Source organism: Opisthocomus hoazin, chromosome 1 (genome assembly GCF_030867145.1).
Source record: "Opisthocomus hoazin isolate bOpiHoa1 chromosome 1, bOpiHoa1.hap1, whole genome shotgun sequence".
NCBI lineage: Eukaryota > Metazoa > Chordata > Aves > Opisthocomiformes > Opisthocomidae > Opisthocomus > Opisthocomus hoazin.
In genome coordinates, this window is record NC_134414.1 from 137,510,232 (window position 1) to 137,798,589 (window position 288,358).

At 42.3% G+C, this 288,358-nt stretch overlaps 3 protein-coding genes and 1 long non-coding RNA gene across 12 annotated transcripts; 2 read left to right on the forward strand and 2 right to left on the reverse strand.

Moving 5' to 3' along the window:
- Positions 1-968: 968 nt before the first annotated feature.
- On the reverse strand, positions 969-24,035 carry GDAP2 (ganglioside induced differentiation associated protein 2). Of its 3 annotated transcripts, XM_075437715.1 has the most exons (15): positions 23,923-24,035; positions 23,481-23,496; positions 21,811-22,057; positions 20,147-20,286; positions 15,840-15,993; positions 14,191-14,279; positions 13,020-13,096; positions 11,792-11,951; positions 9,572-9,722; positions 8,540-8,616; positions 7,101-7,177; positions 6,404-6,543; positions 5,768-5,822; positions 2,580-2,723; positions 969-1,708 (listed from the first exon to the last, which is right to left on the reverse strand). In XM_075437715.1, the coding sequence occupies exons 3-15, from the start codon at positions 21,984-21,986 to the stop codon at positions 1,661-1,663; spliced, it is 1,488 nt and encodes a 495-aa protein (XP_075293830.1). In that variant the 5' UTR covers positions 21,987-22,057; positions 23,481-23,496; positions 23,923-24,035; the 3' UTR covers positions 969-1,660. The 3 variants fall into 3 exon arrangements, with proteins under 3 accessions (XP_075293830.1, XP_075293810.1, XP_075293820.1); XM_075437695.1 differs by lacking the exon at positions 23,481-23,496; XM_075437705.1 differs by lacking the exon at positions 23,923-24,035 and having other exon boundaries at positions 23,404-23,492.
- Positions 24,036-24,130: 95 nt separating this feature from the next.
- Positions 24,131-47,248, forward strand: WDR3 (WD repeat domain 3). The gene is made up of 26 exons (XM_075437729.1): positions 24,131-24,403; positions 25,699-25,908; positions 26,374-26,492; positions 28,686-28,764; positions 29,111-29,206; positions 29,670-29,780; positions 30,806-30,907; positions 31,027-31,124; positions 32,018-32,113; positions 32,447-32,677; positions 33,512-33,605; positions 33,977-34,078; positions 36,459-36,544; positions 36,994-37,129; positions 37,840-37,896; positions 38,595-38,695; positions 38,845-38,956; positions 39,072-39,206; positions 40,767-40,817; positions 41,502-41,567; positions 42,424-42,516; positions 43,075-43,122; positions 44,407-44,450; positions 44,910-45,038; positions 45,741-45,834; positions 46,453-47,248. Exons 1-26 carry the CDS (start codon positions 24,233-24,235, stop codon positions 46,606-46,608), a joined length of 2,817 nt encoding a protein of 938 aa, XP_075293844.1. The 5' UTR covers positions 24,131-24,232; the 3' UTR covers positions 46,609-47,248.
- A 2,913-nt stretch (positions 47,249-50,161) lies between these two features.
- Positions 50,162-176,027, reverse strand: SPAG17 (sperm associated antigen 17). Of its 5 annotated transcripts, none has more exons than XM_075437750.1 (48): positions 175,932-176,027; positions 167,639-167,779; positions 167,190-167,249; positions 152,564-152,695; positions 148,554-148,761; positions 144,056-144,250; positions 131,645-131,826; positions 127,856-128,011; positions 127,062-127,143; positions 126,587-126,705; positions 125,545-125,682; positions 125,349-125,462; positions 123,735-123,885; positions 121,833-122,063; positions 119,407-119,501; positions 118,630-118,746; positions 116,945-117,099; positions 112,209-112,393; positions 110,453-110,547; positions 108,919-109,155; positions 107,602-107,713; positions 106,377-106,505; positions 104,290-104,403; positions 100,051-100,259; positions 95,977-96,097; positions 91,967-92,340; positions 90,218-90,347; positions 88,395-88,615; positions 87,953-88,097; positions 86,930-87,084; positions 84,901-85,077; positions 80,340-80,467; positions 79,062-79,192; positions 77,276-77,403; positions 76,706-76,888; positions 73,752-73,838; positions 71,632-71,677; positions 69,885-69,987; positions 69,390-69,443; positions 65,924-66,026; positions 65,198-65,294; positions 63,813-63,911; positions 62,050-62,201; positions 61,397-61,566; positions 58,124-58,184; positions 55,641-55,785; positions 54,343-54,480; positions 50,162-50,294 (listed from the first exon to the last, which is right to left on the reverse strand). In XM_075437750.1, exons 1-47 carry the CDS (start codon positions 176,025-176,027, stop codon positions 54,344-54,346), a joined length of 6,600 nt encoding a protein of 2,199 aa, XP_075293865.1. In that variant the 3' UTR covers positions 50,162-50,294; position 54,343. The 5 variants fall into 5 exon arrangements, with proteins under 5 accessions (XP_075293865.1, XP_075293857.1, XP_075293875.1 ...); XM_075437742.1 differs by having other exon boundaries at positions 73,752-73,865; XM_075437760.1 differs by lacking the exon at positions 175,932-176,027 and adding an exon at positions 175,647-175,698 and having other exon boundaries at positions 73,752-73,865.
- Positions 176,028-176,172: 145 nt separating this feature from the next.
- On the forward strand, positions 176,173-203,038 carry LOC142360464 (uncharacterized). 3 transcript variants are annotated; one of them, XR_012763074.1, is made up of 6 exons: positions 176,173-176,404; positions 176,976-177,115; positions 179,443-179,535; positions 182,307-182,382; positions 193,091-193,261; positions 202,408-203,038. It is a non-coding gene; the product is annotated as an uncharacterized LOC142360464 (long non-coding RNA). The 3 variants fall into 3 exon arrangements; XR_012763075.1 differs by lacking the exon at positions 182,307-182,382; XR_012763076.1 differs by lacking the exon at positions 179,443-179,535.
- Positions 203,039-288,358: the final 85,320 nt, after the last annotated feature.

Here is a 288,358-nt window from a genome sequence, read left to right on the forward strand (position 1 = left end):
CAGCACCTTGGATCTGGTAATGGAATGGCGTAAGGACCCTGGAGGACACTTAAAAAGCAAAACCACTTGCTTTTTATATGTTGTATATGCATGACTGTTAAACCTCAGCCAAGTGATTATCTTAATCTGTAACTGACATACCAACACGCTGAGGATACGTGGAGTATAAACACCACATTAAGCCAGGAGGCCAAGGTAGGAAAGAAGGGAAACTCAGTACAGCCCATCTTTTACTGTGCTCCTACTTTACAAAAGCCCTAACTCTCAGACTGCAAACACAAATTGTGACATGCAATTAGATGACCAAGACCAAGTGAGTATTTTTTCCTGTTTATCCCAACAATTTACAGTATCTTTACACAGGAGAAAGACATCTATTTCCAATCAACTCAATGGGTGTGAATAACCACCTTCTAAGATATTTCACAATGACTTTTGCTTCTCTTTAAAGAAGGTCGTTATTGCAGAAGTGGCAGAACAAGGAAAACTGAAGTTTGATAGAGCAGCAGACACAAGTCAGGGCAGGAAAGCAGCTAGAATGAAAACAAAATCATACCATCATTTTCATATTCACTACTGTTGTGACATTCTTCCTACCAGGGATTTGATCACTCTGTCTGGGACTGCCATCCCTGATTATGTGTTACAAGGCAGCTTTCTCCCTCCTCTTAGTTTTCCATTGGCAGGCTGAAAAGCTTTTCACCTCCAGTTCCGTAAGTACCCTGTGGCTGAGCTCCCTTACATGTACCATGTCTGTCAAAATCAGTGAGTGTCAGTATAACAGGAAACAAGAGGGACACTGATATCTAAGAAACAACCTCTGCCACCAGAGGTTGGGGCTGGAGTCACCATTTCCCCCTCCCCTCCATACATACTTCAGGCAGATGGCATTCATTTATCATGCAAACATGTCTAGTAGTTTATGTTCTCCTCTGACATAACCATAGTTAGAGAAAAGAAACCGCAAATCCTTCTCAATTTTATTCTCACTGGGAGGGTAGTGGCATCCTGACATGTCACATCATCCAATGAAGATTGACAGGGACTTTATCAAGGCTCCTAGCTCACCTAGCATCCACGGTGCTAAGTCGTGCAGCAGTCTTGGCTTGGCTGTAGTGCTTTATTCAGCCTGCAGACATGGCATTCCCAATTCCAGATATTTTTTCTGGGTCAAAATGAAAGTAATCAGTGCTAACAGAAGGGGAAAGTAATCCGACGTGAAACAGACCATATGAGTAGCAATGTGTCAGGCTGGTACTGCACAATATTTGTACAGGACAGTCAGAAATGGGTACTACAAAGGGACCTGGAAAATTATAGTAGCTAAAAACATGATCAAGTGCTTTTGATGGATGTCCCAGAAAAGAGTCTGTTCAGAAATAAATGTAACAGCTTCAAAAATAACAAAATAAAATGCACCTAGTGATCTTTAAATCGACTTTTCCATTGGATAAATATATTTGAAATAGTTGTACAGTTCACAGTGGCATAAAGTTCTCTGATTGCTTGAGTGCTTGAAAATATCTCATCAGTAAAAAAATACCAGAGCTGGGGGAGGAAAGCCCTCTCTCTGAATTCTGTACATGGGCAAATGCACAGGTTTTGGCAGGCATCAGGTCACTGGATCCATGGGAAACCAGCAGCATCGCAGGACTGCAGATCACAGGTCAGGGGATGGAGGATAAGAAGAATAGTAAGGCCCATTTTCCTGCAATGAGAACAGAATGAGCAGCTGAACAAAAGTCTTCTCCAATACACCTCAGTGCAATGGATAATGACAGAGGCAGAAATAAACAGGTACTCCCACCTTTGTCTTCCACTAGAACAGCAACTGCTACAATTCACACAGGACTGTGCTGATAACCAGGCAAAAAACAAGCCTTGGTTTTGCCTGCCTCTCTTTTAACCAAAAACTGCAGGTTAAAATTTTGCCATTCCGCCAAAGCTGTGAGGCAAGGAAGCCACAAACGCTAGCACAGCCAGTTACTCAGTTCGAGACAAAGTTGCCTACGCAGACATGCGGCTCTGGGCCTTACTCTCCTTGGAGCACTTCCTCTTTGGAATGATTTGGCCAGTGCAAGCCACATTCATTCACTGGTTAGAGACCTGGCACGGGGAAGGGAGGAGGAAGAGGGACCAACACAGTGGAACTGTAGCAGGGTGCCCTGCCACTTTTCACCACTTCTTTTTAATCCTTCCTGCATGCTTGTTGATACACAGGGCAGGGAAAATGAAACACAGCTTTTTTTTTTTCAGTCAGTGTAAGGTATATAGCAGGTGTAACACACCAATTTTATCTTGTCCACAGGCTTTCAGTGTGTTATGTTACAGTTCTCAGCTGAAGAAAGGTAGTCTGCCTTTTACACACACAGGAGACTGCTCTACTGGGAGTCTGCTTCTTAGCAAAGCCCTCTACTCGGACTGACGTAGAAAAAAAATAGTAAGAAAATTGTTACTCACAGAAGAACAACTAAACCCTCCCATTCTTCTCCCCATTCTTAAGATGCAGAAGTCAGTCTTGTGGATGCACAAGAACACACTTCAGACCAAGGACATGCTTGCCACATGCAATCACTTACCCTGGCATCGTACTCGAGGACGAAAGGGGGGAGATCAATCTGTTCTGGGGGTATGGCTGTGAATAACTGCTGAAGGCTTTCCACATAGTGGATTTTGTCCTTTAGCCCTGAGACTGTAAAGGTTGTGAAAAACCACGTGGAGACCTGAAAATAAACCACAACAAAAACAAATGAAGATGGTGCCGTTTCAAAACCTTCAAGTTCAACTTAACACCACATAGCTGAAAAGGCTTGAGTTAAACTTGAAACACTAATATCATGGCAAAAACACAAAGTCAGGAAGTACACACCACCGACTGCTAGCAAGCACCGTCTTCAGAGCTTTCAAACTAGTGCTTTCTGACTCCACACTCACTCCTCCCCAGCTTTAAGGACCACTTTAAGGTCCCTCTCCACTTGTAGAAGAGTGACAGCTATTCTGCTATTTGTCTTCAAAGAAACATCTGTATAGTGGCACATTTTCACTTCCAGTTTAGCCAGTTCAGAATATGACCTATCTGACTGATAGAAGCATTTTCAACCCTTTCTCTTCAAGGTTTTCACAGAAAAAGCAATTCAAGGGAAAGAGAGAAGGAGGGAGGAATGGCAGGAGGGAGGGAGAGAGACTTTCAGCCGTTCTAAGGTCCTACCGAAGTCTCCTCTATATTTGGGGTCAGATGAGGGAGTACCCTTCTGCTCTCAGAAGTGGGGAGCTGAAAGGCTTCACCCACAAAAAGCCCCAAAGAGGCCTTTATTTAAAAATAATAGCAATAACAAGCAGAAGTACATTTACATGCAAGAGCATGAAGAACTTGTGACAGCACTTCAAGGGTATCTTAATCTAAGTCCTGGTGGTGAAGCGTTCACACTGCAAGCGTTACTGCCAGCCCAAAAAACTGCTGTTGCCTATGCTGAGATTTCATCTTAAGAATGGTTACGTATCAGTAGCACTACAAGAGAATCAAGTTCTTCACAGATCACAAGAACGTTCACACTGAAGTATGAATAAAGGCACAGTGTACATAAACAGATTGTGCAGTGACACACCCTGCTTCAATTGCTCTGTATTTTAGGATAACTGCTCAACCCTCCTCCCTGCATATTGAAAACCATGTATTCTAGATACACAGTTATCCCCAGAATATACATAATTTAAGTTTCACATCTAGAAACCAAACAAAGAATCATCGTTGGCACCGTGAAGCCCTTTCAGAACTATGCTTGTTTTCTAGTGGCACACAAGTTTCCAAGAGGCATGATGAAAAGCCTCTTGATCCCTTTTAGCCCAGAAATAAGCAATGCAACTAACAGACAGCAGACATCCACCGTACCAGGATTCAACACTGCAGTAAAATGCACCATTGATATCAAGAGATGTAAGAACGAGATACACGTACAAGGGTGACAGGCTTGAGAAGCTGCATGAATGCACAAGCCTCCCTCCCACATTTGAGACATGGGGTACTTTCCACTATTTCTAGGGAAGGAAGTCAATGCTCCAGGTAGGAAGACAAATGTGCCAAACTATTTTTTTGTTTGTTTTTTAAGATATTTGAGGCTTCTGGGCTAGCAATCTTCCACAGGGACAACAGCCCTGAAATAGCCAAAAAAGGAGGGGAGAGAAAAATCATTCCCTCTTAGCAGCCACCTTCTCCACCATGACTATTTGCTGCATGTTCCCTAAGCTGATGGTCTCTGCAACAGCCAGCAGCAATCCCACTTGTCTTTCAGCTAGTGAAAAGGCTTGGCAGAAAAACATGGACACACATTCTCTTTTGCCTCCAGCTGTGCTGCTAGAATTGGATACAAACCAACTCCATTTCCAGTGAGTTAGAGCATTCTACGTCTCTCATCCTCCCTGCTTCCCACCAACTATCTGCTTGCCCCACAGATCTGTCGAGTCCCACTACAGTTCTCAAAGGGACAGAGAACACGGCAATGGACTGATGAATACAAGTTCTCATCCTCCCAACAAAAACCCCATTTCTCCACCAACTAGAAATGTAAGGTAAGAGAGGAGGGAGATAAAGTGCTGCTGGAAATCTGAAACACTAGTACTTCCTAGCTTCAACTTCTCCACTCAACTTTGTGACTTTAGTAATGTTCTATGCCGGCTCCTACATCTTCAGGAGCATCAGAGCTAGAAGCTCTAATTCTAGCATTCAGATCTCAGATCTGTACCTTGTGGGACTAACTAATATCCTGACAGAAACTGAAAGGTATGCTGTTGGGAAGACTCAGTCTCATCTACATAACACCAACGAAGCTCTAAGTTTCACGCTGTCCCAGCTGTGCAACGAAAAGAAAGGACTCTTTGGAAATTTAGCGAGGAATTTCTGGCTGAACATGTGCAAGCAGATGTTTTTTTGCAGGCATATAACTTTCTCAAATTTGATGTTAGCAAAAAGCAGAATAAACAAAGAGGTTAATCTGATGTGAACGTGGAGGATCACATTTCCAACTGTTTTAATAGGACAAACAAAAATGTTAGGAAGGGCCGCTGCTGACAGCTCATCTGAAGTACTGCTGCAATACAAGTAGCATGCATGAAGTACAGAAGGGAGCAAGCTCCATCTTCTGTTGCCCCACAAAGATCACAGTCAAGGATAATATCTCACTGCTCGACAAGTTCAGTTTTTCATCTCCTGAAGGCTTAACAGGATTTTTGTGCACTCCATGTCAGAGGCATTCTTATAATTTTTATTTGGAACTTGAGACTCTATAATCCTGACTAATCTCATTGCTGCTTGACACATCACCCTCCGCCCCTACCAGGACAGTTCTTAAGTGATATGCAGCACACATGCCAACACCTCTTCTGGGGAGAGAAAAGGTGAAACACTGAGGAAATTAACTACCCAAAAATATTCTAAGAGTTTTCGGTCACAGTTTGTCATCCTGCTGACCAGAGAACAGCAAAAAGGACAAAATGTTTCTCTTTGAAAGGAAAGATCCAACGCTTCCACCTCTCTGTCAAGAGCACACACAAAATGCACAGACAGCTGCACTGCCTTGGGGTTCAGCTTATCGCTAAGGTTGGAAGACTACAGCTAGACAAAAGATGGGGGTGAATTTCAAGTTCTGACCGCGGATCCAGAAGATACTGCCTAATTTTGGAAGTCTTCTATATACTTCCATGTTCCTCATACTACAGCCTTACATGCTACCCTGCCAACACCCAAAACATTCTTTTGTACTATGTACCTCACCTTTGAACGAAATGTTGGGTGGACAAAATACAGTGCCTTCAAGTTCCTCTTGTACCTGGTTTAAAGAAAGAAAAAACTCTTTAGAAGTGACTTCTGATTAAGCTCACCTACACAACAGAACAGTCAAAACAGATCATTTTGCTTAAGCGCCCGTGATGTAATTTTAGAAAGTCAAATCTAATATAAGAGCAGATATCAGAAAAGTAAATGTAAAGGGAAAAAAGCAGAATGATTATTTTTCAGGTAAACATATCAACCTACAGTCTTTTACGTGGACAGTTAAAGTTATGGACAAATTATGATGGCAAATGTTACCCAAGCCTCTTCCCTCACAACCAGCAACATACTTCTAACAATGCCAGGCTCCAGAAGCTCCACCTCTGGACAGAGACAGACCATGCACCCAGTATGCCTCTACAACGGCCCCAGCAGGGAGACTGCAGAGCACAGAACTTCCTGGTTTGACAGATGGTTCCGAGAAGGAAAGAACATATCTTCCTTCCTCTTGCCTGTGTTATTTATTTCGGTCTTTACCAGAAAAACTCTCACAAATAAATGGGGAACCAGATATAAGGAATGACAAACATTTGCACAGCATGGAGGAAGACTAGGAGTTCTTCTCCTATTGACACTCACTTGGCATCAACAACATCATAGAGTTTCTTCAAGAAATTAGAATCTAGTTGATTGTAATCATTTGTGAGCGTATGGAAGTACACCAGGACATATTCCTTCACTGCAATATGATCCATGACGTGGATGAAATACAGAAGAGCCTGAGACAGAAAGAAGTGAAATTTATATTTGCAAAGAACTCTTTTACAGTTGCATTAGATTTTAATATGCTTCCTTTAATTCACTCACAAATGGGGAATCACGAGGCTGAGTGGCATGTTTGAGCTACAAAAGCAAGGTGAACATTCCTAGTCTTCAACTTTACCGTAATCATTTAGATGTCTTTGTCTAGCTAACCTCAAAGACAGATAAATTCTTGCTGTTTTCAGGAAAATGTAATTTGACTTGTTACAGTTCACTCTTCATGTCTTGTCAGTTATAGAAGCAGGCCAAGTCTCCTTCTTGAAAAAAGGAATCCACGTTAGGCCTGTTTCTCTAGAAATTGCCCAGTTCCTCCTTGAGAAAAGCTGCCTCACCACAAAAAGTTTTATAAAGGAAGAAATATTTATCTGCCAACCAAAAATAGTTTTTATTTAATCTCTTCAGTCTTATACAGATAATGTTTCTAGTATTAGGACTGAATTACCCCTATAATCAGACTTCCACATCCTGAATATTCATATTCAGCCTACACAACTTTAGTTTTACAAAGCCTTACCTTTTCCATGTCTATTAATGTTACAGGGATATTCCTTCCAACCACCACCATCACTGTGCGACCACAGTTATCCACACCTATAAATGAAAAAAAAATGCCTGAAAACTTCAGTCATGCCACATTTTGGAGTTGGTCCCTTTCAAACTAGGGAGAACCAGACACAGCTCATAATTTTCACAATGCATCTGGTTTCCATCTTAACAACAGAGGAAATACACCAGAGTTACTGTTGTCACTATACCAGTAGCTATTCTGGTTCAAAAAAGAAGGATGCATCACATCCCAGCAACTTCAGTTTTAAGGTCTGCAATTTTATGTTACCTGTATACTCCACATTTACCTACACCTCCAGTGATAACATTTTTATTTTTTTAAAGAAAACCTGCAGTTGCAGTTCTACCACCAAAGCAAAATTCCTCCTAGAAAACAAGCTCTGAAATCTAATGCACAGAGCATGTGTTATGGACCACACACAGCCCACAGAGTCTTGTCTAAGGCAAACAAGAGAATTTAAAACTGCAGCTACCAAGTAGAAGGTATCTCACATAGCCCTGATATTTGCGCAAAGATCAAGGTAAGCATCTGGATTTTCAGGAGGACAAAGATATCAGCCAAAGTGTTGAACAGACTTCCTCTGCAGAAACACAGCTATGCTTTCAAGAGCCTGACTACTAGCCTGTTTGTTAGTGTCATGGTGCAAAGCAGCGATAAGCCATTGGGACTATGGCAAGTTATTACATCAAAGTATGATGCCACCTAGAGAGTAATAGCAAAGTGAAGAGTACAGGTTCCCCATCTCTGCTTCCCAGGCTGCAACGGCGCCTCAGCTATTTTCTTCCACTGAACTCTCCATGGGGTTGTTTAATCTCTCCCGAATCTTCCCATCTACTGAACTCAAGGGTGCAAAATGTGCTGCCCATGGTACTCAGCCATTAGTACTAAGAGACACACAGGCAGGAGAGCAACATGTACCTAACCTGAGGCAAATAAAGGAAGCCATTTTGTTCAGGAAAGATGTATTAAAAGTTTGTTTGGTAACTGCTTATTCTCTACACTGATCATCTGAAAGCAACATTCATTTCTTTGTAACAAAAGGGCGGAGATCGTTCATCTTTCAGTCCGAATTCTCATACAGAGCACCTTATGCATTGGCTTAATCTAACACTACTGATTTACATCTAAAGCTACAGATAATTCAGGCTATGCATGTATCCTCAGATTGTTAAAGCAGAGAAGTTTTGGAGTTTACCACGCAGTCTTTCAAAGCTAATCAAGAGAGAATTCCTGCTTTTCTGCAGAGATGCTGCCTAGTTCTTGGCCAAGCTTCTAGCTTAATAACATGATGTATTGTATATTCAAGTCCAAAGAAAACATTATATTTCCATTTTGTATTTTTACTTTAAAACAATATACATCAGTCATCAGTACCCTAAACTTACCTGTCTGGTACAAGGCTTTAAGAGAAGCAATATCAGAGAGGTCTTCAGCTCTTGCCTGACACAGCCAGCGATTATAACTAGAAAGTTAAAAACATCTGGTCAGATCTAATTGGATTAGCATTAGAAGCCTGAAGAGGTATATGAGAAGGGCAAGACAAAATAAGCTCTTTCTGACTGAGCTCTCTCTCTAATGCTGATAGTTGCTCCATAGGTCAGAGAACCACAAGTTGTTAAAGAAAGAAGTGTTGGGGGGGAAAAACCCACAACCCAAACCAAAACATTTGAGTGTCAGTTACATGCCTAGTGATTTTCATTGAGGCAATGAATATGCACCAACTAGGAACTATAGTGGCACTGCCTTTGGGAACTTCAGTGTCAATGTTTAAAAAAAGAGGAAAAACAAAGAAAATTTATTTTAAAAGTCTAGAAGTCAAACACAACTAGACAGCAACCAGTGTCACATGTGGCTTTTTTTTTTCCTCTGCTTTGAATGATGAACAACTTAGTGCCTCATGTGACAAAACAAGCCAAGCATCATGCCTCAAAAGGACTCCAGCATGGAACTGGCTTCTAAGAAAGGCATTGTGCACATTAGGCTTAACAGGAGGAGGGGGGGGCAGAAGGGCCAAGAGGAAAAAAGCCTCAGCATTTTTATCTTTGTTTTGAGAGACTGAGAAAAAGCGCTTTTCTATCTGCCCAGAGCCTCAGGAGCCAGTGGGCAGTATTGAAAGCAGGTGACCCCACTACAAAAAGGGGTGACAGAACAGTGACATCTCGTGGCAAAGAGACAAGCCAGATGGTTGGATGCACTGAGCATGCTAGTGGGGGGTTCATCACTAGCTTCCCTCTACCTCCTACTGCCCCTTCCCTTCAGGTCAACAAGGCTACCACAGTGATCCAGGGTGACACCAGGCTTTATCTGTATTTCCTTGCCAGAAGATTAGGCTTTACAGATAACAAAATCATCATAAGGGTTGGTCCTCTGAACAGCTAACCAACCCAGAACATTCACACAGACAAGGAAATTCTCACTTCCTCTGATGCTGCTTTTGCAGTGCTGCCTCTGACAACTGTCCCTGAAGGATGAGGCGTCTCTGTTTATCGACGTCTCCCTCCATGCGAGCAAAAGCATGGGAACCAATGAAAGACAAATCTGCCTCCAGACCCTCTTCATCTGAAGCATCTGCAGTAGAAACAAAGGTAGCATAAAATGCTCAAGCTGCATACAAGACAGCAATGCTGCTGGTGAATTACTACATATCTCAGTGAGCCAACCCAGTCATCACGGTACAAACTAACACAAAAACCCACAAGGTACCAGGATGTGGCTCTGATACCTCACCAGTACCACTGACAGATTATAGCATGTGACGGACAACTACAGACTCACTTAAAATGTTGGTTTGCCTGGAAACTCACTGGGCAAGTCCTAGTCATCAGCTTGTAACAAAGGGATAAGGGTTAACTCTCTAAGAAAACAAGGTCTGGAGAGAGACTTCGGCTTTTATTCAGTGTGGAAGTACTGTAGAAAGGGTTCACTTTTTGTATCATTGACACTGCTGGAACAGATGCTGTAAAGGTGGTGGTAACCTGAGCTTGAATATTTTTATAGTATTGTTTACAACATAACTGTGTGATGAAGTACAAGAGCACAGGTTCACTTGCTGGTGACAATACCAGAATGCTCCACTGAACTTGAGGCCATCAGGAATATTGCTAAAGCTTCTAGCATCACTTCTCTGGGCAATCTGGATGGGAATTGGGTTTCCCAGTTTTAGTGAGACATGCTACAGCAGCAATGTGACAAAAGTGCAGGATTCCACTATACCTGTTGGCTCTTACATACGCAAAACAAGTAATTTCAGAAATTATTAGCTAGTGGTTGAATCCCTCGCATTGACCAGTCACAGCTGCAAATACCACTCTACCCAGCAGTCTGGACAGGAAAAAAGATTGGAATCTGATCAGCAAGAGTACGTACATCAGATATCACACTGTGAATAGGAAAATTAAGTTGTCTGTATCCTCGATGTATATGCAGCCTTATCCCAGCTAGCCATGCAAAAGCAGAGAACCTTTGAAACTCATTCCAAGTGATCTGCTTTTGATGGTTTAAGGCTTTGACTGAAGAAGTGTAAAACTTTCATAGCACTGCTTAATGAATATGGCAAAATGTGCCAGGTATGCCCATTTATGTAGGGCAAAACAATTTAATATATATCTCACCTCCTCAACCCTGGCATCTAGGCAACCTCTTTACAAATAGACTTTTGTCACTGAGCTTTGACAGCCATTTCCCAAATACTGATCTCTGGGTTTATCTAGTTCCTCTATCTTTTAGAGAGTTTCTCATAGTTTTCATTGAGCTTCTACTATTTTGATGCACATGCTGTATCAACGGAATCTTAGCAAATGTTGTCTCAAATGATAGTATATAAGCAACATTTTGCTAATATGCAAGAAAGACCATTAACAGTAACGCCTTTAAGTTGGGAGCTGCACAAGATTCTGCAAAAAATCTGCCCAATTCCTAATCACCTGGGGAGAAAATTTGCAAAGGGAATGAACTACCCCATCTCTCCCCTTCAGCAAAGAAAACAGAACAGCTCTACCACATCCTCTAACCGCACCACTCTACACAATGAGGCAGAAAGCAGAAGTTACTGCTGTGAAACACATGAAGCCAACGAGGCAGCCTGACAGCTGTCTTCATTGTAGCCTGCCCTAGATGCAGTGGAGCAGGCAGCCTGCCTCTTCTGTTTTTCCACCGACTTTCACGGATGGTGAGGGGACTGGAGCATCTCCACTACGAGGAGAGGTTGAGGGAACTGGGCTTGTTCAGCCTGAAGAAGAGAAGGCTGCGAGGGGACCTTATAAATGCCTACAAATATCTGAAGGGTGGGTGTCAGGAGGATGGGGCCAAGCTCTTTTCAGTGGTGCCCAGTGACAGGACAAGGGGCAATGGGCACAAACTGAGGCACAGGAAGTTCCGTCTGAACATGAGGAGGAACTTCTTCTCTCTGAGGGTGACGGAGCACTGGAACAGGCTGCCCAGGGAGGTTGTAGAGTCTCCTTCTCTGGAGATATTCAAGACCCGCCTGGACAAGATCCTGTGCAGCCTACTGTAGGTGACCCTGCTTCGGCAGGGGGGTTGGACTAGATGACCCACAGAGGTCCCTTCCAACCCCTACTATTCTGTGATTCTGTGATTCACACAGAGATAATTATTCCAAAGTTCAGATAAGAACTCACCATCCGGAACACCCGGCTTCTCAGTAATCCTGATCTGCCGCTCTGGTACCACAGGCTCCCCTTCCGCATTGCCAATATCTGCGGGGAGGTAAGGCAAGGATTGTATCTCTTCTTCCAGCGATCTTGGAAAATACAGAGGCAGCAACTTCTGGTAAGTGGCCTGTAAATAAGAAAAATGCGTGAAGGTCTATCATGCACCCTTGCTCTTCAGTTAAGTGACACCTGCCCTCGTAGTAGGGACCTTCTCAGAGCTTTGGAGGCAAAGTACCACCTTCCTCAATGGCTTATTTTGGGCTGCTAACCAGCAATAAAGGCAGACAACCTTGATAAAGGATAACTTTTTTTTGCCATACTGACAAATGACCTTGAAAGGACTCTGCTTTAACCTGCATGAATTCAGGCAGATTGCAGAGACTTTAGCTTTGTAATGAAGTTACAATATGCATGGGTGAGAGACTTCTGTGAAGGCTGCTTATATTAAAATGCACCACTACACAGACCACCTTTAGTGATCTGATAGAGAAAAAAGAAGGAGCAATAACCAGCCAAGAGAAATCCTCTCCATATGGAGGAAAATAGTGAAAAATCTCTACTGAACTTTGTAATACTACACATGCTCTCTCAAACTGATTAGCAGTTTTAGAACCCCCAACAAGTTAGTTACCTTCCTCAGCCCGATGTCACAGAACCCAAACACAGTGAGTGTTCTGCCCAAAAACAGCAAGTCTGATATACAAGAGAAGTCAAACTGCTAGCATCTGTCTGAACACAGATCAAACGTCATGCTTGTCATTTCAACAAGCCAGCAAGTAATGTTCAAGATGTTTGTAGGTGATCTGTGGGTATGCTAAACTGACCTTTTGAAAGCACAAGAGAAGCAGCATTGTGTAAGGAGGAAATCTTGTATGAGGAATTTCCCTTCTGGCTGGCAGATACCATTTAGTACAACTGCACGCTACAACCGCTAGTATCAGCTCCTGTTAACGGCTCAGGAACACGGAATCCAGAAGTGGAAAGATTCTGATTATGTCCACAGTGACTGCTAAGAGCATAAACAGTACTGGGAAAGATGTTATGCTAGTAGGAGACAGAAGGATGCTGTGAGACCAAAAGTCCATGTGATTTGAAGGGCAAGGCTGAATCCAGCTCTACAATGCAGGAGCTGTATTGCTGCAGAACAGATCAAACATGCCCATGACTTTTGGTAGAACAAACATCAAGGAGATACCTCTTCAAGCTCAGAGACCGCAAACACCACCTTCTCCAGAGTCTCTCCATGAATCTCCAGGAACCTTCTAACCGTGCCTGCAAGGAAGACCATTAAATGTAGTTAGCAAAACATGAGGAGAAATTACACACACAAGTGAGGACGTCAGAGGACATAATAGAGAGATGCAGCTCTCTCCTCACACAAAACAGCCCCATAGGCTGTATGCAACTGTGGATTAAGTGGTAGTTTAACACACCAGATTGGTTGTTGGCCATATTGGAAGTTCCATTCTCCACTCTCTCCTGCTTCTCGCTTTAGAGATCGATACAAAAAGAAAAAGTATCTCTCTGATTTTCACTTACTAGGTATTCCTCAGTCTGTGGAATGCAATTCTGTGGCCCTGCAAAATCAAGCCAGATCCTTCCTCTACAGAGCTGCGTGCAAACTGCCAAAACCAGATATTCCTACAACAAGTCATGCCCTAAGTTATCAGGAAAGCAAGATAAACAAGCCACAGCAGAAGCTTGTACAAGACAGAGTCAGCCACACAAAACCTCCAGGGTCAGCTATGCCAAAGAGGCATATAAAAATTATATTTGTAAATCATGAGAGAATTTATTTCCCCTACAACTTTTTGGACTCTCCCAAAGCTTTAGCATAATCCAGGGACACACCCAAGCTCCTAAGCATTTGCAATGGAGGTGAAAAAAGTAACCAAGCTCCCAGTCCTTGTGCAGAGGAGGTTCTTGAGCTGCAATAGCCTTGACAAATGTCAGGATTTTCAAGTGCTTTCCTGTCAGGCTGCCAAGAGAAGTGTCCAAATAAATAAAGGTCTGTCCACAGCTATTTGACAGTAAGCCCTCATCTTTGCTGTGTTGAACAATTTTCTATTACCAAACTCTCTCACCTCACTGTTCAGCATCTTTTCCAGGTTATTAATTAATATCTTGAAGACTGCAAGTTCCAGCACAGATTCCCATGGATCTTCACCGAAAACCTCTCAGAGAAAAGATCATTTGTTTTTATCCTCCATTTCCTGATCAACCACGGAAGGCCTTGCCTTTTTACAGCCTCAAACCACAGCCCCCTGAAAACGCCAAAGTTTTCCCCATACCAACAGCAGTCTGTCAGAGGTAAGCGATCTGCTGGATACTGCCACCCAGTTTACGTTACTTTCCAACAAACTTACGCAGTGCTATGTGGGTTGCATCCTCCAAGGGGTAGCATCTTTTCAGAGAGTTAATGACACAAAATCCTACAGAACACATTGCCTGCTCCCTGAAATCCCCAAAAAGAAAAACAAATTAACAAGTCAGATGAGAACAAATGTCTGTCAGTACAGTAAATAACACCAGTACATTTTTGCCCTGCCTCTACGCTGCAGCAATCCTGTTTCAGGTTTGTGCAGAAGGATTCTTTACTGGCAAGATGCATACATACCATCATTAAGCAGAGGAGGGAACCATTAATGATTCCACACTATTTTCTCCTGTGTTTGTTCTCATTTCTCCTGCTATCTCAGCTACATAGTTCCTGCAATTTCTCACACCCTGAATGAAGAAGCTCTTCCCTCAAGCTCCCTGCAATCCTTTCCAAAGTATTTTCCTTCCTGTATAGGATTGACAGTGAGGAGAAGGAGGGGAAAAGAAGGTGCTCTTTATTGCAAACATTCTCCTGTTCCTCCATCTCACCTATCACTTGTTTTTTTAGACATCTGGACACAAACCAAGGTGGCCTTCCTCAATCCTAGGCATGATTAGACAATCATTGGGCTGGAGTGATACATACTTTAAGATCAGCAAGATGCTTCCAGCAGAGCAGCACATTTTCAGAAGAGTAAAGCAGAGGTGCTGCCAACAGTCATCAGAAGAGTCTGAGCAAGCTCAGAGTTGGTAGATAATTTCACAGGTGTCAAAAGTTACTCTAGAGAACAGATTGACTGAAAGGCACTCAGAATTCAGTGAGCAGAGTTATTAGAATTTTTAATTGTTTTTAACATCTTTCAGTCCAGACCTGACTTTGCTTGTTTCTTCTGAGGCAGAATGAAACTGGCACATACTAGCAACCTTAGCTGTAATCTTGATTACGAAACAGTTACTATTGCACTGTAACACATAGCCCAGACTTGGATGAATTGATCTTCCCAACCATAAGAAATAGTTAAGCATATTTTCTGACATTGCTCTTGTTGAGGTATTTTCTGTGACTGCTTACACTACAACAGCTGCCACAGAAGAAAACCAGAATACAGGAAAGAATGTGGAAAAAATGGAAAGCAAAAAGATCAAGAAACCTGCTAGCTAAGAGGAACTAGAAAATACCACAGATGAAAGAGGAAAAACTACAAACACATCTGCAGCAACTGTGGATTTAGAAATAACCTTACATCCCAACTCAGAATTTCAGGTGACTGTTGTATGCAGGCAGAGAGGCCACACATACAGACTGACACAGCAGTCAGATCTGCCTGTGGATATGCCCACGTGGCTGCTGAGATACTTGAAGCTGTTGCTTGAGCAAGCTCATTTAAAGCTTTTCGCAGCATGGAGCCCAATGCAATTACCAATGATGCATCTCTTCAAAGTCACTGAACGCTGCACAGCTCTAGCTATGCTGTTTCAGGACTTAAAACGTGCAGAGACAGCTGAGCTGGTTTATCTATACCGCAACACAGATAAAAACATGAAGTATACCATGAAGCCACTAATGTTCTTCTGTCCTTAACCAAATCCAGTATACACAAGACAACATTCACAGCCATTTGGCCTTTGTGCAGACCCGAGTACCTAGAACAGATGAGTCATGGATAGCAAGCCCTCACATCAGTTGTGTGCTTACTTGGCGAGCTGCAGAACATTGCGGTAACAGCTGTATAGTGAACTCTCGGCTGCTGTGCGATACCGGCTTTTGTACTTGGGTCCCACTGTGTGAATGATGAAACGTGCAGCCAAATTGAATCCTTTAGTGAGTTTAGCTTCACCTGTCCTGCACCCTGAAAAGAACAAACACACGGATAAATGCAAATGTCATGATAAGAAAGCTAGAAGTATTTAAACCCTTGACTTCCTCCAGAGTCGGACAACTCCACATATAGGAGGCTGTTTTAGACATCAGATATTAAGGGTAGCATTCTATCTCATCACAGCTGCTTAGTATCACCTAGTCAGGTTAAGAAGGTGAGAGCTGTGCTCATTCCTCTCAATTTTAAAGCTATGCATGTAAGGACAAACCAGAAATTGCAGGAAATGCTGTCTTAATTGCAGTGCTTATTATGCTACATACAGAGCCAAAGGGAGAAATTACTTAACAGCGTGCAGAGAACTGATGAACGCTATATAGCCAGCAACAAAAAGTGCTTCTGAATTAACAACTTGGTTTGGGGAGATTGCTTTTCAGATAAAAGGACTACAAGTCTCCTTAATCAAACCCACCAGCTGTTGGCAAAGCTATTAAAAATTAATAGATCAAGCACTTGTTTCATCTACACTCCCAGAACAAGATAGCTTTCTTTGTTTTGCAAGTTTCTTTGCATCCACAAGGCAGAACTATGATTCTCATGGAGACTGTAGCTTTCCTGACTGACTAGGTGTCTAGTCCGAGGGCACTGAAGTCCAAACACATTTAATTGTACCATTTCCAGCACCTTCCAGTCATGTACTCTACAATCATTTACTGCATGCTAGCATGCTTTACATCTTTACTCATTTTGGTTTTGACTGCCCTTTGGCTATCCCCTGCAAGTCACTCATATTTAATTCCTGCAGTTTTTCACAAGTGAAATCAGTTTGTCAGAACACTTGATGATATCCATAGACCCCTCTATACCCTTCAGTTTGTCAATACATTACTGATCATAAAAAAATCCCAGAACAGCTACTGCGCTTGAAGGCTGCTTTTTCTTCAGGGCCTGGAAGAAAGGTCTGCTAACTCTCCCCTTCTTCACCCAAATCTAGTCCACTACAGTTCTGGACACCTGAAGAAGTACTTCTAGCCTTTCTCTTTCCCTACCCTCAAACCCAAGCACTTTCCACCTCCTTTCTTCTGGTTGTACAGCTGTACTTCAGCTTTCTGATCTGGCTGAAAACTAGTATTTTCACCAGATTAGCTTTCAACCTGATCTTAGAGGTTGCTAGTACCCACAAAGAGGAATGAGACATGAACAAGCGGCTGCGACCACCCTTCTGGCAGCAGCACTGCAGCAACTTGGCTTAAGTCAATCCTGCAGCTGCCCACTGAATAGAAGCGTTCACCTCTCCTGTTCCTCTCTGTTCCTTGTGGTGCTCATAGGCTATCAGCATGCATGAAAGCATGTTTTATGGCACGAGAGATTCTCAACCTGGAATGTCTCTTACTTGAAACTTTAAGCATGTCTTTTTAATGATAACACCACACTGCCTTTAAGCCAGCATCTTGTAAACTTTTTTATCCAATAAATCACGTCATTGGCTTCTATAGACCTCCACCTTCTTTCTTCTGGGTTAATCAAATGGAATATAACAGCATATTACAACTAAGCATACTCTTCTTAATTACTGCACATCCTTTAAGACACCTCAGCTCAGGACAGCAACTAAATATGCACAATATGGAAAAAGTAGAAGCTAAACTGAAACAATATATCAGATATCAAGCTACCATTCTTCCTCCATGGTCCATCCAAGCCACACAACTTCAGAAGAACAAGTAAAGGCCTGTAGGAAAAACCGTCTTGTGAAAAAGAATGAAGCAAGTTTGACTGAGGTCCACTTGTGAATTCAGTGGGGAAACGAATAAATGTGGACAACCAGATGCAGCATCAATGATCTCTGACTACACTTACATTATACCTAGTACTTCCCAATACCTTTCACCTGGAGATCTCTACAAAATTTATAAAACTAAAATACGCAGCAAGTACTATTCCAATTTGAAGATGCAGGGTGAGGTGAGCTAGCACAGTGGGCTGCACAAGGTCAAGGTCTGTGGCAAAACTAGGAACAAAGTCAAGATCTCATTTTTTATCCAATCAGACTTCAAACATTAGAACAGCTTTCTCTCCGAGTTTAAAACAAAGTCTGAATCCTCCATATAAAGTGTGCAGCGGAGAAAAAGTCTCACTGGTATTGGAAGACTACTATGCACTGCTGTTACAGAAGGTCTTTATTAGACTGCACAAGTATGTGTTGATAGGCAAGCATGTATCAATAGCACTTCATTTATAAGCTTGGACCCTTGGCTGTAGTATTTCTGTGTCAATCAAAACTACACACTGTTCCCAGGAAAGCACAAGTTAGTTGAGCCTTAAAGAAAGCACAGGCCTTTGAGAGGTCAAAACATGACATGCTGTAAGATCTTGATTTTTTTCTTGGACTCTGAAATATGACTACGTACCAAGCAGTAGGAATAAAGCAGGAGAGAATGAACTGAAAATTGCCATTACAGCCATTTTACAGCTTTAGAGCTAAGACCACAGATTTTGACTTTTCTCCCTCCCCCAAGACCATTCTCCTATGCAAAGAGTTCAAGGTTATATGGGAAAGAGCACAAAAAGGAGGCAGATGCAACAAAAGAATCATAAACTAATTTCTTAACCAAGATCCCTTCCACTTCTGCTACTGCGGCAAACACATTAAGGGTGCACAAGAGCCAAACCTGCAACCCAGCCTCTCTTTCCTGCCCCACGCATCACACCAGTAGAGTGTCACAGAAGAACTGATTTCTGAAAAGCTCTTGTCACAAGAGGGAAAGCAACACCGGGAAAGGAACACCTATAGGGAGTCACGAACCTGCACAATGCATTACAGAGAGATGACAGTGTCATCACAGGAGTGAAGGATGCAAAAACTACACATAACTCAGCATTGTAAAGAAAAATTTAAGAAGCTAAGCCCAGCTTTTACAAATAACTCCCTACAGAGCTGACAGATCTCAAATTTTAAGGACTCCTTGAGAAGCTGTCCATCTCTGCTCACCTCACAGCACACACAAGAAACGCAAGTTTATTTTAGAGGGGTTCTGGCATACATAGTAGGGTCCCAACTATTCTCTAACACCTGCTGTATTTTATCAGTTGTTTCCACCCAAAGGATGCACTCTGACCTCTCCATCTCCTATGAAATGGTTACTCTTCCTCCTGCTTTACTTCCAGGTTACTCATAAAAAGTAATGTGAGTCAGCAAAACACAATTTTATGAAAACAGAAGATGTCTATTCTGTTGTAGTTTAAGTTACTGAGAGCTGGTATTAGAAACATTATGGCTTTTCTATTTTGCTACTACATAAGGAGACAGAGCTGTTATCCAAGAGAGTGAGCAGTATTAAATGGGGTCAGCTGGGTCCCAAAATTCAGCTCAGTACCATAGTTACTAGAAATGGGAATTTTTAACTCAAAACTGTATTAGACTTGTGTATGACCTTGTATAACCGTAAACTCTTTGCTTATAAACATAAAATAATGAGCTCTTTTTGTCTAACAGGCACTGGGAATAAAGCTGAGTATTTGTAGATGTCATTATCAGCCATAAACTCTATTAATAATAAAGAATTTAAGTAAATCAAACTTCAACCATTTCCAGAAAAGCCTTCCATCAGGGATGGTCTTGTAACTTTATTAGAAAGTAGTTTGTTGTGCAGAATAGGCAAATGAACCAAACAATTTAAGCAGTCACTAAGACTTCCTTTAGCCATGCAGTGTTTTATCATTCCATCTGTCATTGCCATAGTTTCCTGAAAGACACTGTGTGCATATTAACAGCCTGAAAAAGGATAAACAAAGTATATACTAGAACCCACTTAGTTTCCACAACAGTGAACTTCAGCTCCTGTCTCTCACAGTGTATACACACTGAACAGGAGAAGAGCAAAATGCGGAGATGTACAAGATTAGTCCCTCGAGTAAAAGCTCTGATAAACGAAGTGGCTTCAGGCAACAACGGGAATTATTGTATCACAAAGTAAGGGCTCAGCAACTCGAATATCTGCCACAGATTTTCAATGATCTGTAACCTAGATTGGCACGCATTTCCTCCATTTGTTTCACACCAACACCAGATGGCAGGGGTGGGGGGAAGCTATACCTTGATTTTTGTTTATGCTGAAATCCTGATACTCTGTACTATACAAGGACAGTAGATTTCAATAAGATAAAAATGTCTCCAGCCACTTACCCTTCAGCTTTTGGAGTTCATCCCTCAGGTCAGGCCCAGCATGCATGAATATACTTTCAGATACTGGATTCTTATCAGTAAGAGACTCATTACTGGTATTTACTATGGCTGTGCAGTTCAGTAACGCTACATCTCCTTTCCTGAGGGAACAAGGACACAGTTTATTGCAGGCTAAGTGTCAGATTAAGCAGGATATTCCCAAATGTGCTCACAAGCAAGGAAATGTCAAGTTAAAGGACAAGCACGAACAGTACTCCAATGCCCATATAACATAGCGTACCCTGACATGCTTACCGTGCAAAATCATTGTTTGTCTCTAACTGATGAGGAAAGACTGCATGCCACCCATCATTTCCTTAAAAACTCCCAGCCTCAGCAGTAACTTAGCGATGTAAGTAGAAGAGGTAGTGCTGTAGTTGTATGTAGCCAGCAGAATATGCATAGCAGCATATTAAACTGACCGAGTGTAAAATGTTCAAAAAAAACGTGTATTCTCTTTTGGAAATAAGAGTACAGTGTTTATGGTGTATTACTTTCAAAACATCAACAATTTTTCCAATGTATTTTTCAGCCTGCATACACAATATCCAGGGCACCTTACTGCTGCTGCTGCTCCTCAGACCACTGATAATCTAGAGTGACACAGCAGCTAGCCAAGTTGTCATTGCTTTTGTTCCAAAAATGTGAACTCGCAGTTTGACCCTGTTCATTCTGCTGTTCAAGGATCAGACATGCAGAAGATAAGCAAAGCAGATGTGCACAAGAGACACTAGCAGAACTCCAAACTGCTTTTTGTCACAGCAGAAGCCATTAGAGATTTGGGGATCAAAGAGCATAGGAAGGGAAATAAAGATTCCCACACAGAGGGAGAGATTTAAACAACAGTTGAAATTGCACACATTTATTACACTCTAGCCCAAGTCATAAGAGATGTTTAACCTTGTACTTCTCTCTTTACTTAATCAGGTTCAAGAAACCCATGAACAGTCCCACCTCCTGCATGTATTAGCCAGAAAGAGGTTCAGGCTCATCCCTGAATCTGTGTCCCTGAGAAATCCTTCTCCATACTGATTAACAGAGAGTTACTCATCGAGAGAGCAGATTTGAGTATCTGAGTTACAGGAAACAAAAACTGATGGAGTAAGTTCATCTCAGCACACCATACTTTATCAATATTATTTTGGTAAAAAACCACGGAGACAGAACACAGAATAAAGAGAAAGTGGAAAAAAAAAAGCCCAAAGCAAACCACAAGAACCACCTGAAAGCAAGCAATACTGATCTAAACAAAAGCGAAAGCAGAACAAAGCCAACAAAGCAAGAAAAAGCTAGTAGATTGCAAGTCTATTATTAAAAAAATTGTATCAAAGTGCCAAATAAGGTTTTGATATTAAGCACACCGTACAACAGTAGGAAGTACAGCTCTTAATCTGCGGCATCAAGGAATGCCTACGAACATACAATTTACAACCTCTGGTGGAACAAGTCTCAGACTTGCAGATTTATGGCGAACAAAAAGATTTTCTTCTCAGAGCGATAATGTTTGATGCAAGAACAGAGGGCTTGAAGGCTCTTCTATAGCAGCAATTGCTACATGAGGCAATCGGATCCCGCAGCAAATGGGAGAAGCAACGACAAACACACCAGAGCCATATGGAACTTACCATAAAATTATTTTTGCATTGATGTCTTTCCTGTATGGAAAAGGTGATCTAACATCAACGTGAGCTTTTTCAACAGGATTTTGGTGAGAGTCTAGCTGCTTAGCCTCATAGGCATCCGTCCAGCCTGGCAGACTGTCAACATCCACAAACTGGGAAGGAGCACCCAAGGGATCCATGGAATGGAAACAACAACTCCTTTCCTCTGTTAACTTGTCACACTCCAATTCTCACTGGAGTCTTCCAGGTGCTTTAAAGGAAGAAAATCAAACCACATCACCAGCTGCTCACTAACAGTAATTCCTGTTGAGCCAGGCCTTTCACAAAACTGCAATGCAATTACAGCAAGCAGAACACAGAAAGACAGATTTTCAACTCAACTGCTCTCTTTCTCACTAGTTTTGCTATATGTACACAAAAAAGGCAATGCAAATACTCATGGAATACTCGCAAAGATAAGCTTTTTCCAACAGTGCAAGATGAAAACACCTTCCTTATTAAATTAGTCCAACTGACTTGTGATCTTGTATTTTGAAAATGCTGAACAGAAATTCCCACATGTAGAACGGCCCTTAGTCTTTCTGAAAATTATTACTTCTGTATCTAAACAAAAAGTAAATTTGTAGCAGGGCATGTACAATCTATCCCATCAGAGATCTTGGTCTAGCCCTGGGTTGCACTTAAAAAAACGACCAGAAGAAAATACCCCCACCAAACCACCACAATGCCAAAAATCTGAACACAGAAGCAGCCCTTACACACAAACCAACCAAAACATCCTCCCTCCCCCTAAATCACACAATCCTTGCAGTTCAGTGAATTTTGAAGCACCACAAAAAAGACTTATATTGTTTAGTGCTTACAGCCATGCACTTAGGCACAAAACCCCTTCACCCAAAAAGGCTTTGCAAGAAAGAGCAAAGATGTAAATTTGAACACTGGCCAATGAACTTGCAGACTGAACTTTGCCATCTGATCTTTTTTTTTTTTAAAGGCTGAGATGACACTGGTTGCTAGATTAAGACTCAAACTCATAGAATAGTTTGGGTTGGAAGGGACCTTTAGAGGTCATCTAGTCCAGCCTTGCAGCGAGCAGGGACATCTGCAACTGGACCAGGTTGTTCAGAGCCCTGTCCAGCCTGGCCTTGAATGTTTCCAGGGATGGAGCATCAAGCAGCTCTCTGGGCAACCTGTGCCAGTGTTTCACCACACTCACTATAAAACATTTCTTCCTTATATCCAATCTAAATCCACACTCTTGTTTAAAACCGTTATCCCTTGTCCTGTTGCAAAAGGCCCTGCCAAGAAGTTTGTCCCTGTCTTCTTATAAGCCCCTTTTAAGTACTGAAAGGCTGCTATGAGGTCTCCCTGGAGCCTTCTCTTCTCCAGGCTGAACAGCCCCATCTCCCTCAGCCTTTCCTCACAGGAAGCTCTGGGTCATCAGATTTGCTGAGACACAGTTCTCAACTGCCAGCGCATAACACCTAGGCTACTACATTTCCATTGTAACTACTAAATGATATTAGTGAATTAAGGCAGCACAAACATGCTCGCACAGGTAACTTCAGTTTGCCACATACACACTTGCTACTTAACCTTTTCCCCAGGTCCATAATTGATAATAATTTTGAAAAGATAGCATCCACGAGTGGTAACTTCGAAGCATGACTTACAAAGTATATTCATTAGCTAGGGAAAAAAAAAAACAACAAACATCCAATCTCAAATGAAGGGGTCAAAAAGGCCGACAAAGACGGCCGTAAGAGCACCTAAATCAGAATTTCGCCATGAGGAGCCGGGAGAAAGGCAACGAGCAAGAGCAGCGAGACTGGCTCCAACCAGCAGATCCTCCGCAGCGGTGCCTTCCCCCTGAGGGGCACCCGAAAACAGGGGCCCACGCCCGAGGCGGGCAGAGGAAGAGAGGAGCACACAGGGCCCTCCGGGCCCTCCCCCCACCCAGACTCCGCGGCAGAGACGGCCCCGGCCCTTCACAACCCACCGCCCGCACCCGGGCCGCCGCGAGCCAGGTCGGCGAGCGGTCAGCGGCTTCCCCGCCCCTGTCAGCGCGCAACCTGCCTTGCCCTCCCCCCCCGGAGCGACCGCACCGCGACTCACGGGCAGGCCACGCCGCCGCCAGCGCTGCCCGGCCAGAGGGTCCCGGTGGGCGCCGGTGCGGCGGCATCCCCCAGAAGAGCAGAGCAGCTGCCGCCGCCCGCTTCCGCTTCCGCAAGTAGCCCCGCCCCGCTGCCCGGCCCCGGGCTGTCCGGCCGCCGGCTTCACGCCTCACTTCCGCCGAGGGCCACGCCCACGCGCTTCCGGCCCTGGCGGGCGAGGGAGCGGCGCGCGGCACGCGTGGCGGCGGATTGCAGCGGGCGGGTCGGGGCTCCCTCAGCGCCCTCCCCAGCTCCCCCGCCGCGGCCCGGCCATGGGCCTCACCCGGCAGTACCTGCGGTACGCCCCGGCCGCGCTCTTCGGGCTGGTGGCCAGCGCCAGGGGCAACGCGGCCTTCGTGGCGCTGCGCGGCGAGCGGGGCCGCTTCGTGGCCGTGCCGGCCTGCGAGCACGTCTTCGTGTGGGACGCGCGGAAGGGGGAGAAGGTGAGATGCCCCCTCCCTGGCAGTGTCCAAGGCCGGGTTGGATGGGGCTCTGAGCAACCCGGTCTGGTGCGAGGTGTCCCTGCCCATGGCAGGGGGGTTGGAACCAGGTGATCTTTAAGGTCCCTTCCAACCCAAACCATTCTGTGATCCGATGAGAGCGGGGCCTGTGGCACGGGGGGGCCGGCGGGGGAAGGGGTAGCGGAGCCATTGGCTCCGAGGCCAGCGTCGCCTCCGCGGCTTTCCCCCTTTCCCGCGGCCTGAGCGTACCTCGCCGTTTGCTCGCGGTGCGAGTCTGCAGCTCCGGGTGCGCCCTGGCCCAGTCTCGCTGTTGATCCTTTGAGTTCTGCCCTTGGCACCTCAGTTGCTGGGGAAGAGCAGTTCCTGCTGGGGTGGCTGGAACGCGGTGCCCTGCTTAGCTGGCCACTAGCAGCAGCACCCTGTGAAAGTTCTGGGCTGAAAGGGACACGCCGTGGAGTTTGTGTTGCAGCTGTGGAACTGGGCTTCCCGTGTGAAAGTTGTGTCCCGCAGGGGGTTTGCGAGCTGTAACTGCAAGGATTTTGTCACGTTTCCTCCCGTCAGATTCTGAAATCATTGTAATTTACTGGAGCTGGTTGCCCAGGAAGGTGTGGATGCCCCATCATTGGAAGTGTTCAAGGCCAGGTTGGATGAGACTTTGAGCAACCTGGACTAGTGGCAGGTGTCCCTGCCCATGGCAGGGAGGTTGGAACTGCATGACCTATAAGGTCCCTTCCAGCCCAGACCATTGTGTGATTCTCTGACAATTACTGCTGCCCACTACAAACTGAATTTAGGATTTGCTTTAGCAGCTACTAGAGTGATGATTTCTGGCATGTTGTTTTGGAGATGTTTTTATCATTCTCAAGTTCTTGTGCAGTCTATGAAAAAGCAGTTCTGTCCTATACCTGAGAAGGGCCAAGCAAGAGAGGATGAGTCAGGCAGAAGCTTTTAGTCTTTGTGCTCAAACAATGTTACTTGCTCTCTGGCAATTAAAATCCTGGAGCAGAAACCTGGGCGTCTGAGTTCCAAGCCTCATTCTGCACCAGTTTCTTGTCTGATTATGAGAAGTTACTTCCCTTCTAGCTGCTGTCTGCCTTGTAAAATGGGGCTAATGACACTGTATTCGGTGCAGGAAGCTGAAAAATGAACTTCTAAAGTGGCAGAAATGCTCAGTTGGAAGCTCAGTAGAAAAGCAGAGTATATTCTTTCTGCTGTGTGTCTGGCTCTGACATGTAGTTTATGAACGTTGTATGTGTTTTGTCTCCTAAATATTGCAGGTTCTTATCCTGAAGGGTCTCAAGCAGGAGGTCAGTTGCCTCTGCCCCTCTCCAGACGGGTTGCACTTGGCTGTTGGTTATGAAGATGGATCAATTCGTGTCTTCAGCCTCCTAAGTGGAGAAGCGAATATCACTTTCAATGGACACAAGGCTGCAGTCACAGCCCTGCAGTATGACCATCTGGGTGGCCGGCTGGTGTCTGGCTCGAAGGTGAGGGTTGCACATCTGGAGGACAGCCCTTTCATAGAGATGCTCCATGGAGAAGGCTGACCTGCGCTAAATTGTTTGGTATTTTAAGTGGGTTATGTGGCCTTTGTCTGTAACCAGAGGCTGGCAGTGAGAGGAGCTAGGGCTGCAAGACAGCCATGGAGTTGGGGAGCCCAGGGCTGAGAGAGCAGCAGGGGCTGCAGGACGGGAGTGGGGTACTAGTAGAGCTGTTAAAGGTGAAGAAGCTTGTGAAGTCAGGAACAACAAAAGTGACTCAAACCAGGGCAGAGGTGCATTTACTGGTCTAATACAGCTTTGGGGAAGGAATGTCACTTACATTAATCATCCTTGACATTCAAATTCAGAGTGAGAAAGCGTGTTCTCGGGTAATCTTTTCAGTCTCATAGCAGATGTAGACATTTTGCAGAGACAAATGCCAGTCCGTTGGAGATGCTCTGTCTGTTCCAGGATACAGAAGTCATTGCGTGGGATGTCATCAATGAGAGCGGTCTGTACCGGCTGAGAGGACACAAGGATGCTGTCACTCAAGTCCTCTTCTTGAAGGAGAAGAACCTGTTGGTCACCAGGTGAGCCAGGCTAAGTGTAGTGGTCGATCAGGAAGGCAGCCATGGTTTTACTATCAATTTAGACATCCTTGGTGCTACAGCCATTTGTGTTTTCCTTCTTGACTCATGATATCTCAGACCCACCAGCATCTTGGAATATGATTTTGTCACATCCACATATTTCTTAAGTCTGGTGCCTGAATCCAGATGTAGTAAGCGGAACTGAAATGGCTATCCTGAAAAACAGTGTTTGGAAAAGGGTTTAACTTGCTGGTAAATATGGCAGCTTAGAATTATTATCACTATTCCATGTTAGAATATGTTAATTATGTATGTAATCATTTCTGCTGTTTATCTTGAACAATTAAGCAGACTTACCTTCTGTATGTGTAATTCGCACAGCAATGTGACGGAAAATTGCTTCCTAGTAAGCTACAGTTACAGGAATTAAAAGATGAGAGGTGGTTTTTTGAATTGGTTTTTAGTTATTCAGCATGACCTGCTAGTTGACTGTATCTCTTTAGTAATAAACGGTTGGTGGAAGATACTCTTGCTCAAATATCAGTCAATATTTTTTTATTTATTGATATGTCATCTAATAGCTTAGGACAAAAGTGCATGCAATCAGTTCAGTGTCAAATTAGAAGAAGTTTCTTGTGCCTTTTTTGTTGCTTCCAATGGAAAAAGTAGTATTTTGTTGGTTTGATAGAAGGTGCCTGTTTCTTAATGCAATTTCAAGTTTTTGCAGGTCAGCTTTAGAAATGCTTCTTAATTTTCCTAGTAACTAAATTGAGATAAATAATTGGCCTTTATTTTTTTTTTTAAATTAACAGAGTAGAGATGTTATCCTGTTTTTCTGGAATCTTAGAATCATAAAATCATAGGTTGGAAAAGACCTCTAAGATCATGAAGTCCAAGCGTCAACCCAACACCACCCTGCTTGCTAAACCATATCCCGAAGTGCTGCATCTACACATTTCTTGAACACCTCCAGGGATGGTGACTCCACCACCTCCCTGGGCAGCCTGTTCCAATGCCTAACTACCTTTCAGTAAAGAAATTTTTCCTAATATCCAGTCTAAACCTCCCCTGATGCAACTTGAGGCCATTTCCTCTTGTCCTATCGCTAGTTACTTGGGAGAAGAGACCAACACCTGCCTTACTACAGCCTCCTCTCAGGTGGTTGTAGAGAGTGATAAGGTCCCCCCTCAGGCTCCTTTTCTCCAAACTAAACAGCCCCAGTTCCCTCAGCTGCTCCTCATACAACTTGTTCTCTAGATGCTTCACCAGCCTTGTTGCTCTTCTGGAGATGCAAAGTTTTGCTTCCTTACATTAGATTGTTTTTTATTTTGCCCAAGAAGCTAACTGCAGTCCTTTGTGTACAGAATTTTTTGTGATTTTTTCATATGTCCAATTTACAGGTACCTTTGGATCCTAAGTAACAAAAGAGATGGATTAACTAAATATCACTTGTAATCAGAATTTTTTTGTTTTGAGGGACCTTAGTAATGGAACAAGTTTTATATTTTGATTTAGTTGAAACTTATTGAGGAAAATAGGCTCTAACAAAGTTACAAAAAATGAAAAAAGTATTAATTGTTGTAGGGTGTACTGAAAGAATTTGTATAAATGTTCAAATTACTTTTCTCCGGTGCTGTTGTAGTGTCGGGGTAGCATAATATAGCCAGAAAAGCGTTTTCAAGGAGTTCTAATCCTACGGGGGCTTTGAAGGACTGAAACAGCTGTAATGCTCCCCTAGGAGGAGAAAATCATCCTTCACTTAGATGCCTCAAAGTGAAGGCACCTACTTTTCTTGTAGCCTGGTCAGTGCACAGGCACGACGCAGGTTTGGAATGTGGAGGGAGGTTTAAAGGCAGCTTTAGAATTGATTGGCACTTTGTGCTTATTGTTCTCACCCTAAGTAGAGAGTATTGTTCTCACCTTGAATAAGAGAGAAAGGAGGCTGTGGGCCCACTGGAGCTTGCAGCTGAATCCAGAGAAGGAAGTGGTTTTCAATGACTTGCTGGATTTTTTTTTGCAGCACCTTCGTACTGCTATACTTGTTCTTGCATAACTTGCAAAATTCTGTGTCTGAGCAGCTGCTCTGTGATACGTTGTGGCGTGTTTTAGATTTTTTGTATTTCTGCCACTTTTCTAAGCATGTGAGCTCTGGCAGTCTTTGCTCATGTCTAGAGTGTTTCTTCTTTGTTGCAGCGGCAAAGACACACTGGTGAAATGGTGGGATCTGGACACCCAGCACTGCTTCAAAACTCTGGTTGGCCATCGTACTGAGGTGAAGAGGATGTGTGGGGAGCTGTTGGGCTGGAGGGACTTCGGGTTACATGTCATGGCTCACTTTGTGCTTTCCCTGCGCTCAGGAGTTGTAAACTGGCACCGTGATACATTTTGCTTGCCATTAGGCTTTACGGATGAGCAGACGAGAAGCTTGCAAACTTTTCAGGAGCTTTCATCAATGTGCAGTGGGTGACAATTCCAATACAAATGTCCCTGGAGGAGGTCCCAGCTAGATCCAGTGTCTTCTTGGTTGCTGTTTAAATAAATCAATTAAAGATGCTCTGCTGTTGTTACGATAGTTAAAGGAGCCATAAGCCAATTCCTCACATTGTGCCTCTGGACAGGTTTGGGGGATGGCTTTGATATCCGAAGAGAAGCGTCTGATCACTGGGAGTGCTGACAGTGAGCTGCGGGTGTGGGATATCACGTACATCCAGGAGGTGAGATATTTCCCCTGTAACCATTCGCAGCCTTGCCCAGCTGCTTGTCTTTGGACTAAGCAGGGACTCGGACACGTTAAACCTGTTTGGTGTTCTGGGAAACAGAGCCAAAGCAATGTCTTTGCTGTCTGAGTGGTCCAGAAACTGCTCTTGGGGTACTCTTCTGTTTTCTGTGTTTTGAGCTTTCAGGTGAAGCTGTGAGCACTTCCAGAACAAGTTTTCCAGAGTGTGTCAGATCTTCCTGCCTTCTGGCTTAGGGCTGGAGAAGACAGTCTTGTGGGTGGATGATAAGAAGGGGAGGACCCAGAGTGTTTAGTGGCTACAGGCATGCTGTAGGCCACTCCTTTGTTGCAGTGTAGGCTAACCACTTGTTCCTCCAGGGAAATGAAATGTGAGACAGAATTCAGAACACTGTAGCTTTTGTGGTTTAGGGTAGTCTGTATGGCTTTTTGTTCGTGAACAGGTAAAAGACCCTGATGAGCCAGAATCCAAGAAAAGCAAAGGGTCTTCACCTGGAGCAGAAGAAAACACTGAAGAGGATGAGACCTTAGAGTTGGATGAGTGTCCTGAGGAAGTAAGCTCAGTTTTCCGTGCTGTCTATGGGATGGTGTATCTAACCCCATTTGCATGGTGCTTCTTGTAGAGCCAGCAGAGTTTGAGTTGCTCACACGTTGCTTCTCTGTATTGGGTTTATACCCTGAGTGTTATATTTAGCCTGTTAGGGAAAATGTTGTAATTCTTGTCTTGCTTTTAACATCTTCCTGAGCAGCAGTTGCTGCCTCATCTACCTGCAAAACATCAGCAGAAGTGTGTGTGCCAAAACACGTAGACATGTTGTTCTCCACTGAAAGCTTTTTCTTTGCCTTCTGTTTGGGTAGGACTGGCAAATGTTTAAAGTTTGACAGTGCTAACAGAGCTCCTTTATCAAACAACACAGGAATAAAACAGCTACTAGCTGGTTGGCAGCTGCTGAGTTCAGTGCTGATGCTCAGCTTTGCAGGTCAGCAGCAAAACTGAGAGGTCGAGTTGCACCATAACGAAATACAGTGTGAGATTCGACTGCAGAAAGCCATTTCCCCTTGTGCTGCTGGTGGAGGTTTTACTCAGTCTGTCTTTCTGGTGGAACTTTCTGGGGTCAGAATTTCAGATTGCCTATAGTTATGGTAGATACCTGACCTTGTTAAATACTCTTCTGACTTCCCCTCCAGAGGATTTCTCTCCCTTCAGCCATCTGTTTAAGAGTCTCTGTTCTCACCTTCTCTGCCTCTTGTGGCAGAGGAACTGAGCTCTGCTGCTTTTGTAGCATAAAAATTGAGCTCTGTCTCTTAAATGGCTATGGTTTGCCAATAAAGTTATTCTTCCACTGAGACTGTCAATGATTATTTTCAGCTAAAATACAACAAAACATAAGGAGATAAGCCTGTAGCTCACACAAATGCTTGTTTTGTCCCTAGATGATCCTTGCTAGGTGTTCTGCCAGGACCCTGTAGGTTCATTTCCCCGTCTTCTCCTCTTGACTTCCCTTGCCAGTAGGTTTCTGAGTTTGCTTGAGAAGATCACTTGAGCTTTCAGACCAAAGTTGTTCTTCTTCCCCTACAGCGCCTTGTAAAGTGCAGCAAAGTTGGATCCATCATGCGGGAAGGGAGAGACCGAGTGGTTACTCTTGCTACAGACCGCACGGGCAAGATTTTGGCCTGCCATGTAAGTAATGGGCAGCTCTGCCACCGAGCTATAGAGTAGGCAGTTAGAGACCTTGGGTAGTTTCTGTAAGAGCCAGCCAGGGCTTTGCGTGCCTTTGACTTTGCTTGCTCTCTCTTTAGGGAACAGATGCTGTTCTGGAAGTGTTCTCTGTTCTTTCTGAAGAGGAAGTCCAAAAGAAATTGGAAAAGAAAATGAAGAAAGCAAAGAAAAAAGCCAAGTAAGCAGTCTTTTGCATGTATTTGGATGCTGTCTGTGTCCAGAGAACAGTTAGAAAAGCACTTCAGCAGCATGACACAGGGGTTGAACTCCAAGCTGCTGATCATTCTGTCTCTGCTAGCTGTTGTATTTTGGGGTCACTGTTCCTGTGCATCCTTGCTGCTTGTCTGAGCAACACTGCTCTCAGAGACTAAGGAAATACCTTTCTTTATGAGTCTTCCCACTGTAAAAAAAGCTAATGTGTGCAAAAGAATGGACATAAAACGAGTTTTTCAGAGCTGCTCGCTTCTACCTGACATTGATATTTACACTGCTTGCTGCATCGAGTAAAGTCTTTGATAGGACGTACAGGAATGAGAGTTTCATCTGAGAAGTCAGAGTGACTCTGATACCTCATCTTCTGCTTTACAGCAGGGGGAGGTACAGGTGAGAGCTTTCTTAACGTTTACTTCGTGTTAAGTGTCTTTCTGGGTATCCTGGCACTTAACAGGTGCCTCACAACAGCCCTTAGGGAGAGGCCTGGCTCCAGGGTAGAAACTGAAGCACAGGGCATATCAATCTGGAGATGGCTGAGGACTGTTGGTGAGTGGTAGGAGATGAGCAGAAGCTGATCTCCCTCTCAAACACAGTTCTCTGTAGTATATTTTGTATCCATCTTTCTAACGTATCTTGTTCAAGTGCTTTGGCTTCAGAGGAGATTGCCATTTTTAGGCTAGTTTATCTCTTTAAGTAGTCTGCATACCAGCATGAGCTTCACTGTCTCACCCTGCTTGATAAGAGAGCAGTTGTTTTCAGCAGGCTAAGTGGTTTCCTTATGTTACTCTCTGTCTCTGTGTTAGTTTATGTTGGCTGTGCTGGGTTATTTGACTCTTCTCCATTATCTGACATTTCTAGACAGAACTCTGAAGAGGAGCCTGAAAAGAGTGTGGAGCTGAGCCTGCAGGAGGAGATTCAGCGGGTCGCTAACATTAGAGCTTCTTCTAAAATCAAGTGAGTGGAAAGCCTGGTGTAGAGGTTGAGCTGTGGTTATGCAGCACTTGGGGAGAGCTCTGCACAGCTCAATATATGGAGAGGTGGAAGAAGTTTCACCCTTGACATCTGTTCAGCTTTGAGCTGGGGAGAGGCCTACCATGATCTCCAGTACATTCACACCTCTTCTACAAGTGGTCCCCTGCTTGCACACCTCTGTGGCTTAGTATGCACTTGCTTGTGGCACGCACTCTGTCTATATTCCTCTCTTTCAGTTGTTCTTGATATTTGATCACTGCTACATTTTTGTCTTGTTGCCCTTGAGTACAGCTCTGATTTTGTCTTATCAAACAGGTCATTTGACTTGATTCTCTCTCCAAAAGGAGAGCTGAAGATCGTACTGCTGCTCCAGAACAACGTCATTGAGTCGTACAACCTGAACCTGTCAGCACAAGTGCCACAGGCTGTCCGTGCATCCAGGATAACCATTGGAGGCCACCGCAGTGATGTCAGGACGTTGGCTTTTAGCTCTGACAACATTGCCATTCTCTCAGCAGCTGCAGAGTCTGTAAAGATTTGGAACAGGTACCAGTCCAGTTGTGTCAGTCTTCTCTGCCCTATGTGTGTCCGTCTCCCAGACCTCAGGGATGCTGTGTTCAGAGAGGCAGTGATAAGGAAGAGGGGATGATGAAAAACTATAGAAAATAGTGAATGAAATAAGGGAAGTAAATAGAAAGCTATTTGACTTCTTTCCTCATTAGGGAAACTGAGAAGCTATAGAGCTAAAACAGCGTAATTAACTCATGGAGTTTGATGCCTCAAAGCAGCACTGAGGCCACATTTAGCGGCAGGGATCGAAAGACAGATCTCTAAACACAAAGGTCATACATACTAGGGCAGTATAGACTGTATTTTGTTGGGTTTTTTTTTTCCTTTTTAATAAGAAGTACTGTTACCCTAAACTAGCTACTGCCTGTTCTTTAGCGAACACGTGGGATTTTTGGCATCTTATCTGAAGGATCTAGTATTAGACTTGGGTAGGCTGCAGTTTTGATCTAGAGTGTTGTCCCAGTGTTTCCTTAGTGGTGCTGATTTCATGCTCTGTTTCCTTTGATCATGCTATCTTATACTCCTTCCTCCTCTCCTGAATGGCAGGAATTGCTGTTTGAGAACAGGACCTCTGTTCTTGCTCATAACAGCAAGAAGTTACGATGGTGGGCTGTGTAATGGCATGTTTTTGTGGAAATGTTCTCAGCAGTAATGCTGGATAGCACTTGGGTCATAGGGGGATGGTGGTGGTGTATCTTCTGGCCCCAGCTGAAAAGATAGCATGGGCAGAGGCCACTGTGGAGCATGTCTCACTTAGTGGGCCAGGTTTAGTGTGTGCTAAGAGGTTTTGGGCTCTGCCTTTGTCCACAGATCGACCTTGCAGTGCATCCGGACAATGGACTGTGAGTATGCGCTCTGCTCGCTCTTTGTCCCAGGAGATCGGCAGGTCATCGTTGGCACCAAGGTAAATAGTGTCCTTCTGCGCTCCAGGCTGCCCAGGTCTGGAGATATGTTGTGAAAATGTCATTAAAGCAGCCTTACAGAAAATGCATGGCATCTCCTGATCTGGAGCACTCTGCGTTAAGTGTGAAAACCTCTCTGGCAGTCAGGTTCTGCTCAGTTCCCAGACTCTTTATGTAGCTCTTGTGGCTTGAGCTGGACAGCTAGGGAGAGCTTTGGGAAGTCTCTGATGGAGATCAGGAATTTGGCCATCTGTGTGTAATAGCCAGCTGGCTGTTCAGGGGATGGGTGGCAGGGGTGCTCCTCTGCTAGAAGCTATCATGTGTTGTGAAGGCGGAGGGGCTGATTTGTCCTCTGATGTATCTTGCTCCCCAGACAGGGAAGCTGCAGCTGTATGACCTGGCTTCTGGGAGTCTCATGGAGACACTTAATGCTCACGACGGGGCAGTGTGGTCCATTGCTCTTTCACCAGACCAGGTAACTCAGCCACCCTTCTAAGTATCATCTGTTGCACATCTTTTCATGTAGCTCCTTCCTGTAGTGCTGTGTTTGCACTACTGATGGGAGCATGGGAACCCTTCATCCTGGGAGGTGGAGGGTGCAGCTGGTAGTGTCTAAGAAGTTTAACTGTGGACACGTGCACAGCTTCATGAAATATGTCTTCAGTTGTGTGGCACATGACAGTGAGTCTTTGGGCTGACTGGGGCCATACTCATCATCTTATCTGGTTTCTGTGTGACTGAGAACACTCGAACTTCCCTCGTGTGTTGCAGCAGTACATACCTTGTAGATGTGTTCCAGCTGTGGAGAGTTTCGGCCCCTGGTAACCTGCTGCAGTGGCTGATCATCCTCCTTGTTGAATTTGCTGCTTGTCTGCTGGATTAAAGATCTCATTAGCATAGTGATGTTTTTTCTTTGTGTTGCACTTTGCTTGAGTGACCAAATCACCCTCCCCATCTGTCTGACGGTCATTAGGCTGAACTCCTGTCCCTGCAGGATGTGTTTTCCAGGCTCTTAAGTGTTCTTGTGGTGCTTTTAAAGTTACTGCAGTCTTTTTTTGCTGGTGGCCTCAGGATCTGGATGCACTATGTGGCAGGAATTATACCAGTGCCAAAGGCACCAGTGCCTTTTGAATCCGTCCGAGGACTTTAACTCTTTTGGCAATAGCTGTGCAGTGAGAATATGTATTCAGATAATAATCCATTGTGTCCCTCAAAGTCCATTTTGGGGCACTGCTTCACAGAAGGCAAATATGTGGGGCTTAGGTACTTGCTTCCTAACGTATAAATTAATGTTTTGGTTCTGTTTGGGCACTCTTTTTCAGATAGATTGAATAGCTCTGACATTATAGAGATATATTTAATTGGTTATTTTTCTAGTAATCCGTAAAATCTCTAAGCAGCATAGTGTCAAGTTACTGGGTATTTCTCATTTAAGATTGAGCTTTTAAACCTCCTAACTAGTCTTTAATCCACATAGTATGTGCTCTACTGAATTATATTATCCTAGTTTTTAACGAAAATGTAACACAAGACCAAGATCCATGCCTTGCATGAGCAACACTGTTGCAATTATCAACTACAGCTCTAGTCTTACGGAAGAGGATAATCCCTGTCAAATTAATTTTCCATAAGCTGTTTTCTCCATATTCAGTTTACTTGTTTGATGGAAACTGCATTTACCTGTTGCTTCTGTTGATCATGCTCACAGTTACCAGGCGTGCCTGTTTACTCTGTCTGAATTATGGTGTTACATTCATTTCTTACTGGATCTCCCCCAGTATGTCCAAAGTTGCTGAGCATGGACATTGACAGTTTAGAGAACACCTCATTCTGCTCTGTAAAAGTCTTGAATCTGGGGGATCTGAACCATTGATTTATAAATGTTTGACAAAAGTAGCTGCTTTTTGACAGCCTTGTGAGTTTTTGGAACAGTGTCATCACTATTTTGTAATGTGATTATAGTACGTGAATTTGAATCATAGAATGCTATTTTCCCTGAGCAAAACAGATGAGAAATGTTTACTGAGTCCACGCTTACTGAGCATTGCTGTTTAATAGTTCTCATACTTTCATACTTCCCTCTAGAAATGGGTCAGTACTATTGAAATTTTCTTTTTTTTCTTTTTGTGTTCCCATTTTACATGCACACTCTTACTCCATTTGGCCTAACCACCCAGGCTGCAGAAATCTGTTTGTGTCCTTTACTCCTTGTATCAGTTTTTCTCCATTGACACAGTTCAGGTTCATACTGGTTTCTATCAATTTCCACTTTCTTCTGTTTGTTGTGTATGCCTGCCTTATTTTTCTTACATGGTCATGTTGTGCTAGAAGCTGGAGTGGTTTTTAGTGCAATCGATACCATAGTCACTAGTAACCTGCTTGAGATTCATTCACCCTACAGATTAAAACATATGGGATGGATTTTGTCTTTGTTCTTAATGTAAAAGGGATAATGTTGAACTGTTAGAGCACTGTGCTTGTGGGGTGGTGGTAAGGTGTGTGTGATCCAGTAACAGTGAGTGTGTCACCTTGCCCACAGAACACAAGCACATCATTACCTGCAGCTGAGATGACTGCTTTCAGTCCCAAAGTTTCGCTCCATGTCTTGATTTACATTTGGAGTCTTTGTCTTAGACCTCCCTGCCAGGGCTTTTGAAATTGATGTTTCTTGGCCAATGCGTAATGCATGCTTCAACCACAGCAAGTGCTCCTGGTGGTGTCCACTTGATTGTTAATGCTGTAGGAATGTGGGACATTTCCAAAATCTCCTTGTGTGTTGACAGTTCCTTGCTGTAGAATTTCTCTGGGTTATAGCAAAACCAGTTTCACGATATTTTTTTTGTTTTCGCTTGCAGCGTGGCTTTGTGTCAGGAGGTGCTGATAAATGTGTCAAGTTCTGGGAGTTTGAGCTTGTGAAGGATGAGAGCAGTGTTCAGAAAAGGTGAGAAAAGAAACCTTTCTAGACTACATTCGGCTGCAGTATCTGTTGTCAGTGATGGATGCCTTGGCCTTTGCTGTGCACTGTAAGAAGTGCCCATGGACGTGGAACACATGGAGAAGAGTGTGAGCTCAGTGCTGTTTTGTGAAGGTCTGAGCTTAGCTGAGGAAGGGCACTTGTCACATTCTGATCCCTTGCTTGTGTGTGAGTTTAGCTGCTAATCACAGGGTGGGCCTCCAGATCATTAAGCAGTAAATTTAGCAGTGAAGTTTATCAGCCTGCAGTGCTGTACTTATTTCCAGTCCTGTCTTGCTCAAGTTGTGATGAGGAACGAGATGCTGCATGTTAGAATTAACTTACTTTCCCAGGGTGCAATATGGGAGTTGTATTTGTGTCTCTTCCAACTTGTTTGTTTGGGATAACAATTGTTTTTTTCCTCTTCTTGTTGCCAGGCTTTCCATGAAACACGTGCGCGTTTTGCAGCTGGATGAAGACGTTCTCTGTGTGCGGTACAGCCCCAACCAGAAACTGCTGGCTGTCTCCTTACTGGATTGCACTGTGAAGATCTTCTACATTGACACGCTCAAGGTGCATGATGAAGTGGGCTGTGGGTCTACACAGGGAGTGATGTAAGCCTTGGAAGATCAGGAATACATAGGAAAATTGTCTATGTATTGCGGGACACTAGCAACAACCAAAGAGAGACCACGTGTCCCTCTTCCGGTGCCTGTTTGCTAGGAAACCTGCCAGAACCCTGGCTGGCCCACACTGGGGAGAAGATCCATTTTTCATATGGAAAGTGTTGTGAACCTGCAGGTGGCAAGGTTCACTCTAAACCCTGCTGGGCATGGTGGTACCCCAGAGCTGCGAGGCACTGTAAGGGAGGGGGTGGATGTGTCACACATGACATTAAATAGGGCATAGCAGAGGCAAAGCTGGGGGGAGGAGAATCTTCCTTGCGAGCAATGTGTGGTTTTGTGAGTTGTGTATTATCACATGAACATTAGGGCATGACACCAGACCGACCAGCACTGACAGACAGGCAAAGAGAAACAGAGATAAATTCCATAGGCAGCAGTGATGAGCACCGGAGTTAGCTCAGCTTGCTTGGGTACTTCAGCCCTTCTCACATTTCTGCCATCATGGCCCTGCTGCTAACAATGTTCAGAGCAAGAATGAAAGTGGGGCGGTGCTAGAAAGACAGAGCTCTCGAGGCAGAGCAGAACTAGCCTGGAGCTTGAGATTTTCACACATCTCTAGCCAGCATGTCTAACTGAGACTCCTTTCTTCTACTTCAGTTTTTCCTCTCTCTGTATGGACACAAGCTGCCAGTGCTGTGTATGGACATCTCCTATGTAAGTATCATTAGGGCTGTGTGTTAGGTGGGACTGTGGTGATATGGATGACTGCAACAATCTCTGCTGGCAGCAAGGCCTCTAGGATGATGCTTTCTTGTCACCAACTTGCTCCCGACTTAGCAGTTTGTTGATGGGACACAGCAAGCCCCTCCTGATCCCACAGTCTGTGCTCACTGGGAGGGGTCACGGAGTAGTGGTCATGACAGAACTGACCAGGGCAGTGAGGGAATGGAAATCAAAATGCTGTGGTGGCTCCCTACACTCATTTTAAGAGGCACAGCCTGCTCTCTGCTAAAGTTACTAACTGTGTGAAAGGAGCCTGAATTCTTTGTTACTGGGAGCAGAGAGCAAGTGCTGAGGTGGAGCAGCCTCTTCATGCCTGTTCATTCTTGGGCTGCATCTTGCTCTGGGGTGTCCTTGAAATGAGGCTCATTGGAAGCCAAAAATGTCAAGATATAGCTGAGGTCATAAATGCCTGCAGAAGTTCAGAAAAGAGCCAGGGTGCTGTCAGTGGGCTGTGCTGGTAGCACAAGTGTGGGCCACCCTGGTGAGAGGAAGTGGAGGGATCAGGAGGGCATGTTTCAGGAGCCAGGTATCTGCCTAATCAGCACTGCTTAGTCCCTGGTTCAGCAGCAATTCCTCAGGGGGCTGCCAGCCAGCTACGTACACCCTCCTCTCTCTTTGTTGCTCTGTAGGATGGGACTCTCATTGCAACCGGCTCTGCTGACAGGAATGTGAAGATTTGGGGCTTGGATTTTGGGGACTGTCACCGCTCTCTCTTTGCCCATGATGACAGGTCAGTCAAATCCTACAGCATCTCTGGGCTGTGGGCTATCTTACCTCCAAGGGGCTGTGATCCAGCAATAACACTTCAGTCCAGCATAGAATGGGGGGAGGTCTGCAGCATTATCCAAGTGGGTGAATTTGAGGATTTTTCTCTTCCAGTGTGATGTATCTGCAGTTTGTGGCGAAATCCCATCTCTTCTTCACAGCTGGGAAGGACAGCAAGATTAAGCAGTGGGATGCAGATAAATTTGAGCACATCCAGACACTGGAGGTAAGAAGTTTTGGAGACTGTTGGAAGGAAACATTATCCCTGCATGAGCAGCACTTCCCTCAGGGGTTGGGAGCTAGGTGGTGGTCATGTGTTATCTCTTCTGTCTACCATGCAGGGGCATCACCAGGAGGTATGGGGTTTGGCACTCAGTCCCAATGGAGACTACGTGGTGTCAGCATCTCATGACAAGTCCCTGCGCCTCTGGGAAAGGACGAGGGAGCCACTTGTTTTGGAAGAGGAGAGGGAGATGGTGAGAGTTGCATCCTTCCTGCCAAAGACAACTTCCAGACCTGTTTTCTCCCCAGCAGGCAGATTCCTCGTTTTTCACTGTGGAAGAGTCTGGCTCCGCACTTGGCAGACTTGCTGATTACTAACCGCAGCCTGGTGTTGGGGTGCACAAGGTTGACTGGCAACTTTTAAATGTTGCCTTGAGATATCTGGAGGCAGCACCACAGGTGTTGCAGATGCTTGCCTGTCTGTACTGCTTTGCAGATGCCTGGTTAACTTGCTCTCTGCTTTGCTTCTCTCTTGCTTCCCTGAACTGTCCCTCTATAGCTGTGGTTTTCTACAGGTCTGTTGGCTGCAGTCTTTGACCTTCTCTTACTCTCTTGTGCTCCTTTCATCTCAGGTGTGTTTTGGAGGCAGGTCAGCAGGTGGCTGTTGTGGAGTGGAGAGTACTGCTCCTGTTAAATGCAGTTTGTCTTGGTTTCTGCTTTTCCAACCATGAGAGGTCCGTTCTACCTCAGTAGCAGGCCCCAGAGCTCAGGCATGCTGGAAGAAGCCACTACTTCTTCCTCTGAGCATGTATAGTGAAGAATCACAGACTCGCAGAAGACCTTCATTAGGAAGGAAACTCTGGGGGTTTCTAGTCCAACCCCTTGCCCGCTGCAGGATAACCTTAAAGCTGTATCGGACTGCTCAGAGACTCATCTTGATACATGAACGTCTCCAAGCAAGGCGGTTTTCCAGGCTGGCTGAACACCTGAACCGCTGTTGGGCTTGGCAGACATATTTGTTTCGCATATCCTATTGGAATTTCCCTTGGAACCATTGGTAACTCTTGTCTTTTCACTGTATCCCTCAGAGGAGTCTGGCTCTGTCTCCCCTTCTTAAAGCAGTTCTGAAACCACAGTGGGGGAAGGATATAGAAACATGCAGAAGCAGGAGTGGATGAGAAACACGCAGTAAATAGTTTTTTTTTTTTTGTCCCTGCCTGTTTGCAGAGAGCTGAGGTGACCCATAGGCAGCACCTTGCTTCGCAGTGGTTGGTGTGCTAGGAACGATGGTGGTAAAAGGAGAGACAGAGACAGCGTGCTTTCCAGATGCCAGAAAGTGTGGTTTGGGTCAAGTTTGAGTAACAAGATGGGCATGAATACACCAGTAGTGAATTGCATACTGATGGGGCCCTATTCATGTGAGAGATGCCAGACAGGAGGCTCTTTTCTCTTGCAGGCTAGGACAACCCTGGGACTTTTCTAGGCTTGTTCTGTGTGCCAGGTGGAAGGTCTGGTGCCGAACTGCTGTTGTTTCTGTCTCAGCTTGGTGGGCTGTCTTAAGGGCTGTTCCGGCACACAGAGCAAAGACCTTGATTTCTTTCTGTCTGGGAGATTCCAGAGTTCTCCGTGGGGTTGGGATCAGGGCCAAGTGGGCATTTTGCACTGGGGTTGTTGATCTCTGTGGATTTGTCCTAGTTTTGCAATGGGCTGCATGAAGCTGCAGGCTGCCTTGCTCAACCAGTCTGGAAGGAAGTTGTACCCTTGCTTGCTGCCTGCTTGCCTGTGTTAATATGTTGCGTTCTCATCCACTGTAGCAACGAGAGGCTGAATATGAAGAGAGTGTGGCGAAGGAAGAGCAGCCTGTGGTGAGTTGCACCATCTGAGTGTGTGTCAGTCTGACTGAGTGAAGTCTGGAATAACTGTCTGTAAGAGGCATAGAAGAGGTGTCAAAGAGGACTGATAATTTTCTTGCATTGAGGAGGTGCAGGGGGGAAGGTGCTGCTGAAGCTGTGGTTGCCCCATGATGCAGTTGACACTGATACTTCCCACAGACAACTTCAGGAGAGTGTGTGGAGGTGGCCAAGCTGGTACAGGGTCGCTGTGGACACTGAAACCTTGCTGTACTGTTGCCCTTCCTAGCTCCCCAGTTCAGGTCCACACCAGCTCTGTACCAAGGCTGGGCTGTCTTCTGACAGCTGGTTGCAGGTCCATGTAGTGCGGGATGGGTGGGGACGCCTGATCCCTCCCGCTCAGATGCTTGGGTTGTGTTGCTGATAGTTTTGACACTGATCGGATTACTCAGTCTCTGTTGTTAGAATCAAAAGCTGTGTTCACCTGTCCCCCCCGAGCTCAGGGTTAGCACCGTGCCTCTGTTCCTGAGGAAGAGCTGTGCATTTGGGAAATCTTGTATTTCCCCAGATAAATGGCCAGTTTAGGGAATGGGGCTGATGGTTTTTCTTAGCACAGAGTGTGATGTGATGCAGAGGGTGCCTATGTGTATCAGCTGCTCAGCTGCTGAAGGAGGAAGGTGTAAACTCTGTATTTTGTAGGTGGCTGGAGAGACGCAAGGAGAGACAGGGCTGGCAGGAAAGAAGACTATTGAAACCATCAAGGCGGTAAGATTGTGTGGGTCCCCCAGCACTGCTTTGTGCCTTATCAGTCTTTCAAGGAAGGGGGGCTGTCACAGGGTTGAAGAGGAGTAACCTGTCCTGTCACTTAAGGGCAGAATTGCCTCTGCCTGCAAGAGCAGTCTGTCCTGCTCTGTGGCCAACAGGGAGGGGTCTGACTCTGGAGAGTCACCCACCAGGAATCGCCTCCTCCCAAGATCTCTCCAGGGAACAAGGTGTGAGGTCCCTGTAGCTACTCAGGCTGCAGATTTCTCTGCCTGTCGTGTGTGAGACAGGCAGGGCTGCTCTTGCCCTTTGGGGTTTGCAGTCCAAAGGAGCACAAGGCAGCTGGATGTTCTCTAGGCATCAGGTCTCTTCCCCAAGGGTTGCCCTGTCCTGTGGGCATTTGTGGCAAGGGGAAATTTATTGCAGTGCCTGAGGTGGGAGGTATACCAGGAAGGTGTGGGGGAGGGCAATTTCATGGCTGCAGATTTCAACAGCCTGATGCTCTTGTAAATACAGAGGAAATCCTCAGTCCGAGTACTCAGAATGGCCTGACCTTGGCTTGTGCCTTGAAGGGGTACTGCTTGCTTGGGCTGCAGTTCAATGTGAAGGCATCAAGTGAAGCTGCAGCAGAGAGCACCTGGGGCAGTGGGGGGAATGTGGATGATGTTTGACATCCTCAGGACGTGAGTGATGTGCTCAGAGTAGTGGTGCAGTCTGGAGCAGAGGTTGCCTTTCTGAGCAAGATGTCCTGTGATGCTCCATGTCATCCCTCCTGTGTCCCCCTCCGTTTGACCGGTTGGACTTCAGCTCTGCTTTGGCTTGTCTGGTGTCACTGATGTGCCATTCTTGTGCTGCACAGGCTGAGCGGGTCATGGAAGCTATCGAGCTGTATAGAGAAGAGATGACAAAACTAACAGAGCACAAGGCCATATGCAAAGCTGCAGGAAAAGAGGTAAAAGACCAAGGAATGTACCAGTCCATGGTGTGTGGGTATATCCTTACAGCTCGTCTGGGTGGCATGCGCAGCACACAGATAAAATCAGGACAGCTGGACATAGCAAAGATTTGCTGAAATCTTTTGGAGAACAAGATGGCACTGTGCCCTGGGGCGTGGTTAGTGGTGTGTTCTTTCTAACGATCTTTAGGTTTAAAGTCACTGTAGGACATCAGTTTTGTCCCTTGGAGAGCATGCTGCTGCAAAGTCATCCCGAAGCCTATTCTTTGTCTTCATCTGAACATTCCTTGTGGAATAACGGGCTGTGGTATAAGTGGGAAAAGTGACAGTTAAGAAGGGGAAGAAAATTTGTGCGTGTTAGTCATATGCGCCTGAGAATGAGATTGTCCAGCGGCTGCAAATGAGGCCTTCAGTGATGTTCTGGGAAGGGCAGAGATACGAAAATTGCAGGAAGACACTTGATAAAAGCTCTCTTTTACTGTGGGTTAAGTTTCTCTGGGAATATGCGTTTCTGCACACATACCTGCCTCATTCTAACCCGTTCTGTGTCTCCAGGTTCCCTTTCCTGTCAATCCCATCCTCGGTGCCTATGGAAATATCACAGTAAGTGGAATGCCCGGGCCGCAGGGGCCTCAGCTGAAGGGGGGCTGTTTGACTTGCTGGCTGAGTGAAAACACTGGGTTGCTGTGGGGAAGGAGGACTATTTGGTTCAACTTGAAATGAAAACTAAGTGTTTTTGCTTGTGCAAAGTGAACAGGGTTTCGGTTATTTGTGTTTGTGGGATTTTTTTGTGTCTTGCATGTATGTTACAAAAGTTTAACCCCATCAGGGTTAAGCATAACTGTGATGGTAGCCATGACCGTATCATGTACCTTACCATGAGCCAGTGGTTAACAGTATTCTCCAAGATATGGGAAAGCTGCTTCAAACCTTTCCTGTGCCTAAGGGTACATCTTCCTGCAGCCAGGAGGGTGCAGTTGCCATGCTATAGTATATTCCAGAGGAGCTGCACCATCTAACACAAAATACCTGAGCACCCACTGGAATGGGTAATTGAGAACCCATGTCACTGTGCCCCCTGCCATGTGACATCAGTAAGCACATAGCCAGAGCCATTTTCACTTCCTCTGTGAATACAGGCATATTTAATTGCAAGTTGAATAGATGGAACAGGGGTGAATGGAATCCTGTGGCTTAGCAGCGAGCAGTTTCTTTGGAGGCAGGTGATGTTGGATTGAATCCCACTGTACACAGAAGGGATTTGAACCTGTTTTCAAGGTCCTGGAATAAAGCCCAAGTGCTAGGCTGCTGGGTAAAAACACAGCAGCACATCATGAGATGTTCTGTTACATGGTGGAATGACCACAGTGAGCATTTAGTATGTCAGACCATGAACAAAGTACTTTATGCATTGACAGTCTGTTATCCTCTTTCTTGGGAGAGACTTCCTAGCTGTGCTCTGCATCTGTCAAACACTTTCATCAGATAAACAGGAGTAGCAGGAATGAAGTCTCTGAGACATGAGTTTTTGTAAGGTTTTATATGTAGTTGGCTGTTTCACTAAGTTTTTAATCCAGTTTGTACAAGACTCATTGAATTGAATATGAGATAATTTAGCTGGTTGAATATAAGATAGACTTTTCACAACACTGTTCACCAGTTAAGAGTATCCTGAAAAGGCTGGATTTATGTTTTGGGGAGGGAGAACTTCCCAGACTGGCAGCTGATTGAAGCTGAAAGGGTTTCCTCTTTGTTATATTGAGCTTGGTCTGTCCATCTCGCAAGACGTGATTGCATGTTTTTAACTGGGTGAAATGGACCTTAAGGCACACATTTGTATTGGAATGTTTCTTGATATGCAGAGCTGGTGTCTTTCCTCTGTTACAGCCTTCTGCGTACGTGTTAGAAGTTTTCAAGAAGGTCAAGTCGAGGTGAGTCCCAAGAGCCTTATTGCTGAACAGGTTTGTGACTGAGTATTGGATTTCTGGGCCCAGGACTGGCAGGGTCTGGGGACAGTCTCTCATGCTGGGTATGGGCAGTGCTGGAGATACTGTTCTGGCAGCCTCCTTTGGAGCATGCATAGAATTGGGGAATGGAAATTGTTCCTTCCATTGGGAGTGTTGGGTAAAGCCTGTGTATATGTGTGCACATGTATGTGAAGAGCAGCTTGGGAGTGCTGAGGAGGGAAGATGGTGTGCAAGAAGATGTCTGCTGGCCTGGGCCCTACTCTGTGCAGCTGCACTGTGCTTTGTGGGCAGTCACAGACCAGCAGTGATGAATGCGTAGCACAGCTTTTGTACCAGAGCCTTCCTATACAGAAGTGTTTCCCCCTCATCTGTAGCAGTGCAGTGACTGAGACTAATGCTTCTGTCCCTTTGCTGTCTCCTCAGTGAGCTAGAAGAGTCTCTCCTGGTGCTGCCGTTCTCCTATGTCCCTGACCTGCTCAGACTCTTCAATGAATATATTCACCTGGGTTTGGAAGTTGAACTCCTGTGCCGAGCTCTCCTCTTCCTGCTCAAGTGAGTCTTCCATCTGCCCAGACAGATCTGCTAGTCTTCGTTCAGCTGCTGTTGCTGTCCAGAACCTGGACCCGAGGAAGCCTCTGGGCCCTTGTGCTGGTGCATGTCATGAATTCACTTAGTGCCAGTTAGGTGAACAGAGGGGTACTCCTTGCTCCTGTGCTGAGAGTCGGTGCTTTGGGACAGCACAGAGCAGGGAAACGTGCCCTGCGCTGGAGCTGCAGGGGTGACACTGGTTGCCATGATCGCGTGTAGCATAAGAGTGTGTGGAAAATTTGGACTTTCTCATATGTCTCTGGCTCTGAAGCTCTTGGGAAGCGTCCTTGGGAATAAAATTGTGGTCTCTGCAGGAGATAAGGAATCACTGCAGCGTGCAGCAAATGGTGCATGGGAGTGGATTGATTGGATGCGGAGTGTTGACATGCCCAGGTAGGGTTGCTGCTTCTGGTCTAGAGCCCATGCCCTCAGAGAGTGCCTCGGAGAGACCTTCCCCTTGAGCCACTCTATATTGAAGAGAAGCTTCAGAAAATACTTTTTCCAGATAAATCTGCCCATGCCTGTTATATAAGGCTTGTCTGGGGAGGCCTAATTTAAGAGAAAACCTATGAACCTATGTCCAGAATGTAGAGGGGCTCAGGAGAAGAGCTGTCTGTTGCTTCTAAGAACAACGCTGCAATACATGACTGCCTGCTTTGTTCCCAGGATACATTTTGGGCAGATCACAAGCAACCACATGCTGGTGACAGTGATAGAAAATCTGAAGAAAACCACCATCTCCAGAGTCAGTGAGGTCCGGGTGAGTATTGCACGCTGCCCTTTTTCAGGATCTGGAATAACAGGATGGGCCCAAGTCTGGGAGTGTCTGTGGTGTCCAGTGGGAAGGTTGGTTGGGGATCTGAGCCCATTTCACCATCCCTCTGTGCAAACAGGCTGCCTATTCCTTATGTTGTTCCTGGGATGAGACTACCCAGTGATGGTCCTGCACTTCTGCTCCCTCCCTCATTTACTCTTGTTTTTCTTTGATGTGTGTGTTTGGGCTTTGGCCTGCTAGTTTCTAAATACGTAGGAGGTAAATAAACTCTCTGTTTCTCTCGGGCTTTTCTGTGGGCTGCTAGTCTCTCAAATAATGCAGACTGTGCATCATCCCAGAGGCAGTTTCAGGTGCCTGCAAGCAACTTGTCTTTCAGAAAATACAGTGGACTATACCTGCTTTTAAGATAAAACTGTGGGGAACAGAGTGCAGGACTGATGGTTCTCCTACTCAGATGAAGCTTACCATTTAAATAATGTTACTTGATTTAAATCTGTAGATGTCTTTCATCATTTCTTAGTAGAGGGTGGCTGCTGCAGGACCCTCTGACCCCTAACAAGCTTGAGATGTACCCAACAGTGTGGCACTGGTCTGTCTCTACAGGATGTGCTGGGATTCAACATGGCAGGGCTGCAGTACCTGAAGAGGGAGATTGAGGCCAAGGATGAGGTGACATTTTTTGCTGATGCTACTGACCGTTTTGAGGAGAAGAAGAGGAAGAGGAAGAAGAAAGAGAAGATGGTTCTTGCAGTGCTCTAGCATTTGCTGCCCAAGACCCAGAGCACCTGGATGGGGTCATGTAACCTCAGTGCTGGCCATGGAAGTGTTCTTGTGGCTGAACATTTGTGATGTCCAGTGACTGGGAGAAAGTCTGTCCCCTCCCCATGTGGTGTAACCCAGCATATAAGCCCAGCTCGGAATGGTTGTCTCCGAGATGAGCTCTCTGTATGCAGTCTGCTGCAAATGTATGCATTTGAACTGTTTCTGAGGTGGCTGTCAAAGGTACATGCTTTTCCTCCAGTGGAATGCCCGTTAGAAATGGAGTTGATTTCTCCTACGGAAGAGATCTGCTCATTCTGGCAGTGTTGACTCAGTGGAGGGAATCCAGCACACGGACTGCTGGTGAGACCATGCTCTGTGCCGGGAAGGTAGCTGGCAAGGAGATGTCTTGCTGTTTTGACACCTGCTGGTGGCTTGTGGCAGTGCTCAGAGCCTCTCGGCAAAGCATGCGACTTCTGCCAAAGTGCGAGAACTTGGTCTACAGCCACTCACTTTTTAGTGGGACAGGGAAAAACATGGCTGCACCCTATTAAACGCATATTTATATATGCTTTATGAGACAACTTTGTTCATGGAGTTTTGTCCTGATATTTCTCTAGTAAAGCCTCAACTGCCTTGACCTGTGTGTCAGTTCTCAGAGGATTTTTTTTTCCAGAGAATAAAATCTGTGGGAGCAAATGAAAGGGCTGCCATCCGGGATTTCTGTAGAGGTGGCAGACTGAGCATGAGAGGCGTGGGTTATTTGCATTGTACTTGCTCCAGTTTTTAGAAATTGCACTGAATTGTTGCAATGTTGTACTTGTCCTGTAGACAATGGGGCAGTGGGGCAGGATAAAGTGAGCAAGTCTCTGCTGCTGTTGGTAAGTTATTAGTTTGTAGTACATGCTGTCTTTTTTACCAGTAATCCCAGGTTTGGTGGATGTGGTGGGGGCTGCTCCTGAGTACTCTGCTGACTGTTGGACTTACATGTCTGACTCAGGTACTCAAAGCTGGGCTTCTGTCTGACCTTCATATGGATTTTTAATCACATCCCAGTTGTTACTGTCTATTGCCTTTGACTTAGGTTCTCTATTACTAGCAGTCATGCACAAGGTAAACAGTTCAGCTGGTCAGTCTTTTGGCAGCACCTCAGGTGTAATAACCACACCTCTGTTGTTAGTAAATAACTTTGTCATGGGGCTGATGGTGCACTTGCTTCTTTAGAGTCTGGGTAATTTACAGCAGCATTTCATGCTCCAATTCCAGGAGATGGGTCTTGGACTCTTTATGGAAAACAGCAATCTTCATACAGCTCTGCTAGTTGTTTCTGGGTGCCTCTGTCCTTGTGTATTTGTCCAGATATGGATGAAACTCGTGATGAAACAGTTCCACTCAAAACATGTTTCCATCCTGACCTATTCTACAGTCTATATTCTATAGTCTAGTCTATATTCTATAGTCTAGTCTATATTCTATAGTCTAGTCTATAGTCTCTTCTGTATTCTGTATTCTATTCTATTTCATTCTGCTATATTCCTTTACTCCTTTGAAAGGAGACCGTGGTAAGAGAGATTACTGCAGTGGGAGGGAGAGGAGGCACTGTAGGATGATGAATTGTGCTGATAATCTCAGCTGACATCTCGTATCCATGTCAGCTGCTGCTGAAATGAGCTAGCCCCCTGGGAAAACAAAGAAAGGGGTTACAAGTGGAGGGGTGGCTTGTGACACCACAGTGCACCTTCAGCAGTGATGACTGAGGAGACAGATAGCAAAACCAGGTACCAAAAGGGGAAGGTTGACTCTGTGCCTCTGTGTGATGTGCTCTGTTTGCCTTAATGCCAGGGAGATAAATGCTATGGAACCTGTGTCACGAGCTGCTGTTTGATGATTGATTCTCTGGGAGGCCTGGGAGAAAAAACATGGTCACAGGTGCACATGAACTCAGGGACTGATGACAAGAGTGTAGATGGTGGTATAGAAGAGTGACTTGGGATGCAGAGTTGTCTTCTCATGATGATGACAGGTGTCTCCTTTGATTTAAGTTGGAAGAGGTGGAATTCTCATTTGTTTGCTGTCACTGAGATTTGGGAAGAATCCTTGGAAGCAAAGGTCTTTGACATGGTGAAAGGTGGTTGTCCTTTCTCTATCGGTGCTGACACAGGCTTCCCCATTGCACTTTCCCACTGGTTTTCTGATTTGTTTCACTTGTGACCAGTCTGTACCGGCAACAGTGGCTTGCCTCAGTACCCAGAATGCACGTCCAAGGGGACCGCGGAGACTGTTGGCTGTGTCTGCACAAAACTGAAAAGCATCAGGGCAGAAATCAGCAGTCACTAGCAAAATCATTGGTGTTGGGGAATCCTGGATCAAGTTTGACACTGCTGCTTGTGGTGTTTTCTCATCTGTATGTAGGGCGTAAACAGTGTCCACAGCTGGGTATCTGTGTCGGCACCTTGCTGGACAGATAGCCATGTCTGGTGAGCCAGTGGAAAACACCAGTGCAGTACTTGGACTGCTACTGATGGAGCTCATCATATGCTTTAAACGGAAGAGGTCTGTCCTGTGCCAACAGTCCACTGCTACACTAGAATTCTGATCTCCTTGGTCACCTCAGCTTGCCCTTTCTTAGGTGAAATTCCCTGGATTTACAAACCTGAGCAGGAAAGCACTTGCAAATACTGGGCCAACTTAAAATCTGCATTGTTAGAATATGTGTCTCACTTAACTGTGTGGATGGGCGAGTCCAAAGCTGGCATTCGTATTTCATAGTGGTGAAAGCTGGTATTTAATACCCAATCATGGGATTCTCAGTCACTGTAAAGTGTTATGAGAACAAGTCATCTGCCTGTGTCAAGAAAAATTCCCTGTCTCAGGATGTCACATGCTGAAAAAAGGATGAAGCACAGGAAAGCACCTTGTTGGAAATGAATTCATAAAAAGAAGGCAGAACTGCACTTGGATATACAAATGTGGTGTTTCACAGAGACTGAGCTGTTTTGGTCACTACTGCATAAAAGGCCATCTCCAAGTGGCTCAGTCCTCCGCTATGAAGAGAGATAGGCAGGTGAGCATTTGAAGATGATCATGTCTGATAGTGAACAAGAGGATATAAGCAGATTCCCTCTCTGTGAATTCCTCTCTGTCAAGTGTAACTTTGTGTCCTTGTAATCCCTATCTGGTGTCTGCAGCTCATTAAAGGTAGGTGAACACACAGAAAGTTAAGCCTACGATTGTGAAAGCAAACAGAAACTTCGGGATTAGAAGACCAGAGCAGATCAGCAGCAATTTCTAGAAGAATCACAGTTGACTTCAGTGACACCTGGTGCATGCTCAGTACTTAAAAAAGATTTCAGGTGCCTCAGCGCAGGTTACAGAAACCTAACCCTTTTTAAAAACAAAATATACCTATTGGGAACCATTCGGCATTCTTCTGAAGTGCAGAGTATCAAACATTGGGGTTGAAATACAGTAATTTTTCCACTGCTTGCATTTTGGACAGCCACATCAGAAGGCTGTGCAACTTTTGGAACACCTTTCCCATTAATAGGGGACAGACAAAACATTTATTGTTGTTAATGTGATTAAATAAATGAAAAAGTTATGCTGGGATGTTTCCGTAACGCTGGGACTAAAATTCAGGTATTTCAGTATTGCTGATCTTCATGTTACTCTTCTAGGGCTCTGACCTGTAGTGAAAGAGGAGAGAAAATTAACGTGAAAGACAAAACCAACCCCCATCTCTACCTCTGTACAGTTGTTGAAGCAAACCCAGTAATTACGTCCAGATTCTTCGCAAGTGTTGTGCGAGCACTGCGATTGCTCCAGACTAGCTTCAGCAGAACTGGTCTCTACCCTTGCTGTTGGAAGGGAACCACATGAGAAAGGGTTCTCACATGGGCTTCAACTAGACTAAGAGTTTGCTTTTATCTCACAAATTGAGTGGCAAAAAGTCGACTGTGAGTTCAGGATGGGCAGTCTACTTAGGAATACTGAAGGCATTCATGGGCAGCTTCCTACGCAGTATTTAATGGTGAGTATATTAAGAGAATCTTTGTGAAATGTTTTAAATATAAACGAGAAATAACTAAGAAAATATAAATGAGGTATGACTAAATTTGGTCAGGTGATGCTTCATCAGTGATTTTTGCTTGTTGGTCTCTACTAGGAGGTGCTGCAAATTTGCAATCAAATCTAATATTGCAGGGAAGTTCTTAGGTCTCAATGGAGAGAATCATTGGCTCTGGTGATAACCACCTGGGAAAGGTGGTAAGAACTTAAAAAGTCATCACAGTGCTTCTGAAAGACTCAACTTGTGGATGGCTGACAAATACAGGACTTAACCGAGGAGTGTCAGTGTTTCATATTTTGTGAGACTAAACCAACCAGTCCAGAGTTCCTTCACATGTTTGAGGTGGATATGGTTTTGAGTCCAGGAGATTTTGTGGGGAGGAATGTTCGAAGAGACATTTGCTACAGTTGCTCGGGTAGCATGGGGTGGCCATAGACAACTTCAGTAGGAATTATCACTCAGTTCACAAAAAGACATAGTCAGAACAGAAGGGATGTTTGGCTATGGCAAGTATGGTCACCTGGAATAGCCACATGGGTGAACACCACGTAGTTCATTTCCTTCCACATGGAGCTTTTAATGGGAGACGACACTGATCAGAATTTCTGTTGGGGCAGAGGAGTGTCTCACTGAAATGTGAACTGACTGGGTGAGCACTTCTCTTCCATTTCAACACGAACTGAGAGTTTGTTTAAATTGCCTTCACTGATGAGCTCCGGGTTTTAAGCCCCTAAGCTGGAAGGCATTATATCTGCTGTTCCTCTACATTACAATTGCATGTTACTCTGGGGGTAAAATTCCACATTGCAAAAGGTAAGAAGATATTTAAACAGGCAAAAAAGGTGCTATGTTTGATGTACTCTGGGCAGTCCTAGAGCAGATGCAGCAGTCAGAGGTGCATGTGTCTCTGCGGAGTTTCTTTTGAGAACTGACTGATGTGGTTGCTTTTCTTTTTCTCCACAGGAGAGGAAATAAGATACAGCTGGGATTTCTTTACTGACTTGTTAGATAACATGGCAGATTCACAGATGTTAAAGCTGAAAGAAAAAGATGATGTCAGTGTTACAGATATGAGGCAAGTGGGGACTCTTGAGCGGAGGAAAGAATAAATATCCAGAGGGTTCCTGTTTATGAACTGTCACCATCGATTGTACTGTAAAGTGCCTGAGCTGATAGGGGTGAGATAATGTTAAACATGTTGGCTGGTGGTTTGAGGAGAAATTCTCCATAAGGATTCCTTGTTGGCAGGGAAGACTTATCCGTTCTGCATAGAGCCTGATTCACAGAATCACAGAATGGTAGGGGTTGGAAGGGACCTCTGTGGGTCATCTAGTCCAACCCCCCTGCCGAAGCAGGGTCACCTACAGCAGGCTGCACAGGACCTTGTCCAGGCGGGTCTTGAATATCTCCAGAGAAGGAGAATCCACAGCCTCCCTGGGCAGCCTGTTCCAGTGCTCCATCACCCTCAGAGGGAAGAAGTTCTTCCTCATATTCAGGTGGAACTTCCTCTGCTTCAGTTTGTGCCCATTGCCCCTTGTCCTGTCACTGGGCACCACTGAAAAGAGCTTGGCCCCATCCTCCTGACACCCACCCTAGAGATATTTATAGGCATTTATAAGGTCCCCTCTCAGCCTTCTCTTCTTCAGGCTGAACAAGCCCAGCTCCCTCAGCCTCTCCTCATAGGAGAGATGCTCCAGTCCCCTCACCATCCTCGTAGCCCTCCGCTGGACTCTCTTCAGTAGCTCTTAATCTTTCTCGAAGTGGGAAGCCCAGAGAACTCCAGATGAGGCCTCACTGGGGCACAGTAGAGGGGAAGGAGAACCTCCCTTGACCTGCTGGCCACACTCCTCTTAATGCACCCCAGGGTCCCATTAGCTTTCTTGGCAGCCAGGGCACACTGCTGGCTCATGGTCAACCTGTTGTCCACCAGGACACCCAGGTCCCTCTCCACAGAGCTGCTCTCCAGCAGGTCCGCCCCAAGCCTGTACTGAGGCATGGGGTTGTTCCTCCCCAGGTGCAGGACCCTGCATTTGGCTTTGCTGAACCTCATCAGGTTCCTCTCTGCCCAACTTTCCAGCCTGTCCAGGTCACGCTGAATGGTAGCACAGTCTTCTGGTTTATCTACCACTCCTCCCAGTTTGGTGTCATCAGCAAACTTGCTGAGAAGTTAAACAAGGCTGGGCCCAGTACTGACCCCTGTGGGACACCACTAGTTACCAGCCTCTGACTATACTCAGTGCCGCTGATGACAACCCTCTGTGTTCTGCCATTCAGCCAGTTCTCAGTCCATCTCACCGACCACTCATCCAGCCCACACTTCCTGAGCTTCCCTAGGAGGATGTTATGGCAGACCGTGTTGAAAGCCTTGCTGAAGTCTAGGTAGACAACATCCACGGCTCTCCCCTCATCTACCCAGCCAGTCATGCCATCGTAGAAAGCTATCAGATTGGTCAGGCATGATTTCCCCTTGGTGAATCCATGCTGACTACTCCTGATAACCTTCTTTTCCTTCACTTGCTTGTTGATGACCTCCAGGATAAGCTGCTCCATCACCTTTCCGGGGATGGAGGTGAGGCTGACCGGCCTGTAGTTCCCTGGGTCCTCCTTCTTGCCCTTTTTGAAGATTGGAGTGACACTGACCTTTCTCCAGTCCTCGGGCACCTCTCCTGTCCTCCAGGACCTCTCAAAGATGATGGAGAGTGGCTCAGCAATGACATCTGGCAGCTCCCTCAGCACTCGTGGGTGCGTTCCATCGGGGCCCATGGATTTGTGAGCATCCAGATTGCTTAAGTGAGCTCTCACACAGTCATCCTTGACTGGGGGAAGGTCATCCTTTCTGCAGGCTTCTCTTACCTCCAGGGCCTGAGATTGCTAAGGGATGGCCTTCACAGTGAAGACTGAAGCAAAGAAGGCATTCAGTAGCTCTGCCTTCTCTGCATCCTCTGTCACCAGGACACCCGCCTCATTCAGCAGGGGCCCCACATTGTCCCTAGCCTTCCTTTTGCTGCTGACGTAGTTGAAGAAGCCCTTCTTGTTGTTTTTGACACCCCTTGCCAGCTTCAATTCCAGGTGGGCTTTGGCCTTCCTTGTCGCATCCCTGCACGCTCTGAACGCATTCCTGTACTCTTCCCAAGTGGCCTTCTTTAAGGTTAATGTGCTGTGTGAAACAGTGTGCAGAGGGTTGTGCGTGCTTGAACGCGTCATGTTAAGGTTGCCCTGTCTATCTGTAAGGCTCCTGTCCCTTATTAGACTTGCTGTCAGTGTCAAAGGGTCAGCAGTAAGACTTGGTTTTAGAAAGTGAAGAGTGTTAAAGAGAGGCTGATTTATTAGGGCTTAACGGCAATAAATCCAGCCTCCTGCTGCCAGAAGGCTCAATGACTTGTTTAATGTGGAGAAGGGAAGGATTTGGGACGGGACTGGGGAGGCTCTGCTGTGAGTGCCTCCACGGAGCTGAGCGGCTGTAGTGGTAAATCTCTCGCAGTGAGTCCTTTGGTTAATGTCATCCAGTGCTCCCCTTTTCTCAGGTTGTCACGTCTGTGTGACGTGTGCGTGACAGCTCCGCTGTCAGTTGCATGAGGTTTGTTGATGATGTGGATCAGAAGCCCAGAGGAGGTAAAGCAACCGTACTTGAATTTACAGCTGGTATCACTGCATCTCATACTTACATTAACTGGAAAGCTTTCGGGGCAGTGTAATCCGGAACTGTGGTTTGGGGCTGGCAGGAACTGCCCGGACTGTTGCTGCCATCCCGCCCTGGGGGTATCCGTGTGGGCGGCACTCATAAATGTCACTGCTTAACACAGGTGGAATACGGTGTTAAGGATCTGGCCATTTCTATACAGTTATGTAACTAAAATAGTATTCTGGAAGTAAGGCTGTGAAACAACTTGAATCTGGACTGCTGCCCTCAGCTCAGAGATTAAAGATGAGGTAAAATACTGGCGAAGGGCATGTGTTTTGGAGGCCGGTCTGCAACTGTGTGCCTGAGGAACTGGGTGAGTGGGAACAGAGCGGGAGCTGATTTTGTTGCCGTGCCACCAGTCCTGTCTAGCTCAGCTCTGCAATAATGGGCAGGAAAGAGTCCTTTAGGGCACTACGAAGTAAATTTGGGGAGTTTCAGTGTCACTTCCAGAGCATATAAAGCCTCAGTGGAGTTGCTGTTAAGCTCTGGTCGGACTCGGATGACTCTGAAGTTCTCCTTTCTTTGGTAAGGGTGGCCCTTACCAGGAGTGGAGTTTCTGACATGTTTGGATGCATGTTCCCTTGCTATTTCTTCTACAGGTTTCCAGAAGACCTCTTCTCCCAGGATTTTAAGTGTAAATTTAATTAAAAGTCAAAACAGAACTTTACTGTTTCTTCTGAACTTGCCCCTAAAAAATGAGCCAGTAATTTTATCTAAAAAGTAATTATAGTTGCTGGAGCACAAGGGAAGGAGAAATAATGGGTTTTGACTTTGCTTGTTTTCTTTTACTGTACCTCTGTCCTCAGTTAAACAACTGAAAGCCCATGGAAGCCACACAGCAATCGTGCACTTCTGTGCCTGCGTCTCTACTGATGCAGGGATTGTCTCCTTTGCTTAATATCCAGGATGATACATGATTTCCTTGCTCATGAGGCTGTACCATGAGATACCACCATAGGTTCAAAAATGTTACAAATGATTTCCATTGGGGGTGGGGTGGGTGGGATAGAGTTCCTATTATTTTTGTTTACCATTCTTCCTTTCCCCACTTTTCAAAACCTTGTTACTCTGATGTAAATGGCTTTTGGTGTCAGAATCTTAAATTGTTCATTTGTTGTGCTTTTGAAAACACCCATTTGTGCATTTCTGAAAGGGGCAGTAGTAAAGCTTGCTACCTCAGCAGCCTGCACTGGAAACGATGCTTAAGGCTCTGGACAGGTGGACGGTTCCCAGGGGTGATGCTAGAAGGTGCCATGTGGGAGGTAAGACAACAAAGGATATTTGCTCTCACAGGCAGGAGAAGAGTCTCTGTTTCTGTTAATATTTCAATATCATGGGAAACTTCTTGAAGGCCATCAGTATCTTCCCCTCCAATTACCATGGCAAAAATCTCTATCTCCAGTTCAACATGCAAGCCTGCTGCCACCTAGGAGAGACAAGAGGATTACTCACAGGTGAGGTGCGAGTTTCATCCATGGTCCCCTCCAGCATTCCTTGGAGCTGCTTCTTGTTCTGCATTGTCTGATTAAATTAAAGACTTAGTGCCCAGCACGCATGATCATTCTTGCCAGTTGCCCAGTATCTGTTTCACTAGAAAGGTCTATACAAAACAGCCTCTCTTCACATTGCAGTTAGAAAGAAAGCTGCCAGGTGTTTGCATTTTTTCACCTTAAATTTCTGTCTAGATTCCACAGGGGAATTGGGACGGCTGGGAGAGCATCAAAAAGAGAGGTGGTCAATGCCCCGAGCCTGTCAGTGTTGAAGAGACATTTGGACAGTGCCCTTAACGACGTGCTTTGACTTTTGTTCAGTCCTGAAGTGGTCAGGAAGTTGGACTAGCTGATAACTGTAGGTCTCTTCCAACTGAATTATAATATTCCATCCTAAAAAGAACATAGAGGTAGGGAGAAAAGGGAGGTACAAAAGGGCTGGATGTGTGCAGAGAAAGAGAGAATGGAAATTATTCCAGCCATCTGTCTGGACTTCTGTAAGGCCATTGGCATGGTCCCCCACAACATCCTTCTCTCTAAATTGGAGAGATATGGATTTGATAGGTGAACTGTTCGGTGGATGGGGAATTGGTTGGATCGTTGCATCCAGAGAGTAGTGGTCAACAGCTCGATGTCCAGATGGAGACTGGTAACAAGTGGTGTCCCTCAGGGACCAGTGCTGTTTAATATCTTCATCAAGGACAAAGACGTTGGGATCGAGTGCACCCTCAGCAAGTTTGTAGACAACACTAAGGTGAGTGGTATGGCTGACACGTCAGCAGATCAGAATGCCAAGTGCAAGGCCCTGCACCCAGCTTGGGGCAACCCTGGGTATCAATACAGGCTGGGGGGATGAAGGAGTTGAGAGCAGCCCTGCTGAGAAGGACTTGGGGGTACTGGTAGATGAAAAGCTGGACATCAGCTGGCAATGTACGCTCACAGCCCAGCAGGCCAACCGTATCCTGGGCTGCATGGAGAAGCGTGGCCAGCAGGTCGAGGGAGGTGATTCTGCCACTCTACTCTGGTGAGACCCCACCTGGAGTCCTGCATCTAGTTCTGGAGACCTCAGCACAAGAAAGACATGGACCTGTGGGAGCGGGTCCAGAGGAGGCCACAAAGGTGATCCGAGGGCTGGAACGCCTCTCCTACAAGGAAAGGCTGAGAGAGCTGGGGCTGTTCAGCCTGGAGAAGAGAAGGCTCCAGGGTGACCTTATAGCAGCCTTTCAGTACTCAGAGGGGGCTTATAATGAGACAGGGACAAACTTTTTAGCAGGGCCTTTTGCAACAGGACAAGGGGTAATGGTTCTAAACAAAAGAGGGTGGATTTAGAGTAGCTATAGGGAAGAAATTTTTTTACAATGAGGGTGGTGAAACACTGGAACGGGTTGCCCAGAGAGCTGGTTGATGCTCCATCCCTGGAAACATTCAAGGCCAGGTTGGACGGAGCTCTAAGCAACCTGGTCCAGTTGCAGATGTCCCTGCTCGCTGCAAGGAAGGTTGGGGCTAGACTAGATGACCTCTAAAGGTCCCTTCCAACCCAAACTATTCTATAATTATAAGTACTGAGTTGTGGCTCGGGCTCTGGACTAGGAGGTTTAACTTGCTTTCTGGCACTGGCTCCTTGCACAAGCCCTGCTTCTTGATTCCAAAAAGCAGGATAGGGAGATTGCCTGCTGTTACCTGGATGGTGTGGGGATACTGGCCAGCACAATCTTTATTCACACACAGGTGAAGAGAAAGACTGAACAAAAGCAGAAAGCATGAAAGCTTCCTACTTAATGGAACAATTTCACGTGCTATGGTGCTTTGCTAGATAAAAGACTTGAAATGGAGAATAGTTGCAAGCAGGAGAAGAAATGGCTGAGGCAAGGGTTTACTAGGTTCAACTCCTGAAGGTATCAGGACAGGAGATAAAGTCTAGGCGTAAGACAGAGCAGATACAACAAATACCCTAAATGATGGGAAAACTCGGAGATAGTGGTAGAGTATCCTGTTTGCTTCAAAAAAGCTCTCTCTAAGGTCAGTGCTTGACCTGCTGCTTTCCCCTGAACTTCACATGTTTATCCCTCAGCATTGTGGTGCAAGCTCTGAGACTCGGAGCGCACAGGGTGCTTGGCTGAAGGCAGCAGAGGGACAGTGGAAGGCAGCATCGCTTCAAATAACTTTAAACAAATCATGTACTCTACTCCCTGGCAGCTGGTGCGAGAGGACCCCTAGATGGCCTCAGGGCCAGCCGAGTCTAGTAAAAACCAAAAGCTCTTCTGTGTCACTTACAGGTCCTGGTGTGTACATCACTCTCAGTCCTGTGTGTGGAGGTGGTTGCTTCACCCGAAACCTGTCAGAAAGAGAAGAGAGTTAGTTTGCCAGAAACTGGTTCGGACAGGCAGAAGGCACTGCGGGGCAACATGCTGTCTACTCTTCCTCTGCTTGTGTGAATGACAGCAGAATTTGTTAGCTCATCCTTCCCATCACCATGTACACCTTGGGCTACAGCGGTGTTCCTGGGCTTCTCGCCAAGGCTCAGGGTTTCTAACAAAAAACCCCAAAGGAGCAGATTAGTAGGCCAAAGTAAGTCTCCAAAGAGCTCATTACGCTGCCTGGTCCTTCCAACAGAATGTGAAACATCAGCATTCTAAGCCTGCATACACAAATGAAGCTGAAGTACAGATTACATCTTCTTGGTAAACACCTGTATGTTGCACACCCAGAAGTCCTTAACAATCTTTATTTAATGTCCTTTGATATTATTCTATTGCAGAAGGCATGATACTGGCATGAATTTTGTGTAAATAATCTTTAATTTCACTGGACCCACTAATAGTTTCACTTCTTCATTTCTCACTGGTTGTCTCACATCTGTGTGGTCCTTTCACTCTTAAGATCTCTAAAGATCATTAGAGCAGCTATGACCTCTGCTTTTGCATGGCTCTGGACTTTATCCTGTGGTTTTCATTTTCACCTGCAGAACAGTTACCAGCATACACTCGCACCAGCAGCTGTTAAAGGAAAGGCAGTAAAACAGGCATTCCTAGTATGTGGCTCCATCTTATGGAAAGCTCTGGCAGACTTCTAAACTGGCTTCAGAATTGTGCGCCTTCTCTGGAGTGCTGGCTGTTCTGAGAAACTGGACTTGATTTTCGTCAGGATGTCCAAACAAGTTCAGGCTATGGTATGGACAGTTTGGAAGGCACATAGTTAACTACTGACCCTGTCACAGAAAAATTTTGGCTTCAGCATGAACCAGACACGGCTCAGAATTGCCCACCATCGGCCCTACCCCTGCCCTCAGTGTGTTCTGCTGTCACTCAGCAGCTAGTCATTTAGCTCTCTTCTCAAAGCATCAAGTCAAAGGCTTAAAAGATAAGCGGGATTTATCAGAATCGTGGTGGTATTATCCCTGACTGTCTACATATCGTGCACTGGCATGAAAAAAAAAAAAGGAACATGCACATCTTGAGCTCTAGGACGTTGGTATGTGATCTGCTGATTTATCACAGCATGCATCATGATGCTTAAATGTGCATTGTCAGGAAAAAAAAAGTCTCTCTGAGGCCATATCTCACTAGGCTGTTTAAAAAAAAAAAAGAAAAAAACCCAAACAAAAATCTCTGCCATCCATTGTGATGGAAAAAGCTGTACAGTAGTCTCTCAGCTGGTCTTAAACAGACTTCTGAAGTGCATAGTTGGCTGAGTACTCAGAAGAGATGGTGATGAACCCAGCAGGGTAAAGTCCCCTTTGAGCTCCTCTTTCGATGATAATTACCTACACGAGGAGGAGGAACAAATAATGTCAGACATAAATGTTTATGTTTATTTCATTCCAGTGCTGTGGTACCATAGGAAAGGGATGCTGCGACTGCTGAGATCGTGTCACTGTGACACCTCTCTCGACCCTTTTTAAAGAGGGCATCAAACTGCAGGTCATCCAGAAAAGGGAAGTTTGGCAGGTGCTTGCTCATGTGAAGACTGCTCCAAAGAAACAGCATCCACAAGCTGCAGCATGTCAGGGCCATCAGATTGCACACTCAGGCCCAAGAATGTTTAATGCCCGCCTTACTGTTTTCCTTAACCAGTGCCAATGTTGCAGGAAAAAACAAAGATTATTTATCACCAGTGCTAAGAAGAAGAACCAGCTTTTGAATTACCTAGACCAACACGACAGCAAGACATTTATTGCCATGCTTTGTTCGCCTCCCTCTCCTGGGACCTGTGGTTCTAGCAGAAAAAAAGGCCCATGTAACAGGAATGGTCCAAGCTTGGCTTACTCTAAGTTTCTGAAAGAAAAGTATAGAACTGTCCATTGGGACAAATGGTTGGTTGAGACTGGCCTAAATAGCAGCTCTTGGTTAACTGCTAAATAAACTAAGGAGCTCTCCAGCTGCAGGAAGCAATTGAGGATAAGGGGGGAGTGAGAGGCTGACACTGGAAAACTTTGGCAGGAATAGCTATCTTAGAACACAGGAGTTTAAAAAGCTTGGTTTTGGCTTAGGGGCTTTTGAGCCATCTGAAATGAAAGCTTCCCATCAAGTACTGCAACTCCTGAAACCATTTGGTGGGATTACAATCATTCAAATGAAGCTATTTTGAAGTGACAAACCTTAGGTGGAAGCCCACCATTGTTGCAGGCTCTTCTTTAAGCTGAAAGGCATGTAGCACAGCTAAGGCAAGTGCAGTTGAGCAAACTGAGAGGGAGGGGTATGCTTTGTCTTCTTTTCTGTCACATGTATGACACCTGGGAGGACAGGGGTCTTAAGCACACCTGCCTGGATACTGCTAAAGTAAAACCACTGGAATTGTGGTGGTGCAGGAGTGACTGGATGAACATATCTGCAGTCACTCAAAAGAGGAGTTCTAGTACAGAAGAGCAACCACAAGTGTTTTCTTTCTGTAGTTATGTATTCTTTAAACCACAGCTGGATAAATACAATAATTTCCTGCAAGACAATCTGCTGGACTGCAGACCTAGAATTGCACTTACTTATCCTCAGCCCATTGGAACACAGTGCAGTGCTATTTTGTCCCATGCACTGACAAGGGTGACACTGAGTAGCGGAAATGCATGCACAAATAAATGCTTTATTTCATCCTCATCCTCTGCTTGTTCCCAGTGTTATCACTGGAGCTGTTTTTCAATGCAGCTAAAGACATGTCTGTGCCTGAATACAGCTGTGCCCATTTAGATTGTCTGACTTGCAGCATCCAGCAGCGTTTCCCAAAGCCAAAGGTAATGCTGGCTGCCATAAAAGACTTTGGTCTCTGAACCTGAGAACTTCAATAAGAACAATTAAGTCATCCGCGATGGGCCAGGACTATGTGCACAGGATCTGCTGTTCCTTACTGCTTTCCATCTTCCTAATAGCACTAAGATGCAAATAATGCTGAAGTATTTCTAATATTATCTCCTCTATCCAGTCAGTCATTATTAAATGATTCCAAATATAAAAATACCATTTTTCATCTCATGTTTATCAGATTAAAAGGCTGACAATTAACATGCAATGCCTATTTGGACAGTTCAACAACAAGGTACTAAAAATTCAAACTAACCTTGAGAAGTTCACACCAGCATTCTTCAGGATCACAATGGCTGCATAGGTGCAGCCCTCCTTTAGCACTCCAAGCATCACTCTGGATGGAATGAGATGGAAGCTGCTAAGATGCTGTCTTGTTGTTGCAAGAGAAGATGTGTTGACCTTTCCTGCGACAGGATCTTCAATCTTTGCAAAGAGAATTAAATTATTAGATAAAAGAGAAAGCGATGGCCACTAAGTTAGGTTCAGAGACACTTAAACTACATTTGACCTCTGTTGACTCATCCTGAAGAATTACAAAAAGACATCCCAATTTGAGTAAAAGAGGCACTTTGAATATTGTCTGCAAATTTATGCTGGTTTGAGTTTTCAGATGTACTAAGCCATTGAGACGTCTCAGGAGGAATGGGGGGAAGCTCTGCTCTTTTGGAAATCAGAGCTTTCATGTGGGTGCCTGGTGCAGAACTATGCTTTTGGCATAGGAGTTTGTCCTAGCAGTTGAGAGGAAAGGTACTTTTAGAATTGCCAGTACACTTACACGTAACTTGTAACTGCCATGTTTCAGTAAACAGGTTGAAAATACCTTCCAGTATTGCTCCAGAGTGAGAATTTTATGCAAAAGAGATGATTGAGAGGATATTAGTATTAACAAAAAATATGTTATTTTACCTTTTTATTTGGTATGGAGTTTGGTTTTCTCCTCCAAAGGGAGGATGGTAATTTCACTTTCTCTTTCCTTGGCTGTCCTGCAGCATTCACCAGCAGACTCTGAACTTTGTGTTTCAAGGGTGTCTCTTGTGAACTTGCAGCCTTATTTGGGTCTGGAAAGGAAAGATTTCCAAAAGCACAAAAAACTAAGCATCATATTCAGCCTAATCCTGATGTTTTTGTTCAGAAAAGAGTTTTCTTTTCTGTGAAAGCATTTGATTAGCACAAGGGCAGAAGAATTGGTCTCATTTTTAAGAGGTCAAGAAAGGCACTAAGAAACTACCTAATAGTAGCAAGTAACTAAAATTTAACTAAGTAAAGCTGTACTGTAATTATTAGAACTAAGTAGTTGGAAGCATCTCAGAGGAAACTTGCAATGAAGATCTAAACACCTGTGAAAGTAATTAAAAACAGAAGGGTAGGTACAAAACCCCAAGCGCTAAAATCAAAATCGGGGACATTACTGTTCCAAAGGCATGCCTGCACAGCTCGATGATCAGCTGTGCAGAAACACCCAGGCGGGTCAAGTCAAAGCTGTACGGCCATATAACAACAAATTCCAGTCCAGGAACTGGACACAGTACAGCTCTGCCAGCACAACCAACTAGGAAGCTCTTTCCCTGAGCAGGATTTATTGTCTTGAATGCAACAATTCATTCATATGGATGACCTGGATGCTTCTGACTCTGGGGTTAAGCTTATTTTAGCTGTCTTTTCATCTTTGAACTGTGCTCTACTGCATAATGGAGACAGACCGCACATAGGGGTGGCCAGACAACTTAGATCTAAATACAACTTCTTTTGCTTGACAGCCTAAGACTCATGTGGTGTATTGCAAAGTCCGATAACCTCTGAAGGAAAAACGCAAGACAATTGTGGTGGCTGTCATCTCATCAGAGGTCAACCTCTGTTTGTTTTGCATGGAAGAGGATTGTTTTTCTCAATCTGGACTGCAGGCGCTGCCTAGCTGGAACGCTAAGTCTGGTCAGTTAGTCATTGTGAGGATGCAGAAGTGTTATTTGACAACAGTATGTTCTCTAGATTCCCTTTTTATTTCCAGACAACAGAACCGCAGGTGGCAGACAGGGGCACGTTTGAAGGCAACAGCGCTTGCAAAGTCCCACTACTAAGAGAGGGTACCAGTATGGGTGGAAGGGAAGAGGAGAAGCTGTAACTATGAGATGCAAGGATACATTTTGCAAATACACACTGTCAAAGCTCAGCTGGTATGGCATTATCTGAGAGCCAAAGATTGGGGGTAATTAAAGGAGTAGTGGTCATCCAAGGCTGTCACCACAAGCAGATGCATAAATACAGTGGACAACAGTAGACATAGCAAGGAAAGCAAAACTGAGCAGGGATGTTTAAATGGCAAAGACCATTTAACCACAGCAAACTTTGTTCTAGAGTCTTCTGTTACCAGCCTTAATAAGCAGGAAAAATTAGCTTTTGCAAATTTTTTTCATAGAGAAATTACTTCTTGGATTTGTCTACAGGTCTACCATCCCCATCATCCCCATGCTGCTATAGCAGTCTACTAGGGTGAAGGAGAGAATCTCTCCCATTAGTTTTATACCTCTCTCCCTTTCTGCCAGTCTTGCATTCAGATGTATTCAGAATACTGCACAGGTATAGGTGGATTTCCATTGTAAATGTTTTGTCAAAAGTTGTAAGAAGATCGATTTTAACCTGCTCCAAACTACATCCTGGAAGGCAGCTTTTACCTGTTGTGCTGCTGGAACCTTCATTTTGTTTGGAATGTGTCTGCAGCAGAAGGCCAGGTGAAGGTGAGGAATCTCTCATAGTATTGAGACATTCAGATTCTAAATAGGAAATAATGGAATACTGTGACAAGTGGTTTTCATTATCACCATCATTTTCATAAACACATTAAAAAAATCACAAAGTCTTTGGCACTTTAATTTAGACAACCTTTGGAAGTAGCCCACATAACCATGAGAGCCTAGGTAAATTCTGCATGTGACATTTTTCTCCACTGGGCAATAGGGATCAAAAATGTCTGCCTTGTGATTAGTCATTTCTCGTTCTCTGGCTAACTGAGCAATAAGCCATAAAGGGCTAACGGACAATCCAGCAGAGGTCTTCTGCTGATTGCCGATTGCAATATGGTGACGGCAAAATGAGGAAATATGGGAATTAGTGGGGGTCTGATAAAGCCCCATGGAGGACTACTTTCGTGATATGATTCTTTGCTCTGCCTGACTTTTAATTTCACTGTGTAATTTCAGTAACTTGTCAGGGCTGCTTTTCAAACAGAACTGAACTATTCCTCTCAATGCTGTAAAGCTCAAACCTAAGATGAAGGTTCACTCTTTCACTGCTTCCCATCATCCAGTCACTGCTTTCCTCCTATATCCTCCAAACTATCCTTAGCTTGCATGTTTCCTATTCCATATCACTTTTGTCCCAGTCTCCAAGCTGCCCCTTTTACCACTGAGTTTCAGAATTCCATCTCCCTTTTTTTTGTCCTATAGTCATACTAGTCTTTTTCTAAACTTGGCCTCCTCAGTTCTTGCTCACCCACCCCTAACTATTATTTAAGCTTTTCTTGAGCATTTTGCATCCATCCACCCCTCATTCACAGCACAATTCTTCAGCTTTGCATCCAGAGCCTGTGGTGCTTCCACATTCAGTGATGTCTGCAAAGGCTCTTTTAACAGATTAAATATAGAAGTCTCATAGACTACATTTACATTAGTGGGTTAAACAGGAATATTCCCAGGTACTGGAACATGCTAATCTATACTGTTAACTTGTTAGAACACTGGTATGACATTGACTGTGCAACTTGGCAGTCTCCCCAAAACCACTCTTGGGCACACATGTTTTGGACAGGGAAAAGGCCATCTTGTTTCAGGAGACTGAATTCACGCAGCCTGCTCCATACCGGTGGCTCTCAGAGTGCTGCTGGGTACGTTTCGTGGACCAGAACAGATACAGCCATTGTGGTCCAAGTAGTTCATGTGTCAAAATGACTAGGAACAAAGGGGGTCAGATAATGTAGTCTTACATTTAACTGCAATATGAAATGAAACAACTGGATAAAACAATGAAGAACATACTACAATGTTGCCAGACAGTAGATTACCTCTACTGGGTTTTTTGATTGTCTCTACAGGGAAATTCACGCTTTCTTTTTTTTGAACTGGAGGAAGTTCCATAGACAGTGCTTCCACATCAGTAAACTAGAGAAAAGTAAGAAAGGCAGCTTAGGTCTCCCAGCTAAACACTTGGAAAAAAACCCAGAAGACATCTCCCCCACCTCCCCCGCAAAAAATAAAATAAGAAAAAAAACAACAAAGAAAAGTGGTGCAAAGGAAGAAAATGAGCAGAACCAAAGTGGTAACTATGAAAAAGATATACGTAAGTGTACCTCAGATTCCAAAGTACATTTTTGAGCATGCTTTATGCACCTACAGCATTTATCAGGTGAGACCACAACAGGAAAGTTCCCAAGGCCGCCTTTCAACCCGGAGGGTTAGTCTTACTAATTCCTTGTCTGGATAGCAGAGAGAGGCTTTTGAGGGGTAAGTGAAAAGACCTGAGGTTCAGCTTCTGCTCTGAATCAGACTCTCTCCAGAGTTTATGTAAGGAACCTACAGAGTTTGTGCTCAATAAACATATAACCATCTCCAAGATATGTTTCCTTTGACAAGGGCACATAATTCCCAGTATTAATTCTGCCATGACTGTCCTCTGTAATTGTTTCTTGATATAAATTGAAGCCGAGATGTAAACTCACAACTGTCTTTGTGGGAGTATGGCAGAAATGACCCGGCTTAACAGAAACTCATCCAGTTTTCTTCTACATTACCTTTTTCAGGAAAAACTCCTTGCTGAATTCTGATTCAAAATATGGAGGAATTATTTTGTTTCTTATTGCCATTAAGGACTTCTTTTCTTCTTCAAGTTCTTTCCTAAGTGAGTTTTAATATTGTTGGTAAGGAAAAGACAGAAAAAAGCATTATAACTGAGTTCACCCTGTTTTTCAGTATTTTGTTTAAGACTGAGGAATGGAAGTAATAATGGCAAGTGGCATTTTTTTTTCCTAGTTAATCACATCGAGTGATATTCTTGTAATTGGCAATTTTCTCAGTGACAGATCAAGAATGGGCTGGTCTGGCATGCATGAACAGTGTCCTCCTCAGATACAGAGGATATGATTTATGGAGGGGCTGATCTAAATGCATATGGACAATGGGTTGGCTGCTATGAAAAGCTCCTCTAAACATCTTCCAGTTCTCTAAATTTTGTGGAACATGTCTGAGATTGCCAATAGTGTCTTTCCAACCTTCCAACAAACTCTTAAATCTAAGAACTGGTATTTTAGATGCATTGCTAAAATTCGTAACACAGAATTAATCTAATTTCCTTCTTTTATCACAGAAAAACTCGATGGCTCTGTGGGTACAGAAAAAGCTGTTCAAACTTCTGAAGGTAAGATTCACCAGAGTAAAGACCGGTTATGTTTTCAGCTTGATTTAGTTCAGTTTTACACTACTATAGTTTCCCTGACTTGCAGGGTCTAGTATCAGCATGAAAATATCACTCTTAATCACATGGAGAGTTTTGACACTGGCTTTAGAGCCAGAATTGCACATGATGATCTTGGGTGCTGGCTACTCAGATATATATACTTCAAGTAATTCTTTAAATAATAGTATGCAAAACAGTGTAAAATGCTATATTAAAATACAAATCTGAAATTATAAAAGTTTTTTTTATCTCGTGCAAGTCAGAAAGTACTTATGAAGTAGTATCGAAGAGAACTTCGTTTTCAATTGCTATTTGACCATTCACAAAAACAAGAAAGAAAAAGCAAGTTTCTGCTCTGTTCATCACCATTTCAAGTTATTCTGTTGAAGAAATAGTGAATGACCTAAATAGCTGTCAATATAATTATTTTAATTCCATTGTGAACGAATGTATGTTACTGATAACTTTATCTATGTTAATCCTAGTTCATGTATCAGGTTTTCCATTTCAACATAAATTAAATGTATATTTTTAATTCTTTAAACAGTCCTGCTTGGATTATACTGAGGAATTTGACATTCTACCAGATTCACAAAGCCCTTTCCTCTAGAACTGAAAGTGATAATGGTTTTAATGCACAGTGTTTAAATGACAAGTTTTCGTGTGGTACTAAAGAATTATATAATGCAGCAATATAATTAAGTTTCTCCACAGAAGACTCTATAAATTTACTTTCCACAAATAACATTTTTCTCTCAATTAACAGTGGCTTTATGATTACTCCTACTTTTTTTTTCAAATGCTTTTGTGAATGACTATATCTGCAGATTGAAATCCAGTGACTTTCAATTTACACCTGAGCAGAAATTCTCATGACAATTCATCTGATTGTGAAGTGTACATTTTCAGCAATACATGCTGTTTCAAAGTATCTGTATAGATTTTTTTTCTTGAACACATCAAACAGCTTCACCATTCATCAGTGGGAGATAAAGTGCAATTTTTTACAAATCTGAGAGCAAGTGAAATCAAGGGGATTAGAATTAAAATCAAGGGTCAGCCTTAAATACAGCTTTCACTGCTGCGAAGATTTTTACGTCTATACAAATGCACACACACATTTCTTCTTGTCAAAGCACTTCTAATCTGAAGATTATAGCACCTCCCTCAGAACTCCCACGAGAAATACTTTACAAACGGGAAACTGAGCTACAGGTAATTCCCAAAACAGAACATTCAAATGTGGCAAAACGGGCCTTGCTTTAGTAAGGCATTGATTTTTAAAATGATCCTAATCTTAAGGTTCTTCTTAAAGATAATGAGTTTACCTACTGTCCACATGTTACCTCCTAAAATGTTTTACCTCCTGCATGTGTAACCCACGGGTGTATCCTGCACTTTACAGTGCACTCCACGATGAAGTGGGAGAGAAGCCTCAACAACCAAGTGAGGAAGCGGTGGATGTGGTAGGCAAGCAAAGGGCCTGGGGTGATGTGAACGTAAGGGACATCACAACCAACAAAACAGGGCTGACAGATGCAATGGAATATGGAAATGTCTGCGGGATGGCATTATGCGGAAAGCTTTCAGACCCTTTCTGGGCAATCGGCATGGCTGGGCGCCGCTCTGAAATGCCTGTACACTACTGCATGCAGCACAGGGAACAAGCAGGAGGAATTAGAAGTCTGTGCGCTTATGGGGCTAGGACCTCGGTGGTATCACAGAGAAGTGGAAGGATAGCTCACATGAATGGAGTTCTGTGTGGATGGATACAAGCTCTTCAGGAAGGGCAGGCCAAGAAGGCAAGGTGAGGAAGTTGCCCTATATGTAAGAGAGCAGCTGGAAAGCATGGAGGTCTGCCAGGGGATGGGTGATGAGCCAGCTGAGAGTTTATAGGTTAAGATTAGTGGGCAGACCAACATGGACGACACTGTTATGCATGTCTGCTATAGACCAGCTGATCAGTAAAAAGAGGTAGATGTGGCCTTCTTCAGACAACTGGAAAAGTCTCACATTCATAATACCTGTCCCCACAGGGGACTTCAGCCACCCCACTCACCACTGGAAAGCTGCTTTGCAGAGAAGGACCTATGAGTCCTGGTGGACACCAAATTGAATGTGAACCAACACTGTGCCCTTGTGGCAAAGACGACCAGCAGAACCCTGGGCTGCATGAGGAGGAGTGCTGCCAGCAGGTTCAGGGAGGTGAACGTTCCCCTCTACTCAACACTAGTGAAACCACATCTGGAGTACTGCATCTGGCTCTTGGCTCCCTGACACATGAAAGATGTGAACTTACAGAAGCAAGTCCAGAGAAGGGCCACAAAGATTTAATATTAAAAGCTTGGAGCATCTTTCATATGAGGAGAGGCTGAGAGAGCTGGGATTGTCTTGCCTTGAGAAGCTCTGAAGCTTCTCAAGCTTCAAAGACACGCATTTGGGTTTCTATTTGAAAAATCAGCTGGGATTTGGAGAATACCCGAGTAGTAACCTAAAGCATCGGCATTTGAAAATAGTAATATAAATTATTTTCCATGCTGGTGGCAGAGTCAGAAAACAGAACAGAAGATTTCTGACTTCAGCCATGTTTTAAATAGCGTAAGTTAACAGCAACACTGCTAGATTTTGAAAAAATTAGAGTTAAACCATCCATTCAGCATTTCTGTTGCAGAAAACACCATTATTTGCTAGTAAACCACTGGACCATTACCCAAGACCTGGTGAAATCAGTGTCAGTCTTTCTGTAAACAGACTTACGTTGGCTCTTAAAATCATTTAACTTTCTGTCCTACTAATACTATTACCTGTGCTCTGCTAGTCTGCTCTGCCACTTGGACACTGGTGTCACTCCTTCTGGGCTGAATGATCAGGTAAGAAAAAAGTAGTGAGAATGAGAAAACTAGCACAATGTTTTATAAGCACAAAAATATTTACAAGCTAACCCTGGAAAGAAAATGGTCTTTATGAGAGTAAGTTATATTAACATCTCAGGTGACTCCTGACTTGGACTTGTATGGTTTGCAGCAAAATTGTTCACTCATATCTGCATTTTTATTATTCAATCAAAGAAACCCTCAAAATAATTTTCCAACGAATTTTAAAGGATCTTTGTGACAAGGAAAGAGAGGCACAAAGAAGTAAAAGAATTATAGGAAAAGCTAGTAAAACATTGCTATATGTATCTAGAAATCTAGGTCCCAGTCCTTACTGACAGTCAGTAAAGGACATTGCCTTGCCCACGTACTTGGTTCCGTCCTTTGTGTATTTACATTTGCATCAGTTCTCACTGTCTGTCCTACCTGAACCTCTGCCGCTGGTCCTCTCTTTGGGCAGTGAGCGTCTTCTCTGTGTGACACTGGCGACGAGAAGCCACTGCCTGTTCGTACAGCTCCGTTATGTGAGCTGTAAGGTAGAGAGCATTATTGAATGTTCATGTTCTGCTAAGCACTGCTAAGTGTAATAAACAATAAACAACAAAGGATATTATTTTTAATGTATCTTTCTGTCACTTCACAAAAACCTACAGATTCTTTATTAGTGTGAGGGAAGAGGAAGATAGAACTTCATTCCAAAATCAAGTTCAGAACATTAACACATAGGAAATTAATTCAATTCAAGATAGAAAGAACCAGAAGCAGATTACATTTATAACCTTACCTTGTATTTCCTGAAATACCTTTATGTGCTTTCAAGATACTAATCAAACACCTGTGAATAGGAAAAGTTGCTGATGTTCAGCCACTTTCTGACTGGGGAGTAACATCCCATGTCTCTATCTCCAGCTGAAGAAAATAATGTGGGCTTTCAGGGACCTTTATTAATTTTGGCTTACTTAGTGCTTAATTGTGGCTGTGAAGGAGCCATAATCAACCTTCTCATGGAAGTAACTACTAGTTCAATACGTATAATGGAGAAAAGCCAATCTTTCCATATTTAAGACTGTGACCAGCTTTGGGGCTTTACTAAGGACTTTCGCTGTCCTCTGACATCTTCTATAAAACGTGTTGCTTACTTCATGCATTGTACCTAAACTGTGAGTCCAAAGAAATTTCCTTGGTTGAAAAGAAATTTCTGTAGCAAAACTGCGGAGATCTGAGTATTTGAGAGGTATGATCCTAGCTGATTATGACAACGTCTCTTAGTGTTTCAGGAATTATGTAATTGCAAACTTCAAAACTAGGTGGGTTTTTTTTTGTGCCAGCTTTTTCACCATAAAATATACTTTTATTTTCCCACTTTTTCTATTTTTGCCTCTCTTAAAAAGCTTCTTTCACACTGTCTTCTTCATTAATAATGGTATGTTACAAGTACACCTCCATTTTAATTACTTTTCTTAAATAAGGAAACTGTGTAGCAAGAATTTGTTGCACCAATTTCCATTTACATTTTATAGTGTGCTTTTTTTTTTTTAACAAGCAGAAATAGTCTTGACAAGGTAGAAAGGGCAGAAAAATATGCGACTGAATACTACGGATTTTTTTGTGGGAAAGGCTTATGGATTTTTAAAATAAACCTCTTGATTTTCATTTGTTCCTATTGAAAACATTAATAAATATTAACAAGTATCTTATGAAAACTTTTAACAGAAATTCACAAGGGAAAACTAACACACGATTCCATCTTTTCCCTCAGGCAAGGCTGATGTAAGCAAAACACACAATCATTTCAGATCAGATTTTCAAATGTAATGAACAACCAGGACTTACCCAGTTGCTTTGAAAACCTGTCTGAAATGCTGGTACTTGTATAAAACTGAGTGGTGTCATAGTTCTTATACCTGAAAAAATGCCATACGTGTAGAAACGTGGGTCAAAATGACAAATGCACGTGTGTAAACACAGAAAGTGTTTTTTAGAGATCGTCAATCATTGATGCTAACAAGTTCTAATTACCCGTGAAAATCATACTCAGAATAGAAGAGACAAAAGCATGTACACAGCACATGGATGAATTCACCTTTATGTTCCTTCTTTAAAAATAATACTATAATACTTTATAATTCACTATGGTATTTTACAATTTTAAAAGATATTCAATTTTTATTACCTCTAGCAACGAGATCTTCAGATGACTTCTCCCAGTCAGGGAAGGACTGCAACGAAGAAGGAATAACTGACCATATGAGAAACAGACCTCAGAACAACAGCATCCTGTTCAAAGGATTTCTAACCTAAGCTGCCTGGTCTAAACAGGTATTTGTTTCCTTCTTGATGACCTACTTTACAAATGGCTTCGGATTTTATATGGTAGATGTTTATTAAATCAAATGATCCAGTTCATATTCAAACTCAAATCCTTCTCCAAAGGATTTGAACCAGATATAAAACTCATGGTCACAACAAGAAGTCAAACGGGAAATGTGTTCAGGAATTTGTAGGCTTCGTTACTGAGGAGCTCTCTCCTGGTTGGTTTACAGTAAAGTGTTTGGGGGGTAAGAGACCCTAAACTAAGCTCTTTCCTTTATTCTTATGCTGTCCCTGAAGCAGTGAACTGGAAACCAGAGGAGTGCCTGTGACCAGGCAGTCTAGGTGGTAACAGAGCTGGAGAACAGTGGAGGCTTGAGAGGAGTGTGACAGTGACTCACGAGTCACAGCAGGTCCACAGTGAGACTCTGCTGCTCAGAAGAGAGTTGTCCTCTCTTGTATGTACCTGGATATATGCTTATAGTAGCCAGGACAATCAACAATAATTAGTCACTAGACAAGTTCATTGGAACTAGAGCAGCATGTGAGATTCAGCACCCGGATCTCATCAAAGCAAATAAATGTCTGCCTAGAGGACAGAGGCAGACGGAGTTACTGACAGATCACTTCTCTTATGTTCCTCTTTCCAGAAAAGTTGCGAGCTCCTTTTTGCCACATACTTCTTTTCTCTGTTCTCTTTTTAAGACTTGTATGTCACTTGAAAGTACTAAGCAAAAAATATATACGAAAGCTTGTAATGTCAAAATACAGGCTTTAGTTTCAGCAAATGAAAATGCTAACTTGGCTAAAACGTTCAGAGACGAATTCTAGAATTACATGGAGTTTTTTTTAAGTTTGTATTGAAAAAAAAACCCAGTAAAGTTATAGATCTATGCAGAAAGCTAGGAAAAGGAAATTAACAGTATTTAAAACTGGAAAGATCTAATTCCCCATGTTTTTGCATGTTGAGACAAGGTTTAAAAGGTAGACTCTAAGGATAAGATGATGTTTGTTTGCTAGAATACACTCACTTTTGAAAGCTTGATAAATCATCTGGAAGTGAATATTTAAACTAACATAGCTAGATCTTATTTTTCAAATGCCAGATTTTTTAATTCAGTATGTTTCAATTCACTATATGCATATTATTTGATTAAACGGAAACAAAAGTATTTCCTAAATGAGACTAAAAAAGAAAATAGTGTTTAATAAGTACTAAAAATCTGGCATGTGAATTCATATCATGCAATGTACCAAATTTAAAGCAAGCTGTAGGAAACAAGTTATTTAAAGAACTGAAATAGGGCAAACTGATCACTCTTTACATCAGACGTAAGCAGTGTTTCTCTTATTCATCTGAAATCATTCCACCCACTTCTGCTGCTTGAACTTTTAAAATCTTTTTTCCTCATCTCCAACTAACCTCACTCTTTCCTGACTGCTACCCCAACTCCCTCTTCCCCTATTTACCCAACTTTCCCATTACCTATTCCCCTTCCTTTTCTTTTCATACTCTAATTACCTGTGCAAATTAGTAGACTACATTTTCCAAAAAATACAAATGCTGCTCAGCGGTAATAACAATATACCTCTAGATTGTTTTTGGATTATCCCCGGAGCAGGGTTTAAACTCTCACTTTGGAGGTGGCTGTGGTTGAAACATAAGTCTCCCAGCTGCAATGACAACAGACTGGAAAACATTCTCATCCTAATGTTGGGGAATATCCACATTTCAGTAATTTTGGCCTGTGTGTTTGGAAAGCATCATTCTGCAGAGCCAAACTCTTGAACTCTTTTGAGCATTGCTTCCCCAAAATGCAGAGTGTGGCTCTGTTTTACCACTAAACTACAGCAGAGCTGGCACGGTGCTATCCTAAAATTTGCTGTTTTATTAACGGATAATCATGTGTTTCAAGGCTGACAATTCCAATGCAATACAGTGGTTTTGTTGGAAACAGTAGTTAAAAATTGTATTTTTCTTACCGTAACCTGTTCAAGGAGACTTGCAGCACTCTCCTTTTCCTCTTCTGTTCTTGGTTCTTTTACATTCATCTCTTCCAGCTCATTTTCCTGCTTTAAAATGTCATCTATATATTCCTTGTGGAACAATGAAAAAGATCAAGAGAGATGCAGATGTTTCCTTTACAGAGGTAGACATAAGGGTCACATTTATAGAGAAAAGAGTTTGTAGAAGTAATGGACATATGCTTCTTCTCCATGTCATAAACGCCCCTTCTGTGAATTTGTGTGAATGGGTTATATAGATATCTAAAGTTATGCATGGAGAAATAGTTTTTAAAAAAACCAACATGTCAAAGAGAGGATTAGATGCTGAGAAGGTAGCACTTGAAGGCTTACCAAGGACTAATCAGCTCTGAAGAACAGCAATACTGTTGAATCTGCAAGAACTAATGAACTAAGGACATCATGAGTCTGCTGAATCTCTACCAGGCCACTAACACATCAGCATCCACAGTGAACTGGGTGACTCGGACCACATCCAACAGCTATCCGGATGTCCCCGGGTCATCAGTGCAACCTCTGACTTCTGAGGCAGGCAGGCAGGTTTGGCCTCCCAACTGCTGCAACAGCCAGGCAAGTATGAGTGAGCGTGCAAGTGTCAGAGTAAACTATGTGAGTGAATAAAGGAATGTGTTGAGTAAATAGCTGCTATTAATTATAATAAATTATATTATTAAGATCAGCTTAATCAATAAAAGGTGTTCTACCAAACATGGTATGTGATCTGTATCTCCCTCCTGTTTGATCTGCTATTAGGGAAAAGGAAATTTACATCATCATAATTGAAAAATTAGGTTCAGAAAAAAATCTGAAGCTCTGTTTTTTAGACAGATGTTTACTTTGCCAGAATCACACTAAGTGCTACAGACAAGAACACTTTTCCCACACTTCCTTATACTTTAGAAGATCAGTTGGATGGGAAAAAAGGGTCCTTACGGAAGGTTGTCCTAAAACACCACTGTGCTAGAAAGCCACATGCAGTACCGAGCTTTATGAATAGACAAGGTTTGCAGAAGCAATCTGTTTCCAGTTACAGTTCTTTTTCATTTCTTTATAACTCTTAAAGGAGATGGAGAAAGGAAGAATACCTCTTTCTTTAGATCTTGATTTAGTTCTGATAAAGTGAATATTTGGCTAAAGATTTAAGATACGTCTTTCTGGAAAAATCAATTAATTAAATATTGATATATGAGCAATGAGGATATTGCCATTGCACATTAACGCAATCATTACAAATGTTTTGTTAGTGCCAACAACTGCAATTCTTCCTTCCCAGTGCAACAAACAGTTGTCTTGGTTTCGGCTGCCGCCGGCAACAAAAGCGCCACGCGGCCGCCCCTCCCCCCGCCGGCGTGAGGAGGAGAATGGAAAGAAAGAGGCAGAAAACGGTGGGTCGGGATAAGGGCAGTTTAACTGAACAGCAAACAGAGGGAACAGGAACAACAACGATACAGATAAGGAGAAAACACAACAAAAACAGACCCGCTCTCTCGGGCCGCACCGGCGCCGCACGCTCCCGAGCCGCGAGCGAGTTCCCGCAAAGCCGCCCCCCCCACCGGAACCCAGCGTGACGGCACAGGGTATGGAATGGCACATGGTATGGAATGGCACATGGTATGGAACACCGGGCTCTGCTTGGCCAGGTGGGGTCAGCCCCCACCCCCCGGCTGTGCCCCTTCCTGGAGTCCGGTGAAAATTAACCCTGTCCTGGCCAAACCCAGGACAACAGTGTTGTTCTTTCTCTAAAAGCCAACAACAGATCTGGTCAATGGAGAGACTTACCCTGGGATTTTGGTGTGGAATTTTTTTATAGTGTTGCCTTTGAAAGATCAGTATGAAAATTAAAGAATCATTTTTATACAGTTATAGACTGTAAAAAGGTAAAATTTAATTCTGATAGACTGGCATGTCCCAAACATGCCAGGGCTGAACAGCTGTCAATATTTTTCTATTGCAAACATGTCTTCTTTGAAAAGTAATGGGGGTGTGTGTGTGTGTGGAAATCTAACTGGCTACAACATGCTACTACCTTCACAAATTTCACATGCTGTTAACTTTCAAATTCAGTCTGCAATGCCATCATCAAAATATATTAAATGATAAATTATAGAACACATGTATACTGTTATTCTCCAACTGGTAAGTAACAATGAGTTTTTAACTATAAAATGCCTTCTAAGAGCATCTTCACAATGTGAATTAAATCAATGTTTTATACCAAAACTGAGAACTATGAAGCTGCTGACAACGACCAACTGCAGAACTTTCAGATTCCATCTCAGAACACTTGAACATGAGGTGTAGCTTGCACCTTGTTCTGAAGTAGTCCCTCACGAGGGACGGATACACACTTTGTCAGAACATGACATAGCTATTTGCTAGATATGGATGAAGTGACAGAACTCAGACTTGAACTTGGAAATGTTCTGTACCGATTTATGAAAACAAATACATAACCAAAACTAGAGTGTGTCTCAGTGACCTGGTCTCCAAGTTAACTGTAGAATTATGGTGGGTTATAAATTCTTGTACAACTTTACAAATTTAAATTCTTAAGGCTTTGTGAAGGAAAACAATCCCTAAGCAAAGTTAAAGCCAATATCATATTCAATGATACAAATCAATATTGATATATTGACAGCAAGGAAACTATTTGTTAGTGGACTATCTGTGATGTGTGCTGGACTGGATCCCATGTATTTGCACAGAAAAGTAAGTTCCACAAGAGATGAGTGAAAACAGTTGAGCTGCTTCAGAAATACTCTTTTCTTAGCGCACCCATCTATGTACGAAGCACTGATTGCTCTTCAAAAGTAGCAGAATTTTTGTCTCAGGCATATACTGCAAATTCACGTCACCCAATTTGTCTCTTCGCTATCGCTCATTGGAAGAATGAATAAATGTGATTGTACTACCTTAAGGGAAAGCTGCAGCTTTTCTCTTAGTTCCTCACTGAGTGGCTCGTACTGGAACAGCTGACGGATTTGCAGTTTATTAGGACATTTTTGCACAGGTTCTGGAAAGCACGTCTGCTCCTTGGATCCAATGCAGAGACCCTTCCAAATACATGTTCTGACTGAGGGACCTGTGATCCTCCTCTGAACACAGACAAGAACAAGAAAAAAAAGCAAGAGGCTACTTACGTTACTGACCAAATGCAGATATCGGCAATATGTGTCTCAGCTGAAAAGCACGTGCTCTCCTTCTTGCGACACAGATCTAGACAAAGTCAGTAGATTCTTGGGCACAATTTATCTACTCTAAAACTTCATCTGGAAAAATGAACTCCCCTTAAAATTGCTATATCATCGAGATTAGAAGCAGCTCAAGGTGACTACATATTCCCTGACACAGCCTTCCCCTTGCTTTGCCTCATTAATAAACTCGAATTAACAATGTCACTTTGTTTAGAGCTCCACATCCCCCCACCCTATGACAAACGTCTATTGCTTAAGCAGCAAAAAATAATGATGAAACAGTTATACCTCAAGAGGAGAAAATGTGTCCTGGGTCCTTGACTGAAGATTTGGAGGAACAATACTCTCTGGTTCTTTCTTCATTATCCAGGGGGAGGCTTCAGCCAAAGGGCGGAGGATGGTAATACTTAAAACACCTGGTTCAAAGACACATTTTGCTAAGAATCAGTTCAAGTCAAAAAATGATAGACAGGTATCTCAAACCTCCAGAAAAATATATTTACCCAAGTATAAAAACCCCTCACTATCAAGTGGTAAAACTCCAGATGAAAATGTGACACTTGTGGCTATAGATAATATTGGATCACTGAGGTGATTATACAATAGTTGCAGGAGTTCAGATCACTGAGGTGACTATAGAATAGCTGGACAAGTTCAGATTACTCAGACTATGTTTAACAACAGACTGCCTATGCTACTTGCTTTGAGTCTTGGTAACAGCTCAGTTGTATAGTGTGTGGAGTATCCCAAACAAGGAAGAGCAGACCATTGACCCATATTCACTAAATACTAATCCCAGAAGTACATCATATTCAGAACACACATAATTCTTTGCTGTATTTTATACTTCACAATCTGATCACTGGGTGGTTTCCATTAGAGATGATTTATTATCTCTTTTTATTGTTCTGATTAATTTTAATGTTCTTCATAATATTTTTTCCAACCCACCCCCAAGATCTACTTAATCTACTATTACCTGCCCCAGAGATGGCCTTCAAAATGGATACAACCACTGAAGTACTCTGTCACAATGATACAAAATTGTAGAGCCTTGATGTCAAGGCAGATAGAGCCAGTATGGAGACAGGCAGAGCATGAAGTCTGGTAAAGCAGATGTGCTACTATTACAAATTGCTGCTGGTTGCGAGCAGGTTTTCTTGACTGGGATCCTTCCACCTTCCCTGTATTTCTCCCTCCGTCAGCGCTCTTACTCTTTTCCTTCTCCCGTGGCAAAATTATTTCATTCAGTTTATACAATGGGGAACTGGTCATTATTGTGAAGAGAAGCAGCATTTAAAAACATGCAAAACCTGGTAATAGTAGGTAGCAAAGCTGTTCCCCAGGATTATGATACAAATCTTTGAGAAGAATGTCTTAGTACTTTATGGCTTGAAGAAAACTATACTTATCATCCCCCCATATCCAGGGGAATCATACATTCCTATCTTTTTAAAGATGTATTTATTTTCTTAGGATCTACCTGCTACATCACATTGTATTTTATAAAAACACAGTATCTCCAACTAATTTTACAATAATAGCTGGTCATTTCAGCATGTAACTTCTTGTATTGGTACTATGAAGTGGTTGGTGCCATGTGCTATTGGCATCCCCTATGTCAGACGTATTTTTCCAGCTTCTTAATAACATATATTTATCCTTTCCAACGGCCAGACTAAGGCTCAACAACGGAGTATCATTGTTGTCATTGATAAATAGAGCTATATGATTAAAGAAGACTGCGATACATTCAGTGTTTTTTGATAATAAATACACAGAGAATCTATGCATTTGGTAATCGCTTTCGTTTGCATGTCTGAGAGTGGATAAAGATATGCCAGTTGTTTGTTCACTTATCCCTTCACAATGTCATTCAGTTAATTCTCCGCTTCCCAGAATTTTCCACAATGCCCTTCTTCCCCCTGCTTCACTGCCAGAAGTGTGGGCATCTCTCTACATTGGGAAAAACATTTTCAAATTTCCAGTCCAAATAGGAGTTTGAAAATTCTGACTCCGCCTTTGTAATTATTTCTGTTATTAGTTTGTCAGGAAAGAAATAAAATTTTCCTACCTGGACGTTCTTCTACTGGATCCTGCAAGACAGCAGCAGTGGGATCACTACAGGCTTCGGCAAGATATTTGTGTACATCTCTGCTCCGCAGCAGCTCGGTTCCAGAACCATCCGCGTAGATGATGAAGAACCTGCACAGCCAGCCACACACCTTGGATTGTACTGGGCATAGGAGGTGTTGGCAGCTGGGGTCTGCAGGGCAGCCTCTGTGAGGAGAGGCCAGGGGCTGCCCTGTGCCAGACACAGACGGTCTCCTCCAACTCCAGCAGATGCCCCATGGGACACAGCTGAGCCCCACAGCCAAGATGGTGGCACCTCAGGGATAATGTGTGTAAGAAAAGGCAAAATGCCACAAAGGCAGTGACAAGTGAGGGAAAAAGTATGAGCAACAGCCCTGCAGGCACCGAGGTCAGAGAAGGAGGAGGGAGAGGAGGTGCTGCTGGTGCCAGAGCAGAGACTCCCCTGCAGCCCGTGGAGAGGACCATGGTGGAGCAGATACACACACTGCAGCCTGTGGAGGAGACTGTGGTGGAGCAGGTATTCCCCTGCAACCTGTGGATAGGAACACGCCAGTGCAGGCGGGTATTTCCTGAAGGAACTGCAGCCTGTGGAGAGCCCATGCTGGAGCAGGTTTAACCAAAAGGACTGCAGCCCATGGGAAAGACCCGAGACAGAGCAGGGGAAACGTGTGAGAAGGAAGGAGCAGCAGCGAGGAGCTGTTATGGACTGATCGCAACCTCCCATCCCCTGCGCTGCTGGGGTGAGGAGAAGGTAGAGGGGTCAGGAATGAGTCAGTGATGTTCAGCCTGAGAAAAAGAGGATGGGGGAAGGTGTTTTAGTTTTCATGGTTTCTCACCATCCAACTCTATTTTAATCGGCCATAAATTAAATTACTTCTCCCCAAGTTGAGTCTGTTTTGCTTGTGACAGTAACTGGAAAGTGATCTCTCTGTCTTTATCTTGACCCACAACCTTCTGCGTCTTATTTTCCCCCTTGTCCTGTTGTGGAGAAGGAGTGAGAGAGCAGCTGGGTGGGCGTTTGGCAGCCGGCTGAGGTCAACCCACCTCACTGATCAAATCCAATGGCTTTCAAATGGCATTCTTTTTCAGATGACAAAAATGGAAAAGTACTGCGATGACACGACAAGAAACTAGAACTCCAAGATGACATCAGATGTGCAAATACAGAGTACTGAACAAGGAAGTGCAAATGTACAAACCCTGTACAAAAAAGATGTGAAGAAAGAAAGCATAAACCTATGAATCCAGTGCAGTTTACCTGGGGGCATGCTGATCATAAATGATAGGTTTGTTAACTTCTGGGAGTGCTGATGCTGAACTTCTGTCTTCTTTGTCAGAAGAGCCAATGCTAGGAACACACACAGATGTGCTGCCATCAGCCATGACCTATAATGGGAATGATATAAAATTACTTAAGTTACATGATACATTTAAAACAGTAACCTGCTGCTGAAGTGTAATATCACAGAATCACAGAATGGTAGGGGTTGGAAGGGACCTCTGTGGGTCATCTAGTCCAACTCCCCTGCCGAAGCAGGGTCACCTACAGCAGGCTGCACAGGACGTTGTCCAGGCGGGTCTTGAATATCTCCAGAGAAGGAGACTCCACAACCTCCCTGGGCAGCCTGTTCCAGTGCTCCGTCACCCTCAGAGGGAAGAAGTTCTTCCTCATGTTCAGACGGAACTTCCTTTGCATCAGTTTGTGCCCGATGCCCCTTGTCCTGTCGCTGGGCACCACTGAAAAGAGTCTGGCCCCATCCTCCTGACAACCAACCTTAAGATATTTGTAAGCATTTATGAGGTCCCCTCTCAGCCTTCTCTTCTTTAAGCTAAACAAGCCCAGCTCCCTCAGCCTCTCCTCATAGGAGAGATGCTCCAGTCCCCTCATCATCCTCGTAGCCCTCCGCTGGACTCTCTCCAGTAGCTCCTCATCTTTCTTGAACTGGGGCGCCCAGAACTGGACACAGAACTCCAGATGAGGCCTCACTAGGGCACAGTAGAGGGGAAGGAGAACCTCCTTTAACCTAGTGGCCACACTCCTCTTAATGCATCTGTGGAATTATTAGTAAAATTAAGGTTTTACATCTGAAAATTAAGGTTTATATGAAAAATGTAGCAGTGTTCACCCATTGAGGAAAAGCATGAAATCAAAAGGAGCCCTGAGGATGGGACACAGCTGCAGCAGGCATGCGAGGAATCCACTAACACAGCAACTCCCTGCAAGGTACCATAGAGGATGGAACGGATTGGAGACTCCATGGCCCTGCTCCGTGATAATAAAGCAGGAAGAAACGGTCCTCTAGAACTGATAAAGCAGCTCATCTGGCCCCCTGAGCCAACAGGTTTTCGAAACCTTACCAAAGTGCTACCCTCTCGTGAACTTTGCTCGTTTTAATACCAAAACACACCTCCATCCCAAAGGCTACCCGCCTCCGAGGTGCGACCACCCCTCTTCGAGTCTGCGCTCTCGATTTTTTGTAAACTATACTTTTAAACATGAAACGAGAAAATTTTACACCAATCATGATAAAAGGTATGTATGACTACAGTCACTCAAACTCCACCTTAAAGGTAGAAAGGATATAAAAACAGGGAAATGGGGGATTTTCAGAGAAGAAGATAACACCGTAGATTTTCGGAGGAAAAGAAGATAACACCGTGAGCAAGTCAAGGGAAACTCCACCTCAGACTGCCTCTGACAACTGGGATTGGCCGACGGGCTGAGCCTTGCTTCTCCCCCCCTTGCAGTGCCTTGGGTGAGACTTAAACTAAGCGCTTTTTTCTCGGGAATAGTTACTCCCTAATGTTTATAGCCAGGCTGTATTATTTATAACCTTTTCACGCGTTTTATATTTGCATGTGCTTTCTTGCAGACAGTCACTGTCACCGGCAATTCAAAACACCTATATACCTGTTGCACAAGTAGAACTGCACTGTTTAAGTAGCCAGTTGTCACAGTTTATCACTGAACACGACCACACGCGGCCGTGCCAGTTCATGAGCATGAGTGGACTGAAGGTGCAGACTGCTGTTAGTGTATCCAGAATCGTGGTAGTTTAATATACATATTAAACGCGACTGGACTGGTAGTGGCAAATTGGACATCACTCAGAATTTAAACCTAGCCGCACCTAGCCTCTCACTTCAGTGAAGAGAGTTAGAACACAAGGGGGTTTATTTTCTGCCAAATTAACGCGACAGCATCCCAGGATCCCATTGCCTTCTTGGCAACCAGGGCACACTGCTGGCTCATGGTCAACCTGTCATCCACCAGCACACCCAAGTCCCGCTCTGCAGCAGGTCCGCCCCAAGCCTGTACTGGTGCATGGGGTTGTTCCTCTCCAGGTGCAGGACCCTGCACTTGCCCTTGTTGAATTTCATCAGGTTCCTCTCTACCCAACTCTCCAGCCTGTCCAGGTCTCACTGAATGGCAGCACAGCCTGCTAGTGTATCTACCACTCCTCCCAGTTTTGTGTCATCAGCAAACTTGCTGAGGGTACACTCTAACTCTTCATCCAGGTCACTGATGAAGAAGTTGAACAAGACTGGGCCAAGTACTGACCCCTGGGGGACACCACTAGTTACAGGCCTCCAACTACGACCTAGCTCAGTGAAAGAGACAGAAACAAACATATTTCAGGTTGAGCAACCTAGAATTCACAGGAAAGAGAAATTACGGAGAAAACTGAAAAGACAATGAAAAAAACAAAATATACATTTCTAGAAAGACGTGCCATATCATCAACAGTAATATCACATGCTTATATTTAATAAATGCTCAAGGATTGTTAGTTGTCAAATGGGGCCATCCATGCTCACATTCTATCTTCAACACATATATCTGTGGGCATCAATAGGCAACTTCATACAAAAATACTCACTTGCTGGTCAAGCAAGGTAACTGCATACTCAGGCAGGTACTGATGTACCTCTGTAGCATATATATGTATTTATGTATATATACAGAATCACAGAATGGTAGGGGTTGGAAGGGACCTCTGTGGGTCATCTAGTCCAACTCTCCTGCCGAAGCAGGGTCACCTACAGCAGGCTACACAGGACCTTGTCCAGGCGGGTCTTGAATACACAGAGATATACATAAATATATACATAATTATATTTATGTCTATATGCTATTATGTTAGTTAATAATTACATAGTACGTACATATATAGTCATATACAGGTGTATATATAAATATAAATGTGTGTGTATATATAGAAATGTATACATACATAGATATGTGTATATATTCACCCATATATACTATACACAAATTCACATACATTTTGACATGTGAAGAGGTATAAATTATACATATATGCATCATATAGATATATATCTATGTACCTGTATATACCCGGTGTACATATATATGTATAAATATATACATATCTATATACAGGATGATATTTGAAGATATACAGCAGATTATATATGAATACATATATTCTATAAAGATATGTAATAGATTATATATTTGTATATCTACCTATATATACCTACAGATATATATAGGTCTACATGTAGAGAGGAGTCCCTTTTTACGCATTTATTCACTTTAAAAATATGGTCTCAGATAATCTTCTAATACTGAGTGAATTTCTACAGTATTTCCTTCTTGTGATTATTAACTTGCGTGCCGTTAACATATACACACAAGGTATAACAATGCATCTAATTCTTAATATAGTTGGTTGAAGGACAGATGCCTTTGGAAGATAGTTTAAACCAGAGCAATTCCAAGAGTGGTCCATGGACTGAATCTGACACACCCAGTCCATGCCCAGTCTCAGGTGTGACTAGGACAGAGGAAGAACCAATCCTATTACATCTGTACCTGGTTGCCATCCCTATGAACCATTAATCTCACCTGTCTTACTACACCCCTGTGATCACTGCTCCCACAGTACCTTCAACTGCCCCACAGCCTCCTCAACATCTTTCCTTTGTTCCCTAAGAAGCAGCTGAGAAAAAGCAGGATGTGCTGATGCTGATGCCAAGCAACTTTTGTGCTGCTTTGAATTGCACTGATTTTGCAGGAACTTGGTATCTTAGAAATTTCTACCCTTCTGTTGACCAGTTCAAAATTTGTTAGGGGGAGATTCACAGATAGCATACATTTATATAAGCACCGTTTCTTCAGCCTAGGAAAACCAGGTTAAAAACTGTGTTGTGATGCATATGGCCAGCGGAACCTCAGTGCTGTTTCACAGGAGTCTGCGAAAATGGTAATAATTACAACTACAACAATAAAAAGTATACTCTGAGGATGTCACATTTAGAATCTTTAATTAGAAAACAGTATGTAGGTCACAGACAGTTTTGAGTTCAGGAAACGTCATCTAAAAACTAGCTTAGCTCAAAAATACCTCTTACATGTGAAAGGATCACAGCACAATCAGTATGACTTTAAAGACTGAACCATTTCTTTTCCAACAATATTTCCATTACCAGGCAGATTGGAGTGTTTTTATGGACCTTGTGAAAAGCCAATACTCTCTCTCATTTTTAATCCTCATTTGCAGAGATGATTTTTTGCTATAAGACAAGTCACGCTAATTAAGGTAACTTTACAGGTGAGGTAAACTGTAGACCACGTGTTTTATTTCAGCCTCTCTAAAAAGGGGGAAATACCAAAAAAAAAGGAAACCCATCACATCCTCAAGAATTTTTCAGAGACCTGATTCAGGAGCTGTTCCTTCTGGCTAGCTAGGCTACTTTAAGAATAAATACAAGACTACAAGCTGACTTTGAGAGACGTTTGTAAGACAAAATTACTTAAAATGCAGAAACTTGTTTCCTCCTACGTATTTTACCTTGAAAAGATTTCCTTCAGGATCCATCACCTCACAAATAGTGCTGGAAGTGTGTTTCATAATGTATCTCTCTACTTGTTTCTCTTCTTTCTTGTTGATGAAATTGTAAACTTCATGGGTATAAACTGCTGAGCAATCTTCATCAATGAAGAGTGCACCTGTCTTGATGGGTAAAACCTATCACAGTAAGAAGGGAAGAGGTTCAGTCCTGAAAGGCGAAACCTTCAGTTTAGAGGTTCCATGAAAATGGAGAACAGATACAAATCAAGAGGAGAACTCTCAGACCTTTACTACTGAATCACCCAGTTTTGAGGGACTAGAGGGAGAGAAAGACGGAAGATGAGGTGCAAGGAATTAGGCTGATGTAAGTCTGTAATATTTTCTTTAACTTCAGCAAATTTAAGCTTGTGATTTAAATATGCTATACAGTTGTGAGGAAATATAGAATCATAGAATATCTGGAAGGCACCCATAAGGATCATCGAGTCCAACTCCCTTCTCCTCATAGGACTAACTAAAGCTAAACCATATGACTGAGAGTGTTGTCCAGATGCTCCTTGAACTCTGATAGCCTTCATTCTGTGACCACTTCCCTATGGAGCTTGTCCTAGTGACTGACCACCATCTCAATGAAGAACCTTTTCCTAATGTCTAATATACACTTCTTCTCACACAGCTTCATTCCATTTCGTTGTGTCCCACTTCTGGTCACCAGAGAGAGAAGGTCAACATGTCCTCCTCCACTGCTCTCCTTGAAGAAATTGTAGACTGTGATGAGGTGACCCCTCAGCCTTCTCTTCTCCAAGCTGAACAAACCAAATCACCTCAGCCGCTCCTCGTAAGTCTTGCCCTCAAGACCTTTCACCATCTTGGTTGCCCTCCTCTGGACACACTAATAGTCTGATGCCCTTATATTGAGGTGTGCAAAACTGCACACAGTGCTTGAGGTGGGGCCACACCAGTGCAGTGTAGAGTGGGACAATCACCTCCCTTAACCAGCTAGCGATGCTGTGTTTGATGCACACCAGGACACAGCTGACACTTTTTGCCACCATTGCACACTGTTGACTCATATTCAACTTGTCATCCATGCAAACCTCTACATCTCTTTCTGTGGGGCTGCTCTCCAGCCTCTCGTCCCCCAGTTCGTACATATAACCAGGATTAGCCTGTCTCAGGTGGAGAATCCGGCACTTACTCTTGTTAAATTTCACTCAGTTGGTGATTGTCCAGCTCTCTTGTCTATACAGATCTCTCCGTAAGGCCTCTCTACCCTCAAGGGAGTCCACAGCTCCTCCTAGTTTAGTATCATCGTCAAACTTCATGTACATTTGATTCATGCACCCAGATAAGTTATAAAAACATTAAAGAGCACTGCCACTAAAATTGAGCCCTGGGCAACCCCACTGGTGACTGGCCACCAGCCTGATGTAATCCCATTTATTATAACTCTTTGAGCCCAACCTGTCAGCCAACTGCTCACCCAACGTATTATGGATTTGTCCAGCTGTGTGCTGGACATTTTGTCCAGAAGGATACTGTGAGGAACAGTATCAAAAGCTTTGCTAAAATACGCCCCCCCCCCCCCCAACATCTACTGGCTTTCCTTGCTCAGCTAGATTGGTAACATTATCATGAAAGGAAATTAAGCTAGTTAAGCAGGACTTTCCCCTTGTGAACCCATGCTGTCTATGACCAAAGACTGCATTGTCTCTCAAGTGTTTTTCAGTAATTACCAGAATAACATTCTCCATAATTTTACCAGGCACTGAAGTGAGACTGCCAGGCCTGTAATTACCAAGGTTGTCATTCTTACCCCTTCTTGAAAACTGGGACAACATTTGCCAGCTTCCTGTCAACTGGGACCTCTAACCTCTAAATACTGGCAGAGTATAAAGGAGCTGGAATCATAGGATTTGTGAAGGCTATAGCGAAGTGAGTTAAAACAGTCAAGGTAAGAGACACTGCTGGCAGGAGACATGGAACACAAAGATACATTTCACTGTCATAAACTAAAAATAATTCCCACCTGGTATGTTCCCTGTGGCTTTGCTATAATAGATGTCCCATCTCCAAAGATGCTGCAACAGGTACCATCCTCACAATTGATTATAACAGTAGCAAACTGAGGATTCTCTACTTGTATACATTTCACTTTCCTTGTGATGGCTTGCGAGGGTTCATCTAAGAAGTAATACATAACAACTAAACAGGAGCACATGAATCACAGAAAAGTCTCAGGATTCAATTTGCTTTTTCTCTCATAAGGCTGGACCTTCATCTCCTCAGTAAAAGACCCTCAGACTTCCTAACATCCTTTATCACATAATTTTATGCTACGTGAACAATATGCAACCTTCAAATTTTCGGACCCTGCACTGAATATAGGAAAATCCAACAGCAGAAAACATCTGTAACCTTCTGTGGCTGGTGTGATCAGGAGAGTACTCTCTAATTTATCAAGCACAATTGTAACTGTAATGATCTGGATATTTGTATCATAACAATTGGACCACTGAAATTTTTTATGCCTGTGATACAAGCTCTCAGATGTAAAGAAATTCCTTTTCAGCAGAAGTAGTCAGGGAAAACAAATCAAACTGGTATGTTAATCTGGGCATTGCCTTCCCATTGAATGAACAGATCAGTTCTAGGTCATTGTTTCAGTTTTTTAAATCCCATAGAGAGGTGTTCCACAACCAGAACTTCCTACTGCATTTGAACACAACAGTCCTGACACCCGCACAGTAAACATACACTGAACTCAGCATACAGAATATACTGCCACCCAGAAGAAACCCAGATGACCATTAGCCCCACTTGTTTCAGACAAATGTAGTATCACTTCTACTAGGTGTGGCATCTTCCATGGCCATATTCAACCAAATTTTGAAAATCTCTGAGGCTGGTGAGACCAAGTAGACAAGGTAAGCCTAGACTGCACTAGTAGATTTGTTATGTGAGCTATTGGTATGAGCCTTCTTTAATATATTTTGACAATTCTCTGCTTCAAAAGATACCACAGACATAAATGCTCCCCTTTTGATTTTACCTGTTTCCTCACTATCCTCTGGTACAAAAAGTTCTTTACGATTTTGATAAAACGTTGTGATCCTAGTACCATCAGCATGATCTACTACTCTGCTGCCATCCAGCTTCTCAACAATTATCACTTCATCGTCTCGTACAGTCATAACCTGAAAGAATGAAGGAATACTCATTCATATTAGCTCTGTGATACTTGTAACAGCAACAACAGTAAAACAAGGTGTTATGTACTGAAACTCTTATGAAGCTAGACTATTGCAACTTCAAATACTTTAGAGACTGAGTACTTGCATTTTCTTCAAAAGCTAAAGCTTTTGTATTAGTAACAGTGTAATAACACAAGCTGTAGTATATATGTTCAAAGAACAAATCCTACAACTTATATGATGGCAGCCCTGTCTCTTAGCTTAGCAGACAATGCTATAATAACACAAAAATAGTAATACCGTTCCATCAGCTGGGTCAGTTGCCTGATAGGTTAAGAGTGGCTTCAGATATATTCTCTTTGCTCCCTCAGTGCCCACTCGAATGCCTGATGGAGTTGTTGTTATCCAGGTTCCTGCCTGGTTCTTCTTCAGTTGCTCAGTATTAACCAGACCCTGCACAGTATCTTCAAACAACTCGTCCTTGTTTGGGTGTGATACATTGTTTCTGCCACTCCCTTTTCCTGCAGAAACAAAAATTTCTGTATCAGACTTGGTATTCTCCATCACAAAAGACAGTATCAGTAAGGTGAAGAGTTTCTGTGAGTATTGGTTTTGACGGAATTGAAAGAAGAACTATTTATCAGGCTGTAGGAAAATTACAACTGCTGTTACTCTAAGGTGCGCCCTTGAACCAATCTTATTTAATGTGTTCATTAATGATCCAGAAAAAGTAAACAGCATGCTAATGACATCTGATTATGACGTGACTTTGGAAGGAACTACCAATGCAGAAGAAAATATGAATGGATTACAGAAAAAAAAGCACCCAAAACTGTCCCATGAGCTTGAAGATTAAAGTCATAGGAATTTGATACAGCCTATTTGAATGAAATTTAATGCAAAAAGGAATAAAAATAATTTACACTTCAGGCAAGTCTGCAACAGCAGAAGAAATGAAAGACCTGGAGGTATCATCCGTACATAATGACAAGTTATCAGTGTGAAAATATAGTGACAAAAAAGCCCAACACAATCGTATGGTGCATCAGAAGAAAAGGGACAGAGATTCCATTGTGAAAGCTAATGGAGAGATCTCATTAAGACTGTGACAGAGAACTCCAGTCTCCCATATTCAAGAATAGGAACTTAGAATATGTGTATGCAAAAGACAGCAGCATAGTCCAGAGAGGAGTCTAAAAGGCTTACAGCATATACATCCTAGAAAAAAAAAAGCCAAAAAGAGATGAAACTTCACTATAAATTTGTCAAGACTAAGCAGCAGAGAGGAAAGTTGGGGGAAAAAGTGATAATAAAAAAAGGATCAGCAATAAAGGCTACGCACCGACCACAGATACTGAGACTGAAAATTAGAAGATGGTTTGTCAGTGAAGTTCTCAAACATCCTTGCAGTTATCCTAAGGAATATCCTAAGAACAAGGTCTGGACTTGAAGACTTGAAAGTCTCGTTTTGAGAGACTTTTCTCATCGACAGCAATTTTTATTCACATACTTCCAATAAATTACATGTTAATATTATGACAGGTCATAATTATTCTTTGCACTACGGAGCACTGACAGTGACCTCAGACTATACTCTGAGGTATGAAGTAAAGTTTTATTTGGTTCTTTCTCAGCCAAACAAAATAACATAAGCATAGTTATATTGGTACAGAACACAAGTCCATACAAACAATTAATAATGACCAGTAGCAAGTGCCTTGGAATACATACAAAGAGAAAGAAAAGTATCCTAAGTCTTCTGCGAGAGAAGCATTTCTCAATACCAAGACTAAAAACCGTGTAACACATAAGTAAGAATTTGACACTACTGTAGCTACAAGGACTTATTTTAAAATTCTTTGTGTTGAATCACTCTGTTACCAACGCAGTTCTTACACACTTTTTTACTTATTAAAGTGCTAGCATGTTAGAGGAAAAAGAAATCTGTAGGGGGAGTGAAATGATTTGACATGAAGGTAACAAATCAGCAGCGTGCAGCAGCTGAGTCCAGATAAACTTGCATTTTCACACTGGCAGAATTTTCAGACTAAAGAAATATACCTTTTATTAAGTATCATCAGCCCTGCTAACTTTAAATCTGTCCAAAACACTGGAAATGTTACCTTTCTTAGTGTTGATCCCAAGTGAAGGCTCCGATTCTGGTAATGGTTGCATGTTATCTGGAATTGTAGGTGGTGGTAGGACAGGGCCAGAATTAGGACTCCTACTCACTGTGCCATCAGCAAACAGAATCTACAGCAATCAAGGACATACTAGAGGTTAAAATCACCTCAAACAGAAAGTCTCCAAAGAATGTGTCACAAATGCAATTGTCCCTAGAATACTGTGGGTGATGGAGGGAAAAAAGTAAGAGACTCTCAGAATGAACAGAAGAAATAAAGAAGTTATCTCAAAAAGAAAGGACTGCCAATTGCTGCAGTTCACATATATAATTAACGGGGACTCTAGTTAGTAACAAATAGGCATTATAAAAGTAAACAGTAAAGATTATTCTTTGACTGCTTAAGTGGTCAAAGGTTGATGACTTTTTTTTGTAGCAGTGGTAATGCATCTGTATGACCATACTGATCTGTATTTAGGTATTCCACAGTCTAGGATTGCTGTTGATTTTTCAGCCAACAAGACAGCTAACAAAAAGATGTCATGGTTATTTATCTTATTATAGCTGGTTTCTGAGATCTATTGTCCATTACATTCAGCTCTTGATATCCACGTTCCTTGTGTGGCAGGGAACAATCATCCCTGAATTCATTTACAAATACAGTACAGACATTCTAGGGAGAAGATGGTACAATGTGGAAAACAAATGGACAACATATAGAAACGTCTCAAGAGTTACAGTTACTGTAAGGTAATTAAGTATTTCTTCTTTTTTGAATGCTTATCTATATGTAATACGTTCTTGATGAGTCAAACATTAATATAAAGAAGGATGCACTCATAATCTGCTTATACAAAGACTATGGTACAATCATGCTAGGCACGTCAAATCTATATTCTTCTGTCAGGAGACAGTATGTTGAGAATGTATAGACATACAGCAGCTAGATTCTTTGCATACTTCTGAAATGGATATGTTTCTCAGAAATCCTGGGTAAATGGTCTAAGATCTAATGTAATGAATGAACGTAAAGAATTTGTACTAGGACTTGTGGTCTACTTAGAAAAAAACCTTGAGGAAATAAGGGATTATTTTGACAGTTTCTGAGTCAAACCAGATGACTCCTCTTTTCATCTGTTTGCTAACTAAACATAGAGCCTTAGACTTTAAAAAGACAGTTGCTTGTAGACTGACTACAGTATCTGCAAAGATGGTATCTAGCCTATAGCATCTAAAAGAAATCAGAATTCCGAGCAACCTAAATACATGCAAACAAAGACGGTACTTAAGAATATAAAGTATTTTTGACCAAAATTTAGGATACCTAAAGGTGTCTGCAGGACTGAAGAACAGTTCAGGTCTTTTCTGGATCCCATATGACTGTTCAGATGATTGAAAAAATATATGGATGCTTTCATGTTGCCAAAAATACCCAAAGCCCAACTAATCCACATTTCAGATGTTTACATCCAGGAATGTAGTTCTCAAAACCATATGCAGCTATTTCCTGATCCCAAAGTTGCCTAAAATCTTTATGTGCCTAAAATTTTAATCATAAAGCTCCCTATGTGCTTTAAGTTCTGATTCTGAACAAAGCTAAGAGCATTTTAGTCTTGACATGGCTGTATAACTCAGTAGTTACTTAGCTCCTCCATCTACAAACTGGGCACTTCTCTATCTCAATTGATAAGCAGAAATTCAAGGGTAATCATACACGCATCCTGCTTTCAATGAATTCTACTAAACATACCTGGGTAGATCCATCCATCATGTACTTTATGACAGTTCCTTGACTGGTGACAACTCTTGATACTTCTTGTTCTGTTTGTCTTGCCGCAGATGTGTATAGATGAGAGTTCTTTACATTCTGGGGATAACTCTGCCTGACCAGAATTTCCAGAGTAGGCTGCTTGGCCTGTTCTCTTTTGGTATCTTTGTGCTTTATTTCACCTTCTGTAACCTGATGTTCCTTCTCTCCACTTTCCATAGCCTCTTTGTCCTTTGCTTCATTTGCTTTGGCCTCACCTTTCTCAACCTTCTCTTCCTTGGCTTCATCTGCTTCAGCCTCAGTTTTCTTTACCACCTCTTTCTCAGCTTCAGCTGTAGCGGCTTTACCTTTCAAATCTGAAAACAAATTCTTAATTACTTCATACTGTGTAGCACACATTCAAACAGTGCTAAATACCCAGTATCATGGTGTCTACAGAAGGTATGCAACTTTAGGTGAGTAAGATTAACCCTCCTTGGCTTCCTCTGTCATCCAGAGTAGGGGCCAGACTGTTATTCAGGGAACAAGTCAAAGCAGTTATCTACTCAGAAACTCTGCATCCTCCTGTGGAGGTGTCTGTCTTTGCAAATGAAAAAAAGGGAAATTTGAAGATGAATTTATTACAGATGGTGAACTTTTGGAAGACTGAAATTATGTGAGAGGAATTTCCTAACTGCCCATAAAGGTGAAAAAAGTTAGAGCTTCACCAAGTTTGAGTTCGTATAGAAACTGAAGTTAGATTATTTTGCCTACTTAACAAATAGGGGCTTTAGATTAAATTATAGCAGTGTGCTGAGTGTGCTAATGAGCGTAATTACGATAGTTGTGTCAAGAGACTACATGCATATGTCCATAGTTGCTCTGTTTACCTCAACTATTTAGCATTTCAACTTAAGCTCCTTGCCAAACTATGTATGTTTGAAAACCCTCAGCATCCTCTTTACTTCATATCAGATTGATCAGAGCACATTTACCCTAAACTGCCAAAATCTGCCAAGCTGGCTACATCCGCAGGGGCATTACTAGCAGAGACAGAGACATGATCATCCCACTCTACTCAGCGCTTGTCAGGCCATACTTGGAGTACTGTGTCCAGTTCTGGTCCCCACAAATTAAGAAAGACGCAGACAGACTGGAGAGGGTCCAAAGGAGGGTCACAGAGATGATCAAAGGGCTGGAGAACCTGTCCTATGAGGAAAGACTGAAGGAGTTAGGTCTCTCCTCCTTGGAGAAGGCTCAGGTGGGACCTCATCACAGTATTCCAGTACTGAAAGGGCAGCTACAAAGAGGACAGAGGCTCTCTCTTCACAAGAAGCCAGATGGAGAAGATAAGGGACAATGGGTACAAGTCGTACTGGAGAGGTTTCATCTTCATAGAAGAAAAGATTTTTTTACAGTAAGAACAATCATTCACTGGAACAACCTCCCCAGGGGCATGGCAGAGACCCCATTTCTGGAGGTTTCAAGATGCAATTGGACAGGGTGCTAGATAATCTCATTTAGGATCCCTTTCCCACAAAAGTTTGGACCAGATGATCTGTCGAGATCCCTTCCAAACCGGGCTGTTCCATGATTCTATGATTTTGATATGAAAGAGATGTCTGAGAAGAAAAATGAGGGATGCTTTTACTAGCAATTCACGTCTATGTGGCCAAAACAACAAAAAAATCAAGACATTCCTCTCTCATGTGCTTATAAATTTGTCCTGAATCACTGCATACCATACTAGATTTATTAATTCTATTTAATACAAATTTCTTATTTTTTATTAATTTATATACACTTGGCTGATTTCTAACAGGTATGTTGATTCATCAGTTGCCAGGAAAAAAAATTATTCTTCTGATTTTTATCCAACAGCTCATGCATAGGATGTGTTGGAATTACTGCTAGCATGTACTAAGGGTGTATGATAAATCTGGTTTAATCCTGAATATGAGCACCTCTGCAGTTGTGCTGATTGATTTTCACACACTCAATATCTCCAACACAGCCTGGGCTGGACAGATTTGTTGTACATAGGTATTAAATGACTTCTGTGGGTGGCTGTTTTTAAAATTGACCAGATGACAACAACCAAATTCACATTTGTCTGCTTCAAAACCTAATGGCACGACTACTAAACCCTGGGATTTACTACAGTTTACAGTATGCAAAGACGAATCTCATGCTGGTTTTCAAAAACACTGGGAAACAGAATCATTGCAGAAAGAAACTTCTAAGCATGTATATACTCTATCAGTCTTCTGCAGGAAATTCAACGATAAGGGCAGAAAGACTTTTTATGACCATCTTCTCTGTATGTACTGGACGGCATAAACTAAAGGACTTACGTGAAATAATTCCTGTTTGAAACTGATCATACCTTTTATAAAGGCAACAAAAACTGACTGTAAAATATCCAGTAGCAGAGTGTCCATGACTGGCTGGGTAGATGAGGGGAGAGCAGTGGATGTTGTCTACCTAGACTTCAGCAAGGCTTTCGACACGGTCTGCCATAACATCCGCCTAGGCAAGCTCAGGAAGTGTGGGCGGTGGATTGAGAACTGGCTGAATGGCAGAACTCAGAGGGTTGTCATCAGCGGCGCTGAGTCTAGTTGGAGGCCAGTAACTAGTGGTATCCCCGGAGGGTCAGTACTCGGCCCAGTCTTGTTTAACTTCTTCATCAATGACCCAGATGAAGACTTAGAATGTACCATCAGCAAGTTTGCTGATGACACAAAACTGGGAGGAGTGGCTGATACACTGGAAGGCTGTGCTGCCATTCAGCGTGACCTGGACAGGCTGGAGAGTTGGGCAGAGAGGAACGTGATGAAATTCAACAAGGGCAAGTGCAGGGTCCTGCACCTGGGGAGGAACAACCCCATGCACCAGTACAGGCTTGGGGCAGACCTGCTGCAGAGCAGCTCTGTGGAGAGGGACCTGGGTGTGCTGGTGGATGACAGGTTGACCATGAGCCAACAGTGTGCCCTGGTTGCCAAGAAGGCCAATGGGATCCTGGGGTGTATTAAGGGAGGTTCTCCTTCCCCTCTACTGTGCCCTAGTGAGGCCCCATCTGGAGTACTGTGTCCAGTTCCGGACTCCCCAGTTCAAGAAGGATGAGGAGCTACTGGAGAGAGGCCAGCGGAGGGCTACTAGGATGATGAGGGGACTGGAGCATCTGTCCTATGAGGAAAGGCTGAGGGAGCTGGGTTTGTTTAGCTTGAAGAAGAGAAGGCTGAGAGGGGATCTTAGAAATGTCTATAAATATCTTAAGGGTGGGTGTCAGGAGGATGGGGCCAAACTCTCTTCAGTGGTGCCCAGTGACAGGACAAGGGGCAACGGGCACAAACTGATGCATAGGAAGTTCCGTCTGAACTTGAGGAAGAACTTCTTCCCTCTGAGGGTGACGGAGCACTGGAACAGGCTGCCCAGGGAGGTTGTGGAGTCTCCTTCTCTGGAGATATTCAAGACCTGCCTGGACAAGGTCCTGTGTAGCCTGCTGTAGGTGACCCTGCTTCGGCAGGAGAGTTGGACTAGATGACCCACAGAGGTCCCTTCCAACCCCTAACATTCTGTGATTCTGTGGACTGAAGAACAGTACATATGATTCCAAAGGAGGTGCAGATGTAGGTAACATAACAATCTTTCTCTTATCACTCAAGATTCCTTAATATATATGCAGTTATGAATTGAAATTGTTCACTTTTCTTTAGTATTCCAATATACATGCATATTCAACTGATTATCCAATATGACTCCGAAGTGCTTTCTAGGGTTGCTGCTTCCGTGCCCTGTTCTGTCCAAAAACTTGCAATTCTAGGTTTAACAATTTTTTGAAGTAAAACATATTATTTATGTTGCATATACTATCAAATAAACATCATGACAGATCTAGCAATGAGACATCAAAAAAATCATATTGTTACATCTAAATCCATAAAGGCAGAAACAATTTTTCTTCTGTAATTTTCTTTTAAATTCCTTAATTTGCAGTGGTTCAGAAAACTAACCTCCAAAACTTTCACCAAGGAAAGTTAATACTAGTCCGTTGGGACAGGAGACGTTCAAACTTGAAAAAGAAAAAGCATTTGACATCTCTTCTTCTTGGGAAGCCGATTCTTCCATTTCCATCTACAGAATGAAATATCAATTAGCTTTATTGGTCATTTTTAAAAGAATAAAGAAAAAATTAGACTACAGATTGCAGCTGTAGTAAAACATTTAAACAAGTGTTTTCTACCACTCATTTTTAATATTTTGAGAGTTTACGGATTCTGAAGTGGAAGCATTAGCTTATCTTCGATTACGCTACCTTCTTTCATTCCTCTTTATTAACCCTTGAAGAACAACCCTTCTTAACTTTATTAATTTTGCTATCCTTATGCTATCTTGTGCACAGTGCCAAGATGAGATGACAGTAAATGGATAACGTGAAGCAGAAGAACATGAAATAATTATTCAAGTTGCACATCAGTTATTTTACCTTTAATCACTGAAAGAGCACAAGAGACAAGTAGAGCAGTACTTCCAGTCTGCTGCAAGTACCGCACTGACTTGAGAAGGTGAGAGGAAGGAATGTTTGGCAGTCAAAACATGTGATCCTCTTTGCACTGCCCTATAGTGGAAACTGTTCTGATGACAGAAAAGATGACGTTGACCTCAGGAATTTCTAAAGACCCTGGAACATTTGGGAAAAACACAATAACGGACCCTTTGATGCCAGCCCCCAAAAACCTATGCGACAATGAACCACACTATGCCAATAGTCATAAGATGAAAACAGTTTTGGGTTGCAGACAGAGATAACAGAGAGAACATGTCCTGGTATTACTCCATATTCTTGATTTTTAGTAGAAACATAGTGCAAAATTGATAGATGTTTTGCCACCTGTTTTTCAGTATAAAGGATACTGTTCATTTTATGGTTACTTTACACAATAACACTGGGTAATTAAGGCTACTCTCAATACGCTAAGCTCATAGTCACAGGATCACGGGGTAGAAGTCACATAATAGGGCAGAAGTAACCCTCAGTTGTCATCTACTTCTCCTTGTCTAATGGTGGAAAAAAAAAATAATCAAGCACACCTCTATCATTAGAGAAAACTATTCATTTAACCTCTTCTAAAAATTTCCAGGGCTGGAGGTTTCCTGGCAATCTATTCCAATGATTTACCTTGATTAACGTTACTGACATAAGTAAGTTTACTTCTGATTATTTCTTCTGATTATATATGCTAGCATAAGAGATGATGGTGTCCCTTTAGCTCTTTACAGAAGGCTATTCTGTCTCTCAACTCTAGATCAAACAAACCCTAGCCAAGTCTTTTAATCTTTCCCCACAGGTCGAATTTTCTAGACCTCTGATCTTTCTTGGTGCTTTCCTTAAAACTCTCCAGTGTGGTCCATAATCCTCTTGCAGTGCAGTATCCATAACTGAACAAAATACTTCAACTGAGGTCCTACCAGCCCTGAATGGAAAATAACTTCATGTATTTAGCAGGCTACACTCCTGTTTATTCACCTGAGTGTGGTCTTTGCCCTTTCCACAGCAAGATGGCATTGTTGACTTATGTATAGCTTGTGGTCCACTGCAACTGTCAGACCTTTCTCCATAGAACTGTTACTGATAGAACTGTTATGCATTCTGTAGCTATATATTGCTTATTTATACGTCATCGTAGAACCTAGCACTTATTTTACTGAACTGCATCTTATTTTACAGACCATGTCCCATGTGAATTTGTCAAGTTCGCTTCGGATTCTAATCCCGTCCTCCAAAATACTTGCAGACTCACACAGCTGGGTGCTGCATACACTAATATGGACACTCTCTGTCTGAGAGAAATTAGGTCAGAAGGACTTTTTGCGGATATGGACACAATCCATGTTGAAACAAGAGCCACAGGATTACTTCATCCACTAGGTACCAGAGAAGCAGCATAGGTATGTCATATTTAGAGTCTTCCAAAGCTATGCTTATAACTCTCAGTATGTGTTCATTCTTGTCTTTCTTACTACTCTCTCCTCTCATTTGCTTTGTAACGGAAGCTATCTCCTGTTTCTAATAAACCTGCACTGCATTTAACCCTTCATTTCCATACTGCCCATTCTACCTCTTTGAACAGTTCAGTCCAGCTCTGTCAACAGAATTATGATCTCCATTCAACCTCCCTTGCCAATGGAGCAGATTAACTCCTAAGCCTCTCGTGAGGACACAGGAAGAGTGATTTTGAAAGAAGTGGCCAAAAGTAACCAGAGTAGACAAAAGACCAGTTTTCCAAGATGTAGTTCTGAAAAAGAAACGTTCAGATCTTTAGTTCAGACGATGGCGAACCTTTTGAGGGCAGCACCCTATAAAGTGGTAACAAGAACTGAAGCAGAGTTTCATGAAATGCCCCTGGAACTTGAAGCCACCGCAGTCAGATGAACTAGTGGTACTTTTCTATGGAGAAATTCTGAGGAACAGGACAAAAGAGAAAACAGTGCAGGAACAGATGGCACACCCGGTGCCACTCATGTTCTTTACGTTTCATCCACCAGCCTATGGAAGAAGCAGAACACAAGGAGGAGTAATGACTGGATTAATGGAAAATAACTGGTCATGAGAAGTATTATATGCAGTAGATTGGACTTAAATTTGGCTCAAGGTGAGAACCAGGACATTCTGTTAGCAGTTCTTTCCGCATCATTTCAGCCATACTTAATTAAAGATGGAATCAAGTAGGGGGAAAATTAAAACACATTACTATATGCTTTAAATATTTTTGCAGTTAGTCTGGAATGATATTATGAGCCACATTTAACAAGCACATTATCTAGAAATGCTACCCTTTTCTAACTTGATCAGGTTAAAAATCATAACTATCATTATAGATTTATTAGCTTTTTATCATAACTATCATTAAAGAATTATCCCAGACAGTATATTAGTGTTACATGAAACTGTTCATGGACCTCATTGCTCTGTGTTCTCATTACATCTATTTTCAGGAGACCGTCCTTTCCTAAACTGAACGTGGTAACAAAACTGGTTCTCAATACTACTCATGTTAATTTCTCTCTGAGTTTATTTTGTATTTTAATTGTGTCCATTTCTGGGACACTTTTGGTTGGAGAAAGCTGTCAAAAAAAGAAACGACGTTCCTGCAGCCTCTTCCACCATTCTGCTAATATGTTTGCCCGTATTTTGAGAACTTTTCATGTAACTCATACTCTGGCTGATCTGTGAGATCACTGGACCAAACAAACCTTCTGTAGTTGCCTACAATATCCTTTCAATAGTTAACTAATGACCTGAAATAATGTAGTTTAGTCATTTTGCAGAGGGGAACTGTGACCCATTTCTGAATTGATATGGCCTCCCCCACTCACATATTTTAATGCCAAAAAGCTTCTCATAGAGCTCTGTGGAAGATGTTCAAGATTAAATGCTGTGCATTTCTGAGGCATATGGTCCTGTTATTCTTGTATTACTCTGTGCTAAGTATTCCATAACAGAAATTCAGAATCTGTTTTGGAAATGGCATCCATGCTTTCCAAAGACCTGTTCTGTGACAGAAGCACTTGAGTTATAGGCAAGTTACTTCCTCAAGTTGCTGGTCCCTGGCTTGTGATCTGCTGGAAAGAGCAAATTGCAGAGCAAGCTTTTGCAAAACTGTCTCCACTAATTTACTGGTTGGTTAGACTTTCCAGTACAGACTTTGGAAAGCACAGAAAAGTTCTCCCACTTTGTTAAACTAAAAATTAATTTCTAGTGCAGTTCTAGTCACAGAGATATTAATAATGTAACAGGTGTAACTATAAAGCCAAAATTGACTAAAGTATGTGGACAGTGGAGGACAAATTGCTCTATGTCATGGAGTCATAAAGGCTAGTTTCATTAACAGCTGCCAATATGTGCACCTGAGATCAGCTGGAAGAGTAAAACATATCCTTAGAAGCACCATAAATTGTCAGGAATTTGTTAAGGCACAGCTCAAAGCCCTCTGAGAAGAACATATGCTTCTGTTACCTAAGTTCCTGTATTTGAATTTTTTGTTTGTTTCTTTTCTGTGTTCACTGGACAATGTCTATTCTCTCACCTTTCCTTCTTCTTGCTTTACTGGGTCATCAGGTGGTGGAAGCCCTGTTTTGCTACCGCTTGCTTTTCTAGATGGCAGAGATTTTCCTGATTTTTGTTTGACGGACTTATCTTTTTTTTCTGAAGCTGATGTAACAGGAGAAATTATGGTCGGAATATGAACAGACGTGATGTTCAGAATTCTTGCTAAGACAGGATCTGTTTCATCATCTAAGGAAAGGAAAAGTAATATTTTTAAAGCAATTACATTTCATAAATGTAGATGGCCACATTTTATTTTTTAACAAGATTTTGTACACTAAATTTTACCTTTGAAACAATAACCTTGGTGAGGGAGTTCATTATTTCAGATAGAGAGACTGAATATATGAAATTATTTAGAAAATCTTTCCATAGACTTCTTACTCATCAACCTAAAAGGCATCTTGAAACTACTGTTTCCACAGGTCATCACTTGCCTCTCAAAAATAAAAAACACATTTTAAAAAATCTCTTTTACCTCCAGAATACTTAGATAGGTGGAGATATTTTGAGTCTAGTATCTAGGAAATGATCACTGTTGTTATGCTTTATCATGGGCTGATCCAGCATGGACCTACTCCAGAAGTTCTGCACTACATAGATCTATTTTGCTAAAGTGATTCAGAAAAAATTCTGATGATCTAGACTTGCTACGGCTCCCCCAGTTCTTAAAGGCCAAACATTAGGGCAGCTTGCTAAGCGTGTTGACAGGAGGTAGTCATGCTGCCTTCCAAAACAAGTTTCTTGAAAATAAAATAGTAAGAAACTAAGATTTTCTGTAAAACATTTTTGTTTCAATGAACTGACACTCCTCTTTAATCAGAAAAACCCAGACACCTCTAACCTTAATGCTGTTTTGAAAGTTGCTTTTTTTTTAAAAAACCATGTTTTCTTGCTTGAAGGCAGCTTAAGTCCCAACCCCACAACTCATAAAATAGCACCTTGTTTCCTATCCAGACAATTTAAGCAATTAAAATCTTGTTAGTTTTGGAGAACTTGTTACCCCAGATAGAGCAACTTATTATCCACATCTTAACCACACTCATATAGATAAGAACTGAAAAGAACAGTGAGCAAAACGTGATGATCTCAGAAATCATCTTTTGATGCCCTTTTGTAAATAAATAAAGCAAGCTTGATGTGCTTAGTCGTTTCTACAAAGTATGAAGTTTAATGGCAAGTCAGTCATGTCAACGTCTTTAAGAAGACTTCTAAAAATCCTTTTTTTTTTTTCTTTGGTAAAATTACATTTTAATTCTGCTTCTTTGAACGAACAATATTATTTGTGAAAACTCAGATATCAGGAAAACAAAAATTAAATAACTCCTTGACAAATCACAAGCCAGATCACACTGAGAGAAAGAAGGAAAGAAAAGCATCTGTAAGGAAGCTAATAGAACAATTCCGGTGTGAGATCATAGAATTTTCTGTAATGCGGATGAAGCGTTAGTATATTTTTGAAAATATAAAAGGTAGGCCTAAGCGCTACCAAGATTGTAAAAAGAAAAAGAAAAAGATAAAAGGTAGGCCTTAGTGCTACTATGTTCACTGGTTCCAGAAAGGTTTTGGCACAGATGGTTTTAGCTCTACAGATAAGAAAATGCAAAGGCCACCTTAAGAAGTTCTAAACTACTAGAAAGGCTGCCTGCATGCTCATTTGCCTCATGGATGATTCTGGATTTATGGAAACTGCAAGGGTAACCAAAAATTTAAGAATCTAAGACTAGAAGAAACTATCAGATCATCTGGCGATAAAGTGCTATTTAGGAGTCCATGGATATCAAGCCTTCCACCTCAGTTTTTAAGCCTTCAGTCTCAGTTTTTGCTTGGTGCCAGCATTAGGGAAATGCACAGTTATCTGAATATATCCATGTCCTTTAGTCTGAAAAGGAAATTTAAACCACCAGCAAGATTTTCGAAATCCCCATTTTCATGAGCTGATGCATGCCTGATACATGAGAATCTGATACTTTGTTAGGTGGCTCTGCTTTCATGCACTGAAACTTCTACTGCGTGACTTTTACAGCTTACTGGAAGTCTGAGAAAAGGCGAACAAATGTGTTCTATTTATAATATGTGAGAGAAAAATTCTCAGCTAATTACATAAAATAGGAAAGTATAAAATTCTCCACAGGGTCCATTCTGATACACATTTATCAGACAGCATGGCCACGGAATAAACAAGTAGTAGTACCCATCTCCACGTGGATGGTGAGAAGAAACAGCTGACTAATAAACTTTGACAGAGCTAGTGCTCCACAGAGAAGGATAGTCGAAATGAAGGATTCTGAGACAACTGTCCAATAAAATCATCAGTGAATGTAATCCATCTTGTCAGGTGAGTATAAATATCCATGTGAACACTGCAAACTGGATATAAGCAAGTTCTTACGGATAGTGAGGGGAGCTCAGTTTCATATGACACTACCTTCTGAGGCTGAATTTAGGAATAGAAGCTGTTATAGGCTCTTGATGCCTAAGGAAATTTCACCTAGCCCTTTACTCTGATTGCCTTGAAAAATGAGACCAGAGCATATGAGGGTAACAGTGAAAAAGAGTGGATTGTTGAGACTGAGGGAAAGTGTCTTTAGAAATCTACAGAGAGATGTGAAATTCCAGAGGACTGTCAGATTAAGGAAGATTTCCTTCTTCCTGCACGCACGTACAGATCTCTAGGACACTGGAGTTGTACTCTCATGATTTCAACAAGGCACAAAGAGCAATTGCAAAGAGGCGAAAGCCCCACAGGTGCTCCAGCAGTGCCAGATTCACAAAGCGGCAAGGAGCTTACTTCTAAGTCTGGTTGTCAGGTGGTCTGAAGTTAGACTTTGGTCATGCTAGAGAAAACAAATAATAATTCAAAACTTAAACAAATACTAACATTTAACCAAGAAATAAGAAATATGCATATAGCTGGTAAACATTGTGAGGCCTTTTGTCATCTTAGCTTCCCTAAAAGGAAGAGGCAAGAGATAAAATGAGAAAAACAATAAGAAAACTGAGAATCAGAGAGGTTCCAGAAAAATATTTCAGTAATGCAGGGAAAATGAGTAATTCACACCCAATTTAACCAACTAGTGGAGAGAAACTATGGATTACATGGCATACTGTTCTACATTAGGGACAGATGCCATCTGAGAATAGTCTAAGCCAGAATATTTCTGGTCAGAATTTTTCTGGGTGCTTACGATACAAACATCCACAAGGGGAATTAGCCATAAGTAAGTGATTGTAGAAAAACTGCAAACAATCAAAGAATGCCAGTCAGCAATGCTGCACTAAAGCTCAATATGCAAGGGTTATTCTAATGTAGAATAGGATGCTTACAGTACATGTGAAAGAGCCTGAACATCACAGCTGACATGTAGGTGTTTAATTAGACATGTCTCTCTTTTATGCCAAAATACAAGTTTTCACAGTCCACTACATTGTGGATGCTCTCCTGGCCCAAGTTTAAAAAGTCCTTTTTTTAGTAATTAATTTGTAAGATGTATTTGAATAATTAAAAATGAGTGTATAGTTGAATGGTTTACCACAGTCCACACAAAGACGCACTGAATTAAATGTTTTTGTATTTGAAGAGCTGAAAAATGCTGGGATTATTTTCTGATCAGAGGAGGGTTTCACTTTTATCCATATGATGGTTTCAGTGGCCTTTCAAATGTAATGTAAACAAAAAGTTCTTGGTAAAAGCAGATGCTATTTTCACTGTGGTTTTGTGAAGCAATTGCTTCCAGTTGTTGAATGTGTTTACTGAAAGGCTGAGAGAAACCCCTCATTACATCTGCTCAACTGTAATCTGAAGTCCAACTCCTAACGTAAAATGAAAGTTCCATAATCACCTATATAAATTTACAAAAATATTATTTCTTGGAAAACCAAGAAGACTCCTCAGAAAATCACATTTTCTTTGGCTCAAATTAATTGGCTGATTTTGCTGGGCTACTTAATAACCACACTTCAAGTTTCTCCCTTCACTGCTCTGTTTTCACACTAAGTAAAAAAGGATGGAAACCTCCTTCCATTTTGAAATTTGAATCACAGAATGTTCTTGACAATGTAATCTCATCTTGAGCCTTGCTGAAAATTCCCCACCATGTAGTAACAGCTGCTGAGAGAGGCAGAATTGCATGCAACAAATTATTAAGAAGTGTATGAAGAAAAAAACCCGAATTCCCCCTATGGTTCTCAGATATCCTCTCCTATTTGCTTACTTTACCTGCTGTCTTCCCTGTGGGTCCATAATAGCTCATGGACAGCTGGATTCCATTTTCCAAGGTGGCTGAAAAAGATCCAAACTTGCTCACAGCTTTCTTCTGATTTTTCAATTTTCCTTTAAAACAAATTAGAATGAATTTTAAATATAGCAACACATACCAGAACCACCTGACCTGCACACCAATGACTGGTGTAAACAGTGGCACCTCAATGTGGATGACTAATCTGTAAAATAGATTAACATAAGACAAGGAAAACTTTATCATTCCATTCATAGGGTAGTGCATACTAGTCAGTTTGTGTAATACAGCTGTGATTTTTCATCTAGAAACTGCATTCTAATTAACTAGGCGTGTAAAAACAGGTTTATAGCAACGACTAGTGAAAATTCTTTGTGAATTTCAACAGCACATGAACCTAGTTCTAGAGTCAAGGATCCTTGTTTCTGTTCCCTACTTGGCTGACAAGAATGCCAAACTGGTCATTTCTATCACATGTGGCCTATGCACTAATAAACCAACTCTCAGATATTGTCACCATACCTCGAGGAGAAAGTAAAAGAAAGGAGAAAAAGTTGAGAAATCAGACCTAAAGATTTGTCTGCCATTTCTGAAAGTGGATCAGTAATCTGTGGACAAGCTCACTTCGAGGCGCAGGACAAGATGTCATGTGATAAGTACGTCATCCTTCAGAAACACATGAACTATGGAAGGTAACACCTCTGAGACACTGACACTGGATCCTACCTTGCCTCTAGTTCAACTCCTACTGCCTTAAAGAAACGTTCTGCTGGTAAGAGGAAATCCTTGGGATTTCCAGTATAGGAAACAGCTTCTTAAAACTGAAAGAAGCAGCAGAGAAGACCACAACAGAAGGTTAGGGTAGGCACCAAACACCTAGCCATCTCCCAGTTCTTCAGTCAACAAGGCACACATCCTGAGACTTCGTCTGCTCCTATTTATCATCTGTCATTGCAATGTTCATTGGCAACTACCACCTGCAGGATGCCGTTTGGCCATTTTGACTGCATTAAAAGCTTACCATTGTACCATTCAGCCACTGCCAAGTATCAGAGTGGATTGATTCTTCTCTTCCCTGCTGCCTTTCTGTAAGATACTCCTGTTTACACAGGTGGAAAGCCTCTCACTCGTGCCAACTGAATACAATTTGCCTCAGATGCTAGCACACTGGTGACTGAAAGTACCATTTGGCAGGATACGATAGATGTATAATGATACAGGACTACTCCCAGAAGGGCAGACAAGAAACATCTCATCTACGGAAGGGATGAAATTTTCTGTTCAGCCAACCTACAATTACATCACTGGTGGCAGCTGAAGCCAAGGAGAGGAGCAGGATGCTTTCTAACACTGATGGAGATTAAAAGAGCTAACACAACTACCAAAAGTTATACTTTCCAACACTCTTCAGTTCAGTGAGAGCAATTCCATAGTGCTTTGGGCAAATATACACACAAATTGTTACAGACTGGCTTCCTTCTTGGAAGCAATCTCACCTGGGTTCAGAAAGGATTTGGATTCAATGCTGAGTGTTAGCAACATGTCAACGAGCAGCAGAAGTTGCTGAACTGCAGAAAGCTCTGTTTCCACAGCAAAGGTTCTGAGGAGGCACTAACGCTATGGTCATCTGACCCACAAAAGGAGGTCCAGTTCAAAGTGGGAAATTCTCCCTTTCAAAGTGCAGACATTTATTCTGGTCACAATGGAGATGATTCAGTTTGCATCTTCTTAGGTTTTCCCAAGGCCACATTAAGATCTGAAGGAGTCGTCCACTAAAGAAAATGCTTTTCTTAAGGAATAGTAACTCTTCTCATTGATTTCCTTGCTTTGGAAGAGAGATGGTTTTGCAGCTGTTGACCTATACTGTACTTCTATGTCTTGGTAAGATCTCTCCACATGGGTACTTAAGTCAGCCAACTGGATTTTTACTTCTATTTACAGAACACTGAACTTATTTACCCTCTGCCACTAGTAGGAATTTATTTTCTGCTAGTTGATAAGGTTTGCATCCAGTCACTAAATATGCCAAGCTATTAATTCTTTATATCAGTGATGTCAATCCACTAACCTGATATAATTTTCTGTTCTTCATTAATTTCTTGCACTTTTATATCTTTTAAGTTTTTCTTGGGGTCTGTGATATGAATGAAGAAATTGTGGTTGTCTTTTATCACTTTCACTTTTACCAAAGTTAGACCTGCAAAGCAATGGAATACGATTATTGCCCCCACCAGGCTTCAGAACTGCCCCGCACCCCAAAAAATTCTGCATCTGCAACTATGAAGCACACAAAAAAGAAAATTTCTCAGAAGTAGACTGAATTGCTTGGTAGTATATGAAGATGACAAAATTAAGGTTAGCTGAGCTTAGACTAAATATTCAAAAACTTCCTGACTATTAGATCTGAGAGGCTGCAGAATAACGCTGTTGCTTAGATATATTGCATTTGACTGGACAAATTATCGGAATATACATTCTTGGAATATCATGCATTGACTGCCATTGAATAGACAAATATGAATTGATTTTTCCCCATTTCTGACTTTATGACACTTTATTTACCTATCAGTTATTATCATACTACAGGATTTAGTGCACCCTCAGCAACATGTACCTGGAGTACCGCATCCAGCTCTGGAGCCCTCAGCACAGCAAAGACATGGACCTGTTGGAGTGGGTCCAGAGGAGGGCCACAAAAATGAGCAGAGGGCTGGAACACCTCTCCTATGAGGAAAGGCTCAGAGAGTTGGGGTTGTTCAGCCTGGAGAAGAGAAGGCTCTGGGGAGATGTTATAGCAGCCTTCCAGTACCTGAAGGGGACCTACAAGAAAGCTGGAGAGGAACTTCTCACAAAGGCATGGAGCAATAGGACAAGGGGTAATGGTTTTAAACTGAAAGAGGGTAGGTTTAGATTGGACATAAGGAGGAAATTCTTCACTATGAGGGTAGTGAGGCACTGGAACAGGCTGCCTAGAGAAGTTGTGGATGTCCCCTGCCTGGAAGTGTTCAAGGCCAGGTTGGATGGGGCTTTGAGCAACCTAGTCTAGCCAAAGGTGACATTCCCCGTGGCAGGGAGATTGGAACTAGATGATCTATAAGGTCCCTTGCAAACCAAATCATTCTGTGCTTCTGTGAAAATGTAAACATTAGTAGTGATAGTGGCTAATATAGAATCTCACAATGTCTTTAACTGAATTTCTACTACTGAGACATGAAAAAGCATTTCTGGATTAAGAAACTATGCCATGGGTTAGTAACTGAGTCAAAGCAAAGCATAAAGAATTAAAGAATTACCTTTTACAAACTCTATCTTCTCTACTTGAATCTGTCCTCCATCAGATGGAAAAAGGTATTGATTGGTTCCTGATACTTGAATGAGACCCTCCCCTGTATTGTAGCCAACAAACTGGAAAAACAATTTTTAGATTATGCATAAATGAGAAAGGCAGAAGCCATCCAAGAGCAAATGAAGGACAGGATCCCACTGTTCTGGTCAACATTTTTGCTTAGATATTTAACTAATGTAGTAAGAGCTTCAGCAAACACATAGCATGTTATTCTCATATCCAAATAATTTCTCAGTTACTAACTGAAGTAACATGTTACACATGAGAGCAGAATCTGGTCCTTCAGTGGTATGCAGCCATCATGGAAACCGAAGAGTAGCAAGTAGACTGGTGGCTTAACATATATTGGGAAGGAAAGAAAAATTCTGGCCAAGCACAAAGAGACAAAGTACAATGTTATGTGATGAGGTAAAGGGCAGATAGAGATTCAGCTTTCCTTCCCCTAGATTATGGAATTCAGACAATGCAAATCTGATTCTTAGACTGCTATGCCTTCCAAAGAGCCACAAACTGGAAAAAATAGATGAGTGTACTCAAGAAAGTTCAGACTGAAATGTTGCATATCTCTGAGTTTGAAGTCTGTACTCAAGCAAGTTTAGACTAAAATATATTGACCTATGCAAGTTTTGGATGCAAAGCTTAGGCTCTACAAATATAAGACAGCGCAAACTGCCTAAAAACTGTTTGGACACAACTAGTTAAGAGTTCCCTCTGTAAGAAATATCCCCCTGTTAGTGTAACAGTCAGAATACCTTGTATTAGGGCACTCCAAGAACACGAATTTTGAAACAGGAAATGGAATAAAGAATGAACTCCTTTTACTCGATTTTGAATGTGGACAGTGCAAATTTCAACTAGGTCTAGCAGTCCCTGAACACAGGAGTTGGAACAGGTCTTTATGTTCCCCTTTCCTATTCTCTCCCACAAAAATCACATTTTTAGGCAAAATTCATCCCATAAATGTATTTTCCATGAGCACAAAACCATGACCAACTTATCTTTGTATTCATCTCATATACACTAACAATCATCCAAATTAATTAAATAGTCTTGTGTAAGGATAATCTTAAACACTGGAAACTGCTTTCCAAAACTTTTAGGAAAGGATAAATTGATCTGCTGCTAAAATGATGGCGTTAAACAAGACCTAGTTAAGCTTAATTTGCCTTGAACTCCAATTTCACAATGGATAATAGCTTGCTGTGATCTTTATGTACAAATAGTTAGCACGTCCCTAAAGTGGTGCAATAATATGATTCCTTACCTTATAAACTTTCTCAGAATGTGGTTCTGGGATGCTGGGATCCTCCTGAAGTTCAGGGGCTTTTGCTGGCTCATCGTTAAACTTCTCTTTGGAAGATTTCTTATTGGAACTTTTACTTTCTTCATGTATTATTACCTCCTGTTCCTTCTTTTTATCTCCCAAATTTTCTTTTTTACCTTTTTTTTCTTGCTTGAGTTGTTCTTCCTCTAGTAATCGGTCCTGCTCCGCCTTCCAAGCCTGCATTAAATGTTAGGAATTCAAACGACTGTGGTTCTTTTTGTATTTCATATGTGCATGCTGAAAAGAGTACAAGTAAACAAACTCAAAGGAACCAATGTTCTAAGCCACTCACACACTTTCCAAACATGTCTACAGTTTTACAATATTACATGCTATATTTTGCATAAAATTACTGACTCAATTCAATCCAGAGGATCAGTAATTCTTGACCACAGGAGACGTATCAGATGTTTATTTATCTTACACATTCAGTCATAGAAGAATTATTTTGTTGTGCACTTTTCCACAATGTTTATCACCAAATCAGAATACATCACTGGTATTAGTTTATTCCAGAAATGCAACTGTGAGATAAAATGATTTTATTCTTTTACAGAAAGACAAATGAGGTATCAATGCCAATTACCAACTTATATTAGGAAGACAACAAGAGACACCTGAGATTTTACAGAGTATTCAGGGCTTTGTAGCATTTTATATTCTAAGCATGCCAAAGCACAAGCATTTCTGTGGAAGAAAGGGTAAGCATTCACAGTTACAAGTTAGGCATTAGCCTAACTTGAGCAGTGCCAGCTGAAGTTGAGTACCCAGGAATTTGTTAACACCATTTGATATCTACACTCCAATATCAGTACCTTAAGTGCAGAGCATTACACATTATAAGAAAGAGGAGACATACTATGGCTGTAAGGAGTCAAAAAAAGCAGGGGAGTACAACATCAATTAAGCTAGATTTGTGCAAAGTAATGGACAGTGCCAATGCTAAGACTTCTGCCTTATGTGTGCTTAAGTCCGATCTCAGCCAGAAACTTACTGTGTGAACCTAGGCAAGTCAATTCATCTGCAGTGCATGACCACAGTCTAGATCTATAAAATGGGATTCTCTGTCGTAAGGGAACTCTCAGGTACCATATTTACTTTCCTTAATTTCAAAGAGATGTAGACAGTGAAAGCAGAAGTTGGGTACGTAAGTACTTCCATGAATCTGGATCTTATGTTTTCATAGCTTTATAACCAGAAAACTTCAATAAGAAATAGGTTATTATCCATAACTCTCACTTCCTAGTACTATAATTATGAATTGCTTTTGGAATGCCTCGTCAAAAACCAAACAGTTTTCACTAAGAAAACAACATAACTGAATTGATAAGAAATACATTAAAGAAAACAAGAAATAAAGTATATAAAAATAGCCAAGAGCAGAAAAAACTAAAAGGACCAAGTCAAGTCTATGTAAGAACGGGAAAGCAGTGTTCTTTAGTCCATTTCAGAAACATACGTATTTTTGCCTCACCTTTAGAGAACCTTCTCTGATAAAAGGACTTTTTTCATTGTTAGATTGAGATTCTGGGATAGTCTGCATTATGCTCTCAGGTCCTGATGTGCTGCCTTTGAGAAATGAAAGGGGAACAAATGAGATTTTAAATGTATGAAAATCAAATGATCTTAAAAAATGGAAAAATAAAAATAAAAGAAATGCAAGTAAATAAAAAATATATTTGTAAATAGGAAAAGTATAAAAGCAGAATAAAGGAAATGTTAAATATTTTTAGAGATAAAAAAGAAAGACTGCTCAGGTTAGAAGAAAACTTATCTGACAACTAGTATTACTTGATACTCAGAACTGGGGACCAAATATGCTAAACAATATATCAACATATTTAAAGACTGACTCTGTGCTTCTTCCTATTGTTGCTCCTGCAATAAGGTGGTTTTTTTTTTTAATATACAGATAAGCAATACTGAATAAATAGTAGGCGGTATTTGTTATTTTTGCTACTACCACTGTTCCAGAACTCGGATCCACTGCTTCAACCAGCTCACCAAATGCCAGAACAAGCTCGGTACCAATATAGATATTACAACCTTTCAAGTCAAAAAAGTGAATAAATGATGTCTGAACCTTCAAGCCTTCGCTAAAGAAATACTTACCATATCCCCTGTTTACTATTAGGCCTTTATAGCACCTATGACTCATGAAAAGGGTATCTCTCTAGATGGGTGATTTTATATCACGCTTGGATATCCAACATTTACCTGCTAGAAAAGATAAATTAAAGTACGCTATCAGAAACTTCTAGTTAAATTACTTAATATTAAAAAGTAAAAATTGCAGTGTGGGTTACAGCAGTGCCAGTGAAATCCCCTAAAGACACTGCTGCCCATCTGCACGTCCCAGCTAGAGGTGATTATCTTCTTTCAGCAAGTGAACTTTTCTATGAATCATATCTGTTGTGAGGCACCAGATAGGTAAGACTCAATCTAGCTCCTGTGACAGCTAGTTACATAAAAATTATGATTTAGAAGTCATAACTATCCTTTCAGTTTCCAAACTACAATCAGACGTGTTAATTGGGTGAGGAATAACATTCCGATTTTTGTAAATGCTAATTGCTAGCACTAGAAGGTTTCAAAGTGCATTCCCAAAGAAGCTGAACAAAGCAAAGGCTAAATATCAACAAGTCATTTTAAATACCATTTAAATACGCAAAGAGACAATTTGAACAAAAGTTCTCCTTTGTCAAAAGCGGATTTCAGATTTTGCTGCCTGCTCAACAGTCACTATATGAACTGCTTACAATTTTCACCATCCAAAATGTTGCTTGTAATTCAAGTTTGCTCGTCAATCTAGTCAATTTCAGCTTCCGGTTTAAGCTTCTAGCCCACAGCTTCTGACTTCCAGCTTTTATCCTGCCCTTTCAAAAAGGAATTTTCCTCAACTGTGTTGCCAACTTTAACTACTGCCCACCTCTTCCTGTGTTCAGTCATCTAAACAGAGATTCATAATTGTATGTAAACCTTAAAGTAATTCCATTAAATAAATACAGCTATTGTAAATATGAATTGACATTAAAGGTCTCAGTTTTCAGAACAGAGGATGATGCACAATATTTAAATAGGTGTATTTAGTTCATTTCAAAACATATTTATGTCTATACAGACGACAAACAAGCCTATGAAAAAATACATGCAATTCTGCTCTGAACAACTTTGGGTCTCAGTACTTAACATGTAAAATGAGTTTTCTAGGATAAAGCAAAGATACCTACTTTTGGCTTTCTTCAGGAAGTCAGTTTTTTTGACAGCACATGTAGACAATTCAAACGGTCCTTCTGGCATGGCTTTTTGCAGTTTAAGCGATCCTGCTTCCCTAGCCATCTTCTCTTCTTGGTATTTGACTTCCTCCTCTTTCACCCAGTCTTCAACTGAGTTTGCCACCAGCTCAAGATAGTTCCTGAAAAGCACAACATCTTTCTATTTAACATAATACAGTTTTCACTAATATGATTTCAGGTCAAGTAAGATCACTTGACTTCTCAGTTTCTTCTACAAATATTGTTCTATAACCTTGGACAGAAGGCTTGCATTTGACCTGGTTTCGCTCAGTTTTTAGAGGAGCTCGTACTTTTGCCTGGCTGGTATTTACTTAATATGTCTTACATTTGTGATTTTGGTCCTCCCTTCTGCAGAGATATTAGAAAATTGTCTTTCAAAGAATGCCTGCCCTCAAAGAAAATCCAGAAAGTCACAAAGCCTAGAGACATTCAGTTTAAGAAAGGTTGAGACTACTTCTCCTCCTCACTGTTTACCACAAGGATAACTTGTTTTCTTAGTTTCTTTTGATTTGTATTGTCTTTTAGAATACACTCCATTTGTTCGGCAACTGAGGAGGTGCTATTCCATTTAATTTCTAGCTCTTCTTCACCAGTGTGACAAGAAAGGTGCTTGGAAATTGATCCAAATCCAAATCCAGATTAGAGAATCAGTGTACTGTAGCCTGGTGCAAATCAAGAATATTCACAATTAACAGCTGAAGTGAGCACTGAATGACAAACTGATCCAGAGTTTGCAGCTGGTATTGGTAGTTGCATTGTCTCATCTTCCATAGTTCATTGTGAAAAACTGCTTCCAAGATAGGACGAAGCCTCAAAGTCTTACATGCAATTGCCACTCCATCCCTTGTTTCGAGTGCTGCCATAATTCTTTAAAGTAAAATTCTTCACGTATGCTAAAGTAAAACGGGCTTTTACAGAATGTATGAGATCCAGCTGTTGTATCTTCATAATGTTTCGCATTTCTAAGTTCAAGCTGATTCAATTGTATTGAAAAGCTCTGTATGCATTACGGTTTTGGCTGTGAACATGTAGACAGCACAACCAATTCTTGACCTCATGACAGTTTTAAAGTTCTTATTGCAGCATTACATTCTACATCCAAGAGAATCACTATGTAGACTATCTACACAGACTGGATACGTATACAGTTCATGTACAGCTTAAGGATAGGCAAAGTCTCTCCTAGCTCCTGCAGTGTAAGTGGAGCCTGCTTTGGGAAACTTGCATGGAGAAACTGTTGATCATATATCACTGTTGATCATATCACTCGGTAGGGACAAGGTGACTCTGCTTGTACTTGAAGAAAAGTATACAAGCTATAAAAACAAAGGTGTTGAAAACAAAAGGCAAAACCAGGCTGGAACCTAGAGTTGCCAGTACTGGAATAACTTGAAGATAAATACACATTATAAATAAAAAAAGAGATTATTCATGTGGAAAATATTTTAGGGCAATGAAACAGTCATTCGAAGTCAAAAATACACATTCTATTAATATGTATTCTGATGTCACTACTGTCACTGTCTGACTCAGAATCATTTCTCAGAAAGGATTATTCTTTTCCAGTAACTTGTGTAATGTGTTTACTATGTAACAGTAAGCAAATGTCATTCAGATTAACTTTGAGCAAATGAATAGTTTTTGTAATGTCTGAATTCATTTGGCTTCCTGATAAGAGTGGCCACTCATCCTAATCAGAGTTGAAATGTTTTATACACATGTATCACTGCAGGTACATGTGCTTTAGATCCCCTCAGTCAGTAGTATCCATTGGATTTCACACACAGCCTCCTGCTGCCTACCCTTTCAACCGCACAATACTTGAATTTTTGGATGTTCTACATGAACTATGGGACCTGATATCCACAAGGAGGAACGAAGGGCAACTGGGATTTCCAGGAGCAAAAGCTGCTGCAACATAAGAAATTTAATTTCCCCATTGCACAAGAATTTGTAACAGGACCCACTGTAACCAACTGATTAGCAGGTAACAGAAGTATATTCCAGACAGCAATTACAAAACCACCCTACAAAGTGGGTCTGTGGCCTGTAAGATGTCACAATGAAGAAGTAACAAGTAAATACAGGTAGAGAACTCCTAACAGAGATAGTCAAGCACAGTGTCTGCTGTGTATTTGTAACTCATCTGTGGTGAAACTGTGGCTCTTAAATATACCCCCAAAATTAGAATGACAGTAATTTTAATAAAACGAAAATCAATAAATTGTTACTAAACTCATCAGGAGCCAGTTATTTCATACAAAGGTAAAAACTTGTAATACTACTGCTCAGCTAATAAGCAGGTTTGTGCCTGTTTCTGGCAGCTCAGCAGGATCTGGAAGCTAATGCAGGCAACAGCTTCAAGTACTCCAGGTATTTAAAGACTGTCTTCCACAGAAGTGGTGTTGCTTGGAAACACATGCTAGCAAATATTTATGATACTTTGTCTGGAAATCATAATTATCTTTAGCAAAAAGGTTGAATAAGGTCAGAAAACGTGCTGATAATGTTGCAGAAAAAAGGCAGGTATAGATGCCACATAACAGAAACAAATGAGAGCCCATAGCTTTTCAAGGATACTAAGTAGCATACATAGCAGTGATGTGTTTCCATGAAACAAGAGCAAAGCCAAACCTTGTTAGCTTTCATGCCAGTTTCTTTAGGAACTCCTTGCCGCTTTGAAGTGGAACCCGATGAAGTGTGACTGAACAAAGATGGTATACCCCAAGCAGTAGCTATCTTTTATGTCTAAGCGTTGTTTCCATTGTATGTGGAATTGTAAGAAGGAGGAAGCATGTAGCTATTCCATCTTCAACTGAATTATAATGCATCTACCAGAGACCATGCTTCATTCCTTCTTCGGATGCAAAATTAGCAACTTCTATTTTGCAGGTATGAAGAACTCTTCCCATTTCTCAGTCAGCCTCGAACTGTTTCAATGCCCTTTCAAAGTGACCAGCCAAATTGTTCTAGGACCCCACAGATGAAGAATTGCTGTTTCAAGGAGAAATGCTTCCTAAGCAGGTCTAGTTCCTCACTATTGGCTCCTACAGACAATACAACAACAATATGCCATTGGGATGAGGTGTTACTCACCGTATGTAAACACCAAGTGACATGTTAGATGTACTAGGGTATGTGACCTGGTCTCCAGTGTCTGTTCCAAGAGTATGTGTCTCCTATGGGTCGCACATCGTATGTGTCAGCCCTGTGCAGACACCTTGGACACACCAGGCGGCTAAACCAGCACCACGTGTTTATGTTTAAGCAACTTGAATCAGGCCCTTAATGTCCAGTGCCCCAAAAGAGGGTAAGAATAGCTGGCAAAGCAAACAGCTCTGGGCTCCAATAGACTTTTGTGTAACAGAATCCGAGACCACTGACCCTCTGCCTGGGTCTATCTGAGTGCAAGACCCAGGTTTACTTGAATACACCATATTTCACTATCTTTTGGGGAAGATTTCAGCTGTTATATACATGCAAAAATTGATTGACCAGACATTTGTGGATTTCCCCAACCATCACAAAACAGCCAGCATTCTCTCCAAGGAACTTTGTGTTTCTGCTGGTAAATCTCTTCTGGCTCTGGTCCCAGTCACAGCCAATCACAACAGCCTCTTTTTGTGGCAAATAATTTCAGTCCAAGTGCCTGGAAAGCTGAGATGGACTCATGCGGAGTTCCTTGACTGAGAGCAAAGTTACAAAATACAATACAAAATATGTCTTCAGGTAGGCACACTTTGCCTATTTAGCATTCAAACCTATTGAAATACACAGGTAGCAATGAAAGTTGCTATTAAAAGATTCCCATATTCTGATAAATGAGGCACTGCACTTAGACAGCGATGTTTGCAAATTGGAGGGGGAGGCGGGTTGTCCATTGGATAATTTGCTTGAAATTCTATTTGGCAAATCAAATCTAATTAATCCATAGAACACCAGAGTGACATGGTTAAACATAGTTCAGCTGTCTCTCCATGGCATTGTAGCTTCTTTACATAACAGTACATGGACATATATTCTATTTTTGGTCAATTATTTGGAATAGCAGTTGGGATACACATGATCATTTACATCGCTGTTTCAGCGCAAAAATGTATTTCAAAATGGATCGGTCTACCGACAAAAGCTCTAATAGTGGACATGTCAACCACCTGCATACCTCTAACTGGTAAGTAGACAGTGACAAGACATTAAGAAGAATATGGCATTCTGTGAAAAAATTATTCTAATATTAGTAAAGGGCTTCTAGGTTTTCTCAAAAAATTTTCCCAATGACACACACCTTATTTATGTGAGCATAGCTGAAAAACCTGATAATTATATTCTTAGACAGAATTTCGTTTTAACTTCCCTCACCTAAGTGTCCTCAACATAATTTTCTTGATGCCCCTATCCCTAATACGACTTTGTGAGTATGTGTGCATCATCTGTATATTTATGGTTTGTGATAAGGAGTCACATACAGTTACTGCATGGTTCTCACTTGGAAAAGCTTTGTCTCAGCAGAATTCTTTTGATATAGCACTGTTTTCCACCTGTGCAACTTGCTTTCTCAGAAATCTGTTACATCACAGTATATTTTAATTTCAAGCTTTGCCCCAAGCATAGCCATGCAGGCTTTAATTGAAAGTTACTCTGAATGAGACATGAAAGACAAAATCAGTTACCTGAATCCCACGTTAGAGTGCAATGCAGTATCCCAAGTCTCTTGGCACAAACGATACTGATTCATAGGATTGTGAAGAACCACTAGCAGAGAGTTATCTGGAGTATAATAAAAGGAATCAACACATCTGTATTCTTGGGATGCACTATGAAGAACCTGAAAAGGAAAGAAATAATGGTATGTCCTCCCTGCAGACAGTAGCATATGTACAGATGCTACACAGCACAGTTTTTAGCAAAAGGTGCTTCAAAATTTCACTCTTCTACAAAATGTATGCAGTGCTTGGATTCCAGCAATATGAAGTGTTCAGGCAGGTGGAAATTGAAACTCCATGTCTGTTCATACTGAGAAGAGGCAGTCACCATGCTCCACCTTCTGAGACTGACCATGAATGAAAAAGTTCAGCTAAGTAATAAACAGATAAATTTAAATATTAAATAAACAAATTTAAGTAATAAAGTATTTAAACATATAAACAGTAAATAAAAGCAGAACTGTCATACACCAGGTATAAAGAAACCAATTTACTTTTTTTCAAATCAGTTAATTTTACTTGGTATTCATTTTGCTATACTATGCTCTGCACATCCCTGAGATACACTGTGCTCTACATTATTCCAGGCTGTTCTGTACTGCCCCGTCGATGTTTACATTGTCTGCAGGCTGAAACTTATTTTATAGCTAGAAGAAAGTCTTCTTTTAAACTATTATTTTTACAGAACTATGCAACTGAAGTAAAACTGAAATAATTTCATATCAACAAATATTCTCTTTAAACATGAAAACCTTAATATCAGCTGATGGAAAAATTATGTTCAGATGTGACATGCAATATAAGGAAGTAAGTAAATATCCTTACAAAACGTTATTTTTTGTTGCAGTAAAATGTTATTTTCTGTTGCACTTATTTTCCACCAGTATCTTTTGACTAGATTCACTAATCATTGACAGTTCAGTTAGTATTAGCTGTTTATGTTGCATAAGAAGGAATTCCCCATGCACTGAAATGCACGACTGGACTTTAAATTTGTGATGTTAAAGTGCTGCTGAAAAAGTCCAAGCAGCCTTTCCTTCACCCATGTATAGCACATGTCAGGATCAAGTAAGAACTGCAGTAAATGATGCTCAAGGCAGCACAGGAACTAATGATCCTCTCCTCTCAACAGAATGCCTACTAACTTAAGCCATCTACACTTGAGCTTATCTTGCACATTTGTCGTTCTGTCTTTCTGCAAGATGAGTTTTAGTCTTTAGCTTGCAAGATTTCTATAAATGAAGCTTGTAGCCCTGAAAGTGTGAAGTACGATTACAATAATTTTCTATTTGTCCATAAAACATACGCTGCATAGGTATTTGCAAACTATGCTTTCACATACACTGCACTAACGAGGCCCATAACCACCAGGGAGGGTCACCCTTATGGGTGATCATTTTGTCTCACACACGTTTGGCTAAAAGACTCACTACCTAAAAGGACTGCTGCAGTTTGGCCAAACCAGGAAATAAAACTCATTGCAAGCTAAATTTCACACAAGAAACTGAAAAGCAGCTAAACAACAATGGGATTTGCTAATAATGTAAAAGGGATAAAACTGGATCACTTATCCAGCAAGGAAATACCCTGACTCTGTTACTAATTCTTTGCAGAGCATTCTGAGGGATAAAAGATCATCAGTTCACAGATACCTGAAGAAGAACATGGGGCTGAAAATGCTCAGAGAAACTCCAATCTGTCAAACAACGCCTCTGTGTTTTTTTTATTTCTTCTAAGTCTGGTCCTAGGCCGTAATTTTCCGGACTCACCTCAAAATACACCAAAACAAGGTAATGAATATCAACATTTCAGTGCCATTTGTATTAAATTAACAGTAATCTTGTTGCCTTAATAGACAGCATCCCATGTTGCATCACAGCCAATTGCATAATGCTGCACATGTGTAGACTCGTATGGCGCTATTTAAGAAAAAAGACAATTACTCCCAAAGGTTTTTTGTCTTGGTTTTTTTAATGGCAAACATAATCTAAATATTTTTATTATTAGGTTATATGTTTCTGAGTTCTGTAAGCAATTATGAATATTTAAACCTGTCCTATGAAATAATTTTGAAACTGCCATACTGTGCAGCATGCCAGGCAGGTGTTTCTGAAGATGCCAAACTACACAGTTTATTAGTGTGACACAGTTTGGCAATTTCTCTCAAACTTTCATGCTAGTATTTGACCCCCGGTATTCAGTGAAACCAGCATAGAATTGTCCTTAGTAGCTTCACCAAGACCCATCACCTTAGACTTAAAAAAAAAAATTAATTCATAGTGCTTAAGAGTTATGGGACTATTTGCCAAACATCACAAAAATAACATTTGCACGCAGCATTGCAAAGGAATCCCCAGTAACATGTCCTGGCACTGAACAGCGTCTTCTGTTGTCTCATGCTATAGAGCACAGTTTATTCCATTCCTCACATTTGCCATATCAGAAATAAGAAGATCCAATTCTTTGTTCAAAACAGGATCAGCCAGACCAACTTCTCCATCTTTGTTACTCGTTTCTGTATGTCCTGGAAATTGAAAGCAGAATTTTAAGAAGTGTTCCAGAAATTTCAGTCCTATACACTAAGGTCAGAGGGATGCAATTTCCTTAGCCTCCCTGATGAAACTGCCATCAGGTTGAAGATTCCTTTTCTGACACTAGTCCTATAAATATCTGATCAGCTCTGCTACACTTCTTTCCTAAAAGAGGACTTTAAAATCCAGGGACAACAAGTGCCAGACAATTAAATAATATATAAAAAAGAACATTTATAAGACCCACTCAGCTCTTCCTCTTTATCTGTCCTATGCTGGCCTTGCATGGTCAAAACCATTAAAAATACTCTATGCAGTGTCCTCCAGATTCATACATGAAGAAACATTTTTCTATGTATTGAGAAACAGTAAGAAGCGTTCCTTTGCACAGATGACATAAAAAAGAACGCAAAATCAACTGTTTTGATATTCTCACATATTTTGAAAAATGCAAATTTTAAACTTTAAATACATTGGATTTATAGAATTGTATAAGCTACTGACAGAATATTACTTCTGCTGAGGATCTGACCAATCGTTCCATTGTTACAATGGGCACCTGATATGAACAGGAGACTGGTATGAACATGGAGGCTTTAACTTCTATACTCTCACTATTTTTTGACATAATTTCCTTTTAACAGGATTCTTTATGCCCTAATTCAGGGTAGAGACCACTAATATTTGGTTAAAATTCACACATACAAGAAAAATACTCTTTCTGGGAGAAAATACTCCAGAAAGTATTTGTTTATAAGTGGTTTACAACCAGCTCACCTTCCAGACGTATACTTTAGGCTCTGCTTCTCTACAATATTAGACCTGTTTATTGACTGCCTTAGATTTAAGAAATCTGAAAGCAAGTGTTTTCTCTTCCTGGTATTTGCTTTTCTGCTGTGGAAGTGTTGACATGTTGGAGGCTTTGTTTTAACTGCAAAATTTAGCATTGTGACTAGCATAAAATAAACTAACACCCAAAAAAGGTTCCCAAAATTCAGAAGAGAGGAAGATAAGCAGGATTTCATTTTTGTCTGCTCCAGCCTTCTAAGGAAAGGATCCCATCTAAGCTGGTTGCCTAGACATCTGTATTAAGAAAGCAGGGGCAACATCATGAACCTAAAGGTATAGCTGTTTAAACTGACCTAATTTCTACTTTTCTTGTATCCCAGAAAAATAATCCCTTGCTTTTAACGTTGCCTCTTGGCCAACACTGCTCCTTTATTCAGGCCAACTCCTCATTATGTTAGAATCTGCAGGAGAAAACGTAGAACTTTCAGAAAACTGACTCTGCATTGCTTACTAGAGGTGTCCTCCATCTCTGTCCTTGCTCTTTAAAATGTTTCCATCCTAATATGAATGAGAAAGTTATAAAGGCTCAAAAGCCACACAGTAAGCTGCTAAAATTGCACTGACTAGAAATGAAGTGAGAGAAGCTGATGAAGTTGAAACATAGCTCACACATTCTTTATGATTTTAACTTGAGGGTCTTCACATATTTCTGGCCAAATACAGAGAGAGTCTAACATGACGATGAAAACTGTATGTTTAAACTTCTACCTTATGACATCAGTTCTACCATGCTAGCCTTATTCTGATTTCTTTTCATTGGCCTTGCTTTCTTCAACACCTAACAGATATGTTCCTCTTTTGCCACTACTTCTGAATTTGGCCCAAAATTTTGACTGTCAAAACTCTATGCTGGATTAACCTGTACATGAAAGAAGAGGGAAGCTTGGAAAAAAAAATAAATTAAAAGGCAAAGGTGTGCATGCATATGTAATTACAGTGTATAGCACACCTTTTTTTTTTAATTTTCAACTTTTTATATCACCTTCTAGAGTCCTCATGTGTAAGTTATATATTCTCTGCATTTCCTAATACCAATTCACTAGTAATCATCTAATTAACCTCATACATCACTTTTGATTTCACTCTGTGGTTGCTACTGACTTTGTGAAGATTCAACTGCCATCATAACTCACAAATGCCTGTACTCAGAAAGGTATTTAACAACGTCTTCAGTATTTTATGTCTATAAAATATATTTGATGTGATACGCAACAAAACAGTTTTCTAGTACATATTTTTCTACAGGTACCATTTTAAAGAGTTGCTTAAATAAACTCTTAATGTTGTCCTACAAAATAGCTGGCCTTTGTCTTTATCTAGTATTCCTGCATAGATGCTCCATGTAAAGACTACATAATAGTTGAAAATTTGATGATTTGTACAAGGAAGAAAAAGCCATGTGATTGCAAATGATATGGTAAAATAAATAGTGGATTCAAACTCTTCAGGAGTAATGTAAACAGAGAGGTTTTTACCAGAGCCTCTTGCAGATTTCCCATTAAGCTTCTTTTCCATAAGGAAGAGTTGTCTCAGCTGTCTTGCAAACTCGGCTGGATTATCCCAAGGGATACAATACACTTCAGAATCACCTCCAACCACAGATCCAGAGCTCTCCAGGAGACCAGAGTCACTCAGCCCAGTCAGACTCAGGCTTTCAAAAGTAAACACTCTGAAGGCTCTTTCTACTTCAGCCCAACTCAGAAGTTCTATGAAAGAATTACAGTCATTAACTGAAAACGTCCTTATGGCTCAGCAGAAGATAAATAGAAGACTATGTAAGTGTATTGTTCTTGGCAACTCTGCAAAAGCCAACAACAATTTCCTTAATGGTATTGGATCAAATTATGTGAGCTACATTTTACACTGTATTCAAAGTTGAATGCTTCCAAATTGCAAAATGATATGCCTAACTATTATCCATCTTAAACGAAGTGCTTCCTACATCTGAATAACTCCTGGATCATTAACTTTTATATAAATTATGTTGATTTTAAAATACTGAGTAGACTTCATCAAACCAGTTAACTACTAGTTATTTTCAGTTCATGAAAAGGCTTCCATTATCATAAACTTTTTTATTATCTGTAGCTTCTCCAACCAAGTACCAAATGTTTTTTTCCCTTCAGAACAAACCTTGACACATAATTTACACAGAAGGATGCAAGATGCAAAGGCAATAATAAATCCTATTTATGGTTGTATGCATTGGTGTCCATATAACAATGATCATCATGAGAAGGACTGAATTTTAAGACAGCTAGTTCAGTGCCCAAATCATACAAAGAGTACCTTCAGTCTGAAATGATTTCTCTTTACAGTACTTAAGCACCCAAGCATATCACACATCTTGAAAATGGTGGATATCTCATCTCCTGTTCAAATCAATCACCTTCTTGATAAAAGTGAAGACATTGCTAGCTAAGTTAACAGCTGGGAGAGTTTGGCAGTATAGTATGGTCCAGTGAAGACCACTACATTTGATATCCATCAGCTGGAATGCTATAGCAATACAGAATATCTTAATAGCTTAGTGTCCAAAATGAACGTACCAACAACTAGACACAATGCAGTGAGTGTAAATTAATCTAGCGCAAGGGATTTCAGGACTGAATAGCTGGGAAAGTACCTTCAAATCCTGTGCCTTATACAATGGCATAAACGTAACCAAAGGGGTTTAGATATTTATATTTCTTAGTAGTCTAGAGTAAACTTTCGAAACTAACCAAGGGTATTTATGTAGTCTTTGGGATTGTTTCACAGTGTATGTCATGCGGTATGCACATTCCAAGGAAAGGTAACTGCAGAAGTGATTATGGTTGAAGAAGCGAACATATTGGTTTGACAAAGGGACTATTGTAGAAGCCACTCATTATTAACACCAAAAGCTTATATAGAATACATTCTGAAAGCCATTTATTGTCCAATAATAATCTTCTACCCAAGATGCACTTGGTCCTCCATCAAAAGAGTGTTGGTAAATAAATATACAGTTTACGTCAGCATCTCCCAGAATGCATTCTACATCCTAGGATCAAATTAGCAATTTATACCACTTTTTTTTTCTCCCTCAGATTTCATAAGCATTTGCATGTTTGTGAATATAAATAAATAAATGAGTTCTAACATACTTCCAGCTCTCAGTCATGCAATAGTTAATACTCATATAGCCCTTCCCATTAGCCATGAAACTGAGGTCTAAAGTTAACCCTAATTTGTATAGTAGGCTAAGGTATAAGCAAGAATGTGAAAGTGGGAAATTCTCCAAAAAGGTTTTAGGCAGCTAAAAAAACTTGTCCCAAAATTCCTGCTATTTAATAGGGTCATCAACCAGAAGAAAAAAAAGGAATTTATATCAATGAAAAAGAAAATCACTTTACCACTGGTACAATAATGCATGAGCTCATGAACTCTGGCCAAGCGTTTAGTGTTATTTTCAGTTGAAGGAAGGGTGAAATGGGTAAGTTCTGTAAGAGGCAGTTTATCCATCATATCATGTTCAATCCTTTCTGGATTTAAGTTCTCATGGACCTGGAACAAAAACCAAAATACCAGAGTTAAAATAAACTTTCACACCAGTGGATTTACAAAAATTATGTTTGAATAAAGAAGTCTTTTTATAGCAAAAGGCATAAGCATGTGCTTAAGTCAGCTGGACACAGGCTTAAACCTGAGTATGTCCTCACAGTGTGCTTTTGAATCACGGTGTCAGATATTTCAGGCAGAAAAGATGAGATAAGTAATAGAATAACAGACAGCATAATAACAGATGCTTGTTAGAAGATCTTTGCTTGTGCTAGTTAGACTCAAAAATTCTGCAATACAGAAACACGCACTGATCTATTCAGACAGGCAGCAAGTACCCGCCTCTTATCTTTCAGCTCGTCCGTGCTGCTTCTCATAGTAATGCAGTCTGTAAACTCATTGATCAGTCTGTGACAGCAGCATCCCTATGTATTTCAGGATTTATCTTTTGAGGGTTATTGGTATCTTCCAACTTTGCTCTTTTTAGTATTGCGCACTCACAGTACCTTTTTCTTGGACTGTATCTGGCAAAACCTTTTCCTCTGTCCACTCCTCAAACATTGTGTTATATCCTGAGTTTCCTCTTCAGCAAGTACATTATATACATCAAGCACACGCCTGCCAAGAGCACCTCTCTTGATGATGACTCATTCCTGCCTTCTGATTGAATACCTCCAGTCTGTCAAGCTTGAGTTGTTTCTGAGTACCATTTTAATCAATGGTTGTCAAAGTATTCCACAGACCATTTGTAATCCATGAAGCCAGGCGGAAACACCTTAGCTGTGAAATCTAGAACTGTATTATTACTTGTATTACCTTCAGAGTATTTTCAGAGTTCAACAGTTAAGCTACACCTTGGCTTTCGAGAAACTTGAGAAATTCACAGTGTTTTTTTGGTTCAGAAAGTCTGGGAACTGTTACTTTGCAATAATCCCAAACTTTGCAGTCTCTGAACCTTTCTGCCTTTGTTACAATTTGGCAATGTCTTGGTTATACACTATGCTCCAACTATTTAGCCAACCTGAATATGCTTCTTGTGTTCACTAACCACCTCTATATTTTTTCTTATACTTCTCTGCATCTTAGTATTTAATCCAGTCTAAATGCTAAATCACCATTATCAAGTTAGTAACTCATTTGCTGTAGTTTCATCAGTGTTTGACTACAGTAAGACAATAGAGTTCTGTAATATTTCTCATCTGTGCCAAAGGCTAAACATTCTCATTAATACTGCAAACAGATCACTGAAATCAATATAATGCTCTATATTTGTGATGTGTCTTGTATCAGTAGCGCTAACTCATTGCTTCTTAAGCAGACTAAACATCTGTTAGTGTGTCTGTCTCAATAGGAAAACTCTAGGCTATATCATCCTGCTTTGTAAAAACACCACTCCATCCTTTCTAGTGCATTGAGTATTCACTGCCTGTGGGCTTTAGAACTGTTTATGTTGATAGGTAGCACTATACCTTCAGCAGGTGCAACCGTTGAGTCAGGGTATCATGGTAGTTAAACAACAGAGGATACGTGGGGATGACAGTCTTTTTTTCACTGTATTTAGGAGAAAAGTACTCATATAGATTCTGTTAAAAAAGAAAGATGTATTAAACACCAATAATCAGATTTATTTTTCATTTTAGGAAATGAACAAAAGACAACACACACCTTTTTTTCACTCTCAGACAGTGAAAGAGAAGGAATGACAGAGGCTATATGATCTGCAATGGTATGATGTAGCCCATCTGCTCGAGCCTCTGGTACCACCAGACTAGGCGGTGTAAGGTCTTCTTCACTTGCAATAACCTGGCAAAAAGGTCATATGTTAGCTTCATTACAGTATATCTACTGTTTTACTTCATTAAAACTACCAAGCAGATCCTGCTACAAGCTAAACACACATCCATAAATACTGTCAGGAAAGAAAACCATAATTTTTTTCTACAAGTAGCAAAAATGCAATTCTCCGTGTTAGTTCCTGCCCAAAACAAAGATAATGGAAAACAAAATTCAATGTTTTCTCCTATTATTCACTTTTGGAAGGATGAGAAGAAAAATATTTCCAACTTCAAATGTTATGAATTGTTAATGAACACATAATAAAAAACTGATTACATATCAGGTGCTGGACCTTATTTTGAGTATTTTTGCCTGAGTCTATTTTCAGACTAAATTGAAAAAATTTTTAAAATAACATAGTTCTGAAATTTTATTTGTAAAAGAAGGAGGATTTCCAAATCATACTGTGGGTCTCTGCTAACTCAGAAATTATCCCTGAACTCAACAGAAGTCAGATCTGTCTAGCACTAGCATCTGTATATGCCACTTTTGTCAGGCTTGCTGTAAGACCTTTGTACTGAGTAAAACAGTAAAAGTTCAGTATCAATAACATTGTTGCATAACATAAAAATTTGTTATTGATTCAGCTAAGAAATGACACCTTTTTCTTCATTTGATTATATCAGATCTGTAGTCTTGAAAAAATAATTTTGGAATATCACTGTACATGCAGGGTAAGCGCACAATACGAAAGAAAAACAAAGATACTACTTCTGACTTGTGATTCTTCTGTATTGAACCTCCTTGGTCAGTGCCTCCATGCACAGTCTCTTATTTTCGGCTGAAACAGTTGGATTTACTGATCTTTGATCAAATCATTATACTAGGTCTAAGCCGAATTAGCTACAAATTATAAAGAGAATATTCCCACCTGTTCCAACATGCAGTTCAGCAGTAACGGTACAGACAAGTATTCCTCAGGAATCTGACTCAGCAAGTCATTGTAATACCTCATGTCCACAGAAGTAGCCAAAAAAGAAGTTTCCTCCTCTATTGTAATAAGAGATAAAACACTAAGATCGATTTCTTCAGAAATGACAATTTATATTACCAACCAGTTCAACCTTCAGACAATTTTTCTTAAAAAATACTAACAGTCCATTACCATAGAGCTCTTAAGTCTGACTGTGACTAGGAACAGACAAAGTGATTTTCTAGAGAACTTAGTTATCACCACTGCAGTTTCCAGACTTTCACAATGTATTCATCAAGAAACTACTCTCACAACATCAAATCACATCTTCATCTTACTGTGCAAACAATTTCAAGGATTTGCGTTGTCAGATGAATGGATGGTACGACAGAATGAACAGCTACAGATGAGTGCTTTAATCCTTTAGACATACCCTGTGACAAAACCACTGTTGGCAGAATTTCTTCTGGTTGACCTTTTTTCTTTGAAGGTGTAATCTGTGATGCTGGTTGTACCTAAAGGAACAAAAACAAAGATAAAAAAACCCTCAGAAACAGTGGAACAAATGAGGATAGCACATAATAGGCAGGAGAAACTAATTTCATTTAGCTTTGTTTCCTTACCCTAGACTAGATGCTAAACTTTTAAATGGCAGGTATTAGGGGAGGGAAATTCCACCTAACTCTGAATGGAACAAGACATTGAGAATGTAGTTTTATGAATGCTTTAAATGAGCATTCAGTATTACTGCTACAGATGGAGTAAGCCCATTTTTTCCCTGCCACTAGTAGATGTCCTAATAAACCATTTTCTTCGGCCCACTTAAGCTTTTCTCCGCCATGAACAAAATAAAGAAACTGATCTTGCACAGAACTAATAATCTTTTTTTGATAGTTCACAGATCTGCAACAAGAGATAGTAGCTCTGTGCAGGCATATTGACTTTTCAGACACAAGAAGGTGTCATCAGAAGCTGTTTAAGGAATTTTTACACCTATGATACTTTATGCCTGTACGATCCTTCAAATTTTCATTTTCGTGTTTCCGCAGTGCTTGGCTATTTTTTTTTCCATTTTTGAGGTTTTAAATGCTGAAGACAAAAATCCCATTTTCACTAGAAAATTACACATGGAATGATGGTCCAAGGTGAATTTTTGAGTTCAGAATTAAAGACAGGCAATTCTAGCCTATAACTAGTTATTCTCTACAAGAAGAGAAGGAACCTTGCCTCAGTAACAGGTGGTTGTGTCGATTTGCTCTCTGATAATGCAGGTACATTAATAAACTTGGTGTTTTCCAAGTAGTTACAATGCTGTCTTCTCCAGTCCAGGCAGTCATACATTAAACAAGCAATGCTTTCAAACAGTGCAGTGCCAAATGCAAGCTATGACAGAAAATTAGATACAAATGATGAAGTTCGCATACAAAAGTGTCATGTAACTTAGCAACATGAGTCATTAGCTCTCTAACCAGAAGATCTCAACCATTTAAAAATCTTCCAAGGGATTTTTTCTCCACTAATTCAAAATGTGTTATAAAGTTGTTCTAAGAAAACAAGGCCTCCTCAATTTTATTAGCCTGAACACTGCCACACCACAGTACAGAGTATTGCCTAACTGCTTTAGTTGTTCTAAAGTCTAACCTGTCTTAACAGTAACCGCTCAAAGTGTTCTCCTGAAACCAGAATTTAGGTTAGTTTTTTGGCTGGGAAGGAATCGGAGAGGTAACTTAAAATAATTATTTTACATCATATGTTCATGTTTCTACTGGTGATCAACCTGCAGTATATTTGCAAGGTCAACAACTCTCCTACCCTAGAAGGACAAAAAAATAAAAAATAAAAACCCAGCCAAGTAATCAATGTAATCTCATGTTATTTCCTTTCCTTCTGTTGCCCTTTTAAAACAAACAAAGCATGAAGAACTGAACTCTGAATTCCATAGCTGTGCAAGCAAAGGAATGTCAGCGTACCTACTGAATCACAGACTTATATAATCGTTAAGGTTGGAAAAGACCTCTAAGATCATCAAGTCCAACCGTCAACCAAATACCACCATGTCTAGTAAACCATGTCCTGAAGTACTATATGTACACATTTTTTGAACACCTCCAGGGATGGGGAATCCACCACCCCTGTCCAAAAGGAGAGTGCCAGATCTGCAAAAGTCTGGCAAGGAAAGAGTCAAGGTCCTTGAGGTGATGTACTGTGGTTTTCACCAAAGCTTGGGAGGAATAAAAAGAATAGCAACTGCTTTCTAAATGTGAAAAGTTTTTGTACAAATACCAAAACCCTATCTGAGACCACATGCCACACTCAAGTTTCAGTGGCTTTAATGGATGTATTCTTGCTCTGTACATCCTAGAAATTGTGGAAAAGACAAAACTATTATAATTTTTAGACAATATCTGTCAAGAGCCCTTTTCTGATCAATTCTTTCACTTTTGTGAAAGTAGAAGTCTCTTGTATTAAAAGTTTGCCTCTAAGAGGTGGCTATCAACATTTGATGTCTCAATTTTAAGTTTCCAAAATTAAACTCAGTGAAGAAGCACAAATGTCATTAAGCACTAAATATATTAACTGACCTTTAAGAAGAATTAAGCATCTACTTTCTTCAACTCAGACCCTGTTTATGGCATTTCAAACAAGTACCCCGAATCACTGATCAGTTACAGAATACTTGTCTCAGTTTTCACAACTTTTAAAGATTGGATGAGATACTTGGGAGAGAATTTCTATTTGTGAAAACAGAATTCTCAGAGTTAATATACTTGCACCTTTATTTTTGCAACTCAATACTCTTCTGAAGAATGGGTTAGTATAAAAACCTTCCATTCATGTATTACTGGCAAGGTATCACTAGAGCACATGAGTGTTTTGAATGCACAATCTTTTAAACAAAACACGACTTTTTAAAACACGACTTTTTATGAAAGTACAAGTAACAAAACTTAGCACTATCCAATGGGACACATGTAAAGTTTAGTACAATTTGCTTGTTCTCTGCTCTTCTCAGGACAGACACAGATGTTTGTCAGAAGTTTTCTGAGTCTAACCATTAGTGACTTATGAACAAATAAAAGTATTTTTGAAAGTATTTTCCTTTCTAAAGATCTGAAATGTGAAAGTGGAGACTACTTGCTGTACGTAATACTCTATCAGTGTCTAACAACTTGTCACAAGAGTTTTCCTTCTGTACATCTTGGACTTCAGAGACGCAGCAAGCTAGGACTCCGAGACTCTGCAGCAAGTCCACCAGAACAGACTTACTCTATCCACCTATGATTTCACAACTTACATTCTTCCCATCTGTTTCTTCAAAAACTTACAAATGTTCCTACTTCTTTAGGGCTTTGCTGAATTATGAGATACAGAAGAATGTGAAATTGCAACTACAATCTGCTGGAACGCTTTCAGTGACAGATCATTTTTCTTTTATTTCAGCTATAATATAGCTGTTCACAGGATATTCACAAGCAGCAAGAGTCCCCTATGAGATTTGATTATGGGGAAGACATACAAGATAAAAAACTTCTTACCCAAAATGGGCTTCATATTTTAAGATTAGATCAAGAGTATAACGATAAGTAATGTTGTAAGTAGCAAGCCTACACATTTCCACAATTAAGGCATTTTTAGCAAATGCCTTGGAAACCACTGTGGACTCTATTCTGATCCCTTCAGGATCAAGGGTACTTCCTAGCTCACCAGACTTTTTAAATACAGGATTTAATGTACTGTAAATAACTGTTAGGAGGATGTAGTCTGTCCTTTAACCCTAACAATACAGACCACAAATAAAGTAGGTTCAATTACAGCATGTTGCTTTATTTTGCTTTAGCAGTTTGTATTTTTTACTGCTGCCATCGTAGATTGAAAAATACCGGACCCTTTTACCTCACCATATCTAAGAAGCTAGGATGGAAAAAATTTCTAGTGGTTCACTTTCTCGTGCAGTGCCTGGTAGTAGTCCTGACTCAGCAGGCTATAATGAGTAATAAGCCAGAACCATATTTTGGGTTCGACAAAAAGAAGCAGTACTGGGTATGCTAAAACAACATCTTCTATCAAAAAGCATTCTTGCGTTCATTTTAATTTGTTCTCATGTGACTATTCTGAGATACAGTAAGTAGACCTGCTGTCTTACTTACTTCCCCAGTTCAAGAAAGATGAAGAGCTACTGGAGAGAGTCCAGTGGAGGGCTACAAGGATGATGAGGGGACTGGAACATCTCCCCTACGAGGAGAGGCTGAGGGAGCTGGGCTTGTTCAGCCTGAAGAAGAGAAGGCTGCGAGGGGACCTAATAAATGCTTATAAATATCTGAAGGGTGGGTGTCAGGAGGATGGGGCCATGCTCTTTTCAGTGGTGCCCAGTGACAGGACAAGGGGCAATGGGCACAAACTGAGGCACAGGAAGTTCCGTCTGAACATGAGGAAGAACTTCTTCCCTCTGAGGGTGATGGAGCACTGGAACAGGCTGCCCAGGGAGGTGGTGGAGTCTCCTTCTCTGGAGATATTCAAGACCCGCCTGGACAAGGTCCTGTGCAGTCTGCTGTAGGTGACCCTGCTTCGGCAGGAGGGTTGGACTAGATGACCCACAGAGGTCCCTTCCAACCCCTACCATTCCGTGATTCTGTGATTCTGTGTTATGAAGACAAAAATGTAATTCTTATGTTATTTCATACAGACATCTGACTCTTTAATGAGATCCAAGTTGGGTCTAGGTAAAGATGATAAATAAATTTAATACCTCAAACTGTTTTAAAACTCTGCTGTGTGGCCTACAGTATTAAGAAAGTCCAGTTTAGGTATTTTTATTCAAAGAACTCCTCGTTAATACATGCTGGATAAACTTGTTGGATACATAGGAAATAAGTTTTATTTGATATTACAAATATACTAACTACTCTGGTTCTTTTTCATAGAAGACTAAGCTAAAATTCCTGTCATTTCTAGATTGGTCTTAAATGTTACAAACCCCAAAGCACGCCCTGCGTGGTGAAAGCAGAATCTACTGACCAGCATTTCTCTGTCAGACCAATTAGAGGGAAAGGCGTTCTCCTTAACTAGGTGATGAAGTCTGGCAACATCAAAGAGACTTGATCCATGCTTGCCACTGTTCAGAACTGGCTCCAGGTACTTCCAAAATGTTTCCAGGTCTTTGATAGCTTCATCTTTCTTTCTTTTCTCTGCTTCTACAACTAAAATTTATAAGTATTAGATAAATCATGGTACAATGTCTCCCTTTTACACAAAGTACAAATCATATACTAGTCTTCCACAAGTACTGTTAAAATATTCCCATCCTCAGAGTTTCAGCAAACACCTGACACCCAACTTTGGGATTAAAAAATTCCAGGAAGATAAATTCTCAGTAAAACATGGCAGTTCTTTCAGAAAAAATAAAGAAAAAAACCAAAATCACACCCCAACGTCTCCCCCTCAAAATTAAACAACAGCAGTGAATGTTTGAAACCTAGGAAATGTAAAAATCCCAGGCGGCACTTTTCCAAAGCTGCCAGCAGATACCTTGGTGAACCTTTCTTTAAGCATAGGGTAAGCAAGCCTTATTATCACAATTTTATTTGGGTGGAAATTGGGGCAAAGGGAGATTAAGGTACAGCATGACTATAAATAATGAGCCTAGAAGTTGTATGGTTTCCATTTTTACTGCACAGTAATGATCAATTTTCAAAGATGCTCTAGCTACAGCAAAAAAAAAAAAAATTCTCCCAATGCTAACCTTACAATCACACTCTGGAATGTAAGCTCAACCATACTTTTTATGGCCTAATTTAAGAGACGCTAGGACACTAAACCCGCAGTGACTTGCTTTCATTTAGACTTACAGGTGCTCAGCACTTCTAAAACTTAAGTATGAAGGCCAAATACCTCACTTGTATAATTTCAGTGGCCCCACGTGTTTAAAACAAAACAACCCAGTGAGGCTGTGGACTCTTTGAAAAATGCTGATCTCCTTAAGGTTTTCCAAGTTATATATGCCTCCTGGAGCAGCCACCAGAAATGTTTGCCAATTAACTTATAAAATGGTTTTATCATGATTTGGAAGATACGTCCCACTAAGTAACTCTAGAAACTGGGTAGAAGACCTGTGTCCTGGGTTTGGCCAGGACAGGGTTAATTTTCACCAGAATCCAGGAAGGGGCACTGCCAGGGGGGCTGACCCAACCCCAACCTGGCCAAACAGAGACAGGTATTCCATACCATGTGCCGTCATGCTGGGTTCCGGTGGCGGGGAGCAGCGTGGCGGGAACTCACTCACCGCTCGGGAGCGTGCGGCGCCGGTGCGGTGCGAGAGAGCGGTTCTGTTCTGCGGGTTTGTTTTGTATATTCCCCTTTTCTATATCGTTGTTGTTACTGTTCCCTTTGGTTGCTGTTCTGTTAAACTGCCCTTATCCCGACCCACCGGTTTCTGCCTGTTTCTTTCCATTCTCCTCCGTACCCCGGCGGGGGGAGGGGCGGCCGCGTGGTGCTTTTGTTGCCGGCTGCAGCCAAAACCAGAACATTAATTTGGCGCCCAGCGTGGGGCGGGGATAACGGCAGGGCTGAGCAGCGGGTGTTAAAACAGCTTTCTTAGATTTTGTTATAATTTGTTGTATGTATTTACTGTGTTAGTTAAACGGTCTCCGGTAAAAAATGTTGCTGACTTTGATCAGATGGCTCTGGTATTTGAATCCTTATTTGCAGTATGTATTCCATGCCGTGCTGTTCATCATTGCTGGGAGAAAGATCAGGATGATAATTTTGCTGTACTGTACGATATCGACTTATGATAACATCACTGTGCATGAAATTAGGCTTGTACTTGCATGCGGCACTGCGGTCATTTCCGTACCTCGGATCCTATGTCTTAGAATTTGTTAATAATCAAACCCAATCTGTGGGGAAAACCAAAGGAGATACCTTCCCCCATTCTTTCTCCCCCTCCTCTTTCCCTCAGGCTGGTCCTAACAGCTTTTGAGAATTTCGAGTACCTGTGGGATGTTCAGGCCAGCACTCTCCTTTTGTTCTGCCTCCTGAATGGGTTTTGGGTCTTGTTTAAGGTTAAACAAGTAGTTAAGAACATCATGCAGAGACCTGCCCCGGGGCTGGATAGCTGTGAGTGGCTTCGTGTGTGGGACAGCACGGGTAGATGTCTAGGGCAGTGGGCACCCCGGTGTGTTTTAAACTCACCCCTGAAGAAATACAGAATCCGGACAATCTAGTAAAACATCTGCAAAAAGTGTGCTGCCACCTTGGGAACTCCAGAGAGACACAGATCACCGCTACGTGCTGGGGTCTGGCCCACGCCTACCGAGCCCTGTTCAACCTGATTCAGTGCTCTAAAGGGGAAAGGGGGGGAAACGAAGCAGCAGGCACTGCGGCTGGCGCTGCCCCCCCAGCCGGCCCTGCAGCCCCTCCAGCCCAGCAGGCAGTCCCAGCCCCGCAACTGGCACCGCCGCTGCCACAGCTGCAGGGTCTGCCTCGATTTCCCAGGCGGGCACAGCAGCAGCCCCAGGTCCAGCCACAGGCACAGTGACTGAGCCCAATGACCAACCTGTGCCGGTAGCAGTCGCCCCCGTAAAACTAAAGAAAGACACAAAGAGAGCAGATCGCTCCGGGAGGGATGACGATGAGCCAGGGTCATCGCGGGAAATAGAGACAGAGATCATCACCCGGTCCCTGTCCCTGGGCGAGCTGCGAGACATGCGGAAAGATTTCAGCTGCCACCCTGGCGAGCACATTGCCACCGGGCTGCTGCGGTGCTGGGATAACGGGGCCAGCAGCTTGGAATTAGAGGGCAAGGAAGCCAAGCAGCTGGGATCCCTGGCCAGGGATGGGGGCATTGACAAGGCCATTGGGAAGAAGGAACAAGTCCTCAGCCTCTGGAGGAGACTTCTGTCAGGCGTGAGGGAGAGGTACCCCTTCAGTGACGATTTTGTATGCTATCCTGGCAAGTGGACCAATATGGAAAGGGGTACTCAGTACCTGAGGGAATTAGCTGTGCGGGAGCTGGTTTACTATGAACCAGACGATGACCAGTTACCCACAGACCCAGATGAAGTCCAGTGCTCACAATCCATGTGGAGGAAGTTTGTGTGGAGCACACCCTCCTCATATGCCAACTCACTGGCAGTAGTAGACTGGAAAGGTAAAGAGGCACCAACAGTGGATGAGGTGACAGTCAGACTCCAGCAATATGAAGAAAGTCTCTCTTCCTCCCTTGTTTCGGCCGTGGAGAAATTGTCCCAGAAGGTCCAGCGACTCGAACAGAGTATTTCCTACTCCCCACCTGTACGGGCCAGTGTCTCAGCTATTAGGGGCAAGCATTTCTCTGCTCAGGAGAGGGAATACAGAGGCTACACACCACGGGGCACCCTGTGGTTTTACCTGCGTGACCACGGAGAGGACATGAGGAAGTGGGATGGAAAACCCACCTCAAGTCTAGAGGAACGAGTGCGTGAGTTGCAAGGTAAAACAATCACCAAAGGGGATTCTGTTAGGAAAAATGCTGCTCCAGTTTCCAGCAGCCAGCTCTCCAGACCAGGAAGACAGTTTGATCTTGATTCCGATCCTCTGAAGGGGACCTCCAAGTCATTTTTACAGCAGGTGAGCAGCAAATTCTCTGACCAGGATTAGAGGGGCCCTGCCTCCAGCCAGGTGGAGAAAAGGGACAACCGTGTCTATTGGACGGTGTGGATTCGGTGGCCTGGCACGTCAGATTCACAAGAGTATAAAGCTCTAGTGGACACTGACGCACAGTGTACTTTAATGCCATCAGAGTTCAAAGGGTCAGAGTCCATTTGCATTTCGGGAGTGACAGGGTGGTCCCAAGAGGTGAGTGTATTGGAGGCTGAATTGAGCCTCACTGGGCAGGACTGGCAGAAGCACCCCACTGTAACTGGCCCCGAGGCTCCATGCATCCTTGGGACAGACTATCTTAGGAGAGGGTATTTCAAGGACCCAAGGGGGTATCGGTGGGCTTTTGGCATAGCTGCTGTGGAGACGGAAGAAATTAAACAGCTGTCCATTTTGCCTGGTCTCTCGGAGGATCCTTCCGTTGTGGGGTTGCTGAGGGTTGAAGAACAACAGGTGCCAATCGAGACCACAACGGTGCACCGGTGACAGTATCGTACCAACCGAGACTCCCTTCTCCCCATTCATCAGCTGATCCGCCAGCTGGAGAGTCAAGGAGTGATCAGCAAAACTCGCTCACCCTTTAATAGTCCCACATGGCCAGTGAGAAAATCTACTGGAGAGTGGAGACTGACAATAGACTACCATGGCCTGAATGAAGTCACACCACCGCTGAGTGCTGCCGTGCCAGACATGCTAGAACTTCAATATCAGCTGGAGTCAAAGGCAGCCAAGTGGTACGCTACAATTGACATCGCTAACGCATTCTTCTCCATCCCTTTGGCAGCAGAGTGCAGGCCACAGTTTGCTTTCACCTGGAGGGGCATCCAGTACACCTGGAATCGACTGCCCCAGGGGTGGAAACACAGTCCCACCATTTGCCATGGACTAATCCAGACTGCACTGGAAAAGCGTGAAGGTCCAGAACATCTGCAGTACATCGATGACATCATTGTATGGGGCGACACAGCAGAGGAAGTTTTTGAGAAAGGGGAGAAAATAGTTCAGATCCTTCTGAAAGCTGGTTTCGCCATTAAGCGGAGTAAAGTCAAGGGACCTGCGCAAGAGATCCAGTTTTTGGGAATAAAATGGCAGGATGGGCGCCGTCAAATCCCAATGGATGTCATCAACAAAATAGCAGCTATGTCTCCACCAACCAGCAAAAAGGAAGCACAGGCCTTGTTAGGTGTTGTGGATTTTTGGAGGATGCACATCCCAAATTACAGCCAGGTTGTAAGTCCTCTGTACCACGTGACCCGGAAGAAGAATGATTTTGAATGGTGCCCTGAGCAACCACAGGCATTTGAACAGATTAAACGGGAGATAGTTCATGCTGTAGCCCTTGGTCCAGTCCGGTCAGGGCAAGATGTTAGAAACGTGCTCTACACCGCAGCTGTGGAGAATGGCCCAACCTGGAGTCTCTGGCAGAAAGCACCAGGGGAGACTCGAGGTCGACCCCTGGGGTTCTGGAGCCGGGGATACAAAGGATCCGAGGCCCGCTATACTCCCACTGAAAAAGAGATTTTGGCAGCATATGAAGGCTTTCGAGCTGCTTCAGAAGTGGTTGGCACGGAAGCACAGCTCCTCCTAGCACCACGATTGCTGGTCCTGGGCTGGATGTTCAAAGAGAGGGTCCCTTCTACGCATCATGCCACCGATGCTACGTGGAGTAAGTGGGTCGCGCTGATCACACAGCGCGCCCGAATGGGAAACCCCAGTCGCCCAGGAATTCTGGAGGTAATCATGGACTGGCCAGAAGGCAAAGATTCTGGAGCATCGCCAGAGGAGGAGGTGACACGTGCTGAAGAGGCCCCACTGTATAACCAGCTGCCAGAAGATAAGAAACAGTATGCCCTGTTCGCGGATGGGTCCTGTCGCATTGTGGGGAAGCAGCGGAGGTGGAAGGCTGCTGTGTGGAGCCCTACACGACAAGTCGCGGAAACTGCCGAGGGAGAAGGTGAGTCCAGCCGGTTTGCAGAGGTGAAAGCCATCCAGCTGGCGTTAGACATTGCCAGTCGAGAGAAGTGGCCAGTGCTCTATCTTTACACTGACTCTTGGATGGTGGCCAATGCCTTGTGGGGGTGGCTGCAGCAATGGAAGAAGAACAACTGGCAGCGCAGAGGCAAACCTATCTGGGCTGCCCCACTGTGGCAAGATATTGCTACCCGGCTAGAGCAGTTGGCTGTAAAAGTCCGTCACGTGGACGCCCACGTCCCTAAGAGTCGGGCCACTGAAGAACATCAAAACAACCACCAGGTAGATCAGGCTGCTAAGATTGAAGTGGCTCAGGTGGCTCTGGACTGGCAACATAAGGGTGAACTGTTTATAGCTCGGTGGGCCCATGACACCTCGGGCCACCAAGGAAGAGACGCGACATACCGATGGGCTCGTGAACGAGGGGTGGACTTGACCATGGACACCATCGCACAGGTTATCCATGAATGTGAAACATGCGCTGCAATCAAGCAAGCCAAGCAGGTAAAGCCTCAGTGGTATGGAGGACGATGGCTAAAATATAAATATGGGGAGGCTTGGCAGATTGACTACATCACACTGCCACAAACCCGCCAAGGCAAGCGCTATGTGCTCACAATGGTGGAGGCCACCACCGGATGGCTGGAAACCTACCCTGTGCCCCATGCCACCGCCCGGAATACCATCCTGGGCCTGGAAAAACAAGTCCTGTGGCGACATGGCACTCCCGAAAGAATCGAGTCGGACAACGGGACTCACTTTCACAACAGCCTCATAGACACCTGGGCCAAAGAACACGGTATCGAGTGGGTGTATCACATCCCCTACCATGCACCAGCGTCTGGAAAGATCGAACGTTACAATGGGCTGCTAAAAACCACTTTGAGGGCAATGGGGGGTGGGACTTTCAAAAATTGGGATACCCATTTAGCAAAGGCCACCTGGTTGGTTAACACCACAGGGTCCACCAACCGAGCTGGTCCTGCCCAGTCAAAACCTCAGCGCCCCGTAGAAGGGGATAAAGTCCCTGTAGTGCACATGCGGAACATGTTAGGGAAGACGGTTTGGGTTAGTCCTGCCTCGGGCAAAGGCAAGCCCGTCCGCGGGATTGCTTTTGCTCAAGGACCTGGGTGTACCTGGTGGGTAATGCGGAAGAATGGGGAAGTCCAATGTGTACCTCATGGGGATTTGATTTTGGGCGAGAATAGTCCATAAATAAATTGTATAAAGTTAATTGTTAAATAACCCTGTCACTGTCTGTTATCACTGTTATAATTGTTATATTTTGTACCAGTAGTAGGCATAGTAAGAATCATCCAGATTAAAGAAGGATGGACTTTTTCGATGAAAACCTAGCAGAGTACAGCAATGATGGAACTGGACCTGGTTTTCAACAACTGGCATCCAGCAACTTCACCAAGATCAACATCTCCTGCAGACTGTGGGCACGGGCCGCACCAGATACATCAGCCGTGAGCTCCAGATGCAGCAAGTGACCGCCCATCACCACACATCACCTCTCCTGCCACGGAAGACCATTACGACAGATGGAGCTCGAAGTCATGGATTAAATTAACTCAACGGACACTTTAGAGTGATGATCCATAGACTAAGGGAATGATATCTGGCGGCAGGAGAAGTGGTGGTGATCAACTGGACAATGGGGGATCTGGGCATGACGTAGATGGTATGGAATAAGGGGTGGATAATGTGCGTGGCGCTTTTGTTGCCGGCTGCAGCCGAAACCAGAACAACCTGGGAACGCTCTGCCAAAAGATTCTGTAGGTATAAGACATTCTCATGAGTTCAATGGGAGACTAAACAAGTACTCAGAAAACAAACTAGATCCATTGAGGTTCACTAAAAAGACACATCAGCATCAGGAAAATCCGCTGACTTGAAAATAACTGGTGGTTAGCTGATACATGTGTTGAGAAGTTTCTTTTCTTTTTCCTTCCATTCCTTCCTTTTACTCTTCCTTGAGCATTAGTTTAGGAGCACTTCTGGAGACCACTGGCCTAGATGGTCTCTTGATCTTAAACTGTTCTATGCTCCTAACAGCTCATCTCAGTCACAGGACCATCCTTTCCCTTTGTTTTTCATCTGCTCATAAAAGATATCCTCTAATTCAGAACAACACCTCACCCGTGGCTATGCTCCGCTAACAAACCCAGCTTTGAAAGCAGTCTCGGCAGTGTAACAACATCTAGGGCTGCTCAGTCAATTGATAATCTCTTTGCATTTTTGAATGAAAGGTGAACGGCACTGTGCTAATAACATTGTAGCTAGACATTCCCATTTTACAATAAAAAAATAACAATATTTTTCTAACTCTGCCACATAGTTTAACAATTAAAAACACACAAAATGTGTATGACACTTGGGCTTCCCCTTTCACAGAAACATTATGGCTTGCCAGGATCGATCACTAGATGTTCTGCCCTTGACTACTGCCTCCCTTTACTCTTTTGCTTGCAATCCTATGGCTTTTCTTTCCTCAAGTACATTTTCATCATGTAAACCCTCTCAGAATCAGCCTCAAAAGCAGGTGCAGGACCTGTGAGAAACTGTCAGTACAAAAGAGATTTGGCACATCCCCACAGAGGAACTGAGTTATCTTGAAGTCTTCAGTAATAGAAATGAGACAGTACCCAGCAGTACACTATATGATTTTGGAAAGACACCAACAAAAAAATCTGTTCTCATCATACAACAAAAGCACCTAGTATATACTAACACATTGCACGGCAATTTTGAACTATCACTGTGAAAACAGAAATCCTAGAAGCACTAGGATGTGTCAGGTCACGTTTCCAGCAGAAAAAGAAGAAAAATTAATTCCATTTTGTCAGGCTAAGAGATTGGTCTATGAAATAGTTCAGTTAATGCCTGCTCCAAGGCACAATTAACTATACCTACATCACTGCTGATAGATGTTTGTCTTAACGTAACCTTAAAAGCCTCAAAGACTAAATAATACTCCTAACTCAGTCTACTTCAGTACTTCACTGTCCTCACTTGTGGTAAGTTTCTTGCTGCTACATTGTATTTTCTCTATTGCAGTTTAAACTCTTCACTTTCTGTCCTAGCCTTTTACAAACTTCTATCATTTCTCCACTACATCATCCAGCCTTCTCTTCTTTAACTTACAGATAACAATTCCACTTTTTCCCTTGTAGGTAAAATTTTGTAGAGCCATAATAATTTACTTTTCCATCATTTGGAATTTTTCTGACTGGTACACGTTTCTTATAAGGTCTTACCTCACTGTTGATTTGCATTATAAGATTACTTCAGGTATTTTTAAAGACATATTCTCATTTATAATCTGGAGATGGTATTTGTTTTTTAGTGGCATAGTGATATCGCTGACGTGTGTTCCTTTGTGAAGTCAGCATGACAGCTTATCCTTCAAACCTGTCATCTAGCTACATGTTTCCTAGCCTTTATTTGTACATTTAACTATTCTTGTACAAGCATACTATGTTGTCCATATTAAGCAGAATAATATTTTTTCCAGATTATTATTGTCTATTGTCAAGAATATTTTGCATTTGAATCACACCTCCTTATTCCAATACCCAGGACATTACTAAATAATACCAGATCCAGCACAAATTCCCTTAAGTCTGCTCTATTCATCCTTCTACTTGATGGTAAACCTTTCAGTTACTCTACAGAGGCCAAGATTTTTGAATGAGACTGCACCTACTATATACTCACTTTCATCTAGACGTACCTTGATCACCTTGGGCCATGTGAAATAGCCTTATTAAAATCCAAATATACAATACAGACTACTCTTCTGCTCAGAAGGCCACTACTTCATTTTGTAAGGAAATCAAACTTGTCCAGCATGACTTGTTCTTAACAGCATACACTAGCTGTTACTCGTCTCCTCATTTTTCTTTTAAGTGGTTATAAACAATTTCTTCCAGTATTTTTCCAGAAACAGAAATAAAGCAGATTAATGTGCCTTTGCTATTTGTGTTCCTTTCCCTTTTCCTCATAGCTCTTCTTCCACTATCTCACTTGCTCTTTACAAGGTCTCAAATATAAATGAGAACAGCAGGAAAATCTTTAAATGGAAAACAATTTAAATTAATCTGAATCAGCTGATCTTCAAAGTTCTCTACCTTACCTAACTAGCACTCAGTTATTTTACCTATTTCTCTACAATTTGAAGCTGAATCTTTCTTCTACCAGTATTAATTGTTGTTATTTATAACTATCACCTGTCTGCAATGCTATTTGTAGTGAAAACTGATCAACTCCTGCACAACACACACGCCAACAAGAAGTACAACTCCCTCCCTCCCCGCCAAACATTAACCACTGCCAGCCTTCTCAGCATCACCTCCTGACTGTTCTTCCTGTCTGTTGAGCAGCAGACAAACATTTCCTAAGGTCCTCCTTCTGCACCCCATTTTGTATCTTGGCATTTCTGATTTTGTGCCAACAGGCTCATAATAAACACAATTCTCATTCCTAGTGACCTGACCTATTTCTAATTCTTACATGCTTCCCTATATCTGAGGTCCACAAACTATGCATGGTTTAGCCAAGCTGGTTTCTTACTGTGCAACCTATCCTTTCTCAGTAATAATGAAAACTTGCATTACTACCCATAACACTACTTATGCAAGATACTATCATCCATATTTACATTTTTTCCCCTTTAAAAAGTTTCCTCACAAATTCTACTCACTAATTACCCAAGTTTACTAAAGTCTTCCCGCTATTATACATAGAAGACAAAGAAAAGATAATATAACTTTGGAAATATCTGGGGAAACCTGTCCCGCCTCACCCCCAGCATGTGTTGTAAATAAAAAGAAAATAAAGAAACCCATGCTTTGTACCCTCTACATTTCCAACTATTTTCTAGCAAGACATTACCTTTAAATTTTACAAGTTCTAACAAAATTATAAGAAGCTGGAAATTATGTTTTCTTCTCGATCTTTTCCCAGAGATAAGATTGCTCATCAAACAAATTCATACATGACATTACTTCTCTAAGTCCATCAGTTGGTGCTGTGATTGCCTAATTCTTTAAGGTTAAATCTACATGACTCCTGTTAGCTCAGCTTGGCACCTTTGGGGACAGATTCCCTAGAGCCCACACAATCTAACCTGTAGCATTTGCCACAAGGCAATATGAGTATCTCCTCTGGTCAACATGAATGGGAAGGCAGGAATAGCACCCTGAGATAGTTCAGCCTTCGCAACGCACACAGGCAAATGGTTCGTATTCATCAGTGGACAGAATGGCAGTGAGTCACACCATCCCATCTCATGTTCTTCAGCACTCCAACACAGCCGACCCTCACAACCCTCTCTCTTGCCCAGCATACCCAGGGCACCATTCTTCTCATTTACTGGGTTGCTCCTGCTGTCTCTACAGTATCAGAACCCATCACAAGAGATATCCCTGTGTCGTGGGTTGACCCTGGCCAGGCGCACACCAAAGCCACTCTTCTCACTCCGCCTCCTCAACTGGACAGGGGAGAGAAAATAAAACAAAAGGGTCATGGGTTGAGATAAGGACAAGGAGAAGAGATCACTCACTAGTTATCGTCACAGGCAAAAGGGCAAAACAGACTCGACATGAGGAAAAATAATTATTTACCAATCAAACCACAGTAGGATAATAAGAAAATAAAATCTAAATCTTAAAACACCTTTGCCCCACCTCTCCCTTCTTCCCAGGCTCAACTTTAGTCCTGAATTCTCTACCACCTCCCCCTCAGTGGCACAGGAGGACAGGGAATAGGGGTTGTGGTCAGTTTATCACACATTGTTTCTGCCATTCATTCCTCTTCATGGGGAGGACTCCTCACACTCTTCCCCTGTTTCACTGTGGGGCCCCTTCCATGGGAGGCAATCCTCCATAAACTTGTCCAGTGTGAGTCCTTCCCATGGCTACAGTTCTTCACAAACTGTTCCAGCGTGGGCTCCTCTCTCCATGGGTCCACAAGTATTGCCAGAAGCCTGCTCCAGCACAGGGTCACAAGCTCCTTCAGGCATCCACCTCCTCCAGCATGGGGTCCTCCACAGGCTGAAGCTGGATATCTGCTCTGTTAACCTCCATGGGCTGCAGGTGGACAGCCTGCCTCACCATGGTCTTCTCCATAGGCTGCAGGGGAATCCCTGCTCCAGCACCTGGAGCTCCTCCTTCCTGTCTTTCTTCACTGACCTTGGTGTCTGCAGAGTTGTTTCTGTCACATATTCTCACTCCACTCCCTAGCTGCAGTTACCTGTTGCACAGCAACTTTTTCCCCTTCTTAAATATGTTATCACAGAGGCGCTACTACCATCACCAATCGGCTTGGCCCTGGCCAGTGGCAGGTCCATCTTGGAGCCGGCTGGCATTGGCTCTGTCAGACATAGGGGAAGCTTCTGGCATATTCTTCTCTGCCTGCGGCTACATAACCAAAGCGGTCAGCTGTGCCCTTCCCTTAAAATTACCAAATAAGCCAAGTTTGATTACCAACACATCTTCCTGGCTAATGGTTGACAGAAGCACAGATTTGACAGAATGTTCTTCAGTGGCTGCTGCAGAAAACCATGGCTGCCACCACTGCCTGCTTAGTCAGTCCCTCTTTCCACTGTTCAGCTGAGGCAAGTTTTTGTACTGGCAAACTATTTGGTTTGGTGAGTAACCAATGGCAATATCATTTTTGCACTGGCAAACACAGCTGCTCACAGGTCGTATGCACAATCACAAGGCACGGAGAGGGAGAAAAACACAGAAGGAACAGTCTTGGATATAAAAGAGTCTCCTTCCTACACAAATTTTGTTTTTATGACCAGATTACCTTTAGGTGAAAGTAAAGATTCTCCTTCAAGTTTAGTTGCTTCCAAGTATGTCTGCAACGGCTTGTAATTCTCAGAAGAAATTCTAATTACACTTGAAATGTTAATCCCAAGCTCAGACATCACAGACAACAGCTGAGGGTTGTGGAAATCCAAAATTATAAAGTAATGATGGGCACCATCATCTGGTTCATCATCTGTTAAAAACACAACAAAACCTGATTAGAATAAGGACATTCAACAGCTAAATCAAATTCATTTTTTTCTTGACTATATAGGGATACTGCAAATTAAGGTCAGAGAAACAGTTCTTTTATAACCTCATTGGGATAATTACATGCAAGTTTCAAAATACTATGTGCATTAGACTGAAGTCTTCTGCAGCAAACCACCTAGAACTCAGTAGGAAGAACACAAGTCAGAAGTAATAATTGCTTGGAGAAGCACCAGGAGAAAAGCTGGAGCAGCTGATTATAACCAGAATGCTAGCTGTAGCAGCATTTCTTCTAAGGAGGAGTTTAGTGTCAAGACATACTCACATGCTCTAATGGTAGTTTAAGCTATTCTGTTTTATCCTGCATAAAGGTGGCCAGTGAGCACACACAGAGTAAGTTACTGTGTCTTAGATGAGATATTACATTAGCTGGAATTGTAATTCTGAAGGCTTAGCTGTCAGTATGAGCTGACTCACTGCTGACTGCTCCCTGCCCGACAGGTTCATGTTTACTAGATGGAATCCCTGTCAAAATCCTCATCAGCTGGTAATACCAGCTCACACTAGTCCTTTCAGTTGGCAATGGGCATATCCAAATTAATCCTAAAGCCCAGATGAGAAGTTTCATTGAGTGCCTGCCCTGTTTGGTCTTATTAGTTCTGTAGAAATATGTATGCATAGCAACATTTCAGAACCAAAGCAAAAGGTTAAGCATTATGTAAGTAAAAACAAACCCTCTAGAAGCCTGACTCTGGTCTAAGTTAATTGCAAAGATTCCCTTTATGGCCCATTGAGAAATGTAGGTATTCAGACAGGTATCAGGTGATTTAATTCATCCAGCATGGTTACCTATCCTCAGACAACAGAATATGCCTGCTGAAGCTCCTGTATATCTCCATCGGCTATGAAACACATGTTAGTGCAGACTATCCTGCACTAAAAACAAACCACAGTTTTATATTCTATTGAGCATTAAGATTCCATCTTATGCCTTCTAACACAATGCACTTTAAAGTCCTTTAGCCACTCCTCAGTTCACAGGACTCATCCATCCAAGGGAGAAGAGAAGGGCAGAAGGTAGTCTGGAACTGACATCTGCCTGTGCTCAGGTCTACAGCCATAGCTGTGTAAATGCTGCTACCACCTGGAGCAGCAGGCTGGCAACATGGTTGTCTACTCTTCTTGTAACATTAGGTAAACACAAATGAACTTAAGAATTTGGAGAAACACTGACTGAGGAAGCAGCCACCACAGTCCAGTACACATATCGCATACAGCCAAATCAAAACCAGAAGAAAACTAATCCGTTATGGCACTGCTAGTACTGAAACTGAACTACATATTTTGATGCCTCAGTTACTGCAGGAAGAAAACGCATGAGCACATACAATTACTGAGCATTAATGATTTCTAACAAAAAAGACAGATGTCTGCATAGTGACTTACAGAGATTCAAAAATTCCAATGCATACAAGCTGAAGACTGCCTGCCATTCAACAGTTATAATTATGATTATGCTGATAATCAGGACAAGTAGATAATAATCAGCCAGTTCTAATAATCAGTGATTAGTTCATACTCAAATGATGAAAGATGCAATTAATCTCAAGATTACTCAAAAGCAGAAATATTCTATTTCAGAAAGGCGATAATGTACTAGGGATGAATGATAAAATGACTGTTAGGTACCAGAAAAAGATCGTCTTTGAGTTCAAGACATGATCATGTATAAGTAATAGCTCAGACTACTCTCGAGTAAAAATTGTGGCACTTTCTCTTTTGGGATTTTCGCTTGATACAGCTATATTAAACCAAATATAAACAGGGAAGGTTTAGATTGGATATTAGGAAAAATGACTTCACTAAAAGGGTTATCAAGCACTGGAACCGGCTGCCCAGCGAAGTGGTTGAGTCACCATCCCTGGAGGTATTTAAAAGATGTGTAGATGTGAGACATAAGGACATGGTTTAGTGGTGAACTTGGCAGTGTTAGATTTATGGTTTGACTCTACAGTCTTAAAGATCTTTTCCAGTCTAAATGATTCTATGATTCTATTAGAGTGGCCAAGAGTGCTGAAAAAAATGTTCACTGTATCAACTTGAAGGATCATCCAAGGCTTTTTGAGTCTTCTGCTCAGACTCTTGTAAAATATGGAATATTCACAAAGATTTTTGAAGTACTACATTCTTGGTAGAAAAGTTTCATAGATCTACATGTTCTTGACACTGAGAAATGGAGCTGGGACCACTTTGTCCCAAGACACAAAACAAAGCTTTAGCATGAGGTCCTTGAGAATCCTAATTGCCATGTTCTCAAGGGAAGACAGAAAATCTTGACACAGTTGTTTTGCCACACTTAAGGTTCATTTAGAATGGTCTTCAGAAGTTTTGGTAATACTTTAGTTAATTTTCTCTTAGTATGGACTTGGTGGAACTGTCAGAAAGAATGAAGAAACAATTACCTCTCCAGCAAACAACAGTTCTGCTTTTCCTGTAGCCTAGAGTGAAGGGTTCGAGGGGTGCTGTCCTTCTTAGGGCTATAGGCACCTACTCACTGTCTTCCTCAGCACGACTAAAGGAAGTAGCAAGGCCGGATTACCTTTTCCATCATTAGGTAGTTCCTTATTGTCTTTAGACTGGAAATCAATCCTCTGAATAAATTCTTTTTTGTATGAGTCAGAATCAATTTGTTTATTATTAAGCCCAGCTGTGTGGATGCACAATGAATGTGGTGAATTGTTCAGAATGGCTTCAGCTCAGCACAGTCATGACTGTGAAACTAAATGTAGCACAAGTGACCAAGCACAAAATACCTCCCTAACTTCTCCTCTGAGGCAATCTGCAACTAGTGCTATATTGTAAATATCCTTGGGACTCCTGAGACAAATCTCAGTCAATAAAAATCATAGTTTAACAGCAGTGCTAGCAGTTCATAATATAAAGATACTAAGCATACTAAAAAAGGGTACTTTTCACGGCTGTTAGTTTTTGGAGGCAATTTTTATATTCCTTACTTTGTCTTCTCATTAACTGTGACTAAAAGGCAGCAAAGTATGGATATCTCATACAGGTACCTGATGTTTTCTACCCATCCCTCAAGGCAGTAGGGAGCAAAACCAATGGAGATGGTAAAGTTGTTTCTTTGGGGCCTAGTTGAAGCACGTTAATACCACCCAAAGCCACTCCGTACTTTACATTCTGTACCTATTTGTAGTAAGATGACATGAGTCCTCTACATGACTTCAGCTTGGATTCTTAAAGGCATGAATGTTTCTTTGAACACTTCTCCTTTCCAGCCCTGGAAAACTTTAAAATTATCCCAAGAATGATGTTATAGCCAAGACTTATCTGAAAAATGAGGAGCTATGCACAGATAGCTATGTTCTATTCTTGTGTAGTCAGCGTCACTAAGATTCAGACTTGCTCTGAACACCTGGAATGATGCTTTTTAGACACCTGAAGAGTGCCGTTGATCTCAAATGAGATGCAGACAAAGGTCTGATAAAAGAGTGAGGAAAGCCTGCAGCAGTTCAACTAGGAAATAGCAGGTACACATAAAGCATCCAAAAATCAGCAAGTGCTTCTCCAGCAGGAGAGATCCTGTTTATGTTGACGTAACTCAAATATATTATGTTCCAAGCTAAATATAACTGTGATCTAATGAGAAGAGCTAAGTGTATTCTCCAGTATTTTTTGTTCCAGTGAAATTTGTAACCATGGGTGCTGTACATGAAGAATAAAGATATTCTCAGCGCTAGCTAGCATATTATTCTTTACCTCATATAGCTCATTTCTGGAGTAGATTTCTTCAGGTCTCAGTCCTATCCACATGTTTTTACAGCAAATGCAATCTTACTGCCCTTTGTGCAGGATCTAGCTTCATCCCCAAATAATGGTAGACAGCTCTGTTCTACTTTATAATACAAGGAGAAAGCCACCTTCAGATACTGAAACAAATGCATTTAGTTATTCTGAAATCTTTCTGTAAGAAAGGTTTTCTGTAAGATTTGTTTAGCCACTATCTTTTAGTCTTACACACGCTAAAACATATTGATGTTAACATGTGACATATACCTCATCTGTATTTTATTTCTTGGACTAAACAATCTATCCTAATACTGAGCAGAACACAGCACGTTCTTCAAACACAAAGTCACAATGCTTTATAATATTGCCGAAACAGATCTTGACTTTTCAACATGGAACAAAACAAAGTACTTGGTTAGAAACTAGGCTGCAAGATTTAAACCAAGTTTGTCAGGAATATATCTGCATTTCCTACATACCAATGTATTTGTGTTCCTCTTCCACTTCTCCCCGTCGCTTCAGTTGGGTGTCCTTTTTAACAGTGACTGGTGCTAGAAGGCCTACTTCTGTCTTTTTTCCTTTCCTTTCTTTCTCAGCTGTCTTGGCACTATGGAGGTTCTCCTTCTTGCCAGGAGGTCTAGCTTTCTCTTTCCCTTCATTTTTTTCCTTTTTTTGCTCTTCTTCTGCCTGGCAAGATGAATAAACTAAGTTCTCATTGTAGCCTTTGTGCAGAACAAAGTGCACATTGCTGCAAAATTTCAGTGGTTCAGTCTTCTTATTTGAAAACTCTTCCCTTTCAGCCCCTATAATGTTGATGTGGTGAAGCTGTCTTGAACACTCTGCTTTATCTTTCTCAAACACATCATTCAGTTTATTATATTCTTACTAAAGTATAGTGCTAAGACCTCACATTAAAAAGGAACTGTGAGAGGTAGGTAGACACTATACCTAAGAAACTAATGAAACGCATACTGGTAGAAAGACGAATAAAGAATCACTGTACTTTAGTTACTGCCACTACAGCATTTGCATCAGTTAGAAACGTTCTCTGGACTGAAGGGAAATAAGACAAAAATTCCATTTCTGTTAAGTCTTCGGCATCTCTGTTAACACTCTTGAGTATGGTGTAAAATGGTGCCAGCGCTATTTTTCTTTGATGTAAATATCTGTCTACTATAAACTAGAACCAAGAGTCTTGTGCTCATTTCACACAGGATATTACTCAGCCATTCTCATTATTTTCAAACAAAAACACCTACACTAAGTTCTGCTCAGGAATTTAAGAGTAAAGAATGAAAAAAGATTTTGTAAGTATCCCAAAGCCTCACACTATAAATCTAGAAAGCTCAGAGCCAGTCTAAAATTAAAATAATCCAAAATATATTAAGGTAAAGTGAGGTGCTGTAATAGCAAGAAACCCTCCACCTTCTTTCTACTCAGCAGCAGTACTACACACTAACTATGCAACGATGACATTTCAGGATTGTAAAGCTAAATTTAATCCAATAAAATGATATGAACTTCACTTACCGTTACCATCCTGCTGGTGTCACTTTAAAGGCTATTAAAGCAACGAGAAAAGCTCTCCATGCAAATGAAATAATACAGCAGTTGACTCTACACAATCGGCTCCCCTAGATCCAGCTGGAAAAGCAGACTTTCCAGCTGTAGAAGTTGTGTTTAGTTCAAATTCAAAAGAAAAGCAGAAAATCTTTTCCTGCTTTTCCTGTCTTCACGCATTCCCTTTCTGTAAAATTTAGAAATGCCTTCAACAGATCCTTCAAACTATTTGTGCTGTGAAATGGGGGATTTGGATGCTTTGATTATTTTCTTTCAAATTTATTCCACTTTGGACATTTCAAACAGAAGATTTTGCTCGTACTACTTTGAATTCTAAGCTGATGAACACATCAAAGCCAATGACAAAATCATCAGCCTACAAAGTTCTCAATCAGCTCTATCTATTGCATCTGCATCATTTTATGTAATTAAGTCTCAAATAAGCAGAGGCATTTCTGAACTTGCCAAGATTCCAACAAAGAGCACTAGTTGACCTTAATACCTCAGGAAGCAAAAGCCTGTCCTTTCTAGGACTCCTTCCTTTTCCTCTCAATGTCGTATTTCTCCTTCCCTACAAGGTGCAGCTTCTTGTGGAGTTTCTAACCTTTTATCAGCTTTACATTCTGTAATTTTGTTTTTTTAAGCTTGATATTACAATATCTTACTACTTCAAACAGTCTTCTAATTCAGAGACCTTTCTTCTCTTCTGCATATTAGTTTAAATGCATACATCTGTCAATTTATAGCAAGCTTTTGCTCCTAATGAAATACAGAAATATCATAGTGGTTTATTTTTAGTTATTCACTTGCTGCTTTTCTTCTGCCAATCCATTCTATTAACTGGTGTCTATTCTAAAAAACAATGCGTAGTTATGTTGGCTTTCTGAGAACTGATCTGCTAGTAAAATCTTTGTTTCACCACCCGAGGTGTTGGCAATGGAACTTGAACTGTACAAGCTAGCTGGAAAGCATTAAAAATTTTATGGCAGAGAGTTTAAAGCTAGAATTCTAAATTAAAAGCCAGTTTCTGCCCATTCTGGACTGCAGAGCATCCTCATAATCAAGAGCTCTCCCAGTTCTTGACCCTTTCATTGTCCTTTAACTGCTGTTCTCGTGTTTGCCTGTCATACTTTGATCTAATCCAGAGGAGGTGACAACTTTGTCCAGATTGCTTGGCTAAAACCTGGAAAAAATTGTAAATTCCAGACATTCTTCAACCTTCAATATCGACTATCCTCAGCTTCTTCAGGGAAATAAAATAATAGTTACAAGAGTAATCTTGCCAAATCAAAGCTAAAGGCTCCATTTTAATACTGAAGTGCCTAATCTTTAAACTTCAAATTTTTGTTTCACAGTTTACTTATCAACACTGACTGATACCTAACAGAAAAGCCATTTTTTCTCCATTAACTATAAAAAATGTGCTCTATAGCTTCAGCCTCTCAATTTCTCTTCAGATTCAAAATGCTTTTTTTTTTTTTTCCTCAGATTTTTCATGTATTTCTGTGGCTTACATTATCATTTGCTGATTAGTTTTGGAATTGACTTCTATGGGAACAGGACACAAATTTAATTTATCACCCAGCATTTAATGTTCTTGTGCTTGTGCACTATACTTCATCCACCAAGTATTCCCACAAACAGAATTATTGATAAAGAAATGCACAGACTTTTCAACTACACAAAATCCATGAAACAGTTTTCTTATTGCATCTTTTAGATGCATAGAATGCTTAGGTCTCCATGTCATCACATTTTACATAATAGTTTTTGATCAATTAACAGGGTAAACTATTGCAAAATTATATGACTTTCCAGTAATGGTCTTCAGCTGCACGAATGTTTGCTGAAAAGGACTATAGCAAAGACCAACTGTTCAGTAACTTGCTGAAACGTACCACTGACAATGCTTTTTTTTTTTAAATTACAGATGTTGGAAAGCAATTAGAGGTCTGAACAGATTCTGATTCTGTGCAAGTTGGTGAAATTCCTCCTAGAACACATACGCAATCTGACTGAGGCAGTCTTGGAGTTAGTAGTGATGATTTTGGAGAATATGTGCAAGCGAGATTTGGGAACACTGGAAAACGTGGTACCCAGTTCTGAGAAGCAGACTTCAAGATATGAACTATTTGGACAGAGTTCAGAGGAGAGGAACCAGTATAATCAAAAACTAGACACATATTTGGGTTTGTTTATTTAAATATGTAATAGATATCTGCAGAATGGAGGATAAGAACTGTTGTCCCCATACAGAGTGAGAAGCAAAGCAGTAACGGTTTATATTAGAGCAGCGTTGATAAGGTTAGAAACCTTTTCCAAATGGCTACGTTGCAGAGATAGTTTAGCTGTAATGCTGGTTGATGTAGAAAAGCAAAAGCACAGCAGTGGAAGGTTTATGAAGAGGTACAACAAACATCTGCCAGGAATCATTTATGTAAATTTTATCCTGCCTTAGTGCTGGAGGACGGAATAGATAACTTCTCCAAATGTCCTCTATATAGGTGATCCATGATAATAAATTCTTCATAGTGCTCCTCTGCATCTATCCTTGATACCTCTCAAGTAATAACTCTCCCACTTATACTTCAACAGAGATATATACAGCTGAAGACAGTTTTTAGCTCTGTTTTCTATTGGTCTTAACACTCAGCTAAGACATTACTACTTCTCACTCTAGCAAAGAGTTCTTGCACAATATTTTTTCTTTTCTTTTTTTTTTCCCTGTCTCGCCTGCATTTAAGTAATTCAAAGCTTCTTCCCCAAAATCTAATTAACTTAAAAAGATAAATTTCTATTCACATTTCTCTTCATTTACACATCTAGGAAGTTAAGCATGAGGAGAAAGCTGAATTTCTGGAAACAGCACTAGAATAGAAGCATCTTCATAAAATTAATTAATCATCCTTCCTAAGACATACTATAATACCTTCTTTTCAGCTTCTCTTCTCTGAAGGTCCTTCTGTTTGAGACAAAGCAGTTGAAATTTCAACAGCTTTCCAGTTAGTGCTACAGGGATTTCTTCACCACTATCCAGAATGGCTTTGGCTACTTCTATCACCTGCAGAGAAAAAAATTAAAACCAAAATAACTATTACTTGTATAGTTTTAATATTGCATTTAACATGTATTTTGCATGCTGAAACAAGGAAGTACTATCTCACATTGTACAATGTATGGGTCAAAATGGTCACTTTCAGGAAAACAACATATCGGTAAGATGCGTAACTTTTCTTTGGTTCCTAAGACCTCAAAGAAAGTTCTATCTGTTATAGTGTGAGATAAAACTAGAATGGAGAAAACTTCTTTCATTTATGTAACAGTCAACAGACACACAGTTCTCACAGTAAACTGTTATTTTTTTAGGTTTTAAACAAAGACACATCATTAAGCAACTACTTATTATAAAGTAATAAATTAAAAAGCATTTAGCAGACAGCAAATCAAGGGGAATAGTTTGGAGTACTGTTTACAAAGTGACTTGTGTCTGAGGCACTAGCCCTGAATGAAAGATAAAAACTCCTCGCAGGGAATTTGAGAGGGTCTGTCTTGGTGAAAATACACCCCCTCCCTGTGTAATTCTGATTCTGTTGGTATGCAGCCTAATTGGGGTGAAATAAGGCTATTGAGTTTTCTTAGGGTGATGACAGCAGCGGGAACATACAGCTGCATTGTCCAGATGTGTGGCATTGACAGGCTGTTTTATGACTATGTTTTTTACAGCTTGTTTCCACTAAATTTCATACAACTCACTAACATCTGGGCCGTTTTCCTTGGAGCCTCATAACCACTTTATTTACTGTGAAAAAAATAAAATAACATAAAAATACCATAAAAAGTTGTTATATGTTTCTTTTCACTTGTGTTGTCTCTGTAATAAAGTTCACCTATGTAGGAAGCGCTGTTGAGGAATAATATAACCATAATATTTTCCTACTTTTGTTTTTAAGCAACCATCAGCTTTATTTATGACCATGCACCGAATTAGGTGTTACTCAAGTGTTGTGACACGTTTCTTTTTTCCCCTCTTGGAGCAATTACAGTTGGGCACATATGGTGTCAATTTTGCTTGCTAAGATTCAGACAATGAAGGTGTACACTGCATCTCACTGAACTGTGTCTTGTCTAATGCAAACATCACCATTAGCTTTGAGCTTTCAGAGCTTCTTGCCCAGCTCAGAAATTTTCACTTCTCATGTAAAACCTAGGTAAGCAAACGTAAACACTAAACAAGCTTCTCTGAATAAAACAAAGCCAAAATGGAACCCAGACTATTCTATGCTGCATTATTGTTTCATACAAATGAAAGCAATGTACAGAAAAAGAAACCTTTTAAAATTCAGATTTTTCTGAATCAGGTAACAGGGAGACAAAATAACCAAAATATTTGCATTTATAACCCTCCCAAAACAATACTTCCCCTCCAACACTAATAAATCTGATGATCTCCTTAACATACACACAGGAAAAAATATTGTGGTTAAGATCAGTTCTACTTTACTTCTTTTGTATTCAGAGTCAGACTACTTACTGGTCACTACCTCAATAAACCAACCACAGAAGGCTTCTGGAAAGACTTCCATTGACTTCAGAGTCACGGCAGAAAGGATATGTTAAGTAGAGACTTAAAAACTCCTACAGACTGTAGGCACACTAGAAACTGCTAGCTATTACAACAAAAAATAGTCACCCAGAGCTAGCAACACAAATCTGTGCTCTGAAAGAGAGAGACTTTGGTAGAAATACCGCAGTAATTTCTCTTAGAGAGAAAAAAATCCACAGTTTTTTTTGCAGAAGTGGTGTTAACAGCCTATGGAAAGAGTATTTCCCAACCGCCTAATCTAGAGGAGTTGCACATTTCTTGAAACACAATAGAGGGGAAATGGAGGGATTCTGGAAGGATTCCTGAAAAGTGTATATATAGCAACCCAGCTCAATGGCAGTTGCTGATTTATTGTTCATGGAAGAAGGATGGAATGCTTAGACTCTTTTACAACCCATTCTTCCCGAGACGTTCAAAGCATTTTACCAGTCAAAAGCAATGCATCATGATTATTCCTATTTTGTAGATAGAGAACGCAGAAATGAAGAGACTTGTCCAAGGTCTATAGTGAGCCGGACAACTCTTGAGTGGGTGGGAAGGACAAATTTTCTTACATGAGGTGACAGAGAAGTATAAAACAAACTATTTAACAGGAGTACACTCCATGACTGTGGAGAGAGGTCAGACATATAAGACAAAGATAAACTGAGCACACTACATCTGGCAATACTAAGCAAATAGTTTTTCATACAGCAATGTAAAATCTGCTTTATGCATAAACAAATAAAACCCAATCCTTCATCACTGCTAGTTTAAAGACAGAACATAGATCAACCCATGCACAGTAGATCGAAATTAAATTTATTACCCTTATGCATGTTTACTTCATCTGTGGTCCTGTGAACTATGCAGGCACCTGGCATAAACAGTTTAGAACCTACAGAGCCTCAATAAAAAGAAAAAAGCTAAAGACTTGGTAGAAGTACAGAAGGAATATTTTGGGATGTGATGAAGTAGATTCATTTCAGATTGGCTATACTACACCCCGCCAGTGACAACCTTTTTCTTAAGTGGGAAACCATGGAAACTTGGATGGACAAACTCAGTTAGGTAGGGCCTCTTTTCCTTTAAAGGAAGAGGAAACCTAGCATTCCTCACACAGCAGGGGTCACATTTGTGAAGTGCAGAAAGGCTTCAGTGATGCAGTATTTGATCTCATATGGTGGCAGTATGGTCCATGCAGAGATTTAGCTACCTGGTGCAAAGGGCATGTATTTCAAGCCCTTCAAACACTGCATGAGTGCTTGTAAGTGACACTATACTACTGGCAGATACCAGCACCACTGAGATAGGAGACGGGTCTTAACAGTTAGGGAAACATTTAAATCCAGAGTCTTTATGGGCTCTTTCTTTGAAATGCCTGCTTTTCAATATACAGAACCATTGTAGCTGCTAAATTGTAATGAGAAAAGCTTTGAAAGTGATAAATTGCACTATCAACTTTCACAGCTTTATCACTACTTGGAAGCAGTAGCACCACCTGCTATGAACAGTGGTCAGCCCATTTCATAACATAGTTCTCCCATATCCAGGGTAAGGTTTCTAAAGCCCTGTCCTCCCTCTTGTTCTTGAAACTGTAAGAAATCCAGGCCATCACATATACCTCCGACTCACATAACACTTCCTAAAAGAAACGTAATGGTTTCTAGAACTCCTCAGTAATTCAAATCCCTTAGTAGCTGACACAGTCCAAGTCAATATGAAGCAAGAGATCCATCAGTCAAGAGGCTATACGGATTACATGTACCAACCAAGTTATTATTTACTGTTCAAATGTATTTTGCTGAGCAAGCCAGTAAATATGGGGGGCAGGGGCAATCTTCACATTAAAATCTGCCGTCAGTATTGTGAATCCCTCACAAGCAGCTTTCAAGACAGACTAGGGAACAAAAGCTGTGTGTATCGTACTGATAAATCTCATTTGTCCAAAACAGACTTCTTTACATATACTATTAACTATTTCTGAACCTGCTAAAATAAGGACACTTTCACTATTGAGCAATACTGAGAATATACGTATGCTGTTCATGTACCAAATATCTGCCTTTCTCTTGCGAGAACATTTCTCAAAGGAGCAGCAATGGCTGCTTGCTCCCTAGAAAAATATGTTGTCAGTCATATGAGTGAGTCTGTTTTTTGCCGAATCACAACACAGCTTGATCTGGTTAGCAAAAACCCAGTTAGAAATATCCATTGTAAGCAGGTCTGTTCTTTAAACCTCTCTACAGAAAATGTGCAACCTGAGGGCATACCTTAACTGTTTAATCTCATCAATGCAGAATGAGAACTTTTAAAGACAGGTATACAGTTTATGTCTTAGTGTTACCAGTACTTAAGTAAGGTTTTAAGGGAAACAGACAAACAACCTAATTTAAGTGAAACAAAGAAATTACATTACATAAAAATTAGTATGACTTTTCACCCTGGCTTTATTAAAGAGGCCATACAAGAGCTCTCACCATCTCTGACATGTACCTCCTATGCTTCCTGATCACCTAACTGTTACCAAAACAAACTGCTTTAAGGGAAGACAAAATACAATACAAATATCCAGTGATTCCAAGTATCAGTCATTAGCATTGCTATCTCAGGAAGGAGGAGCTTTATGCATAGGGATGGTGTTCATGTGTGACCCTTCAGATACCTGTTTCCTTTTAACACTAACTGGGGGGAGACAGTTGAAATAGCATTTCAGTGATTTCTGAAGAACACCTACAGAACCCAACCCTTTTTAAAAAGAGAGGACAGGCCAGTTTGCTGTGATCTGTGCTCAGAAGAAGAGGTATATTACTATGATCAAATCTTGAAATGTTTACATTTATTGGTATGAATCTGCAAGTCTTTCCATTGTGGAGTAGAATATTTTATGCTCCCGAGTAGTAAATTGTCTCCAGAAATTCCAGCCAACTGGATCCACACAACGAACATCACAAAGCTAAAGGATTTAGTCACACTTCTCTAACACTGCATCTGGCTACAAAGAGAACCCACTCAGAGGTGGAACAAAAAGATTTAAGGAGCAAAGCTGTCTCATCAACCCTAGCGCTGGCAGAACCCATCTAGCTACATCTGGCCACAGTTTCCTAAGCCGCGTCAGAACTCACAGGCCAGGAAGTCCCAATAGCCTCGTAGACTTGGCACCACAAAACTCCTAGGCACAATTTTTCCACCTTGGTCCAGCTTTGCAAAAGGGCTTTGGGCTTTTTTATTTGGTGACAAAGAATTCTGAGATTAGTTGCTCTACTTGAGAAAAATGTCTTATTGTCCTTAATTAACCAATTATAGTCGCCTGAAATTTTTGAAGGCAACAAAACAGAGAACAGCATTTCCTTTGGCTGCTCTGGAGGGTTCCTCTAACAATTTAAGGATGACATTCTTACAGACATACTTGCTGTTTACTCTAGCTACACAGAGATTTCAAAAAAACCTGCACAGAAAAAGTAGGAAATCTCATAGCAAGTTGCATGCATGCAGCAAACCTTGTAATCTAGGAAGCAAAACCAAGGTCTCACCAGTGTTCTAAAGCAGGGTTTAAACAGATAGATGAATTTCAAAAGGTATGAAGTTTCCTTCCTAGAAAATAAATCATCAGCAATTTTATGAATGGCCTCAGGTCAAATAATTACAACGAACAGTCATAAAATAATAATACATGCAGAGGGCATTGCTTCTAGAATCCTAGAATTAGGACTATGAAGATGAGTCACTATTCTGAAATTGAAAGAAAAGATGAACATGTTCAGTTGTCTCATGTAACTAACAGAACCTGACCTCTCAGACATTAAGAAATGGAACATTAGTAGACAGATTGTTTTCCTGCAGAAGCTCAAGACTTTTTGCCTCAGTTCCAGCATTTAGAAATCCTGGTACTTCTTAACATGACATACTGTCCTTAGAAGGGTCCCTGGAAAGAGATGCTGAACTGGAGAGACTTCAGAAATTGATTGCAAGCAACTACAATTTCTAGGATTGATTGGTTCACAGCAACAACAGTTCAGTCTCATGGCATAAATAAAGCCCAAATGGAAGGCATAGAATTTGGTAACTTAAAGGACTACACAGGCCACTATTGATCATGCAGTGGCATCAGATTCTCTGACAATGGCAAAGGCTGATGCAAAGACATGGTGGTATGTCTTTAGTCTGGGTAATATTTTATTCTTTTTAGGTGGCATGAGCTTTCTACATTTGCAATAAAAATCCCTTTCCTGTTATTCGAGGCTTAGAACAATTTACCTGATCACACACACACTTCTAATGCCACTAGGATGACCTAGGTCATTAAGGCATCCATACGGGACTGGCATCTAGAACACAGAACTGTTTTGGAAAGGCAGCTGAATCCAGGAGAACGTCTTTTCTTTTGTCAGGACGTTTTCTTTTGTTTCCATTTGGTGGAGTTATGAGAAGCCATTTGACAATGATATTCTACACTCTTGGATACTGGTGCTAGCAAGGCAATTGTCTGTCCAAGCAATTTAGCAAGCACTAAGAAGTCCACCAGTGAAAGGCATTAAGAAGTAAGAATGAAGTAAGGTGAGCAGGACAGGTAGAAGCTCGTGTAGCTTTTTCTCAGTGAGTTCTAGTAAAATCTTCAAGACGTAGGAAATCTCGGAATACCTTAACATTATCTAGGAGGAATGTGGATAACCAAAGTTTGCAGTTCATCTGAAGATGCCAAAGATTTGTAGCCTGGGGTGTGACAAGTGTCTGTTTGGAATAGTTTGGCACAGCCAGAAGTTGTTCCTATTCAGTTGGCAGCAGAGCAAACTGAATTGATTTTAAAGGTCTCGTGTGAGAAAAATAGGGGGGTAAATCTAACCTCAGCTGCTACACAGCCACTGGTAGTCTTCTGTAAAGCTCATTCATATCGATATTCACAAATAGCTGAAAACCAATGGGAGCTGTGAAACTTGCTAAACCCAAGCTAACGATTTTTTTCCTTAACATGCTTTTAAGTAAAATGACCTAAATACTTGGACCCAGGAGGCAGATTAGTTAAATTCTCCTTGGAAGACAAGACAATACATATCTCAGGTAAACATACCACCTCATGCAGTGTGATCGTTTACAAAACATACCATGTTCTGTACTGTGACGTACCTGGTAGGAGCTTGGTAACGGATACAACAGAGCTGAAAACAAACGAGGAGATAGTGCACACAGCAGTATTTAAAGTCCCTTACCCTTCCCTGGAGCCAGTACCTCCCTAAAAGGCATTTTCATTTAATGACAATTCGAAACTGTTTCTTGAGCATTAATCCTCTGCATATGCATGCAGTATAAGAGCCAAGTCCTTCTACAATAAAATTCTCTTAATTGGCATCCACATGACAGCACTTGACAAAGGCTGACTGGAGAATTGTTCCATTTTATTATGACATTTAAGACCACAATATTTATTTTGGTCTATACTGGAATGAATAAGAAAATTAAATCTTTCTATCCTCCTGACCATTCACATGGCTGCCAAAGTTATTTTTACTGTCAAACCTTCTCATTGAAACAATGACACCAGACAAGTTTTGGCTCCTCAGCTGTTTCACTTTACAGTTTTTTAAATTAATTTTGCTCTACAGTGGAATGAAAGCAAAATCCTTCTAACTCTTATTACAACATAGACTTCTACTGACATATATTTTTGGACTGAGAAGGTTGCGTGTTTTAATACGACTGTCTCGACCTTTGAGAAAGCCTGTTCTTGACCACAACCTTTCTGCTGGTGTTTTGTCAAAATCTATACACTTCCACAAACGTGTCACTTCTATAATTATATGCTGCCACAGGAAACCAAAAGGCTTCCTTAAAAATACTCCTGAATAGCATTATTTCTGGAACTTTTTTCATCAGTGACACATACCCTTGTTACTAACAAGTCTTTGCTCTCCTCCAGATGCTACACAACTCACAACAGCTTGTACTTCTTGGGTGAATATATTGCTTGCCATAAGCATTATGTCTGTGACATTAAGAGTTCTGTTTTCACATTAAACTAAAAACAAAACTTTTAATTTTTCTACGCTAGGAATTTATTATATCATCCTTAAGACAAAATAAATGCATACTCCTTATCCCTACTGCGCCCTCTTTCTTTTTTTCTGAGGATATAGTTAGAGACAATGACAAGAGAGTTCAAAAATGGGACATCAGACAATAGAAAGGTATAATAGAAAGGTACATGGTATTTAAGACCTACTGAAGAGAGGACATAAACGTTATTTAGAAACAGAATACCTATTCTTAACCAGTTTCTTGAACAAAATTCATGCTGTTGGGGTCAGTAATAGAAGGTAGTTTTGAATAATTACATGCACACACACATTTTTAAATATGTATTTTAAATATATCTATTACATAGGTATATATGATGTATATCACATAATAATACATGCATATATAATACCATACATACATAAAATTTCATATCACAGCAAGACCACCTATCCCAAGAACTACACACTCAGTTCCAATCTAAAGTGGACCTTCTCTTTACATCATGACGTGATTAGCACTTCGATCTTACCAGCAGCAATCCTCACTTCATAAGGCTACATTTTACACACTTCTAGCAAAGCACTAATTCACAGAAATGCTTAAAGACTGCTTTAAATCCACTGCTTCCTACTAAATTAACTCAATTTTTTTCCACTTCAGCTTGTTCATTGTTTTACTATCCTACAGAAGCTCTTGGATTATGTATTTTGTGTTGGAAGTGACAGGAGAGGAATCTGTTTCATTTACACCTAGGAAATCCAAGAATCCTTCTGTCTCTGATATATTGCCTATTAAGGCAAGAAGTACTGTGGACATTACACAGTTTCCCAAGGATTCTGACAGCACAATCTTGGGGAAGAAAAAAAACAAGCCAAAGAAAAAAGCCCATATACCATATAAATAATTTTAAAACAATGCAAGATTCTATTTCTAACCAATAACCTTTTAGTCCTCAAAAAGAGCTGTACAAAGCATGAACTAATTAAGATTTATATGCAAGCATTCAACTGAACTGCATTTTAGTGGCAAAACTGTGCATATTATGCTTGGCAGTAGAAGGATTTAATTTGGGGGTCTATTTGGTTTGTTTGTTGAAACTATCAACCAGGTTGATATCTCAGTATGCCTGATGATATGGCTGGCTGTTCTGTATCTTGACTCAGTAAAACTGGCACTTCTCCTCCTTTCATCAGTTCAGAAGTTTGAAGTATCTGAGTTGATATTACTTCTCTGTTAGCAAGGAGGTAAAATAAAGTGAGGTTTTGTGAGAACCATTTGCCATGCAGATCTGGTATTAAATGGAAACAGTAGAAGAGTCAATAAAGATACAGGAAAAGTAGGGCTAATCAGTGATTATTCTGCTTCATATTCAGAAAAACAACATATAATATGGGTTGTATCACTTCATTAATAGGCAGTTATTTCCAACTGTATCAACAGCAAGTTGCAAAAAGCCAGTTTTTAAAGCTAGGCATGCCAAAAACCAGTACATCTAGACAACGTAACCAAAGTAGTACTAAAAACAGGTAGCTGAGGAGCTCTTTGGATGATCAGCTTTAACTGAATGTTGGAGAACAGGGGCAGTTTTAAAGTAAATAAAAGAAAGCTGATGTCACACCAACACTTGAAAAATGGAAACCAGAATAATGTATGTACTTTAAGTGCTGGCAATGTAACACTGATCATTGCAGAATAACAAATAAAAGGAGGGTAAAACAATTATTACCAATTTAATTTTGTTCATTTTGGAGGAGGGGGGCAAAAAGGTGGCCTTTTCACAAAGAAAATTGTTTTCTCTGTTAAGACTGCAATTCCAGTTGAAAGAGATACTATGATACAATGAGAAGCAGAATTCCCTAAGTATTCCTTGACTACTGGTTTAGAAAGCAGTGACAAGGATTAAAACTCCTTAACTGAGAGATCTAAAACTGCAGTTACGAAGAGTCATCATCAAACAGATGAGTTTCTTGTGGGGTCTGAAGCATACAACATATTGAGACTACTCTATTTAAAGTTTGTCAGTGATCTGGGAAAAGACACAAAGTCTTCAATTACAAGATCTCTGGAAGACACAATAACCATGGGAGATATAAAGAATGCAGTGGAAAACTACTTAATACAAAGAAATTCAGTTAATGTAGCTAGCATAGTGCAAGAAAGCAATGGGATTTGATTTTGTTAAATTACAAGACTTATATCTCAGAGGAAAGAAAACAGGCCAAATTTACAGAATGGACAACCTGTAAATGGTAACTTTGGGAAGGACTCATTGGTCAAGGACGAGCCAATTAATCTAAAATTAGCTCTCTGTACAAGACAGACGCCAAGATAACTTACAGAATCTTAAGGTTTGTACACAATAAGCTATCAAATAGGAGCACATGCCTTACGTTATGCTTGTATTTGATATGTATTCAACAAAAACACTAAGTCCATTCAATGTCCACAATTAAATAAAAAGTGAACTTTAAATGTTTGTTAGAGAAGATTCACAGAAATTATTAAAGAATTGAAAAAACCCACAAAGGAATTTATTACACTTTGCTAAATAAAAAAGAAAAATTAAGGGGCAATTTGAGCAAAATCTCAAAGTTTCTACACAGAGAAGATAAACTGCAAGTTTTTATTTAATTTAGTAAAAATGGCTGTAAACTATACACTGAAATATACATTTACACTGAAACTAGAAGTAACTTTGATCAGGAAAGGTTCTCCCCAGAAACAAATTAAGTTGTAGCAGATTCTCAACTGTTTTCAATCATTTAGAAAAAATATCCAATCTTGATTTTAAAAATTTCAACACACAGATTATCTTATAAAAAAATACTGTGACCTGTGCTACAGGTCACAACAGTCTCTTCCGCCAATCAAATCTATTTATTTACTAATTTCACAGAACATAAAAAAAAACTGGTGATACCAACAGTGGTAAGAAATCCAGCTCTTGGGCTACAGTGTTTAGAAATTTTCTTGTCAGTAGCCTTTCTCACCAAAAAAGAAGAATCAAAACAATTTAGCAATCTTATTCTGTGCACACAAATATATATTTATTTCTGTAGCATTCACTATGGTCTCTTGGGAAACCAGATCATATTTACACTTGAAAAATGAGTCTGAAGTTTTCACACCTGACCACAAAAGTTAGCTCTCGGAGAAGTAAGCCCTTCCCAGCCTAGACTGAGATGGACACAGAGAACATTTGGTCAGTTTTACTAGAGATGAAGGGAGAAGGAAGACTCTTCCTTTCAAAGCTGTGTCTCGCAGGGGAAGGAATGATGAAGAGGAGAAAAAAGGCATCATTAAATACAGGGTGCAGGATTGAAAAAAAATCACTTGCTGGAAACTTTCCTTTCAACTACACCAAACACTTCTACTACATTTGAGGCCCAAAGCCCAGAGTCCATTTACTTTTTCCTTTCTGACATGAATGCCTTCCTCAACCACCTCCTCTTCTCATTCCCTTCAAGTAATGGGATTTGCTGCTACCGCTGACTTCACTCCACATGTGTAATGTCCTCTTCCTCTGGGTTGTGCTCATCTTTTCTACTTAAAGCACACTTCCACTTTTCCCAGCATACTATACAGAACCTAGCAGAAGGTGAATTTACTCCTCAGGTTTATTTTTTTATATATATAAAATTCTGCCATGCCTAGGAGCTTTTCTAACTTGTATTCTAACCTGACCTCAAGGAATTGTAAGTCTGGTGAGGATTTCTGGAGCGTAGCGCACACTGCCCAGGCTGCCTCCCATCCTCAGAATGCTGGAGACGCCAGCAGAGTTAGCTATCTACCCAGTGATCAGCAGCTGGAAAATACTTCTTCACATTTGATTTATTCTGCTCCAGTCCCACAGAACTCCAGGATGAGAATGGGCCACGATTTGGATTTGGCATCCATTTCGATTAAATTTTTCAGTTTGACAACTATAGATAGGAGCCTTGCTGCGAGAAACCAGAATTAAAATATTAACTCTTGACAGGTAGTGGAATAAAGATTAGCATTTTTAATTGCAATTAAGCCTTTTTGGTTACACAGGATGGCTTGTCCTGGAGATCAGTCAGAGCAGCGTAGAAGGATGCTGCTGTTACAAGACTTCAGTTTTGCTGGCTTCACAAGCACAAGGACACATATTGAAGGCAGCATTCTGGGATCCACAGCCAAACAAAACTTCTCTCCTCTCTGCCCCTTGTGCCTTTTTTCATTTTTCCACAAGTCTATTCCAAGCATCTCAGTTTATCTGAGAACCATAAAATTGTTCCACATCTCCCTTGCTTCCATCCCTCTCTCTCTAATGGCCAACACCCTTATTCAACTGTCCACTTTTTGCCACACCATCTATCTACTTTCAGTCTTCTCACATGAAGGGGACACATGAGGCTCCATCTTCTTTCACAATCTTTTCTCATCAAGGTACTACTCCCCAGCTCCAGCTTGTTCCCTTATGAGTATGGGACAAAATTCCTTCTCAAAAATTCCTGGGTAACATAAAGGTAGCTTTCTTGACCCCATCCCAGTAAGTCCAGCAAAACTGGAAAACAACTCTTACAAAAAAAAAAAAAAAAAAAAAAAAAAAAAAAAATCCTTCCATCCACATAGCCCCTGAACCCAATCTCAACAGAATTTTCAAAGTGGTGGTGGTGGGGAATCAGCCTCATGAACAAATCTAGTGCGGAAAACTTAAGCTTGAATAGATTTTCAAAATTCAAAGTCTGGAAACTAAAATGCTATCATATTTAGTAGTGGTAAAGCACCTTAATTACACATGACACTGCCAATCTTAATTGAAAGCTGACAAAACAAACAGGCATATAAACAATAAAAGACACATACCCTGCTTACAAAATGCATATATATATATTTTTTATTCAAACATACTAGAGTTCTGTCTGTTGGAAAAACTGTACACAACAAATTAATCTGATTCATTATAAAATCTGTTGATACTTTACAGGAAGTGCAAAATTTTTGCTTCCATATACAAAGAAAAAGAATAATTTCCACGGCATCTTTATGAGAGGCTCAGCCTAACATCATTTAATTAAGTGCTGGAATTAGCACAAAATTACCAATCAGGACTCCTGCTCCCATCAAGTCACTTAAGAGACAGAGAAGGTGTTAGATACCTAAATCTCCTGGACTTGGAAATCTTTTAGCTACATATTCATAAACCTTGCCCTGATCCTCTTCACTTTGTACAATAAGAGCTATATGAAATACAACACAGTAAGATGATAGAAACCCTAAAGGGAAATAATTTAGAATACACAACAGGAATTACTTTAATATGATACATAATTAGCTTGCAATATACCAAGAGCAGCTTGTTAGTTTCTAGACTTGTAGGCACTGCAGAGTGCTGCACTTAAATTTATCAGAACCCCTTGTATTTCAGTAGACACAATGTGGAAGACCAATGATATGGGTAACAATGTTATTATTATTACCACTAATAACCACATTACCATGCATGTCATCAGTCCTAAACTCACACACATGTACACAGCATATGTTCAAACACCATTAAACATCAGGAATCTCATTCACAGTCTTCCTAGAAATGAATATGCACTTGTGGAAATGCCAGTGTGTTGAATATTGCCACAAAGAGAACCGTATGCGGTAAAGATAGAAATGCTCCTCTCAGACGAACATTTCACAGCCCTATGCCCTGTGATAACATCGTGCTCATTTATCCTTACTGCAGTGAAAGCTCTGAATGCACAAGCTACACATGGGACTTCAAGTGAACGCTCAGGAGCAAATTCTGCCCAGAGAGGCAGGATTTTAATGCTTGTGGCAACATGATCAATCTTTTAATTCGCTACAGCCAGAACGGAAACCGAGTCCAAGCAAAAGGTCACAACAGGCACTTTATACTCTCTCTTAAAGGAGGGGAGGAAAAAAAATGTCTTTGAGGCGTAAAGTAAGTAGCTAATGAGACACAGCACTGACAGCTGGAATTTAATAAGTATCCACTTCACAAGAAAAAATTGCTCTTAGTAATTAAATACAGGTATCATACAAAGCTTCTGCTTAGAGTTAGACTTCAAAATCCCGCTGTCAGTAGGACTGAAGAGGTTTTACATACCAGGTAACATAAGGGTGAGTTTGCCTGCGAGGCTAGTCCTAAATGAAGAGGGTTAATTGCATAAAATTCACAGTCATGTCAGTGGCAAATAATTCCAAAGGGACTTGTTCAGATAGTAGCCTGGCATTACTGAAAAACAGAGTGCAACTAAATAGACCCGTTATAAAGTCCACGAAAACCTGAGCTACATAAAAAGTTTATTAGTCATTGCAGAACTAAAATGCAAACAAGATCTTTTTAGAGGGATCCAAAATTCTTTATGCTCCAGGTCTGTAGGGCCATAAAACTCTACCTGAGAAAATTTTAGACAATCTTCCAATTAATCGCAGGCTTTTATAACCTCTCACAAGCTGTAAGTAAAATATTAACAAGGTAGGAGGAAGTACTCTTTGTAGTAAGCATGATTCCTAACCCCGCTGACATACCCCACTAGACAAACCAGGTTAGAATGTAACATCAAACTGAGATTAAAATGGATACTAGCACAGAGAGATGGTGTTTCATTTATGGGACTGCATTCCCGTAAATGAAGGTCGAAATCTCTAAATAACTGGGAGCATCTGAGAGAGAAGAGTCTAATTGTTTTTCTGGAATTTGTGACACCACCATCAAAATATGATCACATATCATTCTTAACATAATAAAACTCATATCCCTAAAAAGACATCTCGATCCTCACTTAATTAGCAGTCCAACAGAACACTGTTGGTATCACAAAAAGAAAGCAATTTAAGTATCTAGATAGTTTAGTGTTTTTACCGGCTACATCCAACAGATTTGCATTTACTCAGGTATGCATAACAAAATCACACAGCTGTATTTACTTCAGTGTAACAGAGCACGGACTCTCCAAGACATGTTTTTACCTACCTCATAGTACATAGGCACGTCCTTAACCTTTTTTCCCTTTGGATTCCCAGATTCTCTGACCTGCAAGGAAATAAATCTACTGTGAGAAGATTTTAAGTTTACACAAATTACTTGACTCATTATTCCCTTTTGGAAACACTACACTCACACTCCAAAACAGTGAAGAATCATCTTTTGGTACCCCTGTACCTTAGGGAGGGAGCTTTTGTGAACAGCACCTCGAAGAAAATTCTGTAAAACATGTCACAGTTTACAAGAACCAGACTAGCTTATGCAGTAAGCCTTTCTTTTTCCATTTTTAGCTCTTATGAATTAGTATAATTTTTAAAAATTCCACAAAGTAATTCAATTGAATACAAAATTAATAGTTACCACAGACCAAAGAGGTTAGTAACTACAAGTGAGATCTAGAGTTTAGTTTGTTATCAAAAGTTCCTTTCTTGGAATACCTGTCTGAAAATGTCTTCACGTGTTACCACGCTGAAGAGCTTCCGCTGTGGCACCTGCACAGCAAGAGACAGGGCCTTGGTGTGGAGTTCATCCTCAATTCTGGTCCCAACAACGAAAGCGATGCTAGGCTTCCAGTCATCCTGCTTTCCAAAATAAAACATTTAAGGTATTAAAACTCAAGCAAACAAAAACGCTTCTCTGCAGTTTCAAGGAGTAATCCTGTAGAGATGGCTACTCGCTTTAAGATCTATTAAAAATCACTGTACTAATCACACTGAAATAAACTGTGTACAACCCCAAAAAAAGCGCGTATTACTTGGGCTCAATTCTTTCTCGCCACGAGGTGGCAGCATCATGCTGTGGAAAACACCCCCGCCCACCGACACCACCTGCAGACCTCCCCGCAGGCAAGCGCTGCACGAGCATCGCGCCAAGAAAAAGTAACTTCTAGCTGTCATTTGCAGATTTGACCGTTCAGTAAGCAAAGAAGTTAATTTTGCATATACGCATTATTTTATTGAATATATGAATTATTGTGATTATTTGCCACAGTAAAAAATAAATCTCAGCTCCCTCATCCCGGGAAATAGATAACGCCCAAATACTATTTCCTGAAAAATGTAGAATTATTTGTATGATGTTCTATGATGGTATATTTATGCATACTATGGTACTTACATGGTTTCACTAAGTATTCTGAACCAAGAAAAATTATTTATCAACAACAAGTTATATTTCACTACAATATTGACAAATGAAAAACACCAGCAGTTTTCAAACACTTGCAGTAAAATACATATATCTTTAAGGAAAAAAAACCTGTTTCAGCATTAAAGAAATGCAGAACAACAGAAGATTGGAACATGTTATTTAGTGATACATATCCACAAAATTATGTCACTAAACCAACATTTACTGGTTACTCTTCTTTCCCACTTCTGCCTTAACCTACTGGAATCCCTTTCAAGGCAAGAGGCTGTCTCCAGCACATCTACATCTCACTCCAGAACATTCTCGGTCAGCATCAGTGGCACCTGAACCATAAGCACTTCCAATGGTTGCACTGTACGCTCTTCAGGAATCACCAAATTATTTTTTATCATTGCACATCTGCATGTGTAAACTGCAAGGATATCAGTAACGTTGCATAAAGGTAAATACGACAAGAGCATCAGCAAGATCAAGGTTGTCCCAAGACATTATCACGCTAATCAGGATCAGGTTAAGCAGTCACATACCAACTCAGTGTGCACCACAGAAGGAAAAATTTTAAAGAGAAAGTTAAGAGTTTAAGGTTTGATGGAAATACTTTCATATGTGTATATCAGATACAAAGTCCTTGTGAAAAAGAGGAACAAATCCTGAGTTGATGGCAAAGTGAGGGAAAGGACCGTTCCAAAAAAAAGATGTGAATGGTAAAACGAGAAGTTCCTTTTTCCAGTTTTACTGCACCCTTCTTCATTTGTTCCCTTCCTTAGCTGAAAAAAAGCCTAAATATTTGCAGTTTGAGTAACTGATTACTTGGCATGGGAGAAAGCACCAGTTGCTGTAAGTTTCAAACTAGCAAATGCTTGCATGGAAGGAAACAGTTTGTGATACTCTTAAGGTAACAAAGCAGAACATCACATGAATATGGCACGATGTGATTATACATGCATGCCCCATTTTTTTAACCACAGAATATTCAGAGACACAAAAAGATGGAAAGATCACCTGGGTCACTAAGTATAGTATTCTGAAACTGCAAGTAGCTACAGAGCAGACAGCTGAACCAAAAGGGCCTCTACAGTTCCACACATCATAAACTTCCTTAATGTTGTACAGCAGCACAAAATAAACCTCAAGTTTTTAAAATTACACAATGCAGGAGAGTGCAAGCACATCACTGATGTTCTAGAAGCATACAAACACGATGGAATTTATGAGGAGAGTGTCCAGCTGCCAAGAGTTGAATATACAAACTTTACCATTCTTTGAACAGACAGCATTTAGATGTCCATACTTGTGTGGAAATGCATAATTTTCTGGGCTTTCAGAACTGAGACTGAAACGCCTTCTTGTGGCAGCACCCTGGTGTTCGCCAGCAGAGACGGAGCCTTTTGAACAACCATCCACCTGCAACATGAGCTAATGGAGCAACTGGTACCACTACACTGTCCTCTTCAGTGAGGACCACCAACAGAGGGGAACGGGGCCCATTTAAGTCTCACAGACAAATGCTTACAGCACAAGAAGAGCAAGACTCAGGAATGTCAGGTTTTACCCTAGATGCTAGGGGAAGCATGGTCCAGCAGTAATATAGAGCCTGCTCCCACAGCTTCCTGCAGTTCTTCAGGTATGTGAGGTATCTCCATCAGAGAGCCCTAAAACCTCTGCCTTATGTCTTCTTCAGTTCCTTCTTAAAACATTCTGGTAACTTGGTGCCCACAAATTACACCTCCTTAATTACTACGCTATCACTACATTTGTTTTAAACAACATCCTGCAACAACGTCTCTGAAACCTGTCTTCCTTATAGTCCTGTCTCTTTTCGATCTTTCCACCCCCTGGTCACAACTAGCTCCCTTCTCCTTCCATTTCCACTCTGTTCCTCATCTGAGTTCCGTCACTTCTAATGCTTCCCATATCCGCTGCTTGCTCCCCTAGCTCTTGTCCTCAGTCTCCTTGTCCAGCTAGCCCCCAGTTTCATTATCTGATCCCACTTCCAGCTTTCTCCATCCTCAGGTTCCTTCTCCTTACTCTCCAGCCCCTCCAACACTTCGCAGGCACTTTCAGAGCTATGTTTGTGCAATGAGATGTTCTCCTTCACGGTGCTTGTGCATTCCCTAGGAAAGCACTAGAAGCAACGGGGAGAGAGTTTTCCTGATTTCCACTGTGGTGCCCACCTTCATAGCAGCCTGTAACAAAGCATCAAAGCAAAACATCAGGGTAGGTCCTTCCTGTGAAAAAACAAATTTTTAAAAAAACTTAGGGTTTGTCCAAAGACAAACATTCTCAGAAAAAAGTATGACCACAGGAAAAGGTACGCCCTTGACATCAGTGTGGCACACCTACCCCCAGTAAATTCTCCGCTTCAAAGAAACAAGCTGCTAAAGCTTGTCCACAGCACAGCTACGAGACTATTTACAGCACAGGCAAAACAATGGCTAATATTTTAAAAATAAAATACAAGGAATGACCCTCTACAAGATAGCTGGTAGTGAAAATTATAAGCCTGCTTAACTACAGAAGTATATGCAACTTGATACAAGGCCTTTTGTGTAAAAACGTAAACACTATTAGAGATAGCCCATACCTCCCTAGCTGCAAAATGAAGAAAAAAATATCCCTTTTGTAAAATTCCCATTCACTAATGGCATGTCATCTATTTCTAGACTGAGCAATTTTGAAGACCATTTTTCAGAAAAGCTGAACATTTGAGAACAGCAACTGACGTCAATAAGGACAGCAAACGTGCAGTGTTCGTACATAGTTTAAGGTGTTTAATTGACTTTGCTCTTTTCTGACCTTAAAAATCTATTATTTTTGCAACATTGCCCTTATATTATCAATACTGTAACAGTATCCTTAATGTTCAAGGCACTGAAAGGATAGAGAAGAAACAGACCCTGCTTCCACAGCTCACCACCTAAAATCACAACATAAAAATGAGAAGGAAAAGTAGTAAAATGTATATGGTTACTCTAAAAATATTTTCTCCCTCAATATACAACTGCTCCTCTACTTAGTTTAATTCCTTCAAACGCTATCGCAGAAGTGAGACCCGAGAAAGGATCTGAAAGAGGATTGATTAGTGACCCTAGGGCCACCTCAAATCAGGTTCCCAGCTTAAAGAACAGGATAGAGAAAACCATAAAAGTAACTACTGGGAAAGTGTGGAAACAGTCCAGGGAGGCTGCCATCGCGAGTATAATAATGCAAGCACTACATATTGTGAACGAAGACAACTAAAATGCAGGGAGTAGACAGCTCACAGAATGAACTACGCTGATTCAGACACGAATCAAAAAAAAAAATTAAGCTGGACATGTGGCATTGGTACCTGCATGCTCCTCAAACAATCTGAAACAAGCTCCAGTTAGGGGAGGCCAGACCACTCTCTGTGGAAACCATCCAGTGACAATCATTGTCACTAATGACACTGTCTGCCCCCCGTTTTAAAACTCCTAGCCAGGTCAAGGGTCGAAATGCACCCAAGTTTCTCTCAGTGTTAGAAATAACCACGTATGGCGGAAGCTTGTGTGTCGCTCAGATGAAGGGGCTCCCATCCTAGCAGGATCCACCTAAATCTCAAAGCGCCATGTAAGCAGCGAGCAGTTTTCCAAACTCCTTGTTTTCACAGAACACAGAAGGTGTCTCATATTCTCCTGATTTTGTTCTCAAGCCTCCATTGTGCCCCCTGTAATGTGATTTTTTTCCAGCTGTTAAAAACCAGTACACATAGCTTACACGTCTTCTTTGTCACAGTATTATTGGAATAGCATAGGTATGTTAAAAACAATCTCCAACTTCAATTCACTTTGAAGAAAAAAGCAGATGTAGCTGACAAGATTATGTTCCCTTTTTAAACGTATCTTGTTTTCCCTGCTTTATTTCCTAAACACAGAATGGCAGCTGTTTTAGAGAAGACATTTGTACAGGTCAGGTGTACAGTTTATTTTTGCAGTACCAGATTCTAGTTCTCTTTGGCCAGAAAAAGCACCAAGCAGCCATCTCACCCACCCCCACCCCACCCATTTCCAGGTAACCTGAGTATCTGTCATTTTGCACCCTCACTTATTCTTGTGGTATTTCAATGGAGTTTTTAGTTTGTTTTCTTCTTTTGTTTTATTTTTTCTCTTAGGGCCACAACTAGTAGGTTCATGAAATGAAATTTCAAATTTAACTGTCATGGCTGAAGAGAAACATCTGAAAACTCCAAACACTTCAGCACCAAACAGCAAGAGTTCTTTGATCTCCTGATTCTTAAGTAATGCCTCAGAAATAATGAGATTTATTCTTGATTTCTGAACACTTACAGTGATATCACTTCTAGCACTCTTTGTGTTCAATGAGAGAGCTTTTAAATTAATAAAAACAGCCGGCATTACCGGGAAAGGTTGCTCATCTGCCATTTTGTAGCCCTAACATAGTGACTGTGTAGGGCATCACTGTGAAGAAATCTGCAAGTCCACTTTCATTACCTGCTGACTGACACATACCCATATTACTACTGGCCTCTGGTTTTAAGAGCCTGAGCTTTTGCCATATAATTTGGGCAGGTGAGAGAGTATCAAAACACAATTGGCTGTTAATTCCTCTCCAAAGAGGAAGCATTAATCAAAAGTGGAGTTATCCTATTCAGAATATTTTGAGTGGTTTTACAAGCTTTCATATTAGTTCAATTTTCAGGCCCTAAAATGGCAAGAAAATGAGAGAAACCCTACAGATAGAGCAAAATGTGGCTTCCAGTTGCTATGCTTCATTATACTAGCTAACAAGAACATATAATAGATAACAATTATTTCAATTGTTTAGGGCTATATTTGTCCAGAATTCACCTTTCATTTGGCAAATAGCGTTCTTTAACTACTTAAAGCATGCAAAGATTAAAACTAAGGAACTTAATTTATATTTTGTAATTTAATTCTGCAGTGAACCCCAGTCAAAATATGTTGATAAATATCTGAAGGCAAATCCAACTTGCAGCTCCGTGTTTTTCTGCAAAGCACATTAGAAACAGAAAATACGTATATAAACTATAATGTGAGGCTCTGCAAAATCTGTATTTCCTTTGTACATGTTTTTAAGTTGTCTGTTTGCCAATTTTCACAGCGTGTTGAGTAAAAGCAATTATTTGGTTAGTAAATACCATTTAAATGATATTTTAGTTAGCATACTCGTCCATAAAATATTAACACCCCTGGTAAAATGACTCCTTTTCACAGATCAGACTAATAAAATATTGTAAGTCATAAACACATATTAAAATGTGAAATTTCATTGCTCAGCCTATCTGGTACTATTTAAAACCAGTTCTAATAAATTGTCTTTGACTCCACCAAAGGGAAAGAATATTCTCTAAACTGATACAAGTAAAAGATTTTTAAATTCTTTATACATGAATTGTGACGAGAGAAATATTATTTAATTGATAGGAGTTCCTGTCATCTCCCAAATAATTTCAGATTCATATGGTATATCACACACAGTATTGAGAAGTAAATAATTTTGTACAGTGTGCCTGCTGACACCTACAATTAAATTTGCTTAACACTCCCTTTTACAGGCTGCTTTCATTTCCTGACCTTTATATATTTGAGTTTAAATCTTGTATGCTGCAAGACCACTGGACAGGGGGGTGAGGAGTGGAAGGATAACGTGGTCAGACGACTTGCAGAATGTGGTTTGATTTTAAAAAAATCATTTTTATCCTTTAATAAAAAACCCTGTGTGATTAAGTAATTAAGATATTCAGTTCCCTCTGTGTTGAAGAGGAAGGAACTAAAATTTGGCAGCACAGCCACACTAGTGTCAAAGATGTGCTTTTACAGACCATGTTTATTTACATTAAGTATACCCACATGTGGCCATACTTTATGAATCCTGATTCACACATGCTCAGAAGAGATTTCCTGGCATTTTACAGTTTTGCACCAAATATGCTCCTGCCCATGATTATAAGAGCTGCATAAGAATTTTCCTGAAATAAGTGATTTCAGTGGCTGCCCAGCATCACAGAAGCCTGAGTTCAAGCTGACCGCAGCAGGGAGACAGTTTTTCCCATGTTCCGAAGGCTCTGTCTAACAGTCAGACAGAGAAAGTGGAATTAGCTTAACTGTAACAGAAAACCTTTGGACAGTATCAGAAGTAAGAAACCAAGGAATCTTAATTCAGCCTCACGGGAATAGGGATTATGGTAATCTTTAATTAGGTGATCACATATTTTTTCCTAGAAAATTCTTGCCCCATTCAGTGAACATATTCAACGCTTCTCTCCATCTGCCTTAATGTGTGGTCCTGAGTAATCCTAATTCTGGCATTTCCTAAATTTTGAGCATTTTATTCTCTACCTTCTAACATACTTCAATAAATTTGTATTTACCATTGTTTTTAACAAATGTAATAAATTACACGTAGAAGCAGCAAACAGAACACTTTGTTCAGTGAATTCACAGGACAATATCCACAACCACAAAAACACTATCATAAAAAAAAAAAATTAAAAATCACTAATTGGCACCTTGTTAGTAAGCACAAGAGAAAGGTCAGTAACCGGGCAGCTGATGGAGACTGAACCTCCACCCCCTGCTCATGCTGCAGGGAGGTTCTCTTAGAGTAGTGGCGAGATTCACAAGCAAAAAGGGCTCAAACACCTTTGAACTCTACTGAAAGATCTCCGTTCTCGAGAAAAACGGAGAACAGCAGCCTTAGCTGAGCAGCTTGCTTCAAACAGTGATTTTGTTTAGCTAGACTTGTACTATACGGTTACTACCAAATAAAAGTAAAAGCAAGTAAGTATTTCAGAGATTTTTTGACATCTGTGGTGTTTTCTGGAAAACTGATTATCCAGTTTCAAAGCCTCCTCCTGAATTCAAAAGACCTCGCACTTACCAGAACTGCTGGCATGTTAAAAAAATAAAACAAACCAAAATACAGCAGCAACAACAACAAACACCCTCCGCTTTTGAACAGGGCACAACAGGAACCCACCAAGCAAGGCAGCAGTGGAAGTCATTTGTCTCACTTGCAGAAGCAGCGAGAGATAAACACATGCTAGATAAATATTATTGTTTGCTAAACTACTGCCCTGTTTTGAAACCAAATTCTCTCTCGCAACTCAAGATTTATTAGAATTACATTGCTCATATAGAACCTGGAAACCTAAGTACGCCTCAAGATCCTCACACGCTGTAAAAGAAGGGGGGAAAAAAAAGAAAAAAAAAAAGTGCCTTTTAGCTGCACACACTCAAGCGGGAAAATTACAGCCTCGCATTTTCAACGCTACAGTTAATGCTGTGTCAGCACCTCCATCAAACCTCGCAGTTCAGCAGTTTATAGAAAGTTCGCTCCGAGCCGAAACTTGGCACCCAGAGCCCCAGGAAAAGCGCGACAGCCGCCGGGCCGCTGCTCGCTGGCAGGGGGGCAGTTCCGCCGCGCGTCCGGCCGAGGCACGGCCCCCCCTCCCTGGCACGGCCCTGGGGACCCCGCGGAGCCCCAACCCGCCCGGCGGAGCGGCGAGGAACCGCCCGCGGCCCGGTCCCTCACGCCCCGGGGCCCGCCCGCCCCGCTGCTCCCCTCGGCTGCCTTCACCTCCTCGAGGCGGGCGGACACCAGCGCGACCTCCCAGCTCTTGGCCGCGGCCCCCGCCGAGGCGGCCCCGCCGGTCTTGGGCCGCTTCGGGCCCATGGCGCTGCGGGACGGCGGCCAGGCCCCGCGCGTCGCCCTGGCAACCGGCTCCCGCGGAGCGACGCCAGCCGGCGGGCGGGGCGTGTCCTATGTGCCCTTCCTCCCGCCCGCGGGCCGCGGTGCCGGCCCAGGGCAGGCTCAGCGCTCGGCGGGGCCCCTCCTGGGCCGGCGGCCGCTCTCTGGCCGCGCCGCGGCCGAAGGCCGTGACCCGAGCGGCGGCCGCCTGCGGAGCAGCGAGGCGGGGGAGCGCGCAGGTGCGGGCCGGCGGGCCCGCTCCCGGGGCGGGATGGCTCTCCGCATACTGCCACATGTGACGGCGCTGGGACCGGGAGGGGAGAGGGGAGGCACGGCTGGGAGAAAGCGGGAGCGCTGCCAAGGTAAAGAATTCATTACAGAGGAGTCATGGCGTGATCTCACGCTGGAGACGAGTGAAATATTCTGTGTGATTTAACATTTGGTGAAAATATCCCAAACCACATGCGGCCCTTCCCCCACCCCCTGATACCGAGCAGGGTTGCTCGGAGCCTCCAAAGCTTTTAATTTTGCCGGAGCCTTAAAGCCCTGCTGTGCAGCGCGTTGCTGCTTTAGTCAGAATTACATTCTGGGATGGTACTGACCTAGTGTATGTGCTGAATAAAGCACCTTTAATCACCTAGTGTATATGCTGAATATAACACCTTTAATTACACGGTTTTAGGGGAGAAGTAGGAATTCAGGTTCATGGAGGACATAACAGGCAAATCTGATATCATCTTGGTTTGCAGAAGGGTGTCTTCCCTGTGTTTGCAGGCAGTGATGTAGTTTATAACATGGGAAAGCTGCGCAGTAGATTTGCCAACATCTATAAACATTTTCCCCCACCCCATTTCTTGGCTGGTGTCCATTTTTCTCTTTTTGAGGTTTTCTTTTGTTGTCCAGAAAAAAAAGTCAGACTTCAATTGTTCGCAGAAACAGGCAGTGTGACGTTCCCACCATATCCTTGTTCTTCATCAGTCTTGGATATGCAGCCTGGGCCTGCTGAGGTGCGCTGAGAGAGCACGGGGAGGAGGAGCGGGGCAGGATCAGCAGCGGATTGCAGCAGGACAGAGGTATGGGGCAGAATGCACAGACAGTGGTGCCAAACGTCGTTATGATGAACCACCCTTTTGATTTTTCGTGGCTGGATGTGAGGTTCAGAAGGAGCAACAGGAGAGGGCGGTGCACCCAGGCCCTGATGGTATGGCTGGAAATACGCACTGTCATGGTGCCTGTGGGAGATGATGACTGCGTAGTAATGCCCACACCTGAATCTGTCTGCTCAGGGTCGTTAGGAAGGTTAAAAACCAGCAAGACTGATGTCAGCCTAAGAACAGCTCTGAGAACATGAACAGTAGCTGTGAGAATCATGAACTGGCCTCATTACTGTGTGTTTGCTTGGATGAATAACAATTATTTGAAGGAAATTGTTTTGTTCTGCTGCTCATCATCTTAGTAAATGCATCTAGATAACTTGCTGTTTGTTTTTGTTGGATGCTGTGGCAAATAACAAGTGAAGCTGCAGTAGGACGGCCGATCGCTGGGAGCTTATACCGGGTCATTTAAAATTACCTCCATCACTGTCCCGAACAAAGAAGAGAAAGAGATTGTATTTATTCCCTATTACAAAGGGCCCTAGCATATAGTCCTAAAATAGGTGCTCCAGTGGTGAAGTCTCCTGTTTGGCTGCTTGTTCCGGTCTGTTCGTTTGTGCTGCTAAAGTTGCTTGTAGGCCAAGCTGTAAACCAGATCACTGAAACCCTCTTGGTTAGGTCCTCCAACAGACAAGAGAGACAAATCACAAATATTGTGAAACTACAGCCTTTGTTTCTTCCAAATGGTCTGGACTACAAAACACCCAGTTGTCACCAAGCCGTCCGAAAACCTCCAGCTTCCTTCTGAGAACTGAAAGATGAAGTTGCTGCAATCTTAAAACTTATATTACCAAAAGGATGAGAAGAATAGGCAAATTAAGTCTCCATAGAGACAATACACAGTTTGGTGTACCTTCTGCGCAAAAAAACGATGTGCATATGTAAGCCAGATATTTTCATGTAGCGAAATTGGGTCTACCGTTAGTGCAAGAGTTAATGGGCGAATCTGTGATGACTTTGTGTATGACGAATTTTTATGGTGAGATTTTCAAAGAGAATGGCAATCTAGAAATCATGAAGTCAGCCTTTTATTTTCTGGCTTGTTAGAAAACACAGTGTGTGAATACATGAACAAATGAGAGTGGAGTAACCAAAGCCATGAATTTACAATACAAATGTAAATAGAAGGTAGCTTGCCTTTCCTTGGGAGAGGGGTTAACGACCCTGTGTATTCCGAATTTACACAGCAGGGTAAGAAAGCATGCATGGTTAATACTGCGGAGTAGCTAGACAGAAGAACATGTTCCGGTGCCCACACTTTTAATAATAATATAGAAGGAATATTTTAAAAATAGCTATACTCTACCTCCTTCAGGATGAAGGAACATTGGTTGCCTTTTGTTTTCGGGTGACTTAAAGAGCATTTGCACCTACTGGTTCTCCAGTGAAGTGTGAGGAGCGGAAAGGCATTATTAGTTGTAAAAGTCATGACTTCTCTACTTGAGATTTCCTGAAAGACTACAGTTGACTAAAGAATTAGTAAAGGTTTTGGATCTTAAATAATATTAAAGTCTGATTGACTGAGAGGGGAACTAATTTTAATCATGATTGCTTTTTTTTTTAATTGCTCATTTTAAATGCTTGACAAATATTTGGAAGAAATGATCTTTTCAGTAAGAATCATCAACTTCTCACTTCCAGTTGAGAAGTGAGCAAAGAGTCCTCTTTGCTTGAGTCCTTAAGAACACACTTAATTGCTTTATATTGCTTTCATAAGGTTTAAATGTTTCTTAAATGGGGAGGCTTCCTGGATTATGGCTTCAGAAAGCTGTTTCCGTTTTTGAAAACTTTCCAGAAGGTTGTCTAAAACATCTAACATGGCCTTCAGCACTGCTAAGGAAAACAGTCCTTCACATTCCTTATGTTTCTAAAAGAAGAAGAAAGGTATTAAAAAAAGAAAGGTACACTTTTTTTTTTAAAGAGAACTCTGTTCAGTCCTTTTTCCCTCAAAAAGGAAAAAGGGGAAGAACATAAAACCCATTTTGCTTCCCTTTCCACTGTCATGGCACTGCAGCATCTGGGCTGGGAACATCTTTTGCTTGAAGTTTTCAACCCCCCAGGACACAACCATCTCACAAGTTACACAGATTTGGCAGCTATGGCATGTGTTTCCACAGCCTCCCTGAACTCTCACGTACCAAGTTGGATGTAGGAGGTGTTTGCCTACATTTGCTGCTCTGGCCACCAAATGATTCCTTATAATTTATTTCTCAGTCTGTAAATTCATTTATATAATTTGCATAAAGCTTCCCACATGGACTGCATTGGCCTCATGGATGCGGAACAAAGATCTGTCTTGGCTTTAGGACCTAGAAAGCTTATTTCTACATCAGTAAATTGTAAGTACATGTTCCCTAAAAGGGACAAAGGTTAAGCTAAGCGTAAATATATTAATGCACTCCCCTTCTGAATGTGGCATGGTGTGCTTACAATTTTTCTAGAACCAAAGGTCAATAATTTCTTAATTTGACTGAGTTCTAACCACAATGAAACAATAAAATAAAACTCTACTCCTCAGATTGTAATGGGCCTTCCTAATAAGATAAGTGTTGCTAGATGCTTGCTGACCTGTGAGAACATGCGGGGATGGTTAGAGAGAAAGGAAACAGCTAAATTGTAAAGACAATACAATTCAGTCAAGTCCGTCTGCCACACGGCAAGGCCTGCCCTCTGATGCTGGGCCGCTGTATGCACAAATCAATAGATCTGATCTGTTTAAGTCTGTCCATCTAATAACAAGGCCAGACTTAAAGCAAACTGTAGATATTCCCTTCTCCCTTCAGCTCTAGCATTTAGTGATGGCCTGGGCAGTCGCTGATTTTTCTTCACTCAAATAATTCCTGTCAAGCTGAGTTACAAATGTGTGTAGCCTCTGTTGTTTATCACAAGTTTAACACACAGAACAGATCAAACTTCCTTTATACATACAGATAAGTTTACATTTAAGAGTCTCCACCAACTTTGTTTTACTAGGGAAAAAAAAATCATACAAGGCTCTGCATTTAATTTCGGAAAAGATGCTTTTGTAGTCTGCTCTCTCCCATGTGCATGCATGTGCTAGGAGAATGCTTTTTCTTCTCTGTAGCCAATGGTATAAGGATTCCTGGCAAAGCTCGAAATGAAATCCATTATGATCTGTCAGTAAAATGACTTCAAATTCCAGCTGGATGCTGTGCAACAGTCTCTTTAAAGGAAGACTCCCTCTGCATTTGGTATTGTAGTTCTACCATCTCTAGGTAACTGAATTTTGGAAGCAGTTCTGTGCTACCAGTCCGCAAAAAAGTCCAATTTCAGATATCTCAGGCTTTAGCCCTGCCTGTTCCAAAACAGATCACAAGGTTTTATTCTTCTCCCTAAAGAAATAAATCCAAAGAAAACATTTTCCCACCCTTGCAGAAAGCCAAACTCCCCACCGCCACCCCATTCTCCTACACTTTCAAATCCTGTATCATTGCCTGCTTTCTTCTGGCACAAAAGGAGCAGTTTCCCCAAGGTTAGAGGGTCCTCCATGGAGATCTGCTTCTGTAGCACTCCTCAATCCTGCCACCATCCAGAAAGGGAGTCTTACACGGTAGTGCTGAGCTCTAACCACTAACCATTCCCAACAGCCAAACAAAGCAAAGTCTGCATAAGTGGAATCTGAAATGTTATGCTGTAACTCGTGCGAAAATAAAAATGTTTCTAATCCATTAAAAACAAACATTAACACCATGGAGGGTAAACAGACCTGAGATGTATGCCAGAGTTTGCACTGAATATGTTCGTAATAAGTGGTGGAAAGACATGGTGGGTTTGTTTATTTTTTAAAGGAGAAGAGATTATTTATAAAAATGCATGCAATCTGAGCTGGAATTGGAGTAATTAAATGACTAGAACCATACTACTTTGGCCTTGGTGCCCTAATTCTGTGAACTTGTACTTGCATGGCTTTTAACTGAATTTTCTGAGGGTAATGTCTGCTTGCGGAATAATTGCAACCATATATGCCATTCTGAAACTGTTGCTTCAACTTTAATTCCCCCATCTTTCTTTCCAATCTATTTCTCTGAGCATGTACACTCCCCAGTAGATCTAGTTCAATGAGTAGATTTTGGAAAGATGTACATGGAGTAATGGCCATTTCCCGCCCTGTTTTGGCACCTGTCTCTCTTGGTCATACTTGGACCTAAAGTCTGCTTTATAGAACAGCCATAATTAAACTTCCCAGTTCTAGGGCTGTATCTGAAAACACTGTCATGCCTTACCTTATCATCTGCTAAATCCTTTACTCTTCCGTAAACCTGAAGTCTGACTAATAGTCTCTTTGCCTCAGACCAGAACAGCATCCTATGCTTCTTTCTTTCCCACCTGCACCGTTCCTACTTCACAAGCTTTTCTCATGCTGCATCTCCAAAACTGAAGCTGGGCCCCCTCTGCTGAAATGCTTCCCCCTGACCAGCACATAGCCCTGCCTGTGTCAGCAGCCTGTGGCACCGTAAAGCCTCAAAACCAGCATCTCCCAGCAGTGGCAGGAGCAGATCTCTCACATCTCCAGGACCACCACCTGTCTCCTGCCAGTCCTTGCTTCTGGATGCAGCTGATCTGTGTGATCCGTGATACATTTGCCAAGCCCCACAGCCAGCAAGCTCCTGGCACAGCACTCCAGCAAAGGTATTGATGCAGATGTGGTCCTCTCCCTCATCAGCTATGCTGGAGTGCCTCCTCCCTTGCACTTCATCGAGCACCCCACCTCCATCATTTCCCGGATGACATGCGAAATAAAAGAATATTGGAAGGCTGGGTACTGCAGTAGTTAATGAGTGGAGTTCACAACCTGTAATTTGGTCAGTCATCCTGTAGAAACTGAAATAATTTGAAAATTTACTTATTCCTGAGGGCATCAGGATCCATCCATGACCCTGTATAGTGCCCCCTGCAAGTGCTGTAGCCTCAGCTATTATTGGGAAAAGCACAGTGAAAACCAGGTGATGGGCATGAGCAGGCTATGAGCAGTCTCTGCCTGCCAGGGCCTCGTATTGCACCCGCCTACGGAGATAAGAGAGAGATGGAAAGTATTACGAAATGTGACTTACCTTTATGGAATTATCTGTAACAGAGTATTATTCTTCAGCTGCTTCAGATGGACACTGTGCAGTTATGCAACGTAACCACAAAAAAAGACCGTTTCCTGCCCCCTCAAAGTCTGCGTAAGTATCCTACGGGCAAGATTTTAGTGAGTCTTAAAAACATGTTAAGTTGAAAGAATTTGTACTTTATTTCTGCAAATGACAATGAAACGAAAGCTCTGTCAGACTTTCTGCGTTTCTTAAATTAGCTATTTGAAGGAGAGCAGAATTAATTTAAAATTCTCAGAAAACCAATTCTTTCTTTAAAGAGCAAATGACATAATTTTAGGAAGGGTAAACAATATTTTCATCCTTATCAGATGCTTTAATGTAAAAGCTCCGCTTACTACTGAGAATTGTTGTATAATAAATACCAGTTGCAAAGAACAATCGGTAACACCTTGCCATCGATATAATACAGCTTCTGCCGTGATCACCCATTCATATGGGTTCAGTACGCTTTAAGCAAATAAAATGCAGCAAGTGTTTGTGTTATACCATTACACTGGTCAAGTTTAAAAGAATTTCTAATTGGCACTTTTCGTAGTTAACAAACTGTATTAGCACTAATTCCCATCAGCCGAGTTCCTTAATTCACATTAACATCAGTCAGAATGAAAAACCAGGACTTTTTCCATCTCTCTCCATCTCATTACTTCAGACAAAGCAGAACATTTGCTGTGGCAGGGTTGCAAGGCTCTGAAGGCCATCAATGGAAAAGGTACACTGGTTAGCTAGAATCTGGCCATGCTCCCAATGCACTGACCTGCCTGTGCCAGTGTTTTCAGATCATGCCATCTGTAATCCTCATTTTGTATCTAGTGATTTTTAGGAGAGGCACTAGTCAGCGTTTGAAAATAATGTGGAGAGATTTGATATAAACAGCTGAGCTTAGCAGTTAGGCCCGATATATCGTCTGTGGTGTCTAAACCCGAATTCTCTTCTACATGGATGTATTCTGAGTTACACCAACATCATAAAGTCATTGTGACTGTCTGTCATCACGTATGACAAAGTAAGACTGTGAGCAAAAGTGGTGGAACTGTGCTCTGACCTCACAGAATCCTGAGCAGGGACAGCCACCAGAAAAAGCCTGTGATCAAAGGGATCCAGTATCCCCCCACCAGGATGTAGGCAGGGTCTTAAAGGGAAGCAGTGAGTGGAAACAAGTCCACAATCAGGGCAGCAAGCGAACCATCTCCTTGCCCACCACGCCTCCCCACGTGCCTCTGCACAATAGGTATGAGGCTTTAGATGTGGAGGACCAGTCAGTAGACAAGGTAGGACAATCCGTCTACACCAAAGGAGTTGCCAAGACCAGAAGGACCTATCCCCCGTATTGCTACCACCTCCACAAGGAGGAAAAGACAGGTCATAGTTGTAGGAGACCCTCTTCTGAGGGGAACAGAGGGTCCAATATGCCAGGCAGACCCTCCTCGTAGGGAAGTCTGCTGCCTCCCAGGAGCCTGACTTAGAGATGTCACTAGGAAACTTCCTACTCTGGTATGGCCCTTGAAGTACTAACAATTACTGCTCTTCCACGTGGGTGATGATGAAATTGCAGTGGCCCAAGGGCAATTAAAAGAGACTTCAGGGCCTTGGGACAGTTAGTGAGGGAATCTGGGGCACAGGTTATTTTGTTCTCCCTCCTTCCAGTTGTGGGCAGTGACATTGGAAGGAACAGGCAGACCCAATCTATTAATACATGTCTCCGTGGCTTGTGTCTCCATCATAGTTTTGATTTTTTTTGATAGTGGCGTGGCCTACATGGCACCAGGCTTGCTGGCATCAAATGTGAGCCACCTTTCTCAAAGGGGAAAAAGGATCTTTGCTGAGGAGCTTGCAGGGCTCATTGGCAGGGCTTTAAACTAGATGTGAAGGGGAAGGTGGAACATATCAGGCTTGCCTGTGACAAGCTGTGGGATGACACACAATGGTTAGAGGGATGGGGTGCTGGTATGGGCCCTCAACTTGTTGCCCAGAGACATGCTGGGGACACTACAGCACAGTCGAAGTCTGTGGAGATGAGCTGGCGGCTCCTGAGGAAGTAGGAGCCAACAAGGAAACTTCTGTGAAACACCTCAAGGAAAATAAGGGGTGTTGCACTGAGAAGGTGACATGACCAACAGCCCAGATGAAGTGCCTCTACACAAACGCACACAGCATAGGAAACAAACAGGAGGAGTTGGAAGCTACTGTGCTGCTAGAAGCTGTGACCTGATTGCCATTACTGAATTGTGAACCTTGTGGTCAGTGTCTACTATGGGCTACCTGATCAAGGGGAGTCTACTGACAAAGCCTTCTTCCTCCAGCTACAGAAGGCTTCGCACTCGCAGGCTCTTGTGCTGCTGGGGGACTTCAATCACCCTGACATCTGCTGGAAAAGTAGCACAGTGAGCTGTAGGCAATCCGGGAAACTCCTAGAGTGCATTGAGGATAACTTCTTAAGCCAGGTAACAGACAGCCCTACCTGAGGGGATGCAATATGGGACCTGATGGTCACCAAAGCAAGTGAGCTCATCAGTGACGTCAAGATTGGAGACAGGCTGGGCTGCAGCGTTCACACATTGGTGGAGTTCACAGTCCTGAGGGGTATGGGAAAGGTGAGGAGTATAGTCAGGACCCTAAATTTTAGGAAAGCAAAATTCCAACTCTTCAAGGAGTTAGTCAATAGGACCCCCTGGGAAATGGTCCTCAGGGACACAGGAGCAGAACAAAGCTGGCAGATCTTTAAGGATGCTTTCCAGAGAGTGCAAGAGCTCTCAGTCTCCGGATGTAAGAAATCGGGCAAGGAAGGGAAGAGACCGGCATGGCTGAGTCTAGGCATGCTGGTCAAACTAAAGAGCAAGAGGGAACTGCACAGGCAGTGGAAGCAGGGACAGGTATCTTGGGAAGAGTAAAGGGATGCTGCCCAGTTGTATAGGGATGGGGTCAGGAGGGCAAAGGTGCAGCTAGAGCTGAATTTGGCAAGGGAAGCTGAGAATAACAAGAAGGGCTTCTGCAAGTATGTCGACCAGAAAAGGAAGATTAAAGAAAGCGTACCCCCCGATGAGCAAGAATGGCAACCTAATATCAACAGACGAGGAGAAGGCTGAGGTACTCAACAGCTTTTTTGCCTCAGTCTTCATTGGCAACCTCTCTCCCCACCCCTTCCCAGTCAATGAACCACAAGATGGGGACCAGGGAGGTAAAGCCCCTCCCCCTGTAAGGGAAGACCAGGTTCATGACCACCTGAGGAACCTGAATATACATAAATCTATGGGACCTGGTGAGATGCATCCCAAAGTCCTGAGGGAATTGGCTGATGTAGTTGCCAAGCCACTCTCCATGATATTTGAAAACTCATGGCAGTCAGGTGAAGACCCCGGTGACTGGAGGAAGGGAAACATTATGCCCATTTTTAAAAAGGGTAGGAAGGAGGACCCTGGGAACTACCAACCTATCAGCCTCACCTTTGTGCCTGGGAAGATCATGGAACAGATCCTCCTAGAAGCCATGCTAAGGCACATGGAGGACAGGGAGGTGATTTGAGACAGTCAGCATGGCTTCACCAAGGGCAAGTCCTGCCTGACCAACCTAGTGTCTCTCTATGATGGAGTGACCAGATCACTGGACAAGGGAAAAGCAATGGGTGACATCTATCTGAACTTCTGTAAAGCCTTCCATGTGGTCCCCTACAACATTCTTCTCTCTAAATTGAAGAGATATGGATTTAGTGGGTGGACTGTTGGGTGGATGAAGAATTGATTGGATGGTTGCATCCAGAGGGTAGTGGTCAATGGGTCAATGTCCAGATGGAGACTGGTGACAATTGCTGTCCCTTAGGGGTCTATATTGGGACAAGCACTGTTTAATATCTTCATCAGTGACACAGACAGTGGGATCGAGTGCACCCTCAGCAAGTTTGCAGATGACACCAAGCTTAGTGGTGCAGTTGACATGCCAGAAGGAAGGAATGTCATCCAAAGAGACCTGAACAAGCTGGAGGGGTGGGCCTGTGTCAACCCCATGACGTTCAACAAGGCCAAGTGCAAGGTCCTGCACCTGGGTCGGGCAACCCTCAGTATCAATACAGGCTGGGGGAGGATGTGATTGAGAGCAGCCCTGCGGAGAAGGACTTGAGGGTACTGATAGACGAAAAGCTGGACATCAGCTGATAATGTGCGATCGCAGCCCAGAAGGGCAGCCCTGTCCTGGGCTGCATCAAAAGCAGCATGGACAGAAGGTTGAGGGAGGGGATTCTGCCCCTCTGCTCCACTTTGGTGAGACCCGGAGTCCTGTGTCCAGCTCTGGACCCCTCAGCACAACAAGGATATGGAACTGTTGGAGCAGGTCCAGAGGAGGGCCACAAAGATGATCCGAGGGCTGGAGCACCTCTCCTACGAGGAAAGACTGAGAGAGTTGGGGTTGTTCAGCCTGGAGAAGAGAAGGCTGTGGGGAGACCTTACTACAGCCTTCCAGTACCTGAAGGGGGCCTATAGGAAAGATGGGGACAATCTTTTTAGCAAGGCCTGTTGCGATAGGACAAGGAGTAATGGCTTTAAAATAAGGGAGGGTAGATTTAGACTAGATATAAGGAAGAAATTTTTTACCATGAGGGTGGTGAAACTCTGGAACAGGTTGCCCAGAGAGGTAGTGGAGGCCCCGTCTCTGGAAACATTCAAGGCCAGGTTGGATGGGGCTCTGAGCAAGCTGGTCTGGTGGAAGATGTCCCTACTCATTGCAGGGGGGTTGGGGTAGATGACCTCTAAAGGTCCCTTCCAACCATTCTATGAAAATGAAAGATAGCAGAATTTCTTAGCTTTCTTTAAAATATAGGTTGAATATAGGCCAACAGAAAGCTTTTTTTGGTGAACATGTCTTCTGTTTGCCTTGAACTATCTTGTCTTTTCTTCATCATCCCACAAAATCCTATGGTGGCTAAAAAATAGTAATTTAAACAAATCACTGGTGAATTAGATATTTTTGCTGCAAGCTCCTGTCAGTAAATCTTGAGTGCCATTACTACCAATGTGAATCAATGAAGTGCAACTTGTCTGGTTTCCTCTTATACAAAAGTCTGATGTTTGCAAGATTTATTTGAAATTTTTTTGGATTTTGCAGCACCAACTATTGCTTTCCAGGACAGAAAATTCATGAACTGAAATTGAAAGGCTGTCTTCTGGTCTAATGATGTTTAGACAACACTAGAAGGACAGAGCTATGCCACCAAGAAGTGTGAGAGTTTGAGTGTAATAAAAAACTGCTCTGAAACTGAATCACTCTTAGGGTAGTTTTCATTTCAGAGGTGATGGAATTTTATGTTGGAGATCATAACGAAGCTTTTGCACAAAAGGTTCAATCAGCACTTTATGTTCCTTTTTAGAGCTTAATACTTGGGATTCCAAGCTGGTGCAAATATATGGCTGTTATTTTGGGGCAGTAAGCTAGCAGCGGGAAAAGCTGATCAGTTCTGAAGCAAGGAAAATATTGACTACTAAAGCTCAACACTTACCTCATTCAGACCTTGCCATCAGAGTTCGAGTAATTCTAGAGGCTTTGAACAGCAGGCTGGGGCCCAGATCCATAGGCAGTTAGCTCCCAGGTACCTTGAATGATCTGAGCTTGTGGACCTGGCTCACAGACCTTCAGCTACACGTGTTGGATCACTGGAGGTATACTCACATTTAATTAGAGGGCTGTCTAATTGGGTGAAACGGGGCAGGCCAAGGTGGCTTACCCTTCTTTTCTGCCCCAAAAAAGTGGATTAGCAACACGTAGTAGATATGATTGGCAGCCTTTCTCATCCAGTGGTTCTAATAGATTTTAATGAAACATTAGTTAGTTGGTCCACTGCATGTACTGGGATGCTGTTCAAATCAGAGACTTGGAGATCTTTACTGCCAAGCACAGTGGAGTTGCCCGTAGAAAGTGCTATCCTTTTTGCTTTTCAGAAATATGGCAAAAGGATGGAAAGCTTCACAGTGCTGTAAACCAACTTCTTTGCCTGAGTGTTCATGAGAAATGACTATCAATGATGCAACTTGGCCTTTGGGAGGCATTTCTCAAGGCTGCATTTATGCCATCATGGATTATTCCATCAACTAGCCAGGAACAGTGTGGTTTTTCTGAAAGAATGACTACATTCCTGTTCCTGATTTTATCCATGGAGGGGATGTGAAGGCATGGAGAGAACAAAGGAGGGACAGAGCTCAAAATGAGAACCCTGGGGTACGCTGCATCGCTGCTGCTACACACAAACAAGCAGTCTGTGTGGCTGGGAGGGTGAGAAGGGTGAGAAGGCACTGAAAGGCAGGAATCTGAAGCTGGGAGAAAATAATTCTGGTTCTGTCCATGCAAATACACTGCTGGTAGGGCATGGTACTGTTGGGGCATGGCAATATTACCATTAGGGACTGTGCTATATTTTTAATGTCTTTTCAAATTGGGATACCATGACCTGCCTTAACCCATTTATTTGCCCATCCTCCCACACTGGTCTCTAGACCTCCACTTATATATTTGGAATTTAAAGAATTGTTGAAGGAGGGAAACATTATGCGCAGACTTTCATGAATTTGTTATCCTCAGGTCAGTAGGGAAATAGAACGTTTTAATCGAGTTTTGAAAGGCTGCTGACCTAGAGGGGAAGCCCTGGAAATCATTTGCATTAGACTTTTAAAAAGAACAGCTTATCAGTCTGGTAAAGATCAAGCTGGGGATGTCTTTATGGGATATTTATGAGGAGTTGGTGATGGGTGCTTCAGAAAGCCCATGGGATTTTTCTGGGTTTTGGGTTTTTTTTTCAAAGAACATCGGACACTTCTGTACAGTAGTATGTCTAAAACATAATTTGAAAAAGATAAAATAAGGAAATACAAAGCTGGTTGTAATGTTAAATATCCATATTTTCAGTGTGGTTCTGTATGCATTTATAAAGCTGGAGCTGAAAAACTCAGGCTAGATTCTTGATGGCAGTTTTCTTCACACAATGAAAGAGCAGAACTGTTCTCTAAGCTAACAGACACTCGGTACTTTGTATCTCTGAGAAGAAAAGTATAAGCATAGAAATGCAAATAACATTGTGGGAGACCACAGCCTTTCCTAGGCAGAATAGATAACTAAGCTCCTTCGTGGTAGAGAATATATGCAGGACAGAGCTATCCAACTGCACTTCAGATGAAGGCTACCCACTTGGACCAGAAGTGGAATGAGAATGTACATGCTGAACCATGAAACTATAATATTTCCTATGTGATTATTTGGTTGTTTTAAAATTTACACTCACGACCTAGAGCTCTGGAAAATACTCATAATTGTTATAAGATTCTGCCAAATCTTGTGAAAGGCAGGCTCGTTACCCGAGATGGAGCTTATGGTAACTATCTCGATTGTTGGCTAGGTGGCAGTAGAGGTTATTTATGTGTTAACACACATGGGCACTATCTACTATACCAGTCTGAAATTCAGCTCACTGTACTGGTGAAAATGTTCCTGTTATCACAAATCTGCTCATCCCGATGCTACTGCTGCTGTGTGCTCTCTTACATCCAGCAAAAAGCAATTTTCATAAGGATGACTCATTATGTATCTGTGTTCTTCTTTCACATTCGTGGAATGCAAAACCCAACACCGTTTGCTTAGCCCTTTTCAAGAATATAAATCAGCCAGATGCCTACTGCTCCAGGACATTGAAAGCTTGTTTTCTCACAGCTCCTCAGCAGACTCCCAATTTATGTTTTTCCAGTGGCCGCTCTGCTTGCTTTCTGGAATAGTGGGTTTGGGCAGGATATGGCTGCAGTTTGCTGGCATAGTGGTGTGGACTCATGGCGTGATAATTAATCCTCTTCAGGGTGGCAAGGACAAGCAGGCAATAATGCTGGGAGCAGGAGCAGTTGTGCCAGCACTAGGGCTCTTATGTCCACTCAGGGAATGTCATTCAAGATGGTGGTTAACTCCTCCAGCAGAAGAAGGCCTCCTGTCAGCATGGGAGTCTCTGTCTGGACAGTCACGCTGGCAGAGCGGCTGTAGTTGGGAGGAGATTGGTAGTTTAGACAAGGGGGCATGTAGGGGAAGCTCTGGCAGCTGATCCCTGTGATTCCCAAGAATGCCAAAGATAACAGTGGTTTGGAGGCCACGTGAAGTACACCATAGCAGGACCACTGGAGACTGAGGTTGTACAAACACTGTGATGCAGCACCAGTCTCCAGCCCACTGGATGGTAACAGAGTAGGGGTAACACAGCCCAGCCTGGGACAAACATCTTTCAGAGAATCAGGCAGTGTGCTGATCCCACCATCAAGTCAGAGACCACCAGGATGATTTGGGTTTGGACCTCTAAACAGGAATCGATGCAGCTTGACAAGAATATGCAACTCCCATCTTCTTCAGAAAAGGAAACTGCTCTGTGAGGATCCCTTCGCAGTGACCTTGGCCTCACTCCATAGCTGGGTGGGAAGACAGGTTTCCTGGGGCCCCAGGGAACGGACACACTGATGTTTAGGCTTGGATCTGGGAAACCTGAGGCCCAGAGAAGCTGATTTACATCCTCCATCTCCTCTTCCTGGGTCTGGTGTTTGCAGCTCCCTGTGGAGCCCTCTGCCATAGTTCCCTCTGTGGTCGCAGCTGCCTTCAGCCCCGCTGCTTTGTCTTTCCACCTGTTGGCAGATGCACTCACGCGCAGCCTCGAGCCCAGGGAGATTACACCCATTCATATCTGAAATGACTGAGGGGGGACACGAACTGTTAAAATGGCGCAGCCCCCTCGGTGCTCCTCCCCCACGGACCCCCATCCCCCCTGAGCAGCTGCCCCCCAACCCCTGAAGCCTCCTGGAGCAGCTGCTGTCCGTCTGGCTGCCCTGGCCTCCTTGTCAGCTGTTTGATGTCACCCATCAATCTTCCATCTTTCCTGCAAATCTCTGATGATCGGGTTTCACATTTCCAGGACTCCGGCCGTAAAGCCCCTTTCACTGGTATAATTAGTAATTAGAGGAAAAATGTTAGCGAACTCCTCTTGGCATAAACAGACACTCAATCCCCATCTGTCAGGTCAGGAAATTCACATTAGGGTGAAGGCCCAATACAGATTTTTCTATCATCTGAGGTGAGTGACCGCACACGCTCTGCACTACTTAATTAAACTGGCCACATGACAACAAGCGAGAGCTATTTATAAAGTAACAACTTCAATTGTAAACAATTTTTAGTGTTTTGAAAGTCATCGCATCTTTCCCACTAGGAGTCCCCATTGGCTTTAAAAGAAATGGGTTTTCTCAGCCATGCTCTGCAGCCTTTGGTAAGGAGATGGGAGGTCATTCATGACTGGTGTTCAAGTCCATGGTCTTTCACAGAGCTGCGCTGCGGAGATGACTCCATTCGGTGGAGTCATCCTATCGTTCAAGTGTCGCAGAGATGGCAGACTGAGGACTGGACCTCTTTATTACAGCAGACAAACGCAGGACGATATGCAGTGGGCGAAGCTGAAGATGGCCTGGTTCAGACTGGAAACAAGGCCCCACACATTTAATGTAGAATGCAGCTAGTGGCTTGGGTCAATTGGCAAACACTGTGATGAACGCCCTTCTCTGGAAAGATTCCAGGAAAGGTTGAATGTTTTTTCCTCCTGTAGCAGATGCTATAGCTTGAAGATAAGCTAATCTGGGAAAGTTCTATGCCTTGCATTATGCAGGAGGCTGGAGCAGATGATCACAGTGGCTACTTCTGGCTTTATTATCTATAATGGAAGCAAACAATACCAGCGAGGCCATGCCTAATCCATAACTTGGGCTCCATGCATTGTTGTTTCCTACAGCTCATCCACTGGTCTTGTTTGGCTCCTCTTGAGAACTGTTTTTTTCCCCTTCTTCAGAGGAGAAGATTCATATATGACTGAGGATCAAGCTTCCGATCCTTCCATAATTGTCTGAGGGAAAGCCAGAGGTTGTACAGCTGGGCAAAAGGTCAGCAGCAGTTAAGCTCAGAAACTCTTTTCTGGGGTTTGTTTCATTTGTCGGTTTTGGTGCAACCAAAACAAAGATAAACAAGCCAAGTCTGTGGCTGCATTCCACGCCTGGAGTTGTGCAGCCTGTAAATACAAACTCCCAGCACCACAACCAAGGCAATTCCTATGGGCCCAAAGTTTTATGTTGCTCTGTAACGCAGTCCTACCTGGTCTCTCTGTAACAACAGCAATCTCTTGCCAGGTTTCTGAGGCAAATTAGTAGCAGCACATGGTTGTTTCAGGTATGGGTGAAGAAGCTGGGCTCGCTTGAGCCACACTGAGACAAGGAGCCATTACTAAGTGGGAACTGGAAAATATTATATGATTCTTCAAGCAGTATTTAAAGTCCCCAGGCCACTGTAGAGCATAATGAGACCTTCCTTTAGGAGCTTGAGAGGGACGGGGTGAGCCATAGTGGCTGGAGTGAGAAAAGGAGGAGTTTCTAGAAAAGGAAAGAACCCCCAAAGGCTGTATGAGATGTTTCTGGACATAGGCATTTTCTCTGCAGGATGTGTAGCTGAAGAAGGGCTCAGACATGGTTTTTGTTGGAACCATTTCCAGATATGCTGAACACTGTGTCTCAGGGCACTAAAAATCAAACTGGACATTGAGTTCATTGTTAAATAAAAAATAGAAATTAATACAACATCACAGGAGAAATTGTAAGAAAAACAGAGTCAAATTCTTACAGTAGCATAACCTCATACTTTTGACATGATGCATGCTTTGCAAAGCTGACCTTTTTTTGAACAACTTAAAAGTTTTTGACCTTAACAGCTTAATAGCATTCTCTTAAAATATTTTTTGGAGTTTATATTCCTAGGCCTCAAAGAGGAAAGGTGAACTCGAGAAAAAATAAACCAGTTATGTAGGATCACACTGACGTCTTTAACTCCACACTGATAACTTAGGATCACTTTCATCAGCGCCTGTCACTTGAGCTAACTGGAATAACTGGTAACAGCAGAGGTTTGCTATCTGGTAAGTGAATGAGCATTAAAAAGTGATGAGGTCATACAATTCATACTACCACACACTATTGGCTTTCAGAGAGACTCCATGGCGGGGAGGAGTGGTGAGATGTGGACTCTGTTCCGATGGGGACTGTGATCAAAGGGGATCCGCTCTGCCAGCTCCAAACAAGCTGTGATCCTTGTGCCCCATCTCTGTTGCCTGGTCCTTGCTGCAGTTCTGTCCTTTCCCTATCCATAGGTATATGTTGTACATGTTCTACCCTTTCCTGCCCCAGTTTCTTGGCTCAGCTTGTCCCTCGTTCCCTTCTCTGATTTGTGTCACCAGCACCGACTAGTTGCCTGATCAGTCTGTTTCTCTGCCGCTCTGAGTTTACAATAGTTTCTCCCTTCCTGTGTTTCTCGCAATCTCTGTTGCCCCATACCACTCCAGCTTCTCAGGCTCTTCGTTCACACTTAGCATTCACCCTCTTTTCTACCTTCCTTACACTCTGCTCCCTCTCCAGCTTCTGGGCTTATCTAGACCAACTCCTTTACCTTGGACACATCGCCTGCTAGTACTGATCTCTCTCCTGACACACCTCTTCATCCGACAGGTTTCCAATACAGCTTGTGGCTCCAGCCTTCTCCCCAAGCTGAATCTTTCAGCTTCAGATTCCTCCTCCTCTTATCTTCTGAATGTAGCCTTCCATTTTCCTCAGATCCCTGCCCTGAGCAGTATCCAAACAACTCCTGTCTGCAATTTCTATGCTCTGGTCAATGTCTTCCTCTGTATCAATTGTTTTTTATTCCTTCCCTCTCCCCTCCACTTCCATTCAGTAGGTCCTCTCTGCCATGTTTTCTGAGAACCAGTTGCAGATCATCGCAATCCTGGGGGAGTCTGTCCTACCACTATTAACTCTAGGAGCAGTGTCTATGAGAAGCAACATGCTTGACTTCTTATGCATGCAAAGCATGCACAAAATCCTTGGAGACCTGAGCTGCACAGCTTTGACCTGTGCATGTCAAAATGAGACCTTTCCAACTTGGCCAAGCTTTGATAGTTTTCACAAGGAGAGAAAGAGGAATGCTCCTGACTCAAAAGCCATTCCCTCTGACAGGACTGCATTTTCCTTTTGAACTTTACTACCACTACAGCTTCTAAAATAAATTTATCTGAATGTGTCCAATATGAGCAAAAATTAAAATGTCTATAATTTCATTTTTCAATTTTTCCCTTTTTAAGTTGAATTTTCCAGACAAGTGTTTTATCATGAATATGACAATGACCAGGGCAAGCCAGGGACAGAGAGCATGGGAGAAGTCAAGGTGAAAGGAGACTTGAAAAGGAAGAAATCTATACCAAAGGTGTCTATGTCTTTTTTGCTTTATCAGCAGTTGCAGTAAGTCTTTAACAACATAGTTATTATATAGTACTCTCTTCAGCCCTTTGCTTGTCTTTTCTTCTCCGACTTCATTTACTCCTTTCTCTGATTCCTTGTCCCCAACACCTTTATTCTTCAGTTCTGTTCGTGTTTCATCTCCTACTCTATCTCCTTATACTCCCTTTGCACCTAATTTTTTTAATTTTTTTCCTATTCTACCTTTTAATTATCTCCTAAATCTCTTCTTTTGGCTCTTTTTCCCGCATGTCATAATTTTCTTACACCCTCAATCTGCTCCATGGAATAACTCTGGCTATGAGAAAAAAAAAAAAGCCAAGAACAATAGCTGTAAGGCCAGATGTCTGGACGTCAGTGTTCGTTTGTACTATTATTTTTGGTCATACACAAAATGTGCCCAGCTGTTGCACTAAGCCATTTAAGCAATCAACAAATCCCTGCTCTGCCTGTCCTGAATATATTCATGCATAGAACCCCATCTGGAATTGCTCATCTCTTCTCAGGTCCTCTTAAACTACCTTATACTTCTGGGTCTGATTGAGAAAAGGATTTTATAAAGAATATTTTGAGAAAATATGGGCAAATCTCATCATCTTTTTTGAAAACCTCTTCAACTGATGCTACATTTTCCACTGTGAAAGCAGTATGTGTTTCCCCTTTATTGTCCTCTGTCCTCTCCATCTGTCCCTTCCTTGCTTCATCTTCATTCCTGTATATATTACTGCTGTCCTGCGAATATGCTGGAGAATGTGTCAGGTCTGTCTATGTTTGAAAGCCCCAGGCTGCTTAGAGATAATACCTGTCCAACCAGTTAGAGAGGGTGCAGATGTAATGGGGACTGTGAAGGAGGGCAGAGACAGCTCTCTCCATTCAGCATGACACTGAGGGTTAATAGAAGGAAAATATTGATGTTTTATTAAATTACTCCTATAGGTCGGATCATATAACATGCCCAAGATCTAAACAATGATCCTGTTCTGGAGGAATGTGAGGTTCAGACTGATGAGATAAACCGTTTGCCGGAATATCTCTCAAAGTTCACTAAATTGCTTCCCTTATTTAATTACAAATTAATTGAAAACACTCCTTGCCCAGCAGAACAGTACTTAAAACCTGATTTGTTGATAGTATCCTAATCCTCCTTAATATTCCCGTAGACTCTCCCATGATTATGTCATCAATTTTACACTTTTTTAGATTTTGGCAAAACCTTTTATGCAGGACTCATTGACATGAATAAGAGAAATAGCTGCAGCCCTGAGGTACACAAAGCCTTTTTAGTCCCAGCCAGGGTGATGCTGATGTAAATAACAAAGTGGCACACTTACAACTGATGTAAATTTGGTAGCAGAGACACTAAGGGAGCTCAGAAGGGAAGGAGGTAGCTCTGTTAGCAGCAGGAGGAGATGAGTATTCGGACAGGAAGCAAATTAAATCTATGCAGGACGAGGCAGAGTAGTGGAATATAGTTGAATTTAAAGCGTCTAGAGGGTCACATGTCCTCTGTCTGTTGCATTTCTAGTCTTCAACCAGTACAAGATTACTCACCTTGCTCCACTTTCCAGTGCTTAGCACGATCTTTCTCTTATGATTACAAAGGAGGCAGAGTTTTCCTGAAGCAGATAGCTCCACTGTGTGGTAGAAAAACCTGGCTGACAAAGAGAAAAATCAGAGTTTGCTTTCAGTCCCAGAGAAGTAAGAATCTATTTTTTCAGCCAAGCCACTGGCCTCTCAGTTTGGAATGATGTCTATATGTGTACTGTGAAATGCTTTGTAAAAACAATAGAAATGCAAATACAGTACTGATAACGTACTTACTTAGCAATATCAAATTCTTACAAAATGTCTGTCAGCCATCATCTTACTCAGACAGCCCAACACTATAAATCCAAAACAATGTCCAATTTCCTTCTTCCAGATAAAAGCACCTTCTTTCACTTCTATCCTGTAGCTGACCCTTTTCCTGAAACACTCTCCGTATATACGATTTATATGGTGTACCAAAAGGCTGACAGATCTGGGCAATTTTGGACTCCAGGATGGAGGGAAAAAAGCCCCAGGACCTGGAGATTCTGGGTCTGGATGTGTCAAACCTTCTGTAGCTTCAGTGGGGATGGGATGTAGGGAAGAGGGGATGCTTTGTGCAGGTTGGTCCTGGCTATTTTGTGTCACAAGTAGAAAGCTGTAAGTCTAATAGGCATCTGGTGCAAATCCCAGGGCCCTGGGGGCATGCAGTCACACGAAGATACTCTTTGAGAAGGCAGGTGCTCACTTCATGCTCCCATCTCTGCAGATTTCATGCTCCCATCTCTGCAGATTTCGTTGAAGTATAGCCCCCTCCCTAGCACATAACAGCGATCTGCTTCTGAAGTAATGACACAGAATTGTAATGGCACAGTGGCTAGGTCCCTGCAAAAGTCACACCCTGATGTAGGTGATAAAGGCTGAGAGTTACTCCTGCTGCCAAATAGCTACATAAGACATTTAGTTAGCTCACAGATGGGCATAGATCAGTGGTTTCTCTGAATTGTGTCCATCTATATTGTAGACCTGGAAGGCTGAGGCTGCATGTGCTGAGCTTTCCAGATAACTGGGGCTCTTACCATAGAGGAACTAGAAGGTATTGGCTGTGGCTCTGCATTTCGTTGGGCTCTTTAGCCAGGTTCATGGGAAAAATAAGATGGGGTGCTATATAAGCAAGCAGCTCCATTTCTATTCACCTAGAGCTTGTTTCAGGCTGACAGTATCCATCCTAGATATAGTTGAGTGTTCTGGTAGTGGGTCCAGGACCCATTTGGGTCCACACTGAAATTCACATGAGGAGGTGAAAGGCTGGAGCAGCTCATCAGAAGCAACCATCAAATGAGTAAAAAAAAGGAACAGGGTTTCTGCTAGTCCCACCCTGCCAGGTGGGTGCGGGGACCGTCTTCCTCTCTGATGGAGGTGGTGGTGGGAGGATGTGCACTCCCTGTATGGTGGGCACTCTCAGCTACCTCCTCTATAATTCCAACTAGTCAATGTCCCTGTGCATTAACAGCATCACACCATTTGCACTTGCCCCCATAGCGCCTTTTCCTGAAGAAGACTTCTCGGTGCAACCAAATTCAACTCAGGTCCCCAAAACCACCCTGAAATAAGTCACTGTGGAGTATGTACTCAAGAAATAGGGACCATGAGTATGGGATTACAAAAAATGCCCAGGCATGTTTGGGTAATTAAGTAACAGAAGTATTGATGAATATAGTGAATAAAAAGCTGTATCAATGAATATAACTAATGGCCTCAAAGATTTCAGGAGAATGGAGATTACAGTCTTGGGTATTTGCAGTGTCTCTGGGGATTTCAAGATAAGAAAAGGCCAGCAGAGGTTCCAGCCAGTGGCTATGGATCAATGGAAAAAGTACAGGCACAAATGACCCAGGGCTTTCCAAGATCATGGGAACTCGTAATGGATAGATACCTGTATCACCACCTGTGTTTTTCTAAAAGTCAGTGGACAACTTTCTTAACTTTACTCTTCCTAGGGCTAAAGTAGTCCCTTTCTTACCATTTTGACATGGTTGGAGTCACTTTAACAAAAATCAGGAAGATTAATTTCTCTTTAATTACAGTGAGAGGTGGGGATGGAAGGGAGCAAGAGACCCAAAAGTCATAAATTAGTTAGGGCAGAGAGAGAGGAAAATGTTCACAAACTGCTGACAAGATTAATATGCAGTTGATGGGAAGCGCTTTCACACCAGGGTGCCAACAAATAAACACAATTCAAAAATATCGTCCCCGCTGCAGTGGATAAGGGTGGATTCCCAGTGACAGAGAAGGAGGGAGAGAGGGAGGGATGGAGGGGGAAACAGAGAGCGCGGGAGACCTGTTTGCCCTGTGAAGCTTCGTGCCCAGAATTCCTCCAGTGGAATCTGATAGCGGGGGGCTAGCCGAGCCAGAGGGTTACTGCTTTCCGCATTAAAAAAAAAAAAAAACAACAGGGAAAGGAGGCTTGGGCAGGGGAGGTTGAGGACTGTGTGTGAAAACCTGAAGATCAAGGCTGCACACAGCTGCTGCAGGGCTGGGAGCTTCCACCTGCTGCGACTACTGAGTTAGCTTCGCGAGCGCTGCAGGATTTGCAGAACCCGCAGACAAAGAAGGGGGTACTGTCCTCTCCCTGTGCGGCACGCAGTGGGAGGTTGTCCCCAATTCAAGTAGCACAAAAATGTCCTGCTAATGCAGGTTGCCTCAAAAGACAAAAAAACACTTGGGGAGAGGGGTAAATTAGGGGAGCAAGAGGGGAGGCACTTCTACAAACTGAACAATGTGCTGCCAGATTAACAGTTTACAATTGGTTTACCAAAAAAAATGGAGAGTCTGATTATTTTTCCCGTTCCTTTCACTTTTTCTGCCTTTTTTCTTTGCTGCCTCTATCTCTCCGTAGCTTGCTCATTTCCCTTCCACTCTGCCATATTCCAGTATTGAGGGACGTGCTGCCATTCCACTGTCAATCACCCATTCAAAAACGCAGTTTAGATAATATTTCAGCTAAGCTAGGATGAAATTGCCAGGCCTGGCAACTGAACAGCACTGGATTATGTGTCTATATATATCATCAGAGGACATTTAATGAAATTGTTCACAAATGAAATCTTAGCTTTAAGATTTCACATCCCTTCAGAGAAATGTGACATTAAGAACCCTTTACCTCTGTTGTGACCGAGAAGTTGTTACTGTGACTGCGCTGTAAACAAAATGACAAAAACACATTGCTGAAGCCAATGAGAATGCCACCAGTTACTTCAAAAAAGAGAGCTTTTTAATGTCTGTGTTCATCTTCTTTTGGTTAAAAGCGCAAACTTCTTAGTCCTGTCTAACAGCTCTTCACTCTTGCAGTCCTACAAACTCTGTCCCACACTACTTCCCCCCGCCCTGTGCCACCCCTGGGGTCCTGTCCCCCCTAAATCTGCTTCCTGCCCCCTTCCAGCCTTCAGCATTCAATGACTAGCACAGGTGTTGCACCCAGCAAACTGCACAACAGTTTTGCAATGTGCGTAAATGAGGACTGTGCAGGATGAATACCGGAGTCCCTCTCCTTGCCTGTTTGAAAGGGAGTGTTTAGATCTAGTTTCCAAAGGGAAAAGGCGCGGGAGCAGCTCCATCACACTGAACTTCATCTGCACCTCTAAGCCACTATTGGATAAGGAGGGACATTTTTTCTTCTTGGGCTGATCCAATTGGTCTTGTAACCTTTCTGTTCCCACCAGAGCATGACAGCTCTCTCTGTGTAACAGCTAATGCCTCTCAGTTGACCTCCAGGGTCAAGGACGTTGTGCTGATCTGGGGATGACAGTAATAGTTCTGTTGACAGATGCATTTCACCAGCTGTACAGCCACTTGGTGGGACTTGAAGTTAACCCTTCCTGTGCCACCTGACACCTGTGGCTCAAACGTAACTTGCATGAGACAGATCATCTGCAGCTCCTTTACCCTGCATGAGGTATAAATCTCTCCAAAACAAATTGCCTCATTGTTTCAAGGAAGAAATATGCAGGTTCTAAATAGCAGGCTCTCGCTACACCCTCTCCTTCTCCTTGACGTAGTCTGTCCAGCTTTATGCCTCTTGCCTCTTCCCTCTTTTTGCTTCCTCTCATATCACTTCTTGATAGTTAAAACACTCATTTAGACCTTACGGTCTCTCTTTGGTCCTGCTCCCTGTCACTGAGACCAAGTCCTCTCCTGATGACAAGACAGACTCAACTACTGCACGGAGGATCCTGGCGGATTGTTGTTGATGGACCTCCCCCTTGCTCCAATCTCTCTGATTCCTTTCTCTAAATTTTTTATCTGTCCTGCTCTTTCTCCCCCACCTTATGGTGCCCAGTCCTTATGTTCAATGACTTCACTGGTCGTATCAGTGATGTTTTGATCTTTTTGCTTTCATCCTCTTCGTCACTGGCCCAATGCCCCTGTTCACCCACTCAGCTGCTATTACGGCAGATTTTCCGTGAAGCACTGCCTTCTTGTAGTTCTCTCTCTTAAGTTTCTTCCTCTTTATTTCCATTTCTTCCTCACTTGTCACTCAGCCCTTTTAGGATCTTGATGGGGTCTACTTCCTTAACAACCTCTCTAGCATCTGTGCTCACACCTACTCTGCCTTGTTTACCTTTGATATGTTTTTTTTCCTTCTTTTTCTGTTGACTCCTTCATTGCCCCAAAGAAGTGTCTCTCCAGCTCTGTTCTCTGAGTTTCCCTTAGGACTTGTGTAGTTGTCTCAGGGAAGGAAAGCTTTTCGTAGCCTTCCTTGCCCATGAAGCCATGGCTGTTGTACCTGCAGTGACTTAGCACTTAGCTGAGAACCACCAAAAACACTGCTGCACTGCCCTCAGGTTCTAGGAAGACTCCTGAGGCTGCATAACAGCTACACTTGAGCCCAGACCTACTTAACCCATGTCCAACCAATTCGTGTACATGAACAGCAAGATGAGAGAGCCCCCCAAAAGAGCTGCAACCTATGGATCTACAAGTCTAACCGTCCCAAATTGCAATCCTGTAGGATGCAAGCACTGGCCTATAAAAATAAAAATAGATGGTAATTCTGCATCTGGAAAAAAACAGCCTGGTGCCTTCTGGCATCTCTCACCCCTATAACCTTTTCTTTTGCCCTCCCACTCCCATGTTTTAAAGACTGAATATTCTGATAAAATTGAATGCTCCTCCTTGGACCACAGAAGTGCTGTTGGAATCCACTCCCCTGTAGCAAGATATAAAAAGGTGAAAAATTACACAATTGAAGAAACAGAAAGAAAGGTAAAATGCAGAAGATCTTGTGCTTTATGAAATCTTGTAATGCATACAGAATCCAACAGGTCAAAATGGTCTTTTTACTTCCTTTTACTTCTGCTTTTAACATTTTGATTCCATTTTAGATACACATTTTCATTTTTACTTATTTCTGTTTCTGAACCCTTTTTTCCTTATGCTTAATTTTCCCTGACTTTACTGAACTACTTGGACTGCTCAGGAGTTTTTATAGAGTGAGCTGGCACATCTTTGTCCAGATCCTAACAAATATATATTGCCTATGTGCTTAAAATCACCTACACAGCCTTCATCAGCACATACCGCTCTTCCTGCCCTAATTGTAAGAACAATCCACAATGTAATTTCCCACTGAGACTGCAACGTTGCTTAACACCCATTTTGATAGAGGATTTGTGAGGGGCTTGAACTACCGGGATGATATGGATCAGTACAGGCACTCTCCCCCTGCCCCTCAACTTTATTAGATTAATGAAAATTGATCTATCTGCAAAGCTACTCTCTAGGCTTACTATTGCCTTGCTCTGGATTTAAAGAAATAGTGCACATCTCTCCATTGTCCTCACTTAGCCACAGTCAATTCATCAAGACAAATTTAAAAAAAGGCAGTAAAAACGAGATGAGAAATTCTGGGAGGTTTATATTCGTGTGTGCTTCGCATTTGCAGAATACGTGTTCTTTAGTGCAGAGTCATGAAGTAGTAAGGTCTTTCTGAATTTAAATATGAAGTTCCAATATAATCTTGCTAATAACCCTGATGCTTGTATATGCCTTGCAGTGAGTAAGTGATAAAAACTTTTCTTCTCTTCCCTTGCTATGCGAAATGTGAAGTTTGGCTTGATTTTCTAAATGAATGCATGACAAAAACAGTATCATTATTAAAAAAAAAAAAAAGCCAAACCTTTCCGAGCAGGTGGGGTTTGCATTTAATCCTAAAAATACCAAACCAGAACATTCACTTTTGTTTCACCAGGCAGAAGAATTCTGCAGTTTGGCCCGGGTCCTGTCCAGGCTCCTTCTTCCCGTGGGCAGAAGCCTCCCTCTATCGACTGACAATTTCACTGTTCAAGAGAAGGGAGCTTTCATTAGAAGCAAGAGCAGGAGCTGATCTGCCAGGTGTCTGGGGCCTCTTATAAAAGGGCTTTGAATCTGCAATCAAAATCAAACAGTTTAATAAATGTATCTGCATAGTTTTGAATTGTTTCTATCTACATTGACTTCTTTTTGTTAATGAAATGTACACTTAATGCTATTGAAGGGGTTGGTCCAGCAGGGTTAGCAAATGAAATTCTGTTTGTTTATAGGAAATAAACTATCTTCCTGCCGTTGTGTCTCTGTTCCTAACCATAGTGAAAAAAATGAATGACTTCGGCCTACGTATTTCTCACTCGAAGGGCCTTCAAGCAAAAACTGCGGAGAACTGAATCAGTCAGGTCTAGCATTCAGGGATAACTGCACAATCTTCGCTGTACAAACACAGTTGTCATTTGAAGTCACTCAGAAGAATTAGTATACATTTGCTGACCTGTTATTTTATAATTATTCAGGAGAAGTACTCAGTACACACTGATATGTATAAATAGCCATTTTGATGACTCCACAAATAAAAGGGGAAAAAATCAATTAAATTCAGTAAATATATGCTCTGTGGGTTTTGTTTTTTTCAAACAAGGTTGTCAGAGGAAATTATAAATTCGTGGGATTGTATTTATTTACGGACTCCAGTGTACTAGACAACAGAGAAGCAGACTCAGGCAGGCAACTAAGCAGGACCCTTTCTCAAACGTGCATTGACCGAAGTCATTGTGATGATAGAGCAGATCCTGCACCAGTGTAAATCAACACAGTGCCATTAACTTCAGTGGAGCGTTGATGAAGTACAACTGGCTGCCTGACTTGCCTGGGAGAAACCCTCAAGGTTCTGGGCTTTGTCATGTGTCCCGACATGCTGATTTATTGTTAAAACTTAGGGGTGCCCAGGAGAACTGGACAAGGTATGCTGTGTTGCTATTTTGAGTTGCTTAGGAAGGCTGCAATGTGCACCCAGAGACTTATTTTAACAAGGTTGCTCAGAAAGTGCAACAGGGGAGCATGAATTAAGAAAATGTAGAAAGTGAGCAGGCTGAGGGAAAGAGGCAAGTTTGGACAAATTTCTAGACTCACAAGACTACAGCTGTGGAAATAATTAAAAAAGCACACTTTTTTGGATAATTTATTTTTGAAACTCTGCAAAATTTGTCAAATCGTTTATTTGATGAGCATTATTTGACCAGCTGCACAGGGAGTCACACTGGAGTGCTGTAATGAGTGCTTTGGAATGCAACCAGCGTTAATGTGCCTGTGATAGTTGGATAATTCTTTTACCCTGCTCATTTCTGTGGTTTGCCTGTAACTATGGCCCCGCTTGATTGCTGTTATGATGTGAGCTTTGAATTCTCTCTCTCCTTTGGCCTTTTCCTTTTGGCAGTTCCCACAGAGCTGAGCCCTGATTAGAACCACAGCAGGTCATTCGATCTTGAGATGGCTATAAAAGGTCTGTGCAAGTGACCATCTCGCTTCTGTCCCAAATGGATGATCACACATAGCATGAATTGCCACACTCCTGGAATGACTTCAGCAAAACTGGCAAGTTTTCCTTCCAGAACTAAAGCATAACATGAGGTACAAGGACCAATTCCATTAAATGCCCCTTTAAACTGTCAAATTCAGCAGGAACTTTAAAACAGAGCAGACTTAAAAGTGATGAAGGAGAAGTACCGTTCCCCTGCTTGAAATTGCAGCTGGGTTTGTTACCATCAGGTGTGATATGAAGTCAGCATTTTCCTTGATGGTTTTTTCCTTTGCCATTGTTGCAATCTGGCACTGCAGATCGAAGCCTCATTCCAGGTTTTCAAAGGGAACTGTTACTGGCCTGAAGGATTTTATTCCTTGTCTCCTTCTAAATGGATTTTCTTATTTCATAATTTCTCAAAAATAGGTGGATTTGATAAAAGCCAGATATTTGGAACTGAGATGGAGAGTTCAGATAATAACAGTTATACTGCAGAAAAACACAAGTTTTAATACTCATGCTATTAAGCAAGGTTTACAGTCATGTGCTGCCCTCTTTCATTCATGGGGTTCTTGAGAATATTGACACCCTTTTTTCAGGCACTTGCTCTGTTCAGGCGCTGGTGGCATGTTCATGTGAAACAGAGATTCTTGGGCTATGCTGGTCAGGTTCCCTGCTTGGTGGGAAACACACACAACAGGGATCGCCGTAACTCACTGCCTGCATGTACCTTGCCTTGCTCACAAGACACGTGCTCTGAAACACAGGCTGTCCAGTGCTGGACACAAAATTGTTTCTTTGGGAGTCTCAGCCTCTTACGCAGTTCACAAAAGACAGTGTTTCAAGAATTCACTCTGAGCAGACGTCGAGGCAGACTGAATTTTTCTGCTGCTTGTACAGCTGCTGTCTTCAGACACTGATGCTATCAAGGGCTGAAATTCGTAATGCAGAAAATCTTCATATAATTAAATGTGTCCTGTTTTTCGTGAAGTACAAGTATCTTCTGGGGATGCCTGGTGCAGGAGCAGTACTATTTATTGCTCCATTATTAATATTCATTATTTTAATAGTATTTAAATGGCAGATTTCAAGCCAGAAGCCTGAAATTTCATTCCCAGCTCTAGGACCAGCTCATTGAGAGTACTTTGGACTCAATCAGTTAGTGGTTAAGTGTCTCAGTAGGAAAGAAATATTACTTTGCTGTTCTGTCATACTGTCCTTTAAGATATCTCAATACACTCTACAGTAGCTCTCAGAAGACTGATCTCAGGTTGAAAAGTGTTAATAGCAAACGGCTTATGAGTTTGAAGTAGCCCATTTTAGGTTTTTTTCCCCCAAATTTTCCCCAATATATTTTTAAAAATGTAATGGAATCAAGTGATAAAATATACAGCTTCTTGGAACATGTATCCTCATTTTGGTTTTGGTAGTTTTGATTGATCAGCTGAGGTGTGAGTGTTCTTCAGGATTTTTCCACTTCCTTTGTAAAAAATCATGATAAAATTTGTTGAGAAGAATGATCAGCTAATGCAAAGAAATGTGGTTCTCAAGGTGCCACAAAGAAGTGATTCAGCACTGATACAAACTCTGACCATTCAGTTAATTTTCTATGCAGATAATTATCATTGTCATTATCGTTAACATTGGCACTTCAGCATGTCAGGATAGCTTATAAATATCAAGAGTCCATTCTTACTGTCAGTGAATTAATTAGAATTTTTCAGGTATGTTTTATTTTTATACTGGACCTACCTTACCTTAGCTCAGTCCAAAAAATGTGCAGAAATTAAAAACTAAGTACTGGAATGTCCACACAAACCCAAACCCAAATTCCTCTTTTATTAGTGTTCAATTGCACTTACATTACAGAGTCATATCACAGGGTTCTGCCAGATGTCAGGGAACAAAAAGGCACACACTGCCAGGTAGAGGGCTAAGACATCTGTGTTGCAGAGCCAGAGGCCAACCAGAGAAATATCTTGGCAATAACCTTCACCTGAGGGGATCAGGTATCTCTCCTGGAATGCAAGTCCAGCAGTACAGCAAGCACAAGGGATTCATTTGATGAAGTACACCGAATCTCTGCTGGGAAGGCCAATTCTCTGGCATTTCTGCCTTGGTCCTTTTCTGGAAACACCACCTTTTTTAGCAAAAATGGAAGGATAGGAAGCACCTCTATGCCCAGATGTTGCAGTTCACAGACTGGTGGTTGAGGTTGGCTCAAAATCTTCAAAGCCAGCTTGTGATGAGTAGTAGGAACAGACACAATGCCTGTTCTTCCACTTCAGAAAAATTCAGCAGAACTCATCAATTGGTTACAAGCAACCAGCTCCCATCAAAAGAAACCGTAAATGGACTCTGTATGACACACTGGAGTTACCTACATTGCATGACATTCTGGGAGATCCTAATGTTTCAGCATTCATTTTTGCTCCCAAATCAAAACACAAAAATTTAGTCACCAAAGCTTGTTCTGTAAAAAAACCAAAAGTAATTCAGAAATAGTGAATATTTATTTATTTATTTGGTATCTTGACCAAGCAAAAACCTCAGTGCACGCCCTCAAATTGATGAGGTTGGTTTGTTGAACTGATGTGGTTCATTCTGTGAAACATCATCTGATGTTACACTGAGTTCTCCACACTAAAGCACACTTTTTTGTCTCGGGAGTTGCTCTGTTGATGCCCGTCTCTCACAGCTCTGATTGCAGCTCAGTGGCTGGATTGCAGCTGTTAGCCTGAACCCATGATCAGTTTTCAGTCAGGAAGGAAATAGTGTGAAATGAAGAGGAAGGTAACTCACAGGGAACTTGATTGACAGATCAGACACTTGTGAGCTCAAAGAAGCGATGGTGTGACAGGGAAATGCAACTAAAAAATTTACCAAGCTGAGGTGGCAAACGTTATAGATAACAAGGCCTGAAAGGAACAATCATCCTTGCATCACCATTTGCTAAAGCAGCAGCTCCCGAACATCTCCTGTTTCTTGTCCAGAGACGTGCAAAGTAATGCGACCAGCACAATAGAAGATCTCTCTATGCTAAGCGTCATACAAAGAACACAAAATAGCCCCCTTCCAGATAAAATTATGATGGAGACAAGAGGTTGGAGGGAGGAGAACGGTCTTGTCTGATGGAAAGACTTGTTACCTGGAAGTTGTATGTGCTTAGACTTCTCCCTCTGTCCTCATACCCTGCTATTTAAGATTAATTCTGTATGAAAAATCAAATATATAAACTTCCCTATCTATGCTCTAGTTATGTTAAGCTTGAGGCCATCACGTGATCTGATCCCGGATGAGGGATTTCAGGAGTGGATTTATTGAAGAGCATTCCCCTTTGTTAGCATCAGCCATACCACTTATTGCTTATGCATCTCCTTGCACCTCGTTCAGGTAGGACCCATAACTACCTCAAAAAATGTAAATGTAGACATCGTGTCTTCTTGCACAGAAGGGATGGGAATCCAAGGAGGCATGGCATAGACTGTACCAGAGATGGCTCAGAGAATGCAAGGGTCAAGGAAGTGATCCAGAACAGTGGAGACAGGAGTGGAAGAAGCTGCTGGAAGGGGAAAGTTTGCTTCATGGGGAGAAACACATTTGTTGTAATTTCTGTTTATTTTAAAAAGTTAGAAGAACATACTGCTATATGTTTATATTAGAGAAGACTATGTTAAAAAGCATGACAGGTATGTGGAGCAGCAGATGGTAAAGATATTGATCCTTATTTCCTATATTCTGATTCTGATTTTTCACATCTTTAGGGTACACACCCAGAGCACAGGGGGCTCAGACATCATGGCTCACAAGTCTGTGTAGATGAAAAGGTAGCCTGCTCCCCTCTGTATGTAGCTGGAATTTCTTATGGGCTAAAGGCTTCTTCCCGCAGTCTATGACATTGCTGTAGTTCAGCCACATGATGACAAAGTCATGACCAAGGCAACCTTTGGTAGGATGTCAGCTGCCTGACAGTAGGAGGGAGTGTCACTTGGAAGTGTTTTTGGAGGTGTCTGGAGAGGGAGCATGTTGCAGGCTGGATTAATTGTTCTGTTAGTTTCTTCTTTGCTGTCCTGTTTTCTGAAGTCCCCACAAGCCCTTCCTTCCACCAAGTGGCAAGGAGTGAGCTGATCACATGGCTGAATGTTATTCCCCCTTATGTGACTGCATGTGTGCCTGTCACATGATGTGGGATGCTGGCATTTTTGGCATGCAGTGGCTGTACATCTGATCATATGACAGGAAAAGAAGAAAGGGAGAGCAGTTCTCCCGTATGAAGCTACGTATCTGGGCCCACGCTTCCCCTGTTTAAAACTTCACATTGGTTATCTGATAGGGAATAGAGAGTGGAATTTTGTGAAGCAGGGCAGCAATGAAGGCTCCTGGAGAAGATACAGTAGGGAAACATCCTCTGGGAGTAGAGATCAAGAGGCCGCTTATTTATTGAGATTTTGAAAACCTATTTATCCAAAGTTCAAGAACCCAACGTAAATACAGAAAGCACAAATTGATCCCCAGTCAATTTTTCTCATTTCTTCATTTCATCTTGTTTATTCTTTATTTCTTCTAAAACACAAGCTCTTCATTTTCTCAGAACATATGTGAGAGAGCTGGCATTCCTTGTATCAGAACTTGACAACAAAACCAAGTCCTGTGGTACTTTCAATGTTCTCACTATGAGCAGAAAATTTGCTTGATATAGGCCTTACTAAAATCACAGTTTACATGAGACATCGCTCTACCAGTCTGCTGTCTAAAGAAAGGAACAGCCTTCAGCTCACGAAGACACTTGCACATCAGATTTCTATTTTGATTACTTGTGTCACAGGATCTGATTTACTGCTGGACAGAGGCTTGATTGAGCCAGTTTAGCTTCTTCATCCTGGTGAACTCCCTCCCCCTAACCTTACGCAGCCCTTTAGGACAAGTGTGACCTGCTTAGTGTGACAGTGAGTCATCAGGTTGGCTCAGATTGTCTCCTCATACCTTTGAGATGGATGATTAAGATCCAATTGCAGGCCAATTGAAAACTTAACTAACTTCAGCAGGGCCAGTAAAGCAACTTGGTTAAAGCTGAAATTAATTAATCACTAAAGCATCCAAGGACTTTATCAGGGATCATACACAAGTGTTCACTGCTGTATCAGTTTTCCACCCAGACACATTTATTCATTTATTTAAGTTGTGACTACCTGTCAGAAGGAAATAGTAGCAATATTTCCTAGGGCATTCTCTGGTAAGGTTCTGGTTGTTCTGAAATAATGTGCCTTTCTTCACAGAAGAGCCCTAAATGAAACATTATGCCATGCTATTTTTGCAGAAGACCACGTACCAGGAGTACGATACTAATGAAAATGCATCAGCATCTGATGTTCAGAATTAGGAGGTGGGAGTAAGGCTACTCCACATTTATGCTTTTCTCTGAGTCAGTATGAAGCACTTCCAAGAAGACTATGCTCCTTACTTTATATTTCTGTGAAAGAGGAACAAATAATGTCATTTTTAAATGTATTTGTCATATATTTTGTTTGTCTCCACCCTGCCACTCTATCTACTGATCATCATTGCTCCACAAGATGATGGATATCCTGCTACAGTTCTTGCCCTCAGCATGCTCACAAAATAATTCTGATGTTACTTGTGCCATTGTACAAGAAATCTGAAAATACTGATTCAGGCCTCTTCACAGAAATGCCAGAATTTCTCACATGAGGTCAATTTACAGCATGGGTTAGAATGAATTGCATTATTTGTTTAAATAAATAAATAAATAAAAGATAAGACTCTCTGCCACTGTATCTGATGGGACTAGAAATCTGAAGAAAGCATATGGCAGAAGATGAAAAGGTAGTAGCATGGAATGATCTTAAGAAATCATAGGACTTTCATTCAGGCTCTGTCTCTCTGTTGGAAGCTTGGTTATAACATGAGAAAAAAACCCCGACATTTTATAGGGCAAATTCCTCAAATTACTTTTGTATAGTATAAAGTTTCATGTTATTTGCAGTACCAACAGAAGTCCAGATATATGTCATTTGAATAGTGATGTGCAAACCCGAACAATTATAATTTGCCTATTGCACATACTACTTACACAAGTAAGAGATAGCTCTAGGACTGGCATATATGACTGTGAGTATCTGGATAAGTGGCATGGTCTGCCACAGCAGACCAAGCAGCCTGCATATGTCTGACAGCTTCCTCAGAATTTAACTAAAACTAAACTTAACATTGCGATACAGTGAAGCTGTTCCTCAAACTTCCTGTGAGGTGAGGGATTTAGACCTGTTACTGAATCACTGAACTGACTTGGTGGATCCAAGAACGTCTAAGACACACAAAAGAAAGAAAGATCAGTACTCTGAGAAAGCTTCTGCAGCTGGATGGTGAAACTTGTTTAAATTGCTCTGTGGTATAGTGGGGAAGTTTTCTTTGGCCATCACTGATGCTTCAGGAGTTTCTTGAAGGGCTTCTTTATAGGAACTTCTGGGTTGCCTGTAGCAATTTCATCATCAGCTCTCTAGCAATATTTGCAAAGCTGGTTGTCTCCATGGTTCCAGAATGAGTCATGTAAAAGAGTGCTGAGCTTGTCCTGTGTCAGACCCTCCCATGTGTGACTGATCCCCTTCTGCTAGCTCACACATCAGACCTCATTTCATGGCTTTTCCTCATCTTTCATGGTTTGGTCACATCACAATGTTCCTTTACTTGCATGGCAAAAATAACATCTGCAGGAGCTTTCCAACATCCTGTGATTGAAAATAAGATACAGCAGGGATTCTGTGTGGGTCTAACGTGCTTCGGAGTATAACACAAAAGAGTGCCTTCTCACAGCTTTCACAGCAGGTCATTTTGATTGACATATTTGTAGAGGCTACAGGCTGGATTGTAGATTCAGCTGGTATGTCAAACCAGATGGGAGAATTCCACCGAGTACACAATGAAATGAGGAGTGCAATTCTATGGCTTTCTCTGCTTCTAACAGATGGATGGGAAAGTAAAATACCTCTCCATATTCTCCTTTTCTTTCTGAGGGTCACCTCTATTCCTCTGATTCCCCTTCTCCCCTCTCCTCCTTCCCCTGTATTTTCCTTCTCAATTTGTGTATCCCTTCAGCTTCTCCTATCTTCTGGCTTTTCAACATAAACATCCTTTTCTCTGTCTTTCCCTCCTGTAGGTTTTTTTTCATTGCTCTTGTTATTCTGTGACCGTAGGTGTTCCCAGTACAGAAAGAGTAGACAATACGTGACAAAGCATGCAGCTCCAGAAGAGGCTAGCGAAATTTTCTATCCCATTGTGGAATGAAAAACACCCAATCAGGTCAGGGAATGAGTGAACTTTGTGGCATTAGAGGTTTGGCAGTGTGCTCCTGCTATTTTGGAAGATTTTTTGAACTAGATGGAGTTGATAAGCGTTTTTTTGTTAGAATTTCATTTTTTCTTTTCTTTTGGTGATTCAGTTAAGGAACCTAAAGATGTTTTCCTAGCTCAAAGGAAGCTTTTGTAAGTGTCAGAGACAAAAGAAGTCCCCTGTATGCTGGGCTGGTGGAAGTAGTTACCCTATATTATAACTTTCAAAACAGCAAAACCTATAATTAAGGTTATGTTTGGACTTTTATTATAATCTCCTATTTCAGTGCATGGTTTCAGCTCTGGAGGTAAAAAATTTTAGAAACTTTGACCACAATCCTGTTGTATGATTCTTAGTTATGCAAGTGAAAAAAGTTTCTCATTGTATGAGGTGTTTAGATGCTTTTTGTTCCTGGAATACTAAAAAAAAATAAAATAAAATAGAGGAATTTCAAAATGTGAAATTAGTCCTAAATCATACTAAAACAATTCGCTGCAGCGAAAGTGATTATTGGGTTTTAAAACTTAGCCTTCTACCTACTGGATGCGCTTCCCTTCCCCACCAGCATATAGCTGTCTATATAAAGAAGGTAGCTGAAGGAAGCGGTAACAGCATCCTTCTCTTCTCACAGAGCTACACAGATCTTCTACAAGAGGCACCAGCATTGCTGCAGGGCTGTCAGTATATCCAGCACATTTTACTTTTAAACTCGGATACCCCTAAATGTAGTATTGCAGTCCTTCAAGCCGTGCTTCAGAGTTTGACCCTGGACCTGTAGAAGTGAGGCTGTGCATAAATACAGGAGAACACACCACCTACAAGCCATTAAATGCAGCAGAAGCAAAAAGATAAAAAAAAAGGAGTGTTCAATAAACCCTGGTCATCAGGACCAGAGTTGTTCAAAATATACAGAGATTTTCTTGGCTACAGACTAAACAGAAGGACCTTGTTTACATTATTTTTTGGCAGGATGGCAGGTGTATGGTAGAGCTGACTGCGAATCTCCTGGGAGAAATAAAATGCACAAAGGCCTCCTTTGCCTCTGGGAAGCCTAAATGGCCAGGCTCGGATCAGGAAGGAGATAAAGAAGCTGGCTCCTTTGGGCTGCTGAAATGCACTTGCTACCGGTCTTGAACTCCCCTCAAACGCATCCCCGCTGTACCGAGCACCACTGGTGCTTCCCACCAGCGCATCCTGCCTTGCTTTGAGCTGTGGCCATTTCAACGGCTTCTCCCTTCAGCCACCATCCAGCTCTTTGTGGCCACGCTGTGTTTCCTCTCAAATACCGACCAAGGCAGTGACAGGAGAGAAACTGATGGCAAAGTCTTCTCAGCAAGAGGCAATGTATTTGTGCCTCTGCTCGTTGGAAGCCTTGCCCATTGCCCCGCAGTGGCCTAAGCTGATTCACCTGGAGCGTCTCCGGGCTGCCCTGTGCCAGGACTCCCTCAGGGCTTCACACCATGAAGGGGGCAACAGTCCCTTTGCAATGGCAGAGGGAGGGTGATGAAGGCAGGACAGGCAGCTGGAGGAGGGTCGCTCGGTCTCCAGGGAGCTGAAGACTGTGACCATCCCTGGGTGAGGGAAGGAGCCAGGCAGCGGCAGCAAGGAGGTGTTGTCCACTTCTCCTCCAGCTGCCGCCACAGTGGCCCTGTGCCCTGCGACAGCCCTCAGGCTGCCAGGGCAACATGGCAGCAAGGAGGCGTTGGCAGTGCAGCCGAGGCAGGAGGAGCAGCGGCAGCCCCGGCGGGCAGAGGCAAGGCCCAGGCCTGGGGCCACCGCACGGGCTGCCAAGGCCTGCTGGGTGGGGATGGTCAGGTGGCAACGGCTATGCTGGCCCCAGGGCTCTCTGCAGCCGAGGGTGAGGCAGGGGGAGAGCAGCTGCAGGGGCCTCCACACTCTGGCACGGCCTGGTAGTCCCCTCTCGGTGGCCCCCGCCATGGGGCAGGAGTGGAGCCCACCTGAGGGGACACCTGTCAGCCCAGAGGCGTGGAGCAGCGCCCGGTTTCTGGAGCCGGACAGGGGCTTCGGTGTGAGGTGTGCACTGAGCCGCGCTGGCTGTGCCGGAGCAGGGTCTGCGCACGTGTGGAAATACCTGAGACACTTGAAGTGTTAAAATCTGAGCTATCTCTGGAGCTCAGACTTCAGCTGCCAGACCTCCAGTTTTCATCCACACAGTCTTTCACGGGTGCCTTCTTTGCTCTTTATGCCCGATGACTGGAAGAAGCTCTTCCTGAAGGCCCAAACAGTCATCAGAGGCTTGAAAGTGGGGCAGAAGTTCTCCCACAAGCCACAAATGCCTCCAGCTCTCCCTGGCCCCACACCCCTCATGACATCGGAAGTGCGAAGGGCGTGAGATCAGGCGTGTGGCAACAGATTGACATCACAGCCATCGTTATTTTTTCTGAACATGGTTTAGTGATGCACAGCCACCTCGCAGTAGCTGCCCACTGACGTAGGCAGGAGCCGAGTCTGTTTTTTTAGGCTAACACGTTTAGACTTACACGCCATTGGCTCAGACCAACTGCCTAAATCTTTTTCGGGATTTGTCCCCAAAGATAATGGCTGTCCCAAACGCCGTTTAGTACTAGCAACTTCCCCTGCAGAGCAGTTTTAAAACCTGTTAGGGTTTTGCAGAGTTCGCAAGCTCCACAGGAGGGAGTCTTTACCTATATTTAAATGCCACACCTATCTACTTAAGGTATTTGCCACCTACAGTAATGATCGGTAAGGGCCAATTTCTACTTTTTCTGCAAAAGAGTGGTGGATCAAATGGGGTTGCACACTCCTTGGTCAAAGTGGTCCATGCCTCAGGACTCGAGTCTGGCAAACTTTGGAAAGCCTATGAAGAAAATTAGACACACACAAACATTGTAGCCTCACTGGTTGTTTTACAGTGAAGTATCAAGCCCAGTTTTCTGCTAGAAATTAGACAGTTATTGCTTTCCCTTTCCCACCCCCCCTCAATTTATGACAGTGATTTAACTTTGCTATGTGTTAGGTAAAAGAGAGTAAGAAGCCCCAAAGCCTGACTAACAGAGAGAGTCCTGGAAATAAAAAAAATACCTGGGCAATGAGAAGCAAAGCTCCTAACTGTGAACAGTCCAGGATATTTCTGAGAAGATGACAACAGCATAGGAAAACCTCTGGCCTCACAAGGGTAGAAATCATTTGCTGTTGGCAACATTTGGCAGTGTAGGACTGACCCGAGCTGGAAGGCTGAGCAGCAACAACTGCTTCAGATGACGGAGGTGTACATACAGTGACAGGCAGTTCTAGTGGAAGGACGCACAGCTTCTTTGTCCGCCCAGTAAATCAGCACTGGTAACACAGAAGCCTTCCTGATCATAGATGAGTCAGAATTAAGAGCAGAGTTGCGAAGATGGAAATAAAGCACATCATAGACTTGCTGTGCAAAGAGAAGGCGCAAAGTGCACACAGTAGAAGAGTTAAGCTAGAGAGGGCTGCGGCAGACAAGGAACCTGGAGTGCAGGAACGAGCAATGACAACTGCAGTCTGCAGAGCAGCTTGGGAAGGCAATAGGTGGTAGATCTGAAGAACTTCTAAGGCAGCCAACAGAGACTGTTTGAGAGCTTCCAAGCAGGTTTGGCTGGGGAAAGGGTCTGGAGAAAACAGAGAGCTTATGGAACATTCACGTCTGCCACAGTTAAAGTTTAATGTTCCTGATGGAGAATGCTTTGATACTACTGCCTGCAGAAGATTTGAGAAAGTTTATAAACCTATCTGTTTTGAAGGCAAAGTTCACGTCCCATCTTGTTACCTGAGTTTTCTTTGCCTTTACTGAGACAATAGTAATGGATAATTTGTTCATATGCACGTTCTTGATGTGAAGCAGAGAAGGACAGCAGTAGTCTTAATGATTCATAGAGTCGTTAGTGCAAAGGTTTTTTGAAGGGGATTTTTTAAAGTGGTTTTCCATTTCTAATTCCTCTAAATCTTGGACTAACAAATTGTTTTCTTTATAGATGATCAGAAGTTCTGTTTCTATTTGCAGGTTGGCAAATATATATGGTATATAAAAATGCTCCATTCCTATTTTATGTGCAATTAACAATGGAGCTTTCCATACCAAGAAGTTATAGGGGCTTGACAGTACAAAACAGGTTTCTCAGACTCTGCTTGGAATACAATAAAAGACAGAAAGCCCAGATGCACGATCTGGTGGCCACTGCAATTATCAAGCATAGCTCCTATCTTGTCTGCATACTCTAACAGCCAAGATCTTTCTTCCTTAGGCCTTCTATTATATGTTCTGATAACTAAGCAGAACAGAAGTGGTATTTCTCTCCCTAAAAGGCCTCCCCTCTTCCCTCTCTCATTTCTCCACCTGCAGCTACTCTTCTGATAGCCACTTCTCCTTCAGCAGAGTGCTTTCTATCAGATCAGGTTTTGCTGGATGCCCCTGAGAGTAGTGTAACCCCTGCCCTATGCTGATGGATTGAATAAAGCCACTAATCATTAAGTGAAAGTTACACCAGACATTGTATGGAGTGAAAGGAGGGGGCACAGTTTTCTGCATTTGGGGCTTGGCAGATTTCATAACAAAACAGCTGGCTGCTAGACATGGGTGCTGATGGAATACATTAATTACTCTTGTCAAGGTTTTAGACACACTTGTGTGCTGCTGGTAATACCAGCATGCAGGATTATCAGAGAAATCGCCTGTAAAAAAGAAAAAAACATGAGGAAGGGAAGAAAGGAAATTGGAAAGAAGGTTGTCTGATTCAGGCCCACACTGCATTTGCATGGGCAGTCTTGTCTGCTTTGACCAATGCATTCCTTCACCTCCCCATGTTTTCCACAGCAGATTCACAGAGTTTTTCTGAACACAGTGAAGTAACTCGTGGCCTTTTCTGTCTTTATCGTTGTAAGTATTCATACAATAGCAGAAGTCTACTGGGTGATTCATAGTGACATAAATTAGAGCCAGCCTTCTCTGTCAAACTTATATACAGCTTAACAACAGCTTGACTATAGTCTGTAAAAACAATAAACAGTGGGGAAGGTACTTGTGGACTTTGTTTTATAACAAAGAGATCGTAGACTGAATTTGGCTTGCTGCTGACTCCTGCTTGTAAAATCTGACATGTCTGTTTCGTGCATCAGTTTTAGTAATGTTATCAAAACAAGTCACTAGGTAGTCAATATTTGCATTCTGTTCCCTCCTTATGAGTCTGAAATTTTTAATAGCTTAAGGTGACGTTCACTTGAGCCTGGTTCCGTTCACCCACTCACAATGTCGGAACATCTCACAGTCTGCCACGTGTTTTCCTCCCCCTGACACAGGGCAGATGGACCCAAGGATGTGCGTACATGGCTCGGTAAATGGTCTGGAAGAGACAGATGAGAATTCATGTTCAAAACTAGCTGCAAGAGCAGTATAGCTAAAGTAGTAGGTGGGATAGTTCCAGGCTAGTATTTGCTGCTTCTTGGCAGCACAGTAATGATTTTGGTGAAGTGGTAGGTAGCTATGCTGTTTCTAATGCCTGTGAGTTTCATGCAGTGTGCCACATAGACTTGCCTTGGGAGATTTCGTCTACATTTGCATTGCTCTTTTTTGTTGTTTTGGGGTTTTCTTGTTTTTTTTCTTCTCCATGCAAAAGAATAAACCATGTCTTCTGGCCAAGTGGTGCAAGCTGGCCTTCAGCCATACTGTTTCAGGCCAGGACATACTGAATGGGACTGCTCATCCGAAAAAGATTTCATAGCAGCATGGTAGGGGGGGTAATGGATGATGTTCACATCCCCTCATGCTGCCCCCATGATGTTCCTGTGATCATATTAATCGTAAGGAATATATAACTTATTTTGGATTACTTTGGAGACCTGTGGCCACTGGCATCAGTTATAACAGCTCAGTTTATCACATCCATTCTTACACAACCTGGGACAGACATGGCCAGGACAGCACCCTGTCCTCTCAAGGAGGTATCTGTCATCATGGCTTCAAGGAACCTACCTATGATTTAAGGAATGTTGCTTGTGACCTGCTGCCCTGAATCATGCAACTGTCTCCCAGCCACACAGAGCCATACACCCTTTGTACTTTGGCCCTGAGCTTCTATAGAGCAGAGGTGGAGTATGCTTTTGGGAGCAGACATCTGCTGCTCTAGAACAAGATGGATTAAGATGGATCAACACAAGGATCATGACAGTTTGTGGCACCAGGCATAGCCAGTGTGAGAAGCCTGACAACTTTTTCCAAGCAAAGAACATCAGGACTGAGCCACTGGTCCACTTATTCACAATCTGGCTTTACTGCTGGTTGGCTTATGGGTCAGGGAATTGAGTACACACTGAGTGTGATGCTGTGGTGCCTGTGCCCATGACAACCAAGACTGGCATCAGAACAGCACGATACTCGACACCTGGATTATTTTGGGCAAAAGCAGAGGTACATCTGGAATTGCTCACAAGCACTCCACCTCTTGTCCTCTCAGAAGATTTGGCTTTTAGCTCCTTCAGGATAGCTGGGCTGAAGGGCTGTGCTGCCTGAGGATCTGAAGACACCCCTGGGGCACGAACAGCTTGTCCACCCTGGGTGAAGGACCACAAGCTCTTTGGGAGAGGAAGAAATACTGAAGAGGGGTGTGAACATCCCCTTGCCTCCTGCTGAGAATTCCTTTCACTTTTATCCCAGTAATCACTCTCTTCCATCCAGTTAGCATCCTCCATCTTTACCTCTGCCTGGGATTACTCTCACAGGCAGACCTTCTCTGCAGCTCTGTTCATCACCTACTACATCTAAGCATGTTTTTGTAGGGTGCTGGAGTAGGCAGGAGATGGCGATAAAGGTGTAGCTGTATTCAGCTTTCATTAGGTTCACATGTGCAGGCAAAGATACTGTCTGGAGACCAATACTCTGTGCTGTTGCCAACCAGAAACCTCCTGTATCCCGTATCCAAACTTTGCAGCTTTATAGGAGGGTGCCTTGCCTAGATTTGCAGCTTGGCAAACCATGTTGGATAGCCTGGAGAAGAGCTCTGGATAGGATAGTACACCAGAGAATATGGAAGTTCCTCAGCTGCAGGCAGATGACAGGTCTCACTGTTTTCCAGCGCAACACGCAGGCACCTGGTGAGGCTGAAGGGAGCTGTTAGCTTTGTAGTTCACGGCGAGGGTGCCTCTGCTGCCCTGTGGACTAGTTCATTACCAAGCTGAGCTGCCTCTTTTTAAGCCCCACCTGCCACTTTATGTGCAGCAGGATAGAGGTCAGGCCACAACACTCCAACCAGTCATTAAGAGAAAAAGCAATTGACCTTTTTTGCTTGCGTTAACTTTGCTGATCTCCAGCCCCGAAGTGTTTATTTTGAAAAAGACTCTGTCACTGCTACTGCACCAAGAAGAGAGAATAATGCCATTACTATTGTTTGTTTTGGTTGGAGGAAAAGCGCTCTGAACCATTAACAAATATCCTCTTGTTAGCAATTGGAAACATATAATTAGGACAGACTTTCTAGTTATTTTAACGAGATTTCGGTTTCCTCTCTCTCTCTCTCTCTCTCTCTCTCTCTCGCTGTTGCTCTCTTTCCCATTTTTAATGAGATACCAATTTCCTCCCTTCTCATTTGCAGACGCCTTTCCAATAAAACAGACAGCTTTGATTTTCATCTTAGCATGCATTCTTAGCCTTCATTTATTCATCTGCATAGGTTGCACACCGCACTCTCCATGCGCTAAACGGCTGTTAATCGCTGAAAAATTAACAAGGTGTTTAACGCCCCCCAAAAAAGGCTAAAAAGGTCTTTTCCTTGTTAGGTGGAAAGGCTTGTATTTTTTTCACATGACCACAGCTCAGCTAATTCTAAGCATCAAGGGCATAACAGGACGCATTTTTGCAACTGCACCTTATCTCTCCTCTGCTACTCTGCTTCTGCTCTGTACCTACTGGTCTGTCTTCCTGTGGACCTCTCCCCCAGCCTTCTCCTCTTTAAAGCTGGAAAGAAATCTTGCACTTTCCTTTTGTAAAATTGACTCTAGGCCAGTTTATTTTAATTGCAGAAATGCTGTCAGTTTGTGGGCAGCCCAGCAGGCCCTGGAAGATTTGTAGGCGTTGAAGGCATGAAGAGAGGGACCTTTCTCAGTGTAGCTGATTCAGTACAGCCAATTCTTCCCTTGAGGTTTGGGGAGATGCAGCCTTGGCAAGTTTGGTCAGTAAACTGTTTATTTATGAAAAGTTATTTTTATTTCACTTAAATAGCTCTTTAAGACTTGCAGAAATCCTGAAACAGTACGGAGTAGAGATCACCTAGTGGCAAAGAATCTGGGCTTTATGTTTTATTCAGCCTAGCTACCAGATGAGATTTTCTGTAGGTTTGATACATCATTTCTGTTATCTGAGATGTGCCATCACGGAGTGCTAACTCATTAGTTCTTATCTCTGCAGAACTGAGGTGGATCCATATTTGGATTTTGTTTCATGTCCAAGAAAGATGGTAGGTGTTGCAGTCAGCAGCTGATAGTGGGCTGTGCATAGCTCCTGATGATGCCTAGTGGGCTGAAAATACTGTGTTACAGAAAACAGTCCAGTTGACCTCTCCTGGAGCATTTTCCCTCTCTTATTCTGTTACAGCTGAAGAAGTGGCTTGTGCTCATTGTCTCATCTCAGTTTTACTCGGATGTCATGTTACTGTGGCATCAGAAAATCTTTTCCTCCCTATGTCTCCAAACAAGAAATCTTCCATAACATATCCTTGGCTGATATGCCCCAGTCAAACTGAAGTCACTGGACTCTGTAGAGGAGTAACAAGGCCATGTTCTGAAACCTTCTGTTATTCTCTGTAGGAGACTGGACAAAATGACCTAATCGTTTTCTGATCTCAGTTCTGTGAATTTACATTTGTGTTCCCATGACTTCTCCTTAAACTGGAGTTTGAATTGGCCTAGGCGGTGAGCTACCAGCAATCTCTACACTTTGACTGGTTCCCAAAATGGATAGTACTTGGAATTCGAACTTAAAGTCTGTAAGTCTTTAATTCTAAGAACGTTATCTGAAGGACTCCAAATTATAGGGAATAATTAGCCCACATCTGACTTACCAGAGTCAGATGTAAACCATATGCTGCCTGAGCGACTAAATTTCTGGGGGACTTTGGTCATAGGTGAGAAGTTGTGTAGTTTCTCCCAGAACTGTACAAATCTACTTAACCAGAGCACTACAAATGTGTTGGCAAATGCCGAGGCCAAGCCAGCTGCATTTTTGTGCAGAGCGCCAGCTGAATGGTGGAGCCAAGGAGAAGAAGCCAGGGGAAGCAGCGACTCGTGAGATCTCTGAGCAAGGTCAGAGAGAGCAGCAGGGCAGAGGAGCCTGCAAGGGGAGCCTTGCTTCACTAGGAATTATCTAACAACCCTAACATCGTAGTATGAAACCATTGTATTGTTTCATGCTGGCATTTTCTGCGTGTATCCAGAAGACCCTTTGTGAACAGTGGGCTTATTATGCAACCCTCTTACTTAGACATAGTTGTTCTGTTGTTTTAGTTAAAGTTTTCTCAAATATTTCAGTTGTATCCATGCTATTAGGCTCAAGAAAGACTGCTAGTAGTTGGGCAGGATGGGTGGGGGAGGCAGCTGTGCAGCTGCATGGCCATCAATGCACAGTGTGGTCCAGATGAGCACAGACTGCAGGCGGTGCTGCTGGGAGCAACACGGTCACCCATGGTGAGTGAATCCACACCTGTTTCTACTGCTGTAGATTAGTCCTTTTCTAGAGGAAGATAATCTATACTAGGATAAGCATAAAGTATTACTGTATCCACAGCTGAGGCAATAATTCAAAGGTAAAATACAGTCAAGCCTCTAACCAAAAGAGTTTATGCTGGTACAGAAGTGTATGTCCAACTTGACTAAATGTGTAAACCACAGTGAAAGATTATTATTATTGTCAATATTTTTTAGGTACTTAGGATGAATTCCCTTCTGGTCTGCATCTGAAAAGGATTTTGGGAGGAATCCTTAAAAGCCAAGATCCTTTTCACTTGGAGTGGGCATTCATGTCAAACAGGCATATGTAAATTTCTGAAATAACAAGTTCACTTAATAAGAATAGCATTCTCGAGAAAACTGCTGCGCTCTTCTCCTTCCCATACTGGTGCATATATTCCTCAGACCTATCCCTTCCAGCTTCCACTCTCCATGACAATGAACTCTGTGTGTAATTGTTCATCTTTGCACCAATAATTTGGATCTTCTGGATGAAAATTACCACAAAGGTAGAACAGAAGAAGTGGTAATAATTACTCATTCAAGCTTCATTTTCCTTTTTTTTGGCCATTTTGCTGGAAAGACAGGAGGAATAAAGATTGAGGTCTCTAAAGATATAGGGAGGGCAGGATCTCTGTCGACCATGATGAGCAACATTGGCTGAGTAATTCTGAGTAATCTTGAGACGTCTGTTTCTGTGAAGACTGTAATACCATAGCCAGACACCTTTAAAGTCTCAGAATTAGTATAAGATAAATGAAAACTAAGATATTACTCAAGCAGAGTTGAAAATAGAGATTTCTTTACGGTGAAAGCTGTAAAAAGAGTTGGTGGCTCAGAGTTCCAGTCACTAAAATTCAGAATTAAAATTTTAACCATAAGAATAATGAATCATTGTAGTACTTTACCCAGGGACAACATAAATTCTCTGCCATTGAGGTCTCTTAATGGAGGCTCATTGTCTTTCTAAAAAGTATGCTTTGATTATGCCACAAGTTAATGGCTGAGATGAAGCAATAGCTTGAGAAATTTTTTTTAGTATGTTTCATGGAAGTCAAACTGAATCATCACAGAGTTCCCTTCTAGACTCCGTAAATCTATGTGAGCCATTCACACGTACTTCCAGCATGAAACACCAGAGAGGCTAAAGTATTAGTTTGAATAATGAGATAAATATGTAAGAAACACCCACTGTTGGATGGAGCTCTGAGCAACCTGGTCTAGTGGAAGATGTCCCTGCTCATGGCAGGGGGGTTGGAACTAGATGATCTTTAAGGTCCCTTCCAAACCTTACCATTCTATGATTCTATGATTCTATAAACCAAAACATAGGGGGACCACTGAGGAAAAAACCAATCTTTTCAGTGACATTTATTAGCTGTGGAACTCTGTCTACAAGAGATGGTGAAAGCCAGTTCTTGAATCATTTGAAACAGTGCTGCATTTGAAAGAAGTACAGAATTGCTGAATATAGCAAAATGAGCAGACCTTCTTTGGTCCCAACAGACTATTAAAACAATGCAGTTTTCCATTTCTACTCCCATGATTTTTATGACAGTGTGCAAAGTTTGGAGAATATTAATGAAGAGCTAGCTCATGGGAAAATTACTGCTGATGGCTGAACATCCATGGGCGTGTTTGCGTTTTGGAACCTTTAGTAGTGAACCTTTGTCAATAGCGTGGAAGGTAATATCACCTTTAGTAGTGAACCTTTGTCAATAGCGTGGAAGGTAATATCACCCCTGTTTTTTTTCTCCTTCCTTATCTCATTTGCCACAGTACATCAGTGAATGCTGATGATCACAAATTACTTGATCGCTGTGGAAAGAGAGAAAAACTGATCACTCAGTCTCTCAGCAGGTCACTGCCTGAGACTGTCAGACAGAAGGTTTGCAGCTGAGGACCTGACAACATCTAACCGTTGCTTGGTATCCAGGAATTATCTGGCTGAATTAATTGAGGCCATCACTCAAGGCAATGTTAAAAGAGATTCAAAGGATAGAGTGTAAGTGACTTCACAGTGTATTTTACAGGAGATGATAATTTCTAGGTCAGAATACTCTGTAAGCATAGCTAGTACATTGATATTGGGACAGTGGGACAGCAGGGTAAAGTAAGAGGGACATTGGCAGTGGTCAGCTAAAACTGTGCCTTACATCTCGTATTTTGGATGCTTGCAGGGCACACCAGAAACACTAAAAGGCAGAGAAGCATCATTTCTGTGAAGGGGGCTACAAGCTGTCTGTTTTTCCAAGAGTGATCCCCAGCTGTTTGCACTACTTGAAGTTCTCCTGTACTAGTATTGGAAAGGGCCAGGCTCTTCATTAACAGTTAATTAAGCCACAGTGGCCCTTCCTTCTCATCAGGGGTTGCCTTCATTTGCAGATTTAGTTAAAGGGATTCTGTCAGGTTGTTTATGCTTATAATGTGACTGATCTTTACAGCTGCATAGTCCAGCAGGAAATGCCCAGAACGCGCCCCTGGGGCTCTGTCTGTCACTCTAAACTAAACCCCATCCTTCAAGAAGCACAGAACTTCTATTTTTTCAAGTCTTTTATAGCCCCAGGTGTGAGTCAGGATGTGATGGATGCTTACAGGCTGCAGCCTTGTGCTCTCAGTGAAAGCACTAGCTGGTATTTACACATGTGTGGTAGGCAGTCTGAGCCTGTGTTTTCCTCTCTTGTAAGTGCAGTGAAATACTTAGATTTGAATGGGACTGTCTGAAAAATACCGCTGCAAATAGATGCAAGAGATGCAGTAGATGTGGTTTTATTACTGGGAGAGCAAGTCAGATGTCAGACGGGTGGCTGCAATCACTCCCACAAGTCAAGATCAGCCTTTCAGGCTGGGGAGAGAAGGGCAGAGGTTCAGATGTGTTGCTGGAGTGGGTTACCCACTGAGCATGCTGGCCACGGCTGGAGCAGCACGCGGGGAGTACCTCTTCTCTTCCCTTCTGAAGCTAGTTAATGCTGGCAGAAGTGGCCATATCGCTACCTCTTTTGGAGAAGTTCACGCTTTTTATGCCTCTGCATGCCCAACTGCATAAAAATATTAAAAGAATAAAAGGCCTAAGGAGTTATGTATTCGAAAGTTAAGAAACCCCAGGGTTAAAGTTGCCCACCCAAGCTTAGCTCAACTGTTTTTGGAAGTGTTAGCTTTGTTAACTTCATTATTCTACTTTTTTTTTCAGATTACCTGCTTCCTTCAGTGCACAAAATAAAGAGTGCTTAGGGACTAGATCAGGGTTATGTTGCTAAGGAGGTACATATCAATGCAACTTGGGCGTCACTTCTTATAGAAGGTGGAAGGTGGACAAGAGATTTCAGAGTCTCCCAGGTCAGGCAGTTGAATGCTGTTGAAAAGCGGAAAGCAAGTGTGGGTAGACAAGATAGATGGAGCACTGTGGTAGTAAAACCAGGAGCTTGCCTCAATTTTTAGGTGAGAATTGACAACTTTGTTCTTATCTAAGTTTCTGATAAGTGGTTTCTGCTTCCTTCACTGTGCTCATAGACATTTCTCTCTTACTTCTGTGCAGCATAACCAGCACAGAAAATTAGTTTTCCCAGCAATAGCCAGTATTATCCCAGTGTCTGAGCAACCACTTACAATTTTAAGTCATTAACTGTTTCAAATCATGTGCAATTTAAGTTTGTAATTCATTGCAACACTCTCTGCCAAGACTGGCTACATGACAGAACAGAAGACTGGTACTGCTGGTGGTTCTCTGAGCACATCACGGAAAAAGTGGCTTTTTGGGAAGCAGGAGTTCATGGACACACACAGTCTTTGGTACTGGCCAGTTAACAATGTCGTTCTCCTGTGGTGGTGAAGATAACCACATCCACTGGAATCCACCACACAAGAAGCACCATGAAGTCAAATATGTGAGTGGCAGTACTGGGTGAGAACAGGACATCCTCTGGCTACTGTGTCAACCCTCCCTGCCATTTTTTAGGCTACCTTCTTGTCAGCCTGCTGACCTAAGAGTTTATTTAGTTTGTGCCTTTTGCATTGGCCTGAGAGGACTGATAATTTCTCTAAGAATCACTCTTATGCACCACAAAGTTTCAAACTCGAGTCTGCTGCAAATCCATCTGACGTCATCAGTTATCCTAACCCTGAGCAGTCCGGCAGCATAGCACTGTTGTTCTCCTGGCAGTGTGAGAGCAGATTAGCTCAGAATGGCCCAGAAAAAATATTAATAACAGAACAGTGACCAATATGCAATTCTGGCCATTTCTCCTTTAGTCTATAAATCAAAGAAATAACTTATCAACCCCTCCTAGCCTTAATATTTTTTTTTTACAGATAGGTAGCATGCACATGTAGGAAAGCTTCCAAGGGGCTTAGCGTTGTCCTGATGGTTTCTGTGAAGTAACGGCTGTTGATCGGGTGGGACACCTGTGCTATCATATGACAACATGACAAGCTTGAAAGAATTTTTCCCCATAATAAAATAGCATACTTCATACAAGATCTGTGAATGTTATTTCAAGAGTGAATATTGAACTTGCTAAAGGCAATATAGTGGGTCATTAAAAAGAAATAAAACCCTGCACTCGCCCTTACTTTTGAGGTGTTGCGATGGATAGCTTATTGTCGTAGATGGTGACATGTAATACCTATTCCTGTAGAACAGCTAGGTTGAAATAAACTGTAGTAAGTGGTTTTCCACTCAGTGTAAGAAATCCTGACCCATGCAATTCCTGAAAAGTGTAGGTATTTCACTGTAAGTGGTAACATCTCGTGTTCACAACTGGTTTCTGCGTGCGACTCTGTCTTAACTGACATATACCAGAAACTACCATGTATATCAATACCAGCTAGAGACCTAGTAGCATCTTGTGATTTTTGTCAGATGTGGTATTAGAAACTCAGGAGGTCATACAAAGCAGAACTACTCCTTAACATCAGGACTCCCGGGCTGACATAATGGAGTTGGATGAAGGCCATCCTTGCAATTGATAAGCTCATACTGGTGCATGCCTTCTCCTCCTTCGCACCCCAAAGTGCCCTCCTCACCTTCAGAGGGTGACCTGCTACAGCAGTTTACAACAACTGGCAAGGCCAGGCCTTTTTATAACTGTTTTCTTTAGTGATAGTTGCGGAAAAAATAACTCTTTTTTTCAGTATGAAAACTATGTCCAAGTGATTCAATATTTTGTACTTGAGTGTAATTTCCTCTTTTGGGCCAAATGGCTTACCACATCATCAGCACATTTGTTCTCTGTACACATGGTATTTTGAGATGGAAGCATATCTAGGGTAACTGTTATCTATTAGAAGCTGAATCCCTTTTTCCTGGCTTGTTCAACAGTCTGCTTTTAGGGGATTTAAATTCCTCTCATCCTTATGTTCCTATGACTGTATGTTATGTAGGAAATTATGAGTGACAGGTAAAAGTTAGCAAAGAACAGATCTCAAAGCCAGTGGCATCCTTGGCGCTGACTATTGAATACTCCATGAAGAGTCCTGCATGAATTCTGAGACAACCTGATAGCTTTGGTTCATGGACATTAAAAAGAGGTAATCTGTTATCTAATCATTGGAGCACTATTCTCTCGTGACTTCACCCTCTTCGTTGACTTCTGACTTTAACAAATTAGTAACATCTAATGATTCACTGAAAGTTCATTTGCAGACCGATAAGACATATATGTTTATTCTCCAGGTTTACTAGAAATGGTTCCTTTATACAGAATTATTCTGCTCTGCGTGTGCATGCGCCTGTACTTTTCTGGCTGATCTCAGTGGTTCCTTTTGAAATAAATGAGACTGTAAGTCAGACACGATGGAAAGAAAGAGTGTCTCTCTCATTGTACTGCTTTCAAATGGTTGTTCTTTAACAATCATCAGGATGGTTCTGAAACCCTTCTTTCCTGGATTAGCCCAATTAATGAAAAACAAATCAGTCAGATTTGCCAGTAAAGGTTTGTCTCAAACTTCTTCATTACAGAAGCACATCACTTTAGGGAACAATTACAGATTTTAGTGAGTGCAAAAAAGGATTATATATGCTATCTTTTTTTTTTTTTTAAGTTCTTGACTGAACAGACTGCTTTACACAAACACGAATGTTACAAATAAGCACCCTGTAGCCTGTCTGGAGACAGCTGCTGTGAGTCTGACCATAAAGGGATTTTTTATTCCCAAGGCAAAAAGAGATGAGGCATTCTGAAATGAAAAGATTTTTCCTGCTCAGTGTTTTATTATTCCCTCTTTATTCTGAAAAAGTTACTTGTTTCATGGTGTTGTATTTTTCTGAGTTTGTTTTTGTGAGTGCAAACATTGTTTGACAGTAACAGAGACTATGCAACGTGTAATCACATAAAAACTCATGTTTGGGTATGCCTGTTTCTGTAGATTTGTATTGCACACGTGCGACTGTTCAACCATCTCTGAATATGTTTCTTATTTGCAAAATGGCTCATTCACACTTTTGACAAAACAATCCCTTATATTTATTTTGAGCTGCACTCCCACAGATCTTTACAGCAGAATCAGTCATTACTAAAAGGGAACATTTGTTAAAAAATCTATGAACTCAAATGTATGAATATATGTGTTCAACGTATGTTTATGTGATCTTCATGTTATTATTAGCTCCATTCAATTTAATAATTAATTGTAACATCCTTTGTATCTTTCTTTTGTAAAATGACTGACCAATGCTTAATGTTAAATGAAGTTTGGATCAGGGTGTTTACCTGTAGTGTAGCAGGTGAAAACATTTTAAGAAACATCACAGCCTGAATCCTCTGAGTGATGAAGTGTGGGATTTGAAAATTACACAGACTTTGATCATTCGAAGGGACTGCAGACCAGGAGCCTGTGGGCCTGAGAAATAAACCAGAAGCAGTTCAAATTATTTTGTACTAAGGACATGACAAAACCTCTGTGTAGGATACTGCAAAGATTACTCCTTAAGTGCTGTGTTTGATTTTGATGTTGACTTACAGCAAGAGGTTGGAATATTGAAGAAGGTATGAAGAATAGAAAGAAAGAAGTCTGGAAAACGTGCCTTAAAATTAGAGACTATGATCATGACTGCTAGATGTCTACATAAGGAAATGTATGTCATTCTGAGACTCTTTAGTCTAGCTGATGAGGGTATAATTAGATGTGGCATCTGGAAAATGAAGTTAGAAAAATGCAAATTTGAAAAAACATACAACTTCTCAACCGTGAGTATAATTAATCACCAAACAGTTTATCAAGGGAAAAGCTAAATTTGTGATGGGCTGCAGACTTAAAATTGAGAATGTATGTCTATTTTAAAGTTACTTTCCAGACCAGTCCCAGGTTGCTGGGCAATTCATGAAAACCTTCTCCACATCATGGAAATGGGAATTGTTCACTCATTTCAATAGAGGACATTACATCAGTAAGTAAATGAGTCTTTGAGTGAAGACGTGTTTTGCATTACAACAGATTCAATGGTAAGAGTCCTTCTGGTGTTAACATCTACGAATAATCACAAGAAACAATTTGACAGGTACATCTTTAAGTTTGTCCAAGTTTAAGTTTTTCCAGATTATTTTACATAACTTTTCAGATCTAAGCCTTTGCATAGGATGCGTTTTTGAAGAAAGCAACATCCATTTTGCAGAGCAGGGAAGAGAGAAGTTTCCCGGTTTTAAACATTTCTTGCAAATTTTCATCACAGCTTAGTACTCATCTGATCTGAGATATGATATGAAGAAAATAACTGATGTGGCTTTCATTGCTGCAGTGAAATTCTGTTTTGGCTGATCAGCTGAAGCATCTTTGACAGAAATTTATCATACTGGCAGTGCACCACATCCTGATGGCATATGCTATATATGGGTCTGACCCATCAGTGTTTAGTTCCCAAACCCCTCCAAAGGAAGTGCAATTTGATTTCTATATTTACTGATGAGCACTTCATCCTGTAGGCTTCCTTCCTGCTGAGTCCCCTTGGCAAATGGTATAGGGAAAGTCATGGGGAAGCTAGAATGCTGGACTCAAAGGCTGGTTCTTATATTCATTTATCATAGAAGCAACTACAAGAGATATGTCCTGTGTGGTTTTGGTTCCTTTAATGGCCATGCCACTTGCTCAGGATGATTTTGGTTCACAAAAGCAGAGAAAGCATGTGCTCTGTACTCATCTTGCTCTCATGGTCATCTGCTATTGTGGTGACAGCACCTAAATCTGTTCATGGGCTTCTTAAAATATAGAAAATGTCACTGTAACACAGCTGAGATGAAGTATGGAAAAAAATGTGGCGTCTTATGTCCCTCCAATTATAGTTGATGTAGAGTTTCAGTCTACGATGTTTATAAACTAGTACAGTATTCAGTTGAAGATGTCTAGTCAGAGGAGTTTTGGGTTTTATTGCTTTTTTTAAACATTAGGAATATCATGCATACAAGTCTTGTTTTTCATGCTTGCTAAAATTGTTTGCTGGAAAGACCCAGAGATGCTAATGAGAAATTCTTGATAGAAAAGATTTGTTGAATTGTTAGCTAAAGACCTTTTCTTTCAGCTGATGAATAGAGCACTTCAACAAGGTGGAATCTGACAAAATCAAACAGAAAATAATCTTGTACAGTCTGAAGAGAAACTACTTCTCCTTTCACCCTTTATGACCAACTATTTTAAGTACTGCCTTTGCTTAGTGGCTCTCTCATGTCAAGTCCAATAGCCAATGCATGGGACATGAGGGTCTACTGTCATCACTTCTGCTGTGCCCTGCTCGCTGTAGGACAAATAATTGACCCATTACCCCTAGCTGGAAAGGCCCCTGCACAGTGGGGTTACAGCTCCTCATTCTAGTACCGAGCTGTGATGCTAGGAGTATTCCAAGCCACCTGTGTTGGACTGGGACTCCTGCTGCCCCTAAAGCCCTGTGTAAATGGAGGAAAATTTGCTGCTACCACTGTTCTAAGCAGCATGTCAATTAGACTTGTTCTAAGCAGGGCTTAATGACATGGTATGTGAATTGGCAGCAGCAACTGGTGACACAGCTATCCCAGGTCTCCACCTTAGCAGTGCAACAGGACAGATGTTTGCAAGCAGTAGTCAAACCTAGTTCTCGGCGCATCCTTTATGCCCCTGGTTCTCCTACTGTCACACTGTTATCAGAAAAAGACTCAAGGCAAATAGATATAGTGCCAAACATGAACTAGTGGTCCATTTAGTAGAGGATGTGAGAAAACCCCACTTTGAGCTGACACCCAGAAACATGGAATCTAAAGTATTCTATCCAGACAGTTAGAAATGAGCTATACTGTGCTACCTGTGAGCTGTGTAGAAAGATTAAAATCAACAGCAGTCAGTAGAAGAGGGTGTAGTAATATATCAAGTTGCCAAATCTGAGACAATCCACTGTGGGAGTGATTACTGCTCCCAAAGTTTGCAGGCAATAGTTCCAAACCTGTCTTTGTCCTTCCCCTTGTGCATAAATAATGAAAGCAGTTGTCCATCTCTCTTTGTACCCTGCCCATAATCTGAGTTTACAGAACGTCATTTGGTTGGGGCTTGACCCTTTGTCATCCCCCGCGACCCCCAACAGGGAATGTCCTCGTGAAAAGGCTTATATGCCTCTTTCAAAGCGCAAGATGAGCATCCTTCTCTGTCGGTCTCAAAGTTTTACTCCTTCCCAGCTCTCTGTGCTGACCAATCTGTCAGCTACCCCTGCTATGCTGGTGGCCACCTCCCAGTACTCCTGCTGTGCTTCAGGTCTTCTCTTGGAGGAGAATCAATGACATGCAGAGTCCTGATGGAGCAGAGTCACAGCAAAAGCGGTACAAGAAGAGCTACCAGGGGAGGCTCTCCCCTGTGAGTTTTCTCTCTGCAGAAGTCCTCAAGGGCTGAACCCCACCACTTATAGTCTGTTTCCTTCCAGGTCTGTTTCCTGCTCCTCACTACTTTCTTGGCTGCTTAGACCTGTCACGCTGCTGATTAACAGGAGCAATGAGTGGATGCCACAAGGTGGAAAGGGCGGTGGCAAGTCTCATAATTTCTCACAGGAGGATGCTCTGTGGGGTGAAGGAAGAGGAAGCCAAGCACCTAATTTTCAGCACAACAGGGAGCTGCCTGGGAAGGTCTGATAAAAAGAAACCAAGGCACTTTAAAAATCACTTAACTGATACTCCCTCTTACTATCCTGACGTCCTTGACTGTTCTGTCTTACTACGCGAATGCATTCAAAACCCTCAGGCATCCCGCAGAAGCCCAAGTGAGTGCACGCTGTCCCTCTAGGGCTGCTGCCTCCAGGGCAGGCTGAATGCCTTATGGAGCCCCATGCTCCAAGGAGCTCTGACTGGTATCTGGGTGTGGACTTCCACTGCATGGATATTTCCATTGCAACCAAAGTGAGAACATCTTTAACGGGCATTCTCTGGCACTTGCTTTCTCCCATGTTTTCATCTCTGGTCTTTTCTGCGAATCTGTGAATCCGAGTGAGACTGATTTCTCTACGACATCCCTAATCTATTTGGTCTGTTGCCAGAAATATGTTCTTCCTATACATGCAGAGTGATTGCAAGGCCACTTGCTCTGCTGAAGTGCTGTCCTCAACAGAGACACTTAGGTAGAATTAAATGCCTCTTTCCCCATACTGCAGCATACCCAGCACTTACGGAGTACATATCACAGAAAAATATCCTTTTTAAGTGAAGGAACAAGAATACATAAATGCTTTCTTCATTGTCCTTCCTTTTGTCTAACCCCTCCCTCCTCCAAGATGTTTCAAATTCTGTGGTTCACAAATAGCCAAATAATGCTCTTGGTTTTGTACAGCAGGAAAGAAAGGGATTTTGAAAATGGACACCTAACAGTTCCTTAGGTCTGCTGCTTATCAAATATTTCCTGGCAACTCTCTCTAATCACTGATCCCTCTCTCAGATTTTCTCTCTGAAGCAATTGAAGCCTGATGTTTCGTACTTAGCTTTCCTTCCATTTTACAAAGTTCAGAAGACCCTGCAGTAGAAATCATTTGACTTTGTAAAACCAGCTGTAGTTGGGCACACTTCAAATAACACCCACCCATACTAATCAAATGTGCAATACAAATGAACCTCCCCAGTTCTCTCATTATTAGAGATCTTCTTCTTCACCTCTACAAGAACCAAAAGCCAGACAAGTTTACCTTTTTATCAGCAATATTTGTCACTGTGTACTCTATTTAATGAAAAAGTCTTACAGGGAAGACACTATATAACTAATCTCCTTTTTTTTCAGAGGAGTACAGGCCCAGATTTCTAAAGCCCATTAGGTGCCTAAATAGCATTGTGTATGTAGCCCATAATCTTCTGACCCTGCCTATGATGATGAAAGATATTCCAGTTGTCTCTGCTTTTAGAATGATATTTAAAGGATCTCACTGAGCGTATCTTACCTACTGACTATCTTTATTCCCTGCAGTTCACTTCCTTCAAATATAATGCCTTTGTACTATTGCAGTTTAAAGCTGAGAACTTCTCCTGATGAACTAAAGAAGTCTGTGCCAGTAAGCTGGCAACTTTGCCTAGGTACCTCTTTGATTATACAGATTGTGTTTCTGTTAAAACTTTCCACATGCTTGGTAATACAACCATTAAACTACCCTACACGTACTATGGTTTAAAGCTTTAAAACTTCGAAGACATAGCTCAGGTTTTTTGTGTTTTCATTCTCGTCTTGCTTCTAGCCTGATAGCAAAGATTATACTGATTTTCTCATGGGAGTATGCCTGAGAAGCACTGTGAGTCCTTACCATCCCAGGCAAGATCAAGACCAGTGGCAGATGAATGTGTTAGTTTTCTGCCCTTATCCAGCAACTCTGATGTCATTCTTTGTCCTCTCAAAGCATTTGACTGGCATTGCCTACACTTCTGGTACGTGTTTTGATTCTGTGTGATATCATGCAAAGTTACTGCAATATTCAGGTTTTATTCAGTCATGCCCAGGTAATGTTCAGTATTGCCATCTGGAAGTAGAGTGCAAAGTTTTATATAAACATTGCCCCTATGGAATTATTTGTTGTCCCATCACTTTTTGGCACATTTATTTAGAATAAAGTAGAACTCAAGGAGGATAATTTGTTTACATATTTAACATTGTATAATATTCCCATAAAACTTATGTTGGCTGACATACGGCATAATGTGGACTTTTTAAAGGCAGCTCCCTGTAAAATTGCCTGGGCAAAGGCAAAAGGTTTCTTTTGGCTAAGAAGAGTTGTTTTTTCAAGCCTTTAAAATATGTGGAATTTTGTGTATAGTTTGTGAGTGCTTTGAGAGAGGCATAAATGTAACTGATTCTTTTAACTTGAGGGCACCACCTTGCCCTCAGTTGTTGTGCTGGTGTGGCTGTTCGGACAGCGTGTTTCCATTCAGCCAACCTGCCAGGCTGAATTCCTCTCACCACTTACTGACCAGTGCAATGGGCTTGTTTCTTCTGCTCTTACGTCTTGACTGCGTGTTTGAGGTGGACAGGTTTATCTGTGCTTCCAGGGAAAAAGACCATTTAGTCTTATGATTATGAACAAAATTTTATCTGTTTGAGACCTGTGAATTTTTTCCCAGGATGACATTCCTCCTAAGAGCACAGTTTAATCTGGGCCACTTCTTGTTCAGATATCATACCTCTGGGACATCTGTCAAGGCAAATTTTTGCTTTTCTCTTTCATCTTTTTTTTTCTGTTACACTTATTACTGTTCCTGGCTTTTCTTATACTGAAGCTCTAAGCACCAAAAATTCTCACCAGTGCCTTTCTGGGACATATCTCTGCCCTAGAATAGCATAGTGACCAATTTCTGCAATTTTGAAAGAATTTTAGCAGTCTTAACAGCATCCCCATTTGATTGACTGTGTGACGGAGATGAGGTCTTCCTTTTCATGGATAATTGCCACAACGTTTCCAAAAGAAAACCAAAGTCTTACGCTTTTTGGGTGTGCCATGCCTGCTGAAATGCCTCTTTGCTTAGTCTCTGATAGCTACTGTTGTGATGTCTGGCAGTCACAGAATCACAGAATCACAGAATCACAGAATAGTAGGGGTTGGAAGGGACCTCTGTGGGTCATCTAGTCCAACCCTCCTGCCGAAGCAGGGTCACCTACAGCAGGCTGCACAGGACCTTGTCCAGGTGGGTCTTGAATATCTCCAGAGAAGGAGACTCCACAACCTCCCTGGGCAGCCTGTTCCAGTGCTCCGTCACCCTCAGAGGGAAGAAGTTCTTCCTCATGTTCAGACGGAACTTCCTGTGCTTCAGTTTGTGCCCATTACCCCTTGTTCCTGTCGCTGGGCACCACTGAAAAGAGCTTGGCCCCATCCTCCTGACACCCACCCTTCAGATATTTGTAAGTATATATTAGGTCCCCTCTCAGCCTTCTCTTCTTCAGGCTGAACAAGCCCAGCTCCCTCAGCCTCTCCTCGTAGGGGAGATGTTCCAGTCCCCTCATCATCCTTGTAGCCCTCCGCTGGACTCTCTCCAGTAGCTCTTCATCTTTGTTGAACTGGGGAGCCCAGAAATGGACACAGTACTCCAGATGAGGCCTCACCAGGGCAGTGTAGAGGGGAAGGAGAACCTCCCTTGTCCTGCTGGCCACACTCTTCTTGATGCTGTCCATCTAGCTGCCAGAAGTCTATGTAGCAATTAACAGTAGCAATGTAGTTTGTATAGATTCCTGTGAAAAAAAATCCATTTCTGCTTTAGTGCAGTGCTCAGGACCACACCAGCTGTTTCCTGTTGGTTTTTTTTTTTCTGCTTGAACTGTGTTTTCTTACACTGCAGCTCTTCAACAGGTCTCTGGTATCTGTAGTCTTATTTGTCGACTGTGTGGCGTTTGTGACCGACTTGTTTCTATTCCTGAGTTATGTGCTCCCAGCCCTACTGTTCTTTTCATAGCATGCTTCCTGAAAAGAGCGTTTCCTAAAGCAGTGTCTGCGTGGCATGGTGCACTGAGCCAGTCCTGCAGCCCTGTGCTTTCCCTGGCGTAGCAGAGTGTGTTTCTCAGCATAGCGGATGGGTCTGTGTGGAATACCGCATGAACGCAGAACGACCGCCTCTGGAGCCTGCCTCGCTGTCTCTCCATGGCACTGTCTGCTGTGTGTGTACCCTAAATTTTCATACTTTGTCATATTACAATGACCTTTCCTGGAGATCCTCTATCACTCTGTCATTACCACTTCCTTTCTATGGAGACTTCCAGCTGCACTGAAGACTGATTTTTCAGCCAGCAGAATTATACTTCAGCACATGGAAATACTGAATTACATGTAACTCCATTTTTTTTTAATCTCCATAGATCTTAATTTTAATAACCTAATAGTAATGCTGTCCCACCTTTGTATGGTAGCTGCAATCCTTTATTTCCTGTGTAGGTAAATACCTTAATACTCTTGTTTTCTTACTGTTAAATGCACAGTAATTGTCATTATTTGACATTCAGCAGCTGTAAAGGTTGTAGTTAAACCAAATGCCTCCTTAATTGTGTTTAGGGCACTTAATCTGCACCAGAGAATTTGGGGATTTTCTCAAGCTCTTCTAACACCTCTCTGTGTGTAAATGCACGTTACAGGCGAACTCTGCAGCATCAGCCCCATGTTGTCTCAGTTCCTCGCAAACTCCCTCCAGATGTCAGAGTAACCTCCTGCTTCGTAAAACTAATCAGAATCCACAGTGAACCACATCCCCCCGCGCAGACTCCAACTGTTGCTTTTTGTGCTTGAATGGCTCATTCCCTCCCTCTCCCCTGCCTCTGGTGTGCTGCCTGGCACAGGTAACAAATGCTTCGTCACTGACCCGTGCTGGTGTGAAGGCCCCTGGGTTCAATTAAATGGAGCAAGAGGCAGTAAATAAACCGCATGGGCCAGGGCATTAAATCACTCAGTGCAGAGAAGAATCAGATGCTGAGGAGGTTTGGTTTGGAGGTGGGCTGCGTGCACTTGCACCCATGCTGCAATTTAATACCCTTGCTGCAAGTTAATGACGATTGCAATCAGGCAGGGTGATGTCCCATTTCTTCCTTCCACTCCTGCTCTTTTTACATTCCCAGTGCTCTCCCCAATAAATTAAAGCCTTTCTCCCCCCACCCCCTTCCTATTTTATTTTACTGCCTTCATGCTGTTCTCCTTTATTTCCAGCATTTTATTTCAAGGAATGGGTTTGAAGTGCTCTCGACCCATCTGCTGGTTTGGTTTAGAACAAGGACTGGAATGAGACAAGGGGTTTTGAAAGTCATGAGCTATTTATAGCGTATTTGTTCTTTCACATTGGCACTAAACTTTGTTTATAGAATCACCTGCAGTAGAACCTGAGCCAGGGGACCACAGCTCACTTGATCTAAAATTGGCTTTATTTCTTGAGTTTCTTAACAGAGACCACATGTGTACGTCTGCTGTGGGCTAAGGCGTGTTTGATGCTTGCACACATGCTGAAAGCACAAACACAAAGTGCCCATGAGTGTGTGTGTGTGTGTATGGTGCTCAGAGTGGGCCCTTACGAAATACTTTCACAGATCATACGTGTACATGGAATAAGAAGGGAGTTGTACGCGTGCATTACCACTGTCTGGAAAGTCAAGGTTCCCAAGAGAAAACTTCAATGGAAATTTTTCATTGCAATTTCTCTGGTTGGTTTTCGTTTTCTCCAAATAGTATTTTTGTCTTGGGTTGGCCTGTTGAAACACAATGCTCATTTTTGTTTTCCTTCTGTGTTAACTATTTTTTCTTTTTTTTCCAAACAAAACAACAGTTTAAATTGAAGCCGAAGGAAATCTGTCATTTTAAATTGCTGTTTTGACATAAAAGCTTTTCATTTACTTTTCTAACCAAAAAATTGACATTTTAATTTGAATCAAAACAAAATTTTTCATTTACTTTCAAAGTATCCATTACGAATGAAAATATTTTCATTACTTCTCCTCAGAAAGTCAGACTATTTCGTGCTTCCAAAATTGCAGGTATGTGGGTTTGTAATGTTTGTATGTGCATGATTGTGGTGGTGTGACTGTATTGTGCAGGATGCTTGTTGAGTATTTGCAGGTGTTGCACATATGTATGTTTTGCAGAATATACCCTCATCCGTATAGTTTGTACATCCATATTTGCACAGTGGTGGTAAGATATGCACACTTATGTTGAGTTCATGCCAATAATATCTACAAGTATTTATGTTTTTAGGTTTTTCTTGTGAATGTGTTTTTAATGTGTATGGGCTTGTAGTGTTGCCAACTGTTAAAAATAATGGAGCGAGACTGACTAAGTCATAAGATTGGGGAAAATGATAGAATTTGGTTCTTTTGTCCTCTTTCTCTTTTTTTTTAGCTTGTCAGATTCACGTTTTCAATCTGATCTTTACAGATTTCACGACAGAAGAGGAGCATTTTCACGGTAAAAGTAGATTTCTGATTTTGCAGTGATCATTTGGCTGCAAGAGCTGAGGTTTAAGAAAAGGCATGAAGAAAATAACAGGACCTGCATTAAATTCTGGAAACTGGTAAAAAGGATTTCTGTTTCTGTGTGTGGGGTAGAAATCTGTATATGTGCTTGTATTAGCAGTATTAGCACTATACTCGTGCTCCATGCTTGTATGCATCTGTGGGATAACTGTTTGTGTGCATTTACTACATGTCGTTATGCATAATATGTATTTTTAGCCATATTAAAGTTTAGTTTCTAGTCTAAATCAGCCAGTTAAGCACTTCATAGTAGGTAGAGAGAAACTTTCAAAGCAAGCAACTCATCCTGTCCTAAGATTCATCTGCTGTGATGGTGTAGGTTCTTTGGAAAAGGCATTTATTTAGACTAGCCATCTAATTTTTGGGTATACTAACAGTGTGTGTTCAGGACATGTTTACTTGTGATTTTTATGTATGTTGGAGTCCATATGGCAGTTCTGTTTATATGTGCAATATGCATGTAGACACTTGTGAAGTGTCTGTGTACATACATATGCATGCAAAGCAGTTGGCAGTAGTTTTTGCAGAGCATACTGTGAGTATGAAATACTTCACTCTTTATTCAACTCGAATCAGACATTCCTGCTATGGTCTGCTTACCTAAAATATTTCAGGGCATCTTGGTACAGGATTAGGCCAAATGCTCGTGTTATATCTTAGCCTGCTAACCTTTTCCCAGAGCTAATCTCTCTAGAAGTCCCTGTTTCCCACAGCGTCATACAGGTTTCTTGTTGCCCAGTTTCTGCCTGGCTCCAGAAAGCATGAGCCAGTCAGGGAGTTGGAGTGTGGTCTCATCAGGGAGCGTGGCCCTTCACAGAGCACCAAGGGCGTTCATTAGGCTACCGACACGTAGTCCCTGAGGGACAATTTATCGCAATGAGGCAATGTAGATTCACAACAGCATTGATCTACATGTATTTGTTTTAATTTGGGCAATGTTGATGTGATATGTCTGCACTGAAGATTATGAAAATGCCACATTCTGCCATTTATTGTGAAAATGTAATTTGCTTTCTCTGAGAAATATTGACATTTCAAGTACTGAGCGGGCACAAACTAAGAAGGTGAGATGTCAGAATTTTCTATGGGATGAATATTCTGAATTTTGCTTAGTTTTGCATTACAGGTAGTCTGTGTATTTGAGTCGGTGTATGAATATACTATATTTAATGGGAGCATTTATGATCAACACAGTGAATACTTCCTGTGAGCTGAATAAAAGGTATGAAACCGGAATGTGTCTAGTTACATACCTAGACACTTTCTAGTTTGTAAATATTCATGTTAGCATTTTGGGGATCAGATCCTAAGCAAGCGAGAACGGGTGTAGCTCCACTGACTTTACTTGACTCTGTTGACTCCTGCCAGGACAGTTTGTGGCCTGGAAAACATGCTTACTATGAGAGATTAGAAGGGATCTATGTGTTTCACTTGTAAAAGAGCTTAAGAAACGATTCAATCATGTGCTATAATTACTTATGTGAGCAGAAGATATCTGATATTACCAGGCTCTTCGGTCTAGCAGATGAAGGTATAACAAGACCTGACAGCTGAACAACTCAAATCTGAGATTTTTAATAGTGGATGTACTTAAGCTTCAGCACAGATAAGCAATGAAGGTAAACCCTGCACCACTCTGAACCTATACAATAAGACTGCATGGTGAAAGATGTGCGGTGGATTGACTTTGAGCTGTTGAGTCAGAAACTGAATTACTGGGGAAAGATTCACGGCAAATGCTGGGTCAGTGAGAATCAAAAGGACCAGGCCATGATTATCGAATGAAGAACTGATTATCTGTTTGCATGAAATGAAGAACTGTCCCTCACTCCTCCATGCGTGCGTGCACACATAGGGTGCGTGTATTCAGGTTGTTTATTTCGGGCTGTGACATGTGCTTGCTGCCGGCAGCCTGGGGCATGCCTCTCGGGGTGCTCCCATACACAGCGTGTCGTGAACCTCTGCCGGTGGCGGGGAGGGGAGCAGAGATTTATACAGTGCCTCCAGGAATCCCCAGCAGGGCCCCTCCGGTGAACTTTGGCTCCCCGGCTTGCTGCCAAGCATTAACTACAATACTCGCGCTTGTTTTTGACAACAGCACACAGGTTGTATTTCACCAATTGCTATTTTGGTTTGGGAGTTATGGCAGAAATGTCTGAGTACTTGGCTGGTATAGGTGGAGCGGGAGATTTACTCTTATTGTGTAATGTCACCTTTCAGTCAGTGCTTGGGGTGAAAATTATGGGGTGTCATTTGCTCTTTTTATTAAATTTCAAGAGTGCGAACCTCTTGTATAGGAGGAGTGTCTGGGGAGTAACTCTGGCCTGATTCTGCCTAGAGGGGTAGCCTCAGCTACCAGGCATCTTTTAAAACACAAATTTGTCCTTTTCATCATTTGTTTTTGTCGGTGAGTTGGGATAAGAGGCATCAGCAGTTGCCGTCTTCCAAACTGCTACCTGTGATGATAGACGAGTTTAACCCTGGAAGCACAGAGAGATACTGGACTCAGCACAACGCAGGTGTTGCAATGCAGCCAAATTATGCTTTAATGGGAATGCGCAAGTTGGGTCTTAGAGTATCTCATGCCTGCCTGCCTCACTGAAAAGCAAGAGCAAAATATTAGCAGCTGACCTGGTGAGATATACACTTGCCCAAAATATTCCATTACTGACTGCAGATGAGCCAGCATCTGATCTGCTGTGTGACTTTCCCGAGGATCTCGCAGCCGTAGGGTGGGGAGACAAAGAAGTCCTCCAAAAGAAATATTTATTTTTGCAATTTTCATATCACAATTCTCCATAAATCACAACATGGGAGATAAACTAGAGACATTACAATGGCAGCTCATGTTTATTCCTTAGGCCTGGCTCAGTGTACCACAGTAAACAAAGATAATGTTATAGACTGTAAGAAATATTCCTGGGAGCTTCTGGAATAAAATAAAAACAGGTTGCTAAATTAATAAGTAAGATGGAGAGTGTAACAGTGGTTATGACATAAATTGCTAGTCTGCACAGCTAGTAAGATCAACTGGCTACCATTAAACTAACACACCAATAAAACACAACGAGGGAGTGTCTAGAGATCCCTGGTTATCGATGGCAAAAGCTGTCTCTAGGTGAAGGTCCTGTAAGACACTTTCAGCCTAACAGAGGGAAAGAGGAAAAACAGGGAAAAGGTACTGGAAAGGACTGGAATGTGGTTACAGGGTAAAAAACATCAGGAAAAAAAAAAAATTCTCAATAATGGTTTCACGTTGCAGAATGGTAAACATGCAATGTAGTAAAGGTGGTAAAGAAGTAAGGGATGAAGGGATGAATATTCTTTTGTTTATTTTATCAGCCTCTGTGTAGTGTTGAGATTGTAATCAATGCATTCTTGATCTTAACGTGACGGCGTAACACAAAATTAAGAAGTCAAAGGGGACAAATGTGTCTTGCAGTCTTTCTTAAAAATAATTTTATTTTTTCTCTAGCTAAAGAGGAGGGAATATCAGATCCTGAGATTTCCCTCTGGTAGAGGAACCCAGTCCTGGAGATGTCAGTCAGAACCACCTGATAGGATATAACGCAATTGCAACAGGAGGGCAGGAGGGATCTAAAAATTGCCTGAAAAGCAATTCTTCCGTGTGACCAACAAGAGGGACAGACTGTAGACAAATATAGTTTCTGGAAGGTGAAAGTTAAAACTAGATTGGGGTGCCAAACACAACACTCTGTAGGAGACTGTGTAAACAGAAAAATACAAATGAGAATGTGCTAGCAGATATATATTCTTTCTTTTTTTATATGACCTGTCTGTTTTGTGGCTTTGCCACTCAGCATATGTGAAAACAAAGCTGAAGGAGAATCAATTCTTACATACTAACGTTATTATGGACATTCCTCTTTTTAAAAATCCTCTCTATTCAAAGAAGTGCATGTGTGTATGTGAGGGCGGTGGATAAGTTTTCTGTTTGTACAATTAAAAAGTGTATCTGCTATAGGCATCGGGAAGGACAATTTCCACTCATGCTGGAGAAAAACAGAGTAGAGTTGAATGTACCCTTGCTGGTTTTTTTCACTGCACAAACATGTGCATGGATTAAAGCTGTTAGAAAAACATCAAAACTATTTGATACAAAAACCCCCAAAACGAAATTGTTTCTCCTTCAGGTGAATAAAGGTAGAACGTTTTTCAAGTTTTAATGTTTGTACATCTTCTTCTGTTTTTCCTAAATACAATTTTATTTTTACTGTTTTTTCTTTTGATCACTGAAAGCAAATAACATTGAGAATGTCAATGATTTTATTTTACTTTTACTTTTTTTTTTTTTACTTTACTTTTTAGTTTTTAATTTTGCTTCAGTCTTTTTTAAGACTTTGTCAACTTGGAAAAACTAGTTTAAGAAGGAAAATAATTGAAACTGAAAATGCTAAATTGCAAATTCATCAGCTTTGAAAAAGAGCTGCTGAGTTGTAAGTTTTTTTCCTGTAACTTTTCCAATGCTGTGAACAATTTGATAAGAAATAAATACTGAAAAATTGAACAAAATAAGTGTCAAGAAAAAAGAAAAATTAAATGAAGTAAATATCAACAGAGCTCTAAACATAACCCAGTCAATTCTAATCCACATTCTAGGATTTTGAAACATTTTGATTGACAGAGAGCAGAAAGAAAATTTAAATTACCTTTTTAAAGAAAATTCTGCTTCTAAGAAGGAGTTATTTTTGTGCAATACAAATGTCCAATGGAAATTTTTGATCAACATGAGTTTAGTGTCATGTTTAAAATAGCTAAGAGAAATCAAAAGAGGATATGTTATTCCAAAATTTGTGTCTGAAAACCAGTCCCCACCTAGACTCCAGAAAGTAAATGGAACGCATGAAAATTCGGTTTGATTACTCTGGTACAGGATTTTTCCTGGGCTCATAAGACACCTCTGACCACGCAGCGATACAATGTGGTCTGATGTGACGGTACTCTCGCACAGCCTCTGGTCCTGGTGAGCCCGCTCGGCTGTTTTCCTTCTTTCTCCGCTTTCTTCTTTCTCGCTCTCCTGCCAAGTTTTCCCTTTTGGTCTTCCTTCTTGTGAGGTGGGGATAAAAAAGCTTAGTGTACAGAAACTCACATAATGATACTCTGAGGGAGAATTATGTCCTTGCTTCCCTAGGCAGTTTGGAGTTGCCTGGAATACAGGAAAACGGTGCAGATTTAGGCTCTAACAGTAATTTTAATCGCTGCTATTTAGGAAATGGCTCTGGAGTGTCTTCTTGGCAGCCCTCTTTTACATCCATCAGCAATGTAGCATAACCGTACCATCAGCACTAAGTACAAATTCTCACACCCTGCTGGGGACTCAGGACAAGCCTCCCACAAATAGCTTTCCATTTCCATCCTGAATTCGGCATTAGCCAATTTAGAGGCAATATATGGCTCTAGGAACAGGCTGTCATGTACAGTATGCACAAGACAGCTCTCCCCTAATCTCATCTAATTGGCAACAGGAGTTGCTGTCATTAGGCATAGAGTGTGAGAAGCATTAGAGTCGTTAGTGTTCGTGGAGGCTATCAGAGGGAGGTCAAACATTTGGGGAGATTCAGACACATTCCCTAAGATGATATGGCACTCCTGAAATACTGCTTCCACGAAGTGAATTCCTCAGGAGGACTGCATATTTGCCATAGTACTATGCTACTGAAGAAGAGTGAGAAAATAAAGATTTTTAGCTCTGACTGATAATAGCTTTGAGGGATGTGGAAAATGGAGTATTTTTTTATGTAGGAATTTAGTAAGTGAGGATCTGCTCCTCCACCTCTGAAATATACATGCTCCTTGTGAAATAATATTCTGGAAAATGTTAATTTCAGATAGATCAAAACATTTCATTTTGACATTCTCTTTTAAAAAAATTAAATCAAAATATACACTACAAAGAAAAATATTACAGAAAATCATTTCAACCTCACAGCCCAAAGTTTTGTTCAGAGAAACACTGGCCTTTTGAAAATTTTAGAATGTCTCCTCCAGCTTTATCTCTGAAGCAAAACCTCTGTGAAATCATCACGGACTTGTGAAACAATTCCACTTAAATGATATTAATTCCCTGATGGCAAACTGTTCTGCTAGATGTCTTCAACAAGCGACAGCGCAATTTGACCACAGTTCTGGTACCCAGATCGGTATAAAATGCTGACCTGGCTTTTGAGAGAGGCCCCAGGATGACAGAAAGCCATTTCCAGCTGAGAGTATGGTTTCTATGTACTTAGTCGGAGAGGTTTCGTTTTCATTCAGCTGGCAAAACTCCTGCCTGCAGGTCGAGGACGGGACCCTGAATTATCCCGTGTGGTAGCACCAAGGACATGCTCCCCCAGGTCTGACCAGGGCATGGGAGGCATAAAGGCCAGCTCTGCTCCAGCTTTGGGCCGTGGCTCATCTCCCCATCTCCAAGAGACTGACAGCAGCACTGTCTGTTTTCGCTGTCTCTCCTGCTTCCCCAGACATCCTGCGCTGCCTGCCTCCCGGGTCACCCCAGCCTCCCCATCTTTGCCCCACAAGGCTTCTCTTCGCCAGTCCCACAGAAAACTCCTTGCTGCTTTGGGTTGATTTAAGCGGAGACTGTCTCACCACAAACACCTCATTTGTGCCTTTTCTTTCTCCAGATAATCTGGGATTCGTGCAGGGCTGTGGTTCAAGGAAAATCCAAGCCCAAGAAGAGCGCTTGGTGAGACTTTGGCTCAGATGGGCAGTTTTCACTCAGCAGTAGCATTTCACCCTCCAGGCCACGGTGCCTTTGCAGAGGCAGGGAAAAACATGTTTTTCTGTGAATACAGCATCTCTCCGCCATGCTTTTTCTTTGCACCAAGCTCTTTTGTGTCGCAGGCTGTGAACAGAAATGCCCGGGTAGTTCAGTTTACCACCCGTAAAGGTTTGCAGCTGCTAAGCCTTTCCCCTCATCCTGTTGCCTGAAGTTCCTTTAGGGTCCGGTGCAGTATAGATGGCACGGCAATAGACGAAAAGCTACTGCAGGTACCAAGATGTTACTGAAGAGGTAAAAGCCATAAAACCTTCAAACCTTTCCTGCTAATGCGGCTCCCTGGTGCACAAGCAGGAGATCGTGCTAGAGCGGATGAAGTGAGTTGGAGCTGCCATGGCAAAAAGCTCTGATCTTGTCAGTGTTGCAAAATTAGTCTGCAGATGATAATAACACCAGAAATTGCTGTTGTGAGAGGTAACATTTTGGACAAAAGCTGTTGCACTGTGATTGTAGGATGTTGTAGTACCTTATCATGGGGAAAAGCGCTGCTACATGGTGAGAAAACATAGTGAATCCACTGCTGGTATCTTTGCAGTGCAAGACTTCTGGGGCTAGTGAGCTCTGTGGGGCTGGTTCTATTTCTCACCAACCCTCCCAGTGCTATGCCCCTAACATGGAAATAACAAAGTACCACCAAGCTCCCAGTCCCTGATCAGTTTGCCTCCAGAAATCCCTCCCATGAAATCCCCAAGCATGGTAAGCAGTGATGACTTTAAAATATCAGCTTCTAGCTCTTTTCTCTCCATTCTTTGCCCCACTGCAAAGGAATTAAAGAAAAAAAAAAAAAAGAATCACAAAATACTGCTTGGCCAGCACATCTGGGCGGTTTAGCTAGGACATCAGCCATACGTGATGACAGTGGTCAGTGCCATACTGAAGATAATATAGATGGGTGTTTTCCCTGGTGCCAGCTAATAAAACACTTTCCTGCCACTCCTTATTAAAATCTCATATTGAAGATGCTTAAAGAGGCATATTAACAGTGGGGCAAATAAGGCACAAGTACTATTCGTTGGAGAGGAAGCTATCTAATTATCAGAGCACCCATGAGGGATAGTGGTCTCACCAGGAAGAGTGACAGGTGCATACGGCTCTGCTGCTGATGTCCTTCAAGCGAGCCCGTGTCCCAGCCTGGGCCATGGTTTCCAGACTCGCTTTACAAACAGGCAGTGAGCCAGCCCTGCTTCGTCCCTGCAGCACAGGTCCTGCCTTGTCCTTTGCCTCGTACCCGGACAGCTGTTCGCTCTGGTTTCTCCGCCTGGCTGCTCACGTGGGTGCACAGACACACAGCGTAGCACAGAGGGGCACAGGATGGAGGATGGGTTTAGCAGCTGACAGTGGGGTTGCTGCTTTTGCAACAGTGGCAACTTATGCCTACCTAAGGTGTCAACAGCAGGTTGATGGTTCTATTGCAGGTTGCAGCTAAGCCCAAGACACAGCAGTTGGGGAAAGTATTTGTGGGGCCTGCTTCCTTCTCCACACCATAAACATCTTCCCACTTCTGTGCTCCTGATGTTTCTTTTACATCTCTCTGGAGCTAGTCTGATCCCACAGTGCTGTAGGGAGTTTAAACAACATAATACTGACCTTAGTGCTGGGTTAGCTGTGTGAATCAGCCTCCAATGTGATCAGGTAAGCACCAGCACAGGAGTAGATGATAGTGTGTTGGGAGTGATGTAGCTGGGCAAGGGAACTAGGACCTGAGAGATTAATGCCTTTTGTTAGCAACTAGGCAGACCAACTGGGCCATAACATGAATTTGTTGCCTAAATCTCCTATCTCCTGTGTTTAGCCTGAGAGATCTTGCTTTTGAGTAAGGTCTTTCTCCATTCATCGATATTCTCAGCTTCAGTTGCCTATCTTCAACTCTCTTTGCTCCAGAAGAAATGAAGGTGGTGTTCACTGCTTTCACCCTTTCACCCTTTCACTGCTGTGCCGGTGCAGAGAGAAAAATGGCTGCTAGGGATGCCATAGGTGGAGTCGCTATGTTGTGAGGCAGAGGAATGGGGAAGATGATCTCTTGACATCCATTCTGGGGCTATTTTCTGGAATTCTTTGGTTGTACAGGGTAAAGTGATGATCTGAGAAGAGAAGACCTTAAGTCTATCCCGATATTTGATATCTATGACCTGGCAAATAGTTTTCCTTTGTGGGAAGTGACTTACTGGCACCAGTGCATTGTTTAGCCTGAAGTGTATGGCAGAAAGACTTTAAAGAAACATCCCACTTCAAGTATTAAACAGTCAAGAATGGTATATTCTAATTCTGGAAAATAATTAAAAGTAACTGAAGTAACACATAAGTGGAAAAAACAGTTCTCTACTTTTAAAATAGTATTCCTTTATGTATTTTTTTCCTTAAAAGACACACACGGGAGTGCACATTGTTGGGATGTACAGCGTACCTTCCCTGTGTGCCACAAGGCAATTAAATAGGTGGAAATGACAGTACAATCGCATGCTGTTAAGAGATCGCCCGGAGACTTCAGTGCAGAACAGAGTCCTGCTGCCATGCAAGATCAACAAAGACCATTCAGCTCTCGGTTCCTTGCTCCTTGACATGGTTATAGCATGCAGTTGGAGAGGCTGGAGGAGGGAGAATCAGGGGAGCAGGAGTGAGACTTTGTGCTGACCCAGGCCTATTCTGTAATCAGAAAAATGTCCTGAGAAACAGCAATTCCCACTAGCTGCCCTGCTGATCTGAGCTGGTCATTTATGATGGATGTCAAGGTAGATGTGGAACTGGAGGTGAGACCTTCCTCTGAAGCTGGATCAGGGATTAAGGAAATAGGCAGCTCCCTGCTTACGGCTAGGATTTTTAAGAACATGTTTGAATGTGCAGTTGGCGCTGATTTAATTATTTCTGCACAGTTAAATTCATAGAGCACTCCCTGACTGTGGATACAGTTATTCCAGTACAACTATGTCATATTGGTACAGCTTTTTTCTGTACAACACATGCATACGATCAATGGTGTCAGGTATTGATATAACTATCTGTTCTATAGGGACCATAACTGTTATAAAATCTGTTTGTTGGAGGAGAGAAGAGTGGCAGGAGGCAGGACGTTGTACTGAATCTTATTATTCCTGCTGAAGAAATCAGCCAGATCGTGTGCACAGGGACAGCTAAACGAGAACGCAGAGATGGGGAAATGACAAGGTAACCAAGAAATAGCTGTATTGTAGATTACCGAATCATATTACTCCAGTAGGTTCTGCTGGTACTTGGCAGCTGGAAAATGGTAAAGAACATTTATGTTGCTGATATAAATCAAAGCAGAAAAGAGCCCCAGGACTCCACCAAAATATGCTGTGTGTTCCTGTGGGAATCTGTCCCAGTATTGCTTTCATTTGAATCCTCCTTTGTTTATTTTGCAAAACAGAAAAATTATTTTGAAGGACTTTTGGCTCCTCCAACTCCTGCTTTGGATATTCCGGCTTCCAATGAAAATCAGACACCCTCTGGCTCCAGACTAGTAACTCCCCACTGTTTTCCCTAACCACTAAGAGGTCTAGCATGTACAATTTTGAACAGAGTATCTAAACACAAAGAAATTTAAAATACTGTGACAGACTATGAGTAGTGTTTTTTTAATCGCAGTTATAATTTTTGTATCCCGTTACTCATTAGAGGCGTGGAAACTTCCAATTAAGCCCAAATAAAAGAGTTAAAAATTATTAAACGTAATGGGTATCCACATAGCGTGTCAGACATTTGAACTCAATTGGCAGGAAAAAGCAAGATGAAGTACAGTTTAGAGTGGTAACTGTTGTCATCATAGGCCGAAAACCAAGCGAGGTGCTGAATTACCGACAAGAATAAAACTGTGGGTCAGCAAAACAGCTTTCCTGCTGACTTCCAAAGTCACATAGGTTAAAATGAGACCAGTAGCGAAAAGCTTTGCGGAGGACATCTGATTTGGTTGGTGAGAAAAGAACAGGATTAGAGACTCAGAAAGAAAACTCTGTGCTTCTCCTAGATTGCTTGAGAACACATCTGCCATAAACCAGAAGAGACATGACTCTGGCTGTCTGATACACCTGTACCTCTGACACATCCCTGCCTGTCTAGGTTAGGATGTGAGGCTTCTTAGTACTGCTTGGCAGGACTGACATTGAAGAAAAGAGAACAGATATCTCAGAGGAAGAGACTGCAAACAACAGAGGATGGTAAGAAGAAACTGTAGCCAAGCAGTACCCTTTTCCTCATCTTTCAGGGCATTTTTGGGTCAGTTTCCTTCCACCCAAGGGAAAAAGGAGCTTTCAGAGAAGAGGAAGTGTCCTAGCCGTTTCAGTCTGGTGGTGATGGCCAACTATTCTGAGCTATTTTTAACACCCTAGGACAAAGATATCCTGTAGATGACTGAATTCAGAGGTAACTTTTCTTTCCTCTGACTAGCGCCCAGTCAGACTCAAGTTTCCTTATGAGCGTGATCCTTTCTGACACCTCTTTCAATGTAAAATCCCTCAAACTGCTAGTCAAGCACAGGCACAAATCCATTGGCTGTCTCCATGCAGACTGCTCCATGTAGGCAATTCACTTCGCTACTGGAGAAGAATCCCTTTCTCTTCCAAATTAATATCTCACTTGTGTCAGCTGCATTTATTTATGTACAGCTAATCAACAGTTTAAATTCAAGGTGACTGCAGCTCACTTTCTCAGTTCTTAGGGACAGCATTACCTTTCTGCTGGTCACTCAGAGTCTATGTGGGCAGAGCCTGTGACTCATGAATCCCATCCAGACCAAACACAAAATTTGCACAGTGTGACAGGGATATGAGCTTTGATGTACACAGGTAAACCTCTCATCCAAGCTCTGTCAGTTTGTTTTGAGTTTGTAGTCTTCCACTGTGATTGCGTCACCTTTTGTTTGCAACCTTCCTCTGCTTCTCCTGCATCCCCTCCCTTAAATGCAAGGATCTAGTCTTTCCTTTCGAGCTGTCCGCACTCAATTCTTACACTACCTATCACGTCTCATTCACTTGGAAGACACTGGATCTTTGGCCAGCCAATGATGCCATACCATAGTGCACACGTTACATTTTCAGATCTAACGACCATGTTTTCCCCTTTTCTGCCCCTATTCCTGGAGAATTTCACTGTAATCATAGGCAAAAGCTGCTCCACCAGTCCCTTTCAGCCTTGGCTGGCTGGAAAAATTGTAACGGAAGTGTTTTTGTGGTTGCTGGCATGTGCCAGTTTGCTGCAACTGGAAGGTTGTGCAAGTCCCGTACTGGCCCAGCCTGCCAGGAGAGTATCCCTGGTGGGGTCTCCATGTCCCCTCTTGCTCAACATTGCAACAATTCCGAGTTTTGTTCTGGCTGGACTGCCACCAAGGGCCTAGATGTGAATTCCTCTGCAAATAAAATGCCTCTCTTGGCTCAGTTCTCTTTCCAATTGTTTTTCTTCCAGTGATGCCGGCGTTGTCTCTCTGTGTCTGTGTGATCATTCATCTGTCTGTAACTGCCCATTGTCTTACCTCTTATGATCACTTTGAGGGGTGGAACTATGTTTTACTTTTGTCCTGGTACCTATGGTACTGATTTAAAAAAAGGGATTTTATGCCCTACAGTAACATAAACAAGAAACAGTAAGGTTTTCCTTCAGCAGAAGGACAAATTCTAAGTTCTTACTCAGGCACATTCCCATTAGCTAATGAGAAGCTGAGTGCTGCTTGAGTAGAAAGATGGAAAGAATCTAATGATTTGGTTCAAGAGAAAGTAAAGAAAATATACACTGTCCTCAGCCTTCTGCGTATTGAAAAGTGTGCTATCTACAGACTGGCAGAACAAAGAGCCCGTTCTTAGCACATTGCAAGCAGCAGACAGACACAAAGGTAGTCTGCTTATGGGGTGTAAGTGGAAAAGAAATTACATCTTTTGGTTGTGTTTTGCACAAGATGTATACCAGGACTGCATGTCCTGATGCATCTCCTGCACAGCCACATGGTGGACCAGTTTGTCAGTCTTCTATGTTCTCAGGAATAGAAAATGGGAGCTATAGACTATGTCAATTCTAAAAAATTAAATGAGCAGTGAGGGAAAGTGGCATACCTACCATTGCCCAAAATGCCTGTGGGAAATACTGGCCTGCACTGTCCGTTAGACTATGCCTTGGCTTTGTCCATGAGGGTCCAGTTGGCTTCAGAAAACTGTGAACATTACAGATGATGGTTGACTAGTTCTTCAGCACTTGTTGCAACTCTGTTCAGTTGATTAGTAGAGGTGTAGCCATATACACCAGAAGCACATGAACAGAAAAGGTGAGGATGCAAAAGAAAACTACAAGTTCACAGGCAAGAATTGTGCATTAAAAAACATAGATAAGAGCCTGGATAAATGGATTAATTAAATGACTAGTTCTGAAATTCTTAATGTCCCTGGTGTCCTGTCCAGGATAGGAATGCAGTTCTCCTAGGTGCTTCATAAATCAGTAGTATTGGATGTCCCCTGTCTGTGACAGCTAACAATCTGATTACATAAAATACTTTAAAAGGGGGGTGAGAAGAAGAGAGATAAATGAGTAATTTTTAAGTAAACCCATTTATGCTCAGTTTTGAGTATAAATGCATTCACGCTTATCTTTTTTGAGAAACTGTGCAAGAATGAATGGATATCTCATTAGATACGTCTGCACATTCTTTTTCAAGGACAGCTAAAATTAGAAGGACTGTGGCGGTACAGAAGCATAGAATACTTTGGGTTGGTAGATACCTTTAGAGGTCATCTAGCCCAGCTCCCCTGCAGTGAGCAGGGACATCTTCAACTGGACCAGGTTGCTCAGAGCCCCGTCCAACCCAGCCTTGAATGTTTCCAGGGATGGGGCCTCCCCTACTTCTCTGGGCAATCTGTTCCAGCATTTCACCACCCTCATGGTAAAAAATTTCTTCCTTACGTCCAGTCTAAATCTACCCTCCCTTAGTCTAAAGCCATTTCTCCTTGTTCTGTCACAACAGGCCTTGCTAAAATGATTGTCCCCAGCTTTCCTATAGGCCCCCTTTAGGTACCGAAAGGCCACAATAAGGTCTTCCTGCAGCCTTCTCTTCTCCAGGCTGAACAACTCCAACTCTCTCAGCTTGTCCTCGTAGGAGAGATGCTCCAGCCCTCTGATGATTTTTGTGGCCCTCCTCTGGACCCACTCCCACAGTTCCATATCCTTCTTGTGCTGAGGGGTCCAGAACTGGACACAGGACTCCGGGTGAGGTCTCACCAGAGCGGAGAGGAGGGACAGAATCCCCTCCCTTGAGCTGCTGGCCATGCTTCTTTTGATGCAGCCCAGGATCAGTGTGGGTCTGAGACCAGTATGGGTCTGAGGAAGGCGTTCCGTAGTTTTGGAGCCCTGAAGCTATTCGTTAAGAGATGTGAATCAGAAATTTCAGTGACTTGAGAATGCAGTTGATCTCCCTTATTGCTTACTCTGAAAGTGCTGCTTTTATTCCATGTATCTGTGAAACAGATAATAGGGTACAAATTCAGTGATTGGCAGGGTTAATACAGGTCAGTAAATTAATCCTTAAAATGTTGATCAATATCATAGCTACAGGGCAAAAATTTGCTTTCAGTGTTTGCAAGTAGAAACTTAACACATTAGATTTAATACAAGCTTACCAGAAGGTGGAGCTGGATAGTAAATCTAAACAATAACAGGCAATTAGTACATTCCAAGGATTATTCCAGTACAGAAGAATGAATGTGATTGATAGTAGTTTCTGGGCCCTGCAATTCAGTTACTACAACTGCTAAAAGCTAGCATCTGTTACCTGGGCAGAACACTAACGATCAGAGTAGCCACAAAAATGTTCTTGAATAATGTAGTGAGAATACAAAGAAGACTGCAAAAGTATGGTTGAAAATAAAGAAAACGAAGTGCTAATTTTAACTGCAGTCCTCCAAAGCGTTTAAGTACATGCATGTCTTTGGGCCTCTAAACAGTTACTCTGCCATGTGCATGCGCATGTTACCGAGTTAAAGTCTTCAGGAAGCTTTAACCTGTCTTGTATGTAAGAGATATTAAAAGAAAGAAACGCAAACCCAAAACAAACCAGCAACTGAAGTAACCAAAATCAGACACAGAAACTTTTAATCTATTAGAAGGGTACCTTTACCTTAGTTTTACTCTGCTACAAGCCATTCTTTTCTGCACTACAATAGAAATATATAGAAACATTCATTTTTTTTGCATCTGCTAAAACCTCTACATGTACTGACATCAATTAGGAAAGATCATAGCAATGAAAAAATGTAATGTAGCAAAACCAGTGTTATCCTCTATAAGGATATGACATTAGCTGCATATACGACATTAGCCACAACCTCATTTCTGGAAATGCTTTGCATTTTTGTATTGCAAACAGCACAGACCGACTAACACATACAGGCGAACAGCAGAAGTTCTGAAGTTGGCGTTGTAGGGGAAGGTAACCTTCAGACAAGAAAACACACATATAAATAGCCTTATTAGATTTATCATGGGCTACCTTTTATAATTGTATCATAAGTATATTTCATATTGCCATATTCCCATCCACTTCAGGTTGTCAAATTGCCATACAAGTGTTTCTTTGGACAGGTGAGGCAGTCATTTAGCTTCATCTTTTTGTCCTGATTTATGAAAAATCTCCTTGAAAGAGCATCATTCACTTTGTGGCAGGTCACACGGCCCTTGCTGGTCCATCCCATAGCTAGGCTTATTACATCTTATAAACTGCCCCTGACTTGCAGGCATTTTAGCGGAGTCTAAAGCTGGGGTTGTGATGATATGAAAGCCCAAGCTTCCTTGTGAAGTTGAGTTTCACTGGTGGAAAGTTTTTTCTGCCTCACTGACCTACCAGTCTTTTGCCAGTCTCTTTGTAACAAACTCAGCCTGCGAAACGTTCAGCTACAGCATTTTCCACACACACCGTTGCTGTCTCCACAGCACAACAAGGTCTAAAAGCCAAAGATTATAAGTAACACAGCAGCCATACTGTTTGTGAATCCACGCTCTCAGAGAAGACCTGGGTTTGAAACAGACTGGTGACTGGAGAGTCTCAAACCTGGCAGTGGTATTCATAATCCATCGCCAACTCGTAAAGCATGCAGCTGCTCTCCAACTGATCCCATGGCTTCTGAAGGGTACAATGGCATAGCACAGACCTCAGCTTTCATCTGGATTACGTGGTTTCTCAGAGCAATTGCAAAGGTCAGGACCAGTTGTATTAAATGTTGAGTTTCTCGGTGAAGTACTGTTTGAGCAGGTTTGAGGGGCAGGTGCATGCTCTGGCCTCCTCTTTTTGGAAAGGTCTCCTTAACCACATGTTACTGCCCAGTGGTGCTGGGCATCCGAGCAGCATAATGTGCCCCTTCCTTTGTGATATACGCAGTGATGAGTATTAATATGCCACAGGAACCCCGAAGATAACAGGCAAAGACCAGCATCAACCACAGATGAAGCCCAAAGAAAGGAAGGCTGCAGGTGTCCTCACAATGGTCCTATACTTTCTCTTCCTTTTTGGTCCATCTGCAGATCATGATGGAAGGTGGTTTTGGTCAGGAGATATCTAACAAATAATGAAGAATTGGCACCAGGCTCAGGGCCTGCCTTCATTCTGTTCCAACTGCAAGGAATCTCAAAGTAAAGGGCTGTGAAAATAAGACAAAGGCTGCTTGAAGAGCTTCTTCAGCAAAATGATTTTCCACAGCCAGAAAGAATATGGTAAACCTTTTCAGTGGAAGAAAGAATAAATACAGTGCTCCATTGTGTTCCACCACAACTGACACAAGGCTCGTATGTCATGGCAGTCAGGGGAAGTTCCCAGTGACTGGAAAAAGGGAAACATTGTGCCCCTTTTCGAAAAGGGTAGAAAGGAAGACCCTGGGAACCACCGACCTGTGAGCCTCTCCTCTGTGCCTGGGAAGATCATGGAACAGATCCTCCTAGAAGATATGCTAAGGCACATGGAGGCCAGGCAGGTGATTCGACACAGCCAGCATGGCTTCACCAAGGGCAAGCCCTGCCTGACCAACCTAGTGGGTTTCTATGATGGTGTAACAACAAGGGTGGACGAGGGAAAACCAATGGATGTCATCTATCTGGATTTTTGTAAAGCCTTTGACATGGTCCCCCACAACATCCTTCTCTCTAAATTGGAGAGCCATGGATTTGATGGGTGGACCATTCGGTGGATAAGGAATTGGTTGGATGGTCGCAGCCAAAGGGTAGTGGTCAACAGCTCAATGTCCAGATGGAGGCCAGTGACGAGTGGAGTCCCTCAGGGGTCTGTACTGGGACCGGTGCTGTTCAATATATTTATCAACGACATGGACAGTGACATTGAGTGTACCCTCAGCAAGTTTGCAGATGACACCAAGCTGAGTGGTACGGTCGAGACACCAGAAGGACAGGATGCCACCCAGAGGGACCTGGACAAGCTGGAGAGGAGGGCCTGTGTGAACTTCATGAGGTTCAACACGACCAAGTGCAAGGTCCTACACCTGGGTTGGGGTAATCCCCGCTATCAATACAGGCTGGGGGATGAAAGGATCGAGAGCAGCTCTGCTGAGAGGGACCTGGGGGTACTGATAGACGAAAGGCTGGGCATGAGCCGGCAATGTGCGCTGGCAGCCCAGAGGGCCAACCGTGTCCTGGGCTGCATCAGGAGAAGCGTGGCCAGCAGGTCGAGAGAGGTGATTCTGCCCCTCTACTCTGCTCTGGTGAGACCTCACCTGGAGTCCTGCGATCAGCTCTGGAGCCCTCAGCACAAGAAGGACATGGAACTGTTGGAGCGGGTCCAAAGGAGGGCTACAAAAATGATCCGAGGGCTGGAGCACCTCTCCTATGAGGACAGGCTGAGAGAGTTGGGCTTGTTCAGCCTGGAGAAGAGAAGGCTGCGGGGAGACCTGATTGCAGCCTTTCAGTACTTAAAGGGAGCCTATAGGAAAGATGGGGACAATCTTTTTAGTAGAGACAGCAGTGACAGGACGAGGGGTAATGGTTTTAAACTAAAACAGGGTAGGTTTAGGCTGGATATAAGGAAGAAATTCTTTACAATGAGGGTTGTGAAACACTGGAACGGGTTGCCCAGAGAGGTGGTGGAGGCCCCATCCCTGGAAACATTCAAGACCAGGTTGGACAGGACTCTGAGCAACCTGATCTAGTTAGTAGTGTCCCTGCTCGCTGCAGGGCGGTTGGACTAGATGACCTCTAGGGGTCCCTTCCAACCCAAAACTTTCTATGATTCTATGGTTAATGATTAATGCCAGCCCAGAAAAGCCCTCCCAGATATGACGCCAGAAGAAGGAGGAAGGCAGAGGGTTTAGGTCTTCAGCTGAGGTACCTGAATTAATTTAAATATGATTGTATCTCACATTCTTGGCCTTAATTGTCTCCTCCTGAAAATTCAATACCTGCATTCATGCTCCTGGGCTCCAGGGAATCCAGAGCACCACACTGTCCCCACTGAAAGGAAATGAAAAATCGGCTGATGCTAACCAGACCCCTTCAGCAACTTTACCCATTTAAGTGCTGTATCCTGCAGAGTGATTAATGATTTTTTTCCTTTTACATCTAACAGCAAAGAAAGAAGGAAAGAACGAACGTGTACTGTCATTCACCTTCTAGCCAATAGACTACAAAGGCATAGTTTACCAGGATATGCACTTTCCTCCTGTGTGTGATTTCTTTTTTGTTTGTGTCTGACATTGCCTCTTGCTTGTGTATGGTTGGGGCCTGCAGCATCTTATCAGCAAAAGGTTTGGCTTGCTCTTCTATATGGCTAGCCTTCTGCTTTCTTTAGGCCTTTTTAAAACTGCAACCTGAACCTGTTCACCAGCCCTTTATTAACATGTGTTTTATGGTACAGGTGTAATAATTAATCCAAATGGTTAGCAGATGTGGCTGTCTATCTCTAGGCATGTCAGTTCCTACACACCACCCCTTAATCAAGCAGTACCCAAGCAATGCCAAAGTAAATGAAAGAAAATGAATTCCACCCAGATATTTATGAGGGCCACCTGGACAGAGAAATACCTTGGCCTTTGCCTGTCCCCTGCTCCAGGTGGCTACAAAAGACTGAAGTCCCTCACTAAATGGAGGTCAAATCAATCTTGCAGGGAGCTGAAAATGAAAAGCTGTGCTTGGCTCCCTCGTTTAACAATAATGAAATTTTGTACATGTGCTCTAGGGAAGCCTGCCCACTTCACCTTGTTTATTTGAAATTTCCCTTCCTTTTACTGGTGCCAGTACCTGCTGGACTTCCAATAATTCAGGTTGCTGGTTCCTGCCTCTGCTTCTGGCAAGCCAAAGCTAAGGATCTTCTCTGTGTTATCAGCTGGTCTCCGGGTGTTGCTTTACAAATCATGAAGGGCGATGCCAGATTTTTATGCTCCTGCCATTTCCACTTCGCTTTTTCCAATTATTTCTAATCTTCATGTGGGTAATTCCTGGCAGGTTTTCAGCACTTTCAGCTTCTGCTGGGGCAAAAGACTTTGCCTGTGAAGGGGTGGTTGTTCCAACCTGCCAAGAGGGGAGCCCATCCCTGGTGGAAGCTGCAGTCTCAGACTCCCTACAGCATCACAGCAAAATGCGCCTCCCAACACCTAGGAAGCTTTCACGCTTCTGCTGCACCACATCCAGCTGCTCCTCCCAGGGGAACAATCACCGTGAGGATGAAGAGTTAGAATGTACCCTCAGCAAGTTTGCTGACGACACCAAACTGGGAGGTGTGGTAGATACACCAGAAGGCTGTGCTGCCATTCAGCGTGACCTGGATAGGCTGGAGAACTGGGCAGAGAGGAACCTGATGAGGTTCAACAAGGGCAAGTGCAGGGTCCTGCACCTGGGGAGGAACAACCTCATGCACCAGTACAGGCTTGGGGTGGACCTGCTGGAGAGCAGCTCTGCGGAGAGGGACCTGGGTGTCCTGGTGGACGACAGGTTAACCATGAGCCAGCAGTGTGCCCTGGCTGCCAAGAAGGCCAATGGGATCCTGGGGTGCATCAAGAAGAGTGTGGCCAGCAGGACGAGGGAGGTTCTCCTTCCCCTCTACACTACCCTGGTGAGGCCTCATCTGGAGTACTGTGTCCAGTTCTGGGCTCCCCAGTTCAAGAAGGATGAAGAGCTACTGGAGAGAGTCCAGCGGAGGGCTACAAGGATGGTGAGGGGACTGGAACATCTCCACTACGAGGAGAGGTTGAGGGAACTGGGCTTGTTCAGCCTGAAGAAGAGAAGGCTGCGAGGGGACCTTATAAATGCCTACAAATATCTGAAGGGTGGGTGTCAGGAGGATGGGGCCAAGCTCTTTTCAGTGGTGCCCAGTGACAGGACAAGGGGTAATGGGCACAAACTGAGGCACAGGAAGTTCCGTCTGAACATGAGGAGGAACTTCTTCTCTCTGAGGGTGACGGAGCACTGGAACAGGCTGCCCAGGGAGGTTGTGGAGTCTCCTTCTCTGGAGATATTCAAGACCCGCCTGGACAAGGTCCTGTGCAACCTGCTGTAGGTGACCCTGCTTCGGCGGGGGGGTTGGACTAGATGACCCACAGAGGTCCCTTCCAACCCCTACTATTCTGTGATTCTGTGATTCTGTGACACCATGGATGGGAACCCAGGTCTTCCTTGGAGTGGGCAGGCGTTCTGCTGAGAAAGGGTTGGAAAATGAAGTTTCTGAAGAACAGGCTTTGAATCCTCCTTACATCTGCGGCCATTGAATTCTCAATGAATGAAAAGCATTCAATGCTGGAGGAAAGCTGTGCACGACCAAGGAAATCACCTAACACCCTTATGTTATACACATAACAAAAAGAGTGTCAGTGCAGGTAATCCCGTCATGGGCACTGCTCAATGCAGAACAACCAAGATGCCAGGCTACATAGGTAAAACTCTGTGCCAAAACCAATATACAAATGAACTAAAGCTGATAATGGGTGTATACTTTGCTATTTTAAAATGTAAGCTAATTTCCTAATGAAATAATGAAAATAGGAGAAAGTCTCCCTTAGGTTGTTGCTTATCTATTTGGCATGTTTTGCCTAATAAACCTGTATATTGACTGTTGCCACAGATGAAAAAGCAAAACAGGTGGATCACTGGAGTGAAGCTTAATGCACTGATTACCCTGATACAGTTGAAATATTTATTGAAAACTGTCATGCAAACACAAGGGGAATCAAAACCCTTTTCAATTTGAACTATTACTGCTTAAATTTCCCCACTATTCAGTCATGCTAGAGAGAAATTACTGAACAAAACCAAGTACGTGATTCATGATTAAATCCGTGAGACCTGTTAGCTATCAGCTTTCCATTCACCAGTCTGAAACTCCATGCCAAGAAGTGTCACAGTCTGCTTAGAACAGCAGTGGGGCCAGCCTCAACCAAATGGCAGCAGCAGCTAAAAACTCCTGAATTATGCTGATTTTGTAACGTATCTTCCCACATTTTCATCCCCCCTGTGCAAGGTCTGGATGCTGGAACAAATTGTCATTGATAACATGGAGGTGCCTAATAACCCTAGGAGTCAAGAGTCTCCTCTTTTCATCTCAAATTAGTTTTGGAAAGTGAATGTGCACAGAAGTGTGTTAAATGGATTATGCTTCCATTATTTTAACTTGTTTATTTGCAATGTGAGAATAGCATGAAGTAAACACCTGGGAAGTTTCAACTGGCAAAGTTCAGACATTCTTCTATTATGAAGGCACAAAAATGGCGTATTTTTAGAATAAGCGCATAAAAAACAATTCAGAAAAGCCATACATTGTGCAACTTGAAAACTGTCATTTTTCTTGTGGCTTCCAAAAATATCCACTTCTGCACCGAGACTAATGCCTGTTACAGTTTAGCCAAAACAGGGTCAAAGCAGGTGGTTTAAGATTAAAGTCCCAAATCAAATTAAATATGATATTTGATATCTGGTAAATACTCTCCGGGGCAAGCAGAATAAGAGACCTTATTATACGCAACAGATTGGAGTAAATAAAAATTGTGAAGGAAGCAAAACATCCACTCTCTCTAATAAAGTATTCCCTCCACAGCCCAGTCTCAAGGGAAGAAAAAGAAAAGGAAGACCAGCGGTCAGAAGAAATACTTTAGATGTGAAGGAAGCATGTGTCTGGCAGCTTCAGACGTGCACATGAAAAGTAGACTGTTGGAACCAAAGGGCTTCCCCATATGTTGAACTCTGAGTCTCCCATTTCTTCCAGAAATGATTAGCTAAGGATATTTTCCACTTTTCAGTCAAAGAGAAGTACTACAGGGAGATGTTAGATGTGCCACTGGGAAAAGTATATTTTCTTATCTCTCTCTACAAATATCTCTTCCAATCTTTTCTCTCCACCTGTCCCAGACCCTGGGCTGCTAAGCCATGTTTCTAGGGGATGATCGTTTCCTGAGTTTTCCTGTTGATCATTTATAATTACTGTCTGAGATTGGCTTTTTTTCTCCAGTTCTGTGGAACATCCTCAAGAATCTAAGATTTATTTAAAAGCTATGTCAGTGGCTCTGAAAACTCCTTAGCCATTTCTTTTAAAACTCCTGGCTGCAGTGGATATTTGGTGTCCTAAGGACAAAGCTTGTATGCTGGAGGTAAGACACATGGCACAAGAGCAGTGTCTGCAGCTCAAACAGGATCTGTCTCTCCTGTATCAATGGTAGAATACACACAAGTTATACACCTTAATCAAAATCAGTATCTTCATTCCCTTCATGAAACTATATGATCTGCCTTGTCCTTGAATGTCTGAGAAAAGGAGGACAGCTAAAGATGCAGTTGAACACTGTGTGGGTTGCTGTCTGCCCATATTTCTACTCATCCAGTTATTTTCTAGGCCCTACTTTGCTCTTTCGGCTCCCCATTCATTCATATAAGTGAAATACACTTTCTAGATGTGAACACAGGAATGATTGTCTCTCTGGTCACTGTACTCACTGAACACACTGGTACTTAAATGTCAATACAGATGTTCCGGTTGTTGAGGCTTTGTGCTCTGCATGGAAGATGGAAATTATGCAAGAAGACCTCCTTGGCCATAGGACCACAGTAAAGACACATAAAGATGAAAGAGAGAATTTTGGACTTTGAGAGCAGGGCTGTAAACTCTGGCAGTCTGTAAAGATGTAAAATATTTACATACCTGTGTAAAAGCTTTCTGACAACATTGCTTATAAAGGGAAAGTAGAGTGACTGAAATAATCAGATGTCTCTCTAAAACGCTTAGGCAAAATAGTGGAGGCTGAGGTAGAGCTTCCGTAGTCAAAAATTAGTATGTTCAAAGCGGATTTATGTAAAATAAATCTTGGCCAAGTAGCTTGAGATATAAGGGAGATCAAGTTCCAAATATGGTGCATAAAGATTAGTATGTCAATAAAATAACCTCCAGTATGGAATTTAATTTGGTGTCAGTAAGTGTTTTCATGAGTAATAAGACATTAATGCAGTATATGCTACAAGCTTTAAAAATGCATTGATAAATTGGAAAGAAGTACTATAAATCTGTAATCTTTGTTAAATAGGTGTGTTTTATGTAGAGCCCTGCATGGGTCAGTTTTCAGAATTAAACTCCTTCATATTATCATCAACGACCAGGAAAAATAGGCAGTTACCACTGACAAAGACTGGATATGACAGAAAGATTATGGAGTGGGAGGAAAAAAAAAAGAAAGAGAAGAAGATAAAACAGTGATGCAGACCAGATTGCCTGGCGAAACAGATGCAAGCAACACATTAGGAAGTAAAGGCATTCATTTGGAAGAAAGAAACCAAGTCATACTAACAGAATACACTGTACGTGTACTCTGGAGGGTCCTGGGGACCACAGTCAGTACGCGGTCAAGTAGGAGCTCCCCAAGGACCTCCAGAAAGGGTTACAGAGGTGAACTAGAAAGGAGGAAAATTAATATAGGTATAATATTTGGTGTTGATGTTGCCATAACAGGTCTGGTGGCTATGCAAGGTTCTCTATCACTGGCAATTTGAAAAATTGACTGTTTCTCTTAAAAATGTGCCTTACTTAAGGAAGATGTGCCTTACAAAAGGAAGTAATTCAAGGAAGAAATGATCTGGCCTGTGCTATCCTGGAGGTCAGGATCAACGTGCAGGCTGCTCCCCTCTGGCTTTATAAACCATGAATCTGTTCCTTAATTCTTTCATGGGGAAGTCTATGCTTTTGGGGTTTGTTTTTCCTTTTGAATTGAAATTATACATCATTGCATTTGTAGCATTAATTCTCCCAGACAACCAATAAATCAGACACATATTTTGCCTGGGATGTTTAGTTCACTTTGGCCACAAAAAGACTAAGGAGGAACTTGGACTGAAACATATGTATTACAAAGGGAGGAAGAGATAGCTTTACAGGCTGTAATGAGATGACCTCATCCAAGACTGGCTTTCTTAGATGTCAAAACTCTAACTGTTTTGGATTGTTTTCCTCTGTTGTTTGCTTGTTTTCTTTTAATTGAGGCTAAATTTAAAAACAGAGAGAAAAGTCACAATGGAGCCAGAGCAGGACAAGCAGTCATTTTTTTCCCCCGGAATTATCCCAAGATTTTAACTTGAAGTGGGTTTAATCTAAAGACTCCAACCTCCCTGTAGCCACATGTTGAATCAATTGAAAAGCAACCAACAGGTAAATATCTCTAGCACGGCACTGCTAATAATGTTGCAGACCTTTAGCAGAAAAGGAAATCCTTTTGACCCCTTTTGTGAAAGCTTTTCTGTGGCCTCAGGTTTGGTTGATTTTTTTGTTAAACTGCCATTACAAATGCAAGAAGCAGACACCTGCAAGAAGCTGATAACTTTACATACATCAACAACGGGGAAAAGCAGAGGCAAATAGGTTTTATTTGGCTTTAACAGAACACAAGGGAGAAATACAGGGAGAGATTGACTGACAAGGGGTTCAGTAGAAACCCGTCAGCTCGTAATGTGAGAAAGTGCTCGTAAATGTACAAAAAGCCCGTGGCCCTTTCCGAAACTAGGACACTTCACCTGAAATATTCTACTTTTTTCCCATTGTTTCTTATCCTCCTGTGATGAGGTCTAACCGCAGAACAAGGCACCAATGACCCGCACTGCCGTTCTGTATATCCATCTGGAACATGTCAAACGTTGGCAGACTGCCCCTAGGCAAAACCCTGAGAGGGGAAGGAGATAACCAGTATATATTTTTAAGACAAATAAAATCTCCTGTGTGCTATGATTCTATCAGACTTTACATCCTAAAAAAAGACATGCTAGGGTCACCATGTAAATAGGGGAATTCCCAGAAATCTTGAGGTATTAAAACAAGAGCATCAGAAGAAGATATCAGAGGCTGACAAGATGGCATGCTCCTCTTGAAGTCAAGAATCAATGCAGTAGGGTTACTGGTGATGTTCTCTCTCAAATCTCCTGCCTAACTCAGGGGAAATAATATTCATAAATCATGTCAGGTTTTTTTCAAAGCAGACAACTAAAGAAATTATGAACAATTTTATTCCCGTTACTTGAAAATGTCTAGCCTGAAAAAAGTGGGACCACTGAAGATTTTGCAGAGCCATTTGCTAAAATTAAAATACTAACCCAAATTCTCAGTCAAATTTTACCTCTGGCAATTCCATCTCTTCTTCTAGTTTTACTCCAGTAGGACTGGAGATTTTTCACTCTTTGCCCTACACTGTTTTAAAGAATTCCAGTGTTTCATAAAATGCCTCCTAGAACCTCTAGTAATAGAGAAACATGTCCTTCAGGAAATGCACATAGTAACTGTTTTGCCTAACCAAGGGTATTATAATTTTTGGTGTGCATAGAATAAAATTTAGAATGTGGCTATTGTATGTGCTTCTGCAATTCTTCTGCTTTCCTTGAAGTTACTTGTTTTGCACATGCTTTAAAGTTATCATATTTCAGTGTTTTTAAAACACTAACATTTTATTTATGCTTCTATACTGTCTTTGCTGTAAAAATAAAACAGAATAGTTTGGACAAAAAATAGTGATACATTTTAATATAAACAAATAGTAAAATCTATTGGATTTCTTTCTGGAAAAGTACTGGTGTGCTTATAAATTAGTTCCATGGTTTAGAGATGCTTTGGGATATTGTTTTTGATCTTAGCAGATTAAGATAGGTACTTGCTGCACTTTTCTGAATCTAAATGGACAGTAGACTTAGGATGAGTTTCTTCCCTGTTGCAACCATTGTAAGACATATTCTGTAAATTAACACAGAATCAGCTTTATGATGACTTAAAATTTTAAGGACTTTTTCCATATTTATGCAAAAAAGTTGGTGTCAGGCATATGGCTGCATGGGTTGATTCTTGAAATCTAAAATCAATAGAATAAAAACCATACTGATTACTAATGTAAATTAAATTAAAAACATGCCTCAGGTCCAAATTTATATGGGAAATTACAGTTTCATTGCTTGAGTAACAGGTAATCTCAGGACTAAGAGACAGTTTCTCTAAGATAATAAATTGTTAACTTTTGTGCTTGACTTCATCTTGGTAGTGGAAAAAAAAATGCTTCACATGCTTTTAGATTTTTTTGAGTTTCTAGAGTTGCGTCAGTTATTCTCTTTGCTGCTACAATTCCATTCCCTTGCTATTCTTTATTATAACCTGAAAAGTCAGAGATACCTGAGAAAGCAGAGATGCCCAAGATGCAATACATATACAGAGATTTAACATACATATATTGAGAAGTACGATTCTGTCCTAGTAGATTACCAGAGCTGAGGATATTCACTTAGCAAAATTAAAAAGATGACAGTGCCCCTAAGTGTGACACTCTGTCTTTTTACCCCAGCTATTGGCTTCCATCAGTCCTGCACAGTATAGAACAAACCTAGGGAAAGATACATGAGCCTGCTGTTAAGTTGGATATGAAAATGGGAAAAGCGTGAGAACGTCAGACGATATAAGGACCCTGTGAGCTGACCACACTTCACAGGTAGTCTCTGTAAGGGGGAACTTTTCAGGTAAAATACAGGCTGCTTAGGATTTTTTAGACAGTTGCACAAAAAGAAGTCTATCCACTCTTAAAGAGGCTAAGGTAATGTTCTCATATTTTATTCTAGTACTTGTTTGTAGGGAATTTAGGAATAAAACTCTTGAGTCTGTGAGAAAACACTCTGAGATTCACAGGACCATGGTGGGCTTTGTGCTTTAAATATACTTTTTTTTTTTTTCTTAAAACAAAAATGTATTGGAACGTGCCATTGTATTATCAAAGACAGTGGAGTTAGGACAATTTAAAACAGTTGAGGTTTGGCTCCACAGTGGTTTTTGTTATTTAACAACACAGTAAGTGATGTATTGCACCAGGGTACTATGACTATTGTTCTGTTTCTGTGAAAGAGAAAGAAAATTCTGAGCCCCAAAGGTATAGACATGTATCACCTTCTCAAGTCCCTCCAAGGTTTCACCTACAGTCTAACACATGGGTTGGTTCTGTTTAGTTGCATTTGTTATCCAAATGACACCATTCTCTCATGCAGCCTTTGACTGATGTTTGAAATCTGTATCTAAATAGCAAGCTAGCAAATTTTTGTATTTCCATGAAAACCACTGTGTTATTCTCCCTTGCTCAACACCCCACAGAATCGTGTGAGTGGTAGATAAGGTGAACAGAGAACTGTTACACTGAAAGCTGCAGAGGCACATGGTGAAACTAGAAACAGACAGTTTTAAAGCAGATAAAAGAAAGTACTTTTTTACACAATGGTTGTAAATTTCTGGCATCTGTTGCCACAGGACATTGTAGAGACAGGATTTTGGCAAATTGCTGGATAGCAGGTCCATAAAATAGGGTAAAAGGACTAGGAAGGGATGTACTCTCTAACATCCTTAATTCAATGATTTTTGATCACGAGGACCACATGTAGTAGCCAGATTTGTGTGGTACTCCAAAATTTCATATCCTGTTGCTGCTGCCAGGGTCAGCTACAGGGCTAAATGGACCTCAGCTCTGGGCCCTAAGGGCATTCATTATGTTTGCAAGACTTTTCTCCAACCAGTCTGTGGTCCTAGAATTTATTTCATCCAACATTTAATATGGAAAACTGAGATTTCTTCTTGGCTTTTCTTTGGTGTTACTGTGAACAGATTAATGTTTTATGTTCCCAGTAAAAGGAGAGGGGGGCCTGAGAGCTGCCTGCTGGCAGCTGGATGAAGAAGGTGTGGAGAAGGCAGAGCCAGGACTCCCAGGGATGCCCGCTGGCTGTGGAAGTGTAGCTTTGGATGCTGTGATTTTTTTAGAATACTCTAACGTTTCACTTCACTTTATTTGTTCAGATCACAGCTTGCCACCTTCTTCCACTCTGCATTTGAGTGAAGAAGCCCTTTGGTTGTTCGCATAACCCTGCTGGGCTTCAGCAACAGGAGCACAGAGAGACAAAGCAGAAAGGATCTTCCATTTCTGCTCGGACAGATGTTACCTGAGCAGACTCTGGCAGCAGGGACAAGCAGTTGCACGAGAAAACGTCCACAGCCTCTGCAGAGCCAGGTTCAGGTGTACTCTTCTCACCCCTCCTGAGTTGATGAATGGCATGAAGGAAGCCAGGAGGGTAAAATACCTCCAGCTGTAAGTGAAGACCAGGTTCGGGACCTCCTGCAGAACCTAAATGTACAGAAGTCCATGGGACCTGATGAGATGCATCCCAGAGTCCTGAGGGAAATAGCTGACGTAGTTGCCAAGCCACTCTCCATGATATTTGAAAAGTCATGGCAGTCAAGGGAAGTTCCCAGTGACTGGAAAAAGGGAAACATTGTGCCCCTTTTCGAAAAGGGTAGAAAGGAAGACCCTGGGAACCACCGACCTGTGAGCCTCACCTCTGTGCCTGGGAAGATCATGGAACAGATCCTCCTAGAAGATATGCTAAGGCACATGGAGGCCAGGGAGGTGATTCGAGACAGCCAGCATGGCTTCACCAAGGGCAAGTCCTGCCTCACCAACCTAGTGGGTTTCTATGATGGTGTAACAACAAGAGTGGACGAGGGGAAACCAATGGATGTCATCTATCTGGATTTTTGTAAAGCCTTTGACACGGTCCCCCACAACATCCTTCTCTCTAAATTGGAGAGCCATGGATTTGATGGGTGGACCATTCGGTGGATAAGGAATTGGTTGGATGGTTGCAGCCAAAGGGTAGTGGTCAACGGCTCGATGTCCAGATGGAGACCAGTGATGAGTGGAGTCCCTCACGGGTCCGTACTGGGACCGGTGCTGTTCAATATTTTTATCAATGACATGGACAGCGACATTGAGTGTACCCTCAGCAAGTTTGCAGATGACACCAAGCTGAGTGGTACGGTCAAGACACCAGAAGGACAGGATGCCACCCAGAGGGACCTGGACAAGCTGGAGAGGAGGGCCTGTGTGAACCTCATGAGGTTCAACACGACCAAATGCAAGGTCCTACACCTGGGTCGGGGTAATCCCCGCTATCAATACAGGCTGGGGGATGAAAGGATCGAGAGCAGCTCTGCTGAGAGGGACCTGGGGGTACTGATAGACGAAAGGCTGGGCATGAGCCGGCAATGTGCGCTGGCAGCCCAGAGGGCCAACCGTGTCCTGGGCTGCATCAGGAGAAGCGTGGCCAGCAGGTCAAGAGAGGTGATTCTGCCCCTCTACTCTGCTCTGGTGAGACCTCACCTGGAGTCCTGCGATCAGCTCTGGAGCCCTCAGCACAAGAAGGACATGGAACTGTTGGAGCGGGTCCAAAGGAGGGCTACAAAAATGATCCGAGGGCTGGAGCACCTCTCCTATGAGGACAGGCTGAGAGAGTTGGGCTTGTTCAGCCTGGAGAAGAGAAGGCTGCGGGGAGACCTGATTGCAGCCTTTCAGTACTTAAAGGGAGCCTATAGGAAAGATGGGGACAATCTTTTTAGTAGAGACAGCAGTGACAGGACGAGGGGTAATGGTTTTAAACTAAAACAGGGTAGGTTTAGGCTGGATATAAGGAAGAAATTCTTTACAATGAGGGTTGTGAAACACTGGAACGGGTTGCCCAGAGAGGTGGTGGAGGCCCCATCCCTGGAAACATTCAAGACCAGGTTGGACAGGACTCTGAGCAACCTGATCTAGTTAGTAGTGTCCCTGCTCGCTGCAGGGCGGTTGGACTAGATGACCTCTAGGGGTCCTATCCAACCCAAAACTTTCTATGATTCTATGATTCTGTGATTCTACTACTTGTCCCATTTGCTTCCTAGGAATAGCCAGCATGTTTCTGACTAGAGTAGAGGTGGCAAAGAGCTCACATGGGGAGTACTGGGTGCTACAGAAAGATCTTTGGACCTAATAATGAACAGCATTGCCTTCTTCCCTGGGAGCTGGGGGTACCTCCAAGCAGTGCAGCCAGTGCAGCCAAAATACCTAAGACTGTGTCAGGTTGGACCAAGGAGGAGCAGCAAAGGCTTCTCTGCTGCTTGCAGAGGTCTCTGAGGCTTTTTTCTGCTCTGTGGCAGCTTAGGCATACACATCCATGTCTACATAAGGGAGGGACCTGCTGGTTTTGTTTTCACAATTTCATGCTGAAAGAGATAAAATTTTATATTTTTTAGAGTATATTCTATTCCATTCTAATTCTGTTTCAAATTTTCTGTTTGCTGACTGACATCTCAAATCTGTCAGGCAGGTCAGAGAAGAAGCTTCATAAATAGCCCCCATAGTGCAATTTTATGTTTGTGAAGATATTTGTTCTTTTTCACTGTTGTCATTCTCATAACTGAAAGGCAAGGCTGAAAGTCTAACAGACCAGATAATATTACAATGTTCAGATTTATATCATTTTATCATTCTTGCAGCTTTGCACTTCATTGTTTGACAGTTAGTGGGAATAGATCAACTTTCCCCAAATTCTGAAAGCTAATTTTCTGCTTCCCTCTTTAAGGTAAGCAAAACCAATTCCATTTTCTTGGATAAGCCAGCCATGTGGCCTAGTCTTCCTATAAGGCTCTTCTTGCATAAGTGTTTGTGCCTATTTATTGTACATGCTTTTGCACAAGTGGCCAAATGATAGTTCTTCATCACAAGCATAACGCACTGAGTAAAATCCTTGTTTTTGGGGCTGGAATCTTTTGCATCAGTAACAGAGTAAAGAGGGAAAGAAGAGCATCTGGAGAGCAATGAACAGGAGCTGCTCCTCTCTCATGTAGTCTTCTGCACTCACCTGGAGGAATCGATGTCGAACTACTGTTTAAAGTATGTTTTTCTCCTGAAGAGCATCTGTGTAAAGAGAGCTCATGCAGATCTTTTTCCTTTACATGTCAGAGCTGTACCTGCTCACTACAGATGCACCATTTACGGTGAGGTTTTATCCTTGCTTCCAAGCAGTGTCGGCACAGCCAAGAGAGCAGCGTTTGGAGCTGACTCCTCCAGAGGCAGCGGCAGCCAAGTGACTTGCTGAGATCTCGTTGCAGCACCTCATCTGACCCCCAGCTCCTCATGGGACTGCAGGTGTGTCCCTGAGGGCATAAATGCTGTGGTCTCCCAAGCAAGCTTCTGCACAACAGCCTGTGAGCGTGGGCTAGTAACACCAAGACCGCAGCCTTGCATGATGCTAAGGATAGTGGCTTTTCCCTGGTGCTGAGTGATGGGATCCAGCAGCATCCGCAGCACCGTAGTGCCCGGAGCCAGCATGGAATTGTGCAGGGTTGCGGGATAGAGAAAGGAGTCTTAGTGGTCCCTGTTGCAGAGTTTGTGCCCAGGCTTAGGTCTCCTTTGCTCTGTAAGAGGTTTGCTGACCATATGACACGGCTCAGCGTGTAGCACAGCTTCTGGTGGGGGAAAGACCTGGGGACTAGAGGAAGCTTTGAGGCCATACAGTATGCTGCTTGGAGCAGCTTTGGCAGCCTGCGTTTTCTCTTTTAACAATATGAATTAGTAGTTGTTATTAGCATAAAATCACCAGTTAAAACACTCTCAGCTCATTTTTTAACAGTAGAGCTAATTGCCCTTAAGTGCCTGAGCTTCAGCAAAACGAAATGGCACCTTTGTGCAGAAACCCCCAGTGTTTCCCTGGTACATCCATAACGACCTTTAAAATAAGCCGTTACAATTCTGACATGGTACCAGCCTGACACCTTGGGCTGGGATTTAATTTTGAGTTATGGCAGCGTTAGGAAAACATATGATGTGGCCGTTTGTTTGCAGAAAGAAGGGGGGAAAAAATCATAAAACCCTCTTTTTTTATGAGCTGTCGCTTGATTCGTTCCTGGAGCCCCAAGTAGCAAGCGTCTAAATCAATGCACACAGCTGTTCTTGCTTCTCGGAGCCCAGCAGGTGTACTACCCAATGCGCCTGCCATCTCCCCCCACTCACATAACAAATAATAACGTCTTACACACACCAGCCATCCATCACAGTTATGGCCGGCCCCGGTGAGGCCGCTGTTCTCAGGGTAGCACGGAGATTTTTTTTTTTCCTTTTTTTTTATTTTTTTTTTTCACTTATGCCTTTTTACTGTAGAAATACCCTGCCCGCGGATTATTAGTCACACTTTCTGGAGTCCTTTAATTGAATAACCTTTGGCTCTTGTGGCAAAGAAAAAAAAAAGCAAAAAAAACCTCAAACCCCACACACCACAATGTTTATTTGTGTTAAAAAACAATAGGCATATTGTGACCGGCGAAATCAATTAGTCTTCCTCTGCAGTAAGGGCCCACATCTGGTGTGATTTAAGTTAATGTAAGGGAAGGGCCGCAGAGGCCCGAAGACCCTGAGTTCTCATTTCAACAGGTGACAGAGAAGGCATAAAAGGCTAATATATACTACAAGTGCGGATACAAGGCTATAAATACTGGAAGGTTTACTTAGGAGGTAAAACAAAGCTAACAAATAATGCAAAAATAAATACCTTCCTGAGACGGGCTGTCACCTGGCATGAGTGGAGGCAGGAGGTGGTGGTGAGGAGGGCGAGGATGGAGATGGCTTGGGCAGCACGAAGGAGCTGGGCTTGCTGTGTGGCTTTGGGTGCCTGCATTCTGCAGGCAAGGAAGATACAGGGAGTTTGTTCAGCTCCTGCATGATTGCCGTCAGCTGGGGTCTGGAGGTCTTTACAAGAGCCCCCGGCTCTCCCTGCATGCAAAGCACTAGCCTGGGGGACTGTGTCTGATGGGGACCAGGTAATTCATGCCGCCCGGTTCAGCTCAACCGCCTGTCACTTCGGTTGTCCTGTTTGTTCTTCCTCACTTGTGCTACAGTGACACAGCACTTCTCAGAATTGCCCCGTACGTACTTCACTGAGAGGTAAAGAAGATCAGGTGAGGCAGCTTTTTCTTAGCAAACTGATTTTGCAGAGTTTTGGTAAGATCCATAAGCCATTGAACTCACAAAGCCTGCTTTCCTGTGGCTTTGCACCCTGCAGCTCTTCTCTTATTCTGCTGCTGCAAGAAGTCATCTCCCTGCCTCTCACTTGGAAGTACTTCTGGTCCTCCTGACTTCTCCTAGACCTTCCCGTATTCGTTCCATCTGACCTCAATATCCCTAGCTCCTTCCTATGCCTTTCCATTACTAAAAATACTAATGTGTGCCTTTCTCCATTACTCAGCTTCCAAGTTAAAAAAAAAAAATCGAAGGAGCTTACCTCAGAGCCATTCAGCTCTTCTCTTAAATTCAGTTGCAACTGTCCTTTAGGTTCAGCAGGTCTTAGGAAGGGACTGGCATGCTCAAGAGGATGAAACCCACAATTACAAAGCCTTTTTACTTAGTAAAGTAGACTGAAGGGTGTTCTGTAACATCATGTGTGGATTTCCAGATATACATTTCTGCAAAGTTCATTTGAGGCCAGAATATTCAGAATAATGGTTTGACCGCTTCTCTTCTGTGCGTTTGGACCATTTCCTGGTATCTCTGTCTATGTATCCGGAACTTCTGTGGCCAGCCACCCCGGTAACTCTGGCACAGCTTGCAACCGAAACTCTTTGAACTGGGGACAGTTCTGGAGAGGCACCAGGCTGGGTGCAGAGGGCAGAGGTTACAGGCCCACCTGAGGAGGGTCAGGAGCCTGGTGTTTGCCTGGCAAGGGAAGAAGGCAGAGTGCTTCTGGAGCCACCCGTGCTGCTGAGCACCACCCACCTCTTTCCACCACTGCTGCATCTGCACAATGTACAACAGCACAGACTGACTGAATTGGATGTGTGAGGGAATATTTGCTTTCAGCAAAAAGACGCTATTGCTATAATTATAGTCCTGAGGTTTTGATATACCCTTATTAACAACCATCTAGGAGGGGGAAATATGTATATTGTATGGTCTCTGAATATAAACCCTATTTGGAAAACACATCCTCTGTCTGAATCACTGTTGTTTTGCAGTGGGATTCCCAGGGAGTGTATTTTGGCTCACTAACTCCAGTGGCTTGTCCAAGTGGGAAATCTGATGATTTAATTTTAATTTCTTCACACCAGTGATAAAGTTAGCCTGCAGCCACAGTCTCCATTGCCCTCTTTACAGAGACTATAGGCAAGTATTGGGACTTGAAATAGTATCACGATGATAATAAAGGTTTTTGTTGTTTGTTTTTTTTTAAATCCATTTCCAACAGCTGGTTGCCAGTTGCCCTCTGACACAGACACATAAAAGGGAAGTAGTGAGTCCTGTACCAGCAGGGATCACTGGAAGAAATGCAGCCCTCATAAATCAAGCCAGCACTGTTACATAGCTTTACTACAATGAAGTGCACATGTGCAAGGGCGACTGAAGAGGGACCCCACTCACTGGCTGGGAGCAAATAGACCAAGGTCTCAGGGACAGGGTATTCCTGCCACCATGACAAACAGTGGGAGGACCTGAGGCATGCTTCTTCTGAGATCCTCAACAAGAAGCAAGCAAGACTTTGAATGGGGCAAGAGTCCTCATTGCAGTATCCTGAGGGGCAAGTTTTCAGGTGGTTTCCAGTGTTTTTCCAGTTAGCAAGCCCACAGCAGTGGAGTCCCTATTCTGCCCATAGACGATCAGATCACTAGTTGACACACCTTCATGGCAGGATGGAAAACGTCTTTCATTTGCTTCAATATATCACCTTGCTTTCACCCATATCCACCCAAGTCATCTTTTGCAATACTACTTTCTCCCTATGTTCTTTGAAACCTTGGAAGGATTACTAGTGTCATCGCATCACTGCAGCAGAATCAAGCCAGACAGGTTTCTTCTTTTAGTCTTCCTTCAGTTGATTATCAACTTCAAAGCCAGAGTGTCAGCCCTGCACATAACACTGAATAGCACTGGCCGGAGAATTTCAGCAGTAACTTCTGCACTGAGCTAAATAACTAAAAGCTCAAATAGACTACAAGTGCCTATCCTTTTTTTGAACAAAAGTCAAAAACATTATTCCAGGAGCATGGAATCACGCAGAGCTAGGCTGGGCAGGTCCCATAGTCATGACATTTCCTACAGTTTCCTACAGCTCAACTGTCCAGCTTATGCATCCCTTTCCTGCTCATTGCATGTTCCCGGTGTGTAAAGAGCCCCTGGTAAAGGTGCAGGCTGGGAACAGACTTCTGACACAAGAGGAAATGATGCAGGTTTTTCCCATGTGACTTCTGCCCTGAGGACCACTGGATTCTTCTACATCAACCTCTTGAAGAGACAGAACTCTTTGTCATGAGGTTTGGGGTGCCCACTACGTTGTGGAGTCGTGACTCTGACCACCTAGAGTAGGCAGCTACCACCTGTTTACCCCATACTCAGGAGAGGAGACCATCCAAGGCAGTCCCTGAGAAGGCTGAATTGTTTAGTTGCTCCATGGACTGTGTCCTATACTTTTGAAAGAAGTCCAGGAGTAACTGGAAGACTTAAAGAGCTGACAGTCTTCTGCATCCTATTCTGATTCCAAAGGTTAAATATTGGATGTTCCCCCTAGCTTAAATTCAAGTTACAGTCACTGGATTTTGTTTCATTTGATGGATTAATTAATATCAGACATCTTCTCCCAGATAGACACTGTTTGAAGCCCTTGAGTGATTAATTCCTTCCTGTCAGGTTGAGGGGTAGGATTGAACAGGGAGGCTTTTAAGTGTTTAGATCTGTTATACAATAAACTCAAGTGGTCCAGTCGATGCAATTAACAGGGGTGATACAAGAAAGTTTATCAGTACATTGTTATGAAGACCTCAATTTGGGACATGCATTTAAGGTTTCACACAGCCAGCAGTCTCATATCAATAGCATTTCAAAACATAGGTATAATTTTTTTTCACCACAAAAGTTATTTCATATAATATTGTTGTGGGTTGACCCCACACAAGCACCCCTACAGCTGCTTGCTGATTCCGCCCATGCCAGTGGGACAGGGGAGGGAATAGGAGGAGCAAAAATGAGAAAACTTGTGAGCCAAGATTAAAAAAAACAGTTTAATAAGTGGAAAGAAAGAGGAAACAAAACAATTGTTGCAAAGGCAGCCACTCACCACCTCCCACAAGCAGAACAATGCCCAGCCAGTCTCCAAGCAACAGCCACCTCGGAAGACAACCACCACCCCTCAACTTCTTCACCTACATCACTTTTCGTTGCTGAACAGGACGTTATATAGTATGGACTATCCCTTCTGCCAGTTAGGGTCAGCTGTCCTGGCTGTGTCCCCTCCTGACATCTTGCTCGCCCCCAGCCTACTCACCGGGAGGTGTGTGTGTGTGTGGAGCGGGGTACAGAGAAAGCCCTGACACTGTGCAAGCACTGCTCAGTAATAGCCAAAATAGAAGTGTGTTACCAACACTACTTTAGCCACGTATCCAAAACACAGCACTGTACGAGCTGCCATGAAGAAAGTTAACTCCATCCCAGCCAGACACAGTTCAGATATGAAGTTCTATCTTCATATCTGAATTTCCTAATTTCGTAGAAATTAGTCTACGTCTGTGCTAGAAGCTCGCTGAGGACTAGTGATCATGGAAGAAATGGTACAGACTGGAAATAATGAAAGTGAAGATGAATCATTCGCAAGTCTAGGTTACATGGCAAATTAGGACCTTTCTTTTTAAACTAACATACAGCCACATTCATTGTTATAGGTAGAAGAATAAGCCACACTTCTGAAAAAGAACTCGTATCCTGGCACACTGTATAGGTTCACAAGTCTTAGCGAACAAGCATTCAGCATGATCTCGCCATCTTTCCACCTGGTGCGGATAGCAGAAAGAACTAAATCACTCATTAGGTAGGGGTGAAAGTGTGTGGAAGAGAGAGACTTCGCCTTGGTGAAAATGGGATGAGGATAATTCATTCAATTCCAGGTTCCCTATTTTTAAATATTTTCAAAATTGACAAGAGAGCAGAGAAGAAACATAACAATTGTTCGGTTGCTATAGAAACTTCAGTTACAGAAAATACGGAGAAATTTTGAGACTCGGTTGGTTTTTTGCCTTGAATAAAATATTCAGAGGTCTTGCACTGTGTAAACACTTCCATGGAAAGCAAACACTAAATGCTCTAGGGGTTTTGATCAACCATAGGAAGACATAATTAGTACTGATGACAGCAAGCTAAAGCCAGACAAACACAAATTGAAAATAGGCCCTTATAGACATTTATGTTAATGAGCAACACATAGGGTTGAGTTTCAAGGTCTTTTGATAACCACGAGGTCAGATTTGGTGTCTGAATGCTCTTTAGCTCTCTGAGGTTGTGAATTGAGTCAGGTCTTAACTTTGTTTCGGGTAGACTACATTGATTATGACTTTTACAGTAAGACATATTGGAATAGACATATTCCAAGATATTGGAATATCTTAGCTGGGAATTACTGTTACTACCCTTTTCTCAAGTCTTGTAACATTAGTGAGTTCAGACATATTCATTGTATCAGTACAGAAACTGTAGATGCTGTTAGGTTTTCCAGTGGTCTTTTGAAGTGGGGGCACCAGAAACTGCACACTCACCTGTGTAACAGAATAGTTTATCATTTTTCATAAAGTCTTGCAGACCACCTCTTTTTGTCCACTAAATGCTTGTTGTAGATATGTTAATTGCTGATTTAACATGCTTATTAGCTTTCATTTTCTGTCCAGTTATGAAGGCTCACCAGGGTTTTAGACTTGTGCTCCTACCTCAGTGTCACTGAAAATCTTTCCTCATGAAATAGATGCCATTTGTTAAAAATCAGGGTGTCATTCACTGTGAAGCTGTCAAAAATCTGAATTAAGTGGGCCATACATTTTCTCTTCATGACTTGCAGCTCCTAAAGCTTTTCTCTCATCTTGTTTCATGCTCAGGCACATTCACGGATTTATTTTTCCCAGACAGTTACCAATTGTAGGTTACGTTATATTTCGTTTTCTGTGTCTGTATTGTCTCCTTTTCATGATGAGATGAACTGTGAGTAACTACTTTGTGCAAGCATGTGAAGTGGAGTTTAAATAGGTGCTAAGTACTTTCAAGCAAAAGCTGTAACAAATGCCTGTGTGTCTGCTGCCCTGGGTTAAGCATTTGAGGAAACAAAAAGTTGGCGTACTACTAGATGATGGAAAACAACTAGAAAGTTTGGACAGGCTGGGGGACTGGATTATAGCATGAGGGTTTCCTGGCATGTTTGCAGATGCTTTTTTTCTGATCCAGCCAGCTGTAACATATAAACTGCCGAAATATGTTTCGTACTGTTCTATAAAAATGTGTGTTGATTCATTTGTCTTAGAGCAATATATGTGAACAAATAAGAAATAGTTATACAAATAATTTTAAATTAAAATAGAAATAAGAGAACAAATGGAAAAAAATCCTGTTACATAGTTAGTGAAATTTCAAGTCATTGAAGTCAAATTTGAAAAACAACTCTCTCCTCAAAAACGTAGTTAGCAAAATACATCAATAAGCTATCCTTGGGCTCTTTATCTTTTGGCTGTTCAAGAAGTAGTATTTCTTTAAAAATTAATTCCAGGTAAAGGAATGAGTGATGGTCCCATACTTTTGCTTGTCAGTGTGTATGACAGAGATGAATGTAAAGCTGTGCCTGCTTCAGGAATAATCACACTCTTCCCGGAGGCCAGCACGTGGCTGCAAAACCTAGTACAAGCCCGCATGAGAGTGTAGAACTAGTAGGAGCATTTTTTTGTTTTTATTTTCGATTAACTTGGGCTACAGATGTCTTTTTACAATGACCATTTCCCAAAAGATGCTGACAGCTGTGGTTTGGAAGCTCCCAAGGTGAAACTGCCTGTGTTAGGAGTGCTGAGTTCGAGGTATGAATGATCATGCTGTAACTCCACGTTTGGTGCAAGTGGCAGTCTGCAGAGTCAGAGACTGTAGACTTTTATTTAGCTCTTCTTCCATATCTCCTCCAGCAAGGAAGGGATGTGGGGTAGTGAGGGCAGAACATTGGTAACGCGCCCTCCCTCCTCCACGGCATTACTGTCAGCTCTGCAGAGCTGTCAGGCATGACACTGAGCAGGTCCTCGAGCAGGTCCTCACCTGCGCTTGCTGCTGGTGGCAGCACATTGGACAATCCTTCACTCTGTAACGGTCCAAACCACTTTAGCAGTGTTTCAGCAGTGAAGCACAAAGTGCAAGCCACTCCAACTGGTTTGCAGACATTAATCAATTGACTGTGATTTGTAGCACGTAAGATGGAATATGATCATACGAAGTGCCTCCTTTTTCTTATCTATAAATTACCTACAGCTATTCTCTGGCCTTCCACATCATGGTGACCATGTGCAGTTAATTGATTCACGGGGGTAAAGAGCGTTAAGACCATCTGATGAAAGATGTTACAGAAGTAAGTGGCCGTAAGCAGAAGGTGTTTTGGCAGGACGGCGATGTGCGTTTCACGCCATGGGGATGGTGTAAACGAGGTACTTGCTTTGCGTTCTTGGGGTCCCTCCGTGTGTGGTGCAGGGAAAGCGGTCGCCCTCCGTGAAAGCAGGTTTTATGTTGTGTGACATAAACACTGGAGGCCACTCTGTGTGCTGGGACATACGATACAGCTGACTTGCGGGCAAAATAATACAACCCACACCTCTCTGCCACGTCGGGATAAATCCCAGAGTGCACCTCTCAGAACAAGCATATCCTGTCATGAAATGTCAAGCAATCAACATCAATAAATAATGAGTTGAAAACGGCAAGGTGGCGTAAAACTGCACAGTCGTGCTTGGGAAGGTAGGGAAGCTGATTAAGTGTTATTTCCTGATCTGTAAATCATCAATTCCCAACCTCTTTGTGTGTTGTCTATAAAATATAGGCTGTGGGCCTTTTGTTATAAAAAGGTAACTAATTTTTATAGCAGCCCCGTAAATAGTAATTAACGTGCCACAAACTGAACAACATCCTGCTGTAAAAAATGGGGAAACACTGTGCCTATTTTTTAAGAGACCTGCATTCATGCCTGGGTGGGGATGAATACTTGTTTGCCCCTGTTTGGGTAGGTAGGTGCACATGCACTGCTGTATTGGAAAGCTCTAGTCCCTTGCTTTTGCCCTGCCTTAGGAACATGCCTGGCATGACCTGGGAAGGACCAGTGATCTGAGGTCCACAGTCTCTTTTCAGTGCCTGCTGTATCAGCAGAGGAAGAAAGGAATGATGAAGTAGATGATTACTGAATACAGCATTTTTCTTTCCAGCCTCTATCACTGCATGTTTGGCTTATTCCCTGAAACATGAGAAGGACTTAGATCTCTTCTCAAAGCATTTTTTCCAAGTCTGTCTAGTAAAACTGTGTATGCTTTCATTATCCATATAAAACCCTAATCCCTTTCTGAACAGCAACAAATTGTTGACCTCAAGCATACAGTGAATCCAACAGGTTCAGCAGTCGTGCTTGAAAAGAAGAAAACCGACCAACGCCCCGCTTTCCCCCTTCACCTCCTCAGTTCTAAACTAATAATCTTACGGGTGTAGTCAGTGCCCCTTGTTCCCTAAGGAGAGGGTCGATGGGCACGTCAAATTTATTGTATGTGTAACACGCCATGTGCACAGCCATGGGAAGAACTGGAGCTGGGAGGAGAGGGAGGATTGTGCAGCCTGGCCAGACCCGTGTTACATGACCTGGAGTACGTGCACAGCTCCAGGAGGTGTTAATGGCCTGCAGCAACAACAGCCCTGCTCCTTTTGCCCCCCACTGCCTTCCTTTAGAAAATTTGTACCTGGCCACGTAAATGCTGAGAACAGAGACCTTCAGATGCTCCCTCTGGCAGCCACATCTTCATGTCACAGTGATGGGAGCAGCACACAGAGCACCCACCTCAGCTTTCTCTGCCTTATGCCTGTCCTGCTTCAAGAGGGTAAGGAGGCATTTGGGCTGCTCAGCCACTACCTTGGCCACACGATGTGCGTGCAGCTAGTGGCTGAACTAATTGGTGCTACACTTTAGGTTTATTTCTGAATCCAACACATCTATTTGATAATTCCGGCATTGGCATGGCCCTATGAGTTAGGGGATGTTACAAAGTTGCGTCTGGTACATTGCCTTGTCTGTCGTATTTTACCCAGTGAAAAAAAGGAGAAAAGAGATTAAAACATTATTAAGTGATTTTTGTTATTTTGGGTTGTATCCCTGTGGATAAGCAAGGCTTAGGGCAAGGTAGAACAGTCTCACAACATTGTTGCTCCGCATCTGTGATGGGCTTGGTGCAGTCATCTCTCTGTCCAGTGCCTTCCAACTCCTTTGTGTTGTCTGTAGTCTGTCTTGGTCTCCTGACGCGTCTCAGTCTCTTCACTTGCTCTGCGATCAGCAGTGTTTAACTCCTGCTCTTCCCTGTCTTTTGGTGCCTGCGTACAGGGACACTGTCATTCATGCTTCACACACACTGATACGGTATTTCCTCTGTAAATCTTTACATCCATGTTGGCATGTACCGTGGCAGAGGAGGAGCAAACCAACAGATAAAAAAAGCTTATACTGAGGCCGCTACATCAACACTGTACATATTTCAGGGGGTTTGACTTTGTAGTAGAGTTACTACAGCCTGAGAGAGAGAGTGTCCTTGCTGCTCATGGGGCTTGAAGCTGTCCTATCAACCTTTGCTTTCCAGTCCGTGAGCCCCTCACTGGACAGTGCTCAGGAGCACCACGCTGCCTTTTTGGCAGTCTCACACAGATGATGGTAGTATGTCCTCATTCCTGCCATTGTTACCCACAGGACCTCAGGCCAGGGAGCAAGCCATGCTTCTGTTCCTGGTCGTGCTGCTGTTAGATTGCTGTTCCTGTCTTATTTCTGTTCCCGTTCTTTGAGAGTGACACTCAGGGGCTTAGTGCTCATACCTGCTGGCGAGGAATGTACTGAATGTACTTTTGCTGGAGGAGGAAGCAGGGTTAATGAGTTTCTGGCAGTTTTTGCTGATACAACTGATTCACCTGGTTTCATTGAGAGTGCCCTCTGATTCTACTCTGCCAGGGATGCTGCAGCTGCTCAGGAGCTTTGACCTGAGATTTTCCTGCTGTTGTGGTAACTGGTGTTTACAGCTGCACAAGGCAAAGGCAAAAAAGGTATACTTTTTAACATGTAAAATCTCTTTATGCAAGAGGTTACATAATGGTACAAGATTTCAGGTTTTGCTGCACTTTTTGTAGGACCCAAACTGTGGAAACTCAAATCACTCATCTTTAAAACCACATTTTTAAGAAGGAAATTGAATAACGTCCTCAATTAACAACATAGTGATAAAGCATGTAGTGATTTCACAAGAAATATTGATGATTAAAAATGGTTTTCTGCCCTCTAAAGCAAGGGACCACTCCACAACCACTCCACGACCGCTGAGTTGCTATTGAAGTCAACAGGCAGCATAAAAACGCAACAGCAAAATCCTAATGTGAAGAAAAATCTGTTTTGGCTACTAAGGCCTAGAGTCCCAAAGAGCTTACTGCCTCTCTGCTATTGATTGCAGAGGGAGTGGGAGTCCGGTTCCCGAGCACCCATCAGAAACATTGCCCACGTGACAAGACTCTGAAGCCTGATTTATCCACTTCTGACAGAGTTCTGTGAACAGGGTCTGGTTAAGAAATATGAACTTGTTAAACCTTGCTGAAAGGTTTGGAGAAAGGCTGCAATCTCCAGCGAGCAAAGTGCGTATCTCCCGGAGCAGGCTGCATGCTGGGGCCATTCATCAAGAGCCACGGGGAGGGGTCTGGCAGGGTACAATTGATACGGTTTTGCCATTGAAGAGACAGTTTCCCTTTACAACATATGGAAGACAGATTACATAGGCCCGTCCTAATGTGAGTGAAGCTCGAATGGGAAGAATACATGGGTGAGAGAGGGACATCTAGGAATCAATATCACCTGACACCTGTTTTCTGTTTTCAGTATGCACACCCGCACCTTGATGCCTCTGGAAGTGTCTTCCTCTGCTTGAATTTCAATTCTCCCTGCAGATGCCTCCCTCGTGTCCTAAACCCCAGAGTCTTTCATCTTACATGGCCAGTGGCAGAAACTAATGGAAGAGGCATGGTCTTTCCACCACACCTCCACCTTTCTGTCCTCCCCTAGCAGACTTGCCAGGTGTTCAAAGTGACAGATTTGGACATGAAAAGTGGTTGCAGGGTGTCACAGGAAAGTGCTTAGATACACAACGGTGAGGATGGTGGGAAAATTCTTCTCCGAACATCGTATCTTCTTCCACTACAGATCTGGTTCTTCACCTTTATTTTCTCCTTTCCCAACCCTTACGAACCAGCTAGAACAAACTTTAACAAAGCACTAACAGTCTGTTTTTTTGTGAGGAACACACATGCCATAATCAAGGCAGCAAAGGGGAAATAAGGAGAATCTGAGTTAAAATATGGATTCACTCTCCGCTGAGGAGTCCTGAGCCATGACTGCCTCTTTCAGTCCACCACACAAGGGACTATACATCATCGTTACGATTATTACTGGGGTGGTGTGCTAGTTCTCCAATAACTCAGTGATTGATGCTTTGTGTGGGAGGTACAAAAACTGCAGCCTATGGACTAGATATCACTGTTGAGGAGTTCATCCAGAGACTTCATTTTAAAAGTTGTTCACTTTAGCCAAAGTTATCAAGATGTATCTGTTTCAGCTCAGGAACCAATGGGCCTATGTTGTAGTCTCATATCCAGTCCTCTCTCTGGCCCCCTTCTCCATCTGTTCCTCACTGAGCTCCCCAGACGGACCCTGGACACGATCCATCACCTTGCCTTGGTTGGGCTGTCAACAGAAATGGTTATCAGCCCCTTGACGCTGCCCTCCCTCTACAGAGCCTCTCAAGGTCCCTGCCTGGACTGGGATCGCCCTTGGCTCCTGACTTGTCCTCCCTTGTGCAGCAGCCCCGCTCTTACTGCTTCCTGACAACCTCACTGTTTTGCGTGACCTTGACTTGCATTAGTGCAGGGGCAAATGCCTGTCCCCTCTCTTGTCACTACGTAGTGAATGTAGGAAAAGTCAGGGGAGTGAAGGGAAAGTTTTACTGCAGATGGAAACATGCAGTTTAAGACAGTGTCCCTGTAAAATTGCTTCAGGGCCTATTGATATTGCTCTTGGGCTATTCTCTACCTACTCGCTGAGATCACAGGACATTCACTGAAGAAAGGTTGTTTGAGAGAGAAATTTCACTGGGTTTTTTTTGTTTTGTTTTTCAAAGAATTGTTTTGCCCCTGGGACAAGGGAGGTTATAATTCTTCGGGGTTCAATGTGACAGACCTTCTTATGGGGTAATAAATGCTGATGAATCTAGGAAGAGATGCCAAGGCCATTTGTTTTAAGATTCGTTACAAAAATTACAAAATCAGAGAAGGAATGTCTGAGTGCACTGAAGAGGGCATCTTGCATTTTGGGGACTAGGAGACATAGAGGAAATGTGGGAACGTACTGAGGAACAAGAGGAGTGGGGCCTCTTGTCTCTGGGTGGCCACAGCTTTACAGCAAAACAAGACTGTGCAATTACTTCTTGTAACAGGCTGCTTCTATTTGACTTTTTTTCTCTCCTGCAAGTTGAACAAACAGACCCTTAAGCAGTTGCACCAGCTACATTAGCCTCTCAGCACGGGTATGTTAGAGGAATGCTGGTGCTGACTTTTCTTGCAGAAGAGAAATAGATGCTGGAGGTGGGAGATTTACAGTGTCTGTGAGAATCATGAGGGATTAAAAATGAGTTGCTTGATGGAGTGAGGCTCATGACTTTGGATTAGCCTGAATGTCACACATCCCTGGCTGAAATGGAGAACATTTGGCAGGAGTGGGAGGGCCTCTTTGTAAAACTTAGGCAGCATGTCACTGGTTAGTAGCCAAAACTATGGACCTGAAACTTATCTTTAGTGACGTTGTTTTTAGTGGGGAGAAGTTTGTGGGAGACTAGGCCAGAAAAAAAGGAGACTGCTGTGGCTGCAATTCAAGACGAGAAAGTTTAGTGGTACCGAGAAAGAAGAAAGGCAGGAACTTTTTTCTCTTTCCTTTCCCCCAGTCTATTTAGACAGCTGCACTAGAAAAGGACAGAAGGCCTGAGAAGTAGCAGAAAGACGCTGTGGAAGAGGGAAGATGAGGACAGAGCTTGATAATGCTTGTTTTTTCTCATTCTTGGAACCGCATCCCTAATCTCCCTCCTCAACCATTTTGATGACATATCTCATGAGGATCTGTAGTGGTGCTTAAAACTTCTGATACATCAATATCAACTCAGACATTAACTTCCTTCCTGCCCTGTACACACACCTTAACCTTCAGCTGGCCCTTGAAGTTAGGCGAGTTCATTAGTGTGTTTTTTATTTCAGCATCTGGTAGATATATGGATATAGCTATAGTACTCTCTCTTTCCTTTACTCTGTGTGTGTGTGTAGCTATATTACAGACCTCATATCAATGAGCTCACTGAAATGAGTGGAAAAACAGTCACGTTTATCTAAATCATGTGCTAGTAGAATTGTAAGGTCACCATCCAACTTAATTCTTTATCCCTGCTGTTTAGCAAGTATTTTATATTCAATCCTTTCAGTTTTGTTATCATAGGCTTAAGATAATGGCCTGGCATAAGAGGTGCTTGTTCCTTATGTGAAATCACCATCAGATAGCAGTTTTTGATGTGCAATACAGCCTGTCACTTGAGAGCTTGCCAATACAATATTATTTGCTGTCACTGGAAATTTCTGTAGTGAAGTGCTGTGACTAGGAATGTTTGTCATTTGAAAAAGGAAGGATCCTTTTTTTCATCCTCTTTCATTTGAAAGCAAGTTTTTATGATGCCTTTCAAAATAGAATTTTACACTAAACTATTTTGAAAAATCTACTTTCAGAATCCAGAAGATGTAATGGCTTCCAATTTTGTTTCATCACATGGTACTTGGTTGTTCCCTCGTGCCTGAAAGCCTCAATCTACTGCTTTATTGTACATTTTTGCACTTAGGCTCCAGAGCTACAGTATAAATATGTCAGTGATTGTTTGTGCACAGAGCTTGGATGTGTTCATGCAACATGCTAGATCACATAATAAATATTGTAAACATTTTTGTATACATCATCAACAATTTTACTCTCCCAGCCTTTAAATAACATGCCGCTATGTATTAAGCCTGCTTTTGAGGCTCAGGACCCATAAAACACAGAGCAGGTGTTGCACAGAGTCCTAAAGCCATGTTTGCAGTAATGTGGATGGGGAACATTTTTTATATTTGTTCTCAGAGCCTGCATATGATGAAACTATGCATTATTGTATTACAAAAGTAATCAGCCTGTGATTAAAAAATGCCACTGTAATTAATCACCACCAGTGCAAGGCCAAACCTCTGCTGGTGCCAGCATTTTTCCATCACTAGTTTAATTCTTTCACTGCTTCATCTTCATTCCATCACTGCTCTATCTTTGCCTAGAAATTATTTTTCTCTTCCTCCCCACCTTAGTCTTCTCACCTCCCTGTGGGCTGTGCATCCCCAAACTCCTAGTGATCCTTTCCTTCTTGCCTTTGTCCTGCCCCCCAGCTCCTCTGTTGCCTTGTTTCAGGTCCATCAGTGATCATTCACTCTGCTCTTTTTCCTCCTCCAGTCTCTGCCCACAAACATGCTTCACCCCAAGTGCTTTGAATCTTTCCTCTTCCATAATTTGCTCTAGAGGACAAAGGGAAAGAGGTTTATGGAGAGAGTGCGGGGTAAATCTAAGTTCTTTGTCCATCTCTTTCTGGGGGCTGCCTGGGAAGAAGCAGAGGTGGCTCCAGGGAAGTGGATCCTTTCGAGCACAAGAGCAGCCCCTCCAACTTAAGGCAGTAGCTGAGCTGTTCACCTGTGAGTCTGTCTATCCCTTGCCTCGTAATTACTCTGACCACAGCATATGTCCAGCTTTCAGCTAACACGCTTAGCTGCTTTTAGACAAGGCAGACGAAGAGGCTGTAGGTAAGCCATCAAACCCCTAGACTGGATTTTGTGTCTGATATTAAGTATATGTTGCGACAGTTAGATTGTCACTTGTACCTGTGTCAGCTAGCCTAAAGCCAGCTTGGACGTGCCCTCAGCACATGGCGAAATGCAAGATACCTTGTTAAGGGGACAAAAGGAGGAAGAAAGCTTTAAGTGCTGCTCTTGAAACCAGGAGTCTCAAAGCGATCCCTGATAGCCCTCCTCATCTCTCAGCTCTATCTGTGTGCACCTCTGTGTGAAGCCGTTTGCAGCATAGCAACAGAGCCAAAACCATGTGGAAAAGACAGGAAGGTGAGGAGGTGTGAAGGGACAGTGGCTGGAAAATTATCCCTCCCCGCCCCCTCTCTCGCCCCCCCCCCACCTTCTTCCCTGTTGTGCAGAGGTTCAAATATGAACCAAAGGGATTTCCTGTGTTCCTTGGGCTTGATATATCCTAGAAGGTCCCAAGACTCTGTTAAGTTTTTTTCTTTACAAGAAACATAAGGAGAAACATAAAGAGAAACATAAGGCATCTTGTCTCCTGTCCCTGCCCATGTGTGGCAATGGAGTGATGCACAGTAAATAAGTTACAGAGACCTCTGATCAGGAATGAAAAGGTTAATTGTAGTGACGTTTAAGCTGTTATCTCCGGGCATTGGAGGCCTTATGTACACCCAAACAGGAACCGAAATAGCAACTTGGGTTTAAATCTGAACTTACCAGTGAACCTTGATGTGACAATGCTGTGCTTTTACGCTCAGAGCAGCCTTTTCCTGTTAAGCAAATCTCCGTTAGATTTGCACAGCAGACACGGGAGCTGACGTAGGGGTTTGCCTATCCCCCGTTCTGGCAGTGATTTAACCAAATCAGGATAGTATGTAGATGAGCCTCTGAAATATTCATGTACATGCTTGAACTACAGGTATGATTTATAGGGCTGGTCTTTTTCTAGTTCCAACCTATGTATAGATCAACCCTGAATTAACACCGTGGTGAGATGAATGGTATGGTTCATACCTCTGAGAGCTGTTGTTCCAGTTGGCCTGAAGATAAAAGAACATCTGTTCATGACAGAGCTTGAAAAAAATGTAAGTGAAAAGGTGGCATCTTCTCTATGATAATACATGAATACTGTCTCTTGACTTGATTTTTGGGATGTTTGCTATGAATGCATTCATATGTATAAATGGACTACAAGGAAAAAAAAATGCAAGCAGGAAGAGGCTCAAATTAAAGAACACGGATACCCAAGGGCTGTTGAAAGGCAATGGCAGAACGATAAACTTCGAGGACACAGTCTAGAAATGGAAGTTTTTTGATGTTTCATGCTTGGACGAAGGACTGAGAGCTGAAGGACCCAAAAAGAGACCGACCCTGTGGCTGAGGAGGTGGTAAGCAGACGTTTTTCAACAAACGGATCAGACAATGACTCTTAACTTTTTAATGAAAGTTAACACCAATCCTGGCAAAAAAACCTGGCACCTTTTCCAAGCAGCTATGTAATGATATTCCTACCTACAAGCTCCATCTTGCCACTACCGGGTGTCATTGCACAGTGCCTTGCAGTCCTAACCCACGGTTCTTTACCACTGTCTTGAGGCTGAAGGATGGAAATGTAGATGATTTGGGTGCAGATTTATGAAGTGTGTGCTGGGAGATAATTTGCTTGCATGAAAACTGCTTTGTAGAACGAGCCTCTGATGCTCAACGACGAGCGTTTCGAGCAAGACCAGAGACTGAAGTGGTATTGTCAGAGGTAATGTATCTGGGAAAGAGCTCCTTATGAAAATTGCATTTACATTAAGCTTATAGCAGAACACTTAGGACAAAGGAGGAAACTATGCTTTTTGTGGTCATTAGCTCTTGGAGAGTAATTTCTGGTGTTACCTGGGCTCACTCTGATTGGCCTTTCCAGGTACGCAGCAATGCTGTGAAATTTCCTTTGCTGTTCTGCTTTCTCAGTCTGGGGAGAAGGGAACTGTACTCTATTAAAGGATTTTTTCCCCCTGTTTTACAAGGTTGTTTGTTATCTCGGAATGCAGGCCTGCACTGGAGCGTGTAATTACAACACCATGTCCTGGGTTAGAAAGAACTCAGACACTAAATTGTCCATGTCATCACCTGAATTTGACCATGAAATATAGCACAGAGGGACTGGGAAGGCAGCCTGTAAAGAGGTGAGGGCTGAATGGGCATTTTGGTGCACTGGGCAAATCCAATCTGCTCAATCCATTGCTGCAGTCCCAGCGTGGCCATTTAATATTATTACCTGCTTCTTGCCCTTGAAATTGTGCTTCCACCTCTCTTTCCACGAGGTGTGTCTTGAGTGGAGGAGGTCAGGGTTAGAGAAGGGTGTAATAAAACATGACTCATTTTACACGGGTGATCAGAGTCCTATTAAGTTGCAAAGGAGTTGATTTTTTAAAGAACGTCTTTTTTTTCCTCTTTCATGTTCTTCTGTGTGCAGACACTAGAAAACAGAGGTCAACTCTGCCGTTCAGGGTGTTCAGGAATATGCCCAAAGCTGGGATAAAACCACTTACACTCCTTTTGTGGAAATTCTTCATTTTATTCACTTGAGCATCGTACTGTTACCACAAATTTTGAGCTTACGGCTTTTCTGTGCTTCCATAACATGTTAGAACAGAAAAAACCTCAAGTCATCTATGTCCAGGACCAGGAAACAGCTCTTACAGGGAGTTTCTTCTGAGCTCAGAAGATAAAGGTCTGCTTGAAGCAGCTGCATCAACCTGGTGACTGGTACATATCTGGAGAAAGAAGGTGGCTGTACCTGAGATTTCTGTTCTCTGCCTATAGGTACCACTTGCTAATGTGCAAACAGGAAGAAAGGTCTGCAGAAGGATATGTATGAGAAATACAAGACTTGCAGTTTGTGCTTCTTTGGGCTTAGGCATCAAAAGAGATCTAGGCTGATGAAAATGATGGACCAAAAAGAAGAGCAGGACAATGACAGAAAGTAGCTGTTGCAGAATATAAAGATCACCTCTCTCTCTCTCTCACAGTAGCTGTTCTCAATAACTTCATGAAAGAAAGTTTTGGTGTGAGCGTGTGTGTTCATATGTATGTGAAGTAAAATCCTGTGAATTGTATCAAAACATTTTTTCATAAGATCCACTCTTCAACAGAAAATATTTAAGAAATTCTATATGATTGTATTTCTGACATGCAATACCTTCTGTGACAGCATTTTCACACACGGTGCCCAGGCACCCTCTCCCCTCTGGATTCCACACATTATTCAGCACAGGTACTCTACAGTACATTCGTATTAATAAGTGAATATTTTATTTTACATTTCAAAATAATGTGGTACATAGTTATATTTATTCCCTTTTTTATGCTTTTATAATTAACTGTAGGCTTTAGAATGATAAAAAACCTCTCAGAATTACATTCTCAATGCATCATTGATAACTGTGTCGATGTTTTAAACCACCACACCACTCTCTGAAGTCACAATTTAGGTTGTGTAATTAAACATCATTAAACATCAAGTCAGGAAATACTGCACCTTTACTTATTTATTTGACTCTTAATGAGGTTTGATAGCTTGCTTGTAGCCTCGATATCTGTGAATATGAAGTGGTGCCTGCAGCATCACTAAGGAAGGAAGGAGAGTCTGTGGGGCCTTTATAAGTTAAGGCTGTTGCTAAGGTTCAGGATAGCTTTGTGACTATTTCAAAATAATGGCCTGTTTCAATACATGGCTGTCCACTGTGGTTCTGCAACGTCCTGAACGCACCAGATCTGCTCCACTTTGAGTTTCTGATGTGCAACCAGTATGGCCCTCTCAAGCTAGAAACAGATCTGGTGAACCAGGTTACTTTGTTGCAAACAGTAAGCTGTGAATAAC

Bases quoted from the DNA above. Each gene is read 5' to 3' on its own strand.
- GDAP2 (XM_075437695.1), bottom strand. From the start codon at position 21,986: ATGGATCCCTTGGGTGCTCCTTCCCAGTTTGTGGATGTTGACAGTCTG. The intron at 20,287-21,810 runs GTAAGTTCCATA...TTGTTCCCTCAG, and splicing joins AATGCAAAAATAATTTTATG to GAAAGGAGATGTAGCGTTAC. The intron at 5,823-6,403 runs GTGAGTGTCAAT...TCTTTAAACCAG, and splicing joins TATGATGTTGTTGATGCCAA to GTACAAGAGGAACTTGAAGG.
- WDR3 (XM_075437729.1), top strand. From the start codon at position 24,233: ATGGGCCTCACCCGGCAGTACCTGCGGTACGCCCCGGCCGCGCTCTTC. The intron at 31,125-32,017 runs GTAAGCAGTCTT...TGACATTTCTAG, and splicing joins AAAGCAAAGAAAAAAGCCAA to ACAGAACTCTGAAGAGGAGC. The intron at 33,606-33,976 runs GTAAATAGTGTC...CTTGCTCCCCAG, and splicing joins AGGTCATCGTTGGCACCAAG to ACAGGGAAGCTGCAGCTGTA.
- SPAG17 (XM_075437742.1), bottom strand. From the start codon at position 176,027: ATGGGCCCGAAGCGGCCCAAGACCGGCGGGGCCGCCTCGGCGGGGGCC. The intron at 80,468-84,900 runs GTAAAATACGTA...TTCCCATTATAG, and splicing joins CTGAAGGAAATCTTTTCAAG to GTCATGGCTGATGGCAGCAC. The intron at 55,786-58,123 runs GTAAGTGACACA...TGTCTCTCCTAG, and splicing joins TGATGTACACACCAGGACCT to GTGGCAGCAGGCTTGCATGT.